The sequence below is a fragment of the Delphinus delphis genome, chromosome 3, assembly GCF_949987515.2.
Source record: "Delphinus delphis chromosome 3, mDelDel1.2, whole genome shotgun sequence".
Lineage (NCBI taxonomy): Eukaryota > Metazoa > Chordata > Mammalia > Artiodactyla > Delphinidae > Delphinus > Delphinus delphis.
The window spans coordinates 36,668,542-36,956,899 of NC_082685.1; the positions used below are offsets into that span (position 1 = coordinate 36,668,542).

Sequence of the window (288,358 nt, forward strand, 5' to 3'; positions counted from 1 at the left end):
CACAGGCTCTAGGTGTGCGGGCTTCAGTAGCTGTGGCACGCGGGCTCAATAGTTGTGGCTCACGGGCTCTAGAGCGCAGGCTTACTAGTTGTTGCACACAGGCTTACTTGCTCTGTGGCATGTGGGATCTTCCCGGACCAGGGCTTGAACCTGTGTGGGCCTGCATTGGCAGGCGGATTCTTAACCACTGTGCCACCAGGGAAGTCCTGGAAGGTAGTTATTATTAAGACATTTTATAAATGAAGTTAAGCAACTTGCCTAAGATTATGCCCAGATCATACGCTAGTCAGAGCCCAACTGAGGAGTCATATACAGGTTCATTCGTTCTACTTTCTGAGTTTTTAGCCACCAACCTGTAGTATGCACAGAGCTCAGAGATCAAAGTCGGCTTGTGAGAGTGAGGATGCACTTGGGTAGTCAGCTGGATTCCTTATCCCTGCCATTCATCTATCCACCCCTCCATCCACCCATCCATCCATCTATTCAACGATTTGTCCAATCAACCAGCTGTTCATCTGTTACAGTCTGAATGTTTGTGTCCCTCCAAAATTCATTTGCTGAACTCTTAACCATCCAGGTGCTTATTAGGAGGTGGGGCTTTTGGGAGGTGATTAGGTCATGAGGACAGGGCCTTTATGAAAGAGACGAATGCACTTACAAAAGAGGCCCAAGATGGGCTTCCCTGGTGGCGCAGTGGTTGAGAGTCCGCCTGCCGATGCAGGGGACACAGGTTTGTGCCCCAGTCCGGGCAGATCCCACATGCCGCGGACCGGCTGGGGCCGTGAGTCATGGCCGCTGAGCCTGTGCATCCGGAGCCTGTGCTCCGCAACGGGAGAGACCACAACAGTGAGAGGCCTGCGTACCGCAAAAAAAAAAAAAGAGGTCCAAGAGAGCGCCCTTGCCTCCTTCTGCCAATGAACATACAATAAGAATTCTGCAGCCTGGAAGAGGGCCCTCACCTGACTGTGCTGGCACCCTGATCTTGTATTTTCAGGCTCCAGAGCTGTAAGAAATAAATTTCTGTTGTTTATAAGACACTCAGTCTGTGGCATTTTGTTCTAGCAGTATGAATGGACTAAGACATCATCCAACCTTCCAATCATTCATGAAAACCTCTATCCATTCAGCACCAAATATCATGTGGCTATCCATTCCACAAATACCAAGGGCCTCTTCTATGCTGATCCTATGCCAGGAGGAGACAGAAGGCAGGGGAGACTAGGATACAACAGCACATGTAAAAGCTGGGGTCCCAGTATATATGGAACCCTCCAAGGGCAGAATCTCATTTTTGTATTTGCAGTGCATAAAATATGATTTGACTCCTGTCTTCCTTTCCAACCTTATCTCAGCTACTTATCTTCTTGCTTATGCCTCCTCAACCACATTGGTCTCTTCCTGTTTCTGGAGTAAGCCAAGCCCTCTTTTGCCACAGGACTTTAGCAACTGCTGCTCCTTTTAACCCAAGTGTTCATTCAACAATGTCAATAGCTGGCTCCTTTTTTTTTTTTTTTAATTATTTATTTATTTATTTATGGCTGTGTTGGGTCTTCGTTTCTGTGTGAGGTTTTCTCCAGTTGTGGCAAGCGGGGGCCACTCTTCATCGCGGTGCGCGGGCCTCTCACTATTGCAGCTTCTCCTGTTGCGGAGCACAAGCTCCAGACGCGCAGGCTCAGTAGTTGTGGCTTATGGGCCCAGTTGCTCCGCGGCATGTGGGATCCTCCCAGACCAGGGCCCGAACCCGTGTCCCCTGCATTGGCAGGCAGATTCTCAACCACTGTGCCACCAGGGAAGCCCAGCTGGCTCCTTCTTATCCTTTGCATTTTAGTTAAAATATCTTGTCTTCAGAGAGGTCTTTTCTGATCACCTTATCTGAACGAGACACTCTCTGCCCCTCCCCCAGCTATTCCCTATCACCTCACCCTGTTGATTTCTTTTATGGCATTGCTCATAATCTGTGAATCATGTTATTTATTCACTGCTTATTTTCTAGCTCCCTAACTAGAAAAATAACTCCAAGGAGGCTTTCATGTTCTTTCTGCATGGCTTCTAACTGCCTAGCCCAGTAACTGACATATAGTAGGCCTTGAATATTTATCTGTGGAATAAATCGATGAAAGATCTTCCCAGTATTAGAAAGCTTGAAGAATAGTAGAGAACAGACCTTGAAAGATAAAGTAGGAACAGAGAGGGCCTTGAATGACAAGCAGAAGAGGATACACTTGATGTGCACATAGGGAGCCAGTAGAAGATCTTGAGTTGCAGGCTGAAAATGGTGATTTAGAAGGGTGACTTGATATGCCACCATCTGCTATAAATCCTTAATTTAAATGATTTACTGCAGCGTCTTGCAATGAATTACTGCAAGAGGTAATCAGGTTGTAGGACCTGAACTGTATTTTTCTCCATGTGGGATACTATACAATGTGGGAACTCAGTATGGGTCTACACGTTTCATAGGACTATGTGTTATGTTTAATTAATTATGTTGAAATATAGAAAATTGATCATGGCAAAAACTCTGTAAGGGGGGATCCATGGCTGTTTTCTGCAGGCATCTAGCCTGCAGGGGATAAATTATTTGTTCAGTGAATGAGTGAAACAATCATGTACTTGGAAAGACCTGGGTTCTATAGGATCTGCTGCTAGCTATCTGTGTGACTGGCAAGAAGACCTTTAACCTGGCTAAGGATCAGTTTCCTCACTTGTAAAAGAGGGAGAAGACTTAACTCACAGGATTTTAAATGAGAGCTTATGGGAAGATCTCTGGTACAGAGTGGACACTCAGTAAATTTATTTCCTTCTGTTACTTTGCAGATGCTGATCCTGCCCTGACTGGGATTTCCTACGTGCCTTTCCCAAGAGCCCCAGGGCTTGAAATAGAGCATATGGTAATAGTTACTTTTTCCCATTTTCAGTCCTTTCAATGTAAAACTGGAATTTCTTTTCTTTTTGCTATTTTAGTTTTTTAATTGAAGTATAGTTGATTTATAATGTGTTAGTTATAGGTGTATAGCAAAGTGATTCAGATATATATATATATATATATATATGTTCTTTTTCAGATTCTTTTCCATTATAGGTTATTACAAGATATTGAGTATAGTTCCCTGTGCTATACAATAGGTCCTTGCTGTTTATCTATTTTATATATACTAGTGTGTATCTGTTAATCCCAATCTCCTAATTTATCTCCCCCCCAAAAAAAAACAAAAACAAAACTGGAATTCTGACTGTGCAATTTACTGAGTGACCTTCAGCACCCTTTATGGGCCTCAATTTCTTTATTTATAAGATGGGTATAATAGTACCTGCCTTATAGTAGTATTGTAAGGATTAAATGAGGTGTTATACTAAATGTTTGTACTAGTGCTTGGCACATAGGGGGTGCCCAATAAATGTTGGCTGTAATTAGTCTTTAGAATTTCATTTTTTACTCCCCCTCATGTTGGCGACTTTTCTCTCCTCGCTCCTGCACGCATTCTCAGTGCTTACAATCTCTTCTGGAGAAAAGGCTCACTCTGAGTCTTTTGAAAGAAACTGGTTCAGCAGATTCTTCCAGACAAAACAAATCAAGAAACTTAAAGTGGGAATAGAGAAGTAGAGGCATTAGGACGATGCAGAGGCTTTTTGCACCTGTGGCATACTAGCGGCAAGGAAAGATAAAGGCTGAAGCAAGTAACCAGGTGCGACCACTTTCCAGTGAATTTGGGTTGAAAATTGGTGTTCACTTGGAAGTTCAGCAGTGCCTCTGTACTGCTCTCTGGAACATTCATCAGCTTAATCCAGTGTGCATGGTATCCTTCCTGTTTTCATTAGCATTTTCCTACTTTGAAATAAGTAGGTACATTGTTCCTAGAAAGTGGAGAGAACTCAAGGAAACACCCCTTGTGTGGGAGCTGAAGTGGCTGCCATGAGGTTATGGAGAACGTCTTGCACATCATTCTATCCCCAGCACCTAGCACAGTGCCTAGCATAGGAGGAGCTCAAAAACTGTTTGTAGAATTATCTTCAAACTTTAGTTGTCCTTCCCAAAGAAGCCTGTCGTGCCTACACGCGGCTACAAGCAGGTACGCGCCCAGAAATAACATTTATTCTAAGGACCTCTGCGCAGAGATTCTTGGGAAGCGGTTCCCCTCCCTCATTACCTCGTTACTCCTCCCCTCCGTAGCCTTTGAAAGAACAGGCACGCCACGTGATTCCCTCCTTTATCCCACCTCTGAAACCCTGGCTGATAATGGGCAGGAGCATAGGCCAACCATAAGACTACATTTTCTCTTCCATCCAATAGAAAGAGGCAATAAGTATAAGGCTCCGCTTTTTGACTTCCCCCCGCCCCCTTTGAGCCCGCCCCACACTCCTCCTCTAAGATTCGACATTTGACAACTAGTCCGGCCAATGAGAAGTTCCTACTCTGTATGGGAGGGATGGACTGACTGGATGATAGACGTCCCCACCTGGCCAATGGAATATTGCAAGTGCGGGAGGGCTGTAGGACAGAACCAATGGCGCGGTGCCAATAACAAGCATCGGGGTAAGGGCGGGACAAAACTGTTCGCTGGAGGGAGGGGAAGGCCCAGGGAACCAAGCAGCGCTGCCGCCGCCGCCGCTGTAGACTGACTGAGTTGGAGGAGGGAGAAGCCAGGAAGAAAATGGCGGCCGTAGCTGCAGAGGCGGCAGCGACTGCAGCGTCCCCCGGGGAGGGGGGCGCCGGCGAGGCCGAGCCGGAGATGGAGCCCATTCCCGGCAGCGAGGCCGGCACTGACCCCCTCCCGGTCACGGCCACTGAAGCGTCTGTGCCGGACGGCGAGGCCGACGGGCAGCAGTCCTCTCCTCAGGCCGACGAGCCGCCGTTCCCGCCGCCGCCGCCGCCACCGCCGCCGGGGGAGCTAGCCCGCAGCCCGGAGGCGGCGGGGCCGGAGCTGCAGCCTGAGGAGAAGCTACCCGCCCGGGTGGTGGAGCCGGCGGCAGCCGCGCCACAGGAAGGGCCTGGCCTTTCACCTTCCCCTGCATCGCCGCCCGAGGAGCCCGCGGCTCCCGAGGAGCGCCAGGAACCGCCGCTGCCCCAGCCCTCAGCCCCGGCGCTCGTGCCGCCGGCGGGTGGGGACTCCGCGGTGTCGCAACTGATCCCCGGCTCGGAGGTGCGGGTCACGCTGGACCACATCATTGAGGACGCGCTCGTCGTGTCGTTCCGCCTCGGGGAGAAGCTTTTCTCCGGGGTCCTCATGGATCTGTCCAAAAGGTACCGCTCCCGCCCCCAGCACGCCCCGGTCCGCTCGGTCCCCGGGGAGGGAGCGAGCCCGGGCGGCCCCTTCACGCCGGGCTCTCGCCTCTCCGGCGCCCAGCTGCCTGCGCCGCCCTCGGGTCCCGCGTGGCGCGTGGCGCGCGTTCCGAGTGGGGCAGGCGCGCGGGGCTGTCAGAGGGCGGTCCCTGCCCCAGGTGGGCGCCTGCGAGGCAGGTGTGCCGCCGGGTGGGGGGGGGGCCGCGGGTGCTTGACGGGCTCGCGGGTCTCACCCCCACCCCCCGGCAACCCCGGCCTCCTTCCGTGACCTGGCCCTGGCTCACCCACACTGCGGCGGATGGGTCAGTGCAAAACGCAGAAGGATTTTCGCAGAGAACGCGGTGCTGGGTACGGGAGATTGCGCTGTTCTCAAATTAACCTTTAACTTTAATGAGGTCGGAGAAAGGGGTGTGAGCATTGGGGTTCCCAAAAGGTTAACTGCCGCTCCTTATAAAGGGAAGAACGTTTATTAAAAATCAGCTCTTCGACTGTTATTCTTATGGTTAGAACTAATTCCCCCTAGCACATTTGGCTAACTGGCTAATGATAACTTTAAGAAAAGTCTAAAGAAGAGATGGGATTTTTTATTAAACCTTTAATATCAAGATGGTGTGGTATAAAAGTGTCAAGATACTGATTTCTAAAACTGTAGATACAGTTTAAATGGTTGAGTTCACCCACAAACCTCTTGTTTTAGCACATTTTCATTTTTAAATTTAAATTGTTTATGGGCATTGCTTTAAACAGATGAAGATACTCTGTTCTAAGTCTAGAGTTAAGTTAACCTTTTTATTCTCTTCTTTTGCAGATATGAAGTGCAGAGACTCCCATTCACGGCTCTCCATTCTGTTTCCTGCAACAGCACACACTCTGATGGTCTCTCACCTGTTGAGAAATGGCTTATTTTAGTACGTTTTACTTGTAACTGCTTGCCCTCCCATCAAGACACAAGAATCTTCTCATTTGGGGAAGAAAGCCATTTAAAATACATAATTGAAGTATGGGAAAAGATGGGAGCCTTTACAGTTACTTCAAACATTGTTAAATCTCAAAAAAAATTTTTTTAATTAGTTTTTTTTCCTTTAAAGAATTTTGGGTTAGGACTTTTGCACTTTTTTTTTTCGGAATTATAAAGCAGAATAAGACCAGTACTGATGTATTTAATAATAGCAAGAGAGAGAATGTGTATGTTCAGTAGTGTGTATGCTATTGAATCAAACAGAAGCGAAGGCCAGTGATTGTGTGAGAATCTGGATTTCAAATCTGCAAAAGGGAGGTGCAAAAAGGTAAGTTGTTTCTGGAAATGGAATGGACAGTGCTGTCCTCTTTTGAGGTGCTCATTGTCTTGGTGTTTTGTTTTTTAAAATTTTCTTTCATAGGGAAAGCCATTCGTTTTTTGAGTTTTGGTCTGTTTTACCTACAGTGCTTATAAACAGCAGCTTCTTTTGTTGGGGGTGCTGTTCTTATTATGAACCTTTTGCAATTTAATGTTTTGAAGTGAAAGGATCCTGTCATTAAAGTATTTTTTAAAACGCCATTAAGGGAACCATATCAACTTTTCATTCAACAAATATTGATTGAGCACATCTGTATAAGGCACCCTCCTAGCTATTCTGAATATTATATGTATGAGACACAGTCTGTGCCTTCTAGAAGTTTATATGGGAGTCACACACATTGTGGAAGTGCTGAGGAAATAAAGCAGTGTTTTTAAAATTTAGCACTTAAAGGAATTATTATTGGACCAGTGATTGACTAGTTGAGTATCTTTTTTTTCATAATTTAATATAATTTGGAAAAATAGATCTGCCAATATATTTTGTAATCTGTGCTTACGTTGATTGCATACTTTCATGCACAGTTTTGGGGTTAACCGATGATCCAGGAGATAACTCTTTACAGACTTTACCAAGACCGTGACTGTAGTCATCAGTTGCTTTAAAAATAGTTTGTATCAGGAATTCCCTGGCGGTCCAGTGGTTAGCACTCTGTACTCTGCCCGGACCCAGGTTCCATCCCTGGTTGGGGAACTAAGACCCCTCAAGGCGGCACAGAGCCAAAAAATAAATAAATAAAAAATAAAATAAAAATAGTTTGTATCCTATTTGAATTGGCCATTGAATGAAACCATTAGGTAGAAATAACGAGAGCTTCCTCTTATATGGGAAAAGAATATGAAAAAGAATAGATATATGTATATGTATAACTAAATCGCTTTGCTGTACACCTGAAACTAACACAATATTGTATATCAACTATACTCCAATATAAAATAAAAATTAAAGCAAGAGCTTCCTACTGAGTGCCTGTTAAGTACCAGGCTTTGTACCGCATGCTTTAACCTCCATAATTCTGGTGGTATTTTTCATTTATATAGGAGGAAATTGAAGTTCCTTCAGTTTGGCTAGCTTGTAAATGGCAAAGTAAGGGCTCAGATGTAAGTTGGATCTGATTTTAAAGTCTATGCTTTTTCTAATTTCATATTAGGAAGGTAGTTGGGCTGGCAGATTTCCTGTTAAGCAGTAAGTAAAGAATTGCATATTTCTGAAATATAGTGCTTATCTTGATGTTAATAGCTATATGGGATAATACAGAGGTTGTGTATGGGTGTTGGAGCCAAAGAGATTCTTTAGTCAGCTCATAGCCATAGAAGCTGCTCTGGAGACTCCCCATTTCCTTAGCTGTCTATTGGGAATGTAGTAGGCTCTGAGGTCTTGGTTCTTGCCTCTTCAGTGAGATAATCAGGAAAGAATTAACATTTGGGAGGCTACTAGGTGCATCAATGTATGTGTGCTTTTCTCCGGTCTTCCAAGGGTCCAGTTACTGCTTTTATTAATTTTTTTATTCTGACATCATGCACGGTACAGAAATGTCTTAGGGTTGTCCAGCATGTAGAAAAAGTGTTTGATCTTAGAGTACAGGATTTCATATACATGTGGATTAATCAGGAGTTTGCTTTTGTAAGCATTTGTTGGACATTCTTCACCTTCCTGTTATTGTATTATTTTTTTGCCTTATTTTTAGAATTATTTGATGAACACATTTTGAAGAGACTCTTTTTGTGGAAAAAAGGAGCAGGACACATGTAATTTTAAGAAAACCAAAACCTAAAGAGAAGAAAATGGTACTAAATAGTAGATTGATCTGGACAGTGTCAGGGTACTGGGTGCTGACTTGTAGCACCTGCCTCTTCAATTAACACCATGACTTTGAGCAAATCTCTGTGCCTCGCTGGGCTTCAGTCTCTAGTGTGTATGAGGCTAATTCATTTTGAGTTTAGGCAGTTCACTTTAAGCACAAATAAGCAAACAAACTTAATGCCTCAGTTTATATAGATAAAGTGAATAGGGTGACCAGGTGGTCTGGTTTTCCTGTACCATCCTGGTTTGATTCTTACCTCCTTTCTTCATTCAAAGTAGCTTGCTTTGGCAAATAAATGACTTGGTCACCCTAAAAATGAGGATATTTGAATATCTGGTTAAAAATGGATTTTATGTAGTGGAGTATTTATTTGAATGCTTTTAAGTTGAGGTATGCATTGCATTCTCTAGTTTATTCTAGGCCTCTCCACTATTGTTTTATACGCAGCTCTCTTAGGTGGTTTAAATTACCTGCCTACTGAATTCATTAGCAATGTCTAATGAGAGTAGTCTAATACTAGTAGATAAAGTAGATAATCAACTAACTCACAAATTCAGTTTGGTCTTCCTATTCTCTTTTGTTCCTTAACCTTATGCTTTTGAAATTTTGACATAGGTACATTTGTTTCTTCATTTAGCATTATATAATAAGCATTCCTTCAGGTTGCTAAACTATCTTATTTTAGACAGAATAATCAGTGGTTGTACCACAATATTTGTTTAATTTTCTTATTATGGTAAATTAACATCCATGTATTATATATTATGGTAAATGAATGTCCCTTGCTTCGACATTTATCAGCTGTTAGCCAAATGTGTTTCATCGTATGCCCACCTCCAATGGATTATTTTGAAGCAAATCCTAAACATATAATTTTACCATAAGTATTTCAGTAGAGATCTGTAAAACGATAAGAACTTTAAAAATTCAATTGTACTACTGTTGTCACACTGAAATTAATAGGAACAATTCCTTTACATCATCATGTGCAGTGTCTCAAAATCAACATCTAAGTTTTGTTCAAATTAGAAATCAAGTAAAGTTTATACATTGCAGTTGTTTGAGAAGTTTCCTGAGTTTTTCATCTGTAGTTCTCCTGCCATTACTTTTATTTCCTTGCAGTTGATTTGTTAATCCATAGACTTTTTTTTTTTTTTTTTTTGCGGTATGCGGGCCTCTCACTGCTGTGGCCTCTCCCATTGCGGTGCTCCTGACGCACAGGCTCAGCAGCCATGGCTTACAGGCCCAGCCGCTCCACGGCATGTGGGATCCTCCCGGGCATGTGGGATCCTCCCGGACCGGGGCACGAACCCGTGTCCCCTGCATCGGCAGGTGGACTATCAACCACTGCACCACCAGGGAAGCCCTCCATAGACTTTTTTTGGTAGAATTTTCCACATTCTGGATTTTTTTCCGATTGCATCCCCTTGGATGCATTTCCATAACGTTTTTAAAATAGTCCTTTTCCCTCAAGAGCAAACAGAAGGGACAGCTGTAGTCCCCTAAGGGCCTTGTTTTGGGTCAGTAGAAATGGTACGATATCTCTTGCCTGCCTGCAAACTTCTAGGCCTATCCCTTAAACACACCTCCAACTTTAGTAATTCCAAACCTAGAAGAATTTAACCAGCCTTCAGCCCAGTCCTCTGGAATGGTAGTTTCTCAGTCTTCTCAATCTATTCTTGAAGGGACATATTTAATGGGACCTGTGGTTGCTTCCTACAAGAGGGATCATTTAAACTGTTTGTTACTGTTCTCCACATCTTTAAAGTTATAAAGCTGCTTTGAAATCCTGAGAAACCTTTCTGATTCCATTTTTTTGGTACGTGATACGAATTAAGGGATCATGAAGTAAATGCTTATGCTTAAAAACCCTTGTGCATTTTAATTTTGTGGTACATGCTTATTAAAGGTTGTAGCTGGTTGTATTTCAGAATTGATCTTTTACAAATACTGCCTTTTCTGTGTGTGTATGCGGGTTGCATTAAAAAGAATTGAGGTGATTTCTTTAGAAATCTTCAGATTTCACTAAGTTCTTAAGACAAGTTGTAGATTTACTTGTTTTTTTAAGGAAATATAAACCAAGACAATGATTTTTTTTCTTTACAGAGATCATGAAACGTATGGTGCAATAGCCCTACTTTTGGTGGGAAAAATATACAGCCATTCTGGTGAAGCAGTGAGTAGTGGTATGAGTAGCTTATACTAAGTGTCCAGGTTGAGAATTTAGGCCCTCAAGTAGTATGCTTGAATGATTGTGTTGAGTTGTACCTATTTAAAACACTTTTAATATTTTTTGATGATTATTCTGCTTATACCCCAAGGTGTTGATAAAGGGTTTCCACAGTGAAATAGCTTTGAGACAAGTGTTAATCACCTTCTGACCCAGGCAGCTTTAGGACACCTACTGCTGTACTAGTATATACAGTATTGAGAGTGAGCTGTTCATCACTTGTTGGACTGCAGTGATTTATTTTTTTTGGAAATGATTAGTTGTTGGACATTAAAAGTCTAGTTTGAATGTAAGGACTCTGTGTAACATCACAGTATTAAATAAATTTCATGAACTAGGTAACTAGATGTGTTACACACAAATTATTCCAGGCATGTTTTATTGGAGTTGGGTATCTAATAAGGTTAATTTTCAGCCTTTTATGTGTAAATAAGACCATACTTCACAGTGTACTGTTTTAAAGCAAAGCTCCTGATGAAACTAGGTTTAATCTTCATAAGATCAGTTTTTCTGTGGGGGGCCATTAAAGAATTTGTGTATTATGTGTTCATCTTCTCTGTTACGGCTGAGTTAATTTCACATTGATTAAAAATGAAAGATGTTCTTAGTTGTTATTTGTGCCTCTGAAGTGCATCCTTATTTCTTGATATTTATTCGTCCTGTTCTACCTTAATTCCCATATTAATTCAGGCACACCAGCAGAACAGAGCTTGCTATAGTGGCAGATCTTGCAGGAAAGTGGAGGTTAAGTTATACTCTGGGTGCATTTAATATAGAATGTTTTGGCTAAACATCTTTTGGGCAGTTGTTCTCAAAACAAATGTGCTTAAGATTTCTGAGCTCCACTCTACCAGTTTGTTTTTAACAAGGTGATTGCGATGCAGATGATTCTTAGAGCATATTTGGAGATAACTGACTTTTAGGGGATAGTTTTGCCAAAATAATGGGACCGTAAATTTGTTAAACCTGTTTTTTAAGTTGTTGGGTAATTTGATTGGAATGTAATTGTAAAGTAAGCAGTACATATGGGGATGGGCCACTTGGGTGGCAGATCCAGATACTTTTTGTAGAACTGGTAATTAGACTTGCAAATTGTTTCTTAAATCTGGCTGCCCGCTAGAAATTTAAGTAGTCCATAATTTTTGTCTCTCTCCCTTTGTACCAAGTGGCCTTAAAACAGAATAATGTTTTTTTAGCTTTTTAAAACACATACCTTCTATAGTATTTGACTTCACTTTTCTGCCTATTCCCACCATCTAGGAAGGTTGCCAAGTTTTACTTTGTAATTAATAATAGCTACTATGTATTTCCCACTCCTGTTTTAGGCACTGTGCACTTTGTGTACATTGTTTCATTTTACTCTAGAAAATCGAATGAAGTAAGTTCTATTAATACCCATTTCACAGATAAAGACAGGAAAGCTCAGAGAGATTAAATTGCCTAAAACTATAAGTGGTAGATATTAGTAGGTGTATCGAAGATGCCTTTTTGCTTATGGAATAAGATGAACAGCTGGGAGTCACAGCAGTTTGTGAGAGTTACGTTTTGTGATTTGAATAGGAAAGCACTGAGAAATTGAAGATGCTTTTCTGAATGATATACAATTCTCTAAGGTTTGATAACAACGCTGTTCTAATACATTTCTATATTTTGCCATTACCATGTAGCTTATGATTTTGGTGGGGAGTTACCCTGGTAGGTAGAAATGGCAGAGTGCTCTGTTCCTCACTCAACCAGGAATAGCTGCTTGGTTTTAAAATAAGAATTGCTCTTCAGTTCAATTTAGTGAATTCTTCAGGCATTTTTGAAAATGGGGTTTCTTCTTCATATATGGTCCTAGGTCTTAAATGTTTTGCCTTGGTTGGCCTGGCCCTGGCAACAGTGGAGTCCACTTCATCATGGGAGGAATCACAAAATGTCAGATTTGAATTTTGTTGAGCACGAGATCAGCATTAAGTGCTGGATGATTGAATTGGAAAAGAATTTAAAGACTAACATATAGTAAGTTGTTGGACAACCTGTTTTTGGTAAAATAGAAATAGTGAAATAAACTGAATAATTTGCCTTTTAGAAAAAGTCCATCTGTTGAGAAATAACTTAGACCTCTGTGTGGTAGACTCTATTGGACATAATACAAAAGAAATATCAAAAGTACATAGAAATCATAATGGAAACAGAGAGAACGTAAAACTGCTTATTGGTGTCTTAGGGCCAGGACCAAGGGAATTCTTTTCAAGTGTTTGAAAGCTGTGATGAGTATTTATGTTAATAATTAAAAAGATTCTTTTATATCAGTGTTCATTTTCTTGGGAAAATGTCAAGTATCTTTCTCTAAGTGATGTTGTACAAAAGTGAAGTCAACATCTGTCTGCTCTTAAAAGTATTTTGCCACTTTGTGGTCATTATCATTTTCTTGGATGGTTATTTTAAAAGAAGAATTTACTGTTAGGGAGTTAAATAGTATGAGTACCATACAGATGTTGTGACTATTTTTGCTTTTAAAAAGGCTGAAGCGTCAGTGTTTTCTCTATAGTTGTTTCCATCTTTATTTCCAAAATATCCAGGTAAGTTGTTTTTAGAGGATTGTTTGAAGGTACGTGAGTGGGAGCTTAAAATCTGAATTATTCGGGTTTAACTTCTTTTTTCCCTCCCTCCAAAAGCAAAGCTATATTTGTAAAAGGGGATTGCATAGACTTTTTAAAAGATTGAGTAAATTCTTATGGTTACAGAGATGTTCTTTTAAGACTTTTATGCAGCCCACCCTCAGTTAATTTTAAAAGATACTTCCTGGCATTCTTGTTCATAATTGGTGGATGTTTTGTTTGTATGTTGATAAAGTCATCCTCCCTCCCTCCTCACCCATTTGGGTACCCACAGTCCCTGCAGATTGCCCTTGTAATACTTGGGGCTTTTAATTAAAAACACCATCCATCTACTTAGTTAACAAAGTTGAGTATGTTTTAATTTTACTCTAATAATAATTACCATGTATCATGCCTACTTACTGTGTACTAGGCTGTATGGTAAGCAGTTATGTATATTAATTAATCTTGAAGTTAATCTTGACAATTCTGTCAAGTTACTTAACTGCAATTCCAATATCCAAAAAGCTCTGAAAACTGAACTTCCTGTTAATTTTTTGGTGGCAGACCCTAACCTGACTGAAATTATGTGAGCATATTGTATGTATTTATCCCATTTAGCGTGAATGTTCTTTCATTTCATTTTACTGCTGAAATAGTAATATGCTTGATGATAGGGTGCTTATTATCTTTTGAAAACTGGGAAAATTCTGAATTCTGAAGCCTGTTCACCTCCATGGGGTTCAGAAAAGAGTATGTGTACCTGTCAGCTCCTCCACTTCCTTAGTGGGGCATGGAGGTGGAGGGAGGGGCGTTAAGTAACTTGACGTGAGGGAAGCAGTAATAGTAGTAGTAGTGGTTAAGAACCTGACTGGGCCGACTGCCTGGGTTCATGTCCTGGCTCTACTGCTCACTAGCTGTGTGATCTTGGGAAGGCCACTACACTCTGTGCTTTAGTTTCATCAGCTATAAACTGTGATGATTAAATCAACTGATGCAAATAAGTACGTATTTAGAATAGTGCCTGGCACATAGTAAATGCTATATAGTTGTTGGCTAATAATACTTCTATGAAGTAGCTACTAAGTGGCAGCACTAAGATGACAGCAGCTATTATAGTCACTTAAATCGGTTTGCTTGAATAGCCACTCAACCTAAATGTATTGTGGCCTACAGTATAATCTGCATCTTCAAAATACCTTGAAAAAGTCTGTGGAAGCTTCAGGTAATACTGGTGAAGTATGACTTTCCCCTTTTAATAAGGAAGGATGACATATTTTACGAGAGAATGAGATAACTAGGAGTTTTGTGATGGATGGTAGGGGATGTGTCTCAATCTTTTCTTCCCAATACCCCTTGGGGCAGGTGGCTTATGAGGAAATTATGGGCTTTGTCATGAAGAGAAAGTTACAGTCTCATTAGGGAAATTTAGTCCTTACAGTCTCTCTGCTTCTTACATGCTTCTAAATCATAATTGAGGGACTTCCCTGGTGGTCCAGTGGTTAAGAATCCGACTTCCAATGGAGGGGACTAGGGTTCGATGCCTGGTCGGGGAACTAAGATCCCACATTGCCGCAGGGCAACTAAGCCCTCGCATGCGAACTAAGCCCCGCACGCTCTAGAGCCTGCCGGTCACCAACTACTGAGCCCGTGTGCTCTGGAGCCTGCACGCCACAATTAGAGAAGCCCTCGCGCCACAACGAAAGATCCCACGAGCCACCTAATACTCGATGCATCCAAATAAATAAAAATTAAAAAAACCATAATTGAGAAGGGCTCACATTTGAGAATGACATACTTCAAAGTTAGGGAAAGGAAGATGTTTTTGTGTTCTTTGTACTTATTAAATGGTGGAAACAGACTAGTACAGCTAAACTTTTTAACAAAGTGATGTACACTTTTGGTCCCATCACTATATTTAATCAGAAGCCTTCACTGGTCTTGTCTTTTTAAGAGACTAGTATTTTTTTTTAACATCTTTATTGGAGTATAATTGCTTTACAATGGTGTGTTAGTTTCTGCTTTATAACTAAGTGAATCAGCTATACATATATCCCCATATCCCCTCCCTCTTGCGTCTCCTTCTCTCCCGCCCTCCCTATCCCACCCCTCTAGGTGGTCACAAAGCACCGAGCTGATCTCCCTGTGCTATGCAACTGCTTCCCACTAGCTATCTATTTTACATTTGGTAGTGTATATATGTCCATGCCACTCTCTCACTTTGTCCCAGCTTACCCTTCCCCCTCCCTGTATCCTCAAGTCCATTCTCTAAGTCTGCCTCTTCACTCCTGTCCTGCCCCTAGGTTCCTCAGAACCATTATTAATTTATTTATTTTTGAGACTAGTATTCTTCATCCATCACACTCTTACCTAACCCTCCCTTAATACACTCACCAACATGCCCTCTTTTTCCACCAGGTGGTTATCTGTATTTTATTGCTTGTTTAAGTCTCTGAATCCTTACCTGTCTCCTATGGAGGGGGGCTGTTTGCTGACTGGTAATTCCTACGCTGCATCTTTTCACCTGTTGGCTTTTCTGCACCTCAGTGTTTCACTTTTTTAAACTAACTTAAGTTGGTTACCAACATTCAGAAATGGGCAACCACTCTCTGCCTCTACTGTTTTGCTTAATGTGCTTGGACCCTTCCAGGTGTAGTCAGTTTCCTGCAAAGCTCATTGCCTAATCACTAATCCTCAGTGCTTTCTTTCCCTCTAGTCTATAGCCTCTTTTGGCAGTGACTGTGGTCTCACCTACTGCAGTTAGGTCCTAGGGTTGGGACCTAGTTTTATACTATGTGACTAATTAGCATACTTGTATTTGAATAGATTTTGCGCTTAGTGGTACTTCAGGTGAGTTTGCTGGCATTTATGCTTAAGTAGAACAAATCTTTTTTATATATTTTCTTTGCTTGAAAGTTTTTTTTTTTTCTTGGCCATGCCACAGCATGTGGGATCTTAGTTCCCCAACCGGGGATCAAACCCGTGCTCCCTGCAATAGATGCCCGGAGTCTTAACCACTGGACCGCCAGAGAAGTCCCTCCTTGAAAGTTTTGATGGAACTGAGGTGTAAGCTAAATTTAAGGTTATACTTTTAAAAATAATTTTTAAACTTTATTTTGAAATAATTTCAAAGCAGAGAACTCAAACTCTTTATCTAGATGCACTGATTTTACTTGAGTATTTATTTCCCAGGATCAAAGATATTCTCGTACATAACCACAATATAGTTTTCAAATTCAGGAAACATTGATAAGAGAACTTTTATCTGTTTTGTAGCCCATATTTCATTACTCTGTCAATTTTCTCAGAAATGTCCTTTAAAACTTTTTTCGTCCAGTAAAAGATCATGTATTATTGCATTTAGTTGCAATATAATATAAAATATATGTAATGGGGACTATTTCTCAATTTAGGGTTGTCTGATACTTGCTTAGGAGAGGCTCAGGTTATACACACAATGTTGTGTGCTCAGGGCACCATATCTGTGGGCATGTGATCTTCATGTGCCCTCATTGGTGAATGTTCACTTGAGTCCTTCCTCAGGTCAGGGTGTTGTCCTGTTATTCTCCAGTGTAATTACTATTTCCCCTGGACTAATAATTCCTTTACTATCATGGAAATATACTGCTTCTCGTCAAACTTGCCCCTCTTCATTAGGTAGATAGACGATTAAAAACATTTTTAATTGTGGTAAAAAACATAAAATATACCATTTTTAATCTTTTTTTTTTTTTTTGCGCGGTACGCGGGCCTCTCACTGTTGTGGCCTCTCCCATCACAGAGCACAGGCTCCGGATGCACAGGCTCAGCGGCCATGGCTCACGGGCCTAGCCGCTCCGTGGCATGTGGGGTGGCATGTGGGATCCTCCCAGACCGGGGCACGAGCCCGTGTCCCCTGCATCAGCAGGCGGACTCTCAACCACTGCGCCACCAGGGAAGCCCATTTTAATCATTTTTAAGTGTATATAGTTCAGCAGTGTTAAGTACATTCGCATTGTTGTGAAGCAGATCTCCAGAACTTTTTATCTTGCAGAGCTAAAACTCTATACCCCTTAAACAACTCCTGATTTTTCTCTCCCCCAAGTCCCCGGCAACCATTCTACTTTTTCTTTCTATAAATTTGACTACTTCAGATATCTTATATAAGCGGAATCATACACTATCTTTTTGTGATGGACTTATTTCACTTAGCATAATGTTTTCAAGGTTCATACGTGTTGTAGCATGTGACAGGATTTCTTTTTGAAGGCTGAATAGTGTTGCATTGTATGTATGTACCACATTTTGTTTATCCATTTGTCTTTTAAGAGGCATTTGGGCTGTTTCTACGTTTTGGCTATGGTGAATGCTACTATGTACATGGGTGTGCAGATATCTCTTTGAGATCCTTTTTTCTCAATTATTTTGGCTATATACCCAGAAGTGGATGTGCTGGCTTGTATTTTTAATTTTTTGAGGTGTAGATATACATTTTATTTTGTAAAATTTTCTATTGTGAACTAATTTCATTTGTCCTGAGATTAAACTCTGCCATAATAACCAATCTTGCAGAGATGCAATGTGAAACAGGATAAGCTTGCTTCACAGTTTTCCCTCCTTTATGATTGAACCTGTTGCTAATTTAAGGAGGGAGGTAGTTTCTGAAAACATCTGCTTGAAATGAAATACATCTAGTTTTTTTTAAATGAGTTAGTTGCATGTAATTTTTTCCTACTGTAGCTTCTTTAAGAGAAAAGAATTAAGAGAGGGAAAGCTTTCTTTTTGTCTTTCCTTGATATATTTATTGGAGGGAGGTTTGGTCCAGAAAGAACACTGGGGCCTGTCTCAACTAACACGCCTGAACTTTTTTTCTGAGCATTTGTTTCCCATTTACATTAGCTGAAGATTCTTTTTTTTTTTTTTTTTTTTTTTTTTTTTTGCGGTACGTGGGCCTCTCACTGTTGTGGCCTCTCCTGTTGCGGAGCACAGGCTCCGGACGGGCAGGCTCAGCGGCCATGGCTCATGGGCCCAGCCGCTCCGCGGCATGTGGGATCTTCCCGGACCGGGGCACGAACCTGTGTCCCCTGCATCGGCAGGCGGACTCTCAACCACTGTGCCACCAGGGAAGCCCGCTGAAGATTCTTTTTCACAGTGATTTTCTCTTGCTTTGACACAAAAATAACTAGGAAGCCCCAGTATTCTCCCTCCTCAGAATTTTGACACTCACTACTCCTAAATTATTAAGATGATAGCTAGTTTTAAAACTTTTTATAGATTCACAGGAATTTGCAAAAATAGTGCAGAGAGGTCTCTTATATATTTTACCTAGTTTTCCCAAAAAGCTATTTTAAATTAAGCCATAATACCTGAGTAATTTTCCTTTAGAAATTTTGGGTACAAAAAGTTGTAAATGGGTAAGGGTTAGAATGAGTCACTAATACATTAATAAATACATTCATGCTGCACAAAGAAGGGGAGGGGAAGGAGCAGAGATAATTTGAGTCTTACTACTCAACTCATGGAGTATTTGTAAAAAGTTCTTTTAGGAAAAGCTCAAGCAAGGGACACTAGTCAGCTTTGCACATCTCCACTGATCATTAAATTCTTCCTCTGCTGAGGTCACTCTTTGGTGAGCATTCATATGGGACATAAATATCTTCACCTTAGAAAAAGCTAAAGCAGACATGCTTGCTAAAAATTTAGATCCTGGGTTCCACCCTAGGAGAGTCTTACCATTCAGTCTTGAGGCGCCCTACCCCATTTTCAAACATCACCGAGTGTTGTTGTGTTGCAGATTTCCCAGACTATATTTGAGAAATTAGATTTTAGGGGTTTTAGGAGACCATAATTTTGTTGCTACTTTATATTCTTATTAAGGTAATAGTGTCATAAGTCAGTGGCTTTCAAACTTTTGAGCATAGTTACAGATATATTTTATCTGTAGACTCCTATATATACATAGATACATGAAACAGATTCATTGCAGTTACATATACTTAACACTGTTTTTTAATTTAAATCATAGCTGTGACCCATGAAATTTGATTTTGCAACCAACCTCTCCACAGCCAGTTTGAAAACATGGCCATGGTATTAAATGTTGTCCATGGAAGGGAAACAGAATGATTACTAAGATGGAGTGGGACACTGATTTCCCTTTTCCTCTTACAATAATTTATCCTTCTGGTCTTTGAGGAAGTTTTATTATTAGTTAAAAATATTTTTCTACCTAGAGTCTGTCATACAGAGTGAAGTAAGTCAGAAAAACAAATACCGTATGCTAACACATATATATGGAATCTTAAAAAAAAAAAGGGTACTGATGAACCTAGTGGCAGGGCAGGAATAAAGACGTAGACACAGAGAATGGGCTTGAGGACATGGTGGGGAGGGGGAAGCTGGGGCGAAGTGATAGTAGCATCGACGTATATACACTACCAATTGTAAAATAGATAGCTAGTGGGAAACAGCCACATAGCACAGGGAGATCAGCTCGGTACTTTGTGACCACCTAGAGGGGTGCGATAGGGAGAGTGGGAGGGAGATGCAAGAGGGAGGGGATATGGGGATATATGTATATGTATAGCTGATTCACTTTGGTATACAGCAGAAACTAACACAACATTGTAAAGCAATTATATTCCAATAAAGATGTTAAAAATGAATTAAAAAAAATTTTTTTTCTGCTTTTGCCAATCCACTACCCACAATTACCAGTCTTTTTATTTTCCCTTTTTCTTTTGGTGCCTGCAGTTTCCATTCATCGTTACACAATTAAGTGCCTCCCTATGTTATTAAAAACATTTAATCCTTGTATTTTATATTCTTAAGAAGGAAAGGCAAGGAAGAAGAAAAACCCAGAAGTGAAATTAATGTTCTTATTAAACTCCATGAAGGTAGACGTATCAGATTTCACAGCTTATTTGATATAAACAGCTTTAAAGTAATTGGCTGGATCATCCTCACATTGAGATAATGAATTAGAGTTATAGAAAGGATCCCAAACTCTGGTAAATTATTAGTTGAAAGTAAGATCATATTACTTAAATGAAGTAAATTAAATAAAGTTTAGCCAAGAAAAATGGCTAACATTTGTTGACCTATTAATCCTCCCCTGAATTCTCTAAGGTAGGAAATAGTGTTACTCCCTTTTACATATGCAAAAACTGAATTTAGAGAGGTTTAGTACTGCTTCAGGATACAAAGTTGGTAAAAAAACTTTTAAGATGCTCGAGGTTTGGTTATTCCTAATAAAAGGAGGAAATTTATTATCTCAGTTATGGAAACAAGTGAAAGTGTAATGGGGCAAAATGATGGCTTCTTATACAAGTTAGAAAATTTTATTGTTAATACAAATAGTGGTCTCATCTCATAAGTTATATTGTTTTATGTAGCTCTAGATGAAAACACAAGAATAACCTTTGTCTTCCTGTCACCTTGAAAAAGTGGTTGTTGAGCACCTCCATATAAGCTAAGGCCAGATGCTCAAAGTGCCTTGCAGTTAAGTAGTCAGGAAGCAAACACTTGGGTACGAAATACTATGCTAGAATAGAAAGCTATTTATTTATTTATTTATTTATTTATTTTTAATTGAAGTATAGTTGAATTGAAAGCTACTTTTTGCAAAGTTTGGTATAGTGAGGAATGTGTCCTTCCTTTGTGGATTAGCCCAGACCCAAACTTGTCCCACTCCAGGTAAAAAGGCTTTCCTCTTCCTTTGTGGTTTGTATTTGCTAAAAGTTGTTGGTTTGTGGTAGCCAAGCTAACAAGACTTCAAGAAAAAAACCATTTAGGTGTTGGAACCAGATATCCTGGTGTTGGCTCTTCCTATATCCCTAACCAAGTTTAGGTGTATCTGCAGCCCTAAGAACTTAATCTCAAGATTTCTTTCCAACAAAGAATTCTGTACCTTTTTGGGGACGTAAAGACATTTTAGAGACTCTGAGAACCAAGACTCATTCTCCAGAAAAAGAGAACTTTACAAAACATTTGCATCTAATAATGTCAGGGGTTCTACCCGACTACTTGAAGCCAGTCCTTAGGTTCTAAGCACCTCTGCTTTAGAGGATTGATGTTAGAATTGTATTGTGTTCAGTACTGTTTGACTCAGTGAGTGCCTAAAATTAGCATGTTAGCATGTACATGATGAAATCATTTGGTAGTCTGATTTTATTTTTATATGCAGGAATCTGAGTATAGCAAGTTTAGATTTAAGGGTTCTTGATGTTTAGCCCAGGCAGATTAAACCACAGTTATTTCTAAGTCTACAGGAGAAACAAGGTTACTTGACCCCTGTTTTATTAGAAACTGATAATTGTAGAGATTTGTGTTCTATACCAGTGCTTTGCAAACTGGGTCTGGACCTGTAAGGGAGTTTTGAAATCCATTTAATGCATCTGACTAGCATCAAAACAAATGAAAATAGACCAGAGTAGGAAAAAAATATAATTATGTATCACATAATATAAGGTCAAGTATTTAATGAAACTTTTGCTTAAGTGTGTGTATTTATGTGCATGCATGTATATATACATGCATAAACATTTTATTGGATTGCAATGTGAAAATATTTCTTAATGTATGATGTGATTTTAAAAAGCTAGAAAGCTATAGCCTTATAACTGTGTGCTTTTGAGGTTATTTGAGTATCTGAATTTCTAGTATTTTTGTGGTTTTTTTCTTGGGGGGGTGGCTGGGTTGGATGAAGGCCTTAAGAGTTAGGGTAGAACAGTAGAGAAGCAAATGCCTTTGAATCTTTATAGTGTTTAAACAATAAAGTTGAGTTGGAATTTTACTGATTCAATATTTTGGGGTAGTTAGGGCTGTATTTGTTTTGTGAAGCTTTTGAAAGCCATTATAACCAGAGGAAGATACGTATGTTACAAATTTATAGTTGCATTTACTAGACATGTTGTCTATAGTTGAGTGAACATTATATCAAATGATATTAACTATTAAGCTATCTGATAGAACATCCTTACTGATTCAAGACTGGAAAGATCTATTTTAAATAACATCAGCTATTATGGCATTGCTTAGAGCAACTATTGAGTATTTCTTTTTGAGTGTAGACCTAAAATGTAAGCCCCCCAAAAATGGAGGGCTTTGGGACTCGGGGAGGTTGTCTTTAGGTTTTTGGTTTTGTTTTTTAAAGTGAAATACTTTTCAGGAAAGGTCGTATAAATAAACATTAGGTGGTGTTTCAAGAAACTGAATTATAGACACTAACTTAATGGCTTCTTTTCTCCTTTCATTTCTTTCAAAGGTTTGGGCCCCATGGGATCCCTGTGACAGTATTTCCCAAAAGGGAATATAAGGATAAACCTGAAGCCATGCAGCTCCAAAATAATACATTCCAAGGGACAGATGTCAAGCGTGACGTGAATGGTGCTGTTCCCGAAGACCCTTCTCCTGTCCCGCCTCCTGAGCTGAGCTTGGCTGAAAGCCTGTGGACTTGCAAACCACCACCTCTCTTCCATGAAGGAGCACCTTATCCTCCCCCTTTGTTTATCAGGGACACATATAACCAATCAATACCTCAGCCACCTCCTCGGAAAATTAAGCGACCCAAACGAAAAATGTACAGGGAAGAACCTACTTCAATAATGAATGCTATTAAACTACGACCCAGACAAGTCTTGTGTGACAAGTGTAAAAACAGTGTCGTTGCTGAAAAAAAAGAAATTAGAAAAGGTAGTAGTGCAAGTGACTCTTCTAAATATGAAGATAAAAAACGGAGAAATGAAAGTGTAACTACTGTGAACAAAAAACTGAAAACTGACCATAAGGTGGATGGGAAAAACCAAAATGAAAGCCAGAAAAGAAATGCTGTGGTTAAGGTTTCAACTATTGCTCACAGCAGAGGCAGAGTAGTCAAAGTTTCTGCTCAGGCAAATACATCAAAAGCTCAGTTAAGTACTAAAAAAGTGCTCCAGAATAAGAACATGGATCATGCAAAAGCTCGGGAAGTGCTGAAAATTGCCAAAGAAAAGGCACAGAAGAAGCAAAATGAAACCTCTACATCCAAAAATGCACATTCAAAAGTCCATTTCACACGTCGATACCAGAATCCTAGCTCAGGTTCCCTTCCACCCCGGGTTCGTTTAAAACCACAGAGGTACAGGAATGAAGAAAATGACTCTTCTCTGAAGACAGGACTGGAGAAAATGCGGAGCGGCAAGATGGCACCAAAGCCCCAGTCCCGCTGCACCTCTACCCGCTCAGCAGGTGAGGCCCCTTCAGAAAATCAGAGTCCCTCCAAAGGCCCTGAAGAGGCCAGCAGTGAGGTTCAGGACACAACTGAAGTGCTTGTGCCTGGTGAGCAGGATGAACCACAGACACTGGGCAAAAAGGGCAGCAAAAGCAATGTCTCTGTTTACATGACCCTAAATCAAAAGAAGTCTGACTCTTCCAGTGCTTCAGTGTGTAGCATTGATAGCACAGATGATTTGAAATCCTCCAACTCTGAGTGTAGTTCTTCTGAAAGCTTTGATTTTCCTCCAGGCTGTATGCATGCACCTTCCACATCCTCTACTTCCTCCTCTTCAAAGGAAGAGAAAAAGCTCAGTAATTCCTTGAAAATGAAAGTCTTTTCCAAAAACGTCTCTAAGTGCGTCACACCAGACGGCAGGACCATATGTGTAGGGGACATTGTTTGGGCCAAGATATATGGCTTCCCCTGGTGGCCAGCCCGTATTCTTACTATAACTGTGAGCCGGAAAGATAACGGCCTTTTAGTCCGACAGGAGGCCCGTATTTCATGGTTCGGGTCTCCAACAACATCTTTCCTGGCTCTTTCGCAACTCTCCCCCTTTTTAGAAAACTTCCAGTCACGCTTTAATAAGAAGAGAAAGGGCCTGTATCGCAAGGCTATCACAGAGGCAGCTAAGGCTGCCCAACAGCTGACCCCTGAAGTGCGGGCTCTGTTGACACAGTTTGAAACGTGAACATGGACAGTAAGGTAGGCAAGAACCTTTGGAAGGTGCCACAGATTTTCTAGTCTAGTTAGGGGTAACTTCTACGAGATAGCTTGGCCAAATTGGGGAGAGAACTTGCACTCAGTTGGCTGCTTTTTTATACTTAACCTTACAGCCATTTTTAGACTGAGAAGCTTAAACTGAACAAGCAATCAAATTTTGTCTTAAGGAAGTGAGATTTTAGTATTTTGCAGTTTTGAAGTCTAAAACCACCCCAAGGCATAGGAGCCATAGCCTCAACTGAAAATGAATTTTTGCAGGGACTGTTAATTGCCATTTGTACCTAGTACTGTGTGTATGTGTATACGTATATACACACATGTAAATATATGTGTGTGCGTACGCATAGATACATACATGTATCAAATAAAGCCTGTCACTGTGTGACACAGGTTGCATATCTGGGATCATAGTAAGGGCGGGTGAGCTAGGGGGAATAGTGAGGATATTTAATGACTACTTGTTTTTTAATTAATGAACACTTAGCCTTTCTGTGTGCATAATGGCATGGGAGTTTGATACGTAAGATGTTTGACAAACTGAGATGCTTGCTGTTGAATTGCACGCTGGGGAAATAGCCCAGTATTTGGGATTAAGACTGTCAAGGCTGGCTAGGTCTGAATCATCGCTCTCTCTCTTGTCCAGTGGGGACTTAACAAAAACTTTCAGACTTCTGGTTTGGGACGTTAGATAGGTTTGTCTTTGGATATGTAAATAGGTGATTGCTAAATTTGGTCAGATTTCTCCTGACTGGCTCTTCCTAAATTCTTAGGATACGTCCTGGTAAATTACACTTTGTGAATTAATTGTCATATATGTAATTGTTGCATTTTGGATGTACCTAGTTTGATAATTTTTAAAAAATATTTCCATTTAAGGTATCTGTTTGCAGGTCAGAAAATGAGAAAATGTAATTGTGTAATGCTCTGAAATGTAAAAAAAAACAAGCTGTAAATAAAATCGACTAAATCCAAATTATTTGTGTGTGTTTCTCAAAAAGCTTTGAAAAATTTCAAGATGGTAGAAAATTATTCTTTGTAATAGTGTATAGAGGAGATGAAAAAATCACTTATTTTCCTATTTGCCCTATCAGGGAATATATAATCTGAGCATGATAAAATTCAAATAAGTGACTAATCAATATATTCTTAAAAAATGAGGTTTTGTAGTATAGAGGTCTGATATACTTCTAGACTTGAGACCCTCCTGCAGCCAATTTCTTATAAGTGTATGGATTTTAATTATTTCATTTTTAGCTTTAATATTTCATCACATGCTTCTTTTTCTTTTTTTTTCTTTTTTTACATTTGTGTAATTAAAATCAATCTCTTTTCTGCTTTATCTTCTGCCTCAGGTATCATTGTTTTTGGGGCTTGTAACTTAGCTCACTATTTTTCTACATGGTCCATCTGTCCCTAAGATTTGATTTCTTATTTTCCATTTTTAGCTTTGTATTGTTAGTGAAAAATCTGATTGATTGCCTGTGGAGGCAAGTTTGTCCCAAGATTTTTTAAGTTGCTTTCATATTTTAGGCTCCAACTTACCTTTTAAATGTGATACAATGTCAGTTTGACACTTTTGGAAACTTGGAACTTTTAAAGAGAGCAACTTTTTATGGATTTCTAAGTAATGCAGTTTGAAATATCTTAGTTACTATGGAATTAATTATGAAAAGATTAATGGAGATTGAAAATCAGTAGTCTTCGGTCAGCTTCCTTAAGGTAATGTACCAATTTCTGCAAAAGCAAGTGGAATTTCTTCTGGGGAACTCAGTCAATGCTTTTTGATCATAATAAACACACAATTAAAAAAAAATGTTTCACTTGAATAGAACATATTCTTTCCTGCAAACAGAAATATAGTATTTTAAAAATTCTTTGATTATAACAGGTTGAAAGAAGTTCATAGTGTGGTTGAGGGGTTTTAAGGAAGTATCTTAAAAGATTTTCAGAGAACTTGTTTCAGATTAGTGAATTTGTTCATGCAGATATTTTCGAAAGTTTGAAATCTAAGGTTCAGGAAGATTTAAACCAGGCAAAGCAAAGAGTCACCTGAGTTATGTAATTCTAAGGCTTTGGGTAATGATCCAGGTGAGTTTTATCCTAACATAGAAATGGTTTTGACAGTGGATACTTCTGATGTAGTTAAGTGCTTGGGCAAATGTGCTCTTGTGGGATAAACTAAATTTGATTTGTTTCAGAAGCCATGGAGAAAAAGAAGAAAGAAAAAGATAAAATCATGATTGTTGAGTATAAAAGTAACAATTTGATATAGTCCATACCTTTGAAGAAAAGGTAGAAGCATAATCACAAATGTGCATGGTCTCTTATTATTATGCCAAATAATCCCTCTGTTTTAAACCAGCAGTCTGGCATATTTCATCTGAAGTTTCTATAGGGAAACAAGTTTGAAAGAATTTCTGTAATCTTAAAGATGTACTGTGTGTTCTAAACACTAAACCAATAGCTGCATACTAAAGAGTGTTTTCAAACAGAAATTTCTTAAGCAGCTAAGATATATTTGTCCAGTATCCACTGTAGATGGAGATAGAGTTGAATTGGGTAATTGTAGCCATTTTTCTCTTACATTTCTCTTTAACAACAACAAAAAAGGAGACACTGAACTCTTTATATGGAGACAACCAAATGGGTATTTGTTTTCCCCCTTGCAGAGAGAAAACTAGGCTTAGGCCAGATCTCTAGTGGTCTAAGAAAAGTGATTAGAATAGGATTAGCAAGGGGGAGAAACTAAGGGAAGTAAGAGCTGTGAAAGCTAAAGATGCCTTTATTTCTAGAAATCTTTGGAAATGTAAAGCATCAGAGTGTTTTTGTCTTTCAGTTTTCTAGAATTTATAGACCAGAAAAGGTCTCTTCTGTAAGTTTGGAAGGGACTCTTTATAGATGTGGAACCAGAGACCTGAGATATCAGTGAGACCAAGAAAGTAGAATTCACTAGTCTGAAGCCTATTTACAGGACTAGATGGTGTGTCCCTACTTGGTTTTCATGGGGAAAATCTATAAATAGTAATTTTAGATTGGTGCTAAGTAGCAAAGACAACAGACAGGAATATAGATATGAAGATGGACTGTGGGCAAAGGATATGGAACTTACTAAAATCAGCTAAATGAATATCTTCATTAGCGGGTCTGAATTTCTAATTTAAAAAATAGAGTTGCACCCCTATTTGAGCAGGTTGTACTTACTATTGGTTATGTTGAAGATACACATTTAAATTCTTTTATATAGATACATATTCTTTAATATAAAATAACTGAATTGAGAATTGGAAATACCTTAAGAAACCTATAATTTGGATCTAAAATTAGATTTTTCCTTTTAAGTTGTGAATTTTTTCTATAGCTTGTGCTGCACTGGTTCACATTTGGTAGTACTCGTAGCAGAGAAGAGATTGGCAGATGTCTAGAGAAGTTGATAATGTTTAAATTCAGGTCAGTGTTTTGATCTGTATCCGGTGATGGCCTCCAACAGGGAATTTGCCAGAGAGAATTCTGAAGACCCTGTTTCTAAGTTGGGACAAATTTAGTGTTTGCTTTGGAATTGTATTATAATATGGTTGCTATTAAAACAATTAAAATGCCTGATAGAGGGAATTCAGAAATAGAACAGGAGGCTGGTGCCTTGCCAATAGCCAGGAGAAATAAAACAGCTAAGCTGCCTTAATTACCTTTACCTGGTTCTGACTTAGTTACTAGGCTCTTAATATTCGGTATTTACAGTTTGTGTACATTTACTGTACTCCATTCAACAAAGAGTGAATAGAAGTAAAAAAAATGAAAGTTTCAGTAGTTTAAGTCATATAGGTGATCTATATATTTTTAGTTTTCCAGGATATCTTGGTGTTTTTACCATGGGTAGTTGATACTGAGATCAGAGGAGAAACAGCTCAACTCATTTGTTTATTCTTCACTCAAGAGATTTAACCTTTATAGACTCAAACAGGGTTTTTTTCCGGTTTACTTTCTTTGGGACTTTAGGTGGAAATCATCTTTTCCCTTCATATTAATAGAGATTTGTAATTTGCTGGGTTTTTTTTTTTTTGGTATTTAAAAAATTATTAAATATACCTAACATACAGTTTACCATTTTTACCGTAAGTACAGTTCTGTGGCACAAAGTACATCCATGTTGTTGTGTAGTCATCACTACCATCCATCTGTAATTTGTTTTTTGATAGAAATCTTTTAAGTTTGGATGGTATTGTTCTGGCAGCCTGGCTTCCAGCATTCCTTCCTAATCAACCTGCAGTCCTGCACAGGGCTAATGGTGCCCCCCATTTTTTTTTTTTTTTTCTTTTTTTTGCGGTATGCAGGCCTCTCACTGTTGTGGCTTCTCCCTTTGTGGAGCACAGGCTCTGGACATGCAGGCTCAGTGGCCATGGCTCACGGGCCTAGCTGCTCCGCGGCATGTGGGATCTTCCCGGATCGGGGCACGAACCCATGTCCCCTGCATCGGCAGGCGGACTCTCAACCACTGCGCCACCAGGGAAGCCCGGTGCCCCCCATTTTTAACAACTATCCCTACCTCTTGGTAAAATTTTTAGGTCTATTAGTATGACTGCATTTACCTATTAAATACTCTTTAACAGTAGGTTTTAGGTTAAAACCATCACCTCCTAATGACAAAAACAATTTTGTGAATATGGAAACCATTTAAATGATTTTAGTAATGGAGTTAATTAAATTAGTTTCCAAAACTTTATTTTACATACCATCACACTCTTTACCATATTTTCACATGTGTACCATTTTTCCACTTTTTATGTCAGTACTACCAATGGAAAACAAATATGCCTTGACATGTAGATAATTCTGTTAAAATTCTAAGATCATCTTGTATACTACACTTTGGTAGGAAATACTGAATTTTTATATCATGCCTTAAAATCCATCTTGGATAGAATCAAATTTTAATGTATCTAATCTCTGAAAAAACTAATTGCCAAACTTGAATTTTTTCTTATAGATTCCTATGTTAGCATAAATTAAAGATTGGTTGTGGGGATATGTAAAGGAAATGAAGAAAATAGACTCAAAAGTTACCAGGATTTATCATAATAGTGAATTTCTGAGTCAGATTCTCATTTTCAACTGAATAAATTACATGGCTGTAGTATATGGTCTAAGCTGTGGGCCTTCTTCCGTTAGACACTTTGGTTTGTAAAACAATTTCATAAAACTTTGATGTTGAAAACTGGCCAGTTCTAAAATTAACTTGTCTTAAAAGTTGGTTTAAAAGTGCATGAAATATTTCTTCTTTAAATTCCTGATATTTGTAAGATCTCGTTAAAAATAAGTTGAAAACACAGCCATTATTTAAATATGGAATTTTCCTTGTATCATAAGAATGTGACAGTTAACCTTTTGTTGCCTTAGAAGTCTTAGTGCCAGAAACCTCCTTATAATTTTTTCTATCCAGTGTGGTTATCTAGAAGGAATACCAGATCCCCCATAGCCAAAGTGTTAAGGCTGTGTTATAATCACACTTTTTCCTTTTCATGTAAACTAAAAAACTTGTAATTTTAACACATATCAAGTTTTAGCAAGAGCTTGTCTTTTAAATATTTAAGATAATTTTGTAACCCTCAGTATCCCTCACTCAGTTTTCTGCAGCACAAAGATTCTCTTAAAAGCTACTGAAAAGTCCTGGAAGGAATACATTTTTCCCCCCAGGTAAAGTATAATAGGGGTTTTTTGGGCTTGCCTGGGGAGACTTTTTTTTTTTTTTAATAGAACTGTGAGAGGATCATCCTGTTCAGTGTAAATGATAGAAATACTTATGAGAATGTAACTTGCCCCTGATGCAGGTGAGTTGGAGTGTCCGTTAACATTTTTGCACTAATAGTCCTCGGTATCAGTCTTTTTATTGAGCAAAGGATCACTTTTTGTTCACTTTTCAGGCACATGGTTGAAAGTACAGGCTCTTGAGCCAGATTTCCTAGGCAAAGCCTGACTTGGATCTGCCACTTACAAGCTGTGTGATCCTAGGCAGGTTACCTCAGTGTCATGATCTGTGAGATGGGGGAGAGAAGTAGTACCTCTTCAAAAGGTAATTGTGAGAATTTAAATGTTTAAAACAATACAGTGCCTGGCGCAAGACTTACGTATATACTTGCTGTCATTACCACAACTAGCGCTCTCTGTATGTGGCATAGAAATTTCATTCTGGTAGCTTTTGATAGTATCTTTCTTCAACATACACGCAGTATAAATTTAAAAAATGTTACAGCGACGTTATTCTTATCTGAAAATTCCAATAATCATAGTATGCTGATCATCCACAGATATCTAGAAGTAGGCATGGTCTGACTAGTCCCAACAGGCATTTGCGGAGGGCAGCTGGGTTGGAGGTCATGGGGAATATGGTGAGGGGAGAAGTCCACTGACATTTCAACTCTTGAATGAGGAAAAGGAATTATGATTCAGACACTTACGTACTAATGATCAGTAACCATCTGAGAAGCCCAGCACACCCCAGATCCTTTCAAAGGCATGAGAAGTATCTGAGCTGGCGGGGCTCAGTGGAGTAGAGGTCCCTCTTAGGAGGAATTTCCAAAGGTATTAGAACCACAGAGCTGTACTTGTCAGCTTTTAAGTAGTGTAAATAAGCTTTTTTGTACATATACTGTGTTTTCCTGGAACCCTGGTGTTTTATTATTTTAATATCTTGCCAAATGGTGAAAAAGTGGACATTAATTTGAACATCCCCTTTTATTGCCACTGGTATGATTAGATTGTTTCCCATTTGCAGGAGGGAAATACCTCACATTCCAAGGCCTTGATCTGTGTGCGTCGTGGCCATATTTTCCAGAGGGTAGTCATTTCTACCCATGGCTCCTGTTTGAGATGCTGTTGATTACAAACCTATGATTTCCCCTCACCGTTTAGTTTTTAGCAGGGAATCTGGCTGGGAGTGGCACATCTTGGTGTTTGTCCTGGTATGCTGGGAAGAACTATGTGCAGTTTGTCTAAAACCCTAACGAAATAACTGGTTAGAAAAATAGCATTAGGGTGGAAAACCAGAATGTCTATTGTAAAATGAGGCACTATCCTTTTCCTGGTTGTTCATGTTGCATCACGCTACATTGTATTAAGAGAAAATTTATATTGAGTGTTCAGGAAGATAGTAATCTTAATTCTTTAGTTTTTAATTCTGGGCTTTGCTCTAAGAGTGTGACCTCTACTTCCTTCTTTCATGCACTCTACAAAGGAGACTGAAGGTTCTTACCGTGTTCTGATTTGCCCCTTTATATCTCTGCTGCCTCCCAGGAGTAGTTGCCATTGTTGAATGTAAGCTTTCTCTTAAAGGACAAAACAAGTAATTTCCAGTGAAATCACTGCCTTTCATGAGGATCTCCTTCCATTTACTGCCTCACTGCTGGGGCTTCCTGGCACTTCCTCATGGATCCTGCAAGTGTGGTCAGTTTCTAAAGAAAAACCTTGAGACCCTAAAAAGCATTGAGGGGATACTCATCTTAAACATTAGCACAAAAGACTCATGGGCCAGGCTCTGTGGACTGGGGTCTCGCATGTTACCATTTTACACGGCATTTCTGGGCACTGGAGGGGTAAATGCACAGGAATAAGATCATTCTTTGATTTGACTCTCCTCTTGCCTAGAAGTGAAAAGGAGATTCTTTAGAATGATTGTTGAAACCTAAGTTTTACCCATGGAGGGGGAGGTTCAAAAGATGAATTCTTTGTGCGTTCATATTTCTGGTTTTCTTGTGTGACAGCTGTTGGATTGTAGCTAATAGTATATTTAAGTTTTCCCATGAACAAAAGGGTAAATAACCTCATTATTAAACCACATTTAAGAAAATTGTTCTCCTCTGAGTTAAAATTCAGAAGTAATCATGTTTCTTTATAGATCAGGTGTATAAAGTTTCTCCTTTTCAGTGTCAGAAAAGCCTTTTTTTTTTAAGGTTTTGATTAACTACTGCTTCTGATTCAGCATTAAAAAAATATTACAGGGACTGGACATTATCTAAATCAGTGATCCCACAGTTGCCTACACTGACATGATAGATGAGTTTTTTCTTATTTATACTGTACTTAAAGTAGGGAAAGTAAGGAAACAAGCAAATAGGTTAATAAAAAATAAGGCTTAAAATAGTAATCCTTCATTTGCTTAGTATTTGAAGTCTCTGTTCTGAAAGCCTAAGAGAAAGCTTACCTTGTCAAACTTATTTCAAGTAGGTGTTACCTCACTAAGTTCAGGTGCTGAATAGTATGCACAGGTGCCATTGGCATTAAGGAGAAAGGGGAGGGATTCAGGCAGTTTTGGTGATTCTTCAAAATGGTGTCTCTGAGCTCATTAATGATATGATATAGATAGGGATGACAACTTTGGCCCTTATTGAATACTGAGAAGGTCAGGACTACTCCATCACTAGGCTATTGTTAGGCCAGTAAAAATTTTTTGTCAGGAGCATTAAATTGTGAGTTAGCATTGGAGGGGAACATCTTCATGAGCCTTAAGGCATTTTGCAGCTCAACTGACTTGGGCTGGAGAGTGCCCTCTCCTGGACAAGACTGGTGTGTACACACCTCAAGTCTTCCTTTAGTACCAGAGCTTCACGTTGTGTGAAGCCAGCAAGTTATCTAGAATAAATTCATTATAAAAATTCACCTGAATTTTGGTCTTATTTTTAAATTTTTTTTTTGGTAAAATGGGTGAAAAAGAACTCAAATGCTCTATTTTTGTTAACTTGGTTTTTTCTACCATAGGTCTCAACAAATGGCAGCTATTACATCAGACAGTGACGAGTGCTGCTGCTCCCTTACAGTGTCTGACAGACCACTGTGGATTCAGACTGGGAGCATTGACGTTAACAGTGAAACGGGCAGGTCTGTCTGTGTTAAGCCCTGCCACAAAGTGAAGAGGGCTTCATGTCATCACTTACCATTCCCAAAGTAGATTAGGCTAGACGTAAAAGAATGCACTAGCTCTTTTTCCTTTGTTTTCACTGACCTTGGTAGCTGGGTGTACCTCATGTTGGTGATAATTTTCATTGAGTGAAAATAGCTTTCAGTCAATATTACCTGTTGTGTTTAAAAAAAAAAAAAAAAGGTAGAGCCGGCCTCCTGAGAGCTTCCATAAATCCAGAGGAATTTCTCGTAGGGTGGTAGAAGTTGGGTGTCAGATTGCAGAATTATGTCAAGTAGCAACTGAGTCTCCATGGAAAGTCAACTAGTGGATTTATCTTTTCACTCTCTCAGTCTTTCTTCGTCACTTTTATACTCATCACTTTAACTTCTCAGATAGTCATTACTTAATATAAAGAATATATATGTATATCGGTATATGAACATATATATATTCTTAATTAAATCAACCTCAAAACCATTGTCATTTACATAAGGCATGTCAAAACTTAGAGGGTGGCAAAAGATAATGCTGAGGTGTAGTTGTAATTAAGTACATTTGTTAAAACCTCCTTAGATAATGCTCAGAATCCTTATTTGGGGCTCTTACATGGCAGGAAGGGTTTAGGGATTTTTGTTGTGCTGCTTTTTGAACTTAGGATCTTTTCTTTGCTTTCTTGAAATAAGGCTATTTAACTCTGGTGTTTGAAGCTAGTGAAGAGCTGTAATTGGACTGTATCATTGTGTATGAGCTATAATTTGCAAACTGGGTCAGAATGGCACATTTTGGATCAGAGATTAAGGCTGGGGTATTTTGGACTCTTAGCTCTATAGGAGTTGTAGCTACCTGGTGACCCCTTGAGGGAACAGCATTTTCAATTTTCTGCACCTCCAACAGGAGTAGTAGTAAGATCTGCTTTGATCTTTGGCTTTTCTGCCAACTAGAATAGGCCTCACTAAGGTTGAAGCCAAATATTGAAAGTCATAAGCAGAAGGAAATGGAGTTGTACATGGAACTGGCTGTTTACCTTTTCTTCTCTTTCAGTTTATAAAATGGGGATGTTTACTTGCAAATTTCCATATGAGTCTAAATTTATTAGTATTAATGATCATATAATATCTTACTTTTAGAAAACAAAAACTTTTCTTAGCTCAGTGTCAAATTTTAAAACCATGTTAATGATTCTGTTGCTTTAGTAATAAGCAGGGACTGCTGTTGTTTTGATGTGTGCTAGAAGCAATTTTTCATTGCTTGAGAAGAAAAGTGATAGAATGCCCTGTGAAATTTATTTTATAGGCCTTGATCCAATAAGTGAATGAAATATGGCAGCACTGGAAAGTTAACATAAGATCAAGAGTTCTATCAAAGAATGAGAAATACATCTACTTTGAAGTGTTTCATAGTCAAATATTGGGAAGGATGGGGGTGGGTTTTTTTTCCTTTTTGCATTTTTGTTTTTTCTGTTATTATTCCACTGAAGATACCATATCTTTGGTTTAAAAATACATTTGACCAAAAGTAATCATTATTCTTTCCACGGATCACCTCTTATAGAATTCAAACTCTTATTGGTACTTAGGCTCCCAGGTTTGAGAGGCATAACCAGGGATTGTAGAGCGTTTTAGTGGGATTCTACTACTTCTTGATATCAAAGGGAGGTCGGTAATGTTGGGCATTCTGGTCATGCTACTTGGCAGTAACTTCGATAAGCCTTGCCCTTTATAAATGTTCTGCTCAGAGCCCGGCTTTTTGTTGAAGTTATGGTGCAGAGTGCCTCTGCTGATAACTTGGTTTGCTGTTGTAACAAGGGACACTGGTCAATGGAACCAGTGTACCTAAGTTCTCTTCCAGTAGCAAAATGGTGCTCTTGATGCCTTCTGATGTGCTGTGTGTGTCTACCTCTGGGGAGGCACCCTCCACCCCCCCCTCTGTTGTGCTCTTGCACATATGTAGACAGTGTCACCTGCAGCTGATTTTTCCATAGTCTGGTTTTGTATATAAATTTGCTTCTTAAGACTGTGCTAGAGGAAGGCTGCTGGCGTTTCATAGTCCACAGCGGCGAAGCTGACTTGCAAACTTTTACATTGTTACTTACTTGTGAAATGGCAGCATAAAGAACAAACCTAAAATTCCCTTTATTAGGCAAATATTCATAAAGTATTTAAAAAAATACACTCAAGTGCAGATTGATTACGTGAAGGTGAAAACCATTTTATTTGTGTTGGAATTTGGCCAGATATACTTCAGAAAGAACATGAATGCTTCTGCTGGTTTACAGTGGCAGTAAGTTGTTTTCTCAAAAAACCTACACGGGTCAGGTTTAACTGATTTAAAGTAAAAAATCAGGTGTGATCCCACAGTCTATATAGGGCTTAATTTAAACAAGGACATCATTTTTCTTATATAATTACTTGTGCTTAACTACATTTTCTTCCTTTTCTTTACTGTATTTCAGCACAAAGACATTAGCAGGCTGCTGGTTTCATGGACCTGTACCACAATGACAGAGAACACCAGAGCATCAGGACTGAATGAAATTGGAGACTCAGATTTTTAAAGCTGCACTAAGAAGTAAATATGCAGGCAGTGGTTAAAACCAACAGTCTATAAAGGGGCACTTGCAAATTGTGCTATATTAAACCGAAGAAAAGGTATTAGGGGAATATTTTATAAAAAAACTATTGCAATAAATTATGCATGAGATGAGGAGAAAAGTGATGTGAAATACGCAAAGAACTCTCTTGAATTTTATGTGTGAAGAATCACTGACAGTACCTTCTTTTGAACATGAAGTTCTTCTCAGTACAGTTTGGACACGCCTGAAAGGCATGAGATGATGACAGAAATGCTGAATTATTTTTCATATTAAAACTTTGTGCTTTCTCCAAGGTTTAATCAGCTCAGATATGAACAAAGGTATTTCTAAAATGGCTCTTCTAATGAAACAGCAATAGTCACAAATGCCGAGGCCAATGTTTCCTTCAGGATGCCAGTGGAAACAGAAAAGATTATCTAACAAACACATCCTACTAAAAGGATGGCAAAGTGTCCCCAACCCACTAAGAAAACTTGGATCTTTAGTAAAGCAGGGCTATATTATCTTAAATATACATTTGCTTGTTAGAACATATTAAGATGTATTTATTTGCCACCAGTATTTAATATTTTGTGCACACTTTCATAACTACATTCTTACCTTTCAAATTCTGACTCAAAGTGGATCAGGCTAGTGTTGATCTTGGAGTGAAAATGTACTCTAAGAGCCAGTTCTTAATTCTGCTGAGCTGGAAAGGCTTGTACTATTCTCCCTATCCTTACTGATTTCTGAACTAGTTCAGAAAAGGTGATAATATCTGAATTTTGATGTTGACCTCTCTCCACAGAGAGCCTCTCTTTCTAAGTGCAAGAAATCCTCACAGGTGTCAGATGGGACTTGACCCTGGGGAACAAGCAGCAGGAACAGACGCATAAAGATGGTGAACTTTTCATGCATAAAGTATGAATTCTTATTAATGGAGACGGTAATGTTCTTCTTGTCTATGAAAAATACATATTATGAAAAACCTTAATTTTTCTTTTTTAATGAATGGAGAAAACATTGATGAGAAAACCAGATGGACCTGTTAGTACTACATTTTTAAGGCATTTTATATTTGATGGTGCCATACTTTTAATAATAAACCTGAAGTTTTTTAGTGGCAATACTGATTTATTTTTTAAACCAGAAAGATAATCCATATTGATTACTTAATACAAAAAAAGGAGAAAAATAGAAAATGCATTTGAAGCAACATAACTTGAGCATTTGGCTCAAGTGTTCAAGCTTTGCATAATCTTACAGTATAGGTTTGGAATTACTTATTAACCCCACACTCAAGAGTAACAAAAAGTTCTGGGTGAGTTTTAGAATATTTACTATACCTGACTAGGATTTGTTTTACAACTCAAGAAAAGGTAGGCAGTCTTGCTTCTAGCCAGTTAATGCAAATCCTAATTACACTGTAAGTAACTAAAAGTCTAGACTGCATTCTGAAATTGTCTTTACGGAAAATCATTGATCATGAAGTCATTACACATTTGATCAAGTCTGAAAAAGCTCAGGAACTGTAGCAGCAGGGCGTTCTAAAGATGATGCACACTTCAGTGGCGCCCTGCTCTCTGGCCCCAGAGCTTAGGCTCGGGTCCCTCTTGTTCTTTCAGATATGTAACCCAGCAGTACCTTTCAGGCTCACTTCAAGAATCAGATAACTCCCAGGTCATAGCAGATTTTGTGTAATCAAAAATTCTAATTGCAGAGTGATGGAAATGACCAAGAAGTAATATAAAGGCAAAAGAACTGGGAGAGATCAGGTTTTAAGTATCTAAATATTTTTTAAGACAATTCTCAGTGGTGTTTGTTTGTTATAAACCAGATTTTCATTTTTTTTAAAAATGAAACTTGGTGGTATTTAAAATCTAGACATACCATGTTGCTATTTCACTTTCACTGCTTTAGTTGCTTAATATTTAAGCTTTGCTTCATGCTTCCTTTGTCTGTATTTCAAATCTTCACAAGCCTATTTCATTTTGTAGACCTGAATGACAAAAATTGTTTCTCACCTAAACTATGCTGAGACCTAAATGTTAAAGAATGTTGTGCAACATTTATCCAATAAAGTCTTGATTTTTTTTTAAATTTAGTTATTTAAAAACTATTCATTTACTTTTTAGGAGTTAGTTAGGTTTTAAAGGTTATTTTTTAAATTGTTAAAATTCAACCACTTGTCCTTGAGGGAGCTGTTTTAACTAGCACTGCTTCCTTAGGAGAACAACCTGTAGTTTTTAATCACTGGGAGATTCAATGGGATGTCTTTATGAGGATAGAGGATAGAGGAAAGGAGAATAGTTTAACTAGGAACCTGTGCACCAACATTACTGTTTTCTTTTCTGATGGAAACGAATAACCCATCATTCAGAGTTGGATGTAATTAAACAAACATCTACTGCTGGGCTTGTCCTAATTTTAATTAGCCTTGCCCTTATGGATAAATGGTTACTTCTTTAAAAGCCCAGTACATCCAACGTTAGGTCAAGTGTTTGACCAGAAACACTCAGTTGTCAGGAAAAATTAGCCTCTTGATACCTACCAGACAGTTGAGATTTTTTAGGGCTGACCCAGAAACTTCAGTCAGTGTACGTTTTTTTTTTTTCTTTCCCCATTTGAGTAAAGCTATCCTTTAGAAGGCTGCCTGTTATTCCAGAGTATCATGGAGTCTTTAATCGCAAACATTCTCCCATTTCAGTTTATCTAAATGAGCATAAGAAGGAGGCCACTGAAATCTGGCTCCGTTAATATCTTTTTTTTCCCCTCATGTTTCCCACAAATGAAAATGGAACGAGAGAACCAGGGAAGGTAAACAAGTCATGTGCATATTATCTGGGAAGGCCTTAGAAGAGACCCCCTGCAATACCATTCCTAACCATCTTGTATACATGTCAGTATATTTATAGATACAACTCCTACAAGATAGAGGGAATGAGTAACAAAAGCCACAGATGGCAACTTTGGGTGCTGTCTTCAGATAACAGCATAATTTAGATCCATGCCCTCAAATCACGTTAAGGCTGTATCAGTGTCTCCCTGCACACGCTGGGCGTGTCACTGCACGTAAAAGCTAGCCGTTTTCTTGCTTTTATACCTGACAGCTCGTCTCTACTCTTTCAAGTAATGAGTCTTCCCTCAGAGCTTTGAATAGAGCATACTATGTGTTTTTTAAGCATACTTTCTTCTAGTGATGAGCATCCTGCCAAATCTTGCCTTACTCACAAAAAAATTTCACGGCCTAACTCCTTTGATATCAAGAAGGCAATGACCCTGGGATGAAAGAGAATACCACTAAGGAAGGCATCCTGTGCCCGAGAAAGAAAGAGCTGGCCAAACCCAATGCTAGGTCACTGACCTGGAGAGTTAATACTTCTAGGGTTAGACCTTTCTTCATTCCCTCCTGAAGCCCATTTGTAGAAGCAACTTTCTAACATAAAGGAGGGAAAGAGAGTGGGTGATATTATGATGACGCTTTTATCTGAATAACTTGCTTTATTTAGTCTAAGGTAGAGACATGGACTCTAATCTTAGTTCTATCAGTTACCTTACCAACAGAAGAATCACTTAGTGGCCACACTGGCCAAAATGGGGTATGGAAAATAAGTGTCTCACTCAACTAGCTCTTTAGTTCCTACTCAGCCAAGGCCAAAAACATGGGCAACATCAGGGAACCTTCTTCCCCGAGTGAAATCTTCTATAATCTTATGTTTCTGAACTCTGTCTGTGCTCAGTGCCTGACTCCTTTGGACACTGAGCAGACCACTCAAACCTGTGATCTAAAGGAGGTGAGTGAATTCCGAAATGGGAAGGGCCCTGAGGTAAAGGGGAGCCTGATGTGTCACTGCCCTAGGAAGGCACAGCCAGGGGCTTCAGTGAGACACAAAGCAACTTTACAAGATGGTGATGGGGGTGATTCACATGTTTAAACGCACCTTGCTTTAACGCCTGTAGAAAGGGAGCGGCTGGAAATGCACAAGCTGAAGCTCTAACTCCTGGTCTGATGCCAACCAGCCAGTGGCAGAATCCAGTCAGTGTCACAGAGCTCTAGGAAATTACGAGACCTTTTCTCCCAGTTAACTTCCTGAGGCAAAGTTGCAGACGGCGTATTCTCCTTTGGGGCAGTCAGACCGTCCCTACAAAACAGTCTAGTGTACTTGACAACAAGGACCACAGCGTCCACCAAAGCCTATATCCTTTGAAATTTATCAATAAACACGCCCCACCTCACTCCATTCCCTTGCTTCCCCATCCCTGGCCTCGTTCTGTCTTCAGTTTGCTTGACGACTTTCATGTTTGTGGATTTCCGACTTGCTGAGTTTGGGAGCTGGAGGGCACCTGTGTGCTTGGCGGCACAGGGCAGCTGCCTGGTGTGAGTCGGTGGGGTGTCTGATACAGACATCAGCCTAGCAAAGCACCACACCAAGAACAATGAGGGTTCACTATCTGCAGATCTAGCTCCTCACACGTTTGGAACTAAGGGCTTCCTAAGGAGCCTCTGGGTTGACTCCCTTCACATCTGTCATGATGCCTGATGGCTGAGGGGTCCAGTGCCTGATAGGAGTTGCCATCTGGGTAGGCTGTATTTTTCAGCAAGCCGGAACTAGCAGCTGGGACTGAATCATGGCCAGATTATTAGCTGTGGGCTTCCTTGGCAGTGGGGTAGCAGGCTCTACCATGCTTTAGCTAAGGGGAAAATGTGAGCTTACAAAGTTTCCCCTTGAGTGAAAGGAAATGGTGTAGGGAGTCATATTTCTAGTCTGGCTGAATTAACTTCTGTGTGATGGAGCTTATTCCTAGCTTATAGCCCTCAGAGGGTTGAGAAATTAGAAGAAAATGGAATATTTTTATCATAGAATATTTCAAACATTTGTAAAGGTAGAGTACAATAAACCCCATATACCCATCCCTCCCTTCAACAGTTACCAGCTCTTAGCCAGGAAGATTGAAATTTTTGATACTTTGAAACATGAGGACATCCTCACTAGTTTTCATAAACTGATTTTATCATTAAAATAAAAGTTTCTTTGATTGCCCTTTGAAGGGTCTTAAGCAGTCACTCTGATGTTCTGCGGTTTATTTTAGCCCCACCTCTTGGGCTGGCTGGTAGCAAGTAGTCCATTTCTCATTTTCAGCAATATTAATGGACTTGGTCTAGTGTGGGCTCAAGGCCGCTCTCCAGACAACAGAAAGTGCCTGGAAACCTCCCTTCTCTGCGTAGCTGTGCAGCTCCCTGAAGGAACAGAATTTCCAGCCACTTCTGGAAGTATGTGGTGGAATGTCCACATACTTCCTTTTTTAAAGGAAATCTAGGTGATGGAAGGACTAAGCTTGTTACTACTGAAGTGCAGAGGGGGCAGGCTGAAAAGAGTCATAAACATCTCACTGAAATTGCTTCCAGGAGATTCTACTAAGGTGTGGGGTGTGTATCGAGTACACAGCATACACCCACAGGAGTAGAAGAGGAAGAGTACAGCATCTTAAGGAATACTGGAGGGACGAGGCAGGGAGGTGAAAAAGGCAGGGTCAAAAGCAGAAGTGAACAGAGAGCAACACCGACATAACAGTGGGCTGGTGGCGACCGCTGGGCTGCAGGCTCAGTCGCACCAAGGAGACTGAGCTCGGGCAGCCGCAGGCTTTCCCTTCGCACAGCGAAAACGCACAGAGAGCCGAGAGGGAAAGGGCAGGCGCTTAATTAAGCTGCTGATTTCTCCTGTCCTGTGCCATGTCTCAGATTTGCACTCTGGTCTGGAGGGTTATTGGGCCCTTCCCTTTAAAAATCTTTCTCAAGATTAAAGCAGCCATTAACTTGCACGGCTGTTCCCATCCTCCTTGGTCTCCTATCACAGCCTTCCCTTTTGACATTCCAAGTTTGCTAAACCAGTTATAAAAGACAGAATTTGCAGGTCTGCTTATTTAGCTCTTAGGAACAACCTTCCAAATACACCTTCCAATCAGGTTCACATTTAACAGCCGCTGCCGGCTCCCCATTCCACGGCAGTCCAATCAGACTGGAACATGCTTCCGTAAAGTCCCTGTGCCTGGTCTTCCTAAAGCAGTCTGGATTTTAGCTTGAGAGCTGTGTGAGATGTAACAGCGATAGGCTTGGAAACCACCACAGAGACCTGAGGAGCACCAGAAATAATCACCAGGCCCAGCAACATTTCCTAAAGCAGTTCCCTACCTTCAACTACACAAAGTGTTGTAGGACTCAACAAACATTCACGCCTTTGACTGTACCTGAGTAACTCTGGAGGTCCAGTGTGTGAAGTCTTGTCAGTTTACTGAAGCTCACACGCGGGCCCCGGGCTGCAATGTTCAGGTCATTAGCTAGCAGGCTTGGCCACTCCCAGCCTCCACATCGCGGCATGGTGTTAACATTCTCTAGGCCTATAAGCACAACAACGCAATAAGAGACGTTTGGGTGGGTGGGGGCGGGGGGGGGGACGAGGAGCTAAAGGGCAGGGGAACGAGAAACCAGCTGCAGTGCTTGTGATGGGAGGAAGATGCGTGTGGAAAGTCACAGTTCTTAGAAAAAGAGGTTGGATTTTAAGACTAGGATTCAACCATGATGTATGGAAAATGAACTAATCCACAGTACACTCTGCACAGAAAAACTACCATTTCAAGTGTGAATTTGTTGTAGTGACAGTGCCATATCCTGGGCAAGCCTTCTGCAGAGGCTCCCATGAATGGAAAAGCTGCTCATGTGAGAACTGGGAGATGGTGTGGAAACATATATGCAGAACACAAGATGACCTGGGAGAAGGAGGGGAGCCTGAAACTAGAGGAAAAGTTGGGGATTTCTGAAAGTCTCAACACAAATCCTTGTAAATATACAAGATGCAAAAATGAGAATTTAAAAACCAGGAGGCAGGGCTTCCCTGGTGGCGCAGTGGTTAAGAAGCCGCCTGCCAATGCAGGGGACACGGGTTCAAGCCCTGGCCCGGGAAGATCCCACATGCCGTGGAGCAACTAAGTCCGTGCACCACAACTACTGAGCCTGTGCTCCAGAGCCCGTGCTCCACAACAAGCCACCACAGTGAAGAGTAGCACCCGCTCCCCGCAACTAGAGAAAGCCCGTGCAGCAATGAAGACCCAACGCAGCCAAAAAAACAAAAACAAACAAGAAAACAGGAGGCATATGTTTACAGGCCAGGTTGAATGATCACCATCTGAGGACATTCTACGTGGCTGCACAAGATGCGCTCGACCAGCTTAAAGGGACTCTATGTCTTTTTAAGCGTCAAAAAAACAGGTACCAAATAAAGGCCACAGAATCTAGAGACGTTTGGATAGAATGGTGGTTCACTTTGAGACCACTTCTCGTGGAACATCCTTTAATACCAATTTACTAAATTTCTAGTAAAGCAGTAGCTACTGGTGCTATTAAGAATATAAATATGGCCCTTACCTTCCAGAAGCTCTTGGTCTATTCATGGAGGCAGATAGGGAATAGATCATAGTATTTTTAAACATGTGTTTGAGCCTTCAAGGAAATTCTAGAAGGAGATTCCAAAATTATTTTGATCCATTGCAATGTCACTGGCATAAGTATATATACGATGTCACAGTGTGATTACCTTAAAAGTAAATTCTGTTATACCTTTTTTTTGTGTGTGAGGGAAGGAAGGCATCACAGAATTTTAAATCATACATCTTAGCAACAGGCCACCTTCCTCCCTCGTACGTACACTCTTCCTACTTTTCAACCCTTTCAGGATTTTTCTGTAGGTTTGAACAAACATTTTCAAAAGGTTTGAATCTATCTTTTCTTCCAGATTTTGGAAGCAGAAAGTAACAGTGATACAAAAACCCCTTGGCTTAAGCAAACTCACACCTACTTAGGTTTCCTTTCTTACCTTTCCAGGTATATTACTTGGCCCAGTCACTAGAAGCACTTAATATTCGCCTTGTTTGGCCTCCTTTAAGATTTCAGCGAGGAAGTGCGGAGGAGGAGGAAGGATGCCTAAGAAGCAAAACCTCTACCCCCTGCAGCAATGGTATTGTCTTAAGAAAGGCTGTTTCCAGGCAAACAGGTTTATTTCCTATTCCTTGGAGACTCAGATAGCCTTCAGGAATCTCAGCCCTGACCATTGCTTAGTCTCAGCAACTGAGGTCAAAAGTCATAATCTGACAAAGTGGTTTTCAAGGTGGTCCAAGGCTTCCCAGGGGTTCCTGAGACCCTTTCATAAGAGGTTATTTGCCTCATTCTGTCACAAGTACACAGGTATGCAGAATTTTCCAGGCTACATGACATGTGATATCGTGACAAAACGAGTATGTAAGCAGATTTATCAAGCCACACGTTAAAAGAGATTTGCAAAAATGTAAAACGGTGTCTCTCTTCTTACTAAAATGTGATTTTTAGATTTTTTCTAAAATACTTGTATTAACATAAAATGTATTTTGTTGTTTTTAAAGGAATTAATATTTAAGAAATTTCTGTTTTAATTTCGAATACAGTAAGTATGAAGAGATGTAACCCACATAAACCAAATCGCTCTTTAAATTGTTTTGAGTGTGGAGGGGTCCTGAGATCAAGAGGTCTGAGAAGGGCTGCTCCTGCTGGAGCAGCAGTGCACAGCACCAGCTGCCCAGGATGCACTCATCACCGCCGGGTGGGCCACACGGCTTTCAGCTAAGCTTTCTGTACAACTTGTATGATTTCTCACACACACCTTTCGGGAAAAATCAGATGCCGGATTTATCATAAAGATAGCAAAGCAAAATTAAAAACCACATTCTCCTTCTCCCTTTCCCCTTATAAAGTGTGTGAGGAATTCCATTTCAATCTGGGATAAAGGCTTCGCAAATCACAAAGTGTGGATACAGCATATGACTCCACTGCCTACCAACACACGGTGAGGGGCTCTGAGGAACAGAGCAAAACAACAGCACGATTCTTAACACTGGGAGCATGCCTACTGCATGTCACTTACAGAATTATACGTGTACTTACTTCATCTCTAAGATGAAACCTGCACGTCACTGCACTTGACACTCAAACCATAACAATTAAAAGCTTTTCACCAGCACTGATGACTAGAAAAAAAAAAAAATCTACCTTTGAAACTTCTGGGTTCATGGAGTCTAAAAGAACATGGTTTTGTTCTGGGATTCACGTACCACCATTCCTGAATGAAGCTATTTTAAGTTGAAATTACTAAGATTGATACTTGGTCAAAAACACTGATTTCATAATTATCTGCACAAACCTGGAGAGGCCCGGGACAGCTTGTAAGGTGGAGTTTCTGAATCCTAATACATGGTAGGATGGTCAGCTCTTCAAGATCATCTTCAAGGTGGCAACTAAGACTCTGGGCAGATTTGTGGAATCCAGGAACACTGCTCAAAACCAACACTGCTTTAGCTGTTGTTATGGGGACAAAATTCACAACCCAGCTCAGACTGTCACAGAAAGCGTTTATTACCACAGAGGAAATTAGGAGATGTTGGAGCCCACGCAGGGCAGCCTGGGCAGTGCGTGTGATCGGGGTGAGGGAACAGCAGGTGGGGACCCCATCGATCGTGGTTGGGCAGTCTCCGACCAGCAGGTTTGCTCGGCCCAGGAGACTCCAGCTGGGCTTGTTTTTGTGGAGCTCGGGGAGGTGAGCCTTGGCAAGCAGGCTTTCTCCCGGACAAAACAAAGAACAGCCAGAACCAAGGCAACAGCTGCACAGACACCACCTTAAAATGGAAATCAAATTAGGCTCATTACATCAGGAACTGCGTTTCACCCTGATCATAAAACAAGGGGGAGAAGGGAGCACTGGCCTCTACTAGATAGCCTGTCTTTGAGATAAGATGCTGTTAAACGTTAAACACTGGCAGGGCCTTTCCCCTTGCTAACACAGGCAGCATACAATTTCCAAGCCAGCTTTAAAAGCCATTGTTATCTTTGTTATCTGTTATTATCTGGATTTTGAACAAAATTGATGGAGTAGGAGCCAGTAGAGGAATCCTGTTTGATCTGGAAATTCTCTGTGGAGAGTCCAAAAGGCCGAAGAACCAAGTTCCCAAGATCTTTTAGTTTACCTGCAATGTAAAAGCAAAAAGTCCAGTAAATACAGGGAGTCAGCAGAAGCAGGAAGACCCCAAGTGCCTCACTATCTGATTACAAGATAAAAAGAGATTCTCTGCAGTTAAAAAGAAACTCCTGCTTTTAAAATCATGAAACCCTCAGCCCCCAATGTACAGCAGAGCAATCACTTCAGCGCCGTCCACCCTGAGCCATGGCTTGCGTAGGGGAGCACACGGGAGCCCTGCCGCGACAGCAAAGCCTCCTGTCCAGACTGGCCAGAGGCGCCAGGGGACAGGCTCTGGGATGAGCGATGGGCTGCTCTTCCTGGGGCCTGAAGGCCAAGCCTGGTGGGGAGGGCCAAGCCCCCCCCAAGTCTGTTCTCCATGGAACAGCAGAGCGACTTGCTGAATCTAATTCCACTCTGCGGGTTTCTACTGAACCTGGGTTCAAACACAAGAGCCTCCTGCTTTTGCAAGTCTTAGCTTCCACACTGAACTCATCATTTCTCAGGAGATGGGAGATCTTGTTCTCTTGCACAGCACCATCACCTCAACAGCCCAGTCTCCCTCCCCAAGTTTCAGGCTTTCCTTGTTAATCACCAAGTGAGTTCATGTCATAAAGACCAAATGAAGACACACAGTATAACCATGGATTTTTATGCTGATTCTCCATACAAGAGGGCCACGGAGTTTATACAGAAGTTGGAGTTTCCAGGACATCTGAGAGATTTACAGGGATATGTGGGCAACAGGATGGAATATCTGAAGCTAGGAGTGTTTTGGAAAATCTTGGTGAGGATGGGTGAATACGTATTTCGACCATTTCTACACTGTTCTAATTTTTCTTGCAGGTCTGCTTCCAATGGAGATGAGGATGAGGGTAAAAGGGAAAGAAACCCCAGATCATCAGAGGTACAGGTTCCTTCCCACCTTGCCCTTGTTAGCAGCTTTGTCCCTTTGAGGTCTCCCACCTTGAAATAAACCCCAGGTAAAGAACTTAAAGATGCATGGCCTTTAAATGTCAAGACCTTTTCTAGTAACTCTTGGCAACTTTTGGACTCAGTCTAAGATTTAGCCCCCTGGCAGCTCACCATATTCACAGTAAGTTCCCAAAACCCAGACTGACCCCTCTCCAGGCAGGCTTCCCAAACTTAAACCTGGAACACATATGCTCAGTGCTGCTGATTAAGGAGAATCACCGGCACAGCCCTTGCCCCTGCGCACAGGTGGCAGCACAGAGAGGCCCAGAGCACTGCTGCAGGTAGATGGATGCGTGAATAGGGGATCGCAACAAGCCAAGAAAACAGAGGGGCCCCCCCACCAGGAGAGCGTGAGTCAGCCAGAACTTGGGCAGTCTGTCTGTCTTGGGGCTGGAGAGAGAGGAGAGAGGACAGCGAGGAAACAATCATTTAAAGAAGCCCAATAAAATGTCACTGCTGGCACAATTCTTGACTCTTCTGACACGGAGTGAGTAAAAAGTAAGAAGAAGCCTCAAGGGCCACTCACATCACAGTCCCCAGGAAGAGCCTGTCCCAGGGCCACTGTGGACTGTCGACCAAGCCAGGGGCCACCACCTGGGCTGGAGGGATCACTGCAAGTCCACCTCGACTGCCAGAACAACAATTTGAAGGCAAATGTACATATGACTTGATATCTACTATAGGAGGCACTGGGATCTAAAGAATACAAGTTATTCTTGGCTTCTGAGATGCTCACAGCCTAGTGGGCACCCAGACACAAGACTGAGGTGAGCGCAGAGGAGCTCGCAGGCCCGTTCAGGGGTGTGAGGAAGGCATTTCAGGAGAGACAAGGCTCTGAAGGACGGGGAGCAGTTACTGAAGGTGGTGAGGAGGCCGCTGCACCTGGAGACGGCGGCAAAGCAAGGGCACAAGTATTCAAACTGCAGATGGAGAGGGGGCAGGGGGCTTTGCGCAGGCCCAGACTTTGCCTAACTGGTTGGAGGACCTGCCCGCCACAAGGAGCCCTGGACCTTCGCTTGGCTGATTCTGTGGAGTGGCAGCCGTGAACACGTGCTTCTCCAGATGCAGGGAGCACAGTTCCCTCCATGCAGAGGTCGAGGGTCCCACGGCTGTCCACAGTCAGTGGCGGAGCAGGGCAGGGACAGAGCAGGGGCCCCTGTGACAGGTAACTGTGGCTCCCCAGTGGCTTTGCTGAAACGTCCCTGGCACCACCCTGCAGTGCAGGACTTCTCCGAACCAAGTCCTCCCTCTTCCCAGGGACCTGACGCGGCTCCCACTCACGTCCAGCTCCTGCCCCTCTGCCTCACTTTCCCTTGCAGGTGTTTCCTCCAATAAATCTCTTGTGTTTCTTTTTTTTTTTTTTTTTTTAATTTATTTTTGGTTGTGCTTGGTCTTCGTTGCTGCGCGTGGGCTTTCTTTAGTTGAGGCGAGTGGGGGCTACTCTTTGTTGCAGTGCACGTGCTTCTCATTGCGGTGGCTTGTCTCTGTTACGGAGCACGGGGTCTAGCTGCACGGGCTTCAGTAGTTGTGGCTCACTGGGCTCAGTAGTTGTGGCTCGCGGGCTCTAGAGCACAGGCTCGGTAGTTGTGGCGCACAGGCTTCGCTGCTCTGTGGCATGTGGGATCTTCCCGGAGCAGGTCTCAAACCTGTGTCCCCTGCACTGGTAGGCGGATCCTTAACCACTGCGCCACCAGGGAAGTCCTCTCTTGTGTTTCTAATCAAATCTTGCCTTCTGTTTCTCCAAGGACCCAACCTAACACATATGGCATCATTCTTTTTTCCTTTTATTCTCATATCTCTGCCTTTATAACATTCCACAATAGCTTGACTATTATCGCCAGAACAGTAGAACAGGAGATGGGAAGTCTGCTTGCTAAATAGACAACGTACATGAAGTCCCTGGAAGGCAGCAGACACGTAAAAAAGACACATGATTAAATAGTCTCCCCATTAGAGAAGACCTGAGGTTAACCTGACTTGAATTAATTCAACCAACATGTACTAAGTACATATGTGTGGCGGGGATGCAAAGATACAGGACACTGTCTTTACACCAAAATAAGCTTAGATATGATAGAAGATAAGACACACACTGAAGCCAGTTCACATGTAGCTGAGATATAAAATGCTATGAGAGTCAATAAGAAGAAGATGCCCTCCAGCTTGGGCAGGGAGGAGGGAGATCTGGCAGAGCTTTGTGTGTGAGAGTCTGCATTTCAATCACCACTAAAGGACAGGCAGGACTGCAACCATTTGAGATAGAGGGAGTGGGCAGTGCAGGCAAAAATGGTAGGATCAAATGTACGGAGACAGGCAGGCAAGGGTGGGCAGTGTGTCCAAAGGGCTGAAAGGGAGGTGGCAGGGCGCGGCAAAGACCATTGATGGTTTGAGAACAGCTTTCAGGGTTAATAATGCTACGGGGCAAAGTGAAGAATAAACCACAAGAGGAGAGCCTGGAGGTGGTTCTGACAGAAAGCTGGTGAGGCCTAACGGGAAAGAGGCCGTTTATTCACTGAACAAACATTTGATGTTTACACTGTCAGGTGAAGAAGCTCTGAAATTAGGGGTATGGAAATAACAGACACAAACTATATATATAAAATAGATAAGCAACAAGGATATACCAGGAATTATACCCATTATCGTGTAATAACCTCAAATGGTGTATAAACTGCAAAAGTACTGAATCGCTATGCTGTGTACCTGAAACTAACACAATATTGTAAATCAACTACGCTTCAATTCGAAAAAGCTCTGAAATTAGCGTAGGGCCAATGGGAATGTAAGGAAACAGAGCACAACATTAAGGTACAACCAACAAGTTTCGGTGTCTGCAAGATTCACCTTTTACTGTTGATGATGGTGGCAGAGAAGCACCTTCAGCAGAGGTCATGCTCCTTCCTAGCTCTGTACACACACACTCACCATCTTCCTGCTGCTGTTCACAGTCAGGGTGGGCGCTCAGAGACAAGGGCAGCTTCGCTGAACCCAAGACAGGACCATCTGCCAAACTAGCCTACCTGCCACACTTTCCACTGGCCGCCAAATCCCACCCCTCCCCCGACCTGGGCAGTATTAGGTTCCTTTATTTCCACTTGTAGCAAATCTGACACCATGACTCAGCCTGAATGTGCCCACATGCCCCTAACTGTTAGGATCTCATCTATAAGAGATCCCATGGCAAAGAGAAGAGTCCAACACTGCTTGTGCTCAGACAAGAACAGTTATGACACGAGATCAAGGCTTGGCACTGGATCCAGTTCTGATAAATATTAACTTCTGCGTCTCCAAGCAACACTGTATTATAAAAACCCAACTGACTCATTACACATAATTTCTCTTCAGAGATACTGACTGTGCAGTAGTCAGTTTAGCATCAGGAGAGCCTGGAAGGCCATTTGTTTTCACCTCCTTAAGATCACTGAGGTTGGAACCAGTGGAATAGATCCTTTAGGACTTTCTCCTATTAGGAGAACCAAATTGCATCCAAGTGAATCTTGACACTGCATTTCCTCTTATGAGGCAGAAAACTAAGCCATGAAGCTGTGACTCTTGCTTTCCTCTGAGCAAAAGGCAAATTAAGAGGGCACAGAATAGAGAAAATAAAATTCACACTCAATTCAAATGCTTATATATTAGTCAGCTCTTGGGTGAACGTAGAAGTGGAAGGAAGCCTTACCAAGAACTATCAAAGAGGAGAAGCTACAGGAGCAGCAACTAGGTAACAAAGCAAAAAGCAGGGCATCGAAAACCCAAAACTGACATTCCCTACTGAGGGGGTGACAGCAACACGGAACTGGCTGAGAGAGTCTCCAGTGGCCAGAGCACATGGCATGGCAAGTGCACAGTCTGTAACGAGTATCAGGCAGGGCAGCAGGAAGAGAAATGTGAAAAAAGAGCCTGGATTTCCATACCCACATGTATGGCTTCAGCAGTTTTAAGGGACAGTAACAATTTCGAGGCTCTCGTGATATTCGGCAAGGGAGCTGATTCTAGGCCCCTCTATCACTTGCAGAGAGGCACACAATGCACAGGAATAGCCAAAAAAGACCTGTTGCATCCTCACAATGACAATGAACAAGTTACTTCCGGCTCCAAATCTAGCTTTTGAACATGGAACATACAAGGTGGTATTCTTAATTCAGTTCACAACTACACACTCATTAGGATGCTAATGGCCAGGAGTGAACACCTGAGTAACTTCAGGAATCAGGAGACCAGCAACACATTCCAAGAAGGTGGAAGGAGGGCATGGTACAAGTGGAAAACCTGGGCTGGATGCGGAACAAGGCCCCTGTGTGTGCCGAGCAGCTGTGTGCCAGTGAAAGGAAGGTAGGGTTTCTGGGGCAGTGCCTCACCCATGTCTCTTGATCCTTTGGGGGAATCAAAGAGTTTCATGTCACAGCTCTAGGTTTTCCAGGTCAGGACAGCCTCTCGACTGAGGTAGGAAGAGCAGATCCCCCGGAATTGTTGGAACAGAAGCTAAATGCTCTGAGTCTCTTGGGGTGCTCTGTCCAGGACATCTTTCCCGCCTCATCACACCACTGACTATACCCTTAAGTCATTCCCTGGCTATAACAGCCACCAGGCTATCTTCCCAGAGGAAAGGACAAAAGGAAACACTCCAGTTACTGACTCCTTTCCTCAAATCTAAACTCAGCATGATTGTCCCTCTCTGGCAAGGACTGTGGCACTATGAGTGACTGCCACCCTGGGTCTCCACTCCTGCTCTAAGGATGACATTTATAAATGACAGACTAAGAAGAGAGGAGCAAGTATGTTCTACCCATTTATAATTCCAATTAGAATTTTTTTTCCCAAGAAGGGGGGTACGTAGCTCTTCTTTCTAACAACAAGGAAGTCAAGTTACAGAGAGAAAAGGAAAAGCAAGTCAAGATTATCGAACAAACTTAAAGACAATCTCATTTTGTTAAATTATCACATAACGTAGTAAATGCCAGTGACAAATGGTGCTAAGCAGTTTTAAAAATCTTTAACTGCCAATCTTCCAGCAGAAGCCATCATTCCCAGAGAAACTAGCACTAAAAATCATGCAGTCCACTGCAAAAAGCTTGCTCAGAACTTCTAAGCAAGTGACGTTACTCTGCGCTTCTAGAGGGACCAGCCTCCAAAAATCTCAAAGCACACGAATCAAAGGTGGTTCATCTGTAACAAGGAAGGAAGAACACCAGAAAGCTCTTGTGGGGCGGAGAGTGATTTCTCCCTTTAAGGCTCTCCTACGGGAGGTGACACCCAGAACCAATTTTTATTCATGATCCTTATATTCATTAAGAATATAAAGGAAGGGGCTTCCCTGGTGGCGCAGTGGTTAAGAATCTGCCTGACAATGCAGGGGACATGGGTTCAAGCCCTGGTCCAGGAAGATCCCACATACCGTGGAGCAACTAAGCCCGTGAGCCACAACTACTGAGCCCATGCGCCACAACTACTGGAGCCCGTGTGCCTAGAGCCCATGTTCCACAACAAGAGAAGCCACTGCAATGAGAAGCCCATGCACTGCAATGAAGAGCAGCCCCTGCTCACTGCAACTAGAGAAAACCTGCGTGCAGCAAGGAAGACCCAATGCAGACAAAAGTAATAATAAAAAAAAGAATATAAAAGAGTCCAGCCATTCAGACTACTGATGTGTAACAACAAACTGACATATTACTTACCAAGCAACTTAAGTTGTTTATGAAGGGAACAACATAAGTAAAAGCCAAAGCCACAAGACAGGAAACATCAGCTCATTAGAATTTAGAGTGACAAGGACAGATGGAAGTTTTGATTCCATCTGGAACTGACAATGGCAGTAAGATTCAATTTACACCTATCTCTTTATTTTTCCATATTGGTTCAAAACAAATGGACCCAGGGACCAGTGCCTAAGTGTCTTTTCCAAAACCACTATGCTCAATCACCAAGTCATCTCTTTCAGCATGAAATCCAGCTCAGCTAAATGCAAATTCTTTCCTTCCTTTTTTTTTTTTTTTTTTTTTTGCTAAAATAAAGCATCATTGTGAATAGGTAAGAAAATGCTCTCTTCCCTCTTCTTTGAAGAAAAAGTACCTCCAAAATAACTTTTCTGCTCAAACATGGTGTCAAATTTAATTAAATATGTAAATTAGGGAAAGAGCCAATTTTGGAAAAACTGAGGAAGGCTCCAGAAATCTCCCCAAGTCTGAAGCATCTCCCCTTGGAGTCTGAGTCTATCCAGCAGGGGCGAGGGCTTTGGATCGACTAGGTTAGTGGCTTCTTCTCAATCAACTTTGCTATCAGTGATCTTTGGGGAAATCTGTCTCATTCTCTGGATACTAATGCCTAAAGGCCATACATGGCCAGGCTCAATTTATTTTAAATGAGTTTCCTTTAGTCCCATGTGATTGCAATTCACAATATAGATCTAGAAAATATTCATAAGGAAAAATATATAGGAGATCCTGAACAGAGAACTATCAGACAGGTTATAAGCAGACTATGCTGGGCAGGTCTCTGTCCAGGAACCTTTACTCCCCTTCGTCAAGCAGACTGTTCATGAGAGGAATTCTGTAATTCCAACTATAAACATGCTTTCGCAAACACAAGAAGTAACTAAAACACGGGTCAAATGAAACCATTTCCCCGACCCCCCAACCCACAGTCTTTTCCCCCTTCCTATTTACTACTAATTCTTGCCCTCGCATGTGTTCTCAAACACTAAAGGGACTCTGAACGCCATTTTCAAAACAAAAGTCCCCTTGGTTTTGACATGGTATTGGCTTGTACTGATTGCATCCTAATGGAACGTAAAACCTGAAGCTGGGACCTCCCTGGTGGGGCAGTGGTTAAGAATCCGCCTATCAGTGCAGGGGACATGGGTTCTATCCCTGATCCAGGAAGATCCCACATGCCACGGAGCAACTAAGCCCATGCGCCACAACTACTGAGCCCATGCTCCACAACTACTGAAGCCCGGGCGCCTAGAGCCCGTGCTCCACAAGAGAGGCCACCGCAATGAGAAGCCCACGCACCGCAATGAAGAGTAGCCCCCATTTGCCACAACTAGGGAAAGCGCACACACAGCAATGAAGACCCAGTGCAGCCAAATATAAATAAATAGATAGATAAAAAACACAAAACCCAAAAAACCTGAAGTTGTTTACTCAAATGAAGAAATTCAACTGTTTTTAAGAAATTCATGATCTGAAATAGAGGTTGGTCGCAGCCCAGGTTGGGAGTTAATTATGTTTGCATTCTTGAAGGGAGGAAAATTTTCCAAAAACAAAAAAACAACCCCACAAAATGGAAGTTTAGTTTTTGAAAAGCTGCTATCCACTCTAAACCACACTGCTCCTTCTAGAGTTAAAAATGGCTAAGAACTCACGAGCCCCACGGTACTGGTGCCCACAACAAACAAAGGGCCCCAAAGCTATTTCTAACTGCTGTATTCTCCTCTAATGAATAAAAGTACTGATGGCCCCATCCCCGGCTTCCTAGCTATTTATGGTCAAGAGAAGGTAAGGGAAGCAGACTTACCTAACATATCTTCCTTTAGTCTTTCATTACGTTCCTCAATTTGCTTAGGTAACCTCTGAGGGAAAAAGCACCAAAACATGGGTTGTGAAAATCTTTTGGCTTTATTTTGAATTTGAGAAACATTAAAAACCTCATGTGAAAGCGAGACCAGGTTAAGTACCTATACATGAGCCTATTAAACATAGAGAAGAACAAATGTCTGTCTGTGGGGGAGCTACAGAGACTGGAGTTTGGTTTGGTTCAATGCTATATTCCCAGTTCTTAGCAGAGTGGCCCAAGGAGGACCTCAATAAAAACTTGGTGAAAAACACACACACACACACACACACACACACACACACACACACGCACACGCACACACACACAGAAAATGTCTGAAAGGATACAAACCAGATGTTTACAGGAGTATATTTAGGTGGTGGGATTATAGGTGATATTTATATTATTAATTTTTTTGCTCATTTGTATTTTTTAACTTGAAGTCCTTTCTTTATATAATCTAATTTGTTGAGAAAGCATCAGATCGTTTCAACCTTGGCACTACTGATATTTTGGACTGGGTAACTGCTGTAGGGCTGTCCTGTGCATCGTAGAATGTTTAGAGCATCCCTGGCCTCCACCCACCAGATGCCAACAGTACCCTCCCAGTCATGACAAAGTGCCTCCCCACACTGCCAAATGCCCCCTGGAACCAAATCACCTCCAGCTGACCTAGATTAGAGTCTTCTATGGTCCCTTTTAGCTCTGTAATTGCCCCCAAGTACTCTGGGAGTCCAGTATTAACTCAGTTGTAATAATTCAATATAAAATAAATTCTTTATGCATATAACAGCTAGCTTTAAAAAAAGGCTCCCTTTCATGGAACTCTTAAAACTAATTTGACAAGGATAAAGGCTACCAAGAATTTAGCCAAGATTTTAAGAACTCTATTCCCTTTCCCCATGTCAAATTTAAGTTAATCCTAACACCATTCAGAGATACGTTAAAAGTCAGATAAACTGCTTTCAAATTGCTTATGTATTTTAATTACCCAAACGAGCCCTTCTCCCATTATTCAAAAGATCTGTTGTTATTGAAGGAATTCACCTCAAGTGGGTATAAAAACAAAGCAAAACAAAACCCAAACCACCTAGAATATTAGTGCAGGGAGAGGAGTCAACATTTCTCAGGTCCGCTTGGTGGAATAACAGTCCCGTGAACTAGACAGGAACCTGTATAGCAGGGGCCAGAGGGGAAAGGTAGTAAGTAAGGCAAGAGTATGGGCATGCTCACTGTGGAATCGAGAGCGCCAGCTGAGCACCGGCATGTGGGAGCTCAAGGAGGAGCCAGCACGTCCGCATCTTCCAATTTCAAGAGAAGCCCGACTTAGATTTTCATCTAGTAAAATCTTTCCATTTGTAAATGTTGGCAAGTGCCCTCAATTCCAAAAACAAAACCGAGAAGTCTGCCTTAAATAAAAGACTCCTGTAGCTCCCCGGCTCCTGCCACCTCTGTGGCATACTGGGTTCAGAATGGACCTCTCCATCCTAATGGCCCTCTGAAAAGTCTGGCAGCAAAGAAACCTGTTTGGTTAAAGCCAGTGTTTGTCGAACTTACTTGAACACGCATTATTTTGGGGCAATAAGATATACACATCCAATACTGCAATATATCCTTCAGAGTGTATGTTGCTCTGTGCGTTAGAGATAATCAAAGAGTGGTGCTAAATCTGGAGTTATTTTTAAAGGGAGGAAAACCAGTAACATTTAGTTAACTTACAACTGATATAAAAAATATTATGCCATTTAGAAGCAAAAGGATTGTTAGTGCCAAGGACAAGAACTAGAGTCATTTTAAGAGAGATAAGAAAGTTAGTTTAGGATATATTCAATTGGAAATGTGCTGGCCATATAACAATGAATAGAAACTTGGTGACTGAGTAAGGAAAAGGATGATAAGAAAACCAGAAATGTGTTACCTATAATATTAAGACTCACTTTCAACTAAACCAGGCACCTACAAGTAGACAAGATTTCCCAGTCCAACAATGAAATAAAGTTCTTGTCAACCTTAGAGGTTAGAGGTTTACAAAGATAACACTTTTAGAATGAAGATTAAATAGTACATGGTACAGTGGGTGTGTGGTCACCACTTCAAAGTTCTATCTCCCATATATTCTGATAAGCTTCTCAAAAGCTTAGAAATGGCATATAGTTGTGTCTCTAAGGATCATTTAACATTCACCGAGTAGCAACACAAGGAATAGAAAATATTTTTGTAAAAAAATTATGTTTACCATACAAGCCTCTCTTGCTTGATGTACTGACGGATCTTTTTCTAGTATGGATTTATAGTCTTCCAGGGCTTCATCCAGCTTGTCAGTCTTCTCGTACAACTCCGCTCTCCTCAATATTGCCCTGATATAGCTGGGGTTTAATTGAATTGCTATAAAAAGAGAAGAAATAATTGTCACCATGAGGAAAAAGGGCCTGTACATCCTCAGCTATATCAAGTTTATTATTCTCCATGGGTCCATAAGGAAAAGTTTTTGGCAAAGGACATACCTACAGTTGGCAAACTTCTTCTGTAAAGGGCAGATAGTAAAGATTTTACACTTTGTGGGATAGACTGTCTGTTACAACTACTGATCTCTGCTATTGTAGCATGAAAGCAAGCATAGACGATGCATAAGCAAATAAGGTTAGCTGTATCACAATAAGCCTTTATTTATGAAGACTGAAGTCTGAAGTTCATAACTTTTATGTGTCTTGAAATATTACTTCTCTTTTACTTCCAACCATTTAATGTAAAAACCGTTCTTAGCTTGTAGGCTGTAAAAAAGCAGGTGGCATGCAGGCTGGATTTGGCTTGTTGACTGTAGTTTACCAAACCCTGGTCCACACCCAAGTCCTGCTTTCCACCTACTTGTCCTTCACCCACTTCAAAACAGACCAAAACACAGAGCTCAAGGCACAGTGAAAACGTAAGAGGGAATTTGAAGGCACATATTAAAAAATTGAGGGAGAACTTTGGTGGCAGACTCTGCTATCATTCTCTCTTTTCTAGGCCTCAGCTACTGTGGTCGTGCCTTGACTCCTGAGGTTACATTTTTAGCTAAATCCTCACTGTTCCTTCAAACTCCTGCTCTAACACCCTTAGATCACTGGCACATAATATCCTCTCCTTTTTCCAACAACAACCCTTCCAATAATCCAGTGCCCGCGTTTTGGTTCAAGTATACTACATTCTTGTATTCTTTTTTAAGTTGTTTCTTTCTCTGTTAGAAAGCAATATCATGGCTCTAGAACTTTTTTCTTTTCAAGTGATATACTCATTTTTAAATTCACTCATGCTTTCAGTAACTATTTATTTAGTACCTAATATATGCACCTAGTGCAGTGTATCTCTGGAGTATAGTAGTGGCAAACAGAACAGACTACGTCCACGTTCTCATGAAGCTTTAAGCTATTCTAGGAGGCAAGAGAAGATGGCATACAAATAATTTCAGATAGTTTTGTGCTGTAGAGAAAAATAAAACAAGGTGATGTAAATTCAGGTGAAGAGGGGAATAAGTAACTTTAGAGAGTGGTCAAATATGAAAAAGGATTATTTGAGGGAGGCCAGCCATTTGAAAAGCTGAGGAAGAGCATACAGGAAAAAGGACTAACAAGAGTAAAGGCTCTAAAGCAAGAATAACTTTGACGTGTTTGTTGGTGACTAGGTAAGGGCTGCGGAAGAGATGAGGCTGAAGATACGCAACAAGCAGGTCATGGAGGCCTTCCTGGCCAGGGAAAGGAGCTTGGACTTTTTTTTTTTCTTTTTTGTGGTACACGGGCCTCTCACTGTTGTGGCCTCTCCTGTTGCGGAGCACAGGCTCTGGACGCGCAGGCTCAGTGGCCATGGCTCACGGGCCCAGCCGCTCCGCAGCATGTGGGATCTTCCCGGACTGGGGCACGAACCCGCGTCCCCTGCATCGGCAGGCGGACTCTCAACCACTGCGCCACCAGGGAAGCCCTTGGACTTTTTCTTAAGTGTGATACGAAGCCACTGGAATGTCTTCAAGCAGATCAAGACATAATCTGATTTACAGTTTTAAAGGATCACTTTGGCTACAGTGTGGAGGGGATGAGGGGAAGCAGAGACAGCTGGGATGTCACTGCAATGGTCCAGATGAGAGAGGATGCTGACTAAGCTGCTAACAGTGGAGATGAAAAGGAGAGGCCAGATTAAGGAAATGTCTTTGAATCAGAGCCCAAAGGATTTGCTAATTAATTAAGCCATGTGGAATGAAAGAAAGAGTAATCAGGGATGACTCCAAACGTTTTAGTTTCAGCAAGTAAATAATGGATAATAATGCCATTCATTAGAATGAAAAAAACTAACCTCAAGTTGTATTCACGCATGCATGCGTGCGTGGGGACTGCGGAGGCACCAGAGTCTGCTCTGGGCACGTTAAATCTGCAATGCCTACTAGACATCCCAGAGGAGATGTCAACTTTGCAATGGGATACAGGGCTCCAGGCTACAGGGCAGAGCCAAAAATATAAACTATAGCATAGAGATGGGTTATTTAAAGTTGCAGAACTAGATGAGATCACATAGGGAGAAAATATAGAGGGAAAAAAAAAAGAGGGCCCTATAGATGAAGAACTAGGGACTTCCAAAATGATGAGGCTGACAGAGAAGCCAGCAAAAGAGACTAAAAAGGAATAGCCAATGAAACAGAAGAAAATGAGGAATGACACACTGCATTAAATGCTTTTGGGAAGTCAAGTAAGATGAGGATAGAGAAGCAACTACCGAACAAGAGGAGGGTGTTGGTGACCTTTACAAGATGGGTTTCAGGGGCATGAATGAAACAGAAGTCCAATGGATGTGTAAGGAGAGAATTGGAGAAGACAAAGGAGACACAGTAGGTATAGACAATCTTTCAATGAAGCAGACCAGAGAAATGGGACAGGGGTTGGAGGGGGATACTGGTTCAGGAGAAGGTTTTCTGAAAGAACCCAAACCTCAACATTTCAACTTTACATGCTGTCAATCTCCGCTTAGTCCAGCACATCATATTCTCTTAAAATATTCCCAACTACATAATACTCACAGGAAAAAAAAAAATACTCCAGTGACTTCTACTACATCTTTTAAAAAACAGAACCCCCTAATTTACATTTTAACTCAGATACTGCCCCCTTCTCAACTAGTGGATAGCTTCTAACAATGCAAATATGTATTGAAGAGAAAGAATTCTTCCCATGATTACTTTTTTTTTTTTTTTTGGCCACGCCTCAAAGCTTACAGGATCTCAGTTCCTTGACCAGAGATTGAACCCGGGCCCCGGCAGTGAAAGCACCGAGTCCTAACCACTGGACAGCCAGGGAATTCCCCATGATTACTTTATAAAAACCTCAAATGTCAACTTTTCACTGTAACTTGTGATTTTCTTTCTCAATCCATATAAACAGAATTAACTTAAACTTTATTTATGCCAAGGCTAAAAGACCAAAGGTGACTAGCATTAAATATTGTTCCATATAACTGGTAGTAATGAGCTCCAAATATGACCTCAGAAATAAGTCCTTTGCCAGGGTTTATGCACTGAGTGGGCATGTGTTTGGGGGGGTTAGTGGGAGGAGAAGGGTCCTTAATACAAATAACCATACTAGTGTCAACGTATTTGGCCTATGGGTTCAACAACCCATATGCAGTCCATAACAACTAAGTATAAGCACATGAATACTGATTTAACCAAATCCAAAAACAAATCTGGGAAACACTTTGGTTGGAAACACTTTCCTTCCCCTTCCTCCCATTTTCTTGGCTCCTACACTGAGGGTTACAGCTAGAAATGAATTCTCTTTCCTAGTGTATACCCTGCTAATCAGGCTTACAAGGCATTTTCTCACCGTTTGGTTACAGAGAAAAGAACTGAAAATCAGAATCTTGTTCCTAATTTAAACTCTTCAAACCCACACATCTCACACAGATTAAGGTTGAACACCTTCTTCCAAACAAAACAGTACATTCAGAATTAGTTGCAGTCCAAGATAAATAGATCAGAAGAAGTTTGTTAGATTCTAATGTAGTAACAGATACATTACAGATACATCCTTCAGATACTCTATAGAAATACCAAGGATGAAGAAAAGAAATCCAGTAGAGAGGGTGACTAATTCATGTTAAAAAAAAACTAAAAAACAAAACAGAAGAGGGAATTCATGCTTGGTCTGAGAGTGGGATTAGATAATATATAAGGTTCTTTCTAACTCTATGATTCTCTCAGAGAAAATATTATCCAAAGGAGGAAAATGGAAAAAAAAACCAACAACAACCCACAAATTACAAGAGTAGTAATTAGCTAGAAAGACTCATGAGAGTAGCAAGATGCAAGGAAAATGACTGCGTGTTCTCCACACCAAGACAAGACAACCGTCTGGCCTATCAGGAAATCTGTGGAAAAAACAATGGTGATCCTATGTCTGGGGCTGTCTCTATCAGTTGGTAGAACGAAAAGACCACGATGGAACTCAGATAGCAGAGGCTTGATTCACTGTGTGGAACCTGAAAGGATAATTAAAACGATGGCAAGGAGGTTTGGATTAAGTACTACATCTGAAGAGAGTACCAATTCCCTAAGAGCAACTGCCCTTCCAAACACACAGATTCAGGTGCCCCAACAGCAGCTAACTAAGACCTTCAACTTCAGTTTCAAAGGAGAGTAATTTGGACATACAGGGAATAAACTCTGTTTCTGTGGCCAAGGTAGCTTGGAATTATTCTCCATATATTTACCAATACAGGATAAACGGACTGAACTATCCATTCAAAAGCATGCTTACACTAAGACAACTACTGTGCAGTACCTCTAAGAAAGGCCGAGAGCTTCTTCTTTAACTGCCTCAGAAGAAGAGTACATGTGTACAAGTAAACACCTGACTGAGAGCCTCCTTATTTGCTTGTCTAGCTGAGGTAATGCTTTTTGTATGTTAACATGCAACAAGACCAAAAAGCTGTACCTTTGCTGCAGTCACTGATGGCCATCTCTTTCTTGTCCTAAAACGAAATAGATCATTAATATGTCACCCTAATTCTGTCTCAAAAGCCCAAAGGCTCAATGACATATGCTGATCATTAATAATTGCTTATGGAGATGCAGAATGCTTTTCAAGGAAATAACACCAAAACACGCGTGTTACTTCCAAGCTAAAATTCAAACTATGCTCACAGCTCTAACTTGAAAGCCTCCTGGTGACAAATTATTCAAGTAGCTTCTTCCTAAAGTATCTTTAAAGACTGTTGCAATTGACTTGTTATATTTGCAAGACACTTTACATTAGAATGTTACAGTGAGAAAACTTTGTGATCAATTAACAGGGCAAATGACTGATATATGAATAACTGAATTAATAACCCTCCTCTTTGGCTAGCTGTTATATATCGCACCCAAAGTGGTATCTTGAAAATGTATACAGATGGTCCATCTACAGACACTGTATGGTTTGTCGCGTAGTCTCAGTTATGAACCTTAATTTATCCACTGATGAAACAAAAATACCAAACAATTCACTAAATAAGATATCTAACTAACATAACTTGCTGAATTGCGAAGCATGGCACAGTGGAAAGAACACAGGATATCAAAAGAACTAGTTTCAGCTGTGACACTAATCTGCTATTTAACTTTTCTAAGCTCTAAATGTCTATTTTCCCCAAATTAGAAATTTTCTACAATGTTAGAGAAATGTGAGTTCAAATAAACATTCAATACTTCCATAATGGCTACTGTAGGAAATGCCAAATATTCTACAGAATATTTTAGAGCAATGTCTACCAAATTGAGTTTCAGGATTCAATCAGAAACAGTTCCAGGATGGGGAGGGAGTGACTGCTTAATGGGTTTCCTTTTAGGGTCATAAAAAAAACTTTGGAACCAGGCAGTGGTGACGGCTGCCTAACGCTGTGAATGTATCCAGTGCCACTGTGAATGGCACTGAATTGTATACTTTAAAATGGTTAAAATGGTCAATTTTGTAGCATGTGTATTTTACCCACAATAAGCAAAAAAGGTCCCAGAGTCATTTGGGAAACACTAACTATATTATCTCTTCCAATGTTCATCATAGCAATTTACATATTAAAAACTCTAACAAGAAAGAAGTCCTGTAGTAAAGAAATCTGTAAGTCAGTATTTCCCCAACTTATTAGATTTCTATAAATCTAAGATACAACTTCATATTTTAAACTGAAATAGGAGTAAATCCTTATAACTTTTAAAAATAATTAATTAATTAATTAATTTATTTATGGCTGCACTGGGTCTTCGTTGCTGTGCACGGGCTTTCTCTAGTTGCAGTGAGCGGGGGCTACTCTTTGTTGCGGTGCGCGGGCTTCTCATTGCGGTGGCTTCTCTTGTTGTGGAGCACAGGCTCTATGCACACGGACTTCAGTAGTTGTGGAATGCAGGCTCAGCAGTTGTGGCTCATGGGCTCTAGCGCGCAGGCTCAGTAGTTGTGGCGCACGGGCTTAGTTGCTCTGTGGCCTGTGGGATCTTCCCTGACCAGGGCTCGAACCCGTGTCCCCTGCATTGGCAGGCAGATTCTTAACCACTGTGCCACCGGGGAAGTCCCAAATCTTTATAACTTATGTTATAAGTTATACTTTGTGCCCCCAAGTAACTACTTTTAGAGCCTATTTTTTTAGGGCTTTGTCTGCTCTTGTGTAGTCAGGCCTAGAGCTGAAACTCTGTCCTAACTCCAGTTTGCCTTTTCCCTCTCCAGACATGAAACATAAAGCTTGCCCAGGCACACCCAGTCAGGGATGCTGAGCCTGCAAACTTGCCTTTCAGAAATTCTTAAAGCAGTTAACCCATCACTTCCTTAAACTCAGAACATGCTCCTTAAATCACTTCAGTACATTAATTCTGAAAGTCTCCAAGTCTATAATTTTAGGATCTTTTAAAAATATTAGGAATGCAAGTTAAAAGAACAAAACAAACAAAAACCCCACTAACAAACCTATCCTTTGTTCAGGAAAGAGTCACAGAGCAACTCTCTTTTGAGTTCTCCTCAGCTGTGACAGACAGAAGACTAGCAAGGCCATACATTTTCCTAATTCAAGAACCAGCTGATCATACCAGCCTAACACTAGCAATGCCAGTAACTTGGCAATTGTGGGAACAAAGAATCCCAAAACCCAGGAGCCAAATGGGTATGGTACAAAGTTTTCTCTGACACTGAAGGTATCCTTGATCTCACTTCACAATGACAATTTCCAGTCTAAGAATGTGGCTAGATGTCTCCAAGAGGCAAAAGTGAAAGATCAGAATTTTCCAGCTAAGTGTAAAAACTATTAGGTGTGAATTTTGATCAATGGTAAAATATATTAATGACTGTTGTTTTAAATAAACTTAAAACAGTTGTTTTATTTCCCCTAATACAAAATGTTTGTTTGTATACTCTAGAATGATTCCTTCTCTCATGCCACATGAATCACTCTAAAAAACTTCACCCTAGACACTGAATCCAATAATAAAACGTATGAGTCTGGGTTGAAATAAAACTTTTGCATGTCCGAATATTCAAGCACACCCCCACCCACCTTTAAAAACCCGGGCCATCCAAAGTGACTTTGGTAGAAGCACTAGAGAATTCCAGTCAACATCAAAAAAGAAAGTGATGTAGATACCTGATCTAAAAGAACAGAAAACCACTCCACCCAGTCTTGGGCCTGCTTCGTAGCTGCTTAGAGGTGTGTTAAAAAACCTATCCTTTGTGCTTGGAATACAAGTAGTCACAGTTAAACAAGTGGTATTGTTTTTTTCAAGCTCTCATCATTTCAATCTGGCAAGATTTACTATGTTGACTAAATAGGAATATCAGACAAATCACAAATCTAACTTTTGGTATCCAGCACGATACCAAACAAATATATTTACACTCTCATCTGTCCTAAATTCACCCTGTTACACCAGGTTCTCAATCCTTTGGAAATATAAAATACCTTTGAACTTTCCCTGACACCTACTTTGCATTTAAGCGTACCTCTCACCCCAACTCTTGGACGTTTCTCCCTATGTCCACACTTTCAACAGAAAATCAGAATCTCAGAGATAAGCATCTTGAAGTTCAGTTTTAAGCACTGTTTCCTGTCCCTTTGGGTCTTTATCTAGAGTTCCAGAGGCCTAAAATAAGCAGCTGTAGCTATTCTAGGAGATGCACTAGGCTCTTTGCTTCATTAACCTGCCCTAGTTTGGCGGAAACTTTGCCAGGCTTCCTTCCATGGAAGTGTTCACTCAGCCACTTTAATGAGGAATGTGAACAGTAATCTGACTGAAGTTTTTCAAAATATTTTTTCTATCTTCCCCATGCCCTTTAAATCAGGGAAATATATGGGTAGGAAAAGAGAGGCAGCAACTTTAGAACCCCTATGCTTGTTTCTGGAGAGAAGCTATCCTATGAAAACACTGTAAGTTCATGTGCTTCTTAAAAAGAAAAGGTCAAAGATACATACCTGTTTCATCCTTGCGGCAGCTCTATTTGAAAACAGGATAGACCTGTCTTTCTGGAAGGAGGATGGACACATCTGAAGGGCTCGACTGTAAGTACTTTCAGCTTCTATATAATCTGAGGATAAGGTAAAATATGAGAGGTCGTTATGATTTTATACCTGATATCACTGTATTCCAAAAGATCTCAGAATGCATCGCTTTCCATTCACGGGACAAAGGTCTCCAACAGAATGCTCTATATGTTCACCTTTAATTTGGCTTATCAATTTAGTAAAGAGTTTTGAAAGGGGATTAGGGAACTGGACAGATGAAAGAGACTGAAATCTGGGATTAATGGCCCGGAATGAAGAAAAAAATTCTATGTATATATTTTCATTAAAGACATTGTGCTTTCATGGAGTCAACCCGGCTAAAACTGCTTCCATGAAATGTTTGGAGAGACATTTTATAGAGCCAAAAGCACAATGTAAAAATCAGCAGTTGACTAAACACCTTAAAAGAGAAAATGGTGATAAATTTATATATTCATTGCCACGCAAAGAATTATGGTCAGGGTACTAAAAGAAAAATTGCCTACTCACTCCTTTCTCAGGTTTGAAATATTTAATACTAAAATACAAGGAGATACGCTTTCAGAGAAGCTTTAGTTTTCTTAGAAAAAAAGAAGTGATGATTGCTAAACCAGGATATAAGAAAAAAAATTTTTTTAACCTAAAAGTAACTAGGGGAAGATGTTACTACTCCTAGATTTCTAAAGCATGCACACTCTGAGATGTGATAGAATTTGATCATAAGATCAAATAGTTCCCCCAAATTATAAGAACGAACCCCACTTATTCCTAAGCAAATATAGGAAACGCAGAAGGAACATCTCTCTACTTAAGGCATCCACAGAAAAAGGCACATGAAAGAGCAACCAAAGTACAAGGAAAATCCTTCTCTCGGCCACACTGGATGCATTGGGCCAGTATTCACAGCACTGTCACAAGTAACGGGGACAATCTTTTTACAGCAATGTAGCAAAATAGCCTTTTAACATTCCAGTTTAGAGTTTCCCAAAGTAAAAACTCAAGAGTTTTTCCTTCTAATCTCTGGGTTTATAGACAGTAGATTACAGAAAAGAAAAACTATGCCTGTGCCTAGAGACACATGGTAACTGGTCACTGTCACTTGAGAATAATTTGGACCTGGTAAAAAAACAAAATTCCAAGGTGTTGGGAGGCAACAGGGTATTATTAGCAGTTTAGATCTGCTAATTGTTTCCAAATGTTCTTTGGTGTTTCTTCACAGAATCTACAAAAGAATGAGTCAAGACGCCCAGCATCAGTGCTGAAATAGGTATCTTACCTCCTTTCTTAAACTGCTCATTTCCCTCCTCCTTTAGTCTAGAGCTCTCTTCTCTCCTTCTCTGAAAGAGATCAGAGAATGACATAAATTCTCACAATATTATGATAAATGAACAAAAAGGTCAGCTTTCATTACACATTATGCTATTCAACAGGCAGCAGCTTGACTTTTGAGAACTGGGTCAGTTTTATCTAAATCTCAAACATACAGAAAAAAACACATGACATCTGGATTATCATCAAGTGAATTCTTGATGTTTTAAAGATAAAACCCAGGTTTTCTATGTTTCTAGCTTTTGCACGGAACAGTAATTTCTATTTACTAAAAATGAAACTAAGTATACCCACTGGTACGCTTACCATTATAAGTTCAAATTCTAGATCTGCTACTTATTAATTGTAGAAGATCCTGGACAAGTTCCAGATCGTTTTGAGCCTAGTTTCTTCATCTAAAAATTAAGGCTTTAATAGATTTATGGATTAATGTGATAATTTATGTAAAACTCCCAATACACCGACTGGCAAATAAGGGCTCAATAAATATGAGCCATTATTTTTCTGTAAAATAAATAATGTAATACTTACTTAGCTACAATTGCAGTTTGTGTCATAAAGGAGACATACAGTAGCCACCAGAGCGCATTATGGAGGACAAGTCTTATTTGCAGGGTCAGGCAGTATGCAGTTAGCAGGCTAACACAGGGAAATCTGAAGAAACCCAGAGAAACCTCTCTTTTCTTAGCTTCTTCTAACAACTCAGAAATTAACACAGATGGCCAAGCACTCTTTGAACTCAAAGGCAGAGTGAATGTTATTCTGTAGAGCAAAGATGACACGTGCCGAGTCCCTATGTGCTTTCAGCCCTGAACATCTTAGCAATATGGTCGGCAGAAGCAGAACTGGCAGCAGTGTCTGCCTGCCACCTTTTTTTTTTTTCGCGGTACGCGGGCTTCTCGCTGTTGTGGCCTCTCCCGTTGCGGAGCACAGGCTCCGGACGCACAGGCCCAGCGGCCATGGCTCACAGGCCCAGCCACTCCGCGGCATGTGGGATCTTCCCGGACTGGGGCACAAACCCGTGTCCCCTGCATCAGCAGGCAGACTCTCAACCACTGCGCCACCAGGGAAGCCCTGCCTGCCACCTTTTGACAGCATTTTTAAAAAGAGAGAATCTCCAAAAATCTCTTCCTTCATTCTTGAAGCTTCTGACTAAATAAAAACTTCAAAGGGAGGAAATAAAGTTAGCAGGGTTTTTCATCTACAGTACAAACTGGGAGCCTAAACAATTGGTACTCTTAAGATTAGGAACTAAACTAAAAATGTTATGTCTCTGGAGAAGATCTGTAAATGAGCTGTTGAGACCAGGGTGCTTTCCAAATACCTTATTACTATACTCTGGATGAAACAGAACACTTGATGAATCTCAATAAAGAAACTAAAAGGTAGGTATAAACTGAATTTAATTTTTATGACATCTATTAATGTTCAGCAGACACAATAATAATTCATTTTAAGATACAACATATCTGAAGAAGGACTACTCTGAGGGAATACAGGAAAAAATAAAATGGGTAGTGGTGATGGCAATCAAAACACAAAAATGTGGCCACATTTACCTAGTACTACCCAGGAAGGAGGTGCTTGAATTATAATATCCTCTATTGTACTGGTTAGGATTTTTGGATGCTAGCAAAAGGACTATCTTAGGCAAAAGAAAAAAAAAAAAAAAATTACTGGAAAGCTACTGTGGGGCTCACACAATCAAAGGGAGGCCTAAAATACACACTTAGAAAACAGGCAGGACTCAAGTCAGCTCTGTTAAGTCAAAAAGCAAGAAAACGTAAGTGTCTTTTAGTGGAAGAATCTGGCCAAGATAGGACTGTAATAGCAGCCAATAAATCCTAACCATTCCCCTTTCTTTGTCCTGATCCAGATTTAAAGTTTTGGTCAGAAGCATCCAATGAGCCAAGCGTAGGTCACATGCCTTGGCTGTCAGAAAACAGAGTGAGGGAATTGGGGGATTGACTGGCACTCAACATCATTACAGCACAGGGGAATTTCCTCTACATGAGAAAGGGGATTTGATACTGGAGGCCAAGAAAACCCCATAACAAATCCAGTTAAAAGTTATTTCAAAAAAAAAAAAAAAAGTTATTTCAACCCCAAATAGATAAAGCAATCTTGAGAAAGAAAAACAAAGCTGGAGGCATCATGCTCCCTGATTTCAACCTATATTACAAAACTATAGTAAGTAAAACAGTATGGTATTGGCATAAAAACAGACACATTGATCAATGAAACAGAACAGAGAGCCCAGAAATAAACCCACACACATGGTCAATTAATTTACGATAAAGGAGCCAAGAATATACAATGAGGAGAGGACAGTCTCTTCGATAAGTGGTGCTGGGAAAACTGGACAACCACATGCAAAAGAATGAAAATGAACCCTTATGTTATATTAGACACAAAAATTAATTCAAAATGAATTAAAGACTTGAACGTAAGACCTGAAACCATAATACTCTTAGAAGAAAACTAAGGCAGTAAGCTCCTTGACATAGGTCTTGGTAATGATTTTCTGAATCTGACATCAAAAGCAAAGGCAACAAAAGCAAAAATAAACAAGTGGGACTGCATCAAAATAAACAGTTTTGGACAGCAAAGGAAAACATCAACAAAATAAATGGAAGAAAATATTTACAAATCATATACCTGATAAGGCATTAATATCTAAAATACATAAAGAACTCATACAACTTAACAGCAAAAAACCTCAAACAATCTTATTAAAAAGTGGGTGAAGATCTGAATGGACATTTTCCCAAAGAAGACATACATGGCAAACAGGTACATGAAAAGACGTTCAACATCATTAATCAGCAAGGAAATGCAAATCAAAACTCAATGAGATATCACTTCACACCTGTTAGAATGGCTATTATCAAAAAGACAAGAAATAACAAGCATTGGCAAGACTGTGGAGAAAAGAAATCCCTTGTGCACTGTTGGTGGGAATGTAAATTGGTAGAGCCACTATGGAAAACAGTATGGATGTTCCTTAAAAACTTAAAAATAGAACTACCATATGATCCAGCAATTCCACTTCTGAGTATTTATTTGAAGAAAATGAAAATACTAACTCAAAAAGATATCTGCACCCCCATGTTCACTGCAGCATTGTTTATAATAACCAAGATATGGAAACAACCTAAATGGCCGTCAATGGATGAATGGATAAAGAAACTGTGGTGTTACACACACACACACACACACACACACACATACACACACACACACCAGAATATTATTTAGCCATAAAAGAGAATGAACTCTTCATATTTGTGACAACATGGATGAACCTACAGGGCATTATGCTAAATGAAATAAATCAGTCAAGAGAAAAACAAGCACCACATGATCTCTCTTATATGTGGAATCTAAACAAAACAACAAAACAAAAAACACCAGGCTCATAGGTTGGGGCCGGGGGGTGGGGGTGGGGGTGGGGTGGGGGTGGGAGAATGGGTGAAGGGGTTTAAGAAAAACTAAAAAAATTTTTGAATTCTAAAACAATTTCAATTAGGGTAAAATCAAAACCCTATAAATATTAGGGAATTCATTCGATCAATTTTAAATTCACTCAAAACCACACACACACCCATGTATCACTGGCTAATAAAGTTGTAACAATGAAAAGTTGTTTTCACATTAGAAAATATATTAATGCAAGGTAGCATGTTAATAAGTTAAAAGAAAAAATTATAGGATCACATGAATAAATGCATTACAGGTCTTAAAGGTCTGGAATATATTTAAAAAAAAAAGTTATATCAAAAAAATTCTTTAGAGAAGGGCAACTCATCAAGTTATTAGAGTTTAATGTCCATACATTAACAATTTCAATCTATTTTAACTCTAATTTCAAGCTACTTTCTGGTCTATAATCTGTTATCCAGTGCCAACTTATCAGGAATGTTCTATGAACACAGATGAGTCTTTCAGACGGCCAGATCAGGCTCTTGTGAAGCTCGCATGCATGTGCCTGTGTGCATGCATGGGTGCGTGTGTGCCTGTGTGTGTGTGTGTGTTTTAAGAGCTTAATCATTATTTGGTAAATTTAGAACATTAACATTTCAATGAGAAAAGCCTAGATCCAAGGTACACCCAGAAGGAATTATTGATAAGGGGCAGCCTGAGCAGGCAGCCTGAGAAAAGCTCACGGTGTCTTTATAACTAGGCCTAAAAGTTGAACTGGCCAAGAGGTGAGCTCCAGAACGTATTTCAGAGGCCAATTATTCTAAGGAAGGAATTTTATTTTTTCGTCTTGATAAATCACAACTCAGTGACCCATTAAGCAGTAAACCCTGGAAAAAGAGCTGCTGCTTCCACAGATTGTGTAAATTGAGGATTAATTCAAGTATCAATATCATGCTGAATATCTCCTTGGCAACAGCTAAAAATAGCACTTTGAAGAGAAAGCTGCACTATCTCCCAGCTGTGCCAGGAGACTAACTTGATCCCAGTACAAAGACTAGGATTTATTCTGCTGCCGGAACATACTCTTTTTTCCAAAGGATGGCACGCACACTGTAATGTTACGGAATCCAAGGACAGATTTCATCGTGTATAAGTCTTACTTAGCATGCTAAGTGCCAGCAGTATTCACACATAAGTGAACTGGTAGTGCTGGTATCCTGCTGCATTACTGGGTGCAAATCTTCCAGGTTCTCGTCTAACGTGGTTAGGAGCCCTCTCACATTCCTCCACAATGCCTTTTAACACATTGCAGAGACCTCACACAGTAACATCTGTTCTAGAATTGTATTTGCATAAGAATGGGGACCATTCTTACAGGGCTCTTAACTCAGTAGTCCTCCCCATCACTAAAAACTCAGGGAGAAATAGTGACATTACCTTGCACTGTAAATCATCACAGGAACTGCCAAGGAAAACCTCAAAAAGACAATGCCCTTGACGAATGGAGTTTATTTCAACAGTTATTACCAAAACTGCAAACTTTTCAGCCTGGCACTCAAAGTTCACTATAACTTATACCAGTATAGCATTTCATTTCTTAACACCTGCTGTCACATACATTAGCTCAGCTCATCTGCTTCCCAAGACAATTCTGAGAGATGGGCATGCAGGTATCTACATATTTTACAGGTTAAAAAAAAAAAGATTCAGAAATCTTTTATTCTTTGCAACAAACTTCTATTCCAACCTACTCAACCTAATCTCCCATTACTACACAAGTCATCTCTTCTAGACAGCTGGCTCTCTTATTCTTCACTCCATTCTTTTGCTTACCTACCCACCTTGGAATGCCATTGTTTTTCTTCTAGATTTCCCTTCCAGCTGCCCAAACCAAATTTGCCTGTTTTCAAAGTCTAGCAAAAACCATATCTCCTCCCCAGGACTACCTTTCACTTCCTTCCCCACATGATCTTCCTTTGAATGTAGACTGTACATAATGCCTCTAATTGGGCAACTCAATTCTACCTCACAGGCTATTTTTAAAAATTATAAGAGGACTTCCCTGGTGGCGGAGTGGTTAAGAATCTGCCTGCCAATGCAGGCGACACGGGTTCAAGCCTGCTCCGGAAAGATCCCACATGCCGCGGAGCAACTAAGCCCGTGCGCCACAACTACTGAGTCTGTGCTAGAGTCCACAAGCCACAACTATGGAAGCCTGTGCACCTAGAACCCGTGCTCCTCAACAAGAGAAGCCACTGCAATGAGAAGCCCGTGCACCACAACAAAGAGTAGCCCCCGCTCACCGCAACGAGAGAAAGGTGGCAAGCAGCAACGAGGACCCAACGCAGCCAAAAAAAAAAAAAAAAATTATAAGAGAATTAAAAAAAGCACTGCAAAAAGTCTGGAACGTTATAAAATGCTGAGATGGTTTCATGGGTTGAAGAACACTGTACATTCCTTAGGCGTGGGCAAGAGGGGCCCGTCAAGGTCCTCTTCTGACCACACCCTTCCTCCCGTGGGGCCCCTTTAGACCATGCTCCAGATTTTTTACCTAAGTTTTCTTAGCCCACTTCTAGGATCTGCGTAAACCTTTGCTTGGATCTATCCCCCAAGGGTGAACTTTGCTGCAGGTGTACATTATATTCCAGGTGCAATACTTTGTACTCTGCCTTCCTCATACCTGGAATCAGCCATTTCTCCAAGGAGTCCTGGATTCTTTTAGTGGGGAATGGCACTTAGAAACCAAGATCTAGGTGTTACTAGGGAGTCACTGCTTTTAGGCCCTCTCAGTGAAGATACCCATGAAAATACATCTTAAATAAAACAAAAATCCCAGGAGTCAGAGAATACATACAAGTGAAATCTTCTATGTATGTATTCAAGTAAGTGAATACCACACCAACTCCCACAGTGAAAAACTCTAGTTCCCAGTAACAGCAATATATTTACTCATTTGCTCTATCCTAAAATAAACAAAAATGTTCAAAATTACTATATGATTATCACTACCTATAACCTACTACGTAAAGTTCAAGACTTCATTGCAGTTCTTTCCGACTTTAGGATATATTCTACTAAGGGTATACAGTCAGAATATTATGTCCAAAGTTATTGGAATTATCTTCTCTATGTAATCAATTTGATATAGTTATGTTAACATGTAATCAATTTGATATAGTTACATTAATTTGTTCCTCTTTGTAATCCATTTTAGGCTTAATTTTCCTTATCCTTTGTGATTTAATTTTAACATTTGAATGTGTAAAATGTTTAAACAGTTCAAAACTCAATACTAGGTGGGACTTTTTTTTTTATAAAGACACGATTTTTTTTTTTTAATTAAAAAAATTTTTTGCTTGTGTTGGGTCTTCGTTGCTGTGTGCGGCTTTCTCTAGTTGCAGCGAGCGGGGGCTACTCTTGGTTGCGGTGCACGGGCTCTAGGCACGCGGGCTTCAGCAGTTGTGGAGCACGGGCTCAGGAGTTGTGGTGCATGGGCTTAGTTGCTCTGTGTCATGTGGGATCTTCCCGCATGCCTAGGGACCAGGGATTGAACCCGTGTTCCCTGCATTGGCAGGCAGATTCTTAATCACTGTGCCACCAGGGAAGTCCCTAGGTGGGACTTCTGATGTGTCTAAATGAGGAGGTTTACAAACCCTCTAACCCAAAAGCAACTACAAAACTGGACAGAAAGATAAAAAACAACCATTTCAGTGTCCTGGAAATTGATTACAGGATTAACAACAAAGTGAGTAACACTTATTTTAGGAAAAACTCATTTAGGAAATAACAATGAAAATCTGTGGCATACTTGCTACAGACTGCTCCCCTTTTTCCTCCCATCATTCAATGTGGTAATTCTAACACCGCAAGGTAGGTTGTGAATAACCAGCAGTTTCACTGACTTGATTCAAAGAAGGTGAAATAATCCATGCCCAGTGGTGTTGCAATCTGAGTGGCTAGCAAACAGGGAAGGCCAGGGGTTCTACTAATCTGTGGTAGCAGTCCTGGTTGGGCAAATAAGGGACCCATGGGTCAGACAAATGTAACAAGATACAAAGAGACAGTCATAGAGGCACTTGACAAGCTCTTCAAATATCCTGGCTGACTGGAGTTGGTGTGCACACTTGAGAAGGATGGAGAGGGCTGAAACTATTCATGCATCCTTGTTCTATTAGAAGCCTGTGCACATGTGCTGAGGAAATGCAAGAGGGTCCAATGGGGCAGACCTGAAAACTATCTGAACTTAGAACACACTTCTAAATCCACACATAGATCCAATGACAGCAGGTGGAAGCCGTATCGATTTGACATGTTTGAACATAATCTCTGACCAGTACTGCATGGCCACTAAACTGTGTGGAAACAGAAGCAACCTCAAGAAAGCCAGACTTAAAAATAAAAACAGGAACAAAACCAAAAACCAACTGAGCAGAGCCATCAGTGGCCACACATCCCAGAGGAAATGAATCACACAGCTAAGTCCAGGTAAATTACTAAACAAATAAGCAGACAGGCAAAATAGCAACAACAAAAATAATTGGGGGGTGGGGGAAGGTCAGACTTTAGAGTTGCTCCAATATTACTTAAAATGCCCAGATTCAACAAAAAAAAAAATTGTAAGACATGCAAAGAGGCAAGAAAGTTTGACCCACAATCGGGGGAACAAGCAGTCAACAGAAACATGAGTATATACACATCATCTGGGGAAGCCCCCTCACCAGTGGGGAGATCAGCTGGGACAGAAGGGGAGCTTTGGGGGCTTGGAGGTAGAGCCCAGCAACCGGTCTGTGGCAGGTAGGACAGAGTGAGATCTACACAGACGGTGCATGCCAAAGCCCTGAGCTCCCCAGGCTGAGACGTGTGTCTGCTGGTGCAGATGGGGGCTGAGTGCTAGAATGTGGGGTCTGGAGAGCAGACCCAGGTAGAGGACTGCTGTTGGCTGCGAAGAGACAGCCTGAAGGGATGGGACTGAGGAGCTCCGCAACGTGGAATGTTTGTGGAAGAAACCTGGGCCGCCACAGAGATGCAGCTCCATGGCTGAGTGGTGCATCAAGGGTGGGGCTGCCACTGCAGCCTTTCCCCATGCACCGGCCCCTGCCTCCACAGGCACTAGGAGGGGCTCCCACTTGGGTGGACTTGCTGCCCTGGTTGCCACCTTGGCCCCCTCCCGCCTGGGCAGGCTCATGTGCCCCGGGGCAGCCTCAAGAGCAGATGCAGGTGGGTGGGTAGCCCACACGCAGAGGTGGGGCTGAAACCACAGCTGAGCCCCAGAGGCCGTGCAACTAAGAAAGAAGAGCTGAAATCTCTCCTCACGGCTGTGTGAACCATGGATTTATATCTCCCGCTGCCAGCTTTGTAAATTCAGCGCCTGCAGAACATCCAAACAGACGAGGGCTCCTGCAGCTGAGCCACATCTAGCTCTAGCAGCCGTGGGCTTTGTGGGCACATACACACAAGGGGTTGGGCCAGGCCAGAGTCTGGGCTGCTTCCATAGCTCCCACAGAGGGTCCAGGTGCACGATTACTGCAGTCCTATGACCTGACTTCAGTGGATCTCTGCGGGTGTCCTGGTGAAAACAATGCCTCAGAGACACCAGAGCCAATTGCCAGCATACCCACAGTTAAGGCGAGGCCGAGAGCAGTGCCAACAACAGGGTAATTTGTGAGTGCGCACAACTGGTGAAGGGTGACGCAGCAGAGCACACTCACAGGTGAACAGCTCCAGAGGAGGAATACTCAGTGGCTTCTCTCCCAATGGGAGTGCTCCAATCCTGCCTATCTTGCACCACAGATCAGAAACACACCTCAGAAATGGATCTGGGGGCTTCTACTTCAACAAATGGATAGCAGACCCTGCCCCTGACAGGGCAGTGACAACCACAGAGCCAAGGGGAGGCCCTGCTCAATATCCAGTGCAGGCTCTGGCCACCACAACATCAGTCACACCTCCTATCAAGGGGATAATAGCCAGCATACACTGAGGAAAGAGGTGGCAGACAATCATACAAAAAAAAGCCCTTGCACCAAAAAATATTAAACCCACACAAGGATGCTCCCACATAAAAACAGCCCTCTAAGACAGTCTGAGGGTCTGGCACCAGGAGGAAGAACTCCATGGCATTTGGCATTGAACGCCAGTGGGGCTTGAGCGCAGGAGCTCCACAGGGCCAGGAGCTCTTGGAGGGTGCACACAAGGTCTCACAAGCGCTGGGACACAGCACAAAGCAGGGAATATTGATTGGTGGCCCCACCCAATAGCCTGCAGGTTCCAGTGCTGGGATGCCTCAGGCCAAACAACCAGCAGGATAGGAACACAGTCCCACCCATCATCAGACAGGCTGCTCCCAGCCACCTCAAAACACACCCCTTCACACGGCCCTGCCCAACAGAGGGACAAGATCCAGCTTCGCCCACCAGGGCGCAGTCACCAGAAGCAAGAGGAACTACTATCCTGCACCCTGTGGAAAGAAGACCACAAACACAGAAATTCAGACCAAATGACATGACAGACGAATATGTTTCAGGCAAAGGAACAATATAAAAACTGACAGGATCAACTAAATGAAGAGGAGACAGGCAATCTATCTGGAAAGGAAATCAGAGTAATGATAGTAAAGATGATCCGAAATCTCGGAAAAAAAACGGAGGCACAGACGGAGAATCTACAAGAAATGTTTAACAAGGAACTAGAAGAACTAAAGAGCAAACAAACAGAGATGAACAATACAATAACTGAAATAAAAACTACACTAGAAGGAATCAACAGCAGAATAACTGAGGCAGAAGAACAGATAAGTGACCTGGAAGACAGAAAGGTGGAATTCAATGCTGCAGAACAGAATAAAGAAAAATGAATGAAAAGAAATGAAGACAGCCTAAGAGACCTCTGGGACAACATTAAATGCAACAACATTCACATTACAGGGGTCCAGGAAGGAGAAGAGAGACAGAAAGGACCCGAGAAAATATTTGAAGAGATTATAGTCAAAAACTTCTCGAACATGAGAAAGGAAATAGCCACCCAAGTCCAGGAAGCACAAAGAGTCCCATACAGGATAAACCCAAAGAGAAACACACCAAAACACACAGTTATCAAATTGGCAAAAATTAAAGACAAAGAAAAATTATTGAAAGCAGCAAGGGAAAAATGACAAATAACATACAATGGAACTCCCATAAGGTTAACAGCTGATTTCTCAGCAGAAACTCCACAATCCAGAAGGGAGTGGCATAATATACTTAAAGTGATGAAAGGGAAGAACCTACAAACCAAGATTACTCTACCCGGCAAGGATCTCATTCAGATTCGATGGAGAAATCAGAAGCTTTACAGACAAGCAAAAGCTAAGAGAATTCAGCACCACCAAACCAGCTCTACAACAAATGCTAAAGGAACTTCTCTAAGTGGGAAACACAAGAGAAGAAAAGGACCTACAAAACAAACCCCTAAAATTAAGGAAATGGTAATAGGAACATACATATCAATAATTACCTTAATCGTGAATGGATTAAATGCTCCATCCAAAAGACACAGGCTTGCTGAATGGATACAAAAAACAAGACCCAATATCCATATACATGCTGTCTACAAGAGACCCACTTCAGACCTAGGGACACATACAGACTGAAAGTGATGGAATGGAAAAATATATTCCATGCAAATGGAAATCAAAAGAAAGCTGGAGTAGCAATACTCATATCAGATAAAATAGACTTTAAAATAAAGAATGTTACAAGAGACAAGGAAGGACACTATACAATGATCAAGGGATCAATCCAAAAAGAAGATAGAACAATTATAAATATATATGCACCCAACATAGGAGCACCTCAATACATAAGGCAACTGCTAACAGCTGTAAAAGAGGCAATCAACAATTTAACACCTCACTTACACCAATGGACAGATCATGAAAATGAAAATAAATAAGGAAACAGAAGCTTTAATTGACACAATAGACCAGATAGATTTAATTGATATTTATAGGACATTCCATCCAAAAACAGCAGATTACACTTCCTTCTCAAGTGCGCATGGAACATTCTCCAGGATAGATCACATCTTGGGTCACAAATCAAGCCTCAGTAAATTTAAATCATATCAAGCATCTTTTCTGAACACAACACTATGAGATTAGAAATGAATTACAGGGAAAAAAACGTAAAAAACACAAACACATGGAGACTAAACAATACGTTAGTAAATAACAAAGAGATCACTGAAGAAATCAAAGAGGAAATCAAAAAATACCTAGAGACAAATGGCAATGAAAACATGACGATCTAAACCTATGGGATGCAGCAAAAGCAGTTCCAAGAGGGAAGTTTATAGCTATACAAGCCTACCTCAAGAAACAAGAAAAATCTCAAATAAACAACCTAACCTTACACCTAAAGGAACTAGAGAAAGAAGAATAAACAAAACCCAAAGTTAGCAGAAGGAAAGAAATCATAAACATCAGAGCAGAAATAAGTGAAATAGATACAAAGAAAACAATAGCAAAGGTCAATAAAACTAAAAGCTGGTTCTTTGAGAAGATAAACAAAATTGATAAACCATTAGCCAGACTCATCAAGAAAAAGAGGGAGAGGACTCAAATCAATAAAATCAGGTGAAAAAGGAGAAGTTACAACAGACACCACAGAAATACAAAGCATCCTAAGAGACTACTACAAGCACTCTATGCCAATAAAATGGACAACCTGGAAGAAATGGACAAATTCGTAGAAAGGTATCACCTTCCAAGACTGAACCAGGAAGAAATAGAAAATATGAACAGAACAATCATAAGTAATGAAACGGAAATTGTGATTAAAAATCTTGCAACAAACAAAAATCCAGGACCAGATGGCTTCACAGGTGAATTCTATCAAACATTTAGAGAAGAGCTAACATCCATCCTTCTCAAACTCTTCCAAAAAACTGCAGAGGAAGGAACACTCCAAAACTCATTCTATGAGGCCACCATCACCCTGATACCAAAACCAGACAAAGGTACTACAAAAAAAGAAAATTACAGACTAATATCACTGATGAATATAGATGCAAAAATCCTCAACAAAATACTAGCAAACAGAATCCAACAACACATTAAAAGGATCATACACCATGATCATGTGGGATTTACCCCAGGGATCCAAGGATACTTCAATATACGCAAATCAATCAATGTGATACACCATATTAATCAATTGAAGAATAAAAACCATATGATCATCTCAATAGATGCAGAAAAGGCTTTTGACAAAATTCAACACCCATTTATGATAAAAACTCTCCAGAAAGTGGGCATAGAGGGAACCTACCTCAACATAATAAAGGCCATATACGACAAACCCACAGCAAACATCATTCGCAATGGTGAAAAACTGAAAGCATTTCCTCTAAGATCAGGAACAAGACAAGGAAGTCCACTCTCACCACTATTATTCAACATAGTTTTGGAAGTCCTAGCCACAGCAACCAGAGAAGAAAAAGAAATAAAAGAATACAAATTGGAAAAGAAGAAGTAAAACTGTCACTCTTTGCAGATGACATGATATTATACATAGAGAATCCTAAAGATGCCACCAGAAAACTACTAGAGCTAATCAGTGAATTTGGTAAAGTTGCAGAATACAAAATTAAGGCACAGAAATCTCTTGCTTCCTATACACTAATGATGAAAAATCTGAAAGAGAAATGAAGGAAACACTCCCATTTATCATTGCAACAAAAAGATTAAAATACTTAGGAGTAAACCTACCTAGGGAGACAAAAGACCTGTATGCAGAAAACACTGATGAAAGAAATTAAAGATGATACCAACAGATGGAGAGATATGCCATGTTCTTGGATTGGAAGAATCAATATTGTGAAAATGACTATACTACCCAAAGCAATCTACAGATTCAGTGCAATCCCTATCAAATTACCAATGGCATTTTTTATGTAACTAGAACAAAAAATCTTAAAATTTGTATGGAGACACAAAAGACCCTGAATAGCCAAAGCAGTCTTGAGGGAAAAAAACCGAGCTGGAGGAATCAGACTCCCTGACTTCAGACTATACTACAAAGCTACAGTAATCAAGACAGTACGGCACTGGCACAGAAAAAGAAACACAAATCAATGGAACAAGACAGAAAGCCCAGAGATAAACCCACGCACCTATGGTAAACTAATCTATGACAAAGGAGGCAAGGATATACAATGGAGAAAAGACAGTCTCTTCAATAAGTGGTGCTGGGAAAACTGGACAGCTACATGTAAAAGAATGAAATTAGAACACTCCCTAACACCATACACAGAAATAAACTCAAAATGGATTAAAGACCTAAATGTAAGGCCAGACACTATAAAACTCTTAGAGGAAAACACAGGCAGAACACTCTTTGACACAAATCTCAGCAAGATCTTTTTTGATCCACCTCCTAGAGGAATGAAAATAAAAACAAAAATACAACAAATGGGACCTAATGAAACTTAAAAGCTTTTGCATAGCAAAGGAAACCATAAACAAAATGAAAAGACAACCCACAGAATGGGAGAAAATATTTGCAATCAATGTGACCGACAAGGGATTTATCTCCAAAATATACAAACAACTTATGCAGCTCACTATCAAAAAAACCCCAAACAACCCAATCAAAAAATGGGTGGAATATATAAATAGACATTTCTCCAAAGAAGACATACAGATAGCCATACTAAGTGAAGTCAGAGAAAGACAAGTATCATATGATATCACTTATATGTGAAATCTAATAAAGAATGATACAAATGAACCTATTTACAAAACAGAAACAGATTCATAGACACAGAAATCAAACTTATGATTACCAAAGGGAAAAAGGGGGTAGGAAGGGATAAATTAGGAGTTTGGGGTTAACATATACACACTACTATATATAAAATAGGTAACTAATAAGGACTGACTGTATAGCACAGGGTACTCTACTCAATATTCTGTGGTGACCTATATGGGAAAAGAATCTGAAAAAGAATGGAGATATATATATATATATATATATATATATATATATATATATATATATAAATAAATAAATAAATAACTGATTCACTTTGCTGTACACCTGAAACTAACACAACATTGTAAATCAACTAAACTCCATAAAAATTTTAAAAAATTAAGATGCTGATGTTATAAAATAAAGCAGCTATAAACAATTTGTTGAAAAACTAAAAGGAATGTGTTTAAAGACTTAAATGAGCATGATGACAACGATTAAAAAAGAGAATCATGAAAAAGGGACAGAAATTATTTTTAAAAAACAGAACAAGAAAACAAAGACGAAAAGTTCAATAACTGAAATAAAAAATTCACAGATGGGCTCAACAGATTTGAATTGGCATGAGAAATCAGTAAACTTGAAGTTAGAGCAACAGACATCCAGTGTGAAGAACTAAAGGCAGAAAAAAAGATGGAAAAATATGAACAGACCCTTCATTAATATATGTGATAAGAGTCCCATAAAAAGAGATACAGAACAGATATTTGAAAAACAATGACTGAAAATCTCAAAACCGTGGTGAAAAATGTTATCTAAAGATCCAAGAAGCTCAGCAAACCCCAAGTATGTAGATCCGTATCTAGAGACACCAGAGTCAAATTATTCAAAGACAAAGAGAAAATCTGAACACAATGAAATTAGAAACAACTTATCAGGTATAGGGGAACAGCAAAACTATTAATACCTGATTTCTTACCAAAAACAATGAAGGCCAGAGGCAGCATAACGACACATTCAAAATGGTAAAAGCAAAAAGACTGTCAATCAACAATTAGATATTTAGCAAGACCATACCTCAAAACAAAAGCAAAATAAAGACATTCACAGATAAAGACAGAGAATTTGCTGCTACCATATCTGCCTTACAAGACATACTAAAGAAGTCCTTTGGACTGAAAGGAGATGGTAAATTTTCATGAAGAAATGAAGATAATTAGAAATGGTAAATACATCAAAGGTTCTATAAATACGTTATTTTCTTTCTTCTTTTAATTTCTTTAAAAGGCAGAAAGATTTATAAGATAGTAATTACAACACTATATGGTTGGGTTTACAAAATATATTGATATATGATGATGGTAGCACAAAGGAGGGGGGAGGAAATGGAGCTATACTGAGGCAAAGTTTCTATTTTTTACTGGAATTACATAGCATTAAAGTAGACTGTAATAAGATGCGTAATGTAAACCATAGAGCAACCACTAGGAAACTTTGGCTAAGAAACAGATGGTTAAAAAATCAGAAGTATTAAAATGATACACTAAAAAAATTAACACAAAAGAAGGCAGTGAAAGAAACAGGAATAAAAAAGACAAGAGAGGGGCTTCCCTAGTGGTGCAGTGGTTGAGAGTCCGCCTGCCGATGCAGGGGACGCGGGTTCGTGCCCCGGTCCGGGAGGATCCCACATGCCGCGGAGCGGCTGGGCCCGTGAGCCATGGCCACCGAGCCTGCGCGTCCGGAGCCTGTGCTCCACAACGGGAGAGGCCACAACAGTGAGAGGCCCGCGTACTGCAAAAAAAAAAAAAAAAAAAAAAAGACAAGAGACATGCAGAAGACAAAATGGCTGATATAAGTATAACCATGTCAACAGCACAATGTGAATGGACTAAACACTCTAACCAAACAGCAGAGACTGTCAGACTGGAATCAAGAAGATCCAACCATATGCTATCTATAAGACACACTTTAGATTCAAAGACACAAATAGGGTGAAAATAAAAGGATGTAAAAAATATATCATGCAAACAGTTAACCATAAAAGAAAGAGTAGCTGTCTTAGTCAGTTTGGGCTGCTATCAACAAAAATACCAAAGACTGGTGGCTTATAACCAACAAACATTCTGGAGGCTGGAAGTCTAAGATCAAGGGACTGGCAGATTCACTGTCTGGTGAAGGCCTGCTTCCTGGATCATAGGGGTATTCTCACCATAGCCTCACATGCCAGAATGGTCAAGGGAGCTCTCTTTGATCTCTTATATTAGGGCACTAATCCCATTTATGAGTGCTCTACCCTCATGACCTAATAATTTCCCAAAGGCTCCATCTCTTAATATCATCACATTGGGAGTTAGTTTTTAAGATGTAAATTTTGGGAGGATTAAAACATTTAGTCTATAGCAATGCCTATAGAAGTATGAGACAAAATAGTTTTTAAAAAAAGAGATATTGCTAGAGCAAAAAAGGAACATTTCATGACGATAAAGGAGTCAATAACTCAAGAAAATATAACAGCTATAAATGTATATGCACTTAACGGCAGTTACAAAATACACAAAGAGGACAAACTGCCAGAACCTCAGAAACTTCCCATGTGCCCCTTCCAAATCTGTAATACCCTCTCTCTCACCCCAAGCTCATATCCCCAGGCAAACACTCAATTTGTTCTTCATAAATTAACCTGAAGGATAATTTATGGATTATTGACTGAGGTTAGCATAATTCTAAAAATTTGTAATATTCATTATGCTTTTTTTTTTTTTTTTTTTTTTGCGGTACGTGGGCCTCTGACTGTTGTGGCCTCTCCCGTTGCGGAGCACAGGCTCCGGACGCGCAGGCTCAGCGGCCATGGCTCATGGGCCCAGCCGCTCCGCGGCATGTGGGATCCTCCCGGACCGGGGCACGAACCCGTGTCCCCTGCATCGGCAGGCGGACTCCCAACCACTGCGCCACCAGGGAAGCCCGACAGGTACTATTATTATCCCACTTTACATCAAGTTAAATGATGGAGCTAGGACAGATCTGTCTAACCTTTTATGCTTTTAACCACAAGACTATATTTTCTTCCACAGGTATGGAAATAAAGAATTGTTCACAGGAGGAAGTAACTGAGCAAGGCACAGGAACTGCTATAAAAAGGTAATAAGCACAGAGCTTATATGTTTCACTGTCCTGAAGAAAAAGTGACTTTAAATTCCCTTGCTACCAAGAATTAGGGCACTTGAAAAGAAGATGACACTGCTCTAGAACATGTCATCAAGTCCCAGAGATCTGATGTTTAGTCATTTTGAGGTAGAGGTTTATGTTAAAAATAAACCTCTACCTCACTGAATCAGGGACTTGCACCACAGGTCTTGGGTTATTCTTCTATAGTTAATCCAAGGCCATTTTTCACTGAGTTAGCAAAATGGATTCCTTGCAGAGGGATGAATTCAATCTGCAAGTGTTTAAAACTTATTCTTTGCCTTTACAAATACAGGGATGCCCGGGATCTTTTATTTTATTATGTTTTCCAGGAAATTATTTTCTTGTGTCATTGGGTAAAAGAAATTCACATGTTTTCCCAGGTGGCTGCTGAAGATGGTGGAGGGGCAGGTCCTGCTGCTCAATGGCCGAGGCCATCTCCTGGGCCGCCTGGCGACCATCGTGGCCGAGCAGGTGCTTCTGGGTCAAAAGGTGGTGGCTGTGCGCCGTGAGGGCATCAACACTTCTGGCAATTTCTACAGAAACAAGTGGAAGTACCTGGCCTTCCTCCGCAAGCGTATGAACAGCAACCCCTCCCGCGGCCCCTACCACTTCCGAGCCCCCAGCCGCATCTTCGGGCAGACAGTGCGAGGCATGCTGCCCCACAAGACCAAGCGAGACCAGGCCACTCTGGACCGCCTCAAGATGTTTGAAGGGTTCCCGCCAGCCTATGACAAGAAAAAGCGTCTGGCGGTTCCCGCTGCCCTCAAGGTTGTGCGCCTGACGCCCACGCGGAAGTCTGCCTACCTAGGGCGCCTGGCTCATGAGGTTGGCTGGAAGTACCAGGCAGTAACAGCTGCCCTGGGGGAGAAGAGAAAGGAGAAGGCCAAGATCCATTACCGGAAAAAGAAGCAGGTCACGAGGCTACGGAAGCAGGCCGAAAAGAACATAGAGAAGAAAACTGACAAATTCACAGAGGTCCTCAAGACCCATGGATTCCTAGTCTGAGCCCAATAAAACTGACTGTTTATTCTTCATGCTTGGCCTGGCCTGCCCTTCCTCCATCGCCACCCTAGGATGTGGGGGACCCCCAGGGACTGCCATCCAGGTGCCACAGGCAGCCTGGGGCTTAGAAGACTGGATATAGCGAAGGGGCCTTAGCCACTCCTGTTTAAGAAAGGCCTTTTTAAAAACTTTTAAAAAGTTATAAGGGCTGTGCAGGCGTAATTTGCCTGTGACCTGTTCATTCATGAGAGTTTTAGGACATGGGCAGCTGGAACAACCAGTGCTGTCCTAATACCGGCAAAAGTGAGCTGGAAGACCTAATTGGAAGGGACCCCCCGTATCGCTTACAGGGAGTCTGTTTAAGCTTCCCACGTGGTCGGATACTATACTCTGCAGCTGTTAAGATGTGAGAGAATGCTTTGGCAGCATGAGTCTGGGGTTCTAAAAGGTGTTTATGGAAGGGAAGTACAGCCCAAGGGGTCACAGGCATAGCCCTTGTGTTAGTCTTCCCTATATTTTGTGAGCCAAACTAATAACTAATAATTTATTTTTGAAGAAAAGAAATTCACATGACATGGGGAACAGTACTTTCTTAAAGATGAAAGTATTGAAATATATCACAGAAAACCATCTCAACTGCATGCTTACTTCTATACTAATCAATTCTCCAGTTATTTTGAAATTTTATTACCACACAAATCTCTGGTGTCCCAGTCTGAGTCTAAATGAGGTTCTCTGTTTTGACAAATAATGCCACTATAAACTAAGTTAGGTTTTAAATGATTATCTGACAAACAGGAAGAAGGTAAGCATTTCGGAAAGGATACAAACTTGGTCTTAGTTGATACTAAAATTTAACTAGATCACTGAGGCAAAGATGGACTTTTAAAAACAGCGCTGGGAGAAGTTGGTAGTCATTTGTAAAAAGATAAAATTAGATTGCTATGTCACACCATACACAAGAATAAACGCTAAGTGGATTGCAGACCTAAATGTAAAAAGTGAACCCATATAAGTACTAGAAAAAAACAGGTGAATTCCTTTTTAAGCTTAGTTGTTGGAATGGCTTTCTGTGACTCAAAATCCTAGAGAACTCCAACTGATATAACTTTAAATACTGGCGTAACCTGGCAAAAATGTCAGGTGTTCAACCATTCCCTTATCAATCATAAAACAACCACTCTCCACCAGAGACCCACTCAATGAAGTGGCTGGCTAGGGATATTCCCTATACTTTAGGTCAGTGAACACAACATAAACACACTTGACTTGGAACTTAAAAGTGTATATCCCTTCTATCATTATTTCATTATTAAATGATAAAAATTTGCACTTGCAAAAAATTTTTTACATTAAAAAAAATCTTCTCTTAACACGTTACTGACCGGGGGATTTTTGCAGAAAGTAACGCCTGTGGCCAGCAATTTGTTATGTAAGTGAACACTGAAACAGCCACATTTGAGTAAGTATCAACAAATTTTTGCACTTTATTTGAAACTTTGTACATGTCTTACTAAAGCATTCTAATATTTTGTTAGCGCGTGATAGGCAGTATAGCAGGCACCTCTGTGTAGGGGAACAGAACATCTATTACAAATATAGCGGGTTTCACTGCACTTTCCCCTGGAAGAGCAGACTCTACACTTTCTGGCAGCATTTTTCTTTTTTCAGTCCTGTGGGTATTATTTCCTCTAGAATATGTTCTTTTATTTTACCTGATAGTCGACAAGGTGGATATTTGCGGGGGGCTCTTTTAGAAATGCCACAAGAAGGACTAGGTGCGGGACCACCACTACATTCACCAGCATGGTCAGTTACCCATTCCCTAGCTACTGCTAACAAAAATTGCTTGTAAGTCATTTTATTCTGTGCATTAAAGCTACAATAAATCTTAAACGCATTGAATAAACCACAATTACTCAAAGAGAAACCCACTTTCTTATACCATTTTCAAGTTTTCTGGAAGATACTGAAGTTTGCCAGATATGGATCAGGCTGATCAACTCCTTTATTTATTATACTCTGATATACAAGTGGGCTTAGTTATCTGATAGCCAGTCCTCCTGTCTTCCTTTCCTGTAGATGCCATGGAGGCGTCATGAATAGTTGTCACCATGTAGACTAACCTCTTGTCTTTCCATAGAAGAATCACTTCTCCCTTCAGTAAGAATGTCATTTCTCCCCTCTAGGTTTTTAGATATCTCCTTTAATTGGTTTGGTAGACCACGATTCTCTCTTATAGCCTCAAAAACTCTGGTTTTATTTTTCAACAATATTTCAGATGTGGACACACTGTTGTAAATCCCAAGGTTGCATATATATCCAGTTTCACTTTCCCTAACCATGCTGATCAGAATTCCATTATTTTGTAAGTTTTCTGGGATTACAGGTTTTGAATCTGCATCATCCTCTCCACTTTCATCGCCTCATCAAGTGATAGCTCTTGTTTGGGTATATAGATTGACTGGAACTTTGGTAGAAAATAATCCAAGAGAGGTTTAACTTTTGAAATTCTGTCTGCAGGAAGTGGAGTTTCCGAGGTATCGTTAAAGTGAAGAAACGTCATTATTTGTTCGAACCTTCTTCTCATCATAATCTTTGGAAAGATAGGTATTTCATATTAAGGGATCAGTCGACCAATATTCTTTCCAGTGTGACTTTCTTATTTGTCCCATCAAAATTATTAATTCAAGAAACTTCTTCATGTCACTATTGGTCACATCAGTCCATTTTAAAGCCTCATCATACTTTTATATGATTTTTCATTCTGTTGGTGATTCAAGTTTGTTTGAGAAGCGACCAACTCGAAAAAGTCATCACCAAAAATTGTTATTTCACTAACACTTTGTGGGTGGTTATATTTAATAGTTACACCTGACACACCTGTAAAGTCTTCTAATTTTCGTGAAATGTTGTCTTCAATCCACTCTCCTGTAGAAGCAAAGGAGCATTCTCCAGCACCGTAAGTTTCATGTTCACTTTCCGTGTTAGAATCAATCACTAAGGTTTTTTCTCTTTTTATTGGTCTAATACTCACATCCTCTGAATCAGAACTATACTCTGAAGAACTATCATCTTCTGAGACACTAGTATATATGTCGCTCGGACAATCAGAGAAAGTATCTGCATAAAATTCACTGAAAAATTCTTCTTCATTCAAAACTTCACGATGCGTCATTTTAGAAAATATTATGGTAATAAACTTGCATTTATAATATACACAAGGTTGGAACAAAAACCTAACGGAGGAAAATGTGAATGATAACGGCAATCATAAGTTGTGTAATGAACCCTTGATCAATTTAAGCTCTAACAACTTAGCATGGTGATATTAATTAACTGTATCATTCTCTAAAAACATATTGATACGTCTCTGGTCAATAACATTCAGGTTACAAAAACGTATTAATATGTCTCTGGTCAATAATGTGTTAATTAAATAATTCTACAGTGACCATGTGTTTAATAGACAACGGAGAAAAACAAGAGGTTCACATCAGCAAGTTAACTTCCATACTGTAACTCTATCAGCAGCTATCTGCTTCCCCCTGCAGCTTTGTAAAGTAACTGCTACAAAATAAAACTTGGCACAAACTTAGTCAAGCACAGTAAGCAGAGATCAATCACACCTGGGTAAAAAGGATGATTAAAAAAAGCTACACACTTGCTAAAAGGCTGGAAAGTGGAAGCCTATGCAATAAAACTTTCTGCTTCAGTCCTATTTAGGTGGGATAAGGAAACCTCAAACTGAAAGGCCTAGGGACACCAGTCCTACAAATTATTCTGAAGGGAATTCTTTATCATTAAAAAGGGAACAAAAGCTTCAGTTTTGTTTTCTTTGAAATCTGACATCACTTGCCTTACAGATATAGACACACTTGCTCTTTCCACAAGTCATTTTTACTAGTCCACTAGGAGTTTGGAGGGAGAATCTCCAGATTTTGGTTATAGTTAGAACCTGACTCTCATTAAGTCTTACCCTTCTGAGGAAAGATGACTGATATTGAAAATACTTCCTTGTTTCTTAACTCAGAAAATCCCATCTCCCAAAACTCAATTTAACAGAAATAAATTTTCTTATTTTGGTACTGCTTAAATTCTGCCCAACAACTCTTTCTTTAAGTTTTTTAGACCTTGAGCACAGATCTGGGTAAAAGAAAATATCCTATTATTAAGCTCTTCTGATGCTGGATGGAGTCACTATACAGGTTAATCAATACTTCTTGTTTTGGAAGCTTAGTCATCTGTGTCCATCTAGCCCTCTGTCTCCCAAAGTGTGGCCACAGTTCTACCTGAACCAAAATGACCTGGGAGATAAGCAACAAGGATTTACCGTATAGCACAGGGAATTATATTCAATATCTTGTAATAACCTATAATGGAATATAATCAAGAAAAAATATAACTGAATCATTCTGCTGTATACCTGAAACTAACACAATATGTAAATCAACTATACTTCAATTAAAAAAAACAAAAAAACCTGAGGATGCTTATTAACAAAGTAGATGCCACCTCACAAGTCTGTGGTATCAAACGCTTCTGAGGGCTTTGCATGTTTAGTAAGTTTCCTGTGATTCTTAGACACAATTAAGTTTGAGAACCACTGATCTACACAGAGAGATCTTCCTTAATAAACACCGGAAACACTGAATGCCACTTTAACTTCTCCATCAGCAGATAACTTCCAAATGTTTTAGGGTAAAACAACCCTTACTTCCCCTGGTTTAAACTCAGAATCAGAAATCTAAGGTCCCTTCCTTAGAGACTGTCATACAGAGTGAAGTCAGAAAGAGAAAAACAAATATTGTATATTAACGCATATATGTGGAATCTAGAAAAATGGTACAGATGAACCTGTTTGCAAGGTAGAAATGAGACACAGATGTAGAGAACAAACATATGGACACCAAGGAGGGAAAGCTGGGGGTGGGTGGTGGTGGGGGTGGTGGTGGTGGTGGTGGTGGTGGGGGTGGTGGTGGGGGTGGTGGGGGTGGTGGGATGAATTGGGAGATTGGGATTGACATATATACACTAATATGTATAAAGTAGATAACTAATAAGAACCTGCTGTATAAAAAAATTAAATTAAAAAAAAATCTAAGGTCCCTTCCAGTTCTTAAATTCTAGGATTTTATTTAATCACTTGCCAATAGCATTCATTAAACTCAATGCTGGTAAACTCTAAGAAATTGGTAAATATGGCAACCTTAGTTCAAAAGGATGCCCATTAAGGGAAACAAATCAGAAAGGGTTTTCTCATAAGGTTAACAGAATATGCAGGCCACTATAGAAAAGTTACTGAAAACTTTCTGGAAGCAACCAAGAGAATTGTTCCCTGCAAACATGTCCATTGTTACAACACTGATAAGATTATGAAAATATTGCAATGAGGCAGGAGAAACATGGAAATCAAAAGGATTATGTGGGATTTAAGAAAAATGAGAGCGACGGGGGAAAGACTGATATAGAACTTTGGCACTAAACCAATACTTCAATAATGGCTCCTGTTTAAAGACTACACAGGCTTAAAGGAAAAAACAATCCTTTACAGTTTCAGAACCTAAGGAAAACGTTTTAAAATCCCAGAAACCATATGTTGTGAGCCCACGTTCACCAAGCAACAGACTTTTGTATCTATTACTTAACTGTATCTACGCATTTGTAAATGAACACTATGTGCCGACAACTGGCACCAGGGAGCAAATCCATTAAAAGGACGAAATCTGCATTTGGGCTTACAAATAAAAAAGCTTTTTCATTTGCAAGCAAGAATTAAATCACCAGAGCCCTGACGAACTCCAAGTCCCTCCATCATCTCCATATTTGTAAAGGGCATCACCAGCTACCCAGTAGCCAAAGCCAAGGAATCAAGCTTATTTCTCACTCCAGCCCTCCCAACTGAATCCAGTATGTCTCGTCAACTCCACTTCCAAAATGCAGCCTGAAATCATTCACTTACCTTCACTCGATCCACAGTTCAAGCTACCATCATCTTCGCCCAGCTCGCCATGTTAGGCCCTAGCTGGTCCCCGTGCTCCACTCTGCCCCCACCCCCTGCGTTCTCTGCACAACCACCAGAATACTCTTAATAAGATGGAAATAACTTTCATCTTTCCGCTGGCTTAACTACCCATCTGTTTCCTACTGCACTTGGAAAAAAATTCAAATCCCTTACCATGGCTCACAAAGTGTTCCATCATCAGACCCTCTCTTATTTCATCCCCCGATTCTCTTCCTTAATCACTATGCTCCCACTAATGGCCCTTCCACTCCTTGCATGCCAAGAATACAGCCACACCTGTAGGGTCTTTATACTAACTGCTCCCCTTCTATGGAATATTTTCCTCTCAGATACACATTTGACTCCTTTTCCCATCCAAGTCTTTCCCGAAATGGCACCTCCCCAGAGAGGCCTTTCCTGACCAACCAATTTTAAGTAGTCCTGCCCATGGTTCCAACTCCCATGCCTACTTCACTTCATCTTATCATTCCCCCCACCCCACCCATACCAACTAGAATATACATATGAGAGATGTGTGTCTTATTCACCACTGTATTCCTAAGTGCCTCAAACAATGCCTGGCATGTGGAAGAAATGCAAACATTTCTTGAATAAATGAATGATAAAATCTCTGTAATTTGTAAGACCAATTACTGGCCCTCATGGGAGAGAGAAAACATTATTCAGCTATTTAATGAAGGAAGACTATGTGCAAGGCCCCATGACAGTGGTCCTCAAACTTTAGTGCGTGCACAAGAATGAGAGAATTTATACGTGAGGCATAAGAACCCCATTTTGACAAGCAGCCCACAAAAGATGATTCTCTTACATCAATATCACCACAATGCAGTATATTCCATAGGTCCCCAAACTATAAGCATCTTTGTATCAGAATATTATTATAGCAATAATTCTCATCTGCTACCAGATATGTCTTCCTCAGCCAAGCCTTTAAGAATCACTTATTTGGGGCTTCCCTGGTGGCGCAGTGGTTGAGAATCTGCCTGCCAATGCAGGGGACGTGGGTTTGAGCCCTGGTTTGGGAAGATCCGACTATGCCACGGAGCAACTAGGCCCGTGAGCCACAACTACTGAGCCTGCGCGTCTGGAGCCTGTGCTCCTCAACAAGAGAGGCTGCGACAGTGAGAGGCCTGCGCACCGTGATGAAGAGTGGCCCCTGCTTGCCGCAACTAGAGAAAGCTCTCGCACAGAAACGAAGACCCAACACAGCCAAAAATAAATAAATAAATTTAAAAAAAAGAATCAATTATTTGCTTTGCAGATCTAGTACATCTCAAATGTAAGCTAAAATCCTATTCCTCTAGGTAGTCATAGCTACATTTAAGGTTTCACAAACAGTTAAGATTGCTGCTGAAACAAACACACACATAGTGCTTTCCTTAAGAGATTTTGCCAGTTTTAAATGAATCTTAACTGCCTTCCTCCTCTGTTACTCTTGATCTGCTGAGAACTGGCACCCTCTTGAGCCTGGATCATCTTCTCAGCCACAGGGCAAGTCAAGTCAGCTTGAATAACAGACTTTAGCTTTTTTTTTTTTCTCTTTCTTTTTTGCGGTACGCGGGCCTCTCACTGCTGTGGCCTCTCCCGTGGCGGAGCACAGGCTCCAGACGCACAGGCTCAGCGGCCATGGCTCATGGGCCCAGCAGCTCCGCGGCATGTGGGATCTTCCCGGACCAGGGTACGAACCCGTGTCCCCTGCATCGGCAGGTGGACTCTCAACCACTGCGCCACCAGGGAAGCCCCAGACTTTAGCTATTAATACTTGATACATTTAGTAATACGTATATCCTATGATAGCATATCTTTCCCAAATCCTCAAAGGTCAGCTTTATGTGCTTTTTTCTTTAGTAGAAAGTCCACCCTGGTTGTAAAGAATCAAGTTTTTATTTATATTCTCAAATTGGAATAACTTTTATTGTTGTTGATCATAAATGTAATACATGCTTACCATAAAAAAAGCAAACATTACAAAATTATATTAAATATAAATGAAAACTTCCCAATAATCACACCTTTTAGAGCTACTCACTTTTTATAATTTGGTGTATATCCTGCCAAACTTTCATGTATAAACATATTTTCACACAGGTTTTTAACGTAAAAGGAATCATCACTGACTGTTCCATAACCCTCTATAAAGAGAAAACACCTGGGTGTCTCCTCTACTCTCAACACTCACTCTGAACACTTCTGTGACCAAATGTGTAGGAGTTTCTCCCACACCAAGCAACTCCAGCTCTGCAGTGGACTCCAGCCAATGTCCTACACTTTAACTCAATTCTGACACTATCTGCCTAGAGATAGGGTCAGACTCCACAGGTTAAGCACTGAGTTCCACAAGACTGGCTCCATCCTCACTTCAGATACCAACTGCAAGTCCAGGCTGTCATTTCTACTTTTTTTGGTCTGTTTATATATTTTTTCTTTTTTTCCTGTAGTTGATGTACAATATTATATGTTACATAAAAGGTGTACAATATTATATGTTACATAAAAGGTGTACAACATAGTTATCCACAATTTTTTAAGATTATACCCCATTTATAATTATTATAAAATTTTGCCTATATTCCCTGTGTTGCACAACATATCCCCGTAGCTTATTTATTTTGAATATAGTAATTTGGACCTCTTAATCCACTACTCCTATCTTGCTCCTCCCTCCTTCCCCTCCCCAATGGTAACCACTAATTTGTTTTCTGTATCTGTGAGTCTGTTTCTTTTTTGTTATATTCACTAGTTTGTTTTACTTTTTAGATGCCACATATAAGTGATATCATACAGTATTTGTCTTTGTCTGACTTCTTTCACTTAGCATAATGCCCTCCAAGTCCATCCATGTTGTTGCAGTCACCTCTGCTTTTGACCCATGGGCTATAAGTTGGCGGCTTCCACGACCACCTCCTCAGGTTCAATTAATTTGCTAGAGGGGCTCACAGAACTCAGGAAAGCAGTTTACTTATTAGGTTACCACTTTACTATAAAGGACATAACTCAGGAACAGTCAGATGGAAGAGATGTATAAAGCAAGGTATGTGGGAAGGGGCACTGAGCCTCCATGCCCTATGGATATGCACCCTCCCACCACCTATATGTGTTCACCAACTACGAAGCTCTCTGAACCCAATCCTTTGGGTTTTTTATGGAGGCTTCATTAAGTTAGCATGATTGATTAATCACTGGTCATTAGTGATTACTGGTCATTAGTGATTAACTCAACCTTCAGCCCCTCTCCCTTCCCCAGAGATGGGGGTGAAGTGGGGTGAGGCTGAGAGCTCCAAACTCTGACAACTAGACCTCATCCTTAGGGGCTTTCCAAAAGTCATCACATTAACATTAACTCAGGTGTGGTTGAAAGAGGCTTGTTATGAGTAACAAAATGAACCTTTATCTCTTTCCACCTAGGAAATCCCAAAGGTTTTAGGAACTCTGTGCCAGGAACTGGACAAACACCAAATACATGTTTATTATAAATCATATTATCACACCTGCTTATTAATACATTTAACATTCAGGCATTACTCCATGCCAATACTAATATTTATCTCTTTAATGACTACATTGTACACTACCACATAAATATGCCAAAAATGTTTAAAGTAATACCCTCTGTTCAACATTAGTTCTAGTTTTCTAAAATTTCTAAAATTATGAATGATCCTGCAATGTATCTTTATATATACATCTATACATATTTTTAATAACTTCCTTAAAATAAGTGACTAGAAGAGAATCAGGTTTAAAGCTGTACTGTCTAATATGGTACTCACTAGGCACGTGTGACCACTTAAATTAACTGAAATAAAAAATTTAAAAATTCATTTTATCAGCTGTACTAGCCACATTTCAACTGCTCAACAGCCAGATGACTGTTAAAATGTGGCAGTCAATGGCCGGTGGCTACCATACTTGACAGTGTAGATACAGAACACTCCCATCATTGCAAAAGGTTCCACTGGTAGCCCTGATCTAGAGAAATGTTCATATAAAAATTTGATATCTGTACCCCATAGAAATGATGTAGCAATCCAAACTCCCAATATCAGTACATGAATTCCTACCTCCTCTTCTTGTCAACATCAGATCAATGTTCTGATCTGAGAGATGAGACATGTTTTAATTTGCATTTAAAAATTATTAGTGAGGCTGAAAGTCTGCACATTTTGTGGCCATTTGTGTTTATTTTTGTTGTTGAATTATCTGAACTTTGTCTACTTTAAAAGAATCAAGCTTAAACATATCCTTTTCCCAATGACCCATAAAACCAAACCTTATGTGCAGCAAAGAGACATTTCTTCATCTGTTTTGCTGGTTTCCTAATATTAATTTCACAGAGATATTTATTAAAGCAGCATAAAAATAGCTAATACTACAATTGGGGTGAGTTACCCAGGTGTACACAGTTGTCAAAACTCACTGAGCGGGACTTTCCTGGTGGCACAGCGGTTAAGAATCCGCCTGCCAATGCAGAGGACATGAGTTCGAGCCCTGGTCTGGGAAGATCCCACATGCCACGGAGCAACTAAGTCCATGTGCCACAACTACTGAGCCTGCGCGCCTAGAACCCGTGCTCCGCAACAAGAGAAGCCTGCGCACCGCAACGAAGAGTAGCTCCCACTCACTGCAACTAGAGAAAGGCTGCACGCAGTAACAAAAGACCCAACGCAGCGCCACCCCGCAAAAAAAAAAAAACAAACAAAAAACTCACTGAGCTGTACACATCAGAGCTTAAACAATTTCACAACATGTAAATTATACCTTAATTTTTATAATGGGGATGGAGAGCAGAGTATGTAACATTTTGAGGCAAACCACTCAATTGTCAAACCGATGGCAATCCTCTGTATCAGGGCAAAATATATTAAAGTATTAGAAAAGCATTGCTAACATTTTAACATAGACGTTTTGTCAATGTTTCTAAAAAGCCTGCACCAGTGATGTGAAAGCTGAACCAAACACTCACTTTCTGGAAAATCATTGCCCTGATGTTACTGTACGGTACTTGATTTAATTTTCCGAGCCATTTCTGGTGAGGTCGTTCATGAACTGGGCTCATTTCTGCCCTTTATCCTTCTCTTCTGGTAGCACACACTAACACAAAAGCTAACATATGCATGTTAAAACCAACAGATTTGATCATGAAAAGTGCCTAAGGAAGGACACAGACAAGGCCTAAGGAAGGTGAGGTTTTCCTCACCTTCCACTACCTCCCCACTCCCATTCTCACACTGCACATTTACCATCTCAGTCCAGCACCAATCCATCATAACCTGTTCACTGAGTGAGCTCTTCAGAGGCATAAGCCACAAATCTCATTCACGTTCTTTGCAAACTCAGATATTACAGTAACTCTTCATGCGACCTTGCTTACGGGATCAGAAGGAAGGATATATGGAGGACACTAAGCCTCTCCTTCCCAAAGTGAAGGCTTGCTCAGTTACTAAGCCCAGGGCAAAGTAGCAGGAAAGTGTGCATTTTATTAGGACATCTGCTTTGTAGGAAGACAGCTGTTTTTGTTATTAAGTTCTACATATTTTGGCTTTGGAATCAAGGAGATCTGGGTTTGAGAATCAGTTCTGCTATTTATTAGGTATGTGATTTCAGGCAAGTTACTGTACTACTCTAAGCTGTTCTCTTATAGGTTGTTAACAGTATATGTCATAGGCATGTTGTGAAGATTAAAACACAAGTAACATTTTAAGCTCAGTGGCTGGCACATTTCTGGTGTTTAACAAATGACAGCTACCATCACACACAATTCTGTTCCTCAAGAACGAACTGTAAATGACACAGGTCCCAGTCACTGCTCTCTGTAGCCAAATCATTACCACCAGGAAATCCAGGCAGTCTTTTTGCTAACAATGGATTAGCATAAACAAGCAGCATACCATAATTCTATAAAGTCTGACCAAAAAAATAGCCATTACAGGAATTTCAGCAGCCAACCATAGATCATTAAAAAAAGCTAAAAGGTATATATATATATATATATATATATATATATATATGTTAGAAACAATTACACAAGATGAACGTAAGAACTCAAAGTTCACAGGAAAAAAAGGAAATTTCTTTGCTATGCAGACACACTCAATGCTGCCCCACCATGCCACTGATTTATCTCAGATCCATCACTACTAAAACAACAAACATACAGATGGGCAAGTCACTCTTTACCACAAATGAAGCAGTCTATGATAGAGCATCAGCCACATTTATTCACTTTAAAAAGCAGTTTACATGACAGATCATGCACAATAAACAAAACACTTACCTTTTTCTCTTCATCTGGCATGTTTTTTTCCAGTTCCATTAGGTATTCTTCATCTAGTTCAGAAGAATTCACATCATTATCAGGTTTGTTCTCAACCTTGCCCACTCCTGGCTCTTCCTTCTCAAATGAGGCACTTGCATCATGAAAGCACTCCTCTTCTTCTTGGTCCTCCTGGGGATGGGCCTCAACATCGCTAAGCAGCTTGCTCTGGGAATGGTGATCTTTGGCATTAGACACTGGAGGGTCAACACGCTCTGCTTCCTGGAGCTCTGTTACTTTCAAACCATTGAACAGATCCTCTGGAACCCTACAGTTTTCTGACTTCTCCCCCATGCTGAATCAGTGAGGGAGGTGAAGCTGAAACTCTGGGAAAGAGAAAACATGTTAGGTAATGGTATCTATCTATCAAATCCTACCTATCACACCTAAACAAACTTCTGCATCAAAGCCCAAATCACACCCTAACTTCCTTTCACTGGAACTAATGCATTTATATATTCATATATAAAGGGCATCATACGCCCATAAATAATGCCAAATGTAATTTTAACTGATTCCCTTTTCAGAACTTCTTATAAGCAACGAGACACCGATTTTAATGTGGTTCTTCCACTTTCCACTGCTCTCAGTTTGTCGGGGTAGCAAGAAATAGGCAGAAGCGAAAACAATGGCAAGAAAAATGAAGCGTCTCTAATAATTTTTATTCAGAACGAATAGCCAGATCATAAATAAGGAACCACGGCCTGTCTTTCCAGCACCACCACACGAAGCTCAAAAATAAGTTTCTGTTGGAGCTAAAAATACAATCCGTGCCAAAAGAATCATCATCAACTTCCCCCACATGCGTGTGGTAGAGCCAACGCAGGTTATAGTGGGAGGCCCTGGCTCAGGTGGCCCTAATCAGCATTCCCGAGGGGGTCAGAATCAGCCACGAAAAGCGTGGCTCTCAACCCTGGCTGCACAACGTTAACACCTGGGACGCTTTAGCAAGTTCTGCTGCCCAGATCTTATATTCCAGATTCTGATTTGTTGCTCTGGCGTGGAGCCAGGGCACCTGTATCTTTAAAAAGGCATCCGAGGTGATTCTCACGTGCAGCCAATTGAGAACCAGTGCTGTAGAAGCTGAGTCAGATCGTCAGCACCGCCGCCCCTCCGGTCGCAGTAAAATCACGCCAACGACCCTTGTGTTGCGACAAGAACCCGAATTCGCTCCAGCTCGTCCCAAGAAAACTTAAAACAGCACGATTTTATTACGGAGACTTTGCCTCCACAGCAACGTTTTGTTTCTCCCCGCTCCCAGGTCTAGTGGAAAAACACAGGGGTTTGAGGCCTCAGAGTTGTGGGGGCCTCAGGCCCCCATAGGGCCACCCCACCCTTCCTTCTCAAAGGTTCGTCCCGTAGCTGTGTCCCTCACCGCTAAGAAAAGAGACCTGTGGGGCTACTCACAGCTTCACAGCTCCTCTCGTCCTCACCTTCTTCGCCTCTGAGATCCTCTACTTCCGCTCAGTCAGATGCTCTTCCGTCGGCGCTGACCAATACCGTCGCTGTTGGCAAAGCATCCTGGGAAATGTAGTAAAACCTCAGGGTGACAGGGCGTTGCTGTCGCTGTGTGACGTCATTGTCCGGGCTTAAATATGAGCGACGGTTACCGTCTTGGGTTACGGCAAGAGTCCGCGCTACTACGCACTGCAGGAAAAAAAGGAAAAGCGAAAGGCTGTTTCTATGATGTTCCTTTTACACCTCCGTTACGACCTCTTTCATGTCAGCTATGCTGTGTATAGTAGCATGAACCTGAAGCATGAACCTTGTCCAGAAATAAAGTTTTCCCTCTTATGTTTCTCAAAGTGTGTCTTTCAAGGGGTCTACCGCTAGATAAAAACAGTGTTGACAATAATACTAAGTTGTTATCTCCTTTTTCCATACTCCTTCTTTCATGAACGTACAATGGATTTTTCTAAAGGTTATGTGTCCTGTGATAGTGCAATGAACTGAACGCAGAAGGAGTGATGAGACTCCAGATGTCTTCTATTAAGGCAGAGGTTAGCAAAACTGTAAAACAATGCCACTCTTCTCACTATATATATTTTTTTGTTTTGGAAAACACAGTATCTATAAAAAGGTTATTTATGTTGCATATAATGGGTGTATTGTTATCTTAATGGACAAATTAACATAAGAATGTTTTCATTTCTACTAGTAAATATTGATAGGTATAACTCACATAAACAAAAGCTTTTTGTGGTCCTCAATAATATTCGAGAGTGTTAAGTGGTCCTGGAACCAGAAGTGAACTGTTGGCCTATACATTCATTCAAGAAATGTTTACTAAATGTTTATTAGACCCCAAGCATTGCCCACTAGGAATACAGAATAAGGGATATTGAGATATCCCTTAAGGTAGCCAGACATGTTACCAGCAAGAACAGCAGGGTATTAGTTAGTTTTCTATAATTCACAGAATCTATTGCAGAGATAGCTGGGAGGGACTTTTTCCAGAAGGATATCAAATTTATTTCTTCAATTTATGTCTAAATGAGGTTATGCATACAGTTATATTTTTGTGTAAATCAAAAGCTTTAATATACTGAAAGTAAACATTAAAAATATATCAGAATTTTGGAAACCTTTTAATATTTCTTAATTTTCTAAATACAGCAAGAACTATAAAAAGGTAAGTGGTTTGGTCTTATGATCTTCAAGAAATCCTGTTAATAAATTCTGGTGTGATAGAAAGGCTATAAATTTCAGAGCAAACTAAATAAGTATATAAGTTAAATAAATGCATTACAATGTCACCTTCTTTACTAGCTGTCCAACTTTGGACAATAATTCTAGTAGCTAACCTTGATTGATTATGTGCTTATTAGGTGCTACATGCTGTGAAAAATGCTTTAGATGGATTATTTGATTATTTGATTTCTAATTCTGGCTCTGCCACTTGACTAGCTGTGTGACACTGGGACAAATTACTTAATGCTTCTAAGCTTAATATATAAATTTACCTCATACGTAAAAATTGGGATGGGTAACAATGGTTCCTCCCTCTTTAGTTTTTTGGCAGAAAGAAATGATATAATCTAGAAGACAAGGACCCACAGGACTTGGCACATAATATTTAATTAATGTGAGAGACAATAATAATATGTGACAGGGCTTGTGACAATAGCTGTGTACCAGAAACCTAATAAGAAACAGTCCCTGCCCTCCCCCATCCCAAGGAATGCACAGGCTAGTGGGGGAGGGGAAGGGTGGGATAAAGGCACTACTGAGCGTAAAGGAAGAAGCAATCCATTCTTTTCTTTTAACATCAAGAAGAACAAACATCCAGTTGGACCAATTTGGTAGATCTTCACTAATAAGATATTTGAGTTAGTCTGTTGAAAGAGGAATAATTCATTAAGAGGACAAAAACTAAAGAGGCTGAAGGACATCTTGAAAATATTAGGAGCATTCTGGGGAATGATAAGCAGTCGGATGTTGCTGAGGTAGAGAGCACAAAGCACGAAACATTTTTAGAGATGCAAGCCCACCAGTCAATTCTGGGAACCATGGAGATTTTGTCTCTTTGTGCTTACAACCCCTCTGTAAAAGGAAAAGAAATGTTTTTCATCTAGAGGGCAGTTCTGTTATTTTCCCAGCGCAAAGACCATGTCTGTCTTGTTTACAGTTGTAAGGGGTCAGTGAACATCCTGTTATCACATGGGTGAATGAACCTCTTTCAGGAATTTATGGCCAAAACACTGAGTAACTCAGTGCTCTGATGGGTTGCGTAAGAAGATTTTGAGACTTCTGGAACTTCCTTATACCACTGTTGTAAGAATTAAACACAGAAAGTGAAGGGCTTAAGATAGAAAAAAATACTTTAATATTAATAGCACTTAGCGTGGCAAGTGCCCAATAAATATTTGCTGTTATTGTAATCATTATTATTAACGAAGGTATTATAGTATTACCACTATTATGACCAATTACTAATAGTAATTTAATTATTACTTGTGTTACTAATGATAACCAATAATATTATTAATAGTGATAATATGTGTGAAGTTTTCATTCACACCCCCCCAGACAAGGGACTGAGCACCTAAGTTTGTTGAAAGAATGGAAGCTGAACATGGATGAATAAATAATGAATGAATGAATGCTAGGCAGCATACTAGACCCTGTGGTAGGTACAGCAATAAATCTGGAGAGTAGCAAAATAATCATTTACTCTTTGCTTTTCTCCCTGGTGGGGAGCAGCTGGGTGGTTTCTTAGTGGCACATGCCCATCTCTCAATCATAAGGAGTTGCCCACTTGGTCTGGGCCAGCTAGCTCTGGGCTGGGAGCAGAGCAGGGACTAGGAAGGGGGTAAGCAAGTCTCAGCAATGGGTAGAAGTGATGGAAGATATTAGAGAAGGAGTCTTATACTCAAGGGTGCTCCTCTGGGTCACTGGCATGGCAACGGGATTGTTGCCCAGTATGGTGGTTAAGAGTGTAAGTTCTAGTGTCAGACTGCCTGGGTTTGAATCCCTGCTCTGCCTCTTAGCAGCTGTGTGATATAATTTTGGACAAGTCACTTAACCTTAACACCTACCTCGGAAAGTTTCATGAAGCTTAAATGGGATAACGAACCTAAAACACTTTGTACAGACCCCAGCTCAAACTTTAACTGTATTTTAAATTAAAGCAATTTATTTTAATTGCTTTGTGGAGAATCTGCAGGCAGAGATGGAAATCACTCCTGCCTCTCCCAGTGACTTATTATGTACACACTGTACTAAAACTTTAGGAGGCTCTGTGCATCTATGCTCCCTGGAGCTAGAGATTTAAGCCTATGCTACACTGATTCAGTCCTTTTTGTGCTCAATGTGAATATATTAATACCACAAGGCTACTGAGCCCAGCTTTGGGGACAAAGCTTTACACTCTGGTATCCTCTAAGTCCTGGGCTCCTTCTCCCAGAGTTGGGGTGCTTGAATTTGCTAAAGCAGGGTCCAATAGTCAGGGATGTATATAAAAATATATAATTAACAGGTAGATCCTGTATTCTTATAGTGTTTCCAAGGGATGCTATGGCTTTTTTTTTTCCAGTTCTAATTTTCAAATTGAGATTTCTTGATAGGAGACATAATCAAGAGTTAACATCCTGTGCATTTAAATTTCTAGATTTTTGTTTCCCTGTGATCAGCATGTCCAATAGTAATAGATGTGAGACATGTATGTGTAACAGAGAAGAACAAACCTGACCCCATGTTAGATCTATTCCTTTAGCTCTAACCCTTGTGCTCTGTCGCCTGTGCTTAGTCATGCTGGCTCTGTACCTTTGTAAAAGAATGTTGCCTATAGCCTGCAATAGACCAAACAGCTCGTTCTCAAGGCTCTGACCTTTAAAGGTATAACACTTTCCCATTAAAAAGTTGCAGAACAGAGAATAACATTTGGCTTGTTGGAGGTTTATAGGAACATTGTGACCACATCTATGTGGACAGCTGCAAGAATAAAGGATTTCTGGCATAAGAAGTTTGCAACAACTAGCCACACCCCTCCCCTTTTAGTATGAAAGAAGCCTGAATTCTAACTCAGGTAAGATGGTTCTTTGGGACACTAGGCCACCATCTTTTCGGTCTGCTGGCTTTCTGAATAAAGTCGCTATTCCTTGCCCCTCGTCTCTCAATTTATTGGTCTGTCGTGTGGTGAGCAGTACAAGCTTGGATTCGGTAATGTATGCAATTTTTAAAGTTCTAGCAGGGTGCTTCCTTGGTGGTGCAGTGGTTAAGAATCTGCCTGCTAATGCAGGGGACACGGGTTCAAGCCCTGGTCCGGGAAGATCCCACGTGCTGCATAGCAAGTAAGCCTGCGAGCCACAACTACTGAGCCCACGTGCCACAACTACTGAAGCCTGCATGCCTAGAGCCTGTGCTCCACAACTGGAGAAGCCACGGCAATGAGAAGCCCGCACACTGCAACAAAGAGTAGCCCCCGCCCACCGCAACTAGAGAAAAGCCCGCACACAGCAACGGAGAGCCAACGCAGCCAAAATAAATAAATAAATAAATTAAAAAAAAAATTTGAATCTGTACTCAGATTTCATAAAATTTACAGTTAAAAAAATAGATTCATATATCCAAAATTTTCAAAAATACTTGCCAAATGACTGAGTCAAATACTAGTTTTTTAATTTAAATTTAATTAATATGAAATAAAACCATTAATATGGTTGCACTAGTCACATTTCAAATGCTCAACAGCCACATGAAGCTAATGTCTACAGTACCAGATAAGAGAGGCTTAGATCTTCCAGAAAAACAGCTAACTAACATTCATAGAGAACTTAGGTGTGTCAGGGGGTGTGCGCATTATTTTACATTTGTAATTGTACGTAATCCTTACAACAACCCTGGCCTCCCTACTTTCACCCTTTCTTCCTATGATCCCATCACCATGCAGTAGTAACCAGACTGATCTTTTAAACACACGAGTCCTGTTCAAGTCTTAACCATTTTCACTGGCTTCTCAGTCTGATTAGAATAAAATCTAAAATTCCTTGTCATGACCCATAAGGCCCATGTAAGCTGATCTCTACCTACCTCTCTGACCTCATCTTGTACCACTGTCCCTCTTGGGTGCTGACTACTCTCTTCCTTCCTAAAACACAATATTTTCCCCACCTCAAGACCTTTCTGTTCCACTTTCCCTCTGCCTGATGCCATTAACAGCTCTTCCCATGGTTTGCTCATTCTCATTCTGCAGGTCTTGCCTAAATATCACTTAAGTAGCTCACTCTATTACATCACCCGGTCTCCTTCATACCATTTATCACATCTGTAACAATCTTGAGTATTTATTTACTTGATTATAATAACTCCTTCTACTAGACTGTAAGAGCCACAAGGATTGAGCTCGTCTGTCTTCTTTGCTGTGAAATCCACACAGCCCAGCACAATGCCTGCTGCACAATAGAAACTCAAATATTGTATAAATGGATGACATTGAAAGGTATTATTATTACAAATGATAAGACTGACGCTCAGACAGGTTAAAAGTTTTCCCCAAGGTCACACAGCTAGTCGAACAGAACAAGGACATAAAGCTGGGTCTAACCACAAAGTCTGTGCTTTTCTAAAGAACAAAAGGGGTGGGCAGATATAGTCTCCTTAACTGTTAAAGGAGAAGTGGCTTTGAAGGTGATTTATATCTATAAAAAATATGGATATATACTTGGCAGGAAAACTCAGCAGTTTTTCATTGTCAAGCTAATGGCTCAGAGCCTGGTTAAAGATGAGGCCTTTAATGCTGGTAGTGGATGGATGAAGGTACCATATAAAATGGAGTCTGACAGTCTTGGAGGGAGTCATGCAGAAGACTGCCAAGGCAAGCATCCTGCACTCACTTGCCCTACTGCCCAACCCCCCTCTGCCCTCAATCTCTGTCATCTGGATCAAGAAAGGGAATTCGTGCCCCAACCACAAATGGAATGACTGAGCTAGGACATTTTTTTCCCCTGGGACTCATCCGCTGGACCAAACAATTTATTCTGAGTTAGGACACATACTTCCAACCCTCACTTTACTATATTAAATGTCAATGCCCATTTTAAAGCATAAAGCATTGTGTTCAGGATGTATAAACCTTTGCACGTTCAGGCAGCAGGCCAATTTTGGTCCAGCAGGTGTCAAGGACGGGAGTCAGAGGGAAGAAGGGATTGTTTGCTGAGTGCCAACTGGTTGTCAGGCACTGTGCTGAACATTTTCATCTGTCATTCCCCTCACTGAATCCTCCCAGGCTCCCATTTAAAGGGGGAGGAAATCTTTTCACTCTAGAAAGGAGACTGGTTTCTTTGTCATCCTTTGTTCAGGTCAAAGCAGAGCCAGTCGATATTGGGGGAGCTAAATAACTTACAAATTCCACAGCAAGAAGCTCTGTCCCAGGTTTCAGATCTCAGCTTGGAGGTCCCCTCTCCGGGGGCTCACATTTTAAAGAGGATGCCTCTAACCACACCCCACCACTCCAGTGATTCTCTTTCACAGGGCTCCATTTCATGAATCATGGCACGTTAAAAAATTATTTTCAATTATTTTACTTCCTCCTTGTCTTTTCTGCTACAGATAAAGCATAGCAGTTTTAGAGCAAGAGTTGGCAAACTTTTCCTGGAAAGGGACAGGTAGTAAATATTTTAGGGCCTGTGGGCCATGTGGTCTCTGCTGCAACTACTAGACTGCTATTATCACCTGAAAGCTGCCAAAGACACCATGTAAATGAATGAGAACATGTGTGTTCCAATAAAACTTTATTTACAAAAGCAGACATTGGGCTGGACTTGATCAGTGACTGTAGTTTGCCAATTGCTGTTTTAGAGCATGGATTGTGGCATCAGACTGGCTGAGACTGAATCCCAGCTCAGCCCCCGACTAGTCCTGTAAACTTGGACAAGCTCCTTAACTTTAATAAACTCCCCATTCCTTATCTATAATGTAACATTATCTATAATATAACTCCCCATTCCTTATCTATAATGTAACATGGGGTAACAGTATTTTCCTTCTAGGGTGATTGGGAAGCATAAATGAATTAACATAAGTAAAATACTAGAACAGAGCCTGTCTCTTAAAATTTTTAATGTTAATGACATTAGTCTTAAGTGTCAGGAGGGCAAAGTCCACATCAGTTGTGCTTGGCACAGTGCCTTGCAAAATGTAAGCGGTCAAGGAACACTCGTAAACAAATGAATGAGTAAATGAATGAATGAATGAATGATCTCTCACTAGGATCATGAGAAAACCAGGGTTTATTCTGTTTTTATATATATATATATATATATATAAGTAGGCTTTTCTTTTTCGTTTTTAGTAGCATAAAAATTTCCCCTAATCCTAACTTTTAGCTGGGTTCTTCTCTATGAGGCTCAGACACCAGAATCAGACTGACATTTTCTCAAAGCCAGAAAAAAAGGGCAGCTTCCATTGTGCAAACCAGACATCCGCTGCGACAAAAACATCCCAAAGTATTTCCATGAATCCTTGGGGAAACCAATCAAAATACCAGCTTGTTTAGGAACCATCTTCCTTGGCCAAGCTGACTACCTCCCAGTATCCTGTGTCTTTGAGTTTAAGACTGTGAAAGCACTAAGTAACACCCCAAACATAATTTGAGGTCATTCCTAAAATATGATTTAGCAAGTTAAGATATTTGTAGATATTTACTTTGCTATTTAAAACATTAATTATGGGGGCTTCCCTGGTGGCGCAGTGGTTGAGAGTCCGCCTGCCGATGCAGCAGGGGACACGGGTTCGTGCCCCGGTCCGGGAAGATCCCACATGCCGTGGAGCCCGTGAGCCATGGTCGCTGAGCCTGCGCCTCCGGAGCCTGTGCTCCGCGGCGGGAGAGGCCACAACAGTGAGAGGCCCGCGTACCGCAAACAAAAAAACATTAATTATGGTCACCTCAGCAGATTTCTTGGATGAATAAATATTTGATAAATATTCACAGGTATTTTAAAGGCACAGATTATGAAACAAACCAACTTTCTCAATTTTCCTGTCATTTGTCCAATTATCCCTGTATTTAGAGATTACAGAGGAAATGACTGGCTGATCTATGATTTTTTCTTTTAACCATGGTACATTGGCTTAAGTTTTTCAGAGCCTAAGGTATGGAGTTATATGACCCATTGGAGAAATCTCATTTTATCTCCTTGTGTTCATAAGTAGTTCCATCCGAGTGCATTTAAGGTGCAATTTCCCCTTTATTATTGAATTTTATACTAGTTCAATCCCACTCTGGCACTAGGAAAATATATGGCTGTCTCAGGACACTTGTCTAGAAGTGATAGAAAAACACCAGCATCTCTGGGAAATAGGTCTAAGGTTGGATAATTTAATAACCCTTATCATTTACTTAGTACTTCAGAAGTTGACTGTGCATAATTGAAAAGGCATAAGCTCTGCATCTGTGTGTGCTCACGTGCAGATTTCTCTGGTTCTCCTAGCAGTTCTTAATTAGATAAGGCAAGTATTATTCTCATCTTACAGAAGAGAAAACTAAGGAAATGGAGAGCTGAAGGGTCTTCTTCAGGATGACCATGATAGCTAGTGGCATAGTTTCATTTACAGCCAGAGGGACAAAGAGATCTCATATTTCAGAAGCTTTGTCTCATTTGTTCCATGTACTCCTTGGTAGTCTGCTGAAGGCTATGGACCCCTTCTTAGAAAATGTTTTTAAAGGCATAAAGCAAAATACACAGGATTATGAAGAAAATAAATTATTTTGAAATATAGTTACTAAAATATGAGAAAAAATTTGTAAGGTAGATCTATATAAATGTATCTCTTTATTAACACATTAAATATGGCAGGTCTAATAACTACCATAATTTTGAGGTAGTGATAAACATAAATGATAACTTAACATGTCTGAAACAACTATAATATGCAACTATAATATGCTCTAAAATATCTGTGATTTCTTTTGGTGAAAAAGTCACAGATTCTCCTAATATTACTGTGGTCTGTTGCCTACAGTCATAATAGAAGGAAATGCTAAATTTCAAGTAGAGGTTAGGGAAAATAGGAATGAAATAGTTTTCTCCATCCAAATTCACAACCCTTCTCCCTGAATTTTATCCATGGTCCCGACAAGGTTCTGTAGACCTTAAGTTAAGAACTCCTTCTCTAGTCTAGTCCTTCATAAAGCAGATGAGAAAACTGGGGGCCAGAGAGAGAAAGTGATTATTTAGGATTGCTTAGCTATGTAATAGCAGGGATAAAACTAGAACCCAGGGCTTCCCTGGTGGCGCAGTGGTTGAGAGTCCACCTGCCGAAGCAGGGGACACGGGTTCGTACCCCGGTCCGGGAAGATCCCACATGCCGGGAGCGGCTGGGCCCCGTGAGCCATGGCTGCTGAGCCTGCGCGTCCGGAGCCTGTGCTCCACAACAGGAGAGGCCACAACAGTGAGAGGCCCGCGTACCACACACAAAAAAACAAAAAACCAGAACCCAGGGGTTGAAAAGGCCTTCCTTACAGGGCTATTATGAAGAGTAAATACAATAACATATGTAAATGCTGGCACAATATCAGGCACACAACAGCCATCTTGCAAAAAACATGGCCACCTGATGCAGTGGAAGCACACAGAGATGGGACTTTCTGGAAATCTCCTTAGATAAAAGGGGGACAGAGTCAGCTGTATGTGCCTTTTGCCCGTGTCCCTTTCCTTTTCCTGCCTGGAAGAGAGACATTGCGTCCACATTAGAAGGACAGTACAGGCAAATGCTAGAAGGGACACGGGGCTCTCCTCATGGTATGGAGCGGCCGCATTAACCCTGGGTCACCTACCCCCAGACTTCTCACACGACAGAAAAAAATCTGACTTGCTCAAGCCACTGCTACTTGTGTTCTGTTAGGTGCAGCCAACTCCCTCACTGACACACAGCTCTTGCTGGCCGGGTGGCTGACTGTCTCTGAACTTCTCACTCTGTAAGCGCAACACCAAGGTTTTCTGGTGAGGATCAGACGATACGTAGAACTTAACGCAGTGCCTGGCCCAATTTCAAGTGCAGAGTTAAAGGCAGCTGTTGCTACTATTTCTGTTTCAGTGTCTCGCAGTTCAGTGCTCTTTCTTCCGTATTGGCTCACAGCTTCAAAACCACACTCACCATTCCCATCTACCCCCCACCTACCCCCAGCACCCTTCTCCCCTCCCTCTGGTACACATGCCTCGAATTCAGCCTTGATTAAATGCTTATCATGTCTCACAGAAAGGAACAGTTTATGAAAATGCTGACAGAGGCAGAACACCTAATAATTAGTGGGTAACAACCACAGACATGGAAGCAGTTAGGAGGTTTATATAAATTCAGGGGATGAAAGCAACTTCTCATTTATTCCTCAGATTTCTTGCACAAGCCCTTGAGATGTTATTTCTGCCAGCAATGCTGACTTCACAGGAAGAATGTGGGATGAGAAGTGAGTGGTTGTAGGGGGCTGTGAATACCCCTTCCACCCCGCTCCAAACACCCCTTCAACCCCGCTCCTGTGGCCACTCTGCTGGACCTTTACCATCAGAGCTAGGGCCCTACGGGTGGTACTCTTGGCCTATGGTCTTGTCAACAGGACGGCGCTATTTCCCCACCTGGTCCTTTCCTTCCTTGGACATCCCTTTCCCCAGCACTGATGGACTGGGGACCACTTGGGATGCTAATGCCTTCCAAACTAGGCTTCCCGAGCCATGGGGCCTAGAAGCGAGGCACATGGCTCTCTACACTCAGGGCTGCCTGGGCCTCTGTAAGTGTACTGGGCAGGCTAAAATTTGGCACCCCTTCCAATTAATATCCTCTTATCATCATCTGTTAAAATAATATCACTAAAGAAATTCAGGTAGGAGGAAAAAAATGTCGGTAGAAGAAATAAGACTAAATTGGAATCCCAGCACCACTCCCCGGAAGTGATATTAGCAACAGTTTGCTGCGTAGCCTTCCAGAAAATTTTCATACACTGTAATGGACTGAATTGTGTTTCCCCCCTAATTCATATATTAAAACCCTAACTCCCAATGTGACTATATTTGGAGATAGAGCCTATAAGGAGGTAATAAAGGTTAAATGAGATCATAATGGTAGGGTCCTACTCCAATAAGACTGATGACCTTATAAGCAGAGGGAGAGACACCAGGGGTGCGTAGGCCAGAGAAAAGGCCATGTCAGGACACGGTGAGAAGGCAGTCATCTGTAAGCCACGGAGAGAGGCGTTGGAGAAACCTACATTGCCAACACCTTGAGCTTAGACTTCCAGCCTCTGGAACTGTGAGAAAATAAGTTTCTGTTATTTAAGGCACCCAGACTGTGGTATGTTGTTATGGCCGCCTGGGGTGACTAATACTCTGACTTCATTATGTAAGTATATGGGCAGGACAATTTATCAAAATATTTCATTGTGCTTAAACTCTCTATTTCTTCCTTCCCCTTCTTACTAAGGAGGCAGTCGGCATTTGCAATTCCTTAGCTCAGGGGCGGCTGAAGTGTCTTCCTCCTTAAGAGGTTTTCTTTACTTCCATTCCCAGGAGTACTATACATGTTTGCCAACATTCTCTCCAAAAGTATATTGTCAAACTTTGCCCTTCAGATTTTGTTTAGTGGGGATGAGGATGAACAGATTTTCTACAAATACAAATGCATAGGGAATTCCCTGGCAGTCCAATGGTTAGGACTGCACTGCCACTGCAGGGGGCATGAGTTCAATCCCTGGTCAGGGAACTAAGATCCCGCAAGCCACGCGGCACGGTCAAAAAAAAAATACCAAACCAAAACACATAGAAATAGATTAACCACCCAGTAGGGCCTATTAATGTTCTAAGAAAAAAATCCACGGGAGCATCTCTTATTGTTCCATGTACTTATTCTCTTGTTAACTCTCTTTTGTGATTTTTCTGAATCAGACAACTTTTGGGGAGGTAGGTTAAAGGGTACAAAATTAAGATTATTTAACAAATTATCCAGTCCTCATAAACAGGTCCATTATTTAGTTTCAAAGTTTCACCTCTGGTGAGGTGCCCACTGATTTTGTGAGGCTAACTTCAATTATTTTCAGCATACTTTAGTTCTACCCCACCTGCATGCTTCAAATGAATTAATCACTCTTTACCACCAGGCACTTAGGAAGAAAACAAATTATTTTCTGGTGTGGACAAAAAGGAACAGCAAGAAGCAACGTCAACTGTCTACCTTCCACTCCTCTTTCGCCTGACTTCAGGGCAGAAGACACCCACAGATTGAGACCTATTTTCTAGGTGGAGGTCTCTTACCGAAAGTTTAACACTCCTTCTGGATCAGAGCGTAGAACTTGGGTCTCCCCCTCCTGTGTCTGGGAGTCCCAGGACAGGGCTGCTTGTGAGGCCATGTGCCGATGGATACATACAAACAGTCCCGGGGTTCAACAAGCACCCCTCCCATGCCTGACCTTCCAGTCTTGTCCCTTAGCTTCCTACCACCCATCTCTTCCAAGTTTGTAAACAGGACTTTTCTACTCTAGGAGCTGAGTTCAGTTAAGGGGGCTCTTCTTTTGTCTGGGTTCTGCTGGGGAGTTGTACAAAGTTATATCTTGATTTGTGATACCTTTTGAGCCAAAACATAATCATCATTTGAATACCTATTTTTTTTTAAACTCTGTTTTTAAAGGGAGAAGAAACATTTGTATGAGAATGTTTCCAGGCACAGGCAGAACTAGAGCTTTAAGAAACATACTCTTTGCCATGATTACCAATGTTTTGTTGACTCTGACCAAACACGTGCACTGTACAGAGTTAGGTCTATGTTAGGAAAGAGTGGATTCTAAAAAAAATCTCCCCATCAAGAACTGCCTTTTAGAGCAGGAATGAGACCAATTAACTTGTCCACTAATTTATCCCAGTGATGTTTTAGCATTTCTTATAGATCCTCCCTCCCGTCAGGAAGCTACAGAGCTGGTTTGCTATTTAACCCAGCTGTCTATGCTAAAGTCCTGGGGCTCTCAAGGCATCAGTTTGAAGGACATTGGAAACTCCTCAAAATGTTTTATCTAGGAAGATTTTTCTAAGAACTAAAGCACAGAGAGCTGCTTTTATTATACCTTAAAATGAACAGCCCTTTAGATCTTAGATTTAGAAACAGTACTTATTTGGGGGCTTCTTAGTAAACCCTGCTCTGAGGGGCTCCTTGAATAGGATGAATGATGAGAAGAAGTCTGAGTGCTTGTGGAGGCTGCCTGGAGAGCTATTATGACCTCTTCTCACAGGAACGGACTCTGCCAGTAGCATCCTCTTGTGAGGGTAACTGGGACCAGCAGGGTGAGCACAACTCATGAAGACCTGTTTCTAACAGATCCTCTCACTTCGGGAGGATGAGGTGGGGTTTGAGAAGCAGTGAGTCTGATCAGGTTGATTGATTCTTTTCACCATTCATCCATCCCTTCCCCTGCTGAGGATTTCTGTGAGGGAGTCACAGCTGAGTCCCCAGTTACCCTCAAGGTCAGCTTCAAGGGCCTTGGATGAGAAGCCAGTTCCTGTCTCCTCAGCTTTAATTTCCAAGCCGCAGGCCTCCCTGGCTCACTCCCCTTGCTCCATCACAGTGACACAGTGACAGGGTGGGAGATGGGTGAGGGCTGGTACTAGCCGAGTCTTAGCCAGAACTTTGTCCACAGCCCATAATTTACACAGGTTTGATGGCCTCTAGATCCTGAGAAGTAGCAGCAGTAATTGAACACTGTACTGTTTCCCAGACTTCAGTCATTAGCATAGCCACACCATGATTTTTGCTATTTCTGTGGTCCTCTATTATTTTAAAATATATATTTAAAAATAATTTCCCCACTTAATAATTTTTTTTTTTTTTTTTTTTGTGGTACGCGGGCCTCTCACTGTTGTGGCCTCTCCCGTTGTGGAGCACAGGCTCCGGATGCGCAGGCCCAGCGGCCATGGCTCACGGGCCCAGCCGCTCCGCGGCATGTGGGATCTTCCCGGACCGGGGCACGAACCCATGTCCCCTGCATCGGCAGGCGGACTCTCAACCACTGCGCCACAAAGGAAGCCCTAAAATCTATTTTAAAAGAAAAATTTTATGTAATCTGCATAGTTGAAATACTAGTGCCACTTGCTCCAAAGAGAAGTTTTCAACAGAAGTAAATACAATGAAAACAAAACAATATGATTAAAATTGAGCTCTGAGGCTGCCTATCTAAAGGGCTGCGCCTGAGGTGTGCTTTCTCTGTACTTAAACAAGAGAGGGGGGGAGGAAGAGAGAGAGACAGAGGTTGAGTGAAAGTGTTAGAGGGGTGTTAGGGCTTTACTAGTATCAAAGTCAGACTTTCAATTTGACGTAATGGGAAGGACTAAAAGACACCGAAAAGAGTACTTTCTCATTTTATGGTCTAATATTATTGCCTATTCAGTGTTTTACTTAAGTCATCCTGTGGTGGTCAGAGAGCAACGTACACTAGCTGAGCAGTTATGGCATCTTAAAAAGTTAGGACCAGAAGCATGTAATGAAATCAACTTCCTTCTTGCATAGATGAGGGGATATGAGGACAAACTAAAATTTTTTATTATAGTAAAATACACATAACATGAAATTTACTATTAGTGACATTTAGTATATTCACAATTTTGTGCAACCATCACCACTATCTAGTTCCAGAACACTTTCATCACCCCAAAGGCCTCCCTGTACCCATTATCAGTCATTCCCCATTTCCTCCTCTCCTAGCCCTGGCAACCACTAATCTGATTTCTGTCTCTATGGATTTGCTGACTCTAGATATTTTATATAAATGGAATCATACATCTGGCCTTTTGTATCTGGCTTCTTTCACTTAGCATGATGTTTTTAAGGTTCATCCATGTTGCAGCATGTATTAGTACTTTTCATTCCTTTTTATGGCTGAATAATATTCCATTGTATGGATATACCACATTTTGTTTATCCATTCATCAGCTGATATACATTTGGGTTACTTCCACCTTTTGCCTATTGTGAATAGTGCTGCTATGAACATTCATGTACAAGTTTTTGTTTGAGTCCCTGTTTTCAATTCTTTTGGGTATATACCTAGGAGTGGAATTGTCAGGTCAAATGGTCATTCTATGTTTAAGTTACTGAGTAACTGCCAATCTGTTTTCCATAGGGGCTGTACCATTTTACATTCCCACCAGCAATGTACAATGGTTCCAGTTTCTCCATATCATTGTCATCACATGTTACTTTCTGGGTTTTTTGTTGTTGTTGTTGTTGTTTTAATTTTGGCCATTTTAGAGAGATGGACTGACTAACTAACTAACTTTGATGGAACACTAATTCTCCATTTCTTCTCTAATTAATTCTCCACTCAACAGCCAAATTAATCTTTCCAAAATGCACATCTGATCACATCACCCACTTTTTTGATCCCAATCTCTTAGGATGAAGACAAAAAAACCCACCTAAAGTCCTCCAGACCCTGCATGGTCTGGTCCCTGTCTGCCTTTCAATCAGCACCATGAACCCCGGCCTTTCAGAAAGCATCCTCTTGCCAGAGCATGGGCTGTTCCCTCTGCCTGGAATGCTCCCTTTCCTACCCTTTCAAAGCTTAGCTCAGGCTTCATTTCCTCAGGAAAGCCACCCCCCACCAGGCCAGGGGGCTGGTCCTCAGCTGCCAGAGCACTGTGCATCTTGCCTTTTTAACACCCCTGTCTGCAGTTACACATTTATTCATGTCATTATTTCATCCTGTCGGGGAGCTCCACCTTCACTCTGCTTGCAGAGCAGAGTCAGCCAATGAAGCTTTGGACATTGCTTGAACCTGGAGCAATTGTCTTTTCTCTTTTCCATTCAGTCCTCCCAATGAAGAAGGACAAATTTTTCCTTTCTCTGCATTCCTTTGCTCAAAGACCAACTTTTCCTCCCCAAAAGCCTCATCAACCATGCAGAGCTGTCTGCCGGGTTTGCTTGATTCTTAAATTCAAAATTTACTTATAGGACAATAAAAAGCATGAACGCTGTTAAGGAAATGAAAAGACAAGACAAACTGGGAGAAAATATTTGCAAAGCACGTATATATTAGAAGAATTGGGCCTAAGATATATAAAGAGCTCTTAAAAATGAATAAGAAGATTTAAAAAAACAATAAGAATGAGCAAAAGATTTGGACACATGACCAAAGAAGATGTACAGTGGGCAAATAACACAAAAAAGATGTTCAATATCATTAGTCATTAGGGAAATGCAAATTAAAGCCACAAGGGAAACTATATACCTACTAGAATGACTAAATTTGAAAGGACTAACAATACCAGATGTTGGTGAGGATGTGGAGCTTCTAGAAATCTCACACATTCTTAGCAGGAATGCAAATGGTACAGCAATTTCGGAAAACAGTTTGGCAGTTTTGATAAAGTTACCATACAACTCAGCAATCTCACTGCTAGGTATCTACCCAAAAGAAAGGAAAACAGACATACATTCACACACAAAGACTTGTAGGCAAATGTTTACAGTAGTTTTATTAATAATACCCCCAAACTGGAAACAACCCAATGTCCATAAACTGGGGAATTAATAAACAAATTGTGGTTTATCCATACAATGGAATGCCACTCATCAATAAAAAAGAAATGAATTACTGATGCATGCAAATCATGAATGAAAAGCATAATGCTAAGTGGACAAAGCCAGATACAGAAGGTTATATACATATGAAAAAGTTTTGTGTTTCAGATGCTAGAAAGACCTCCAAACAGCTCACAAGATCCCACTCTGAGAGACACAGGGTCTGGACACCAAGGAGGGGAAGCAGCGTAGGGTTGTGGCGGTGTGATGTATTGGGAGATTGGGACTGACATATATACACTAATATGTATAAAATAGATAACTAATAACAACCTGCTGTATAAAAAATTAAATAAAATTCAAAAAAAGAAGAGAGACACGGGGTGTGATGAGGCGACTAAGACTCAGGTTTCCCATATTTAGTTCCTCCAGGGAGGATTTCATCTGTATGACACTGGGGAAAACTGTAGGGAAGATCAGTGGTTTCTAGGACTGAAAGTGGGAAGAGATTGACTGCATAGGCGCATGAGAGAAATTTGGGGAGTGTTGAAAATCTTCTACATCTTGATTTTAATATTGGTTACACGAATGCATACGTTTGTCAAAATTTATCAGACCATACTCTTAAAAAAAGAGTTAAAAAATTTTTTAAACCATTTAAAAAAAATTGAAGTATAGTTAATTTACAATGTTGTGTTAGCTTCAGGTGTACAGCAAAGTGACTCATATATATATATATACACACACACATATATATATATATATATATATATTCCTTTCCAGACTCTGTTCCATTATAGGTTATTACAATGCATTGAACATAGTTCCCTGTGCTATACAGTAGGTCCTTGTTATCTATTTTATACATAGTAGTGTGTATATGTTAATCCCAAACTCCTAGTTTATCTCCCCCAAGAGTGAGTTTTATTTTATATAAATTATACCCCAATAAAACTGACTTAAAAACTTACTTGAGGGGCTTCCCTGGTGGTGCAGTGGTTAAGAATCCGCCTGCCAGTGCAGGGGACACGGGTTCGAGCCCTGGTCTGGGAAGATCCCACATGCCACGAAGCAACTAAGCCTGTGTGCCACAACTACCGAGCCTGTGCTCTAGAGCCTGTGAGACACAACTACTGAGCCCATGTGCTGCAACTACTGAAGCCCGCGCTCCTAGAGCCCATGCTCTGCAACAAGAGAAGCCACCGCATGAGAAGCCCGTGCACCGCAACGAAGAGTAGCCCTCGCTTACCGCAACTAGAGAGAAAGCCCGTGCACAGCAACAAAAACCCAACGCAGCCAAAAATAAGTAAATTAAAAAATAAATAAATTTATATTAAAAAAAACTTACTTGAAACTCAACAATAAAAAATAATTTAATTTAAAAATGGGCAAAGGACTTGAATAGATATTTCTCCAAAGAAGATATACAAATGGATAACAAGCATGTGAAAAGATCCTCAGCATCACTAACCATTAGGAAAATGCAAATCAAAACCACAATGAGATATCACCTCATACCCATTCAGATGGTTACTATTTAAAAAAGAAAGAAAAACCAGAAAATAACAACTGTTGGTGAAGATGTGGAGAAATTGGAACTCTTGGGCACTGTTAGTGGGAATGTAAAATGGTGCAGTTGCTATGGAAAACAGTATGGCAGTTCTTCAAGAAATTAGAATTACCAGATGATTCAGCAATTCCATTTATGGATATATATATGTAAAAGAATTGAAAGCTGGGTCTTGAAGAGGTATTTATACACCCATGTCCATAGCAGCATTATTCACCAAAGCCAAAAGATGGAAGCAACCCACATGTTCATCGATGAATGAATGGATAAACAAATTGTGGTATATACATACAAAGGAGTATTATTCAGCCTTAAAAAAAGGAAACTCTGACATATGCTACAAAATGAACATTATGGCAGGTGAAATGAGCCAATCACAAAAAGACAAATACTGTACATGAGGTATCTAGACTAGTCAAACTCATGGAAACAGAAAGTAGAATGGTGGTTGCCAGGGGCAGGGGCAGGGAGGTGGAGGGTGGATGAACTGTTGTTGACCAAGTTTCAGTTTTGCAAGATGAAAAAGTTCTGGAGATTGGTGCACAACAGTGTGAAATGTAAATATATTTAACACCACTGAACTGTACACTTAAAAATAGGTAAGACGGTAAATTTTATGTTATGTGTATTTGACCACAATTAAAAAAAAAACCTTAGAGTACTTTAGGAATATATATATATATATTTTCTATATACAAAAAAGCCAAGATAGGGAATATATGAAATAAAAAGAGAAGACCTTCTCTGTTCCTCTTTTTTTCCCTAGTACATACTCTCATTCCCATTTCCGGCTGAGAATCATACATTCAAACATACAGCTTTAAAATGTATGTAAATGGAATGAAACTATATATATGGTCATGTAATCTGCCTTTTCCATAGTGTCCACCTCATTTTAGAGGTTTTCTATGTCAGTATACAGCCAGGGACCTCATTCTTGCTAACCACCACATTGCATTTCACAGCAGGGATGTGCATAATCTATCTAAGCGTTTTTCTCTGGATGGACAGTTGCATCATTTCCATTTTTCCCTTCTACAGACAAAGCTGCAGTAAACATCCTTGTACATCCCTGGGGGCTTGTAAGAGTCTCCCTGTGGGTCAGAGGCCTACAAATGCTCTGCTGAAGGAATGTTTACTTGAAATATTTCAGATATTGCCAAGCTGTCCTCCAAAATGTCTGCACTAAGATCACCCCTTAGCACTGTATGAGGTTGCCTTTGTCTTCACACTCTCAACAGATTATCAATTTAAAGAATATTTCCTGCTGTGCTTTCAGAGGCCTCCAAAACACCACAGCCACGCCGCCCACTTTTTCCACTGACAGTGGGGACCAGCTAGGTTGTGTTTCTGTTGTCTCTCCCTCTAGGAATACCCTCCCTTCCTCTCCCCTCCCTTCCCCTCCACTTTGCCTTCCCAAATCCTTCCAGGTGGGCTGCAGCTCCCCCTCCTCAGCAGTCTTCCTGGATGCCCCTGCCTCACCTTCTCCCTGGAGGCCTCCATGTAGTCAAGGCTTACCTAACTGCACTTTCCACTGCTTCTTCAACAGCTCCTGTTTATCTAGAGCTTCTCAGCTTTTCCCACTAAAAAATCCCTAACAGCAGGAGAGAGTGAATGCAGAACCCAGAATGTCTGGGGAGGTCAATTGCAAGTGGCTATAGGGAGAGGAAAATTTCTTTCAAGTCCCTTGTTTATCTTAAAATTCTAGTTTTATATTAAAAGTGTTTTAATTCTTGTCTCACCCCATAAAACTGGCGCTCCAGGAGATGCCCCACATTTATCCCATAGTTTTGTGAAGTCCCTGGCACGCCTCTGTAAAGCCCAGGGAGAAAAATGCAGTCTGAATCTGACCTTCCTCACTAGTCCCAAAGCTCTCCAGAAAGGGACTCAGATGTACACCTACCTGTCGGGTACAGGGAAGAAGTTCAGTAAATCCACTCCCTTGGTGTTTGGTGCACTTCCGTCTCTTTGACTTGAATCCTGGGGAGGCCAGGGAATTGCAAAGCAACTTGGTGCGTTCACACTCCCGTCGCTTAGGCGCGTTGGACGGCAGGTGGCGCCCGGGTCCTCCTCAGCGCCGAGCTTGCCCCACTCCCAGCACCAGCTCAGGGGAAGGGGCAGCGGAGCGGTCTAAAGAACTGTTTCCCCGTCTCTGCACGTACAGAGGAAGGCAGGCCGGCTCTGGGTGGCAAGGAGAGGCCCCGGAAGGCTTCATTTCTGCTGCGCGCAGACGGAGACGCGGCGGCGGCGCCCGCTGCGGGCGCCCGCAGGAGAGCCCTCCGCACCTGGGCGTGCACTGCGCCCCCGCCCGGAATGGCGAAGGTAGCTTCCGGCAGTTGCAGAAAACACAGAAACCGAACGCCAAATGTTTATGAGCCTGCAAGAGGAGGAAATTGAAACTTCCTGGTGTGACTGGAAAGGCATGAAAACAGCTGCTGTTTGGTTTCTGGAAACCGTGTCTCCGAGCTTGTTACAGCATCGCCCTTTTACCCCCTGGCCTAGCTTCTTCCTCGCTGGAGGCAGGGGTGGGGAGGTCAACAATCTGGGGCAGAAGGGTCAGATGAGAGGTTCCCTTTCTCTGAAGCCACCTGGGCTTAAGGCAGGTGGCAGACAAAAGTCAGTGACTAGGGGAGAGAGGAATGGCTCTTCCAACTCAGTGTTTACCCAAGTGGGTCCCCGAAGACAGTGGACCCTCTAGGGGATCTGGAGGGGAGTAAACTCTGATCCTTTTCCTGACGGGGCGCAGGTTAAAGTACAGTGCTTCTTAACATGTTGTCTACAGACCACCTAGATCATTTGCTAAAAATGCAGTTTGCGGAGCTTTACTAAATCAGATGGAGGAGGCCAGAGGTGGTAGTGCTGAGTCTGTGTTTCTAATAAGCCCTTGAGTAGCTCTTCTACTCTCTGAGTCAGAGAACCACAGCCCCAGCTCTGTGTACTAAAAGCTGGCAGCTCAGATACAAGAACCAGCCTCTGAGTGCCCATGTCCTTCCAAACTGGGCTAGCTCTAGTCCCACCGGTCAGAGGGTGCAAATTTGGTCATACAAATAAGTATACAATATTTCTGCCTAGTAAACCCCCATCTATCAAGCCTCAGGCCCTCTGAGTCTCCCCCAATATTTCTGGAGCCCCTGTGAGTTCCTTTTCTCCCCCCACCTCAGTAATAACTGCTTTCCGCAAGTTGCATGAAAGAGTAGCCGCAAGTGTGACCAGTGCGGCTCCTTCACCTGGTGCTTCCAGAGCTCACCCTCTCCTGTGGGGTTAAGTCCCCACCCGCCCAAAGCTGCAAACCCTCAAGGCCAGATGGAGGTGTCTTCCCTTTAGGTCTCACAGCACCCAAACCAAGCTTTGCTCCAAACAGAATACTTTCGTTTCTAACTCAGGATCAGATTTTGTCATCAGGGCCCAGAGGTAGTGCTGCTTGGGCTCCCAGTGTCCCAAAGATCTTTGAGCAAAGAGCTTCTTCAGAGATTAAAAGTGGTGTACTGGTAAACTGCTTTCCAAAAAAGAAAAATCAAAGCCCTGATTTGTCACGTTTACCGATTCCTGTGGTATAAATATTCCCATCACTGCAGATTTTAAGCAAAGTTGGAAAGAGGCGCTCATCATCAGTGTCACAGCTGGGAAAAGGCGTCACTGGCACAACACTCCCTGAGGGCTGGCCAGGGACCAGATACCAAAACATCATTCATTCATTCAACAACTATTTACTGAGTGCCTGCTATATGCCAGTTGCTATTCTCTGATCTGGGGATCCGGAAGTAAATACAAGGGATCAAGCTCTTGCCCAGGTAGAGTTCAGCTTCTAGTGGAGGAGACAGCCCATAAATAAATAAGTAAACAAACAGGCCAGCTCTTGATAAGTGCTATAAAATAAGGAAAGCCAGGTAAGGAGCTACAGCGATGGGTGATCTATTTTACAACCAGTGATCAGCAAAGGCCTCGTTGAGGTGGTGACATCTGAATTGAGTCCCAAAGGGGTGAAAACTGTAAATGTCTGGAGTAGCACAGGCAGAGGGAACAGCAACGGCAGAGACCCTAAGAAAGGCGTATCCCTGGTGTGTTCATCAAGGGGGCCATTGTGTTTCTGGAGCAGAGGGAGGGGAGAGTATAGCAGAGGAGGTGGGAAAAGAAATGGGGGAGCAGAGCATTGCATGCAATGTGGATTTCTTGTAGTGGGAACTCATTGGAGTGTTTGAGCAGGGGCATGGTCTCATTTACTTTTCCAACGGGCCATTCTTGCCGCTGGGGAGGGTGGTACAGATGGACAGTTTTCTAAGGGGGAAGCAGGGAGTTGAGTTGGGAGGCAACTGCTGGAGAAGGTGATGGTGGCGGTGGTGAGAAGCGGATGGATTCCAGATACATTTTGCAAAAGAGGCCATCAAGCCTATTGATGGTTGATGTGGGGTTTGAGATCCACAGGGAAGTCAAAGAGACTCTGGGATATTTGGTTTGTGTAATCAGGTGAATGGTGATACAGTTACTGGGATTCGGGAGGAACCAAGAGGCCAGCTGGGAGCATGGGAAGCTTGAGCTGCCTATGAAAGGCCTGGGCTGGTGACATGATTTGGGAGTCATCACGGTGTGGATAGACTTTAACGCCACGGGAGTGGATAAAGTCACCAGGGAGGGAAGAGGAAGATCCAAGGATGGAGCAGTGGGGACCTTCAACACCGAGAAGATGGGAAGATGAGAAGGCTCTCTGCTGAGAAGGAGTAGTCAGCGAGCTTGGAAACTGTGCAAAAGAAGTGCTTAAAGGTACAGAGGAGCCTGATCAGTTGTGCTAAATGCTGCTGAGAGGTGCGGGAAGATGAGGACTGAGAAAAGGCTTGGCTTTGGCAGCATCGAGGCCCTTCGTGACAGGCATGGTTCCCAGGAAGTGGTGGGGATGAAAGCCTGTTTACAAAGGATGGGAGAGGAAACGGGGGAGAGCAAGTGAAGACATGGAGTGTAAACACGAAGGGGGGTTCTGTCAAGGGAAATAAAGTAGGTCGGCAGAGGGAGAGCGGTAGAGACCAGTGATGCTGGGAAAAAGAGAGCATTGTCTCTCTGTTCCCTGATGCCCACCTACAAAACTGCCCTTGTAGACTCCTTTGATTTCCTGCATGTCAATTCATGCCCAGCAGATGCTGGGGAGGGCCCCTGGGCCACCGGCGCAGGAGGCACAGTTGGACTGTGAATTCCAGTTTCCATTCGGCTGGCACTCCTGCCACATCCCCCTCGCCGAGGCAGAGAGGCTGGCTGGCTCTGTCTACTCACCTCTGTATCCTAAGCATGCCTGGCTTGGAGGAGGCCTCAGCAATATGTGGCAAATGGTTGAAAGAACACCGGTCCCTCAGAGACCTTAGGGACAATGCTCAAGGACAGCTGTGCTGGAATAGCTGGGGCTTGAACCTTGCAGTGGGGAAGATCCAGTGCCTTCTGACATCTCTGTGTAGGTGATTTCAAGTGGGGGGCAGGTGAGGGGGAGAATCCTGCTCAGGTGTTTCCTTGGGTGCATCACAGCCAGGGGCTGGCCAGCCTCTCGGGCTCTCTGGGGCAGCAGAGTGTTCCGGTTGGGAAGGGGAAGCCCTGCTGACTCTGCTGTGTCAGGACAGCCACCAGTCTCTGCCCTGGGAGCCCCTTCCTGTGAAACCTGCTGGCTTGTCCTGGGGTCAGCTAGGGAGGGATGGAAGGAGGCTGCTTCAACCCTGATGCTGCAGCAGGTGCTTCCTCATCAATCCCTGCTTTGCGGACGCTCATAAGGGATGGTCTTGAGCTAGATTAGCTGTGTGGACTGGATTCCTCAGCCAGGTGTGGAGTCAGCGAGCTTCATCCTGACGTGTATCACACATGCAGAGCATCTAAGTGGCTGGATTCACCCTTTGGATGGGGATTGATTGGACATTTGGGTCGTGAGTGACTGCGTGATATTTGTGATTTTCACTCATGTTTCTGCCCCACGCCTTTCTGCCCTTTCCCTTCATTCAAGCAGACAGTAGGTTTGTGCTTCATTCCTTCCAGTGAGGCATGGATGGCGGAAGCAGGAGAAGCTTGCAAGGTTTCCCGGCTTTTGTTTTCTAAAAGCTCAAGACCAGAGACGGGCAGACAGAGTCAGAGGGAAGGAGTAGGGAGCTTGGAGAAGCAGGAAGGTGAGAGGTGCTTCCTTCAACATACAAAGAAGGTTGTTCCAGGTAAGGGGCGTGTAGAGCAAAGTCAGAGGGGCTGCTCAATTCAAATTCTGGCTTTGCTACCTGGAAACCACCTAATCTTGGACTAGTTACTTAAACTACTCTAAGCCTAAAAATGAGACAGTAATAATGTCTACCTCACTGATGTGTTCTAACATTTTGGCTTTAGTCCCAGGGCTCTTGGGATACCTGTTAAGAACTGAATTGTGTACTCCCCGCTGCTGCCCGCCCCCTTCGCCAAGTTCATATATTGAAGTCCTAACCCCCACTACTTCAGAATGTGACTGTATATGGAGATAGGGTCATTAAAGAGGTCAGCAATATAAAATGAGGTCATTAGAGTGGACCCTAATCCAATATGACTGGTGTCCTCAGAAGAAGAGGACATTTGGACACAGACAGGAACAGAGGAAAGACTGTGTGAGGACACAGGGAGAAGACAGCCATCTACAAGCCGAGGGGAGAGGCCGCAGAAGAAATCAACCCTGCTGACATCTTGATCTGACTTCTGGCTTCCAGAACAATGAGAAAACAATTTATACACACACCCAGGACTATTATTCAGCCTTGAAAGAGAAGGAAATCCGTTTGCAACCGTATGGATGAACCTGGAGGACATTATGCTAAGTGACATAAGCCAGACACAGAAGACAAATACTGTATGATCTCACTTACATATGGAATCTAAAAACATTGAACTTACAAAACCAAAGAGTAGAATGGTAGTTGCCAGGGGCTGGGAGGTGTGGGAAATGGGGAGATGTTGGTCAAAGGATACAAAGTTTCAGTTATGCGGGATGAATAAGTTCTGGAGATCTGATGTACACCATGGTGACTATAGTTAATAATACTGTATTGTATACTTGAAATTTGCTAAGAGAGTGTTCTTGCCACACACACAAAAAGGTAACATGTGAGGCGATAGATATGTTATTAGCTTGATTGTGGTAAGCATGTCACAGTGTATGCTTATATCAAAACATCATGTTGTACACCTTAAATATATACAATTTTAACTTGTCAATTATACATCTATAAAGCTGAGGGGAAAAAAATCAAACCACAAAGTACAAACCCTTCCTGGCCCTAGGGGTAATAGTTATAAGTGTGGGTTCCAGGGTCATACTGTCTAAGTAGAAATCTTAGGTCTTCCCTTATTTACAAGTTATCTGTTGCCGTAAAGCAAAATTGGTGGTGCAAAACAGCAATAGTCCTTCATTATTATCTATCATGATGCTGGGTGTTAATTGAGCTCAGCTGGGTGGTTCTCACTCAAGGGTCACTTACATGTCTGGTGGTTGAGGCTGGCTCTTGGCTGGACCTCAGCTGGCAGGTACATCTACTGTGGCCTCTTCATGTGGCCTGGGCTTCCTCATAAAATGACAGGTGGGTTCCAAGGGCAAGCATCCCAAGAGAGAAAGACATGAGGATTGAATTATGTTACATGACTTTGGAAGTCCCACGGGGTCACTTCTGCCGCATTCTATTCAAGGAGTGAATAATTAGACTTCACCTCTTGATAAGAAGAACCTGCAGAAATATTTTAAAACCACCACATCTTCCAAAGTCTGCATCCTTAGCTTCTCCAGGCTTCAGTTTCCTCATCTATCAAGTAATGGTAAACATAGTCCCTTGTTCATAGAAATGCTATGAGAATTAAATGAGAAAATGTGTGTGTAAACCCCCTAGCACAGTGCCCGGCACATAGCAATTGCTCAGAGATAGTGCTTATTCTAGGGATTATCTCATTACTGTCCACCCAAGCCTTTGAGGTAGGCATTTGATCTCCATTTTACAGAGGGTGGGACAGAGATCCTAAGATGATATGTAACTTTCCCAACCCAAACATCTTCCCAATTCTCAATACGGGTTCCCCTCCGGGAAGGACAGGTGACATTGGAAAACAGTTACAACTGAGTTTCTGAAGGCCAGGGATAAGCAGAAAGCCTCGCCTGGAACAGTGTTCCTCAAACTACGGTTCTTGCACTGTGAAATTAAGTTAGTGAGCCACAATTGGCACTTTTAAACAAGTGACATCTAATAATACAAAACGAGAAATATCAGAGTACATTTTGTAAGGATAAATTTTATGAAACTTTTGTTCCTTATATCTGTGTGCATTAGTGGTTTTCAACTGTGGGCAATTTTGTCTCCCAGGAGACATTTGGAGATGTCTGGAGACAATTTTAATTGTCACAACTGAAGGGGGCAGGAAATGCTACTGACATCAAGTGGGTAGAGGCCAGGGATGCTGCTAAATATCCTACAATTCTCAAGACAGCCCCCTCCCCACTCCCTAGCGATGAATTATCCAACTCAAAATTTCAACAGTGAGGAGACTGAGAAACCTTGATATCTGTGTATCTATAACTACATGTACTGAGTTGCAATGTGCAGTGTTCCATCCTGTGGGTTGCAAAGACTGTGAGAGCCCCTAGACTAGAAGACTCCTTGTGAGTCCAGCTCCTGAATCTAGTTCTGCCACTGAGATTTGCTCACCAGGCCCTGGTAGCATCTGCCCCTACTCGGATGATCTGAACGCACTATTCATTTTCTCCGGGTTTTCTTTTATTCTCAGCTCTCCCCAGATAGGACTTCTCTCAGAAGAGTTGGAGTGTGGACATAATGTAGCTTTAGAAGAGAACCCTCTAACACCTGTTAACCCTGGTTCAGACAAAAGCTTTTAACTTTCCTGTTGGCCAATGCTGAGACCCTAGGTTTTTCCCTGTGTCCTCACAGCAAGGATACTGACGTAACCGCTATTACTAGTTGAGCATTTCCTATATGCCCAACACTTCTCAGTTCCAAGCATTGGCTCATTTATTCCTCATAGCAACTGTGTGAAGAAGATTCTATCATGGCAGTCTTTCTAGCGTAGGAACTGAGGCTCAAGGAGGTTAAATCACTTCACTGGGACCACACAGCTGATGAAGAGCAGAGCCAGGGTTTGAACTCAGCCCTAAGGACCAGGGTGTACTGCCACTTTCCAAGCTATGTTTTGATTGGAATCTAGGCTTGACACACATCTATCTCACAGACAGATCCAGTAGGAGAGAACAAATTCTAGGTTGGGGCCAGGCAGTGTGGAGTCTTGTTCTGACTCTCCCCTTCATCAGCCATGTGACCTGGGAAAGGAACTTCTAGCGGTTCGGCTTCCTGGTCTGTCAGGTGGGGATTCCCATACCTGCTCAGCCTGTCGTAGGAAAACTGTGCTCTGGCATCACTTTGGACATGCAACTGCTTGGGCCAGACCTTTACACACTCACCGTGTCACCTCTCACATCTCTCACCTCTTTTAGACCCCTCCTCGCCCAGGTTCTCATCTCTGACCTCTTAGAGCGTCCCGTATTCGTCAGCTTGGGCTGCCAAACAAACTCCACAGACTGGGTGGCAGACATTTCTTTCACACAGTTCTGGGGGCTAGAAGTCCAAGATCAAGGTGCCAGCAGACCCTGTCCTTGGTGAGGACCCTGTTCCTGACTTGCAAGTGGCTGCCTTCTCACCGTGTCCTCCCATGGTGGAGAGAGGAAGCGCTGGTGTCTCTCCGTCTTCTTTTATTTTTTTTGGTATGCAGGCCTCTCACCGCTGTGGCCTCTCCCGTTGCGGAGCACAGCCTCCAGACGCGCAGGCTCAGCGGCCATGGCTTACAGGCCCAGCCCCTCTGTGGCACGTGGGATCCTCCTGGACCGGGGCATGAACCCATGTCCCCTGCATCGGCAGGCGGACTCTCAACCACTGTGCCACCAGGGAAGCCCTCTCTCTCTTCTTATAAGGGTACTGATCCCATCATGGAGGCCCTACCCTCATGACCTCAGCTAAACTAATTACCTCCCAAAGGCCCCACCTCCTAACACCATCACATGGAAGGTTAGGGCTTCAGCCTGCATCCTTTCTCCCTTGAATTCCCAAAGCCCTTTACTTACATGCCTCCAATGGCACTGACGATGTCTGTGTCCCTTCAGAATTCTTGTTTGGAGGGAATGTCCAATCTCCTCTTCCAGACTGAAATGTTCATGAGTGCAAAGGCTGCGTTTTATTTGCCTTTGTTTCTTTGGCTCCCAGATCAACAATCATTTGTAGACTAAATGAAAGAACAAACGGGGGCGTGACATACAGGTGTAAGTGGTTGCCGGATTTCAGGTGGGGTTTGGCGGAGACACAAACATGCTTTCAGCAGAAGCAGGTGGCACTATATGTGAGGGCAGTCACCAGGTTTTAGCACTTTCCTCTGCTTCCGAGCAGTTCTGGAAGCTTCTTATATAGATGCTGCTTTTCTGAATGAGGCCATCAGCAAGGGCCAATGCTGTTTATCTTACTAATCACTATGACGTTGTCTCCAAAAAGTAGCTTGTCTATGGGGATTGTGCATTAAGGAGAGAACAAAAGCGGCATCATAGATCGGCAGAGCTTAGGGGTGTCTTTGGCTCAATGCTTCTGACTGTCAGACAGTAGACAGAAGCCTAAAGAGGGTGGAGACTTAGGAGCTGGGCTATGACCAGATACCTGGCCTTTAGACTCCCATCTCCACCCAGGTGGTGTATGAAAGCACTAACAACGGAACCACAGTGGGTGTTGGGTAGGCAGGGCCCAGCTGACATTCTTCAGATGCCACCTCCTACAGGAAGCCTTCCCTGACCAGAACTGCCCCCTGCCCCAGCTCGCATCATCAAGTTAGAGGTAGGAGCCCCTGCCATGAGCTCCCCTAGCACTCTGTTCTCCTACTATGATAGCACTCCCACACTCATGGTGAGGTAACATACACTTGTTCATTCAAAAATATTCGAACACTTAACCAGGTGGCAAGCACTACTTTAGATGCTGAGGATACAATGCTGAACAAAACAGAAAAAAAATCCCCACCCTCATGGAACTTGTATTTCTAGTGTGCATGGGGAGGCAGACAAAAAAACATAAAAACAGATAAAATATAAAGCATGCTAGGCAGCAATAAGTGCTATGGAGAAAATAAAAGTGGGAAAGGGCTATAGGAGGGGCTAGATGATGTGGGCAGTGAGGAGGTCAGTTTTAAATAGGACAGTCAGAGGAATCAGATGAGCCCTGAGAGGTGACCCTTGAACAAAGATGCAAAGGAGGTGAGGGAGGAAGCCGTGTGGAGAGAAGGAGAGCTAGGTAGAGGGGCCAGCAAGTGCAAAGGCCCTGAGTGGGGAGCCAGGCTCCCCAGTTTGAGGAACAGCAGAGGCCAGCGTGGCTGGAGCAGAGTGGGGAAGGAGAGGGCTGAGAGGTTAGAGCAGGAATGGGACCAGATTGAACATCTGTCCCCTCCCCACCTCCCAACACCCACACTTCAGCGAACTAACTCATACACTGAGGCTCTGACTGTAGCCAAGCCAGCCAGTCCCATTGACTAAGGGAAAGCCAGCTTAGTTCCGTTGATTAAGGGGGAGGTTTTCCAGGGGAAGCCAAAGAAAAACATGGCCAATGCTTGGTTCTTAAGTTTCAGAAGGCAGGTCCAGGTGTAATGTGGGAAGGCTGTGGAAGGACGCAATTTCTTCTAAGTTGATCCAGCCATGCCTTTGTATCCTGACTCTCACCCTTAGCCGGACTAAATAAAGATTCCATGGACTTGGGGGGTAAGGTGAAGACCGTACTGAAGGAATCTGCTGAGAGGAGGTGGTATAGCTAGAGGCTGCCATGTCTGTTTCCAGGGCTGGGTGGAAGTCAACCCCTAATTTGAGCTGAGGAGTGGTTGCTGTTCTACTTTTTGGCATCTGGTGAGGACCTCTTGGTGACAGCAGGCAGGAGGAGGCCTGTTCTTCATCTGGAGGAGTGATGCTCAGTACTTTGCCTAGGTCCCATGCAGCCCACTCCCAAGATCCCAGGGCACTTATCCGTCACCTCCATGCCCCAAATGGAAGATGGAGCCTGACACTTGGGGTCTTACCAAGTGAGGGTGGTGGTAGACGCCCAACTCCTGTCACACACTCAAATTCCCTGGTGACCTGCCCACCTCGCATCCAGGCTGGGCTCCCTGAGGGCTAGCATGTCTCGTGTGTATATTTCTCTCTGGATTTGGCTACTTCTATATATCAAGGGAGTAAAATCTGTTGAAAAGTTTATGGGTTCCATATGTCTGTTGGGAGATTTGGGGGGCATGAATTGTAGGTGACATTTGGGCTGTTATGCTTACTTTTCTTTGGTTTTCACCAGATTCTTAAAGGAGCTTCTGGTTTAAGAAAGTTGAGAACTGCGGGAAAGGAGGATATGTAAGGTAGCCCACAGGTAATAAAAACAATGCCCAGTCTGGGCCAAGCTCTTTCATATGTTGTCTCATCCCAACCTTGTGAGGTCAGTGCTAACCACATCCCCTATTTCCACACAGGGCAATCAGCCTCAGGCCTCAATAGCTGGTTCAGACAGTGGAGCTGGGCCTTGAACCCAGGTACATTCTCAGAGCAGCCCTGTGTCCCCTCCTCCCACTACTTCGTCACGGGATGCACTATCCCTAAGACATCCAGACTTCTCTCACACACCTATTCTGGCTTTGTCACTCTAGGATGTTCTATAACATTATCTGATTAAATTTCACTTTTCCTTTTAGTTTGGGCTGATCATCACCTTGAGTAATATGTTTTTTCATGCTGTAAGACATAAAATTCTTTTACTCTGTCATAAACGTGTGTCTTTCTTCTTCAGGGTGGACCCTGAGTCCTAAAACCCTGATATCTGATGAATAGTACCAAATTTGTTTTGTCTTTTTACTCAGATTTTTTAAACTTCATATATCAAAGTAATGAATTAAATAACTAATACCTCTGCAAATAGCTACCACTTATTGGATGTTCTCCACGTGACTGGCATGGTGTCATTTTTACCCTCATGATCTCATTTGATCCTCCTAATGCCCCTATGACATAAGTACTATTATTATCCCTATTTTACAGTTAAGGAAACTGAGGTTTAGAACCCATGGCAGGAGTGGGATTTGAGCGCAGAGCTGCAGGATTAACTACTACCCTTGCCAAGCCACTTCCTTCTTTACTTCGGTTGGTGTAAAGATGTATCCCTGTGCATGCCTCAGGGGTGACAAACGACCCAGCAGTATTTGGGTAGTTAGAGATGATAAAGTAGGCTGCTTTGTGGCCAGTTGTGAGGTCAGAGCAGAGAGGACATGTTCACTCCAAGGGCTCCTGAGGAACTCGACGCCTTCCTTGGGGTAGATAGACCACAGTGAGGCAGCCTGGAGAGGTCAGCATAATGCAGGCCCTGGCTGGGGGCACAAATGGAACCTAGCCCTCTACAGGGATGTGAGCCACTGCTTGGCCAACCTTCCTTCTGGAAAGAGGTAGGAGGCTGCCACTGCTTCTTTGTGCTGCCTGGGTGGCCTCCAAGGATCAGTAATGTGTGAGGTCATTGTAACTGAGCACCTCAGGAAATACCTTTGGTGACTGTGGCTTCAGATATCTGAAGTCCAAATTACAACTTGCATTTGCCCAGTGATTCACAGTTCAGTATTTATGCCACAGTGATCTCATCGAATCCTTTGTGCTTCCTGCTAGGCTGTGAAGGTCATGTCCATTTGATAGATGGAGAAACAGATGAGAAGAGGCAGGTAAATTGCCCAAGGTCACCCAGAGCCAAGACTTGAAGCCAGGTCCTACTGACTCCAAGTCCCATTCACCAGGGATTTTCAAACTTCACGCCGTGGAGCCCTCAGGTGCTTGGGGCAGGTGAGGGGAAGGGTCTGAAGACATGGAGGAGGAGGCCAAGGGGGCGAGGCTCTGTCCTCTTTTCCTCACTTCACTGCAGACTGCACTTGTATCAGGATTCTGTGTCAGACTTGTTTGAAAGACTTGTGTTGTTAAGCAAATGTTTCCAGAGGACTATCCCAAACTGTTCCTTCTTCTCTGGGAATTGGGTGCAGGCTCTTCCTTCCCTAGGACTCCCTTTTCTCTACAGCAGCAAGAAGAAACCTACTTTCTGTTGGAGGATATACTCAACCCCAAGACGGCAGCACAAGGGAGGAGAAAATGTACTTCACAGGGATGTAGCAGATCCAGGTCTTAGTCCTAGGTTAGTGTGACTTGGCAAGTTATTTACCTCAGTCTCTCCATCTGTAAAGATGAGGGGATTGGCCTAGATAATTCTGAACATTGTTTTTTCAAATAACTAGTGAATCTGGGGTATCATGCTTAGTTCATAGGATCTTAAACAGACGTGAGTCACTTGAAATTGTATGAAAATGTAATTTTTTTGTATGTGCATTTTTTTATCTGGAATGTATATCTATAGCTTTCATTAGAATCTCAAAGGGGTCTGTGATACAGAACATCTAGCTTCTCTGGATTTTTTCTTTATTTTTCTTTTTTTGGCAGATATGCTGGGAAATCTTACTTCTCCTTGGGGAGGGGGCTCAAGTTGTAAGAATGGTGTGAGAAAGCTATTTGCAGAAAGGAAACAAGTGTAACATATAAAGATAAGCAGAGCAAAAGATGGGAGCTAGATGAATGATAAGAGCCAGTGAGCAAGCTAACAATACTGTTTAAGCCCCTGGATCCAGCCATGCCTGATACCCCTACACTTTTCAGCTAAATGAATGACTGCCCCTCCCCCATTAAGGGATTTTCTATTTCAATCGCCTATAGAATAAATGACTGATGTGCTAATATTACTGGGAGAAGCTCTCACCATTTGAAAAATTAATGAATCTCAACTTAGAAAAAGCAAAGCAGGAAGAGAAAGGGACTGGGGTGGGGGTTTTCCTCTTAGGTTCTTTTTTTTAATTTCAGGGAAGAAAAATGCTCCCTCTTTTGTTCCCTATCCATTATTCTTTTAGCAAACTGGTGGCTTTTAGAGGCAGAAAAGACCTTAGAATCAATCTTTTTTTCTTTTGCGGTACGCGGGCCTCTCACTGCTGTGGCCTCTCCCGTTGCGGAGCACAGGCTCTGGACGCGCAGGCTCAGCGGCCACGGCTCACGGGCCCAGCCGCTGCGCGGCACGTGGGATCTTCCCGGACCGGGGCACGAACCCGTGTCTCCTGCATCGGCAGGCAGACCCCCAACCACTGCGCCACCAGGGAAGCCCCTTAGAATCAATCTTGTCATTACATAGATGGGAAACCAAGATCCAGAAGAGATGTGACCTTCTCAAGGTCACAGAGTAAATTGGTAGCAGCGCTGAGACTAGAACGGAAGTTACCTTCTTCAAGGTATGCTCCTCTTCTCTGCGTGACTTTCCTCAGTGCTTCTTTCCCAGGCAGGCTGGCCAGTAAGCCGAGCTTAGGAGGGTTCCTGTGCCCATAGGTGTTGCATTGACATATGGATCCTTATCTTGTCCAGAAAATTCTGCAGTCTGGCTCTCTTTTTCAGGTTCCATGGGCACAGGCAAATAATGCAGTGTTTGGTCAGAAGATGCTGGAGGAGGTAAGGGACCAGTCCCCTCACAGGTGACAGGCCCACCTAGGGTGCTGGCCTGGTAGCTCCAACTAGGATCGGGGTCCTGGGGATCAGGGCCAGGCCAGACATTGCCCTATGTTGCCCACAGCAGGAAGATTTGGATATGGGAACGGTCAAAAGCAGGCAGGAAGGATTTATGGGACAAGTCCAGGGCGTCACTTTCGGCCACAGGGTCAGATTTGTTTAGCCCTGAAGGGCAGGAATGGCAAAGGCAGAAACGGGGTCAAGGGGGGGCTGGCACAATCACTGCCCACAGGGCCGGCGGGAGAGACAGGGGCACACCTTAATGTGAACGAAAAGGCAACTCAAGATCTGCCTGCCACCCCGTTCACAAACTACTCAAAGCCGCACAGAAGAAATGACCTTTAATGTCCGACTTTGCTTCCAACCCCGCCAGAGTGCCACCGTTCAGTGAAGTACAGGAGGGGCTTGCGAGGTACGAAGTCACGAGACAAACAATGCCCAGGGTGCCTCCTGGGCACCCACTCGCTCTGCCCCCGCGCGGGCGGCCACACACACGCACACACGCAGACCACACGTACACCGCACAGACACACGTGCACCCACGGTTAAATACATGTACAGAAGAACTCGTTTAGATATATACACAGAGTGAGAGACGGAAATCCCGGCTGGCGTCGGGTCTCCCAGGCTCTCAGCATGCTCGGCCCAGCTCTCCGCGCTGTACCTGGCACCCATGCCCCTGCCAGAAAAGCAGCTGCCCCTCTCCCCGCCCCCCTCCCCCCGCTTCCCCGTGGGGCCCGTGTCTACCGGGCGCCGACGCTCCCTTCCCCCCCTCCGCCCGCCCGCCCCCCACGATGATTGGCTCCCCAGGGAAAGGAAGCGGTGCGCGGGGCCCTAAAACTGCCCGGGCGCCAGGGGCATGTTGCTTTTGAAGCCGGGCTGCCCGTTGGCCACGTCGGCTGCGGCCTCGTGGCCCCCGTGGCTGGCGTCTCCGTCGGTCCCGGGGCTCTCGTGCTCCGCCAGCAGCTTGAAGGTGAAGAGCGGGCTCGAGTCGTGGCGGCCGCGGCGGCCCGGGGGCTCGGGCGCGGGCAGGCTCAGGAGGGCGCCAGGCGCCTTCCACTCCGGGAAGGCGCACAGCTCGACGGGCGGCGGCGCGCCGCGGCCCAGGTAGCCGGGGCTCGGCGAGGCCGAGGGTAGGGTCCGCTGGCTGCCGCTCAGGCAGCTGCCGCTGTCATCCAGCGAGTCCTTGCGCGACTGCGACCGCTCCAGCGAGCCGCCGCGCGTCCACGGCCGGTAGGTGTAGGCGCAGCCGCCCAAGAGGCGGCGACGGCGGCGGCGGCGGCCGCCGCGGCACTGGCACCCGAGGATGCGCACGAAGGCGCGCTTGAACTCCTTGCTGGAGCACGGGTAGATGATGGGGTTGAGGCAGCTGTTGAAGTAGCCCAGCCAGAACACCACCTTGAACACGGCGTCGGGGGGCTTCAGGGTGGAGAACAGGGAGCCTGCAGGGGGAAGGGGTGGGGTGGGTATGGGCAGAAAGACAGACAGCAGTTGGTGAGTAGTCAGACCCCTCTCTTCGATGTGATCGGCCCAAACATTGTCAACCTGTGGCATTCCTGCCTCCAGGCCTTTGCCCAGGCCAGTTCCTCTACCTGGAATACTGCCCTTTACATCTCAAAATAAATGACTCCTACATTCTTTTTTCAGGCCAATCTCCATCACTTAACCTTTGCCCATAAAATCTTTTCTGATCTAGCTAAAACAGCATTCAAACTCCCGTTATCTCTAGATTTCCTAGGGCAGTGCTTACCACTTTCTACTCAAATGATAATAATAATCACCCACAATGGTACAGCTCTTGGGTCTGAGGCACTGTACTGGCGCTTTACCTGTATTATTTTATCCTTCACAAAATGCCATGAAGTATTTCCATGGCAAATATGAGATGTATTAAAGACCTAAAGGTGAAAGGTAAACCTTTATAAGGTAAAAGAAGACAAGGTAAAGGATGATCTTATTGATGGAGAGGTGAAGAAAAACAGCTTAACACTTCAAAAAGATAAACTATGGGGCAAGAATGGGAGAAGATTATTTACAATGTCTAAGACAGTCAAGGGATTGATATTTAGAATATATAAGGACTCCTGAAAGTCAACAAGAAAAAGACAGCATTCCTAGTAGATAGTGGGCAAAGAAAAGGAACAGGCAATTTACAAAATAGGAAACCCGAGGTCTAATGAGCATATGCCAAGATGCTCAAACTATTAGGCAGTCAAATAAAGTGAAAACCACAGAGTGATAGAACATCTGTTAGGTTGGCAAAAATTAGAAAACTCGATAGTGCCAAGTACAGACAAGGGTGTGGAGACATGGGAAGTCTCCTGCTGGTGGAGGCAGAGGCTGTGAAGACCTTCTGATCCCATTAGGAATATAGATACCTCCTGACCCAGCAATTCTGCTCCAGGGTAGAGCTCTCAAAGAATTTTCACACAGGTCCATCGGGGGCCATGTACAACTATGCTCAGGGTGGTGTTTATGGTGACAGAGAGTTGGAAAACACCTGGGTGCCCCTCACTGGGAATTATGGAAAGGTAGAGTGGAGTACATGCATAGCACAGCAATTATGCAGTACTTAGAAGTCCTGGATGACATGTCCAAAAAGCAATATGGAAAGATCTTAAATACATTGTTCTTTGTGAAAAAAGTAGGAAACAATGAGATTTATAGCATAATATCTTTTGTTATAAGATACAACCAACCACACACATTTTCAAAAACATTTTCAAGTTAAAAAATATTATACATATCAAATACAAAATGGGTGCCTAAGGGTGAGGCAGAGGGAAAGGGGAATAAGGGATGGGAATAAAAGGAAATAAATCAATAAAGTAAGAGAGAGGCCTGGCTTAGATCGATGACAATGAGGTGCTATGAATTGGGAAACATGATTAACTCATCCCTGTGAATTTGAGGTCCCAAAGCATTTAATGGCAATATTAAGTCAAAAACAATTCCATTTTAAATGCAAGGCAGTTGAGACTTGGAGAGGTTAGATGACTTGCCCCAGGCCACGTAGCATGTTTGTAATATAGCTGGGATTTAAACTCAATTCTGTTTGACTATGAAACGTGATTTTTTGTTTTTGTTTTTAATGCTATTAATCATACCCTCTGTGGAAAAATGAGAAACTATTAAAAAGCAAAAAGGAAAGAAAAAATATTTTAAAAGCACACATACCCATAATGCAGAGACATCACATTTTGGTACATAAACTTTCAGATTTTTTTCCTGTTGTATATATGTATGTAAATGCTTTAAAAAATGCAAATATACTTTACAGAACATTTCGTAACTTCAAACCATGTCCCTAAGCCAGCCACTCCACCTGCAGTACAGTGACTTTTGTATTCCTGTCTTATCTCCTCTGTTACACTGTGGGATCACCTTTGAATCCATCTGTTGAAGGAAGAACATCTGAATGGGAGAAATCTTAGCAAATCATGAAGTCCAACCTCCTCGCTTGGCAGATGGAGACACCGAGACCCAGAAAGTGGCTGCAGACCCCACAGTTGTGGCATAGATGCCATAAGAATCCCTATTTTGTATTGCCCTTGAGTTTCCCCCCTGTAGCACTTGCCCTTCTTGATTATTTGAGCTTCGGCTTGTCGTTACAGGGAGCCTCCAACTTCTCTGCTTGGCAATGCAGGGGTGGTGGCTGGGGGGAGATGGCCAGAGTTCCTGGTGTGGGGTTAAACCAAAGAGGGGTTAACTTGGAAAGAAGGTTATCCATAATCCGGGTAAGTGCTAACTATACATAAAGTATGCTGACTCTTCTCAACTGTGGGTTAGCTCTAGGTGGGAGCCAATGAGGGCGCCACCTCGTGGTCTGATTTGTGACAAGGCTTGCACCATTAGGTTTTTGTCCCACTGTCCCAGATTCTCCTTTGGAATAAGACACTGGACAGAAGGCCCCAGTGGAAATGCAAATATGACGTGTGAACACCTAGTACCCATGATGGAGTGAGTTGTTTCTGCCCAGGGGGATGGTCTTGTTTCTGTCACTGAGTCTAAAGGGCATAGTTAAACTGGTCTTGACAAAAATGGGAAACTGGAGAATAAATTTGGGGAAGTGGAGAGAGGGAGGTAACACTTGGAAACCTTGTGAATCGCCCTGGACGGTAAATGCTGGTGAGCATGTGCACAGGTAGGCACACCACCCATGAGGACATGTTAAGGCCTGGGATAGAGGCTGGGGAGGCACAGACAGCTGTGGCAAAGGTGGGCAGGATCCAGAGCAGGAAAGCATACTTGCTGAAGACAAACTTGTAACTCTGCTTGCCAATCCTGTTGAAGATGTTAGTAAAATGGTCAATAAATGGCTTAACAGGTGTGTATCCTGAGGGACCAGCTTTTAAAGGATACACAAATAACAATAGTGCTAATAGCTAATACCAGAACCGTCAATCACATTGTGTGTGCTCTTGTACACATCTTACACTAAATCCTTTACACCATTTGCCCATTTAATGATCACAGTAATCCCTAGATGAAGGGACTATAGTTGGTCCTATTTTTTTTTAAAATATTGACATATGTCGTGAATTTTTAAATTTATTTATTTATTTATTTATGGCTGTGCTGGGTCTTCGTTTCTGTGCGAGGGCTTTCTCTAGTTGAGGCAAGTGGGGGCCACTCTTCGTCGCGGTGCGCAGGCGTCTCACTATTGTGGCCTCTCTTGTTGCGGAGCACAGGCTCCAGACGCGCAGGCTCAGTAATTGTGGCTCACGGGCCCAGTTGCTCCGTGGCATGTGGGATCTTCCCAGACCAGGGCTTGATCCCGTGTCCCCTGCATCGGCAGGCAGATTCTCAACCACTGTGTCACCAGGGAAGCCCCCAGTTGGTCCTATTTTATGGATCAGGACACCAGCATATAAGAGTCGTAGCTTTTTACATTTTTATACATTCATTCATTCATTTGTTCATTCATTCATTCCACAAATACGGAGCTCTGCTAAGTGCCAGGCATGAGGCCAACCTGTGGGGATACAGACAAACAGGGGGGTGGGCTCTGCCCTGTGGCAGTCCACAGGCTTGTGGGAAGGCTGATGCATTCACAGTTCATTGCCACAGAACACACATGGCTTTATGATAGGGGCATAAATATCATTCTGTACCCCTGTGCCATTTCTTTCTAGGTTCTTCTTCACCTCCATCACAACGGAAGCACCTTGTCAGGGATAAAGACAGTCTGGATCTTTGTCTTTATTTTCTTACAAAGCACTCTCCAAAGACCATGGGGCTGAGATGTGCTCAGCCAAAGGGAAGGGGGTGATGCTGACTTTTCTCATGGCATTTACTTACAGCCACAATTTGAGTTTGGGCTCCCCGAGTTACTTGTTCCTCTGAGAAGAAGGTCATTCTTTGCCTTCAGCCGCTTTAGGCAATGTGGCCTGGTGACTTGAGCTCAGAGTTTGGGATTACAGAAGCCTGGTTTTGCATCCTTTTGGTGTATTGGCTGTTTGACTTTTGAAAAGTTAATTGGCTCTCTCAGGCTAAATTTTCTTATCCATAAATTGGGGATAACATCTGCTTCATAGGGTTATTCTGAATACATGAAAATATCCATGTAAACATACGTGACACAGGGTCTGGCACCTTGAAAATTCATAAATGGTGGCCATTTTCCAAATATACTGTATATCCTGGCCCATTCATTGCCCTCTTCCAGGAACTCTGCTCTGATTAACCCTACCCGACTCAGACTGAATTCTTCATTCTGTACCCCACAGAACATATACAATCAGACCTTATTCTGTTATTTTATTGTTTGTCTGTTAATTAAGCCATCTCCGGGCTGGCTGAGTCCTTGTTTACCACCCAGACTGTAAACTCCTTCTGGGCAGAAACCATATCTTTATTTCTTTTCCTTTCCAGATTTGTATGTTTTTATTACAAAAGTGACACAATGGAGAATGAATAGGGGGAGCACAGAGAATTTTTAGGGGAGTGAAACTACTCGGTATGATGCTATATTGGTGGATATATGTCATTATACCTTTGTCAAAACCCATAAAATGTACAATACCAAGAGTGATCCCTAATGTAAACTGTGGACTTTCGGTGATTATATGTCAGTATGGGTTCATCACAGTACCTTCCTGTCAATTTGAATGTGAACCTAAAACTGCTCTAAAAAATAAAGTCTATTGGGCTTCCCTGGTGGCACAGTGGTTGAGAGTCCGCCTGCCGATGCAGGGGACACGGGTTTGTGCCCCGGTCCGGGAAGATCTCACATGCCGTGGAGCGGCTAGGCCCGTGAGCCATGGCTGCTGGGCCTGCACGTCCGGAGCCTGTGCTCTGCAACGGGAGAGGCCATAACAGTGAGAGGCTCGCGTACCGCAAAAAACTAAAAAAATAAAAATCAATAAAGTCTATTAAAAAAAAACCTCACTGACCCTTAAAAAACTAAAAATAGAGTTACCTTATGATCCAGCAATCCCACTCCTGGGCATATATCCAGAAAAGATGAAAACTATAATTCAAAAAGATACATGCACTCCAATGTTCATAGCGGCACTATTTATAATAGCCAAGACACGGAAGCAACTAAGTGTCCATCAACAGATGAATGGATAAAGAAAATGTGGTGTGTGTGTGTACACACACACACACACACACACTGGAATATTACTCAGCCATAAAACAAAATGAATGCCATTTGCAGCAACATGGATTGACCTAGAGATTATCACACTAAGTAAGTCAGAAAGAGAAAGACAAATACCATGTGGTATCACTTATATGTGGAATCTAAAATGTGGCACAAATGAACTTATTTACAAAACAAAAACAGACTCACAGACATAGAAAACAAACTTATGGTTACCAAAGGGGAAGTGGGGGAGGGATAAATTGGGCGTAGGGGATTAACAGATGCATACCACCATATATAAAATAGATAAACAATAAGGATTTACTATATAGCACAGGAAAGTATATTCAATATCTTGTAATAAACTATAATGGAATAGAATTGAAAAAAAGAATATATATATATCCGAATCACTTCGTTGTACACCTGAAACGCAATATTGTAAATCAACTATACTTCAACTAAAAAACCCCTCACTTACACCTGCTAAATTAAAAAATTACACATTACAAAAAATCTATATAATACAGAGTGAAAATCCTTTCTTCATTTAAGTGGACAGGACCAGAGTTAACAGTTTTGTTTTTATTCTTTCAGACGGATCTTTTTTAATGGGGTCATACACATACCTTTCCCCAAATTTCTTTCGTCACTTAGAATGCATAAAAGATATTTCCCCATGTCACAGCATTACATTCTGTCCTCTGGATATATAGTAGTTCACTAAACTCTTTCCTGATGATAGTCAAGTAGGTGATTTCCAATTTTTGGCTATCACAAACTGCAGTAATGACAAGCCTCATGCATTTTGCTTTTCGCACGTTTGAGTGTTTCTGCAGGCTAACCTCCTTCACGAGCAATCACTGGGTCAATTCCACATTTAAGTCCCGACAGCTAGCCAAATTGCCTCCTGAACTGGTCGTACCAATTTACCCTCCTCCCATCGACTGTGTATGAATGTGATATTTTCCCTACACCTCCACAACTCTGGGTGTGGTCAGTTCTTAATCCTCATGTGTTTGGAAGCTGAATAATGACCTCACCTACCCTCTTGTTCCATTTGCATTCTACTTTGCTTCGTCCTCCTACAGACCCCGGCATGACTCTCGCACCCTGAGCAAGCCCTCAGTGACTTCTGACAACGACTGCCCTTTTCTCGTTAGATTCCGATTCCTGGGACAGAATCCTGGTTCTCTCACCAGACACATGACCCTGGGCAAGTTTCATACTATACCTAAGCTTCAGTTTCCTCATCAGTAAAATGGAGCTAATAAGAATACCACCTTCCCTGGGTTGTTGTGAGGATTAAACATGGTAAAAACATGTAAAGTTCTTACTAGCTTGTTGGGTACCAGGTTCCTGCCACCTCAATCAACTCTGCATTAATGCTTATTAACCAAATAATAATTATTCCTGTAAACCACTCATTGGGCTGGAAATCTAATTACAGGAAACCTGTTTGATAACTTGATGTATCATTTTGGGTAAGTTGCTTTCCCTTTCCGGGCCTCAGTTTCCCTCCTTTAAAAAAATGTATTTTTTTATTTTACTGAACTAGAGTTGACGGACAATATTATGTTAGTTTCAGGTGCACTACATAATAATTTGACATGGTTTCCCTCCTTTAGTTGAGTGGTTTGATCTGAGTCCCGTCCAGCCTTAACATTCAGAGTCTCCACGAGGCCAGAGCTAGAAGCCCTGCCCATCTCCAGACCCACCACAGAGGGGCAGTGCGGGTCAGGGACTGGACTGCCAGCTGCCTTGGATTCCACACATATGTTGGACCCTTCCCTCCTCCCTCACCTGCCAGCAGCACAGCAGCCACGTGGATTAGTGGCCCTGTTTGCTACGCCAGCCTGCCCTGGGGGGGGGAGCCAAGAAGCCCTCGTTAATTAGGGAAGGTGCTGAGGCCCTTGGGGCGTGAAAGCGGATTGGTGACAGGGATCTTTTTCTCTGGGCACCCAAACAGACCTTTGGGGGCCAATGAAGCTGCCAGGAGAGGAAGCAAATACCAATGGGAAATGTGGGTTCCTGGAAGCCTGCTCTCTCTGCTGGAAGCCAGGGCTATGCCTGCTCTTTGCCAGGGCCACTGACTTGCAGTGCATGTCCCTGAGCCTGTCTCCACTTCTCTTGCTCATGAAATGGTCCCACGCTCTTTGCCCTGTGTCTTAGCATCATGGCTTGGCAGGACTCCGAAACCTTCTTCCTTAACAGAAGGTCAGTCAGGGTGAGTAACTTGCTCAAGGTCACTCAGCTGGTGAATGGCAGAACGATGGCCAGAACCTGTTCAAATGTCCTTCAATTGATCCAACAGAGATTTATCGAGACAATGGAGTCCAGTGGTTAAGGACCTGTTCAGACATCACAGGCAGGTACAGCTGGGTTCAAGTGCTGACCCTGACTTCCCAGATGAGTGAACTTGGGGAAACTACTGGAGCTCTGTTTCCCAGAAAGTGGGGATGGTGATAATTCTTTTCTGCATGGATGAGTTGAGCTTAGGCTTGGTAAGTGCCTGGCATGTTGAAAGCACGCAAAGCTGTACTCAAAGTACAGTTTGACTGCTTCAAACACAACTACTGTTACTATTGCCAACACTGCTATCACTGCCAGTACTACTGCCAAGAAGATGAGGCAGGTGGCAAACAGGATCTCCCGTGCAGACCAGGCCTCGGAACTCTCACCCTGCTGCTCTTTCCAATACAGGCCCAGGAATGGGACTCCAGGTAGTTCTGGAACTTGATGAAATTGTACGTGATGTTCATGCATTTTTCTGGGGGAGAATCCATAGCTGTCATCATGGGCTTGGGTCAGCAAACCTGAAAGGGTTAAGCCTCAAGTCTAGGCTAGACCCATCTCAAGTCTAGGGCTTCCTAAGCATCAGTCATTCTACCACCCGGACCACCCGTTACTTAATGCTTTTCTCTAAATCAACTCACTTTTGGTATCTAAGCTAAATTTTTTTTAAAAAAGGAAGATTTCTATCATCATTTAAAAACGTGCATCATTTGCTATAAACAGAATGCAATGGTAGAGAAAAATAAGATGAAAACTAAACAATATTAGTACCTCTGGATGCCTCCATACAGTAGTGGGTCTGAGCCTGCTCCCTTTTTCAGAAAGGGAGATTAGCTGGGGTTGAGGGGTGTTGAAGACTTGCTGGCCCTAAACTGAGAGGAATTCATTCCTCTTTGAGGACCCGAAGGATTGAAAGAGAAGTGAACAGGGAATATTTTCTCACTGGAGAACCCAGCCCCTGGCACACAGTAGTGCTAAATAAATATCTGTTCACCGACCGACCGATTGAATACGTGACTCAGAGTTTTTTGTGCCATCTCTAGCTGTCACTTCAAGCTATCTTGCACACCACTCAGATCTGTAGTCATTTTGAGTAGCATTATGGGTGCAGCCCTGGGAAACCACTTGCGGGAGGCCACATGGCTCCACTCGGTTGCCTCTTGCTAGCCTCTTACTGAGGTTTTTTAAACAGGTCAAATGAGACAACACCTCTGAAAGGGCTTGGAGGGGTTGAAAGCTGCACACCTGGATGGGGTGAGCAGGAGGCAGAACTTGAGAGCGGAGGGATGAGGCAGCAAGCAGATGGTGCAGTGAGCCCACTCACATCACTTGGGCTTTGCATGCCTGAGGGCGACTTAGAGGCATGGTGAAGTGCAAGGATCAAAAGCTAAAGTGGGGACTTCCCTGGTGGCACAGTGGTGAAGAATCTGCCTGTCAATGCAGGGGACACAGGATTGCGCCCTGGTCCCGGAAGATCCCACGTGCCGCGGAGCAACGGAGCCCGTGCGCCACCACTACTGAGCCTGAGCCCTAGAGCCCACGAGCCACAACTACTGAAGCCCGTGCTCTGCAACGAGAAGCCACCGCAATGAGAAGCCCGCGCACCACAAGGAAGAGTAGCCCCCGCTCATCGCAACTAGAGAGAGCCCGCACACAGCAATGAAGACCCAACGCAGCCAAAAACAAATAAATAAAATAAATATATTTTTGAAAAAAAGCTAAAGCGGAGCAGGACCAGCACAAGGAGAGGGACTTCTTGGCTGGACCATGGTCCCAATGGGTCACCTTAAGGTGCTATTTAACAGATCTGAACAGTGAACCTCCCTCCACTCTTCAAAACCCCAAGGTTTGTTTGTGGAGTAGTAGCTACTATTTAACAAGCTCTTATCCTGTGTCAGCCACTGGCCAAATGCCTAAACATCTTTACGCCCATTACTCCTTCAACCTGTCTGTGCCCAAGGCAGCCCAGCATGACTGCGCCTGGCACGGCTCTAGGGGGCGCCATTTCGCACTGCAGTCTATAGCGTTCCTGGTGACTGGGTCCAACCTGCCGCGCCCGCTGGAGGCCACAACTATTACACTTGGGGGAATGGAAGGCAAGTTGCTCCAGGTCACAGACCTAGTGGGGGATAGAGTTTGAACATGAGTCCAGGAAGCCCTAACAGAAGCTGTCAATCACTTCCAATACAGTTCATGGGGAAACAAAATACACATGTTGGTGTGTATAAAAGGACAGGAAAAATATACATGAAAGGAGACATCAACCATGTATATCTTTGGGTGGTGAAATTATGCATGAATTTTCCCTCTCTGGGCTTTTTGGTGTTTTCCAACATTTTCTCCATAAACACGAATTAGTTTTGTAATTGGGAAAAATCCAATGAATATTATTTAAAAAAATGAAAAATGAATCAAAAGATACTGTGTTTATGGGGTCCTAGTTATATGTCAGCCAACTATCTTATGTTCTATTTCATTTAATCCCCCTGAAAGTTCTATGAGCAAAGTGGGATTATCCCTACTTTACAGATGAAGAAATGGACCTGCAGCTAGAAGGCAACACTTGCAGCAAGGTCCTCCACAGGTAAGAGAGAGAGAGGTTGGAAATGAGATTTTTTGTTGTTAAGCCCAGCAGCCTCCTCTGTTAGTTCCTGATGTGCCTGTCGGTTCCCTGATGTGCCTTATCCTCTTACTATAGGGCTCTTTAATATTCCTTCATTAAATACTGGTTGAAGGAATGACCAGTGGGTGGGCTTGGAGACTGCAGCAAGGCATAGAGGGATGTAAAGCATCATTTATCTGGTCCCCCCAGGGCTGGGTGGTTTGTAACATCCCTCTGAGCTCTGACATTCTGGGTCTGTAGGATTATAAATTTGATTTGACTTATTTCACAGTCAGCATCACACAAGCAGACATCTCAAGGGAGCCAGTGGGTGGTGAAACCATTTCGATCAGCTTGTAAATAGAGTGGAGCTCCCTTTCAATGTGGCTGTTATTAGGAGCACTTGGCTACACCTTTAGCCAAGCCAAGTCTCCCCAGTAGAAACAGTCTGGTCCAAAAAAAATTCAAAAATTGAAAACACTAGTTGCTAATTCTTTCAGCACTGGCTTTGTGAAGGAAGTTTCCTTGGATTTGGAAATTCCCTTCGAGGTTTTTCCATTTTCATTTGCTGCTTAACCCTGGAATGAGATCACAAAATTGTCTAACAAATACAATATCCTTGGGGCCAAAGAGACACATGTTAAGATTTACAGCAAATACTGAAAACAATAATAATCACCAGAGCTACCATTTATAATGAACTAGGAACCAATTATTAGGTACTATGTTTATAAACATTCTCTCATACAATCCTTCCAGAACGTTGCTATTAACATATCTCATTTTACGGATGAGAAAACTGAGGTTTAAGATATTAATGAAGTCACATGTCTAGTAAGTGGTAGAGTTAGGATTAAAGTCTAACTCTGAAGTCTACTCACTGGTTCTTACTCACTGTTTAATAATAAGAAAAAGAAGCCACTATTCACTTCCTTAAGCACCAGGCAATTTCTCCCTCAACTGGGAACAATCTTTCTCTTCACCAAATTGTCATAGTATTTTATCTGAGGCTAAAATATGGCATTTATTACTTTCTATATTGAATTACAGTTGCTTAGGGCTATGCCACATCTCCTCAGATTAGACTGTGAGCTTCTAGAAAAAAGAGTTCATGTCTGATTCTTCTCTTTCTGCTCAGGGCCTAGCACAGTGCCTGACACAGGACAGGCACTCAGCCAACATGTGTTACAAGAATAATATTAGTAATAAAAATGACAAAACCAAAAATACGTTAGCCTCTGGCTACTCAAAGTGAGGTTCATGGGTAAACAGCATCAAAATCACCGGAGTGCTTGTTAGAAATGCAGAATCTCAGTGATCCAGTGAATCAGAAGCTGCTTTTTAACAAGATCCTGAGGTGAGAAGCATTGCCTTAGTCCACATTATAATTTTACTGTAAAAATTGTTTTCCTGGGTGTCTTGGGCTTCATGATGGGCAACAGCTGAGTTCAGAACCACCTCACCATGGGATTGACTTGCTTGTCCCAAACCCTCCAGTGGCTCCTGTAGGTTATAGGATAAAGTTCAAACTGCTTCGGCTGGAATTGAAGACCTGCTCAACTTGGCTGCAACGGACTGATTCTTCACAACACGAGTTGACCTTTCCGGCTCCTTTCCCTGTATCTACTCTGTCCACTGGTTTGAGATGCCCATTCCTTTCCCCTCCTCCTCTCCATCCCTTCCAGGCCTGGCTCAGATTCCTCCTTGTCATAACCACAGCCCATGATGCAGAGCTTCCTGTGAAGTGTGAAAGCAGAAGGAAGGAGTGAGCAGGCTGTGAAGACCTGCTCAGATCCAGGTAACCCGACACACCTTAGCTAATTTCACTCCCACAATAAGGCATGAGGGAGAACTGGGTTCTGTAATTCTCAATTTTCAATTTACAGATGAGGAAATAAAGCCTTCAAGTGTATGGAACTCACCCAATGTTACACAGCTATTAAATGGTAGAGCTGGTATTCAAACCCAAATCTGCCTGGTCTCAAAGCTGGGCAGTTTTCACAACAGATGATACTGCCTCTCAACTCTTAGAATAGTTCTGGTTGGGGGAAGGCTAGAATTATTTACTTCTTATTTATAATGGTCTTTCTATATATTTTATATGGTCATTAAAACACAGAAGCCAAGAATTTTGTGGCACTCTACCTCGATGGTTCTTAACCTGAAAATGCTGGTTATGCAAATAATTTAGCATCATATAATTTCAGGGGCTCACAGACTCACTGAATCCCATCCATGGGTACCCAGGAGGTGCACAGTCACCAGATTAAGAGTCTTCTGCTATTCTCTCCACAGAATTCTATCACAACAGCTGTTGAACTTATTTATTTAAGAGTCTGTCTCCCTTGTTTACAAGCTCCTCAAGGCCAGGGTCAACCTTACTTTTCCTGTTTCTCTAGCACCAAACATAGAGCTTGGGTTATAGTGAATGTGTAAAACTATTTGTTGAGCACATAACCTCCTCTTCATGTGCCTGGCTCAGTATCTGGTTCATAGTAGGTGCTAGGTAAATGGTTGTGGAGTGATTCTCTTGCTTATAATGTGCTTCCTTCCTCTTCTTTATTTAAATGGTAACCACAGGCCAATGCCCAGTCAGTTTTCATCTTCTTCCTGAAATCCTTCCTGACTGCTCCAGGCTTCTTCTCCTATATTTCCCATCAAAACAAAGGCCATACCACATGGATTCATATGGAATGTCATTCTTAAGAGATGTGCCACTTGTCTCTTTAGGCAGCATCAAAGCTCTTTGAAGACGGAGTCTGTGTTCTGTACTTCTAGCACAGGACTGGGCATGGGGTCCGTGCCATCAGTTGCCTGCTGGTTACTTGATGGACCCATTCCAACTTCAAAGAGGGAAGCGACCTCTTGGCTTAGGCCCAGAGTTGGGAGCAGATGGGATGGAGGAGTTTCTGCAGCACTTAAGGGTCTATCTTTGATGCCAAATTGAGTGTGTTCCATGCTTTGACCTCAATGGCAATTTCCCCATAGAACCCTTTTAAAACTGAGTGTTGGGGGGAACATATGTGAAGGAAGCGATACAACTTTATGGAGGGGGATAAAAAGAAGACATGTATAAATGGAGAGACATAGCTTGCTTTAGTATAGAAAATCTCCAAGAAAACTTCAGTTCTCCCCAAATTCATCTGGAAATTCAAGATAATCTCATTAAAATACCACCAGGTTTTTTTCGGGGGGGGTGGTGGTAGACAGGGGAACCTAAATGATCCCAAACTAAATATATGGAAGAATATAGATTATAGAAGAATAACCATGAAAAAATAGCCAGGTCAATTAAAATAAATAAAGAGGAATGGTGGGAGTGGTGTGGGAAGATGGGGAAACTTACCCATACGGAGAGTAAAACCTATCATAAAATCATATCATACCATAAAAGTAATTAAAAAATACCAGGGCAGGAGGTGCAAGAAAATGCAGATAGATCAATGAAATTATACAGTTTATAAACAGAACCAAATATCCATGAGAATTTTATATGCCATTTCAATGCCTGTGGGGAAAAAACAGATTATTCTCTAAGTGGTGTTAGGACAAGAGTCTCTAGCTATTTAGAAACAAATAAAGCCGGACCTCTACTTTCTTAAAATAAACCCAGATGGATCTAAGATTTTAAATATTAAAAGATTATTAAGATATAAGAAGATGGAAGTGAATATTTTTTATGATTTTGAAATAGGAAGGATCTTTTTAAGTATGACAGAAGTTCAGGATCCATAAAGAAAAGTATTGCTGCGTTTGCCTAGACAATTCTATAAGGTCATAAACTTTGAAAACAAACTTATCAGAATTGAGAGAAACATCTGTAAATTAAAGGACAGTAAAAGGAATATTTCTAATACACAAAACTCTCTTTCAAATCAAGAAGACAAAGCAACTCAATAGAAAACAAAGCAAATCATATGGATGAGGAAATAACAAGAATAAGTACAATGGACAGCCAGTGAATTAATGAAAACCTCATGAAATTATTTACAAAGCAAATAATGTGAATTAAAAAGCAGCAAAATATTTCAGGTCTATTAGTTTGGCAAAAGTATGAGAAAACAGACATTTGCATGCATTCTGTGTGGGGCTACAGATTTTGGGTGGAAAACTGGTGTTATCTGATACAATTGAAATGAGCACAACTTTAGCTTTTGATGTAAGTACTCAACATCCAGGAATTTATCCTACATAAGTACTCTTAAAAGGGAGCAAAGATAAAAGTACAGGAAACTGCAGTGATGTTCCCCCCAAATGGGAAATAACCTAAATTCCAGCCATAGGGGATTATGAAATAAACCACGTAGCATCCACGCATTGAAAAACCATACATCTATTAAAATGGTAAGCTAGGTCTACATGGAATGAGGCCCATGCCAGAGTTAAGTAGAAAAAATCAAATTTCAGGAGAGAATGTCTAATATCTGATTTTTATAAAAAACATTTTTTGTGTGTGTGCGCGTGTGTGTGTGTTCATAGAAAAAAATCTGGGTGAATGTGAAAAAAACTGTTCATAATGGTTATCTCTGGAGGATGGCTGTATGGGAAGATTTTCACTTTTTATTTAAAATTCTTTTTGCAATGAACAATCATTGCTTTTGTAATTAGAGGGAAACAGGGAGAGTGGCAGGCAGGAAAATGAGAGAGAGAGAGAGAGAGAGACAGAGAGAGTGGTTGAGAATATAGGGGGAAAGACCCAGCCTAGGGCTAGAAGCTGGCCGACCTTTATTCAGGGTCAGCACAGTTCTGGGCCTCGTTTCCTCATGTATGAAACGAGGGGGTTGCATTAGCTACCGGGGCTCCCTGCTTCTTGGATTGTCAGCTGTGTTCACTCCATTGCAGAGGTGGAACAGATATGAGGGGAAAAGTTACAGACATACCTGTGGCCAGAGTGTCTTTGAGCCTATAACAAAAAGGCTGTGCAATACTGGATGCTGCCCTCAGAGGGAGGAGATGAGCCTGCTGCTTGGCTGAGAAGCTCGGTACCTTGGGATGAAAGGCTCCAGAGAGAACAGGGACAGTTACTGGCTTTGGGGAATCAGGTGGTAAAACGCTGAGATTGGACCACTTAAGCCATTAGGCACCATGCAACGCCTTTCATCCCTTCTCTCAGCAGCTGTCCACTGACTCCCCTGCCTTCCTCTTTCTGACTCATCCCTCTGATCTGTCCTTTGGCTGGTGGTAATCCAAACTTTTTCCTATAACCACTGGCTTGCCAGGTTCAGGTTGGGACCCCTGCACAGCTCTGCATCTCCTCTCCACTTGTCAGGCCTGGTCTGCGATGCACTCCTCCTCTGGGGGCCACACCTGGGCGTCATGCCTGCCTTGTCACCTGCAGCCCTTAGAGTGAATGATGCCAGCCTGCTGTCTCTAGGGCGTCTTGTCTTCTCACCAGAGCCCTTGCCTGCCTTTCTTTATCCCGAGGGCCAGGCACATCGCTGGTGTCATGAATATTGTATGATGAAAATGATTAGTCTTTGCCACTGCATACGTGCCGCTGTCCAGATTTTAGCAAAGCAGGGCCTTCTCCTGCTTCTCAGTCCAGGTCCACAGACGTGCCATAAAATGACGCTGAAATTGCTGCCCTTTCTCATAGCTCAAAGGCTCCTCATTGCTAGGAAATTTGCAGATGCAAGTGCCCGAGGGACAATTTACTGCTCAACTCAGAGATGGCCTATAGGACAGAGAGCTGGCTGGGCTTGCTGCAGCCATGGGAGAATGTTTTCTGAGAGTTTCCCTGAAGGGACAAGATGTAATTCAGTATTTACTGCCTATGCTGTTTATATATGTGTAGCCCAGACATCAGCTGGGGGCCTTTCCACCCCTTGAAAGCTAGGCGAGATGACTGTGAATGTCCCTTTTCCATAACCCTGGGATGTCCAAAGCCCTCCCTCAAAGTCTCTGGATTCCTGGAGTGGGGCAGGGGGAATGACTTCATTCCCACCACTCTGCTTCTTGGGCTCTATTTCCCTTGATGCCTGCTCTGCTTATACCACCTGGAAGCAGTGATTCCACAAGAGGAAAATTACCCGCACCAAATGTTTAAGGTACTACTACTCAGTGCTGGGCTCCCTGGCCCCCTCCTTGTCCTCTCTCACCTCAGCTCCTCTCCTCGCAGATTGCTCCAAGAGTTCCAAATTCTTATTGCTTTTTTAGGCAATAATTTCTGTTCTCTCTTCTGGTAGCTTTGGCATCAGCCTTGTTGAGGGCAGCGAGGAAGAGGGGCATGGAGGTTGTGACAGGGGGAAATGGGTTTCACTTTCTACCTTTAGCTCTATTTAAGATTTTTCCTAAAGACAGTTCCTTTCCTCAAATTACTAGATTTTCAGAAAATACAATTTCTTCACCTCTTTCATGTAAATATACATGAAATATATTCTCAGTTTGATGCAGGTTTTTAGATTATTGCTTGCAGTGGGAGGTCCCCAAGCTTTGTCCCACTTTACAGAGAGTCTTTATCAAACATCCCTTAGGTACCTGGAACTGGCTGAGAATTTAATCCAGGAGATTAACATTGACTGGGGAAGCAAGGAGATTTCAACAATTATTTTATTCAGTACCTATAAGCCAGTGAGGTGAATACAATTATTATGCCCATTTTATGGATGAAAAAAACTGTGGCTTAGTGCAATTAAAGAAATTGCTCAAGATTACACAGTGGTGGAGATAGGATTCAGTTCCAGGTCTGACCCTGGAGCAACTGATCTTTCTGCACCTCAGTGCTGATTCCCACAGACTGGGGACTTGTTATATCCCTGGAACGTTCTGTGTGAAGGCACCTAGAAGAAAACCAGGAGGTGCTGGTTACATGTTGGGATGGAGAGATAAGTGTGGATGATAGTTTGGGAAGGAGGAGTTACTTGACTTTGCTACTTTCAGAGAACTTTCCTGCAAAAACGATTCATCTTTGCACATTTTGAGGAGACAGGAGCTGGAAAGGCAGGGAATTGCATCCCCTTTGTGCATGAGGGTGCAACAGCAGTGGGGCAATGTGTCTCAGAGAGCTGGTGACCTCAGGATATTTAGAGCCTGACAGAGGAGGCCTGACTTCCTGTGCAGTGTTCTGATCACAAGGAAGGTGGAGAAGTCGTGCTGACTCTCGTGATAGTTAGAAATGGACTCAACGTTTATGATGGTGCCCAAGAAAATACAGAAGATGGTGGTGATCTGAATTTAATAACGACAACAATAAGAATAGCAGTTACCGTCTACTGGGAGCTTACAGGAGGCAAGCACTGTATCAAACTCCTAACATACATTATCTAACTCTGTACTCCAAACATTTCAATGTGGGAGGTAGAGTTACTGTCCCCATTTTACAGATGTTGAAATTGAGGCTTAGAAGTAATTTTCTCAGAGTCACGGAGATATTAAGTAGTAGAGTTTCTGCTCTCCCATCTTCTGCTATTTGGACCTGGTGAGGAAGGCCATCAAAACACCAAAGACTAAAAGGACATGTAAAAACACTGAGCAGATTCCACAAGGGAGTACAGGGTGCAGGGGGAAACAGAAGAGCCATGTTTGGGTGTGAATATACTAGTTTTCAGATGACTCATGTTCCCAGCCAAATCCAGGAGGAACTGTAATTATTTAGAATTGAAAAGTCATCGTCTGCCATCTCCTGGCCTTGTGGATGTAAGTCCCAGGGACCCAAGAAGGTGGGAGGAGAATGGATGCTTAACTCACAAATCCTTCCATCATCTGTAGATGGGCAATGCCAAGAACATAAGCAAGAGGACAGGGCATAGGATGGAGAAAAATTAATAAACAGAGATCAAAAGATAGAGTTAAGCCAGACAATGAAAGGGCAGAACAGCCCTCTTTCCCATCACCACCCCTCCTCACATTTCTGACAAGGATATGGTGGTCTTGTGCAAAATGAGACCCCAAGGTGGCCATGGACGGGCAGCAAGGACAGGGCAGCTCAGCTTCCAGCCTGAGGAGCTGCCTGCGTCCTCTGTGTGTGTCTCGCGGTCTGGTAGCCCTAGCCTGTCTATCCAGATGGAGCTGAATTCTCCACTGGGTCACCCAAAAGGTGACCCAGTGAATTAGCAATTCACTCCAGAGTGCTAATTCCTCTGTCCGCCTCCTTCCTCTCAGGCTGGGACCAGAAGTTCCACCCCCAATTCTGAAAATGCCACTGAGCCTCAATGGATCATTATTAAACACGGCCCCCAAAGCACATGCTCAGGCCAAGGAAAGTTCCCAGAAAAATCTTCCTGGCAAAGCAGCATCACAGCAGATGGATGGGCAAGGTCCTGGCCCTCATGCTCCCCTCCCCTCTTGTCTTCATCCGATGCTTCTGATAGGAGAGGGGTGGGTAGGGTTGGCGGAGGCTTGACTGATCTGGGATGAGGCTTTCCAGACCATAACGGAGCAAGATGCAAGGGGAGATCGTGAAAGACACTAGTGTGTGAAGAAGAGCATTTGGCAGAGGGAGCCTTGTTCTTTGGAGGCTGCTGAAGCGCACCAATGGGGTCAGGTCCAGTGATGGCCTGTCCATCTGCTCGGAGGTCTTACTGGTTTGGTGGAGGACAGCATGACCTCAGGAGAGAGTTTTGACCGGGGTACCTCCACTCCACAGGGCAAATGAACCATTTTAGTGCCTAGGCATTTTATTCCAGCCTCTTCTGATCTGGTTCCTTACACTGCAGGATTGTTAAAAAGAACAGTCTGGTGAAACCAGCATTTGACTGGGTTCATTAGCCCTGTTTTTAGTTTTAGTTTCAGTATTGGTGATATATCGATCCTCTAGCAAGCATAGGAGTTCTTAATGGTGTCTGTGAATTCCTGAAAAATATGGGGTTATTTGATGTGCACATGTGCATTTTCTGTGTAGCTGCTTCATAGCTTCCATCAGATTCTCAAAGGGGCCCATGTACCAAAAAAAGGATAAGAACAATTGGTTTAAAGAAAATCAATGATTCAGTTGGGAACTGGGTTGCACGCATGCTCTAAAGAGCATGAATAAGCTATCAGAAGTCTGAGCTTCATTTCTCTAATGACAATAAAAATTAATAGTGTCCTGTGCTGGCGATGATGCAAGTGAGTGGGCATTCATATCCTGACGGTGGGAATATTGATTGGGACATGCTTTCTGGAGGGCAATTGGACGATATGACTCAGAGACCTTACAATTTTATGTATTTAGTTATCTTGAAATTACAAGTCTAAGAATTTATCTTAGTGATTAAGGGTGCTGCCTCTGGAGTCATTACCTATGTCACTGTGGGCAAATTACTCAACCTCTCTACTCCTCAGTTTCCTCACTTGTAAAATAGAGGTAATATTACTTATTCATAGGACTCCTGGGAGGGTTAAATTAGATAATACGAATGAGGTACCACCTCATACCGGTCAGAATGGTCATCATTAAAAAGTCTACAAATAATCTAGAAACAATAAATGCTGGAGAGGGTGTGGAGAAAAGGGAACACTCTTGCACTGCTGGTGGGAATGTGAATTGGTACAGCCACTATGGAGAACAGTACGGAGGTTCCTTAAAAAACTACAAATAGAACTACCATATGACCCAGCAATCCCACTACTGGGCATATACCCTGAGAAAACCATAATTCAAAAAGAGTCATGTACCAAAATGTTCATCGCAGCTCTATTTACAATAGCCCAGAGATGGAAACAACCTAAGTGTCCATCATCGGATGAATGGATAAAGAAGATGTGGCACATATATATATAATGGAATATTACTCAGCCATAAAAAGAAACGAAATTGAGCTATTTGTAATGAGGTGGATAGACCTAGAGTTTGTCATACAGACTGAAGTAAGTCAGAAAGAGAAAGACAAATACCGTATGCTAACACATGTATATGGAATTTAAGAAAAAAAATGTCATGAAGAACCTAGGGGTAAGACAGGAATAAAGACACAGACCTACTAGAGAACGGACTTGAGGATATGGGCAGTGGGAAGGGTAAGCTGTGACAAAGTGAGAAAGAGGCATGGACATATATACACTACCAAACGTAAGGTAGATAGCTAGTGGGAAGCAGCCGCATAGCACAGGGAGATCAGCTCGGTGTTTGTGACCGGCTGGAGGGGTGGGATAGGGAGGGTGGGAGGGAGGGAGACGCAAGAGGGAAGAGATATGGGAACATACGTATATGTATAACTGATTCACTTTGTTATGAAGCAGAAACTAACACACCATTGTAAAGCAACTATACTCCAATAAAGATGTTAAAAAAAAAAAGTCTACAAATAACAAATGCTGGAGAGGGTGTGAAGAAAAGGGAACCCTCCTACACTGTTGGTGGGAATGTAAGTTGGTCCAGCCACTATGAAAAACAGTATGGAGGTTCCTCAGAAAACCAAAAGTAAAATTTCCATAGGCATATACCCACCCCTGGGTATATACCTGGACAAAACTCTAATTCAAAAAGATACATGCACCCCTATGTTCATAACAGCACTATTCACAATAGCCCAAACATGGAAACAACCAAAATGTCCAACAACCTATAAATGGATAAAGAAGATGTGGCATATATATACACAATGGAATACTACTCAGTCATATAAAAGAATGAAATAGTGCCATTTGCAGCAACATGGATGCAACTAGAGATTATCACACTAAGTGAAGTAAGTCAGAAAGAGAAAGACGAATATCATATGCTATCACTTACATATGGAATCTAAAACAGGGCATAAATGAGCCTATCTACAAAACAGAAACAGACTCACAGACATAGAGATCAGACTTGTGGTTGCCAAGGGGGAGGGGAAGGGGGAGAGGGATGGACTGGGAGTTTGGGGTTGGTAGATGCAAACTATTATGTATAGAATGGATAAACAACAAGATCCTACTGTATAGCACAGGGAACTATATCCTGTCTCCTGGGATAAACCATAATGGAAAAGATTATTAAAAAAAGAATGCATATATATATATATATATATATATACACACATATATATACATACATATATATATATATATATATATATATATATATATATATATATAACTGAGTCGCTTTGCTGTACAGCAGAGACTGGTGCAACACTGTAAATCCACTATACTTCAATTAAAAAATAAATAAAAAAGATAATACATGTAAAACAGTATAGTGCTTGAGTAATAAATACGCAATAAATGTTAGTTATTATGATTTAGATACAAGGATTTTATTGCCACATTATTTATCGTAACTAAAGTTTTGAAACAATCCCAAATATCCAACATAACTGATTGGTTTAATGATCCATATATCTCAACCATTAAAGATTAAATTAGTGAATATGATTTGAAAAGTGTTCATAATATATCAAAAGACAAAGAGTAGGTTACAAAATAGTATGTACAATATCATCCCATAGAAAAATGGCTGAATAAATATGCATCAAACATTTCAGTAGTTATGTGTGAAGGATGGCTTTTTTACTACCTTCTTTTTGTTTTTCTGTATCTTCTAAACTTTTCTATAACGAGCATATATAACTTCTTGCAATAAGACAAAACAAACCCAGTAAAAGTTACTTGAATAAAAAAAAGGATGACTGGAGATTGGTTCAAGATGGCGGAGTAGAAGGACGTACTCTCACTCCCTCTTGCGAGAACACTGGAATCAAACTAACTGCTGCACAATCATTGACAGGAAGACACTGGAACTCACCAAAAAAGATATCCCACATCCAAAGATAAAGGAGAAGCCACAATGAGATGGTAGGAGGGGCTCAATCACAATAAAATCAAATCCAGTAACTGCTGGGTGGGTGACTCACAAACTGGAGAACACTTATACCACAGAAGTCCACCCACTGGAGTGAAAGTTCTGAGCCCCACGTCAGGCTTCCAAACCTGGGGGTCTGGCAACGGGAGGAGGAATTCCTAGAGAATCAGACTTTGAAGGTTAGCGGGATTTGATTGCAGGACTTCGACAGGACTGGGGGAAACAGAGACTCCACTCTTGGAGGGCACACACAAAGTAGTGTGCGCATCGGGACCCAGGGGAAGGAGCAGTGAAACCAGGGGAGACTAAACCACACCTACCTGCTAGTGTTGGGGGGTATCCTGAGAGGTGGGGGGTGGCTCTGTCTCACCGTGAGGACAAGGACACTGGCAGCAGAAGTTCTGGGAAGTACTCCTTGGCGTGAGCCCTCCCAGAGTCCGCGTTAGCCCCACCAAAGAGCCCACCGAAGAGCCCGGGTAGGCTCCAGTGTTGGGTCGCCTCAGGCCAAACAACCAACAGGGATGGGACCCAGCCCCACCCATCAGCAGGCAAGCGGATTAAAGTTTTACTGAGCTCTGCCCACCAGAGCAACAGCCAGCTCTACCCACCACCAGTCCCTCCCATCGGGAAACTTCCACAAGCCTCTTAGATAGCCTCATCCACCAGAGGGCAGACAGCAGAAGCAAGAAGAACTACAATCCTGCAGCCTGTGGAACAAAAACCACATTCATAGAAAGATATACAAGATGCAAAGGCAGAAGGCTATGTACCAGATGAAGGAACAAGATAAAACCCTAGAATAACAACTAAATGATGTGGAGACAGGCAACCTTCCAGAAAAAGAATTCAGAATAATGATAGAGAAGATGATCCAGGACCTCGGAAAAAGAATGGAGGCAAAGATCGAGAAGATGCAAGATATGTTTAACAAAGACCTAAAAGAATTAAAGAACAAACAAACAGAGATGAACAATACAATAATTGAAATGAAAAATACACTAGAAGGAATCAATAGCAGAATACCTGAGGCAGAAAAACGGGTAAGTGACCTGGAAGACAAAATGGTGGAATTCACTGCTGGGGAACAGAATAAAGAAAAAAGAATGAAAAGAAATGAAGACAGCCTAAGAGACCAATGGGACAACATTAAACCCAGCAACATTTGCATTATAGGGGTCCCAGAAGGAGAACAGAGAGAGAAAGGACCAGAGAAAATATTTGAAGAGATTATAGTCGAAAACTTCCCTAACATGGGAAAGGAAATAGCCACCAAGGTCCAGGAAGTGCAGAGACTCCCATACAGGATAAACCCAAAGAGAAACACGCCGAGACACATAGTAATGATAGTGGCAAAAATTAAAGACAAAGAAAAATTATTGAAAGCAGCAAGGGAAAAACGACAAATAACGACAAATACAAGGGAACTCCCATAAGGTTAACAGCTAATTTCTCAGCAGAAACTCTACAAGTCAAAAGGGAGTGGCATGATATACTTAAAGTGATGAAAGGGCAGAACATACAACCAAGATTATTCTACCTGGTAAAGATCTCATTCAGATTTGATGGAGAAATCAAAAGCTTTACAGACAAGCAAAAGTTAAGAGAATTCAGCACCACCAAACCAGCTCTACAACAAATGCTAAAGGAACTTCTCTAAGTGGGAAACACAGGGAAGAAAAGGACCTACAAAAACAAACCCATAACGATTAAGAAAATGGTAATAGGAACATACATATCAATATCACCTTAAAAGTGAATGGATTAAATGCTCCAACCGAAAGACACAGGCTTGCTGAATGGATACAAAAACAAGACCCTTATATATGCTGTCTACAAGAGATCCACTACAGACCTAAGGGACACATACAGACTGAAAGTGAGGGGATGGAAAAAGATATTCCATGCAAATGGAAATCAAAAGAACGCTGGAGTAGCAATACTCATATCAGATAAAATAGACTTTAAAATAAAGAATGTTACAAGAGACAAGGAACGACATTACATAATGATCAAGTGATCAATCCAAGAAGAAGATATAACAATTATAAATATATATGCACCCAACATAGGAGCACCTCAATACATAAGACAACTGCTAACAGCTATAAAAGAGGAAATCGACAGTGACACAATAATAGTAGGGGACTTTAACATCTCACTTACACCAATGGATAGATCATCCAAAAAGAAAATTAATAAGGAAGCACAAGTTTTAAATGACACAAGAGAACAGATAGATTTACTTGATATTTATAGGACATTCCATCCAAAAACAGCAGATTACACTTTCTTCTCAACTGTGCACGGAACACTCTCCAGGATACATCACACCTTGGATCACAAATCAAGCCTCAGTAAATTTAAGAAAACTGAAATTATATCAAGCACCTTTTCTGACCACAACGCTATGAGATTAGAAATCAATTACAGGGAAAAAAACGTAAAAAACACAAACACATGGAGGCTAAACAATATGTTACTAAATAACCAAGAGATCACTGAAGAAATCAAAGAGGAAATCAAAAAATACCCAGAGTCAAATGACAATGAAAACACGACGATCCAAAACCTATTGGATGCAGCAAAAGCAGTTCTAAGAGGGAAGTTTATAGCTATACAAGCTTACCTCAAGAAACAAGAAAAATCTCAAGTAAACAATCTAACCTTACACCTAAAGGAACTAGAGAAAGAACAAACAAAACCCAAAGTTAGCAGAAGGAAAGAAATCGTAAAGGTCAGAGCAAAAATAAATGAAATAGAAACAAAGAAAACAATAGCAAAGATCAATAAAACTAAAAGCTGGTTCTCTGAAAAGATAAACAAAATTGATAAACCATTAGCCAGACTCATCAAGGAAAAAAGGGAGAGGACTCAAATCAATAAAATTAGAAATGCAAAAGGAAAAGTTACAACAGACACAGCAGAAATACAAAGCATCCTAAGAGACTACTACAAGCAACTCTATGCCAATAAAATGGACAACCTGGAAGAAATAGACAAATTCTCAGAAAGGTATAACTTCCCAAGACTGAACCAGGAAGAAATAGAATATATGAACAGACCAATCACAAGTAATGAAATGGAAACTGTGATTAAAAATCTTCCAACAAACAAAAGTCCAGGACCAGATGGCTTCACAGGTGACTTCTATCAAACATTTAGAGAAAAGCTAACACCCATCCTTCTCAAACTCTTCCAAAAAATTGCAGAGGAAGGAACACTCCAAAACTCATTCTATGAGGCCACCATCACCCTGATACCAAAACCAGACAAAGATATGTCAAAAAAAGAAAATTACAGACCAATGTCACTGATGAATATAGATGCAAAAATCCTCAACAAAATACTAGCAAACAGAATCCAACAACACATTAAAAGGATCATACACCATGATCAACTGGGATTTATCGCAGGGATACAAGGATTCTTCAGTATACGCAAATCAATCAATGTGATACACCATGTTAACAAATTGAAGAATAAAACCCATATGATCATCTCAATAGATGCAGAAAAATCTTTTGACAAAATTCAACACCCATTTATGATAAAAACTCTCCAGAAGGTGGGCATAGAGGGAACCTACCTCAACATAATAAAGGCCATATACGACAAACCCACAGGAAACATCATTCTCAATGGTGAAAAACTGAAAGCATTTCCTCTAAGATCAGGCACAAGACAAGGATGTCCACTCTCACCACTATTATTCAACATAGTTTTGGAAGTCCTAGCCACTGCAATCAGAGAAGAAAAAGAAATACAAATTGTAAAAGAAGAAGTAAAACTGTCACTGTTTGCAGATGACATGATACTATACATAGAGAATCCTAAAGATGCCACCAGAAAAGTACTAGAGTTAATCAATGAATGTGGTAAGGTTGCAGGATACAAAATTAATGCACAGAAATCTCTTGCATTCCTATACACTAATGATGAAAAATCTGAAAGAGAACTGAAGGGAACACTCCCATTTACCATTGCAACCAAAATAATAAAATACCTAGGAGTAAACCTACCTAGGGAGACAAAAGACCTGTATGCAGAAAACTATAAGACACTGATGTAAGAAATTAAAGATGATACCAACAGATGGAGAGACATACCATGTTCTTGGATTGGAAGAATCAATATTGTGAAAATGACTATACTACCCAAAGCAATCTACAGATTCAATGCAATCCCTATCAAATTAGCAATGGCATTTTTTACAGAACTAGAACAAAAAAATCTTAAAATTTGCATGGAGATACAAAAGACCGCGAATAGCCAAAGCAGTCTTGAGGGAAAAAAATGGAGTTGGAGGAATCAGAGGCCCTGACTTCAGACTCTACTACAAAGCTACACTAATCAAGACAATATGGTACCGGCACAAAAACAGAAACATAGATCAATGGAACAAGATAGAAAGCCCAGAGATAAACCCATGCACCTATGGTCAACTAATCTATGACAAAGGAGGCAAGGATATACAATGGAGAAAAGACAGTCTCTTCAATAAGTGGTGCTGGGAACACTGGACAGCTACATGTAAAAGAATGAAATTAGAACACTCCCTAACACCATACACAAAAATAAACTCAAAAGAACTATTAAATTAAAGAACTAAATGTAACACCGGGCACTATAAAACTCTTAGAGGAAAACATAGGAAGAGCACTCTTTGACATAAATCACAGCAAGGTCTTTTTTGATCCACCTCCCAGAGTAATGGAAATAAAAACAAAGATAAACAATTGGGACCTAATGAAACTTAAAAGCTTTTGCACAGCAAAGAAAACCATAAACAAGACGAAAAGACAACCCTCAAAATGGGAGAAAATATTTGCAAGTGCATCAACGGACAAAGGATTAATCTCCAAAATATATGAACATGCAGCTCAATGTTAAAGAAACAAACAACCCCATCCAAAAATGGGAAGAAGACCTAAATAGACATTTCTCCAAAGAAGACATACAGATGGCCAAGAAGCACATGAAAAGCTGCTCAACATCACTAATTATTAGAGAAATGCAAATCAAAACTACCATGAGGTATCACCTCACACCAGTTAGAATGGGCATCATCAGAAAATCTACAAGCAACAAATGCTGGAGAGGGTGTGGAGAAAAGGGAACCCTCTTGCACTGTTGGTGGGAATGTAAATTGATACAGCCACTATGGAGAACAGTATGGAGGTTCCTTAAAAAACTAAAAATAGAACTACCATATGACCCAGCAATCCCACTACTGGGCATATACCCAGAGAAAACCGTAATTCAAAAAGACACATGCACCCCAATGTTCATTGCCGCACTATTTACAATAGCCAGGTCATGGAAGCAACCTAAATGCCCATCGACAGACGAATGGATAAAGAAGATGTGGTACATATATATACAATGGAATATTACTCAGCCATAAAAAGGAACGAAATTGGGTCATTTGTAGAGACGTGGATGGACCTACAGACTGTCATACAGAGTGAAGTAAGTCAGAAAGAGAAAACCAAATATCGTATATTAACGCATATATGTGGAACCTAGAAAAATGGTACAGATGAACCGATTTGCAGGACAGAATTGAGACACATATGCAGAGAAGAAATGTATGGACACTAAGGGAGGAAAGTGGCGGGGGGTGGGAGTGGTGTGTGATGAATTGGGAGATTGGGATTGACATGTATACACTGATGTGTATAAAATGGATGACTAATAACGTGCTGTATAAAAAAATTAATTAAATTGAAAAAAATAAAAAAGGATGACTAATCTTAGTTGAGAAATGCTTTGTGGCCTTGGGTAATCATTTCTGCAAAGGTTCCTTTCTTCGTGTCTAAAATGAGAGCTGTACCTCTTTCTTCTTGAGAAACCGGGAAACCCAGATGAAAGGGTGAGGGTGGATGTGCTCTGTGTAGGGTGAGACCTGGCATGTGCAGAAAGGCAGGGGTTCTTAACCTGAGAAGCTTTCACAAAATAATCTGTGTTGAAATGCAGGAGGGCCCCAGAGACCCAGCTGTCTGAACTTTGAAAACCTGCCCCTGGCTCTGGACTGAAGTCCTGCTATGATCAACTCTGGGGAACTTGGTATGGATAGAGGATGCAAGCCACAGCGACTTTCAGCTATGAAAATTGGTCTGCAGTCAGGATCCCAAGTTTCATCTCTGTGAAACTGATTGGCAAGTGTGGCCACGCTTACTAATTAGGCAGCAGCAATGTAATTAATCAAATCAATTCCCCTCATGATGCAAAGCCAAAGAACTCAGGGACAGCTTGAGCTTGGAAGAGCTTCCAGAAAGCCGGAGAACATGACTTACTCTGCCAGAGATGTTAACGTGGTTAATCTAGATTGCTTTGTTAATTGCTGGCTCCCTTCTCAATAATGGATAATATGGTGACACAGTGTGGCTTCCGTGTCCCTCACGTGGCCAGGCTCTGGGTTGGGTGATTTAAATGGTGCCTGTTTATTTTTTCCCTGGATTTACAGCAAGCATTAAACTTCATCAGGCTTAAAGAGCCTTTGCTTTCTGGAAGGAAGCAAAGTTATAGCCAGGTTCCCCATTTCATTTATGAATAGCTTTACCATGAATTTGAAAGTGCATGCATTAAAAAAAAATGTAAATGGGAAACCACTAGCAGAAATGCGGCTTATTGCAGGAACCAAATGTTGAGACCAACATTTTCAATTTCTTAAGTACTGATCAGAGGAAGAAAAACATGAGAGAGGTTGCTTTGGTTGAGTGAAATGAGCTTGGGATAAGAAGACAGACAGAGCTGTTTCCAAGTCTGGTCACTATGAGTCCTGAGAACTTGGGCCAAATATCTCACCTTTCCTAGCCTTGGTTTTCTTAGTTATACAATGAAGAGAATGGTATCCTCAAAGGGTTGTGAAGGTTAAATAAGATCACATACTGAAACACCTTAGCTCAGTGCCAGGGACATGATAAGTGCTCAGTAAATATTAGCTCTCTGCCAGTGTCTTGTCCCCTGAACAAAGCCCGGAAATCATGGCTTTGTACTATTACAGACTCGTGTATCCCAGTCCTACTGTCTGTGCTGTTAGATTTCCAGACTGTTCTTCTAGACAACAGCAACTTGCAGTCTTTCCAGAATTTGCACACGTGATTTTTAAGAGGGGGGCCTAATAGAATCTGGGAGTGGGAATTTATATCAAGTTTGAAAAAAGCACATTCAACATTACATTAGATTTTGTAAATATGAATACACTTGTTGTTCTCATACTACCCATCACAGAATACAAAGCTCAAATCTCTTGGCTGGTTGTATAAGAGAATCTCTGATTGCAGAGGGCATGCAACTTTCAGTTTGGAAAAAGGGGTCATGGGTTAAGCAAGATGGAGAAAAGTGATTTACAGAATGTCATTCTGGAAAAACATACTTGGAATGCCAGAGACTGATAGGAAGGGGGTATGAGGGGAGCTTCAGGGTGTGGATAATCTTTTCTTTCTTGTTTTGGGTGCTGCTTACAGGGATGTGTTCACTTTGTGAAAACTGACAGGGCTCTACCGTTATGATTGGTGCACTTTTCTGTATGTATGTCAGACTTAAATAAAAAGTTTAAAGAAAAACAAGTGGCACATAATTCGCACGCATTCAGCATGAGATGGGACAAGGCCTGAAGATATCTCACGTCAGCTTAGTAAGGAAGGTTGGGTTCTCTGTAAAGCCTAGATCATGTTTTTTCCTGGATGGTTTCGCTTTTTATATGTAAGGACAGAGCACAATCCCAAACCTCCATCACCTCTCTCCTGGACCACTTCTATAGCCTCCCAAGCGCCCTCCCTGCCCCCACTCTTGAGCCTCTACAATCCATTCTCCACTTACCCACAGAGGTCTTTAAAAAACATAAATCAGATTCTATTACTTCCTGCAAAACCTTCCAATGACTTCCTACTGCACTCAGAGAAAACCGTAAACTATCATGACCCAGCAGGCCGTACAGAATGTCCATGCTATCTTTCTGCCTGACATCCTTTGTCATCTCTCTCCTCTTTCTCTTCACTCCAGCACTCTGGCTGCCACTTTCTTGTCCCCTCTAGTACACCATCTCTTTAGTACATACAATTATATATCATTTTCACTTATATATCGACTATTTGTCCATACCCACCCCCCAAGAATGGCAGCTTCATGAAAGTGGAGGCTTTGCCTGTCTCATTCACTCTTGGAGCCGTAGTGCCTAGAAGAGACCATGACATGTAGGAGGTATTTAACATGTGATCTATGGGATCTTTGTCAGCCTCTCAACCTCTGAACTTCAATGCCTATGTCTGTAAAATAAGGCTAATAATAAGTCTCTCCTCTCATCTCTAGGGCTGTTGTGGAGATTGCAGGAGATAATGTATGTGAGGCACTTAGCACAGCACCCAGAACACTGTACAAATGGTGGCTGTCCTCACTGGGTGCTAATTGCAGGGCTTTGTTAATCTTACACCTACTAGAGGCCTCTGATTCATTTATCATGAGCAAGCAATCATCTTTTGTTAGGGACACTTGGACAAAATTGTAACGTGGCGTGTCGAGAGACCAGATTTCCCAACATCATTCGGATGTTTCTATGGCTGTTAGCCATTCCCTCCATGTCAATCAATAACTGACTGATTAACAGAGATCTTGTGCTACCGATCATTCTTCAAAAGACAGGGCAGATGAAATTTGTATCTAGAAGAATGAGCAGCCTGTGGGACACTGCGCCAGGGACAGACATATAAGAAATGGAAACACAGGAGCAGGACACTCAGGCCAGGAAATGTTGGCTGGTGAGAAAGCAGATTGCCAAGGCTCTCCACTGTAAAAAATGGGATCATTTGTTCCTGGGGCATCCCGAGTACATTGGTATCTTTAGAAGTGCTTTGTTTAAAAAAAAAAAAAAAAAAAAAGCCTGCTTGAATGGTTCACAGGGAATAGGACCTGTCTGTTTTAAGAAGTTCCCAAAGGTAAAAGTGGTCTCTATAAGATGGTGATGTAAATAAATGGGCAAATCTTGGGTAAAGACCCTCATTGAATGATATACAGCTACTCATCTGAAAGGAACAGAAGACCCAGAAAAATAAAACTGGGGAGTGAGAGTCAGAGAAAGAGAGAGAGAATGAATGAGAATGAGAGCCAATCATGGGTGTAAGTCAGTCACCCAGTAAGAATATACTGATTGGAAGAAAACCATCACAGAATTTTAGCTACAAAATGAGAAAGTATTCCTTTGTGCTCTTTTTCATTTTATCTTTTTTCTTGTGATCTGGTGAAGAGAAGATCGAAAAACTTTGGGAAAAATCAAGTGAAAAGCAAATCTCTTCTTCTCTCCAAACCCTGAAAAAAAAAATCTGCTAAATAGGTCACATGCAATGTCTTAACCATCTCAGCAGAGGCATAGGCTACAGGAAGCATAAAAGAATTTCAAGGTTTTACCTAGCTAGAGCTGGTTAGTGAGAGGTGATGACAGGTGACACAGAGAGGAAATCATCCAACTAACAAATTTAATCAGGTTGGAGCTCAGGCCCTTCAGGTCTGGAGCTCTCTCAGCAGGGAAACCAGAGGAAGTAGCCCCACGGGAGTATTTTCAGCTCTAGAGGGTTCAGGGATAGGCAAAGTTTAAGAGTAAGTTTGTATTCCTGGGAGAATATATGAGGTCAATTAACAAAGTATCTGATTATACTTAGGTAGCTTATTCCTTCGAAGCATGCTCTTTGTTATATCTTTCTTTATTCCTACAGGGATGATCTAATTTATGCTTTTATTTTTAATAAAGAGAGCTTTAACAATTGTTAATTACACACATAAATGAACAATTTTTCTTTGTAAAAATTCAGAACCTATCTTTTGAACACTGCCCCTAATTCCAGGCCCTTCCTTCACAGGTAGCTACTGTTTATCTTTTTGGTGAATAACCTTAGTTTTTTTTTTTTCTTCGTACAGGCATTCGGAGATATTGCAGGTTTGGTTCTAGACCACCGTGATAAAGCGAGTATCACATGCAGTAAAGTGAATCACCCGAATTTTTTGGTTTCCCCGTGCATATAAAAGTTATGTTTACATTATGTACTCTATTAAGTGTGCAATAGCATTATGTCTAAAAAACAATGTACATACAGTACCTTAATTAAAAATACTTTATTGCTAAAAAATGCTAACCATCATCTGAGCCTTCAGTGAGTCATAATCTTTTTCCTGGTGGAGGGTCTTGCCTCTATGTCCGTGGCTGCTGACTGATCTGGGTGGTGGTTGCTAAGGCTGGGGTAGCTGAGGCCATTTCTTAAAATAAGACAACAATGAAGTGTGCCACATCGATGGACTCTTCCTTTTATGAAGGATTTCTCTGTAGTTCTCTGTAGCATGCAATGCTGTTTGATAGCATTTTACCCACAGTAGAACTTCTTTCAAAACTGAAGTCAATCCTCTCAAACCCTGCTGCTGCTTTATGAACTAAGTTTACATAATATTCTAAATCCTTTGGTGTCATTTCAACCACCTTCACAGCATCTTCACCAGGAGCAGATCCCATCTCAAGAAATCACTCTCTTTGCTCATCCATAAGAAGCAACTCCTCATCCATTAAAGTTTTATCATGAGATTGCAGGAATTCAGTTACATCTTCAGGCTCCACTTCTAATTCTCTTGCCATTTCCACCACATCTGCAGTGACTCCCTCCATTGAAGTCTTGAACCCCTCAAAGTCATCCATGAGGGCTGGAATCAACTTCTTCCAAACTTCTGGGTTTAAAAATTTTTTTTTAAATTGAAGTATAGTTGATTTACAATGTTGTGTTAGTTTTTGATGTACAGCAATGTGATTTGGTTATACATATACATATTTTCATATTCTTTTCCATTATGATTTATAACAGGATATTGAATACAGTTCCCTGTGTGATACAGTAGGGCCTTGTTTATTTTATATATAGTAGTTTGTATCTGCTAATCCCAAACTCCTAATTTATCCCTCCCTCACCCCCTTTCCCCTTTGGTAATCGTCTATGTCTGTGAGTCTGTTTCTCTTTCATAGGTAAGTTCATTTGTGTCATATTTTATTTATTTATTTACATCTTTATTGGAGTATAATTGCTTTACAATGGTGTGTTAGTTTCTGCTTTATAACAAAGTGAATCAGCTATACATATACATATATCCCCATATCTCCTCCCTTTTGCGTCTCCCTCCCACCCTCCCTATCCCACCCCTCTTGGTGGTCACAAAGCACCGAGCTGATCTCCCTGTGCTATGCGGCTGCTTCCCACTAGCTATCTATTTTACATTTGGTAGTGTAGATATGTCCATGCCATTCTCTCACTTCATCCCAGCTTACCCTTCACCATCTCTGTGTCCTCAAGTCCATCCTTTACGTCTGTGTTTTTATTTATGTACTGTCCCAAGGTTCTACATAACCATTTTTTAAAAATTCCATATATACGTGTTAGCACACAGTATTTGTTTTCCTCTTTCTGACTTACTTCACTCTGTATGACAGACTCTGGGCCCATCCACGTCTCTACAGATAACTCTGTGTCATATTTTAGATTCCACATATAAGTGATACCATATGGTATTTGTGTTTCTCTTTCTGACTTATTTCACTTAGTATGATCATCTCTAGGTCCATGCATGTTGCTGCAAATGGCATTATTTCATTCTCTTTTTAATGGCTGAATAGTATTCCATTATGTATATTACCACATCTTCTTTATCCATTCATCTGTCGATGGACATTTAGGTTGCTTCCATGTCTTGGGTATTATAAATAGTGCTGCTGTGAACATTGGGGTACATGTATCTTTTCGAATTATAGTTTTGTCTGGATATATGCCCAGGAGTGGCATTGCTGGATCATATATCAACTCCATTTTTAGTTTTTAAAGGAATCTCCGTACTGTTTTCCATAGTGGTTGCACCAATTTACATTCTCACCAACAGTGCAAGAGGGTGAGAATGTAAACTTAAAGTCACCTTTTCTCCACACCCTCTCCAGCATTTATTGTTTCTAGATTTTTCGATGATGGCCATTCTGACTGGTGTGAGGTGATGCCACATTGTAGTTTTGATTTGCATTTCTCTAATAATTAGCAATGTTGAGCATCTTTTCATGTGCCTATTGACAATCTATATGTCTTTGGAGAAACGTCTATTTAGGTCTTCTGCCCATTTTTGGATTGGGTTGTTTTTTTTGTTGTTGTTGAGTTGTACGAGCTGTTTGTATATTTTGGAAATTAAGCCCTGTTGGTCACATCATTTGCAAATATTTTCTCCCAGTCTGTAGGTTGTCCTTTCTTTCATTTGCTTATGGTTTCCTTTGCTGTGCAAAAGTTTGTAAGTTTGATTAGATCCCATTTGTTTATTTTCAGTTTTATTTCTATTGCCTTGGGAGAGTGACCTAAGAAAACATTGGTGTGATTTATATCAGAGAATGTTTTGCCTATGTTCTCTTCTAGGAGTTTTATGGTGTCATGCCTTATATTTAAGTCTTTAAGTAATTTTGAGTTTATTTTTGTGTATGGTGAGAGGGTGCGTTCTAATTTCATTGATTTACATGTGGCTGTCCAGCTTTCCCAACACCACGTGCTGAAAAGACTGTCTTTTCTCCATTGTATAATCTTGCCTCCTTTGTCAAAGATTAATTGGCTATAGGTGTGTGGGTTTGTTTCTGAGCTCTCTATTCTGTTCCACTGATTCATATGTCTGTTTTTGTGCCAATACCACGCTGTACCAAACTTCTGTTAATGTTGATATTTTGACCTACTCCCATGAATCATTAATGTTGTCAATGGCATCTAGAATGGTGAATCCTTTCCATAAAGTTTTCAATTGACTGTGTCCAGATCCATCAGAGGAATTACTATCTATGCTGGTTACAGCCTTATGAAATGTATTTCTTAAATAGTAAGAGTTGAAATAGAAATTCCTCCTTGATCCATGGGCTGCAGAACAGATGTCGTGTTACCAGGCATGAAAACAACATTAATCGCATTGTACATCTCCATCAGAGCTCTTGGGTGACCAGATGCATTGTTGATGAGCAGTAATATTTTGAAAGGAATCTTTTTTCCTGAGCAGTAGGTCTCAACAGTGGGCTTAAAATATTCAGTAAAGCATGTTGTAAACAGATGTGCTGTTATCCAGGCTTGCTGTTACATTTGTAGAGCACACGCAGAGTAGATTTTAGCATAATTCTTAAGGGCCCTAGGATTTGTGGAATGAGAAATGAACACTGATTTCAACTTAAAGTCACCAGCTGCGTTAGCCCCTATCAAGAGAGTCAGTCTGTCCTTCGAAATTTTGAAGCCAGGCATTGACTCTCTAGCTATGAAAGTCCTAGGTGAAATCTTCTTTCAACGTAAGATTGTTTTCTCTACATTGAAAATTTGTTGTTTAGTATGGCCACCTTCGTTAATAATCTTAGCTAGATCTTCTGCATAACTTGCTGCAGCCTCTACATCAGTACTTGCTGCTTCACCTTGTACTTTTATGTGATGGAGACGTCTTCTTTCCTCAAACCTCATGAACCAACCTCTGCTAGCTTCAAACTTTTCTTCTTCAGCTTCCTCACCTCTCTCAGCCTTCATGGAATTGAAGAGAGTTAGGGCCTTGCTCTGGATTAGGCTTTGGCTTAAGGCAGTGTTGTGGCTGGTCTGATCTTCTACCAGAACACTAAAACTTTCTCCACATCAGCAGTAAGACTGTTTCACTTTATCATTCTTGTGTTAACTGGAGTAGCACTTTTAATGTTCTTCAAGAACTTTTCCTTTACAGTCACAACTTGGCTAACTGTTTGGTACAAGAGGCCTAGCTTTTGGCCTATCTTGGGTTTCCACATGCCTTCTTCACTAAGCTTAATCTTTTCTAGATTTTGATTTAAAGTGAGAGATGTGTGACTCTTCCTTCCTCTTGAACACTTAAGAGGCTACTGTAGGGCTATTAATTGGCCTAATTTCAATATTGTTGTGTCTCAGGGAATAGGGAGGCCTGAGGAGAGGGAAAGAGATGGGGGAGTGGCCAGTGGGTGGAGCAGGCAGAACACATACAATATTTATTGATTAAGTCTTAATTACACAGGCACAGTTTGTGCCCTCCCCCCGCCAATGAATTACTATAGTAACATCAAATATCACTGATCACAGATCATCATCACAGATATAATAATAATGAAAAAGTCTGAAATATTGTGAGAATTACCAAAATGTGACATGAAGACATGAAGCGATCAAGTGCTGTTGGAAAAATGGTGCCCACAGACTTGCCACAGGGTGGCCACAAACCTTCAGTTTGTAGAAAACACAGTATCTGTGAAGTGCAATAAAGAGAAATGCAACGAGATGCCTGTATTTTCATACATACACTCATAGGAAATAGAATATTTGGGATTTTTTTTAATGTTACATTTTATACTGTATGCAGCTCTCTGAAACTTGTTTCCCCCTGCAACAATTTGTCTTGAAGATCTTTCTTACCTACATCGAATTCATTTTTTCTAACTGCTGCACTGAAGTTCACTGTATGGATATGTCAGGGATTTTTCCTCACTTGCCTATAGATGCACATTTATTTAGGTTGTTTCCCAATTAGAGGAGTATTTTTTTTTAATTACAGCTTCACTGAGACTTATCACACACTATAAAATTCATCCTTTTAAAGTGTACAATTAGTGGTTTCCAGTGTATGCATAGAGTTGTACAACTATCACCACCAGCTAATTCCAGAACATTTTCATCACCCTCAAAAAATACCTAGTACCCATTGGCAGTCACTCCCATCTCCCCCTCTCCTCAGCCTCTGGCAAACACTAATTTACTTTCTCTCTCCGTGGGTTTGCCTACTCTGGACATTTCGTATAATGGAATCACAAAATATGTGACCTGTTTGGTTTCTTTCCCTTAGCATATGTTTTCAAGGTTCATCCATGTAGCATATATCACTACTTCTTTCTTTTTTTGGTCTAAATAATACTCTATTGTATATATATATCAAATTTGTTTATCCATTTTTCAGCTGATGGACATTTGAGTTATTTCCAATTTTTGTCTATTATGAATAATGCTGCCGTGAACGTTCACATACAGATTTTTGTATAAGCATGTTTTCAATTCTTTTGGGTAGATATCAGAAGTGGGATTTCTGGGTCCTAAGGCTACTCTATGTTTAACTTTTTGAGGACCTGCCAAACTGTTTTCCAAAGTCACTGCATCATTTTACACTGCCACGAATATCTATATCTATGTATATTTAAGCAAGAAATAACATATTCATAGGGCAAATTGATGTGTTTATTCTCTTGAGACATCACCAACCATGTTTGGAGCAAGCTGAGAAACACACTAATTTAGTGCTGTCTGGTAGAACCTTCTGCAATGATGTGCTGTCCAGTACGGTAGCCACCAGCCACATATGGCTACTGAACACTTGAAATGTGACTCCTGTGACTTAGGAACTGTATCTTTAATTTTATTTAATTGTAATGAATAATAAGTTGGATTCGTCTTCTGTGGCCCATGGCTACTATATTGGACAGCAGAGTACTTACTCTCTCCTGTCTGTAAAAACTCATTGTTCCCCAAAAGGTCACCTTAAAGATACTGAGAAAGCGACTTGCCTTCTGGTCTGCACCTCACAGCTCCAAACTAGCTCCTGTCACAGACATCACAGAGAAGAAATTCAGAGACCACAAAGCCTTAAATCAGAACCGCACCACATTGAAATTTAGGAAATTCCCAACTTTTTCAGAGATGTGTTTGGAAAATCAGCCTTTTGTGTACCTCCTTTATGCTTTCAGCTCACTCGATTTGAAGAAGTGTTTAGTTTCTTATTACAAGAGCAATACATATTCAGCACAGAGAAGCATGAGAAGAAAACAAAAACAATTACAGGTAGTTACTGCTAATATCTTTTTTTTTTTTTTTGGTACGCGGGCCTCTCACCGCTGTGGCCTCTCCCGTTGCGGAGCACAGGCTCCAGACGCGCAGGCTCAGCGGCCATGACTCACCGGCCCAGCCGCTCTGCGGCATGTGGGATCTTCCCGGACTGGGGCACGCACCCGTGTCCCTTGCATCGGCAGGTGGACTCTCAACCACTGCGCCACGAGGGAAGCCCGACTGCTAATATCTTGAGGGGGGTGTGTGTGTGTGTGTGTGTGTTTGTGCACATACATGGAATTTATTTATATTTCAGCTTTGAGGACAGGAGCAAAACTGACAGTGGAACCAATCTTGTTCCTTGTTCACAGTCCCTTCTCATAGTACCTGTGATAAGATTTTATTCACTTACTGTGTTCTCACTGTGTGCCAGGCCTGTGCTGGGTGAGACACAGACTCCTGGGGGAGAAGGACATCAAAAACCCATTCATCCCAGTGTGACAAGGTTCTGATAGGGGTGAAGCGAGGCCAGGGAAAGCACAGGACAGGAGTAGCTACTGCCTGGGGGGCTGTGGAAGACTGCAAACGTGAAATGACATTTGAGCTGGACCTCTGAATTGGAAGAATTCATGACGCAGAGAAGAGGGTGAGGGGTGTTGCAGGCAGAGGGAAGAGCGTGTGCAAAGGTTTCAGACATGAGGGAGCCAGGTGTGCTCAGGGAAGGGAGAGTGCTCCTGTGTGGCTGGAGAGGTAACAGCACAGGTCACAGTGGCTTACCTGCTTTATTGTCATTTAATTCTCCTATTCCCCTGATAAGTAAAATGTCATCCCCATTTTATAGGCAGAAAGTGGAAGCTGAGAGAGATGAAATAATTTGCTCAAGGCTGCCCAGCTAGTGAGGGCAGAGCTGGGGTTCCCGTTTGTTGAGCACAAAGCTCAGTCTTGAGTGATGAGGGAGGATGGCACCCAGTTGTGAGGAGACTTTTCTGCCACACTCAGGAACTCAGAAGTTACCCGCTGGGTAGTTCAGCAGGAGGCTGGCATGACCGGATCTATGTTTTAGGAAGACACTGTGGCACCAATGCAAAGACAGTGTTGGAGAGAGCTCAACCCACACTGTAAGTAGGTCTTCAGTTTACCTGGGACTGAACCACTCTCAACACGCACACACACATACACACACACATACACACACACACACACACACACACACACACGGCTTCAAAGATAGGAGCCCCTGAGAATCCAGTGCTTTTTGTTTCTCTCTCCCTTCCCAAATGAAAATCCATGCTAGCAGCCCAAGTTCTGTGTCTTTTCCAGACCATGGTGGGAGGAGGTTGGGGGAAAGGCACATTGCTCCTTGCTGGAAGACCCTGAATAAATCACTTCTCAGGCCTTCTTCTGTAAAATGAAATTCTTAGAATTTCCGTCTTTAAATATCTTTTCCATCTTTTAAACTGTCTGGCTCCTAAGAGCAGTGGGACCTATTAAGGGATTTCACTCTGGCCACACATCATGGTTTTTGGAGAGCTAAGATAGTCTCAGACCAGCTGCCCCCAGGTTTAGAGCCTCTTAGCAATCCCTGCATGAGTCTAGAGATCTGGCTTTCTAGGCATCCCTGAAGACATAAGAGAATCTTCTTTTGTTCCCAGGCTAGGCCAATGGCAGCAAATAACCTAATTAGGACTTCACAAGCAGCTTGCCCAGTGAAAGGTAATTTAATTAGAGTCTTATTAGTTGTTATAACTACTTTTTAATGAAGCTTTATTACATTCAACTATGCAGATACCAAGCAATTGTGTTAGATGTTGGCAAACGGCTCATTAGTCTTTTTTTTTTTAAATAAATTTATTTATTTTATTTATTTATTTTTGGCTGCGTTGGGTCTTCGTTGCTTGCGGGCTTTCTCTGGTTGCGGTGAGTGGAGGCTACCCTTCGTTGCGGTGCGCGGGCTTCTCATTGCGGTGGCTTCTCTTGTTGCAGAGCATGGGCTCTAGGTGCACAGGCTTCAGTAGTTGTGGCTCGTGGGCTCAACAGTTGTGGCTCGCGGGCTCTAGAGCGCAGGCTCAGTAGGTGTGGCGCACGGGCTTAGATGCTCCGCGGCATGTGGGATCTTCCTGGACCAGGGATCGAACCTGTGTCTCCTGCATTGGCAGGCGGATTCTTAACCACTGTGCCACCAGGGAAGCCCCGGCTCATTAGTCTTTGATTTCACTTCTTTTTTTGCATTGTTGCCACCTATCCTGATATTCAGATGCCAGGAGCTCATTTTTCTCTTCAAAGCCAGGTGCAACCTTGAAGGCATACTTCCCTTTCTTATCCCATTTTTCCCATTTCTCTGGGATTCCCTGTCTATTAGAGTTGAATTGGAACAATATGAAGGATTGGGAAAGGCTTTTCACTGGCCTTCCATATTCTTTAATATTTCCATCATTAATCCCTCCCAAGCTGTACAATTTCAAGGACTTAGGTCCCCTGGTTGAAGTGCAAATGGTATGTTGGAGGCAAACACAGAAAACCATTATTATGAATTAATACCTTAGTGAAGATTAGCTCCTCATATTAGCTAATGGCCAATAAATGAGACTGCAGTAGAATCAACCCTGGACTGAGTAGTTTTGATATTTGTTAGTGTGTAAAGCATGGGGGAAAAAACAAACAAAAGAAGAGTTAGTTTTTACTATGCACGAAGCACTGGGCTAGATATTTTCATATTTATTATCCCATTTAATCCTTTTAACAACCTTGATATGAATGTATTATTATAACTGATTTACAGATGAGAAACAGGAGCACAGAGAGTTTGAGTCAGCTTCAAAGTCACACAGCTAGTAAGAGGAAGAGAGGGGATTTGAAGTCCTAGGACATCAGACAAAGGCTAGAAGAGCACTGAAGTGTGGGCAGCCTTGGCTTCTAGGGGGCAGTATCAGGTCACTGGGGGTTAAGCATTCCAGGGGATCACCTATGGGCAGGTGAACCCCAGGACAGAGGATTGAGGGGCACTAAACACTAACTTGGCAAGGCTTACAATTTGGCCCCAGCAGGGCTGATCTGTTCATGTTCTGTCTCTCTTCATCAAAAAATGGGCAGTGTGATGTCATCATTAAGAGGATAGGATTTGGTGGCAGGCTGACCTAGATTCAGATCCTGATTCCAGCCCTTTTCTGTAGGTATGACCCTGGGCAAGCTGTTTAAGGTTTCTCAGCTGGGATTTTCTCATCTGGAAAAAGGAATAATGGTATCTTCCTTATATTTTTGTGGAGGTTAAAGAATATGTGTGAAGCTTCCAGCCCAGGGGAAATGCCAGTAAGGAGTGGCTCCTCCACTTCGGAATAGGTATTGGTGAGCTGTGTGGTTACAGCAGGCAGGGCCATGGGCAACAGGAAATGGACCCACAGGGAAAGTGAGATCTGGGCTTATTAGGTTATTGCTTCTTAATCTTGAGTGTGCATCTGAATCACCTGGAGAACTTGAGAACCCAGATTGCCTGACTGCACCCCCAGTTTCTGACTCAGTAGGTCTGGGGTGTCATCTCTACCAAGTTCCTGGGTGATGTGGATACTGCTGGGCTGGGGACCACACCTAGAGACTCAGTGCAAAGGCCTTTCATAATGGGTACTCTCTGTGCATTAACAGTGGCTCTAATCCCTGGACAGAACATTTGGAGTCCATCCGAGCCTGCGGTGAATCAGAGAAGCAGAGCTCTGGCCTCTCTCCTCTTCCCCCATATTCTACCCCACTTCTGTAGTTTCTTGAGGTTTTGGGATCCAGTCCTTGTGAACAGGGTTCAAAAAGGCTTAATTATGATGACTTAATTTTTTGCCATGCCAGTCCTTGGGCCTGCTTAGGTTGAAGGGATATTTGTGGTTTAAATAAATCCATTTTATGGCTGAAAGTGCTGATACAATTTGTTCTTCACAGAGACAAGGAGGGGTTAGGCTCTGAGTAACAACTTCCAATTAATCTATTTGCCTGAAATTTTATATTTTCAGTAAGTTTACCACTTTAACAAGCAGGACAGATAGTCTCAGACAAGCAGAAGCAACTGTGTTTGCCTTCTATCATTCTTTTTACCAAGAAGGGGCAACTCACAGAATACTAGTGAGATAATGCACGTGGAAGGGTCTAACATAATATCTTAACAAATAAAAAAATCATCATTTTTTATTGTTTATTGAATAAGTATTTTTAAGCCCTTGTGACAGTGTGCTTTATACTAGGCTTTCTCTACTTTGGCACTATTGAGATCTTGGGACTGATTATTCTTTGCTGTGGGGGGCTTTCCTGTGCATTGTAGGATGTTCGGCTGTATCCTTGGCCTCTCCCACTAGATGCCAGGGGCACACTCCAGTTGTGACGATCAAAAATGTCTCCTGACATCGTCAAATGTCCCCTGCGGGGAAAAATCATCCTTGACTGTGAACCACTGCTTTACATGAATAATCTTATTTCATTCTCACAAAACCCAGTAAAGTAGGTGTTATTTGTCCCATTTTAGAGAAGAATGAGGGAGAGGAGGAACAGAGAGGTTGAGCAATTTGCCAAAGACCACCCAGCTAGTAAAGGAGCAGGAGCGGAATTTGAACTCAGGACTGACATAATCCAAGGCCTCATTTTGGACCACCACTCCCCTCAGCCTTTCTAAGAGGACACATCTAGGAAGATGTAGAGAAGAGCATCTGCTTAATCATATGCATCCTGGTGATTGCCTCTGAGAAGGAGAGAGATGAATGGGATGAAGAGTGGGGCCTTTTAGGTGTATTTGCAACATTTTATTTAAGAGGAGAAAGAAGATAGGTAGCAAACTCAGCAACATGTTAACATTGGTTAAATCTGGGTGGACAAGTCATGGGTGTCTCAAATTATTATTATTATTATTATATTTTTGTGGTACGCGGGCCTCTCACTGTTGTGGCCCCTCCAGTTGCGGAGCACAGGCTCTGGAGGCGCAGGCACAGCGGCCATGGCTCACGGGCCCAGCCGCTCCGCAGCATGTGGGATCTTCCCAGACCAGAGCACGAACCCGTGTCCCCTACATCGGCAGGCGGACTCTCAACCACTGCACCACAAGGGAAGCCCTCAAATTATTTTTAATCCCCTAACCTTTTAATGAGAAGGAACTGGTCCCATTTTTATTTCCCCCAAAGACATAGCCCATTTATAGAATTACTCAAAATCCCAATTTATCAACAGATCCTTATTAAATGTATCCTCCAAAGGTGATATTATATTAGAGGCTTCACATACATTAATAGCTGATGTTTTTGAATTATTTACTCATGTCTGGCACCCAGCTGAGTCATTTTCATCCATTTTCCTATTTATTTCTCACTCCAATCCTATGAGCAGATGATTTCAGTCTCGTTTTACAGATGTATTAACTGAGGCTTAGAGAGATGAGCTGCAGAGCCAGGACTTCAGACCTGGATTTGCCTGATTTCAATGTCCCTGTTCTTTCTAGTACTACAAGCTGCCAGCCAAACAGAACCTGTGAAGGGCAAGGAAGGAAGGAAGGAAGGGAGGGAGGGAGGGAGGGAGGGAGGGAGGAAGGAAGGAAGGAGGGAGGGAGGGAGGAGGGAGGGAGGAGGGAGGGAGGGAGGGAGGAAGGAAGGAAGGAAGGAAGGAAGGAAGGAAGGAAGGAAGGAAGGAAAAAAAGGAAAGGGAAAGGAAAGGAAAAGGGAAGGTACCAGCCCTCTTTACTGGATGAGGTGGGGTGGGATGGCAGTGACAGAGACAGGTGGCAGGAAAGGATTTCCTGAGGTTCTGAGACTCCCTGGCTGATCTCAGCTCCTGGCTTAGGATCTTGATCTCTCAACTTGGTGGCAGTGGGTCAGAGTTCATCTCTCCCTGCCCTGTCCTGGATGCTGGTTCCAACACCTCTAGGTTAAGTACAGTCTGAAAATAACTCTGCCTCTCCATCCTGACTAGCAGTTCAAGGTCGGGATTAAATTACCACCCTGACTAACCAGGGCTCATTGCCTGCCTCTCAAAAAAGCCTCCTTCCCTAGAAGAATCTGCTCAACATGCCATCTCCTTGCTTCTTAAGCAGTGCTCGATTAAATTTTCCATTCGTGAGGCTGGCATCTTCCGAGCCAATTTGAATTTTGCAACTAAAATGTGGTGCATTTGCCATGCCCTTGTCTAAATATAGACTGTCCACTGAGTTCCCTGGATCAGCACAGGCCCCCATGGTCGGGTGCGGCAAGCTTGGATGCCCAGAGGAATCCTTCCTTATTAACTCATCCTTGAGTGCCTCAAAGTTGATTGTTTTCCTGGGGTGGGCGGGGGGAGCATCTTATTTTGTTACGGTTTTTAATCAGTACATCAGCCCCAGAGCCTCAAACCACTGATGTGGATCGTGGTGGCCCTGGCAGCCATGTGAAAGATCAAATCCATTTACACACTGTGGGTGACTGCTTTTTGTTCTCAGATCCTGGGTAACATACACACATTCCAAGGCTGCTGCTTGCTCTGGCTCCCCTGATGGATGGGGTGTTGCATTCCAAGAGGGCAGCTTGCTAGCCCTGAAGTCTGGAAGGCTGACACCAAATTAGTTGGAAGGATTTGAAGCTTTCAAGCCATCTTATCACCTCTGAGGGGAAGCTGACTTGTCACGCAGATGTCTGAAACTTCCCCAGGCAGTGAGGAACTGTCAGCATAAAAAGTGGTTTCTTCAGCTGTGCTGAAACACGCTTAGTGGGAGTGTAAATTGCTATATCCTTCCCAGAGGGTAATTTGATAATACGTGTCTGAGGCCTTTCACATGAGTCTACCTTTTGATCCTAACCATTCAAAGTGGATTTTATCCTAAGGCAATCCTAAAGGGCAAGTGTACAAAAGATATTAAAGAAAAAAGTGCATGTATAAGAAAATCTGTCACAGCTAAAAACTCAAAACAATTGTACATCAAGAGGGGATGGATTATCAAACATACAAAAAGATGCTTAACCTCATTCACAGATATTTCACGTATCAAGCTGGCAGAGATCAAAAAGTTTGATAACAAACTGTTAGGGAATGAGTGGGCACTCTCAAATGTCAGTTAAGGAAATGAAAATTGGTACAATCTCTATGCAGGATGATTTGGCAGTATTTATAAAAATTAAAAAAAAATTTACTCAGAATAGTCCACTTTCAGGATTTTAATTGTATAACGTGGGAAATAGTGAAGTATGTACAGGAATATTCACTACAGTGTTGTTTGTAATAATAAAAGATTTGAAACAACCTAAATGTCCTTCTATAGAAGTCTTTTTGGAAGAAAAAGGAATACTATGCAGTATCAAAAAGAATGAGGTTGCTCTATTTATACTGAAGTGGAAAATTTTCAAGATGCACTGTTCAGTGAAAAAAGCAAAGTGCAGAATAGCATGTTATTTCTATTAAAAAGAACGTATAAATATATTTTTATATGCATAGAATATCTCTGAAAGGATGTACAAGAAACTGGTATTAATAGTTGCCTCCAGGTAGGGGAATTCGATATGTGGGACCAAGGAACTGAGAGGGACATTCTTTTCATTCTACACTTGGGCCTTGTGAATGTGATACCTTGTGTGTGTCTTATCTATTTACATAAACATGACCACTATTGTCATAAGTGGATTGGTTATATATAATACATTATGGTACCTTTTATTATGGATTGCAATACATCAGTTAAAATATGTGAAGTACAGGGCTTCCCTGGTGGCGCAGTGGTTGAGAGTCCGCCTGCCTATGCAGGGGACATGGGTTCGTGCCCCAGTCCGGGAAGATCCCACATGCCATGGAGCGGCTGGGCCCGTGAGCCACAGCTGCTGAGCCTGCGCGTCCGGAACCTGTGCTCTGCAACAGGAGAGGCCACAACAGTGAGAGGCCTGCGTATCGCAAAAAAAAAAAAAACAAAAAACAAAACTGAAATGATTCAGTTTTATTGAAACAGCAAGAAGTCCACACTTGATACTTAGTGATAAAAGCACTAGGTGATGTAATTTGTGTATACATACACACACACACACACACACACACGTGAAATATTGTGAAATATGAAATACAGAGGTGTATAAAAAAGTTAATAACCTACTCCTCCTCACTTCTCTCTACCCCTGGAGGTGACTAATAGCTTTTAAAAATAGGATTATATAAAACCCTATGACTTGTCTTTTTCACATAAATATCATGACAACCCTCCTACACGATAGATCTAACCTATTTATTTTAACAACTTTACATTTTAATATATTTAAAATTCCTTATTTAGTAAAATTGAACATAATCAGGTTAAACCTAAAATATCAAATATTTCTTGCTCCAGTGATTCTGTTTCTAGGAATTTATCCTGAATATGTGGGCACAGACACATAGACAAGAGTACTCACTGCAGCATTGTTTTTAGTATGGAAAAACCAAAAATAACCTAATGTCAATGAGCTGGGAAATTGTTAAATAAAATAGGATATTCCATAGATGGATTACTATACAGCCATGAAAAGGAAAGCAGTAACTATACATTCTGACAGAACTATGCCCAAGATATGCCGTTGAGTGTAAAACGTAACCTCCACTATAGTGTTTATAAAATGATACCATTTGTAAAAATAAACAGGATGTAAACATACATTCCACACACATACACACTCAAATATTTACACATACATACAATGTATATGGATGCTTACAGATAAATAGAATATTTCTGGAACTATACACAATCTGGTAACAGTGTTTGCTCCTGGGAAAAAAGACTGAGAGTGCTGGATAGAGGTGGACCTGGGGTCTGGCGTGGGTAGAATGATTTTTCTTTTTTTTTTATTCTTCTTGATTTAAATAAAAGTCAATGCACTATTTTTAAATAAAGAAAGTAGATTTAAAAATTGCTACAAGTAATCACGCAAGACAGTTACAAAGCACAATGGCATAGTCCAAGTTCCCTGTGGTCCTAAGACTATATAATTTGAAAGAAGAAAGTATAGAAAACCTCATGCCCTGAAGTACATCTTTATAATGTCATAGGACAGGGTTCTTATTCTGGGGTTAGGGAGTCCCTGAACTTGGATGGGAAAAATTATTTTTATTTTTTTTAAAGAATTAACCTTTGGCTGAAAGTTAGCATTTTCTTCCACAGGAATGCAGGCAACAAGCCACAGTAGAATTAGCAGGATTTGTCGCCCACAGAAATCAGATTTACGATATTATATTACGTTTGCTGCAGATATCTTGAAATATTTCCACTTGCCACTACTTCAAGTTATAGTAGTTATTTATCTGGCTTGCTGCTAGATCTTGTTTAATATGTTAATAATGAAGAACATTGGTTTACTCTACAGTAAATTTGTTTTTTTAACATTATAATAGCTATTTCAACATAATTGATTTTCTTTGATATCCTGTGTATCTTATTTTATGTATCTATTGTAAGAAGGGGCTTCACCAGATTGCCAAAGGGGCCCGTGCAACAAAAAAGCCCAAGAACTTTTGCTTAAGATAAAGTCTGCAGAGCTGGGGATAAGGAGTCACAAATGACACTATGAGGGTATACCTGGAAGCAGGTACCACTTTCTCTTGATGCCAGGGGCTGATTGATGGCCTGAATATATAAATCAGAGATGTAATTTTTTTTGTTTGTTCCAGTTGGTAGCACCCCCCTCCTCCCCCACCAGCTGCCTCTCTGGATCTCTGCCCGGCCCTGTGCTGGTGGCGTGAGCCCTGGGGCCCATGCCTGTGAATGACAGTGAGCCCGGCTTGCCCTTGGTCCTATTTTAACCTCCTTCTGGGCCATGGTCAGGGTGCTGAGCTCAGCCTCAAAGCGATGCATGTTAGCTTGGCAGGAAACTCTATCTTAAAGAAGAATTTTAAAAAGCGTGCGAAGCTAAGCCCCAGATGCATCCCAGCTTCAGGGGAACAAGACACTGTGCGCAGATACCCCTGGAAAAAGTTAAATGGGTCTCTGAAAGGAATGGTCCACTTGCATGTGCTAGGACTTTCTATTTCTGAACATTTCGGCATGAACTGTTCATTGGTGCGACTTTTACAGCGGACTTTATGTGCTCACACCAGAGAGGGGCACTTGAGTGCTCAAAGGGGACTCACGTGTGCTGCCCCTGGGTGTGGTCACGAGTGTGCTGTTGACACAATCTAAGAACACAAGCCTGCCAGTGAGGATGGTACAATGGGCTGACCTATGCTCTGTCATGTCAGGAGGGGGGTGATGAATGGGTGAGGATGCCCCTCCCCCACCATCATTCCAGCCTGACAAGTACCTAGGACATAGCTGGCTTTTCTCCTCCTCCCCCCAATATCAGTTTGGCCCACCTTTCTTTCTGTCTCCTCTTCATTCTGGAGACACTCATCATTCAGATCACACCATCTGCCTTGTGCTGAAATGGATCCACTCCTTCACTGACTCACTCATCTAAGTATTTAGGGTCAGCCAGCCATGGATTCAGATCCCAGCTCAGTGACTCACTTGTGCAAGTAGGGTAAATGAACTGAATGAAGACTTAAAAATTTCCGACCAACCTTTACATTAATTCCTTTTTCCCACAAAAAACACACCCGTGAAGTTGTGTCTTTCCTCCTTCCCTTCATTCACTCATTATTAATCTTTCTCGGTACTGCTGAGGCCATGGATGCCAGACTCTCTCCTCCCCCATCTCAGGCTTCTCAGTGAAACCAAGGCACCATTGGATGTTCCATTGTAAACACTCTTACTCCGGGAGTTAAAATATCGAGGTACTTTTATCATTCAAATTGAGACATTTTGAGAATATGAGAGGGTTACAATAATCATCATAGTGCCCTTGGTAACAGACATAAGTGGAGACTGGCTCAGGCAAGGTGGGATGTCTGGTCACCCCATTATAGAGCAATGCTATATCACCTACAAACAGACCCAGTGTATCTTTGGTGCATTTAGCAAAGCTGGACACCTTCACTTTTTTGGGGAAATGCTTTGATATTAAAGAAATCAAAGTAGACTTCATGGGATAAATTAGAATGTTGGCCTTCCTTCCATTAATTTTAGGGCCGTGTGTGTATGTCGTGTGTGTGTATGTGTGTGTGTGTGTGTGTGTGTGAGAGAGAGAGAAAGAGAGAGAGAGAGAGAGAGAGAGAATTTAGAATTACATTTGGAGGTGGGGGCAGCATTCACTTCTCAATACCTTGGGCCTTTCTGAAGGTCTTAATCAGGCCCTGCTATAAAGTCACCAGAATTGTGTCCTCCTCTCCTACTTCTGTGGGGACCAACTCTGACCATATTCCTCCCAGAGGCGAGAGGCAGGTGACAAGGGCTGAGAAGGTGAGGGAAAATGGGGACTGACTGGCAAAAGACAAGTCTCCCCCAGAGGCGGTGGAATGGCAACCTTTTATGAAGAATGAAGATGTTGTCCAATTTTCAAGCTCATAACTTGGGTCCACTCCGGTCTTCATCTATCTAATCTTTCTTCATTGGGTCCATAACCAGACCCATATTGGCCATTTGGTTTCACAAGAGCAGTCAAGACAGTTTCAACGTGCTTGTGGTATTTTCAAGGAATGTAGAACAAGTCACCTAACCTCTAAGCCCGTTTCCTCATTTATAAAGTGAGCAGAACATTAATACCTATCTGATGGGCTATTGGGAGGTTCAAATGGTAGATGAAGTCTGGCACATACTGTGTGAATCATAGCTGCAATTGCTATTTTTATTGGGAGTCTAGTAGGTACATGTCTCTGGGCATGGAGGACAGGAAGATGAGTGAAACCTGGACCATTTCCTCCGGAGGTTTGCAGCCCAGTAACACTGCTGAAGATGTGCCAATCAGTGCTGATTCCCGTGAACAAATGTGACAAGCACCATACACAAGGTATAAAGACAGCCATCACCATCAGGGAAAGGGGTGGGGACCAGAAAAAACTTCCTAAGAGAGGTGTCCACAAAACTGGGGGTCTACAGGTGGACAGGATTTGGATGTTCAGAGGGTACGGGAAGAGCATTCCTGCCAGAGGGAAGAGTACGAAAAACACATAGGGTAAGGAAAATGTAAGGTGTATTTGGGGAAACAGCAAGCAATTTGAGTTAACGTGCGCTCCTAGCACCCGTGTTAGGCAAAGAGGAAAGATGCGGTCACTGCTTACAAGAAGTTCACACATAAGTCCATCAGTCACGAGGCTGCTAGAGAGAGCCACCCCTGTAGTGTTTGGGGTGGACCATGGGCACTTCCTTAACCTCAGGGCTCCTCTCTTCATGGGATCCTCCAAAGCCCTGGGTGGGATCCCAGCGTGTCTCCTCTAGGTAGTATTATTTTGCAAAGTTTTCATGAGTAAGGTCTATTACATGCAACTGGTTAGGATCACTATCTAATTCCACTCCGACTTCCCTCTGTCATAATTTCCCTTCATGTGGGTGTTAGTATAGGGGTTGTGGGCATTTTTGGGAACTAGCTAAGAGTTAAAGATACATTTCATTTGGGTTCTCTTGAATATACATATATGGTGTGCATATATGTATATCCTTATATACATATATGTGCATTTTCTTTCTGTATAGCTAGGTTATCACTAGTCAGGGTTACTGCAAAGTGGAAAAACAGCTTCTAGAAATACTCTCTTGTCCACGATGGAACCCTTTGTGACAAGAAGAGGTAGGACCAGAGGCTGATCCAAGGTAGGAGAGAGTCCTATGGTGCTGAGATCACACGTATGTGGTGAAGAGGTGAATCAAGTTCTGAAATGTATTCAGCCAGAAGTTAGGCTGTGAAAGAGTGTTGTAAATTTTATGTGTTTAACCCCAAAGCCCAAATTTGATAAAAGCCTTAAAGGTATATGGCACTACCCGTAATATGTTGTGAAGCTGAAAAAAATCTAAAGCACCCATAATAAAAGAAAGAGAAATTTTGACTTAGCTTGCTAGGGGAAAGACCCAATTATTTTTATATTCCTTATGTTCTCACCAGGATATGGTGCCTTTTGGTTGCTGAATAACAGGCAGCCACTTGCCCTTCCTTTCCATCTTCTCAGAATAGACTCTGCTTTCCCTAGGGCCTCTCTGGGCTTCCATAAATCAGGGCTCAGAGCCCCACACCTAGTATACCCCCAGTAATGAGCCCTTTAGCTTATTCCGATTGCCTAGATGTGAATCCAGGTTCTGTCACTAATCAGCTGGGTGGCCTGAGGCAAATCACCCAATCTCTCTGAACTTCAGTTTCCTCATCTGTAAAATGGAGACAACCATAGTGTCCATCTGGTAAGCCTCTGGAGAGGAGTGAATGAGAGCCTGCATAGAAAGCACCCTTAGCCTGGTTAAGCCAGGCACATGGCAAGACCTAATAAATGGAGCTATTAGTATTACTGTTATCAGATGTGGTTAGGGAGCACAGTGACATCCTGCAGATGTGGGAGAAAGCAATTTCCCATTGTGGCCTGGTGGCCATCAGTTATTTTTATGAGCCACACATACTCAGGTAAAGGCATCTCCTGCATTAGAGATCTTAATAGGCCCATCTGTGATGGCACTGCAGCTACACACATGCCCACTGGCATTTCTGTGGTCTGTTTCACCCCAGAAGGACTGGGTGCTTCCACAAATGGCCCCCATCCTATCATACCTGACAAGCATGACTCCACACACATCATCCTTCCCCCTCACCGCCCCCCTGCCCCCCGCCCTAAGCCTTTGACTCTTATGGCAAAGCTGAGGCTAATTTGTTTATCCATCACTGAGAAGATAAATCACCCTCCCCCTTTCTTCCTGCTTTCTCCCACAAATATTTATCGTGCCTAACTATCATGGTGTCTCCCATGATTCTAAGACTTTAGGAGACTCACAGTAAAATTTCAAAAAAAATTTTTGGTGGGGACAGACATAGGGTTACCAACTTTTTCTTTTGCCAAGTAGAATACCACACACACACACACACACACACACACACACACACACACACACACACAATGACTATCACTATCACTTATTACCATCATCCCATTAAAGAAATGTTATTTCAGTTTCCCAAAATAGACAGGACATAGTCTTTAGAACAAAAGAACAGTCATTTATATTGAGTACATTTGGAAAAACACAGGATTTTCCTAACTCTTCTTTCATTTTGTCATGAGCCAGTAAAAATGTTATCACCCATGGGCACCAGACCTCAGACAAATGTGTGGAAGCACTGTAGTAACAACAAGAATAATATAACATACGTTTATTGAGTGCCAAATATGGAGTCTAATAGATTCTATCATTTACTAGCTGTGTGACCTTGGGCAATTTACCGAACCTCTCTGAACTCTAGACACAGGGTGATGATCCTTGCTCTGCAGAGGGGCTGTGAGAATTACAAGCTATATAGAACACTTAGTGTTGAGCAGTGTTGCCTGCTACATTGAAGACCTGCTTCCACAGGGCTCATTCTCCTCCCCTTCTCCAGGGAGGCTCTAGTTTGAAGAGTTCACCTTCCCTCCTAACAATCCTCTGCCTTCCTCTGTATGGACTGGCCCGAGAGACTGGGCAGGACTGGGGATGTTTCTGGCTGCACTGGGGGAAGTTTAACCAAACTCTGGTTCTCCAAGGGGTGTTCATTCCAGGTTCCCAGGCATGGGGAGGACTAGTGCTATGCTGGTGGCATAATTGCCTGTGAGAACTGGTTAAAAATTGAGATTCATGGCCCCATCATGAAAGATTCTGATACAAAGGTCTGTGGTGGAGGTCAAGAATCTGTGCTTTTGAAAGCAGTCCCCTGCCAGATGTTTCTAATGAGCAACTGGGTTTGCTGATGGTCATGGCTCCTGGTTTTTGGGTTGGGACATTTTGTCCACTCACCTCATAAGAGTGTCTGGCGTATCATTCCTAGCATGGTATCTTGTGAGCCCTGATGAATGGGGTCTGAGGAGATCCTGGGAGGAATCCTCTTGGTTGTGTTTCACCCAGTAAACTCAGGGCTATTCCAGATACATCTCTTATTCTCCTGTATCATAACCAACCCATCCCCAAGTCCTTGAATCTGTCTACTTCTCTCCACCTCCACTGCTACCAGTGTGGTCTAAATTACCACCAGCGCTCACTGGGATTACAGCCTCCTAACTGCCCCATCTCTGCTCTGTGCTCCATGTAGCTGCCTGGGTCATCTTTTAAACACATAATCAGATTGTCTCTCTTGTCGGCTTCAAACCCTTCGGTACTGGCCATGGCAATTTATCATAAAATCTAAAATCATTAATGTGGCACAAAAGCCCCTGCATGGCCCAACCTGTGCCTGCACCTCCAGCCTCGACTTGCACCTGCCTCCCCTCTGTTCTCCGGGCTCTGGTAGTTCCCTACCAGCTCCTCCCTCAGGACTTTCAGGTGTGCCCTTCCTTCTGCCTGGAGCTCTCTTCTTCTACCTGCCCCTTTCACTGAATTAACTCCTCCAAACTGTTCAGGGTTCTGCCTAAATGCCAGTCAGGGATCCCTGTAATACACCGATCCCTGTCGTATACTTCTAACAGCAGCATACCCCTTTTCTTCAAATCTTTTTTCACGATTTGCATTTATGTTTATTTGCATGTGTGTATTTTTCAAATTATCTGTGTTCCTCACTAGAACTAAATTCTATGAGAACGTGAAACACAGCTGCTTTGCTCCAGCACAACGCCTGGACCTCCAGCACAACGCCTGGACCTAGTAGGCTTCCAATAAATACACAACGCCTGGACCTAGTAGGCTTCCAATAAATACATACTTATTCAGTGAATGAATGAATGAATGAATGATTAAAGATGTGGAAACAAGTCCCTATATGAAGGCCAAGATCTCACTTTTTATTCCTGGTTGGGGTGACTAAATGCCCAATGTTGAGAGACCCATGTCATACACAGTGCAGGAGGTAGAGAGAAAGCCGAGCCCTGAGCTAGAATGTGGATGACCTTCCCTGATAGTTTATGAGTGAATTTTTTTCAGGGGTGAGTAGGGAATGGAAGAAAGACAGGGTTTTGTAACAGAAGTAGAATAATCAGCTTTTGACAAGGTGGCTCTGGGGTTCCTGGAGAACATTTGCTATGAGAGCAGGTTGGGACCAGAAAGCAAAAAGGTCAGACATCTTTGTGCACTGGACCAGGTAAGTGCCTGTTCTGACAGACACGGATTCAATTCTTGTCTCTACCATTTACTTGCTGTGTGACCTGGGGCAAGAAGTCTAACCTCTCTGAGCTTCAGTATATTTAACTGTCGAGAGGGAGCTATTACTTTCCCCTGTCAGGGTAGCTGTGAGGATTAGTGAGATAATGTCTGTAGAGGGCCTAGCAGAATGTCTGGTACATAGTATGTGCTCCATGATAATAGGATCTCACTAGGCTGTGAGCCTCCTGCACGCAGGGGCCATGTTTGCTTTGGTTCAACAACCCAGTGATTAGTACAAAGCCTAGCACATAGTAGGTGCTTTAGGAAGTCTTCATTAATGATTTTATAAATGACTGAATGTATTTTCCTGCAGTAAGATCTCCCTCTTCTAGGAAGGATTCCCTGTGTGTAAAATTTTCCCTCACTCAAACCAATTGATTTCCCTGTGAGCAACTCAAATCCCTGTGTTTTGAAACCTCAGAACTGGAGGATTAGTGTGTGTGTCTGTGGGGGTGGCTCTGTCCTGAGTCATCTCTGAGACCCCCACCCTCCCTTATGCTCTTGTGGGAGCTGGAAATTCATCAGCCCTAATCTGAATGAGAGGACTGGAGAAACAAATCAATGGAGAGAGGGATTCCGATTTGGTTCAAGTACTATAGAGATTACAACTGTTTCTTTGAAGCTGACCATTTATTTGGAGGGGAAAGCAGTTAGTTCAATAATGGCTTCCTGATGCCTTTCAGCATTTTAAAAGACGGAAGAAGGATTTGGAGCGAGGCAAGGTTCCAGTGTTTTCGAAACAACACACCAAGCCCAGCTACCAGTTGGCTGCCCAGCGCTTCCTGCTACCCACCCGCACCCCCATCTACTACACACCCCCCTGCACCCCAGTGCAATGCATATCCCTCAATAGCCCAGCCGCTTCTTGAACCCTGACCAGGCGGGTGGGAGTTGGCCTTCATTGTAATGCCAGGCAGCTGAAGATTCCTTGGACACCATGCACATCGCCCATCAAGTAGAAATGCTACTATATTATATTCCAATTATTTCCTGTCCCTCCATGGCCTGATTCCAGGGGCTGAATAAAGAGGTCCTTGTTTGGTGGCTCCATCCCTGCTCCTGAGTAAGTGAGAGCTGGTCCCTGGCCCAACTTGGTGTGAGGCCACAGGGAAAAAGGGTGGGAGGAGATAGGGAGGGTGTTACAGGTGGGGAGGGCTCCACAGGAGATGGGAGGCCTGTCTCTGCAGGCAGTCCAACCCCGCTTGCAAAAATAAAAACAAGGGAGGAAGGAAAACAAATGGGGCCCCTGACCAGGACCCTGTAGGGGGCAAGGCTATTTTCCTTCCTTCCCAGGAGGAATCCCAACCCTCCTCTTCCACGGAGAAGACAAACACAGCGATAGAAACTTCCAGGCACCTGGAAGTCTATCGCCAACTAGAAGTTTACTCCTACCTGGGCTTCTCTGTTTGCCAACCACTGGCTTCCCCCAGATCTGCTTTCTCCCCTTCTGAGTGAAAAGCCTTTCATGGAAAATTTAGAATTTGGAACCTGCATCAGATTCCAAAGGAGTTATTGTTCTACATCATGTTATTTATTTTTTTTATTTTTTTATTTTTTTTTTGCTGTACTTGGGCCTCTCACTGTTGTGGCCTCTCCCGTTGCGGAGCACAGGCTCTGGACGCGTAGGCTCAGCGGCCATGGCTTACAGGCCTAGCTGCTCCGCGGCATGTGGGATCTTCCCGGACCAGGGCACGAACCCGTGTCCCCTGCACCGGCAGGTGGACTCTCAACCACTGTGCCACCAGGGAAGCCCCATGCTACTTTTATTTGGGTGTTATTTGAACTCAGACGAAGTAGAAGCCCACATCTCATTTTGCTCAGATGCTCTTTCTATTGATAAATTACTAAGAACATGTTAATTAAGCACCTTCTCTGTTTGAAACTCTTGAGTAACTTTCGAAGTCCATCCCAAATTCAAGGCCTGGAGTCCACACTCCTTACCCGCCAAGGGTTGGATTTCCAGGGGAGAAGCATGTGGATAGACTCAGCTCAGGGACAGCACACTGGGAGAACTCCGGCAGATAACAGTTGGTCAGGAAGTCTTCAAGTCAAGGAGAAGAGAAACAAGCTCTGATAGCATCAGGGTGGCAAGAACATCTCACTTTCTGTGGCATGGAAGCCAAGGACCTGATATGTTAGGAACATAAGGTCTCAGAAAGGCATGGACAGAAAGAGGGGGGAAACTGAAATAGTATAAGTGAGAAGAAACTGAGGGTGGGTGTGAAGAACAGGACCCAGAGAGAAGCCACATCGTCCTGCACCACCGCGTGGGTGGTGAAGTGCTAACCTTTGCAGCGTTTAAAAACCTGGGTGTCCAGGAGGTTGGAGCCTGAAAGGAGCAGAGAGATCCCCTAGCCGGTGCTTCTCAAAGCCTGGTCTGGGGATCACCTCTTCAGAATCACCTGGTGGGCTGGTTAAACGTGATTCCTGGGACTTCTCTGATGTACTGGCTCGGATTCTCTATGCGTTAGGTCTTAGAAGCTGAATTTTTATCTAGTTCCACAAATGATTCTGATCCTTATTGAAGTCTGAGAGCCCTTGATCGAGTCCAGCCCTCTTGGTCCCTGGAAGTGAGACCTGAAGCCCAGCTGGTAAAGCAACACACCTAAGTTCACAGAGCTAATCTATGGCAAAGCTCACATACATAACTCTATTGCTCCTGACCCTCAGAGCAGTACTCTTTCCATTTCAACATGCTGGCAGCCTCTTCAGTTGTTTCCCCTGCCACCTAAAGTGAAAGCCTGCACCTTTGATCCACTCCTGCATCCTGCTGGGGCTTTGTCTTTCCTGAGGATGCTCTGGTCACAGCCTCTGCCAGCTGAGGATCGGGGGTGGCGGGGGGGGGGGCGGGGGGGGGAAGAAGGAAGAAAGGAAAAGGATCTAGTTCCCTTCTGAGCCTTTAATAACAGGTATTGGCAACTGAATGGAGAAGAAAACACAGTTTTAGCTGCAGGGGGTATTGGGGTTTGGTTTGTACTACTAAGAGCTAACTTTCATTGAGTATTTGCTGTGTACCAGACACCGTATTAAGTCTTTTCCATGTACTAGTGCAAACCCCATGGAGCAAATAGTAATTAGCCCTATTTTGCAGATGAAGAAACTGAGGCTCACAGAGAAGTCATCATTTGCCCAAGGTCACATGGCTAATTATTGGCCAAATCACTCCATGTGCAACCACGATCTTTGTATGGTCCAATGGAGTGTGAACTGTCATCCACTTTAACTGGACAAGCCTGCGAAAGGACCCTGAGACCTTGGGAAAGAAAAGAAAGCTGGGCAGCGGGATGTGATCACTACTTGGGGTAGAGCTTCAAACCCTCTCCACTTAACACGCTGAAAATATTTCTGAAAGGCATTAGCTCGAAAGCTAGCCTTAGAAATGACAATATGGAGAGTAGGTTAAACAGTTTTTCTTTATCATTTTTAAACGGAAACTCCCGACATCAGTTTACCCTCTTTCTATTTGGCTCCTTCTCTTGGAAGCAGTGTGTCTTTAGGATTTTTGTTACTTTGGGGATTTGTTTATGTTCAGTTCCAACTGAGCCCCTGGTGTGACTGTAGGTGTTAGTGGTCCATGGCAAGTAACAGCTGTTGTCTCTTCTGAGATCACAGCACATGACTCTGTCATAATTACCTCCCTCCATTCATTTTCTGGAGTGTCCCCCAGGGATAGAAAAAGAAATCAAAGCAGATCACTGCCTCAGAGAAGGGACAAGTGTTTCCTGAGCCGTGTGGACAGCATGTCACAGTACCCTCCTCTAGGTTTACCTCCTACCCAGACCTTGGCTTCATCCTTAGAGGAAGTCAGGTAGCCTTTTGAACAACTCACTTAGTAGGACTCCCAAACAAAAGAAGATGGGCACATTTTCACAGGAGAGAAAGGGCTCAGTTTCATACTAGCAGGACTTGGTGTCTGGTAGCTGAAGGTGAGGGGCAACTATAATTTAATCCTGGACATTCCATAAACCACCAGAGTTAGGGATATTTTGGGGTGAAAACTGAGAATGTGTGACCCTCTGGCCGTCTTCCTTCTCTTTCAAATCTCAAGCTTTAGATAAAGGCTGGTTGGGGCTGTGAGGCTGTAAAATGCTCTTATTAACTCGTAATGGAGGGAGTGCATGGAGGTGATAGCAAGTGGTGAAAGGAGGAGAGGGAGAAGGCAGCCTCTGCAAAGCTCTTGAGGAGCGTGGATCTCTGCAGGAGCCCTGGAAATGCTGAATGAAAACTGCCTTTCTGTGTACGAGCTGCCTCCCTGCTTCCCAAATGCCGTGTCTGCGGTAACTACAAACTATTTTGTATGCAGCATTAGTGACACCACCTTAGTGGGCACATGATTACTACTGTAATAACGCTGGTGTGATGTTCAAGTCCAGTGTCCTTTTAAATTATTAAACCAAGGCTGTTGAATGAGTCATTGCACATACCAGATTTGCCTCCTGAGGTTCTATTTCAAGTGACTCGTACCTTAGCGCGTTTCACTAACACCTGAGTTGGTTCTTAGCCACCTACCCAATCTGCAAAGCCTTTGCAGAACAAACAACATTCCCCAACCTCCAAACACACAGACTGCATAAAAAACTAAAACCCACAAAAAACTTTATAGTAAGCTCATCAGTAAACCCAAGATCTGAAAATGCCCCGTTCCCCTCCGCCAGTTCCCAACTTACCAAGTGGTAGAGCGATGAAGAAGGGTAGCCAACACAAGATGAACATACCGACTACAATGCCCAAGGTCTTGGCCGCTTTCTTTTCCCGGGAGAACTTAAAAAGTTTGACAGCTATGGAACTCCTGGGGTTGTGGCCCTTGGCCTTGGTACTGCTGAGGGTGTCCTCATGAAAGTTCTTGGAGTGGATCCTCAAGGTCAGCTCCTTGGAGTTGGACATCTCCTTCATGACTCCAGCCTCCAGGTTCTTGGTGGTCCTCTTGGCAACGATGTAGACCCGGCAGTACATGACCAGAATGACCGCCAGAGGGATGTAGAAGGAGCCCAGGGAGGAGAAGAGAGCATAGAAGGGTTCTTCAGTGACCCCACATTCCTTGTCATCATTGGGCGCCGGCTCCTTCCACCCAAGAAGAGGCCCAATGGAGATGACCGTGGACAAGACCCAGACACCGAGGAGTGCCAAGATGGCCTTCCTCCTGGTGACCAGCGATGGGTACTGCAGAGAGTAGCGCACCCCGATGTAGCGGTCGATGGAGATGGCGCACAGGCTCAAAATGGAGGCTGTGCAGCACAGGACATCCACGGCAGCCCAGATGTCACAGAAGATACGGCCCAGCACCCAATAGCCGAGCACCTCCAGGGCCGCAGAGAAGGGCAGCACAGTGAAGCTTAGCAGCAGGTCGGCAATGGCCAGGTTGACAATGAAGTAGTTGGTGGGCGTCCTCAGGTGACGGTTGCAGGCCACAGACAAGATGACTAGGATGTTGCCCACGATGGCAAAGAGGATGAAGGCGCCCAGCACCAGGCCCACGGAGATGGCCCTGGTGATGTCCAGCTGGGGCAGTGTGGAGTTGCCCGAGGTCTGGTTGGGGCCAGTGAAGTTGGCATTTTTCAACTCTCCCCAGTGGGCAGGTGCTGCTGTGTTGTGGCCGGTGTCCAGATCGGGATTCATTTTAGAGTCCGCCCTCCATAGCCAGAGGGGTGACAGGGCTGGGAAGGGCTGGTGAAGGCTCCTCAGCTGCCCTGAAACTTTGCTTCCCCCGTGGTCTTCTTCCCAAAGGCGTCCTCCTGGCGAGAAGTCATCTCCCCCGGGCAGCCCAGCCCGGCAGCACGTCTCCTGCCTGCACCGAGCCGCTCGCTCGCCTGTCAGAGCGAAGAGGAGGAGAGAGGGGACGAGGCGGCAGCTCCAAGTTTAATGGTCCACGTCAGGAGCGCCGGGCCGGGCTCGCGGGGAGCGGCGGGGAGGAGCGGGCGGCGGGGCAGGGGGCGCCCGGCTCTGCCCGGCCCGCGGCGGGTCTGCGGACAGCGGCGCCTCCGCCCAGCTAGCGCCGAGGAGGGTCTGCTTTCAATGAGCCGCCTCTGGGATGACTGCACGGCGGTGACATCAGGCGGGGGAGCCCGGCGCCCTGACTCCGCGCGGCACTAGGGGGCAATGCGGGTCCGGCGAAGGCGCCCGCAGCCCCGACGCCGCCACCCTGCTCAGCCCGGAGGCGGGCCGCGCCCCCCGTCTCCCCGAGGGCAGGCTAGTAGGGGGAGGGTAAGAGGTGGGGGGACCGGGGGCGGGGGTGGGGGCAGAGTGACTTGAGCGTGGGGATCCCCCTGTCCCCCACCCCCAGGTGGCTCACTGGGATTCTTTTTTCCTCCTATTCACTCCGCAGTTTCAAAAGTGGGCTGGGGGTGCTTGCCTTTAGTGAGGGGCGTCTGGAGTCAGCACTCAGATATAGGGGGCTCTGCAACTTGCGTGGCACCTAAAAGAGGAAGAATTCCAAAGTTAGTCAAATGAGAGGGACTTGAGTCAGATCTGAGACCAACCCCCATCCTTCCCTCCCTGTGAAACCTCTCTGGTCTCATAAGTAAACTCGGAAGCTTCTTGTCAATCATTCATTCAATCACTCATTCATTTAACAGATTGTTAACTGGGAACCCCCTGTCTGCCCTGGGTTCTGTTCTAGGCGCTGTGGGTAGAGTAATTGAACCAAGTAGACAAAGACCCCTGTCCTTGGGGAGCTTCCATTCTAGTGGGAGGAGACCAACAAATAAGTAGGCAAATTCTGAGGTGCGCCCTATGCTGTCAGGCGTAGCAGAGAAAATAAAGCAAGATTGGGGAAATGGAATGCTGTGGGGCGCATTTGGAATTTATATGGGTGCTCAGGATTTTCCTGAAGTGATGTTTGAGCCAAGACCTGAAAGAAATGAACAAACTGTGGGCTCTCTGGGGGTAGGAATGGGGTAAGACCTCCAGGCAAATGGGGAAGGGACTTGGGGAATCCAGATTATTTGTTGAATTCTTTTCCCCTTTCTGCCTGATTTCCATGTTGGACATTCAGCTATAGGGACACACTTCCCAAGGTGGGTGAATGGTACTTAGGAAAGAGGTATGGCCAAGGATGCCGAGGGAGAGCCTTATGTTAGTTAACATTTATCCACTTGTCGCATCTTCTCACGACCCTAGGAAAGAAGGACTATTCTCATAATCATTTTCATTTAGTGGATGGGACACCAAGGTGCAGTGAAATTTAACTATGTGTAAATCCACATGGCCATCAAGGAGTGAATTTGGGAGTTGAACCCAACTGCGTGTCTATCCAAAGTTGAGCACTTAGCTGTTACGTCACACTTTTCCCCCAGAAGCAAGGAAGGGGGTGAATTCTCACCCCCAGCTTTATTGAGATATAATTGACATATAACATTATGTAAGTTGATTTGAGACACTTATATATCGCAAAGTGATTACCATCATAGTGTTAGCTAATACTGCCAACATGTCACGTAATTACCATTTCTTTTTTTGTGGTGAGAACATTTAAGATCTACTCTCTTAGCAACTTTCAAGTATATGATATAGTATTATTAACTACGATCACCATGCTGCACATTAGATCCCCAGAACTTATTCATCTTATAACTGGAAGTTTTCACCATTTGACCAACATTTCCCCACTCCAGCCCCTCCCCACCCAACCGCTGGTAACCACCACTTAACCAACTCTGTTTCTATGAGGATTTTTTTTTCTTTTAGATTCACATATAAGTGATATCATGTAGTATTTGTCTTTCTCTGTCTGACTTATTTCACTTAGCATAATGCCCTCAAGTCTTATCTACGTTGCTGCAAATGGTGGGATTTCTTTCTTTGTCTTGGCTGAATAATACTCCATTGTGTGTATATGTGTGTGTGTGTGTGTGTATGCCACATCTTCTTTATCCATCCATCAGCTGATGGACATTTGTTTCCATGTCTTAGCTCTTGTGAATAATGCTGCAGAGAACATGGGAGTGCAAAGGAAATCCTTTTTTCATTTGCTTTGGATATATACCCAGACGTGGGATAGCTATTTTTAATTTTTTGAGGAACCTCCTTACTGTTTTCCATAGTGACTGTGCCAATTTACATTTGAGGTAGGGGTGGATTGATTGTTATAGATGGAGCTGTCTTCCAAGTAGTCAGTTTTGGGACCTGAGCTACTAGTGCTGGGAGGGAACTCACATTTATTGAGTTTCCACTGATAGCCAAGCATTTACTCATTTTCTTTTATTCTTCACAACAACTTTTAACAGAAGTATACCATTCTCCATTGACAGTTGAGAAAACCATGGTTCAGAGAGAGTTAGAATATTCCTGAGGTTGTATGGCTAGTAGACATGTGGCAGAGCAATGGGTAGTGAGAGCTGGAGACTGAAAGGTAAAGCCTGGGGACTTCCCTGGCAATCCAGTGATTAAGACTCCATGCTTCCAATGCAGGGGCGTGGGTTCAATCCCTAGTCCAGGAACTAAGATCCCACATGCTACACAGCAAAAAAAAAAAAAAAAAAGTAAAGCCTGATGCCTTCTTTACTCTCATCCAGAATCCTGCATCTAGGGCTTCCTACTTCCTGCCCTTGATAATCACTGTAGCCTGGTATTCAGAGGTGGGGAACCAGGAAGCCATTCAGGGTGATTTACATTTAAGCTCTCCATCCTAAAGGTGGGTCCCTAACCTCATATATATATATATATATATATATATATATATATATATATATATATATATATATATATATATATATATATATGTATATTTGGAGGTGGTAGGATATCATACACCTATCTAGGGATTTAATCTCTCCCACCAAAATTTACAGACCCTCAAATGCACAAAATACACAATTTCAAGGAGTTCCCTGAGATTAAGGAATCTGTGATAGAGATAGCCCTAAAAACAGACTTTTTCTATTTCAATTAAACTGGCTTAAGTTGTATATGAAGATTTTAAAATAAGAGATTCACTGGTTTATAGTGATTTAGCTCTTCAAGAGCTAGCAGAACTCTTGCTTGCCCATCTTCCCATTTTGGAGGTGGTTGAGGAGGCAGAGAAAATTGGTAAACTCCCACAGCTAGTCAGGTGCAGAGCGGGTTCTCAAACTCCATTTCCCTGCCCCACAGAGCGGTGCACCTTCCTCTGCCCCAGACAGAAGCCACACACGGCAGCTACTCATGACTTATACAGCAGACTGTGAGACAGGGACGACTTGGGCAGGCCTCTACCAGGGGTCCTTATGAAGAGGAGAGATTGTCCTTGGTCCTGGGGGGCTCATGTACTGATCTGTCTGGAGATAGGGTCTGGGCCAGATGATCTTTTGAGGTCTTCTAGTTCCAGGTGGTCAGCTTCCTTTGCTGGATAAAGAGGCCTCTGAAGGCAACCATGCTGCCCCTTCTCCAATGCACTGTCCACAGCGGTGGTGGGAGTGGGGTCTCATACACTCAGCTCCCACCATCCTCCTATATCTTTAAGTCTAGGATGATGGTGCTTCTCTTGAACTGCTTTACTCCCAAGGGGAAGTGGGAGGAGGAAGAGAACGCCAGCAGGTTGGCAGAAAGCTGGTGATTATCACAAAGACAGGGATGTAGGAGGGAAAGAGTGGGGCAGAATGAAGAGCAAGTTTCCAGTCCACATTTTGATTGTGGTGGCCCATTTCCCACTTCCCTGGGCATTAATTTCACCACCTCTTGAACAGCCAGCAACACACCATTGAATTTGTAGAGGCTGTGTCTACATAATCACAGTAACCAGCTGCAATGTGAAAACTTAGCCTATCTGACATTTTCCTATAGTGGCAAAAGGCCAGGAAGAAAAAGAGCAAGTCTGAGATACAGATGTGGTTTATAGTTGTTACAAAAGAGGACAGTTTGTTACCTAAATGAGAACTTATGTCTTGATTCAGGTGTCAGGATGTGGAAGGGATTATTGAGCCAGAATGAGGGGTTCAAAACGCTTGTGGATTTCAGACACGTTGTCATTTAGCAGCATCTTTCACGAAAGCAAAACGAACATCCCATCATAAGGCAAACAGGTATTAACCTTAACAGGAGCCATGTACCCCACTAAGCACCTTGCTCATGGTCCTTTCCCTGCTGCTCCTTTCCTCCCTTCACTGGAGATGCCTTTTAACCCCTCTGGCTGATATCTGACCCAGAGAAATGACCATTTGTTTAGGTGTCATGAGGATACAGACGATATTTCATTTTCTTGGTACTCCCTGGGGCAAAGCCAAGCACAGAGCTCTGACTCACTCGAGGCTCAGGGAAGAAGAACCTTTTCATTAACCATCTGATTACATTAGAAATCTCTGATGTTGCAAACTCCCATTTCTGTGAGCCCTCTAGGAGAAGCTGCCACTGAGTTTGACCTGTGGGGAGACCAAGGCTGTGGGAGATTCAGAGATCTGTTTAGAGGACCTGTGGGAGATCTGTCATCTGTGATCATGCAGCTTTGCATGGTATTCCCTCTCTCGCTCTCTCCAGTTTTCAATTCAACCAGCCGTATACAGGAGCATCTACTCTGTGTAAGGGACCATGCTAGGTGCTGCGGGCAAATCAAAGGTGAATTAAATCAAGCAAACAATAACCTAGCACTGAGCTAGGTGCCATGGGAGATGATGATGTTGGTAAAGTGCCCTTCAGAGAGTACCTACTATGTGGCAGGCACTGTTTTAGGTACTCTATGTGCACTTACTTAAATCTTTACAACAATGCAAGGTAGGAATTATCCCCATTTTACATATGAGGAAACTGAGGTTCAGAGAGGTTCTGTGACATGGCCAAGCCCATTCAATGAGTAAGCAGCGTTGGTATTCAAAGTATTATTGTCTGGCTCCAAAGCTTGCATCCTTCTCTCTGCACCAGACTGAGATTAAGGGGAAAAAAAAAAAAAAAAAAGGCAGCAGAAGTTTCAGTGTTAGCCCTGAAATTACAGTAGAAGGAAATTACAGTAGAAGACAGAATGTGATCAGGTTCCCGAGAGAGGCAGAGGTCAGGGAAGGGATGGCACGGCAGAGCTGTCTGGGTGAGAAGGTTCTGCAGACGAGCTCCCTGGGTCAGGCTTTCTTGCCTCCCAGGCCAGCACTCGGTCTGCTGAAGATTTGAGAGCCAACTTGGAGTCTAATCCTGCTTCCCTTATTTAATAGCTGCTAATGTGACCTTGGGCAGGATAGTAAAGTGACTAAGAGTCTGAACACTGGCATCAAACAGACCTGGGTTTATGTCCCACGTCCACTAATTTATTACCTGTACGTCCTTGGGCAAGTCACTTAACCACTCTGAGCTGTGGTTTCCTCATCTGTGAAATGAAGATCATAACAGTGCCTACCTCAGAGCGCTGAGGTGAGGATTACATGTGATAATGTGTGTAAAGTGCCTAGCACAGAGTAATAGTGAAAATATCAGCACTTAATAATGTGAGTTATTAAGTGCTTACCACAATGTAAGCATTGTGCTCCAAATGCCTTATGTACATTTTCTGACTTAATACTGTTAATAATATTATGAGGTGGATGCTATTACTACTGACATTGTATAGATGAGCAAACTGAGTCTCAGAGTGGTTGCCCAAGGCCACAGGCCTGGCAGGTGGCACAGCTGGAATACAAAGTACCCAGTAAATGAGACTAAAAATGGAAAAAGAATTGGAGGTATGAGGCCTCTGCTTCATGAGGTATACTAGGGTCTCTGGGGACCTGAAGGAGGATTTTTGCCCCTGCTGCAGCCCAGATGGGAAAGAGGAGAAGTACCCTTTCTTCTGAGCAGAGGACACTGGCTGCACTAGAGGCATTTCCTCTAAAGGCAGCAGGTCAGAAGCTCCCAGGAGGGAGGGATTTCAGCTCCCTCTGGGCAAATTTGCTTTTCTCTCTGGTAATTACAATTTGTCAATCTTTGGTGAGAAAGGATTCCCCCAGCCCAGAAATTCTAGATGCACTGCATGTCTCGGTTAAGTGAGAGAGAGCTTGGAGCAACCATGTGCAGTAAACTTGTGAAGATTAGTTGCCAAGTCATCCAGGGGCTGACATCACATCACATGTTCTGGGAGAGCCTGGGAGCCCTGAATTGGGGGCTGGGGTGTGAGGGCACCAAAGCGTGGAGTGTGAAAAGCCTACTGAGTCTGGAACCAAGAATGGGTCCCCGCTTCCTTATGCCCTAGCAGCTTCTCCTGTGGGACAAGGTAAACAGGTCACCAACACCAACGTGCAGTGCTGCAGAGTTGAGGACAAAGGGGAGCGTACGCCGTTTTCTTGAAAGACTCTGGCTGTCCCTTTACTATCCATGGGCTTTGCCCATCACTTTGTCCAGGAATCTGTCGTGGGCCCCAAATTTCTCAAGAAATGGCCTTTGGGTTGCAATATGGTTTGAAGGTGGGCACGCAGCTGTGTTTGTACCAGGCTCTTCACAAGACAGAGGTAGTTGTCCATGTTACCAATGGAGATTTTTCTGGGGCTAAAGCTCTTTCAAGCTGCCTTTGTAGTGCCACTGTCAGGATTTACTTTCTAAACACACTTGTTGAAACTGTCAAAGGTTAAAGCAAAACATAACAAAACAAAAGTTATGGCAACAGGCTCCGTACAGCTGACTTTTTAAGGCACTGGCCCCTCTGGGCTCCACTGCTACAATCAGAACCCGAACTTCTGAAATGTCAGACCATGAAGGACCCTACAGATCATCTGGTCCAGGGTCAGCAAGCTATAATCCCATGGAACAAATCCAGCCTTATGCCTGTTTTTGTAAATAAAGTTTTATTGGAACACAGCCACGCCCATTCGCTTGGGTATTGTCTACGGGTACTTTCACGGTACCCCGGCAGAGCTGTGGAGCTGCAACAGAGACAGTCTTGTAAAGCCTAAAATATTTGTTCTCTGAACCTTTACAGAATATGTTTGTTGCATGTTCTATAAACATTGTTGCATCAAATGTTTGTTTATCTAGTCTAACGCTCTTATTTTACATGTAGGCACACACAAAGGCCCAGAAAGGGGAAGGGATTTACCTAAGGCAGAACCAGAGTCCATAGCCTGGAGATTTGACTCTGCCCCCATGGCTCTTTTTTTTTTTGCCACTGCTGTTATCAATTTCTGCAGCCTGGCATGGAGTCTGAGTTTGAATCCGAGCTTTGGCTGACCAGATGTGTGACCTTGGGCAAGCTACGTAACTCTTTCAGCCTCCATTTTTTCATCTGAGACCTGGAGATAATCCTTTCTATTTCTTGAGATAATCTACAACAACATAGGTGGTCGCAAGAATTAAAGGAACTGTAGTCTATAATGCTTAGGCTGGGACCTGGCTCATAAACAACACTCAGTCAAAAGTAGCACTATTATTATACTGATGTTCTCTGTAATTTTATATGTATTAATCTTATTCCCCTCCCCTCCAAATTTCATAAGAAAAAGTGATATCCCTTCCCAGTGGTTCTTTAACTTTTTGGGTCCTAGACCTTATTAAGAATCTACTGAAAGCTGTGGAAATTTTGCTTTACTCCACACTTTTTCTGAATTCCTTATAAGGGCTTCTTCAGTGCCAAGTTCTTGGCAGGACCCCTTGATCAATTGATCTCCACCCTGTTATTCTTATTTTTGTTTGCTGAGCCTCTCTCCTGCTAACTCTATCTTGGTGTAACCTCTTCCACTCTTGAGCAACAGAACTAATCCAGTGTTTTACCATTCATCATGGAGCAGAACTTGCACTGAATAAAGTAAATGGACGCTGGCCTTTCTTGCCCTCCCGGAGTTCACAGTCTAAGATGAATAACGGGAATGTGTGTCTGAGGACGTAGAGAGGATTGTGCCTGACAGTGAACAGTGATGTGAGTTAAATAAGGAAACACATAAATACATGACATAGGTCTCATGTTTCTCCGATCTTCCTCTTCCTCTTTTGGTTTCTTTGAACCAATTACTTGTGGTGGCCACCAAGTTCAGAAAGGTCTAAAGGAAGTGGTGGGAAACTTTTTCCTTGAGGGCATCTAAAAATTGTATCTGGACAAAGTGTTAGAGCCAGCTTTGGAGAGGACAGACTGGGCCCCTGGGGACCAAGGCAGGGAATGATGTCATAGAGTGATTTCTGCCTTCTCTGGCAGGGGTGACAGGGTAGGACCCTGGGATGCAGGTGGGCATGCTTGGGAAATGTGTGTGACATCACTTCAGGCCCCGGGGCATGGCAAAGGAAGGAGGAATGTGAGAAAGAGACCGTTTTCTTTGCCCACCTCTATTGTGTCCTGAGGGATGCTGGGACAGGAAATGCCCAGCGTGTCTCTACTGTTTACTAGACGCCAGACAGACGAATTTGGAAGGTTGCCTTGGGAGTCGTGAAAAGATGAAGGGAGAAGGAGGAGCCTTGGTTTTCTGCCTCTTGTGGGACTGCCCTGGTAAGTGCTGGGGGTTAAGGTATGTGGAAGAGTTTGTGGAAACTTCTAGATAGGAGCACCTGGGATAATCGCAGTTAGATGCATGGTGTGAATTACAAGTTCTTGGAAGGGCTTCCAAATATCTCCCCAATCCTTTGGAGTGTTATCCATTTAGATGTAAGCATTGCCCTCTTCCAAATCACCTATGTTAATTAACTATGAGTGCAGTTATGCACCAAGCATGTGTCAAGCTAATTCACAGGCATCATCTCATTTAACCCTCCAAACAGCACTTTTGTGGAAGACACTATTGGCTCCAATCTACAGGTGAGGAAACAGGATAAGAGTGATTAATTAACTTGCTCAAGATTATTCAGAGATGGGATTGGAACAGAGGTGGTTTGATTCTAAGTTGATACTTTTCACCTCTCAGATAACCCAAGTTTGGCTGCAGGCTGACCTCACTGATAAAATGACAGAAATTTCTGGGCACCTCAGCAGGCCAGAGACATGGGTCAGAAAGGCAGAAGTTGATGTGGTCTGTGTACTAATCGCACAATGCAAACACGGGCCCTTCTCTGGGTTGCATCTGAGGATTGCATCTCTCCTCCTAACCCTCCCTGGGAACCTCAAATGAGATCAAGGGCTTGTATCAGGCTTGAGCCTTAATTCTTCCAAGAAGAAGGGGAAGAGACCTGATCTAATAATTGCTTTAAGGACTGCAAAGGTTATTGACCCCATGATGGCAATCAACTGTTGTCTATCTCGGGGTGGGGGGGAGAGAGAGGGAGAGAGGGAGAGAGGGAGAGAGGCAGAGAGAGAGAGAGAGAGAGAGAGAGAGAGAGAGCGTGAGCAGATATAGCCTCCAAATACAGCATGAGAGATATCAGTTAGACCTAAGGAAATAGCTTATTAAGCATCAGATCAAATTCTAGTTGCTGCTACTTCCTAGCTTTGTGACTTTGTGACTTTACTTCATTTATTTAAGCTTCTGTTTATCTGTAAAATGGGGATTTAGTATTTACTCCATCAAGTTATTATGAGGATTAAGTGAAACTTTGCCTAGCACCTAGAAAGCTCTCAGTAATTATTAGTTATTGTTGATGTTTTGTATAGTCTTAACATACAACATATTTCTCAGTATCTGGAGTATTTAGGTACAGATTTTCCTAGTTGATCTCTCAATGGTACTTTCAACCCTTTACTTGCCAGTTGATATAACTGATTTCTTTTTTATTTCCTTATAAATACCCCTGAACAAACAGTGGCTAGAAAAATAACAAAAATATAAAGAACACTAACTAACATTTGTTGAGAGCTACTGTGTGCTAGGCTGGTGTTATGTGCTTTACATGCACTATCTCATTTTAATACAAGAATTCTATCAGGTAGGCAGAAATAATATACCTGGCCTTTGAGAAGCAACCTGTGAGATTGGCTCTACCACACCTAGAGACCCCAGGACTTGTTGGAAATATTTCTTCACACAGAGAACTCCAAGTGAGGTTGGAGGCCAAGCCAGTATGGCTATTGGTGGCCTTGGGCAGTAGGCTCTGTGAGCTTGCTGTGCAGAGGGAAAGGGAAATGGCTTGGTCCAGCAGGCGAGGCAGCCGGATCTCAGCCTGTAATTCTTGGTCCCTGGTACAATTAGTGTCAACAGGAATTTTCCCTGTGTAGCAAGCCAAAGGCTCACAGACTATAAACCATCATATCAGAGGCCGACCATTTGTGCCCTAGAAAGGTACGGAAGGAAGGGGGACCCATGGGAACCTCCACTGGCCCCCGATACTGCAGAGAACCAGATCCACAAGAAGGGAAGAAGAAAGGAGGGAAAAGGGCAGGGAACAGAATTCATTGAATATATATTTTCAAGTAAATCAAGTAAATCCCAGGGGTGGAGTGGAAAGTGAAGAGCAAAAAAAAAAAATTCAGCCTGGAGCTATTTTCTCTCAAGTCAAGCTGTCCCTAAAACAGTTGGCCCGGCTCCAGGTATAAAAGCTCAGACCTTTGTTGTCACCTGAAAACTTCAGAATGTTTCCTTGCTCAGTCTGGAGGACTGCCCACCTCACCTCTTCTTGGTGCTGCTCCATTGAGAACCTAGAAATTTAGAAAGAAATAGGGAGCCATTTAGCAGGCAAAAGTTTGCCTACACAGCCTGTGATGCTCAAACTTTACTGAGCATAAGAGTCACCTAGAGTGAGCCTTAAAAATGTAGATTCTTGGGTCCTAGCCACAGATATTTTGATCCAGTAGGTCTGAAGTGAGGTCCAGGAATTAATATTTTTCACAAGCAACCCAATTGATTCTACTACAGAAGATCGGCACATCATGTTTTGAGAAACATCACTTTAGTCTATCATCCCCATTTTACAGATCATCAAATGGAGGCCCAGAAAGTACAAATGACTTAGCTAAACGTCTCACAGAGAGGGTTCTTGGAGGGTCTACATCTTAAACTTAGATTTTCTGATTACCAGTATTGCTAGTCTTACCTAAGCTGGACCCATTGAAAGTGACTTTGGCCTCCATTTGCCGTGGCTTATTCCTTGCCAGGGGCCTATGGTTCTTCACACCTCAAGTCAAGGGTCAATTCTTCAGGGAGACTATTTTGCCCCTCCCCACCCCAGTCTAGGTGAGGTTCCTTTCTTCTCTGCTCTCAGAAAACCACACCGCTCTCCTTCATGGCATTCCCCCTGGTTTCTGTTTACTCACTCCTCCACGTGATTATTGGATCAATATCTGCCTCTCTTCCTAGACTTCATACTCAATGAGAGCAGGCACAGTGTTTCTTTTTGCTCATCCAAGGAGCTTGCACACTGTCTGATGGATTGTATGTGCTCAATAAATATTTATTAGATGAGCAATAGAATGAATGAGTGAATGAAAAGGACAGGTTGATTTCAGCCTTAACTGAAAGTCAAAATAAAGAAAAATTTGTGAAACTTTTGTCCTTCAATGGGCTTTCTCTGTTTAGACATTTTTTTTTTTTTTTGGTTCTTCTTTTTGACCCACCTTTTTGATCCCAACATCTAATCCCATCCCTCAAACCAGAGCTTCTTGCGGGCAAAATTGTGTAGAAGGAGGTTTGCTTTCTTTGATCATCTATTTCTTTAATCTTTCTATCTTTCCAGTGAATTCTGTGTTGGAAATCCATTCTTCTCTATGCAACCCTCCCTCACTTTCAATTCTAACCCTTGCCTAAGATCCCAATGCTCTCTGATAGGTGTGAGGTGATATCTTACTGTGGTTCTGATTTTCATTTCCCTGATGATTAGTGATGCTGAGCATCTTTTCATGTGTCTGTTGGCCATTTGTATATCTGCTTTGGAAAAATATGTATTCAGGTCCTCTGCCCATTTTTATTTTCTTTTATTTATTTTCTTTTATTTTTTTAACATCTTTTTTTCGAGTATAATTGCTTTATAATGGTGTGTTAGTTTCTGCTGTATAACAAAGTGAATCAGCTATACATATATCCCCATATCTCCTCCCTCTTGCATCTCCCTCCCACCCTCCCTATCCCACACCTCTAGGTGGACACAAAGCACTGAGCTGATCTCCCTGTGCTATGCAGCTGCTTCCCACTAGCTATTTTACATTTGGTAGTGTATATATGTCCATGCCACTCTCTCACTTTGTCCCAGCTTACCCTTCCCCCTCCCCTTGTCCTCAAGTCCATTCTTTATATCTGCATCTTTATTCCTGTTCTGCCCCAAGGCTCTTCAGAACCTTTTTTTTTCTTTTTTTACATTCCATATATATGTGTTAGTATACAGTATTTGTTTTTCTCTTTCTGACTTAATTCACCCTGTATGACAGACTCTAGGTCGACCCACATCACTACAAATAACTCAATTTCATTTCTTCTTATGGCTGAGTAATATTCCATTGTATATATGTGCCATATCTTCTTTATCCATTCATCTGTCAATGGACACTTAGGTTGCTTCCATGTCCTGACTATTGTAAATAGAGCTGCAATGAACACTGTGGTACATGACTCCTTTTGAATTATGGTTTTCTCAGGGTATATGCCCAGTAGTAGAATTGCTGGGTCGTACGGTAGTTCTATTTTTAGTTATTTCAGGAACCTCCATACTGTTCTCCATAGTGGCTGTATCAATTTACATTCCCAACAACAGTGCAAGAGGGTTCCCTTTTCTCCACACCCTCTCCAGCATTTATTGTTTGTAGATTTTTTGATGATGGCCATTCTGATTGGTGTGAGGTGATACCTCATTGTAGTTTTGATTTGCATTTCTCTAATGATTAGTGATATTGAGCATCCTTCCATGTGTTTGTTGGCAATCTGTACATATTTGAAGAAATGTCTATTTAAGTCTTCTGCCCATTTTTGGATTGGATTGTTTGTTTTTTTGGTATTGAGCTGCATGAGCTGCTTATAAATTTTGGAGATTAATCCTTTGTCAGTAGCTTCGTTTGCAAATATTTTCTCCCATTCTGAGGGTTGTCTTTTCATCTTGTTTATGGTATCCTTCACTGTGCAAAAGCTTTTAAGTTTCATTAGGTCCCATTTTCTTATTTTTGTTTTTATTTCCATTTCTCTAGGAGGTGGGTCAAAAGGGATTTTGCTGTGATTTATGTCATAGAGTGTTCTGCCTTTGTTTTCCTCTAAGAGTTTTATAGTGTCTGGCCTTACATTTAGGTCTTTAATCCATTTTGAGTTTATTTTTGTATATGGTCTTAGGGAGTGTTCTAATTTCATTCTTTTACATGTAGCTGTCCAGTTTTCCCATCACCACTTACTGAAGAGGCTTTTCTCCATTGTATATTTTTGCCTCCTTTATCAAAAATAAGGTGACCATATGTGTGTGCGTTTATCTCTGGGCTGTCTATCCTGTTCCATTGATCTACATTTCTGTTTTTTGTGCCAGTACCATACTTTCTTGATTACTGTAGCTTTGCAGTATAGTCAGAAGTCAGGGAGCCTGATTCCTCCAGCTCCGTTTTTCTTTCTGAAGATTGCTTTGACTATTCGGGGTCTTTTGTGTTTCCATACAAATTGTGAAATTTTTTGTTTTAGTTCTGTGAAAAATGCCATTGGTAGTTTGATAGGGATTGCATTGAATCTGTATATTGCTTTGGGTGGTACAGTCATTTTCACAATGTTGATTCTTCCAATCTAAGAACATGGTATATCTCTCTAACGCTTTGTGTCATTTTTGATTTCTTTCAACAGTGTCTTACAGATTTCTGAGTACAGGTCTTTTGTCTCCTTAGGTAGGTTTATTTCTAGGTATTTTTTCCTTTTTGTTGAGATGGTAAATGGGAGTTTTTCCTTAATTTCCCTTTCAGATTTTTCATCATTAGTGTATAGGAATGCAAGAGATTTCTGTGCATTAATTTTGTATCCTGCTACTTTACCAAATTCACTGATTAGCTCTAGTAGTTTTCTAGTGGCATCGTTAGGATTCTGTATGTATTCTCATGTCATCTGCAAACAGTGATGGTTTATTTCTTCTTTTCTCATTTAGATTCCTTTTATTTCTTTTTCTTCTCCAACTGCTGTAGATTAAACTTCTAAAACTATGTTGAATAATAGTGGTGAGAGTGGGCAACCTTGTCTTGTTCCTGATCTTAGTTGAAATAGTTTCTGTTTTTCACCATTGAGAACGATGTTGGCTGTGGGTTTGTCATATACGGCCTTTATTATATTGAGGTAAGTTCCCTCTATGCCTACTTTCTGGAGGGTTTTTATCATAAATGGGTGTTGAATTTGTCAAAAGCTTTTTCTGCATCGACTGAGATGATCATATGGTTTTTATCCTTCAATTTGTTAACATGGTTTATCACACTGATTGATTTGTGTATATTGAAGAATCCTTACATTCCTGGGATAAACCCCACTTGATCATGGTGTATGATCCTTTTAATGTGCTCTTGGATTCTGTTTGCTAGTATTTTGTTGAGGAGTTTTATATCTATGTTCATCAGTGATATTGGCCTGTAGTTTCCTGTTTTTTTGTGACATCTTTGTCTGGTTTTGGTAGCAGGGTGATGGTCGCCTCAGAGAATGAGTTTGGGAGTGTTCCTCCCTCTGCTATATTTTGGAAGAGTTTGAGAAGGATAGGTGTTAGCTCTTCTCTAAATGTTTGATAGAATTTGCCTGTAAAGTCATCTGGTCCTGGGCTTTTGTTTGTTGGAAGATTTTTAATCACAGTCTCAATTTCAGTGTTTGTGATTGGTCTGTTTATTTTCTATTTCTTCCTGGTTCAGTCTTGGAAGGTTCTGATTTTGTCAGAATTTGTCCATTTCTTCCAGGTTGTCCATTTTATTGGAATATAGTTGCTTGTTGTAATCTCTCATGATCCTTTGTATTTCTGCAGTGTCAGTTGTTACTTCTCCTTTTTCATTTCTATTGATTTGAGTCCTCGCCCTCTTTTTCTTGATGAGTCTGGCTAAAGGTTTATCAATTGTCTTTACTTCTCAAAGAACCAGCTTTTAGTTTTAGTGATTTTTGCTATTGTTTCCTTCATTTCTTTTTTCATTTATTTCTGATCTGATCTTTATGATTTCTTTCCTTCTGCTAACTTTGAGGGTTTTTTGTTCTTCTTTCTCTAATTGCTTTAGGTGTAAGGTTAGGTTGTTTGTTTGAGATGTTTCTTGTTTCTTGAGGTAGGATGTATTGTTATAAACTTCCCTCTTAGAACTGCTTTTGCTGCATCCCATAAGTTTTGGGTCATCGTGTTTTCATTTTCATTTGTTTCTAAGTATTTTTTGATTTCCTCAGTGATCTGTTGGTTATTTGTAGTGTACTGTTTAGCCTCCGTGTGTTTGTATTTTTTACGGATTTTTTCCTGTAATTGATATTTAGTCTCATAGCGTTATGGTAGGAAAAGTTATCTGATACGATTTCAATTTTCTTAAATTTACCAAGGCTTGATTTGTGACCCAAGATATGATGTCTCCTGGAGAATGTTCCATGAGTACTTGAGAAGAAAGTGTATTCTTTTGTTTTTGGACGGAATGTCCTATAAATATCAATTAAGGTCATCTTATTTAATGTGTCATTTAAAGCCTGTGTTTCCTTATTTATTTGCAGTTTGGTTGATGTGTCTATTGGTGAAAATGTGGTGTTAAGGTCCCCTACTATTACTGTGTTACTCTCACAATAATTTCCCCTTTTATTGCTGTTAGCATGTGTCTTATGTATTGAGGTGCTCCCATGTTGGGTGCATAAATATTTACAATTGTTATATCTTCTTCTTGGATTGATCCCTTGATCATTATGTAGTGTCCTTCTTTGTCTCTTGTAACAGTCTTTATTTTAAAGTCTATTTTGTCTGATATGAGAATTGCTACTCCAGCTTTCTTTTGATTTCCATTTGCACAGAATATCTTTTTCCATCCCCTCACTTTCAGTCTCTATATGTCCCTAGGTCTGAAGTGGGTTTCTTGTAGACAGCCTATATATGGGTCTTGTTTTTTTTATCCGTTCCGCCAGTCTATGTCTTTTGGTTGGAGCATTTAATCCATATACATTTAAGGTAGTTATCGATATGTATGTTCCTATTACCATTTTCTTAATTGTTTGGGTTTGTTACTGTAGGTCTTTTCTTTCTCTTGTGCTTCCTGCCTAGAAAAGTTCCTTTAGCATTTGTTGTAATGCTGGTTTGGTGGTGCTGAATTCTCTTAGCTTTTGCTTGTCTGTAAAGCTTTTAATTTCTCTGTCAAATCTGAATGAGATCCTTGTTGTGTAGAGTAATCTTGGTTGTACGGTTTTCCCTTTCATCACTTTAAATATGTTCTGCCACTCTCTTCTGGCTTGCAGAGTTTCTGCTGAAAGATCAACTGGTAACCTTATGGAGATCCCCTTGTATGTTATTTGTTGTTTTCCCTTGCTGCTTTTAATATTTTTTCTTTGTATTTAATTTTTGATAGTTTGCTTAATATGTGTCTTGCCATGTTTCTCCTTGGATTCATCCTGTATGAGACTCTTTGTGCTTCCTGGACTTGATTATTTCCTTTCCCATATTAGGGAAGTTTTCAACTATAGTCTCTTCAAATATTTTCTCAGTCCCTTTCTTTTTGTCTTCTTCTTCTGGGACCTCTATAATTTGAATGTTGGTGCGTTCAATGTTGTCCCAGATGTTTCTGAGACTGTCCTCAAATCTTTTCATTCTATTTTCTGTATTCTGCTCTGTGGTAGTTATTTCTGCTATATTATCTTCCAGGTCACTTCTGCCTCAGTTATTCTGCTATACTGATTCCTTCCAGAGAATTTTAAATTTCATTTATTGCGTTGTTCATGATTGTTTGTTTGCTCTTTAGTTCTTCTAGGTCCTTGTTAAATGTTTCTTGTATTTCTCCATTCTATTTCCAAGATTGTGGATCATCTTTACTATCATTACTCTGAATTCTTTTTCAGGTAGACTGCCTATTTCCTCTTCGTTTCTTTGGTCTGGTGGGTTTTTGCCTTCCTCCTTCATCTGCTGTGTGTTTCTCTGTCTTATTTTGCTTAACTTACTGTGTGTGGGGTGTCCTTTACGCAGGCTGCAGGTTTGTAATTCGCACTGTTTTTGGTGTCTGCCCCCAGTGGCTAAGGTTGGTTCAGTGAGTTTCCTGGTGGAGGGGAATGGTGCCTATGTTCTGGTGGATGAGGCTGGATCTTGTTGTTCTGGTGGGCAGGATTGCATCCAGTGGTGTGTTTTGGGGTGTCTGTGACCTCATTATGATTTTAGGCAGCCTCTCTGCTAATTGGTGGGGTTGTGTTCCTGTCCTGCTAGCTGTTTGGCATAGAGTGTCCAGCATTGTAGCTAGCTGGTTGTTGAGTGGAGCTGGGTCTCAGTGTTGAGATGGAGATTTCTGGGAGAGCTTCTGCCGTTTGATATTGTGTGGAGCTGGGAGGTCTCTGGTGGACCAATGTCCTGAACTCGGCTCTCCCACCTCAGAGGCAAAGGCCTAACACCCGCCTGGAGCACCAAGACCCTGTCAGCCACACAGCTCAGATGAAAAGCGAGGAGTAAGAAAGAAAGAAGGAGAAAGAGAGAAAGAAAGGAAGAAAGAAAGGAAGGAAGGAAGGAAGGAAAGAAGGAAGGAAGAAAGAAAGAAAGGGAGAAAGAGAGAAAGAGAAAGAGAGAGAGAGAGAAGGAGGGAAGGAGGGAGGGAGGAAGAAAGAATAAAATTATTAAAATAAAAAATAAAATAAATTATTAAAAATAAGATAAAAAAATTTAAAAGTAATAAAAAAAAGAAAGAAGGAAAGAAAGAAGAGAGCAACCAAACCAAAAAAAAAATCCACCAATGATAACAAGCTCTAAAAACTATACTAAAAACAAACAAACAAAAAACGGACAGACAGAACCCTAGGACAAATGGTAAAAGCAAAGCTATACAGACAAAATCACACAAAGAAGCATACACATAAACACTCACAAAAAGAGAAAAAGGAAAAAAAAATATTTTGGGAAGTCTGAGGTCTTCTGCCAGCATTCAGTAGGTGTTCTGTAGGAGTTGTTCCACATGTAGATGTATTTGTGATGTATTTGTGGGGAGGATAGTGATCTCCACGACTTACTCCTCTGCCATGTTGAAGGTCTCTCCCTCTGCCCATTTTTAAATTGGGTTGTTTGTCTTTTTGATATTGAGCTGTATTAGTTCTTTGTATATTTTGGATATTAACCTCTTACTGGATAGATTGTTTGCAAATGTCTTTTCCCATTCAGTAGGCTGCCTTTTTGTTTCACTGACAGTTTTCTTTGATGTGCAAAAGCTTTTTAGTTTGATGTAGTCCCATGGGTTTATTTTTGCTTTTGTTTCCCATCAAACAGACAACAAAGAGCAAGTGTTGGCAAGGACGTGGAGAAAAGGGAACCCTCTTGCACTGTTGGTGGAAATGTAAATTGGTGCAGAGATCATAGAAAACAGTATGGAACTTCCTCAAAAATTAAAAATAGAACTGCCATGTAATCCAGCAATTGCACTTCTGGGTGTTTTCCTGATGGAAACAAAAATACTAATTAGAAAAGATACATGTGCTCCAATGTTCACTGCAGCATTATTTACAATAGCCAAGATATGGAAGCAACTAAGTGCCCATAGGTAGATGAAAGGATAAAGATGTGACGTAGGTATACACAAACACACCACACCACACACACACCACACCACCCACCCACCCCCACACACACAGGAATATTGCTCAGCTATAAAAAAATGAAATCTTGTCATTTGTGACAACATGGATGGATCTAGAGAGTATTATGCTAGGTGAGATGTCAGATAGAGAAATATACTGCGTGATCTCATTTATATGTGGAATCTAAAAAACAAACAAACAAACAAAGCAAAAGGAAAACAGACTCATAGGTACAGAGAACAGAGTGGGGAGGGGTGATGGGGTGGACAAAATAGGCAAAGGAGATTAAGAGGTACGAATCTCCAGTTATAAAATAAACAAGTCACAGGGATGTAATATACAGCATAAGGAATATGGTCAATAATACTGTAATAAATGTAAGCAGACAGATGGTTACTAGCCTTATTGTGGTGATCATTTCATAATGTATGCAAATGTCAAATCATTATGTAGCATACTTGAAACTAATGTAATATTGTACAGCAACTGTATTTCAATAAAAATAAAATTCCCAGTGCTCTCACATTGCTTCCAGTCACCCCTAATCCTGACCTTTCTAACCTTCTGTTCCTGGTCAAAGTCCATCTGTCTAACGTCCTATTTCCTGAAGGCCCTGTGCATATCAGGACAACTGTGTAAAGTGACGGCTTCCTGCCAACAGTGGATAATGACCTAATCTGTTGCTCCTTTTCCTCCCTTTTAATTTGATCATCATTCTCTTAACCAAGGAGGTGGTCAAAACTTTGATATTAGGAATCATCCTCTATGGAGCCCAAGAAGCAGTGATGATAGGAGGAGGTTTCTAATGATCAGCAAATATTTATTGAGCCCTGTGTTAGGGTCTGAGGGACATACAAAGATGAATAAAGAGCATTTCTTCTTCTCAAGCATCTTTATGGGAAGACAAGCATTCAATAACAGTGTAGGAGTCCAGTATCTAGTTGCTTGTCAAACAAACAATGGTAAACACATTATGAGTTTAAATTAGACTGTGTGTATAATACACTTTGTATTAAGCCTGACACATAGTAGGCCCAGTCAGTAATGTTAATTCTTCTTCCCTCTTAGGGAGGGAGAGATTTTTCAGGGCTGGAGTAGGTTAGCTGGCCTCCACTTAGGAGGGGTGCTCTCTTAGCAGCTCTGGGAACATATTCAACTTGTGAAGAAAGTTTTTCAACTCCATAAATGTACCCATTTTTATTCAGAACTGATTTCTATTAAGAAACAATTACAGGGGCTTCCCTGGTGGTGCAGTGGTTAAGAATCTGCCTGCCAATGCAGGTGACACAGGTTTGAGCCCTGGCCTGGGAAGATCCCACATGCCGTGGAGCAACTAAGCCTGTGCGCCACAACTACTGAGCCTGCGCTCTAGAGCCCGCGAGCCACAACTACTGAGCCCACATGCCACAACTACTGAAGTCTGCCCTCCTAGATCCCGTGCTCTGCAACAAGAGAAGCCACCACAATGAGAAGCCCGCGCACCGCAACAAAGTGTAGCCCCCGCTCGCACAGCAACTAGAGAAAACCCGTGCGCAGCAATGAAGACCCAATGCAGCCAAAAATTTAAAAAAAAAAAAAAAAAGAGTGGTGACCTCCCAAAACAACACTGCAAGGGCTGAGTCACTTTAAAAAAAAAAGAGCAACAATTACAGAAAAAGAGTATATATATATATATATGTATAACTGAATCACTTTGCTGTACACCTGAAACTAACACAACACTGTAAATCAACTATACTTCAGTTACAAAAAAAGCAATTACATTAACCCTTAAACAATGGGAGTGGGGAGAGGGGGCAAAGGAGGGGTTTAGGGTCGAGAGAGGAGAGTTTACAGTCAGGCCTGGCCCTCTGTATCCGTGGTTCCAACTGGGAATTGTGTAGTTCTGTACATAGTACGTATTTATCGAAAAAAATCTGCATGTGAGTGGACCCGCACAGTTCAAAGCCATGTTTTTCAGGGTCAACTGTGTTCTCTTCACATTCAAGCAGGTCTCCTAGGACCCAGCTGATCCACACCTTTTTACTTGATGTGTGTACACAGAAGAGAGAGAATCAGAGCTGGAAGGGACTACAGAGGTTGTACGGCTCTTCCCTCATCTCACGGATGCTGGAACTGAGGCCAGACAAGTGACATGATCGTGGTCACTCAGAGCCAGAACGAGGACTGAGCCCTCAAATATCCAGCCCCAAACTCTTAAAAATAAATATACTTAACATAACTGTATACTATGTGTATTATTCAACCACTAAGCAAATGAAAATAGCTTTTAAAAATTATCAAAGTATGTGCTTATGGTAAAGCTATGGAAAGGTATAGAAAACAAAAGGGAAACATTATAAATCAATTATACTCAATAAAACTTTTTAAAAAAGTATTCTCTATATGTAAAAAAAAAAAAAGGGAAATCAACTTTTTATTCCACTATCCAGAGATAGCATCTCTATAAACATTTTTGGCAAATGTTTTTCAGACTTCACACACACACACACACACACACACACACCCCCCATGCTGCTTGGGCCCCTAGCCTCTATTCTATATCCCACTGCACCCACAGCTGTCTGCTGAGCTCCCCACCTCTCAGACCCAGGCTGACCCTACCCTGTGGCTCTAGGGTGGACAATCCAACCCAATCAGAGCCAGTGAGGGCCCAGGGACTCTTTTTTCATGGGATTTGAGGATGAGACGACGTAAAGTTTGGAGCAAGGTCTGCAAGTATTCCAGGGAGGGCCTACCTGTCTGGGTCTGGAGCTGAATGGAGCTGAGTGATATTGTCTGTCCTTCCCACACTCTCCCATAGTACTTACTAGAATAATCCCCGTGCATTAGAGTAGCTAGCTGGCTGTTACCAGTGTATTCGATTCTTAAAGGACTTTGAGCAAGTCACTTTACCTCTCTGACCCAGTTTCCTCATCTCTAAAGTGGGATACTACTTGGGAGATTATTGTGAGAATAATTACTACTACTGCTATCAGTACCGATCATAATAACTAAATTTACAACTGCCTCGTTAATTGTTTGGTGGGATCAGGACTTAAGCCAAGCAGTTTAATATATTGTTTCATTTACTTTTCACATTCACAGAGAGTGGAAGGGGAATCTGCTTATGATTGCTTGTGTAAATGGTGAAGGAATGAAGTGCAGGACCAGATTCCAGCTGTTCTGGTTCCTGTCACAGTCATTTTGCTAACTGACCCCTTCTGTCTCTCTGAATGTCTGGTAGGCGGATCATGGTGTATTTCAGAGCCTCTTGGCTGGGGGCCACGCTTGCCTTCTACAGAGGCCAGGACACTGGTTCCAAACTAGAGAGTGAGAAGTGCTTGCCGGGCTGTTGCCTGGAGGCTGGGGCACTGGCCAGAGCCCTCTCAGTCTGCAGTGCCCCCTCCCTGGCTGGGCCCCAGTGTTCCCTAGGTAACCACAGGGATGCAGCACAGATTTATGGTCCCACTGCTGAGCAAGTACCTTACATGTTCTGTCTGAGAGCGATGGTGTCTGGCTCCCAGATGACTCATCAGGAGGAGAACAGACACAAGTGGGTGGCACAGAAGGAACGAAACCCCACTTCTTACATCCCCAAAGCAAGAACACCAAGAGAATTGCTCCATCACACAGACTGTTAAAAAGGCAAACGTAAGGTAGATAGCTAGTGGGAAGCAGCCGCATAGCACAGGGAGATCAGCTGGGTGCTTTGTGACCGCCTGGAGGGGTGGGATAGGGAGGGTGGGAGGGAGGGAGACACAAGAGGGAAGAGATATGGGAACATATGTATATGTATAACTGATTCACTTTGTTATAAAGCAGAAACTAACACACAATTGTAAAGCAATTATACTCCAATAAAGATGTAAAAAAAAAATAAAACTACCATGAAGAAAGTAAAAGAACATAATAAAATACAATAGAGAAGCTTTGTGCTAAATAGGTTATTAGGTGAGAAGTCCAACAATAATGAAAAAGAGCTTATAAAAATATTAGGAAAATATATGATAGAAGAAATTCCCTAAGTATGTTCTTCAACAAATCTACTTTTGTCAATGAATTGGCTAAATAAACTGGCCAGCATGAATAATAAAAAAAAAAAAGGCAGATGTCAAGGCTCCCATTTTATATAGATGGGGATACTGAGGCCCTATTCCATCTGCTCCTTCACAGATGACACGAACATTTGCTGAGCTTTGTGCCAGGTTGGGTTAGATCATGTGGAGAACACAAACATGGAGAAAACACAGACTCTGCCATCAACAGTGCTATTGACTAAGCAAGGGGCTAAGACGTGGAATAGGGAACCATTACCAGGGAGGGACGTTAAAGTGTGGGAGGGCTCTGAGAGTTAGCTGTCAATCATTTGTACTTAAGTAGGTTCAACTTCACTTCACTTCACTTCATTCTTTTAGCATCTACTTACTAGGTGCTGAGGACAGCGGAGATGAACAAGAAACCTCTCAAGAAACTTTTAGAAAAGTGTTGGGATTTTCCTCAAGGTAACATCTGGTTGATTTTAAGAAAGATAAATGATACAGAACTGAAATTACCTTTTACAGCAGGTTCATTAGTTCATACTGGTATTTAGCAAGTTTTATTTATTTGTAAAGTATTGTTCTTACTGGGATTCTATTTGGCCTATTTGGCTGCTTCTTGAGGCAGGAGGGGATGCACCTGCTGATAAGTCCCCTCACTTTTCCCTCTGAGGATGGCAAGCATGCTGTTCTGAGACGGAGGGAGAAAAATAAGATCTTTCTGGGTCCTTGCAGAGAGTGAACTATTTTTGTTCTCCACTCCTTGGGAGCTTGTTGAAGTAACACATGTATTTTACATAGTGAATATTTCTACATTAATGTGCATATTTAAAAATAATACCAATACTTCCAAATGTAGGTGTTCCCCTTCAAAGTGGTCACTTCAGGAGGCGATAAGCTTGTTTCAATAATCCAATTAAAATTAATTTTTCTCCTCTTTCAATATTGTTTTCAAACCAATGCACATCTTGTGATCATCATGGTGGAGTTAAACATTCATTATTTGAGAGCAGATTTTTAGAAGCAACCGATAGATAGTCTTATGAAGGCATCTAGCACTGGTCCGTGGCCTCTGTGTCCTACATTCCTTCCATGACTTCTCCTGTGCTGTTCTGTATGGCTGGGGGCTAAGCCCCCACTCCAGGCTGTAGTTCCCAGACTCCCTTGTCATCTGGCTTCTAGCTGGGTTTGGTCAGTGGTGGGCATGGTGGGAAGGAGAGAAACAGGAGAAGTCAGGACATTTCTCTCTCTTCTTCTTCCTGAGAGTTGTTCCATGACTCCTCCTGCACCAGACAGGTTCAATAAAATCTATCTCAGTCTCTACCTCTACCTCCATCTCTATCTCCATCTCTATCTATACCTATATATATCTCAATGGCTTGCTATATACCAGCATGAACTTTCTATAAAATAATACAAAAGAGATTTCACTCACTCACAATAGCAAACAAATATGTAATACCCAGGAATAACTTTAGCAAGAAATGTATAAGACCCAAATGGAGAAAATGACAAAACTTTAGTGAGGAGCATGAAAGAGGACGTGGACAAATGGAAAGATGTACTGTGCTTCTGGAAGTATTGTAAAGATGTCAATGCCCCACAGTTTAATCTAGTTATTTAAGTAATTTCATCTGAAATATCAGTGGGATTTGGAAGGAACTTAACAAAATGACTCCAAAATACTTCTGGAAGCAAAGTCTCACACACACACACACACACACACACACACACACACACACACACGCTTGTAACCTGACTGGAAGCAGCCTAAATGTTTGCCACAAGGGAACTGCTTAAGACATTACTGTACATCCACACAGAGATTGCCACGCAGCCATTTAATGACGATGTAAAATCATGATGTTGTATATATTTAAAGACATTCTTCTCATAAAATATTGAAAGTGAAAAAAACCAGGATGCCAAACTATATAAATAGCTCAAATCTACTTTTATAATATATAAATGCTTTAAAAAGAGGTAATAAGCGTATAGACAAATACATTAGCTGAGATTATATCTGAGTAGGTGGAGAGATTATAGATGATTTCATAATTTTCCATATATTCTGGAGGTATTCTTTTCTTTTCTTTTTTTTTTCGGTACGCGGGCCTCTCACTGTTGTGGCCTCTCCCGTTGTGGAGCACAGGCTCCGGATGCACAGGCTCAGCGGCCATGGCTCACGGGCCCAGCCGCTCCGCGGCATGTGGGATCTTCCCGGACCAGGGCACGAACCTGTGTCCCATGCATCGGCAGGCGGACTCTCAACCACTGCGCTACCAGGGAAGCCCATATTCTTTTCTTTTTTAAATAATAGACATGTAATCAACTGCCTCCCTCTCCCCCAAAAAATTATTTTGAAAGGGCAAAGTCAATTGGAGCCAAATATGTTAAGTAATGTAGGAATCAAGATGGAAGGCTTTTTTCCTTAGAGATCCACTAAAGCTGTACTTACCCATTTTCCCACAAACATTTTGGCCCATTTTGTTCCTTCTGCTAGAAATAGTCTTTCCAAGCTGCCTTCCTCCAGTCCTTTCCACCTATGAGATTCCTACCAGCCTCTGAGGGTTATAGCTAAGTCCCTGTGGACCTCCCCCGGCCCTACTGCAGCTGGATCTGCTTGCTCCTTCCTCAGCGCTTCCACAGCACTGTGGACATGGCGCCGGCACAGTCCACACCTGCCCCCAAGTGTCACGGTTTCTGGGGATTGTCCTATTCCCCTCCCTTCACAGGAGAATCAAGATGCAGTTTTGCAGGCTGGGATGAGGGTGGGGAAGCCCCAACAGAGAACAAAAGACATCAAGTTGAAAGGGAGCTCAATGCTCACAACCATGAAGGTCCAAATTCAGGAATGAGGGCGTGACCAAATCTGGCTGGGTGGACTTAAATTGGAACCAGAGATGTAAGACCTATCAGATGACCATGCGCTTGGAAGGACACTTGGTTCGAGAAAACTAGCTCCAAGTAACTTAAGCAAATACAAGACTTTATTGTGTTAGTGGGGTATAATAAGCAATTCAAAACCTGGCATGTATCTGGGCTTCAGTAGCAACTGGACCCAAGTGTTCAAGACCCTTTGGATAACTCCTCACATACCATATTTCACCTTTGTTTCTTTCCACAGGATGAAACCCTCTTTCTGTGATCCACAAGATGAGAAACAAGACCACAAAAAGCTCTAATTTTTACATCTCAGCATGTGGGCAGTCAGAAAAAGCCTGGCTCCTTTATATCAGTCTTGTTCCAAAACTCCCACAGAAGGGCTCAGGTAAATCTGAGGATCAGGGGCTTACAGCTGGACCAATCGGCTGTGGCTAGGCTTTGGTAGGTGACTAGCCCTGGACCATCAACACTGGCCAGGGAAAGGGGGTCACATTCTTCTGGGAAGGTATCCATGATGACCATATAGATGAGAGAGGGACAGTTCTTAGCAAGAAGGTGCCTCATGGGTATTCACTGCAGAGCACATAAAGATCCAGAATGGGATGGAGGAAAGAAGAGCCTGAGGGTTTGCCTAGAAAACCACTTAACATTTGAAAATTATTATTATTATTATTTTATTTTATTTTTTATGGTACGGGGCCTCTCACTATTGCGGCCTCTCCTGTTGCGGAGCACAGGCTCCGGACACACAGGCTCAGCGGCCATGGCTCACGGGCCCAGCCACTCCGCAGCCTGTGGGATCTTCCTGGACTGGGGCACGAACCCTTGTCCCCTGCATCGGCAGGCAGACTCTCAACCACTGCACCACCAGGGAAGCCCTGAAAATTATTTTTATGAGCCAGTCAGAGTGTAATGTTTGGATAGATTGGACATCTGCCTTATTTTTTCCTTCTAAATTATAAATGCTTTGAGGTTCTGGACTTTGCTGTTGTTGTTGTTGCCATCTTTCAGTGTTTGTTATAGCCCCTTCCACCTAATGAGTGGGCAGTAAAGGATTGTTTTAATTTTGATCTAGGGGTTCTCATTGGGGGTTCTGCAAACTGGATCTGTAGACCTTTGGAAAAGAGGACTGGATGTATTTGTGATATAAAAAAAATCCATAGCCTGACTCCCTAGGTGACTGCTTGGCTGACAGCACTCATTTGGAAGTGGACATCTTAGTAAGCATAGTAATACACTTGTTGCATTTCCCCAGGCCCACTGTGTATGTATGATGTGTGTGGGAGAACCACTAGAATGGAATCTGGAATGCTCATCGTGATGAGCATCTCAGAGCATCATGAAGACCTCCCATTTCTGTTGGGCTCTTGTCAGTGATACCAAGACCAGTATTGGCCAGAGTTAGAGGGTGTAAAATTCACTCTTTAGATTCATGAATTCATACATTTTCAGTTAGGATACTTTTAAAGTTCCATGACTGCTTAAGCAAAAGGAATTTGTTGGTTCATGTCAGAGAATGTCTGGCTTCAGGAGAAGCTTGGTAAAGGGCTTGGTAAAGGGCTCATACATATTCCAACCAGAATACAATTTCTCTGTTTTGATTTTGTGGTTTTGGTAAGAGCTCTGTTTTAAGACAGCGTTTCCCTTCATGCTCAACCAACTTAACTGCCAACACTTCCTGAGGCTACATCCTTCTTTTCGTATCTAGTAGGAAAGATAAAGCCCACTTCAAATCCCTGGACTTGAGTCTCACTGGCTCTGTTTAGATCGAACTCTGAACCAGTCACTGTGGCTGGGGGTTAGAAGGTGGATGAGATGCCTTGCTTGGTTTAGCTTAGTTATATGCTCATGACTAGCATAAAGCTTAAAAGCTGAGAGTGGGGAAGGCAGCTCCCCTTACCCCCAAATTGGGCTATGACATCACAGAGGGGGAGGAGACCAACAAAGGTGAATAACAAAGTTTACCACATACACAGTTCGTAGAGATTTTGGGGATCCTGTGGTCTAACAGCTCATTTCATAAGTTATAAAACTGATGCCCAGAAAAGTCAAAGAGATTGCCCCAGGACACTCAACAAATTAAGAGCAGGGCCAAGGGCTCTTTACTTCCCATTTGGAGCTCTTCGCACTAAAGCACCTACTCTTTAAGGACCCATCGCTACAGCTCAGGTCATCATCTTCTACCTCAGTTTTCATTTCCATGAGGGATCATAGCAGCAGGGCTGCTGAGTACATTAGTGCAGGTTATGGACTGCACAATTCCAGGGGGTTCCATTTATATCAAAATCTATATGAATGACACTCATTAGAGTTGTGAAGAGCATGTGTATGGGCATAGTAGGAGTCCTTCAGTAGGGATGGCAAATACTTATCACATGTAGTGACACTTCTTCTAGTACTCATGACAGGCATTACCTGTCAATCATGTTACTCTTTCTCACTAAACTCAGATTTAATCTCAGAATCTTTCTCAACCCAACCCTCTTCGTTACCACCAGTGTTCAACTGTAGCTGGCACTTGGGCTAAAATCTATTTGCCTTCCTATACTAAAGTAAGTAGCTCACATCTGTCCTCTGAATGATTCCCCTCCCAAATCTCTACCTTAGCTTCTATTCATTGGTACTAGCATCAGATAGTGAGAAAACTCCCAAGCAAAACAAGCAGTCAATACTGTCAGGATAACTTCACAGAATGTTTTAAGGATTAAATGAGATAATACAAGTAAAGTCCTTAGACAGTGACTGGCATCTTGCAAAGGTCAACAATTAGTAATTCAAAATTATAATAAAATATTTAAAAATCACCTTGTTGGAATCTATAAACATATGTTTAATGTGCTAACAGCCCCTAATGTCTGTATTCTTGATTTAGCCACTAGGTTACAAACATAAGTCAGAGGTATAATTTGCTGAGTATGATTGAGAATTAGATGCTTATCAGAGTTTCAGTTGTCACACACTCACTCTCTCTCTCTCTCTCTCTCACACACACACACACACACACACACACACACACACACACACACACACACACACACAGTCCTTCTGGGGATCAGGTTCTGTGATCCAGTGGCTTCTAAAATCTAGAAATCTAGGGGGCATAATTCTTTCTGTTCTTATGCCTTATGACTATCTCAGGAGTCAGTCTCCTCTCTTTTTTCCCTTGCTTTCTGTGTTCACAGGAAACCAGTGAACTTGAGGGTTTGTGGTGGTGACAGGGGTCAAGAGGGGCCATCCTTCAGTGGTTCTTATGGGTGATACAAAAGCAGCCAAACACACTTGGTAGGACCACAGACATCAGCATAACTTGTTTCTTTCTTTTTTCTTTTCTTCTTTCTTTCTTTCTTTCTTTCCTTCTTTCCTTTCTTTCTTTTTCTTCCTTCCTTCCTTCCCTCCCTCCCTCCCTCCTTCCTTCCTTTCTTTTTACATCTTCATTGGAGTATAATTGCTTTACAATGTTGTGTTAGTTTCTGCTGTATAACAAAGTAATTAGCTATATGTATGCGTATATCCTCATATCCCCTCCCTCTTGCGTTTCCCTCCCACCCTCCTTATCCCACCCCTCTAGGTGGTCACAAAGCACCAAGCTGATCTCCTTGTGCTATGCAGCTGCTTCCCACTAGCTATCTGTTTTACATTTGGTAGTGTATATATGTAAATGCTACTCTCTCACTTGTTGCAGCTTACCCTTCCCCCTCCCCGTGTCCTCAAGTCCATTCTCTACATCTGCATCTTTATTCCTGTCCTGCCCCTAGGTTCATTAGAACCTTTTTTTTTTTTTAGATTCCATATATATGTGTTAGCACACAGTATTTGTTTTTCTCTTTCTGACTTACTTTACTCTGTATGACAGACTCTAGGTCCATCCACCTCACTACAAACAACTCAATTTCATTTCTTTTTATGACTGAGTAATATTCCATTGTATATATGTGCCACATATTCTTTATCCATTCATCTGTTGCTGGACACTTAGGTTGCTTCCATGTCCTGGCTATTGTAAATAGTGCTGCAATGAACATTGTGATACATGACTCTTTTTGAATTATAGGTTTCTTTCTTTAAAAAAAATTTTAAAAAATTATAGTTGATTTACAATATTTCAGGTATACAACATAGTGATTCAGTATTTTAATAGATTATACTCCATTTAAAGTTATTATGAAATTATGACTATTTCCCCATGCTGTATAATATATCCTTGTTGCTTATTTAGTTTATACATAGTAGTTTATGTCTCTTAATCCTCTACCCCTATCTTGCCCCTTCCCGTCCCTCTCCCCACTGGAACCACTAGTTTGTTCTCTATATCTGTGAGTCAGTTTCTGTTTTGTTATATTCATTCATTTTATTTTTCAGATTTCACATATAAGTGATAACATACATCAAACATATTATTTGTCATTGTCTTATTTCACTAAGCATAATACCCTCTAGATCCAACCAAATTGTTGCAAATGACAGAATTTCATTCTTTTTTATGTCTGAGTAATATTTCATTGTATATGTGTATGTCTATCTATCTAATCTATATCTATATATATCTCATCTTCTTTATCTATTCATCCTGTTGATAGACACTTAGGTTGCTTCCGTAACTTGGTTACTGTAAATAACGCTGCTATGAACATTGAGATGCATGTATCTTTTCAAATTAGTGTTTTCATTTTCTTTGGATATATACCCAGGAATGGAATTGCTGGTTCATATTGTAGCTCTATTTTTAGTGTTTTTGGGAAATGCCATACCATTTTCCATAGTGGCTGCACTAATTTATACTTTACATTCTCACCAACAGTGTACAAGAGTTCCCCTTTTATCCACATCCTTGCCAACATTTGTTATCTGTAGATTTTTTGATGATAGTAATTTTGACAGGTGTGAGGTGCTATATCATTGTGGTTTTGATTTGCATTTCTCTGATGATTAACGATGCTGAGCATTTTTTCATGTGCCTGTGGGCCATCTGGATGTCTTCTTTGGAAAAATGTCTATTCAGGTCTTCTGCCCATTTAAAAAAATTGGGTTGTTTGATATTGAGTTGTGTGAGCTATATATATATATATATATATAGGGGGGGTATTAACCCTTCACTGGTCATATAATTTGCAAGCATTTTCTCCCATTCAACAGGTTTTCTTTTTGTTTTGTCAATGGTTTCCTTCACTGTAAAAAAGCTTTTAAATTTAATTAGATCCCATTTGTTTATTTTTGCTTTTCTTTCTTTTGCCTTAGGAGACTAATCCAAAAAAATATTGTTATGATTTATGTCAGAGTGTTCTGCCTATGTTCTCGTCTAGGAGTTTTATGATTTCAGGACTTACATTTAGATCTTTTACCCATACGAAGAGGTTTTTTGTTTTGCTTTATTTTTGCTTTTTTTTTGTATATGGTGTGAGAAAATGTTCTAATTTCATTCTTTTACATGTAGCTGTCCAGTTTTCCCAGCACCACTTATTGAAGAGACTGTATTTTCTCCATTGTATACTCTTGCCTCCTTTGTTGTAGATTAAATGACCATAACTGCATGGGTTTACTTCTGGGCTCTCTATTTTGTTCTATTGATCTATGTGTCTGTTTTTGTATCAGTTCCATGATGTTTTGATTGCTGTAGCTTTGTAGTATAGTCTGAAGTCAGGGAGTGTGATACCTCCAATTTTGTTCTTTTTTCTCAAGATTTCTTTGGCAATTCAAGGTCTTTTGTGGTTCTATATAAATGTTAGGGTTATTAGTTCTAGTTCTGTAAAAAATGTCATGGGTATTTTGATAGGGATTGCATTAAATCTGTAGATTGCTTTAGGTAATATGGACATTTTAACAATACTAATCCTTCCAATCCAAGAGCGTGGGGTATCTTTTCATTTCTTTACATCATTTGCAATTTCCTTCATCAATGTTTTATAGTTTTCAGAGTATGGGTCTTTCTAGGTATTTTATTCTTTTTGATGCGATTGTAAAGGGGTTACTTTTTAATTTCTCTTTCAGACAGTTTCTTATTAGTTTAAATAAATTTTTGGTGGAGATTTTAGGGCGTTCTATACATAGTATCATGTCATCTGCAAATAGTGACAGTTTTACTTCTCCGCTTCCAATTTGGAACCAGCACAACTGGTTACTTTAAATGGAATCATAGGCAGAACAAGCGGAGATACCACAGAACAGCCTTGCCCAGGACTTCTCTCACTGTGGTTTGTCATCCTGACCAGGCAGAGGGAGGAGAGAGGGAGGGTGAGAGAGGGAGCAGGGAGGGGTGGCGAGTGTTATTAGCTTAATGCCATTACGACTGGAGCTGTGCCAGCCCCTGGGCTCTCAGCCATACTTATTTTTTCAGGCGTCAGTGCTCCTTGCCCTTATCTTGCTACTGGGCCTTTTATAAGTGCACAAGGAAGAGGTGGCCAAACTCCTTGCCTATCCACATAGATCAGAGTGACAGAGAAGGTCCCAGCAGGAGGGGACTTTGAAGATCATGTGACCCAGAGGCTTTGTTTTATAGATGAAGGAACAGGGAGTCCAGAAGGAAAATCTAGATTCAAATGTTCATCAACAGGGAAAGGCCTAGGTTCTTTTGAAGACCTAGATGGGACAACTTTGTGGACCGTAACCTGTTGGCACTTGACCTTGAAGAGAAGTGGACAAGGATTTCAGAAGCCTTGGAAGATCATTAGAGGAGATATTTTCGGAGGCAGAAAAATTTTAAAAAGTCACTCTGCTTAAAAGATTGGTTTAAGATAGCAGAGTAGAAGGATGTGCGCTCACTTCCTCTTGCTAGAGCACTGGAACCACAACTAACTGCTGAACAATTATCGACAGGAAGACACTAGAACTCACCAAAAAGGATACCCCACATCCAAAGACAAAGGAGAAGCTGCAGTGAGACAGTAGGAGGGGCGCAATCACAAGAAAATCACATCCCCAAGCTGCTATGTGGGTGACTCACAAACTGGAGAACATTTATACCACAGAACTCCACCCACAGGAGTGAAGGTTCTGAGCCCGTCAGGCTTCACAACCAGGGGGTCCGGCACAGGAGGAGGAATTCCTAGAGAATCACACTTTGAAGGCTAGCAGGATTTGACTGCAAGACTTTGACAGGACTGGGGGAAAAAGAGACTCCACTCTTGGAGGGCACACACAAAGTAGTGTGTGCATAAGAACCCAGGGGGAAGAGCAGTGACCCCACAGGAGACTGAACCAGACCTACCTGCTAGGGTTGGAGGGGCTCCTGCAGAGGCAGGGGATGGCTGTGGCTCACCTCAAGGACAAGTACTCTGGCAGCAGAAGTTCTGGGAAGTACTCCTTGGCGTGAGCTCTCCCAGAGTCTGCCATTAGCCCCACCAAAGAACCAGGTAGGCTCCAGTACTGGGTCGCCTCAGGCCAAACAACCAACACCAGCCCCAACCATCAGCAGACAAGCAGATTAAACTTTTACTGAGCTCTGCCCAACAGAGCAACACCTAGCTCTACCCACCACCAGTCCCTTCCATCAGGAACCTTGCACAAGCCTCTTAGACAGCCTCATCACCAGAGGGCAGAGAGTAGAAGCATAAACAACTACACTTCTGCAGCCTGTGGAAGAAAAACCACATTCACAGAAAGATAGACAAAATGAAAAGGCAGAGGACTTTGTACCAGATGAAGGAACAAGATAAAACCCCCCAAAAACAACTAAATGAAGTGGAGATAGGCAACCTTCCAGAAAAAGAATTCAGAATAATGATAGCGAAGATGATCCAGGACCTCGGAAAAAGAATGGAGGCAAAGATCAAGAAGATGCAAGAAATGTTTAACAGAGACCTAGAAGAATTAAAGAAGAAACACTTAGAAGAGTCAAAGAACAAACAAACAGAGATGAACAATAACAATACCTGAAATGAAAAATACACTAGAAGGAATCAATAGCAGAATAACTGAGGCAGAAGAACGGATAAGTGACCTAGAAGACAGAAGGGTGCAATTCACTGCCACGGAACAGAATAAAGAAAAAAGAATGAAAAGAAATGAAGACAGCTTAAGAGACCTCTGGGACAACATTAAATGCAACAACATTCACATTATAGGGGTCCCAGAAGGAGAAGAGAGAGAGAAAGGACCCGAGAAAATATTTGAAGAGATTATGGTTGAAAATTTCCCTAACATGGGAAAGGAAATGGCCACCCAACTCCAGGAAGCATACACAGTCCTAGGCAGGATAAACCCAAGGAGAAACAGGCTGAGACACATAGCAATCAAACTGACAAAAATTAAAGACAAAGAAAAATTATTGAAAGCAACAAGGAAAAAATGACAAATAACAAACAAGGGAACTCCCATAAGGTTAACAGCTGATTTCTCAGCAGAAACTCTACAAGCTAGAAGGGAGTTTCACAATATATTTAAAGAGATGAAAGGGAAGAACCTACAACCAAGATTACTCTACCTGGCAATGATCTCATTCAGATTCAATGGAGAAATCAAAAGCTTTACAAATAAGCAAAAGCTAAGAGAATTCAGCACCATCCAAGCAGCTCTACAACAAATGCTAAAGGAACTTCTTTAAGTGGAAAACAAAGGGAAGAAAAGGACCTACAAAAACAAACCCATAACGATTAAGAAAATGGTAACAGGAACATATATATTGATAATTACCTTAAATGTGAATGGATTAAATGCTCCAGCCAAAAGACACAGGCTCACTGAATGGAAACAAAAAGAAGACCCATCTATATGCTGTCTACAAGAGACCCACTTCAGACCTAGGGACACATACAGACTGAAAGTGAGGGGATGGAAAAAAGATATTCCATGCAAATGGAAATCAAAAGAAAGCTGGAGTAGCAATACTCATATCACATACAATAGACTTTAAAATAAAGAATGTTATAAGAGACAAGGAAGGACACTACATGATCAAGGGATCAATCCAAGAAGGAGATATAACGATTATAGATATATAAATGCACCCAACATAGGAGCACCTCAATACATAATGCAACTGCTAACAGCTATTAAAGAGGAAATCAACAGTAACACAGTAATAGGGGATTTTAACACCTTGCTTACACCAATGGACAGATCATCCAGACAGAAAATTAATAAGGAAACACAAGCTTTAAATGATACAATAGACCAGATAGATTTAACTGATATTTATAGGACATTCCATCCAAAACCAGCAGATTACACTTTCTTCTCAAGTGCACATGGAACATTCTCCAGGATAGATCATATCTTGGGTCACAAATCAAGCCGTGGTAAATTTAAGAAAACTGAAATCATATCAAGCATCTTTTCCAACCACAAAACTATGAGATTAGAAATCAGGTACAGGGGAAAAAAAGTAAAAACACAAACACATGGAGGCTAAACAATATGCTACTAAATAACCAAGAGATCACTGAAGAAATCAGAGGAAATCAAAAATTACCTACAGACAAATGTCAACGAAACACAATGATCCAAAACCTATGGCATGCAGCAAAAGCAGTTCTAAGAGGGAAGTTTATAGCAATACAATCCTACCTCAAGAAACAAGAAAAACCTCAAATAAACAATCTAACCCTACACTTAAAGGAACAGGAGAAAGAAGAACAAACAAAACCCTAAGTTAGCAGAGGGAAAGAAACCATAAAGATCAGAGCAGAAATAAATGAAAGAGAAACAATAGCAAAGATCACTAAAACTAAAAGCTGGTTCTTTGAGAAGATAAACAAAATTGATAAACCATTAGCCAGACTCACCATGAAAAAGAGGGAGATGACTCAAATCAATAAAATTAGAAATGAAAACGAAGTTACCATGGACACTGTAGAAATACAAAGCATCCTAAGAGACAACTACAAGCAACACTATGCCAATAAAATGGAAAACCTGGAAGAAATGGACAAATTATTAGAAAGGTATAATCTTCCAAGACTGAACCAGGAAGAAATAGAAAATATGAACAGCCCAATCACTAGTAATGAAATTGAAACTATGATTAAAAATCTTCCAGCAAACAAAAGTCCAGGACCAGACGGCTTCACAGATGAGTTCTATCAAACATTTAGAGAAGAGCTAATACCCATCCTTCTCAAACTCTGCCAAAAAATTGCAGAGGAGGAAACACTCCAAAACTCTTTCTACTAGGCCACGATAAACTTGATAACAAAACCAGACAGAGATATTGCAAAAAAAAAGAAAATTACAGGCCAATATCACTGATGAACATGGATGCAAAAATCCTTAACAAAATGCTAGCGAACAGAATCCAGCACCACAATAAAAGGATAATACACCATGACCGAGGGGGGTTTATCCCAGGAATGCAAGGATTCTTCAGTATACACATATCAATCAATACACCATGTTAAAAAATTGAAGGATAAAAACCATATCATCTCAATAGATGCAGAAAAAGATTTCAACACCCATTTATGATAAAAACTCTCCAGAAAGTGGGCATAGAGGGAACCTACCTCAAGATAATAAAGGCCATATATGACAAACCCACAGCCAACATCGTTCTCAATGGTGAAAAACTGAAAGCATTTCCTCTAACATCAGGAACGAGACAAGGATGTCCACTCTTGCCACTATTATTCAACATAATTTTGGAAGTGCTAGCCACAGCAATTAGAAAAGAAAAAGAAATAAAAGGAATCCAAATTGGAAAAGAAGAAGTAAAACTCACTGTTTGCAGATGACATGATACTATACATAGAGAGTCCTAAAGATGCCACCAGAAAACTACTAGAGCTAATCAATGAATTTGGTAAAGTTGCAGGATACAAAATTAATGCACAGAAATCTCTTGCATTCCTATACACTAACAAAGGAAGATCAGAAAAAGAAATTAAGGAAACAATCCCATTCACCACTGCAACAAAAATAATAAAATACCTAGGAATAAACCTACCTAAGGAGGTAAAAGGCCTGTACTCAGAAAACTTTAAGGCACTGATGAAAGAAATCAAAGATGACACAAACAGATGGAGAGATATACCATGTCCTTGGACTGGAAGAATCAATATTGTGAAAATGACTATACTCCCCAAAGCAATCTACAGATTCAATGCAATCCCTATCAAATTACCAGTGGCATTTTTCACAGGACTAGAAGAAAAAATCTTAAAATTTGTATGGAGACACAAAAGACCCTGAATAGCCAAAGCAGTCTTGAGGAAAAAAAATGGAGCTGGAGGAATCAGGCTCCTGGACTTCAGACTATACTACAAAGCTCCGGTAATCAAGACTATGGTACTGGCACAAAAACAGAAATATAGATCAATGGAACAGGATAGACAGCCCAGAGATAAACCCAGACACTTAAGCCCAACTGTTCTATGAAGAAGGAGGCAAGGATATACAATGGAGAAAAGACAGTCTCTTCAATAATTGTTGCTGGGAAAACTCGACAGCTACATGTTAAAGAATGAAATCAGAATACTCCCTAAGACCATACACAAAAATAAACTCAAAATGGATTAAAGACCTAAATGTACGACCAGACACTATAATATTCTTGGAGGAAAACACAGGAAGAACACGCTATGACATAAATCACAGCAAGATATTTTTGATCCACCTCCTACAGTAATGGAAATAAAAACAAAAATAAACAAATGGGACCTAATGAAACTTAAAAGCTTTTGCACAGCAAAGGAAACTATAAACAAGAAGAAAAGACAACCCTCAGAATGGGAGAAAATATTTGCCAATGAATCAACGGACAAAGGATTAATCTCCAAATATAAACAGCTCATGCAGCTCAGTATTAAAAAAACAAACAACCCAATAAAAAAATGGATAGAAGACCTAAAAAGTGAGTTCTCCAAAGAAGACAGACAGATGGCCAGAAAGCACATGAAAAGCTGCTCAGCATCACTAATTATTAAAGAAATGCAAATCGAAACTACCATGAGGTATCACCTCACACCAGTTAGAATGGGCATCATCAGAAAATCAACAAACAACAAATGCTGGAGAGGGTGTGGAGAAAAGGGAACCCTCTTGCACTGTTGGTGGGAATGTAAATTGATACAGCCACTATGGAGAACAGTAGGGAGGTTCCTTAAAAAACTACAAATAGAACTACCATATGACCCAGCAATCCCACTACTGGGCATATACCCAGAGAAAACCATAATTCCAAAAGACACATGCATCCCAATGTTCACTGCAGCACTATTTACAACAGCCAGGTCATGGAAGCAACCTAAATGCACAATGATAGATGAATGGATAAAGAAGATGTGGTACATATATAGAATGGAATACTACTCAGCCATAAAAAGGAATGAAATTGGGTCATTTGTAGAGATGTGGATGGACCTGGAGACTGTCATACAGAGTGAAGTAGGTCAGAAATGTTGCGTCAGTCGCGTAGTTCCTATTCATCTGTCGATGGACACTTAGGTTGCTTCTATGTCCCGCCTATTATAAATAGAGCTGCAGTGAACATTGTGGTACATGACTGTTTTTGAATTATGGTTTTCTCAGGGTATATGCCCAGTAGTGTGATTGCTGGGTCATATGGTAGTGCTATTTTTAGTTTTTTCAGGAACCTCCATACTGTTCTCCATAGTGGCTGCATCAATTTACATTCCCACCAACAGTGCAAGAGGGTTCCCTTTTCTCCACACCCTCTCCAGCATTTGTTGTTTGTAGATTTTCTGATGATGCCCACTCTAACTGGTGTGAGGTGATACCTCATGGTAGGTCTGATTTGCATTTCTGTAATAATTAGTGATGTTGAACAGCTTTTCACGTGCTTCTTAGCCATCTGTATGTCTTTTTTGGAGAAATGTATATTTAAGTCTTTTGCCCATTCTTTGATTGGGTTGTTTGCTTTGTTGATATTGAGCTGCATGAGTTGCTTGTATATTTTGGAGATTAATTATTTGTCAGTAGCTTCGTTTGCAAATATTTTCTCCCTTTCTGAGGATTCTCTTTTTATCTTGTTTATAGTTTCCTTTACTGTGCAAAAGCTTTGAAGTTTCATTAGGTCCCATTTGTTTATTTTTGGTTTTATTTCCGTTACTCTAGGCGGTGGATCAAAAAAGATCTTGCTGTGATTTATGTGATAGAATGTTCTGCCTATCTTTTCCTCTAAGAATTTTATAGCGTCCAGTCTTACATTTAGGTCTTTAATCCATTTTGAGTTTATTTTTGTGTATGGTGTTAGGGAGTGTTCTAATTTCATTCATTTTTTTTTTTTTTTTTTGCGGTATGTGGGCCTCTCACTGTTGTGGCCTCTCCCGTTGCGGAGCACAGGCTCTGGACGCGCAGACTCAGCGGCCATGGCTCACGGGCCCAGCTGCTCCACGGCATGTGGGATCCTCCCGGACCGGGGCACGAACCCGCGTCCCCTGCATTGGCAGGCGGACTCTCAACCACTGCGCCACCAGGGAAGCCCTAATTTCATTCTTTTACATGTAGCTGTCCAGTTTTCCCAGCACCACTTATTGAAGTGGCTGTCTTTTCTCCATTGTATAGTCTTGCCTCCTTTACCAAAGATAAGGTGACCATATGTGCATGGGTTTATCTCTGGGCTTTCTATCCTGTTCCATTGATCTATATTTCTGTTTTTGTGCCAGTACCATACTTTCTTGATTATTGTGGTTTTGCAGTATAGTCAGAAGTCAGGGAGCCTGATTCCTCCAGCTCCGTTTTTCTTTCTCAAGATTGCTTTGCCTATTTGGGTTTTTTTTGGTTTCCATACAAATTGTGGAATTTTTTCTTCTAGTTCTGTGAAAAATGCCAGTGGTAGTTTGATAGGGATTGCATTGAATCTGTAGATTGCTTTGGGTAGTAGAGTCATTTTCACAATGTTGATTCTTTCAATCCAAGAACATGGTATATCTCTCCATCTGTTTGTACCATCTCTAATTTCTTTCATCAATGTCTTATAGTTTTCTGCATACATGTCTTTTGTCTCCTTAGGTAGGTTTGTTCCTAGGTATTTTATTCTTTTTGTTGCAATGGTAAATGGGAGTGTTTCCTCAATTTCTGTTTCAGATTTTTCATCAGTAGTGTATAGGAATGAAAGAGATTTATGTGCATTAATTTTATATCCTGCTACTTTACCAAATTCATAGATTAGCTCTAGTAGTTTTCTGGTAGCATCTTTAGGATTTTTTATGTATACTATCTTGTCATCTGCAAACAGTGACAGTTTTACGTCTTCTTTTCCAATTTGGATTCCATTTCTTTCTTTTATTTCGCTGATTGCTTTGGCTAAAACTTCCAAAACTATGTTGAGTAATAGTGGTGAGATAGGACAGCCTTGTCTTTTTCCTGATCTTAGTGGAAATGATTTCAGGTTTTCACCATTGAGAAGGATGTTGGCTGTGGGTTTGACATATATGGCCTTTATTACGTTGAAGTAAGTTCCCTCTATGCCTACTTTCTGGAGAGTTTTTATCATAAATGGATATTGAATTTTGCTGAAAACTTTTTCTGCATCTACTGAGGTGATCATACGTTTTTTATCCTTCAATTTTTTAATAAGGTGTATCACATTGATTGATATGTGTATACTGAAGAATCCTTGCATTCCTGGGATAAACCCCCCTTGATCATGGTGTATGATCCTTTTAATGTGCTTCTGGGTTGTGTTTGCTAGTATTTTGTTGAGGATTTTCACATCCATGTTCATCAGTGATATTGTCCTGTAGTTTTCTTTTTTTGTGACATCTTTGTCTGGTTTTGGTATCGGGGTGATGGTGGCCTCGTAGAATGAGTTTGGGAGTGTTCCTCCCTCTGCTATATTTTGGAAGAGTTTGAGAAGGATAGGTGTTAGCTCTTCTCTAAATGTTTGATAGAATTCGCCTGTGAAGCCATCTGGTCCTGGGCTTTTGTTTTTTGGAAGATTTTTAATCACAGTTTCAATTTCAGTGTTTGTGATTGGTCTGTTTATATTTTCTATTTCTTCCTGGTTCAGTCTCGGAAGGTTGTGCTTTTCTAAGAATTTGTCTATTTCTTCCAGGTTGTCCATTTTATTGGCATATAGTTGCTTGCAGTAATCTCTCATGATCCTATGTATTTCTGCAGTGTCAGTTGTAACTTCTTTTTCTTTTCTAATTCTGCTGATTTGAGTCTTCTCCCTTTTTTTCTTGATGAGTCTGGCTAATGGTTTATCAATTTTGTTTATCTTCTCAAAGACCAGTTTTTAGTTTTATTGATCCTTGCTATCGTTTCCTTCATTTCTTTTTCATTTATTTCTGATCTGATCTATATGATTTGGTTCCTTCTGATAACTTTAGGGTTTTTTTGTTCTTCTTTCTCTAATTGCTTTAGGTTGTTTATTTGAGATGTTTGTTGTTTCCTGAGGTAGGATTGTATAAAGTTCCCTCTTAAAACTACTTTTCCTGCATTCCATAGGTTTTGGGCCATTGAGTTTTCACTGTAATTTGTTTCTAGCTATTTTTTAATTTCCTCTTTGTTTTTTCAGTGATCTCTTGGCTATTTAGTAGCGTATTGCTTAGCCTCCATGTGTTTGTATTTTTTCCAGTTTTTTCCCTCTAATTGATATCTAGTGTCATAGCACTGTAGTTGGAAAAGATACATGATTCGACTTCAATTTTCTTAAATTTACCAAGGATCGATTTGTGATCCAAGATATGATCTATCCTGGAGAATATTTTATGAGCACTTGAGAAGAAAGTGTATTATGTTGCTTTTGGATGGAATGTCCTATAAATATCAATTAAGGCCATCTTGTTTAATGTGTCATTTAAAGTTTGTGTTTCCTTATTTATTTTCATTTTGGTTGATGTGTTCATTGGTGAAAATGGGGTGTTAAAGTCCCCTATTATTATTGTGTTACTGTCGATTTTCCCTTTTATGGCTGTTAGCATTTGCCTTATGTATTGAGGTGATCCTATGTTGGGTGCATAAATATTTACAATTGTTATATCTTCTTCTTGGATTGATCCCTTGATCATTATGTAGTGTTCTTCTTTGTCTCTTCTAATAGTCTTTATTTTAAAGTCTATTTTGTCTGATATGAGAATTGCTTCTCCAGCTTTCTTTTGATTTCCATTTGCATGGAAATCTTTTCCATCCCCTCACTCTCAGTCTGTACGTGTCCCTAGGTCTGAAGTGGGTCTCTCGTAGATAGCATATATACAGGTCTTGTTTTTGTATCCATTCAGCCTATGTCTTTTGGTTGGAGCATTTAATCCATTTACATTTAAGCTAATTACTGATACGTATGTTCCTATTACGATTTTCTTAATTGTTTTGGGTTTGTTATTGTAGGTCTTTTCCTTCTCTTGTGTTTCCTGCCTAGAGAAGTTCCTTCAGCATTTGTTGTGAAGCTGGTTTGGTGGTGCTGAATTGTCTTAGCTTTTGCTTGTCTGAAAAGGTTTTAATTTCTCTGTCGAAGCTGAATGAGATCATTGCTGGGTAGAGTAATTTTGGTTGTAGGTTTTTCCCTTTCATCACTTGAAATATGTCCTGTCACTCCCTCTGGCTTGCAGAGTTTCTGCTGAAAGTTCAGCTCTTAACCTTATGGGGATTCCCATGTATGTTATTGGTTGCTTTTCCCTTGCTGCTTTTCATATCTTTTCTTTGTATTTAATTTTTGATAGTTTGATTAATATGTGTCTTGGCATGTTTCTCCTTGGATTTATCCTGTATGGGAATCTGTGCACTTCCTGCACTTGATTCAGTATTTCCTTTCCCATATTAGGGAAGTTTTCAACTACAATCTCTTCAAATATTTTCTCAGTCCTTTTCTTTTTCTCGTCTTCTGGAACCCCTATAATTCGAATGTTGGTGTGTTTAATGTTGTCCCAGAAGTCTCTGAGACTGTCGTCAATTCTTTTCATTCTTTTTTCTTTATTCCGCTCTGTGGTAGTTATTTCCACTATATTATCTTCTGGGTCACCTATCCGTTCTTCTGCCTCAGTTATTCTGCTATTGATTCCTTCTAGAGAATTTTAAATTTCATTTATTTTGTTGTTCATCATTGTTTGTTTGCTTTTTAGTTCTTCTAGGTCCTTGTTAAATGTTTCTTTTATTTTCTTCATTCTTTTCCAAGATTTTGGATCATCTTTACTATCATTACTCTGAATTCTTTTTCAGATAGACTGCCTATTTCCTCTACATTTGTTTGTTCTGGTGGGTTTTTACCTTGCTTCTTCATCTGCTGTGTATTTCTCTGTCTTCTCATTTTGCTTAACTTGCTGTGTTTGGGGTCTACTTTTCTCAGGCTGCAGATTCGTAGTTCCCATTGTTTTTGGTTTGTGCCCTGAGTGGGTAAGGTTGGTTCAGTGGGTTGTGTAGGCTTCCTGGTGGAGGGGACTGGTGCCTGTGTTCTGGTGGATGAGGCTGGATCTTGTCTTTCTGGTGGGCAGGACCACGTTTGGTGTGTTTTGGGGTGTCTGTGAACTTATTATGATTTTAGGCAGCCTCTCTGCTGATGGGTGGGTTTGCGTTCCTGTCCTGCTAGTTGTTTGGCATTGGGTATCCAGCACTGGAGCTTGCTGGTCATTGAGTGGAGCTGGGTCTAAGCATTGAGACAGAGATCTCTGGGAGATCTCTCGCCAGTTGATGTTACATGGGGCCGGGAGGTCTCTGCTGGTCCAGTGTCCTGAACTCAGCTCTCCCACCTCCAAGGCTCAGGCCTGACACCTGCCCGGAGCACCAAGACCATGTCAGACACATGGCTCAGAAGAAAAGGAAGTAAAAAAACAGGAAGAAAGGGCTTCCCTGGTGGCCTAGTGGTTGAGAATCTGCCTGCTAATGCAGGGGACACAGGTTCGAGCCCTAGTCTGGGAGGATCCCAGATGCCACGGAGCAACTAGGCCCGTGAGCCACAACTACTGAGCCTACGCGTCTGGAGCCTGTGCTCTGCAACAAGAGAGGCCGCGATAGTGAGAGGCCTGTGTACCGCGATGAAGAGTGGCCCCCACTTGCCACAACTAGAGAAAGCCCTCACACACAAAGACCCAACACAGCAAAAATAAATAAATTAATAAACTCCTACCCCAACATCTTCTTTAAAAAAAAAAAAGGAAGAAAAATAAAATAAGTTACTAAAATAAAAAATTTTAAAAGTATATTATTAAATTTAAAAAGTTAAAAAAAAAAGAAGAGAGCAACCAAACCAATAAACAAACCCACCAATGATAACAAGTGCTAAAAACTAAACTAAGATAAGCATATAAATCAGAAGCTAGTCAGTCGCATACAGCAAATGCCAAGTCTACAGTTGCTCCCAAAGTTCACCGTCTCAATTTTGTGATGATTCGTTGTCTATTTAGGTATTCCACAGATGCAGGATACATCAAGTTGATTGTGGAGATTTAATCCGCTGCTCCTGAGGCTGCACGGAGAAATTTCCCTTTCTCTTCTTTGTTTGCACAGCTCCTGGGGTTCAGCTTTGGATTTGGTCCCGCCTCTGCATGTAGGTTGCCCTCTGGCGTCTGTTTTTCGCCCAGACAGGGGGGAGTTAAAGGAGTGTCTGATTAGGGGGCTCCGGCTCACTCAGGCCGGGGAGAGGGAGGGGTACGGAATGTGGGGCGAGCCTGTGGTGGCAGAGGCCGGCGTGACATTGCAACAGCCTGAGGCACGCTGTGTGTTCTCCCGGGGAAGTTGTCCCTGGAACCTGGCAGTGGTGGGCTGCACAGGCTCTTGGGAGGGGTGGTGTGGATAGTGACCTGTGCTTGCACACAGGCTTCCTGGTGGCTGCAGCAGCAGCCTTATCGTTTCATGTCTGTCTCTGGGGTCCACGCTGATAACCGTGGCTCGCGTCCATCTCTGGAGCTCGTTTAGGCGATATTCTGAATCCCCTCTCCTTGCACACCCCGAAAAAATGGTCTCTTGCCTCTTACACAGGTCGACTTTTTCCCGGAATCCCTCCTGGCTAGCTGTGGTGCACTAGCCCCCTCAGGCTGTGTTTACGTAGCCAACCCCAGTCCTCTCCCTGGGATCTGACCTCGGAAGCCCAAGCCCCAGCTCCCAGCCCCCACCTGCCCTGGCAGGTGAGCAGACAAGCCTCTCGGGCTGGTGAGTGCTGGTCGGCAGTGATCCTCTGTGTGGGAATCTCTGCCCTCTGCATCCCTGTTGCTGCGCTCTCCCCCATGGCTCCAAAGCTTATCCCCCTGCCACCCCGCCTCCCCGCCAGTGAAGGGGCTTCCTAGTGTGTGGAAACTTTTCCTCCTTCACAGCTCCCTCCCAGAGGTGCAGGTCCCATCCCTATTCTTTTGTCTCTGTTTTTTCTTTTTTCTTTTGCCCTACCCAGGTACTTGGGGAGTTTCTTGCCTTTTGGGAAGTCTGAGGTCTTCTACCAGTATTCAGTAGGTATTCTGTAGGACTTGTTCCACATGTAGACGTATTTCTGATGTATTTGTGGGGAGGAAGGTGATCTCCACATCTTATTCCTCCGCCATCTTGAAGGTCCTCTTGCTAGTTCATTTCTTTACAAAACATAGCAGCGGAACTAAAGACAAGTGTCAAAACACACAGAGGTCTTCCTATTGCAAACTATACAGTCTTAGGTAAAGTAGCATCTTTAAGTGTGAGTTGCCTCATCTATAAAATGGTGATAAAAATGTGAAGATTACTTGAAACAATTCGTGTAAAGAATCTAACATTCAATTAGATGGGTACCGGGGAGATATGTATTCCCAACTCCTGAGGCTCCATTAGCTAGAGTTAGTGCTCACCCTGGCTTCTCTCCCCTAACCTCAGGAGCCCTTCTCTAGAGGAAGAAGAATGACTTATGCATTGACTGATTGGCAATTTTAAGAAGGAAGCAACTTTCAAGGCCTGTCTGTGATAGGCGTTCATTTAAGAGCTGCTTACCTGAGCAGACGCTAACATTCTGATCTGCTCAGTACCTCTGTGCCGTAAGGGACCCACCCCTGAAAATGTCTACCTCGACCATGCCTGCTAGAAAAGCCCACCTGACTCAAGAGTAAAGAATGCTGTTGAAAGCTTTCTCTGCATCTATTGAGATGATCATATGGTTTTTCTCCTTCAATTTGTTAATATGGTGTATCACGTTGATTGATTTGCGTATATTGAAGAATCCTTGCATTCCTGGAATAAACCCCACTTGATCATGGTGTATGATCCTTTTAATGTGCTGTTGGATTCTGTTTGCTAGTATTTTGTTGAGGATTTTTGCATCTATGTTCATCAGTGATATTGGCCAGTAGTTTTCTTTCTTTGTGACATCCTTGTCTGGTTTTGGTATCAAGGTGATGGTGGCCCCGTAGAAGGAGTTTGGGAGTGTTCCTCCCTCTGCTATATTTTGGAAGAATTTGAGAAGGATAGGTGTTAGCTCTTCTCTAAATGTTTGATAGAATTAGCCTGTGAAGCCATCTGGTCCTGGGCTTTTGTTTGCTGGAAGATTTTTAATCACAGTTTCAATTTCAGTGCTTGTGATGGGTCTGTTCATGTTTTCTATTTCTTCCTCATTCAGTCTTGGCAGGTTGTGCATTTCTAAGAATTTGTCCATTTCTTCTTGGTTGTCCATTTTATTGGCATAGAGTTGCTTGTAGTAATCTCTCATGATCTTTTGTATTTCTGCAGTGTCAGTTGTTACTTCTCCTTTTTCATTTCTAATTCTATTGATTTGAGTCTTCTCCCTTTTTTTCTTGATGAGTCTGGCTAATGGTTTATCAATTCTGTTTATCTTCTCAAAGAACCAGCTTTCAGTTTTATTGATCTTTGCTATCATTTCCTTCAATTCTTTTTCATTTATTTCTGATCTGATTTTTATGATTTCTTTCCTTCTGCTAACTTTGGGGATTTTTTGTTCTTCTTTCTCTAATTGCTTTAGGTACAAGGTTAGGGTGTTTATTCCAGATGTTTCCTGTTTCTTAAGGTAGGATTGTATTGCTATAAACTTCCCTCTTAGAACTGCTTCTGCTGCATCCCATAGGTTTTGGGTCGTTGTGTCTCCACTGTCATTTGTTTCTAGGTATTTTTTTAATTCCTCTTTGATTTCTTCAGTGATCACTTTGTTATTAAGTAGTGTATTGTTTAGTCTCCATGTGTTTGTATTTTTTACAGATCTTTTCCTGTAACTGATATCTAGTCTCATAGCGCTGTGGTTGGAAAAGGTACTTGATACAATTTCAATTTTCTTAAATTTACTAAGGCTTGATTTGTGACCGAAGATATGATCTATCCTGGAGAATGTTCCATGAGCACTTGAGAAAAATGTGTTTTCTGCTGTTTTTGGATGGAATGTCCTATAAATATCAATTAAGTCCATCTTGTTTAATGTATCATTTAAAGCTTGTGTTTCCTTATTTATTTTCATTTTGGATGATCTGTCCATTGGTGAAAGTGGGGTGTTAAAGTCCCCTACTATGAATGTGTTACTGTCTATTTCCCCTTTTATGGCTGTTAGTATTTACCTTATGTATTGAGGTGCTCCTATGTTGGGTGCATAAATATTTACAATTGTTATATCTTCTTCTTGGATCGATCCCTTGATCATTATGTAGTGTCCTTCTTTGTCACTTGTAATAGTCTTTATTTTACAGTTTATTTTGTCTGATATGAGAATTGCTACTCCAGCTTTCTTTTGATTTCCCCACCCATTTATGATAAAAACCCTGCAGAAAGCAGGCATAGAGGGAACTTTCCTCAACATAATAAAGGCCATATGTGACAAACCCACAGCCAACATCGTCCTCAATGGTGAAAAACTGAAGCCATATCCACTAAGATCAGGAACAAGACAAGGTTGCCCACTCTCACCACTCTTAGTCAACATTGTTTTGGAACTTTTAGCTACAGCATTCAGAGAAGAAAAGGAAATAAAAGGAATCCAAATTGGAAAAGAAGAAGTAAAGCTGTCACTGTTTGCAGATGACATGATACCATACATAGAGAATCCTAAAGATGCTATCAGAAAATTACTAGAGCTAATCAATGAATTTGGTAAAGTAGCATGATACAAAATTAATGCACAGAAATTTCTGGCATTCCTATACACTAATGATGAAAAATCTGAAAGTGAAATTAAGAAAACACTCCCATTTACCACCGCAACAAAAAGAATAAAATATCTAGGAAAAAACCTACCTAAGGAGACAAAACACCTGTATGCAGAAAATTATAAGACACTGATGAAAGAAATTAAAGATGATACAAATAGATGAAGAGATATACCATGTTCTTCGATTGGAAGAATCAACATTGTGAAAATGACTCTACTACCCAAAGCAATCTATAGATTCAATGCAATCCCTATCAAACTACCACTGGCATTTTTCACAGAACTAGAACAAAAAATTTCACAATTTGCATGGAAACACAAAAGACCCCCAATAGCCAAAGCAATCTTGAGAATGAAAAACGGAGCTGGAGGAATCAGGCTCCCTGACTTCAGACTATACTACAAAGCTACAGTAATCAAGACAGTATCGTACTGGCACAAAAACAGAAATATAGATCAATGGAACAGGATAGAAAGCCCAGAGATAAACCCACACACATATGGTCACCTTATCTTTGATAAAGGAGGCAGGAATGTACAGTGAAGAAAGGACAGCCTCTTCAATAAGTGGTGCTGGGAAAACAGGACAGCTGCATGTAAAAGAATAAAATTAGAACACTCCCTAACACCATATACAAAAATAAGCTCAAAATGGATTAAAGACCTAAATGTAAGGCGAGAAACTATCAAACTCTTAGAGGAAAACATAGGCAGAACACTCTATGACATAAATCACAGCAAGATCCTTTTTGACCCACCTCCTAGAGAAATGGAAATAAAAACAAAAATAAATGGGACCTAATGAAACTTCAAAGCTTTTGCACAGCAAAGGGAATCATAAACAAGACCAAAAGACAACCCTCAGAATGGGAGAAAATATTTGCAAATGAAGCAACTGACAAAGGATTAATGTCCAAATTTTACAAGCAGTTCATGCAGCTCAATAACAAAAAAACAAACAACCCAATCCAAAAATGGGCAGAAGACCTAAATAGACATTTCTCCAAAGAAGATATACAGATTGCCAACAAACACATGAAAGAATGCTCAACATCATTAAACATTAGAGAAATGCAAATCAAAACTACAGTGAGATATCATCTCACACTGGTCAGAATGGCCATCATCAAAAAATCTAGAAACAGGGCTTCCCTGGTGGCACAGTGGTTGAGAGTCTGCCTGCCGATGCAGGGGACGCGGGTTCGTGCCCCGATCCGGGAAGATCCCACATGCCACGGAGCAGCTGGGCCCGTGAGCCATGGCCGCTGAGCCTGCGCGTCCGGAGCCTGTGCTCCACAACAGGAGAGGCCACAACAGTGAGAGGCCCGCGTACCACAAGAAAAAAAAAATCTAGAAACAAGAAATGCTGGAGAAGGTGTGGAGAAAAGGGAACACTCTTGCACTGCTGGTGCAAATGTGAATTGGTACAGCCACTACGGAGAACAGTATGGAGGTTCCTTAAATAACTACAAATAGAACTACCATATGACCCAGCAATCCCACTACTGGGCATATACCCTGAGAAAGCCAAAATTCAAAAAGAGTCATGTACCAAAATGTTCATTGCAGCTCTATTTACAATAGCCAGGAGATGGAAGCAACCTAAGTGTCCATCATCCGATGAATGGGTAAAGAAGATGTGGCATATATATACAATGGAATATTACTCAGCCATAATAAGAAACGAAATTGAGTTATTTGTAGTGAGGTGGATGGACCTAGAGTTTGTCATACAGAGTGAAGTAAGTCAGAAAGAGAAAGACAAATACCATTTGCTAACACATATATATCGAATCTAAGAAAAAAAAAAAGGTCATGAAGAACCTAGGGGTAAGACGAGAACAAAGACACAGACCTACTAGAGAATGGACTTGAGGATATGGGGTGGGGGAAGAGTAAGCTGTGACAAAGTGAGAGAGTGGCATGGAGATATATACTCTACCAAATGTAAAATAGATAGCTAGTGGGAAGCAGCCGCATAGCACAGGGAGATCAGCTCGGTGCCTTGTGACCACCTGGAGGGGTGGGATAGGGAGGGCGGGAGGGAGGGAGACGCAAGAGGGAGGAGATATGGGAACATATGTATATGTATAACTGATACACTTTGTTATAAAGCTGAAACTGACAAACCATTGTAAAGCAATTATACTCCAATAACGATGTTAAAAAAAAAAAGTAAAGAATGGGCAAGTCCACTTTGCCATAGACTCAAAGCCACATTCTCTAATCCTGTGGTTATCCGCAATAATGTTGAAATTTCAATTCTCTAAAAAAAAAAAAAAAAAAATCACTCATCTCAAATGACTATCTGCTTCATCCATGGGTGGGGCTGGTCAAGACATAGCCAAATCAGCAACTGGGAGAGGCAGAGGAGTCCAGGAAAATAGCCCCTGGAGTCCAAAACACTGCACTTCCATCCCAGCTCGGCCACATCCTTGCTGTGTGACTTTGGGTCAGTTGCCTGATTGTCTTAGCCTTGATTGCCTCCTCAACTGCATGGAGATTAAATACAGCCATTGTCAACGGGCCTCAAAGGGCTGTCTGGGGAAAAAAATGAAAGGAAAGAAATTCAGGCAATTTCCAAATTGCCCTTATTATGTAAATAATTATTTGGGACCTGGACAGAATTTGGTTACATGGAGCTTTTTTATTACTACAAAAGGGAATTCTTGGATTCTTACGTGCTAGGCACTGAGTTAGACACTTCCCCTGCTATCACTGAATACGTACAACAATCCTGCATCTTCTGTCTTATTGACTTGGAGGAGTAAGATGCTTGATCTGCCCTGTGCTAGGCAAATCTCTGTCTCTGAGAATTTATTCCAGGGGCTTGCTAAATACATCTGAAATTCCAGTGGAGTGTGCCTGATGAGTGTGTTTCCTGAGATGATCACGTCGTAAAACAAGAATGGATTTGACAGAGAACCCAATGTGCCCTTCTACATGCAGTTGGTTTCACATTATATTAAATTTCCAAGCCCTGTGAAATAAGGGACTCGTGGGCCCCTATCCTTCCTCTCCACCCTTCCACACCCACATTCACTGAACAGTAGAGATCGTCAGATATTCCCTCCGTTCCCCGAGCACACACCTTCCATCTGAGTCAGGAGGAACACTTGAGAATTCCAGGAACACATTTAATCACTTAAATTTGGTCGGTGCCATCAATCTCTGGGGAATTGATACAAACGCTGGGAATTACAGCAAGTGTTCTTGTGGAAGCACATTGCCAAAAAGATGTCTCTTTTCGGGCTTAGGTTTGGTTTCAAATCCAAGGCTTTTAACATTTTAAGTTTATCTGAATATTGATCTTGAGTAACTGAATTAAAAAGTGTTCTCTCTTCTTTCTTTGCCTATTGGTAGCTTGTTTGTTTATTTAAACAGAAGAACATCCCATTTAAAATTCATTTTCTTTTGAATTCTAGGTAACAGAATTAGAAACTCTTAGTTCTACTTAATCTGTAAGTAACAGGAGTGTTATTTAATGATTCCACAAGTCTTTACTGAGCTCTTTCTATATGCCAAGCACTGTTCTAGGTATTGGGATACCAGGTTCGTGGGTGGATACCCAGCCATTCTTTCGTCTATCCATTCATTCATTCAACAAGTAGTTTTGAGCACCTCCTGGAGGTGTCAGGCACTGCACTATGTGAAGGGGACACAGAGCTGAATGAGACAGAAATGATCCCTGCTTTCATAGATCTTACAGTCTTCAGGGAGCACTAAGACATGGGCTGTGCCTTCTAGGAGCTCTTGGCTTGGTAGGTGAGGAAGAACTTTAGTAGAGCTGTGTAGCAGAGCGCTCTGGGAACCCTAAGGGAGAATGCGAGCAGTATTGGGCAAGGCTGAGGCTGGAAATACTGAGTGAAAGCTTTGGAGGTCTGAGAGCCGAGTTTGAGGTCCAGCTCTGCCTCTGGTTGCTCTCTGACCTTGGCCTCCCCCGCTTGTCTTAGTGTCCTCTTTTGTGAAATGAGAGTAGTAGTGTCATCCACCCCAGGATTGTGAAGCTTCAACAAGGCGCTGGCACAGTGCCTGGAGGCTCCTCCTCTTCTTTGATCCTCAGAGTCCATTCTGGACACATTCCTAGGAAGGTGAAGACTCCACTGGGTCTAAGATGTGGAGTGAGCTGGGGAAATGGGTCCAGTTGGTCTTTGCTACCACCCTGGTCTAGAATGGCAGTGCCTGGCAAGAGGAAGACTGTTGGGCTCAGGCTGAGTTCCGCTTGTTGGCCTATAGGTCAGCATTTCTCAAAGTGTGGTCTACATAGATAACGTTTAGGTAGCGTTGAGGCAAACATTTGTATGTGTATTACGAAGAAACTATCTTTCCACTTATGGTAGTTCTATAATGCTTCCTTTAAAAATAAATTTATGTAAGTTAAAAAAACTGATTTGAGTTAAAGGAGAACCTTAAGGACTAGCAGTGTGGTATGTGCATGTGGTAAAACCACGAGTGGTATTTGTTTGCGGAGATTTGGGAAATGCTGGCGTAGAACGAGGTTCTGAATGGTACCAGTCCTCCGGCTCCTTACTGTAAAATGGAAGAGACAGCATTACCTCCCAGGGAGTAGAGGGATGACATGAGACAATGTGTATGAAGGTCCTGCATGGTGCTTCAGATAAGAGCCCATCTTACGTGAAGTTGCTCTCTCCCTGCCTCACTCAGGATTATATGATCCTCTTTGATTATCTTCATTGCCTGTATCACTATCTAAAATTATCTTGTTTACAGTCCTCCTCTGTAATTCTGAAATTCCAAATGCCCTCAAGGTAGAACATTATAAAAAATAGTTTGGACATGCAACAGTTTGTTTTTGATATAAATCTGCAGTTTTTGTAGCAAAATATGACCTGAACTGATGTGAAACTATCTTTTTTCTTAATTTATCCCTCTTAGTGTAAACATGGATATGTGCAGCTACAGAACTGTTAATGTGTTTGACTATGAAGAGCTGGCTCAGACTCCATGGGGTATAACGTATTACATGGAATTTGAACAGCATGACCTCTCTAAAATGTGAAAAATTCTCTTTCCCCCCAAAATATCTGTGGTGAATGTTTCAGATAAGGGATTGTGGCTCTCTAGCTGTTTGTTTCCCCAACCTGAACATACACCCCAAGGGGGCAGGGACCTCATTTTTTTAATTCAATACTGTATCCCCAGGCCTAGACCAGAGACTGGCACATAGTAAGCTCTTGGTACATGTGAGTGGAGCTGCTGAGTGGATGTCTCCCTGTGGGCCTGGCTCTGGTGAGGGGGTTTCTGGCAGTTCAAAAGGACCGTTTTTGGCTGGCTGGCCCCTTGCAGTGGTAGGTAGCTGCCTGTTTTGGACATGTGAGGGGCAAGCCTGAGACCCCTGAAACCACATCTGTCTCAGAGCTTGGCTCTAAGAGTGATTAGGTTTACTTGGGATGGTCCAGACTGGACAGGACCATCCAGGGAGGCCTTTCCAATCTAGTCCCTGATGGCATCTTAAACTGCTAGAATTCAATGTCTGTGAGGCTACTTGAACCATGGCAGAAGGCTGCGAGTCCCTACTCTGTTTCCTGATGCACCAGCATAGCCCCACATCTCTGGACTGGTATTTCCAAAAGCCTTTTGATGATATTTGTGCTCCTGACTGCCTCTCTGCCCAGCTTTCTCAGACAGCACCAGTTCCTATATTCCTTTTGGCACTACAGAGCTTCTTGCATGTAGCAGGGGCCTGGGAAATGTTTACTGAATGACTGAGTGGATGAACGAATTAAAGAAATAGTGAATTGCATCTTTCTGATATTTGACCTTCTGCCTTTTTCCTAGCTTGGTGCAATCCCCCAGTCTTTAGCTCTGAGGTGCTGGCATGCAGATTTTGTTCACCACTTTGTTTCGCAGTATATTCAACTCTCATTCTTGGCTTCTAGGCTCTGACTGCCACCTGGAGACCCTCCTGCTAGGCTGCATCCTCATCCTTATCTTCATCTTCACTGAGCATTGAATGAATGATCACTTCTTGTGGGCCAGGGACTATATTGAGCTCATTATCTTGTTTAATTATTTTATCCCCTCTTTACAGAGAGGTGAAGTAACTCACCCAAGGTCACATAGCTAACAAGTGGCAGAGCTGGAATTCCAACCTAGGCCTGGCCAGTCATTCTGACATCCTCTCTACCTACGCTGGGCCTGTGAGAACCTCTCCATTTTCCTCCTTTGAGTTGTCTCCACAAATCACCAAGGGATTCCAAACTCTTAGTTCAGCCTGCTAAGCCCTGCAGCCCAAGATGAACCCTTGGATGCCTGGCCCTAACCCCTCAGGTCATGGAAGATACACCCATTACCAGCATGCAGTTCTATGGCTTTGTGGTTAATGTGTCAGGCTGTGGAATCCCAGAGAAGCAGTTTTAGTCCCAGCTCTAACAGACATACCTCAAAGAATATAAACTCTAGGAGACCATGATAGGTACTCAATAACGTGTTTGATTAAGTTGATTAATCAATCAAATTCAATAACACCTGTGAAGAGCATGGCTCAGTGATTGGCACAAACTAAGCAACTTCAAAGGATGGCTATTCTTTTTATTTACTATGAGAGGCCCATTTCAAATTCGAGCATTGATAAACTAAAGCTTTTTGACAAGTGCAAGTGACTCCTATTCTACAGTCATGGTAGAAACCTAAAGTGATTCTCCTCCATCAAAATCAGGGACTAGAATCTCTACGTTGTTGAGCAGTCTAGAGTTTTTACCCAGTTCCGTCTTCCCTGACATGACTTTGCCCTCGTCTCACACAGAGTCAGGCCTGGCCTACAGCAAAGGACTGAGGGAGCAAGGCTGCAGGAGGGTGTTGTGAAAATTCTCAGCAATGAATCCCTGATGCTTTGCCTAAGGACTAAAAGCACAGTCAATTTATTTGTTGCCTTTCCATCTCCAAATCATCCAGCTCCTGCAGGATCCTTACTTGGGAACATTAACTCAAGTTTAGGGCCTCCTCTTCCTGTTGTGTAAGCCACCTTCCTACCCTACCTTGTTGGGTTTCCTCTCCCACCTCAACAAGCTTGCTGATGTGGAATGCATTTTATGCTGAGGTGTCAGCCCTTGAGGGGCTGGGTCTTCACGAATGTAATTCAAGGTGGCAGAAGCTGAGCGGGGAAAGTGTAGTGTGAGCAATTTTCGAGCCAAGTTTGTACTTAATTCTGTGTAGTTTTATTTATTTTTTTCATCAGAAAAATCACTTTGGAGTTATTGATTCAATGAGCTGTGCGAGCAGAAGAGCAGTGTGAACCATAATGTGGTGTACAGCTCCGAGGAGTCAGTGAAATCAGTATCTTTGGGTTCGTGTGTGTAGCAGAGAGCTCTATTGAGATGACATTTGCATTTATTTGCTTTTCTTCAGAAGAAGGATCCGGAAGAGCCCCTGGGACACACTGAGTGCAGTCCCCTTCCTAGAAGGTAGGTGGACTCACTGAGAACGGCTATACTTAGAAAGTCAGGTACAGAGTAAGTTGCTACATGATCGAAGAAGAATGAGTCCAAAGAGGCCTTTTAAACCTGAGAATTACTGAAGGCGACTGGGGCAGAAAATATTTTCAAGAAAACTTCATCAATATATCTCCCATTCCATGGGCTTGTCTTACAATATGACATTGATATTCCTCCACTGAGACGTGGAGGTCTTTGTGTCCTTCCCTTGAAATGGGGTGGATCTTTGTAACTGGCTTGACCAACAGAATGTGGTGGAAGTGATGCCACATGACTTCTGAGGCTAGAAGGCAATATTGCTTCCACCTGTTTCTTGGAACGCAGCTGCCATGTTGTAAGGAAGCCCAAGCCATGGAGAAGCCATGTGCGGGAGGTGTTTCAGTTGGTCACCCCAGCTAGGTCTGCAGCCAGCATCAACTGTCAGATATCTGAATGAATGAGCCCTCAGATGAGTATAACCTCCAGCATTTGAATTTTCTAGCTGAGACCCTCAAACATTGTGGAGCAGTGATAAACCATTCCTATTGTGCCCTGACTGAATGCCTGACCTCCAGAAATCATGGGAAGTAATAAATACTATTATCGTTTTAAGCCACTAAGTTTTGAGGTGATTTATTACACAGCAATAGATGACTAATTTAATAGATGATGATTTAGAGTAAGAGAGGTCCTTGGAAATTGCTGACTGATATCGCAAGGAGGCTGGAGGTTCTGAAATTGCAAGGGGGTAGAGGCTAATAACTTCTGACAGAACTTGGCTTGGGAGAGGGAAGGAGATGCAACAAAGTCAAGAGCTTCCTGGGTGCGGTGAACCTTTGTGGGAAAGGTATGAAGATGATCCAGTCTCTGCCACTGGGTTTTGAACTTAACCCTCAAGGCAAGTGACTCTTCTCCATGGTCATGGCTGGGGATAGCTTGATTCCATACCTATGGATGCTGGAGGCTGGTAGCACATCCCAGCCTCTCAGGACTTCTAGAGGGTTCTAGGCCAAAGTCTACTTGTTTGCCAGTGCCTGTTTCTCTTGGATATTGTAGGAGATGAAACTCCCTAAAACTCATGGGCAATCATAAGGGCTAGACTGAAGATATAAGATCTCTGGTCACAAAACAAGGAAGGAGTTTATGCTAGTAGAGGTTCTTTGTTGTGAGCAACAGACAATTATTCTAGATGATTTAAGCAGAAAGTGAAATTATTAGAAAGGTTTGGATAGTTTCCAAAATCCCTGGGAGGCTAGAGATTAAGGGCCAGGTCACATGTCAGACCAGTTTGGTAAGGACACAATTGCCACAGCACTTGGAACCTGGATGTGGCTACTTCTCCATCAGGATGGAACCTCCCTGTTGTAACTTCTTTGGGTCACTAGTTCCTGATTCCAAGTCTAGGAACAGATGTATCTGATTGGTGGAGCCTTGGTCATGTGCCACCTCCTAGCTGCAAGTAAGCAGGGAAATCCAGGATCTAGAGCTTCATCTTTGTACAATGGGGGATTCCTCCCAGATAGGAAGAGACTTCACGTACTGGACAGATAAAGAATTGCAAATATCCACTACTGGGTTGCTACTGTGGATATATCACTGTGTCAGTGTGTGTTTGTAGAGGAGAGGGAGCAAGACCCTGGGGACATTTCTGGGAAGAATATTACATTTAGAAAATATGGTGTGCTGGTTATTTCCTGCTTATTCTCAGCACCATTCTTGCCTTTACACACGCTGCTCTGCATTACAGGGCCTGGACCCCTGCAAACCACAGATCTCAGACCCGCTTTGTAGGTTCAGCCAAGGGGAAGCACTGGTAGGAAGTTGGATGGTGGGAGGAAGTGAGACGGTGTGCTCTTCGTGTGATCTTTGGGAGTGACTGCATCTCTGCCAATTCCAACCTCAGTCACAATGGCTCAGTACCGGCCTGGAAGAGTCCTCCCTGTTGGTCCTCCTTCATGGCTCCATCACCCTTTCTGGCACCCCCAGTGGCGCAGTCATAAGTGCATTCCTGCACTTAGATAATAACATGTTCTCGTCTTTGTCCCAACATAGAGCTGCTTTCTGCTTTTTCCTAGTCTCCGGCTTACCTCAACTTTTCCTTTTTGTTCTTTTAGCATTTCCAACACTTTGTAAGTACTTTGCTGGATTAAATCCTCTGATTTGAAATATTAATCTGCTTGCTGTTTTCTGACTGGACTCTGACTGCTACACTTGGTAATTTGGTGAGAACTATAGGACTTATATTTATAACACTGTTCTCAATTTCAAAGAGGTTTAATGCTTGGAATACTCCCGTTTCTTCCTTTTTCCACCTGCTAAACTCATATGTAGCATTCAAAACTTTGTCCAGGCATTCATTCTCCAGAAGCCTTCCTGATATTACCCCTGCACTCTGCCCCTCTAAGCCCTAAAGTGCCAAATATAGTATCACACGCTCACAGGGAGGTATATGACAGTAGTGTTTGTTGATGTTCACAGTGACAGTCATGAAGATTAAAAGTGTATGTTTGCAAGAGAATGCTTCAGTAGCTTTTCTTAGGCAACTGTGCTGATCTCTGAGTCTGGAATTCTAATCCAGATTCCATTAGTAGCTAGCTGTGCAACCTTGGAAGTCAGATGACTTTTCTGGGCTGTAGTTTCCTCTCCTGAAAAATGAGTGGGTTCAATCAGGAGGGTGATGTCCAGACTTTAAAAAATTTTTTTGAGTAACATCACATGGAAACCCAGCAGGGAAACCAGAAATAGAAGATCTGGTTGAAGTCATGGGTGGGCATTCTAGAGCTTCATAAACTCCAGTCTTCCCCTAGCCTCAAACCCTTGGCAGTACCTTCATCATTCCACCAGGGATCCATGGAGCACAGTTACAACTCTGCACTAGATCATTTCTTCTATGTATTTCAGTTTTACACATACAGGCACAAAAGGAGGGGATCCAATTAAATATGATGCCAAAAAAATTGCTCAAATGATAGTCTGCACATACCTTACTTCAACCAATAGACTTAGAAACCTGGGTGCAAATCTTCCTTGCTACCTTGTCAGATAAGACATGTATATTTTGGCCAACTGGATAACTACACCATATCCAATGGCAGATAAAATGAAATCCTGTGGAGATATCTGAATAAGGCATAGTCCAAGTCCTCACACCATGAACCTGATAAGATCATTATAATAGCTTTGAATACTGAGGCTTAGTTACCCTGTAACCAACATTTTCTCTTGAAAGTAACCATATCTGTGTTGGTTCACCTTTTCCAATTCTGTATGTAGCCTGACTAATTGGCTCTACTGAGTTGAGGTGGGTGTTCACCATTAACACAGCTTGATACAATAGGAAATCATCTTTGTAGTCAGTCACAGAAGATCCAGTTTTTTGGGTAAAGTTCAAGTGCACCAAATTGTGCTTTCCTTAAGGAGGGAAGAAACATGGGAGCATGGGGCAAAACAGAAGCAGAGAGTCTCAAGTATGGGACCTGTCTGGAGTTGTTATTAAGAAGAAATTTTGCCCATGAGAATTAACACATGTTCTCTATCCACTCAATTTTTCATCATTATTGTCATCATTATTGCAGCCAGTGTCATTACCTTCAAAGGCGCTAAGCATTTACTATGTTCCAGAGTAATGCTCATCATGTCTAATCCCCACAATCATCCTACCCTTATTTTTTACAGAAGAGGAAACTGAGGTTCAGGGATGTTCCATTACTCACTTTTTTGCATTCACTAGTCAACAAGTAACTGAACTGGGAGTCAAATCCATATGGGCTTAATTATGAGACCATGCTCAAAACCACGACATCCTACTGCTTTCCCACTTCTAGAACCCCACAGTGCAAGGGTGGGCTCCTCATTTCTCTTTGTCCTATTAGCATGATGATATCTGTCTTTCATGCCATTGTCAGTACATCTTTTCACTCATGGACAATCAAAGGCCTGTGAGGTCCCTATGGGGGGCTCCTGGTGACCCATCCTCGGCTTAAAGCAGCTTCAGGTGTCTGTCTTCTTTCCATGTCTGGGACTTCTGGCCACTACTGAGCTGTCACCTGGCTTGGGAGACCCACTGAATCAAGACTGAAACCAATTAGCATGGGAAACCTGTCAACTCATCCTCCAAGTTCCCAGCAGACAGCCTAATTTCCCTGGTGGTGAGAACTTCCCACTGGCAATGATGTAACCCCTGTCATGGCAAGGGTTTCCAGGATAATCATGTCTCTCTTCAATGGCTGCAAAAAGTCAATTAATGAGCTGAAAAGGCAGAAATGAAAAAGGAGGTGGAAGGGCATAGAGAACCAGGTAATATGGCTAATGATTAAAGAGAAAGGCTAGTCATTCAAGCCAGAGTATGGGTCTTGTGAGAAGCGATGCCTTGGTTAAAGGAGAGACCACACTGGCTCCTGATCTCTGAAATCATCACCATCCTTAGGGGCGTTGAAAGAGCACTGGACCTTGGTTTCAACCCTTGGATGATACTGACTTACGGTGTTTTTGGAACAAACCTTTTCCTTTTCTGTTACAGCGCATGGAGGCTAAAATTGTAGGTCCTGGACTCAAAGTGCTTAAATATTGAATCTAGTCTCCACCACTTACCAGCTGATTCTGACAAATTATTTATTATCCGTAAGACTTAATTTCCTCAACTGTAGAATCAGATAACAATGATATTCATCTCACAGGGTTGTCACAAGGCAAATAAGGGGAAATTATTTCCCTTTAGCTTATAGGGTACCAAGCACAGTGGCTGGCACATGGTAAGCATTCTCTAACTTGGGATGTTTTTGGCTGCAAGTAATTGAAACTCCATCTCAGAGTGGCTTAGAAAAGGAAGTGTAATGGCTCATGTGACTGAAAGTTTAGGGAGAGGATGTCTTCAGGATTAAATTAGTTCCTCAGTGACTTCCTCAAGAACCTGGCTCTTTCCATATTTCTATTTGTGATCCTGAGTGTTAGCTCCACTCCTAGGCTGGTATCAGGATGGGTGCCTTACTTCCAGGCACCACATCTACATATGTCAATGTCCTGGGGAAGAAAAAGGATGTCTCTCCTATGACTCTCTATTTGAAGCAAAGTAACTTTATTATTATTTTTTTAAATCCTACCAGCAAACTTCTGCGCATATCTTATTGTCCAGAATTGGGTCACATGCCTGTTCTGACCAATTACTTGTAAGACACATTTAACCAATGGAACTTACCCTGGCTCTGAGGGGTACAGTCAGCTTCACCTGAGGCTACACGGAGGGAGCTTGGATGTCCAAAGAAAACTGAAGTTCTGTTGGGAAAGAAGAAGGGAGATATGGATGCTGGCTAGGCATCTGAATAAAATCTCTACAATCCATAAGTCTTACTATTATTATTCTTACTATTACTCTTTTTATCATCAGTTTTTGCTTTGGACTGCTTGCTCTCCCAGTCTCTCTTCCTGTTCTGAGAGTCATGAGTCTGATCTTAGCATTCTCAGTGTCTGCTGGGCTAAGTTTGGTCCCTGCCTCTTCTAATGAGAGGTCAACTGAAATGTACCATTTCTATTTCCAACTTTTATTCCCTTCTCAGAAATACCTCAAGCCAAACACTCCAGGTGTGCAGAGTTACTCAAAACAAGCCAAAGGATTGATTTCAAGATCCCAGCAACTGTCACAACAGTGAGTTGTGTAACTGAGCTGATGATACAGTTGACTAACTGCCAAAGGGTCTGCCTTTTTCTACTTCAGGAACATACCTGGGAATCCCTCCTCTACCCAAGATGGCAAGCCCACCTCAAATAGTGTTTTGGATTGAAGGGTGGTACATCTGAACATTTCTAGCTCCTCTGTGTGTTGCGGTCACATATTGTATGGCTAACACTTTTTTTTTTTTTTTTTTGGAAGGATCAGTGCAAATGGTTGATAACAACCATTCCCATTTTGAAGGAACAACTCAAAACATAATAGCATGCCATTTGGGGGTTGGGAAAATATTCTTCAGTTACATGGGACAACCAATTCTTTTTTAGTTTCCTCACCGTGAAACATAGCTTAGTCACATGCATAATTGAATTGATTTTTTCATTTGAATTTATCCTTGGCTTTTGGCCACAATGAAGGTTGCTTGCTGAGCAGATGGCACAGACCATGTTTTCTGTCTGTTGCAAATGGTCTGTTCAATCAACCATCAGCAACCCCTCAGCCGCTGGTCAGTTGGCCTGAGTCAACCAGAGAGTGATGTGTTTGGTTCCGAGGGTAGACTGGGTCTGTCGCCTCATAGCTTAGATAACATTTTTCCTCCAAGGGTCAAGTCAGACTCTGCTGTCTGACGTCATAAACTCCCAGGCAAATGGCAGCAATTCAGCATTATGGTAGTATTCTCAATGATCAGCCAGGAAGTCTCCAGAATCCAGCAGATGAATTATGGTTCCTTGAGTAAGATGTTTATCACCCTCTTCTCAGAAATAAATTCCCTTTGTTTTCATCAGAGAATCATGAACACTTAGAGCTAGAAGTGACTTTGGAGGTTATGTGTTTAAATGTTTTTGCAGCAAAGTCCATGGGTGGACCTAATTTGTGTTTGCTGCCGGGACTCTGATGTAGGGATTCAGTCTGTATGAAGTCCCCATAGATCTTCTAGGAGAGCCAGTGAGGAAATATGTTGGAGTTGACTATTTGCTCTAGGCTGAAATTCATAAACCAAGATGGGGAACAAAGGTTGCCCCTTAACTCTTGAACCAACTCTAAGTTTGAGTCCAGTTCTTAGATGGTCTGTCAAAGAAGGGGAATAATTCGGCATGCTACACTTTTTTGCATCTTGCCCTCTATCCTGGTCCCAAAGAAACCATTCCCAGATTCCCAAAAGAGAGGGCACAGTAAGAAACTGTATTTGTGAGTCAAAGGAATCATTAACACCAGGCTGCAAGATACTCAGAGAGCATGGAAACTCTACTTAGGGGTATGACAAGAGTTTGGTGTTATGATTCTTGGAGTGGTAGAAGCATGACAAAAGCCAGGTCAGACTGGGAGAGGGGAGAAGGAGCAAGGGCCACTTGTGGGCTAGGTAGCCTGTGACTGCTTGAGCCATGCCACCCAAGACTTGGCTCAAGAGAAGCAGTAAATATGGTGACCTGGAGAGCCTGGAACCAGCAGTTGTACAAAGGAACCTCAGTGGACACTAAGGAGGTGGTCATGTGAACTGAGTTCACCCACCTGTTTCCCTCCCCCATGACCTTGCAATCTCAGGAAAATTGGTTGACCTTCATTCATTCCAGCCATGATGCCTTGACACTGTCAGTTTGGAGGATTCCTCAGTATTTTCTCTCGATCTCTCTTTCAGGTTAGTTAGAGTAGGGCTCCGTTGATTGCAATTAAATTACCCTAACTGTTACAGGGTCCCTTTATGAATTAGCTAATTGCAAAATAGATAGACACTTAAGGAGTGAGTTTGGCCCTTCAGGGGGCTTGAGCCCTAAAGCTACCACTTCATCACTGTCCTGCCACTTGAACACTGCCAAGCACAGCTGCATACCTGGGCTATCGGGCAATGGAAACGTGTCAGTAGTGAATGCCTCACACTTTGCTGCAGGAGGAAAACACAGATGGTTAGCTATCATGATACTCCTCCATGTCAAAAATCATTGCTTTCTTTCTTGTCTCAGTATGACCTGTGCCAACAGAGAGAGGGCTCTGGGAATCAGCACAGCTGGAGCCAGCTCAGCTCAGCTCAGCTAGCTGTGGGACCCTGAGCAAGTCATTCCCCTCTCTGCAGTTTACTCACCTATAAAAGAGTGAGATAACACACAGCAACCCAGCATAGACTATTAAGAAGAGCAGAATTTCTCTGGTTGCTGGAAAAATGCTGGTGGGCCAGGTGGTGGTGGTGGGTGGAAATCTGCCTGCCAGTTGTTCCTGTCTTACCTCCTTCTTTGGTTCTTGAGGAACCCTAGAGGTCCAAGAGACACAGTTGATGATCACAGGGCTAGATGATCGCTAAGGGACTTTCCAGTCTATGAGTCAGTCAATTTTAATTTCTTTTACAAAACAGCCATATGTCCCTTTTCTCTAGCCCTTACCTAATCATAACCCTCACTACTCCATGTACACATACTTTCTCTATGAATACAGGGAAGAAGAAAATGGGCTGTTTATGTGGTTAGCACTTGCTGATTGGATCTTCTGTATTACCAGAGATGGCCAAGATCATTGACAGGATCTAAGGCGCCACTAATAACTCCACTAGAACATGCTCCTGCAGATGGGAAGCTTGAGCCCTCTCCAGAGCACCTATGGCCACTGGTCAGGCTTTTCAGGGCCTCATGGCACTGAAGTAGAATTACAGAAGCATAAGAAGTTCTGAAAGGCCCTAGTCCCTAGAGCTCATGTTTGGACATCCTAAGGATAAAGTGCTTCTCTGAGAGCATCATGAGCCATTCAGACAAATTTATAATACTGATACTTAAAGGTATACAAGAGATGCCAGCATTTCTATTCACCCATACTCCTTTACCAAAGAATCTTCCCTTCCTGCTAAACAAACCCTTTGAACCCTTGCTAAAGAGGTGCTGAAGGATGCATGTTTGTACTAGATGATCCCTCCTTCCTGCCTACTAACAATTGATGATTGGTCTAGGAGTAGCCACCTGACTCAAGTGTGACCAATTGGTTCCTTTCTACCGGGACACAGAGCCCCTGTTACTTAATGCTGATGGACATGGAGCTGTATGGGACTATGGCTATGGGACAGCCACACGCTGGGCCATGAGCAATAGTGGAAACCAGCATGTCAAGAAGTGTACATAGTAGACACATGAAGTAAAGGTAGAGATCAGAGAACACAAGGAAGTGGGGGTAGTGGTGGTGGTGGGGCTTTCTGATATTGTTCTCATTCTACAAGTCCCTTTAATTCTTCCACATTTAGCTTACTTTAGAATCCCTTGGATGCTTCCTTTAAACCTGAATTTTCACTTGAACTAGCTACAATAGGCTCTTTTCCTGGCAACCAGGAAATCCTTAATTAAGACAAAAGACTTAATGAAACAAGTCATGGCACCATCTACCGTGAAAGGGCTTGTTTACCTCTCTCTCTTTTTTAAGAATGAATTTATTGGATTCTTCAATATCTGCAAAGCAATCGATGTGATACACCATATCAATAAATTGAAGAATAAAAGCCATATGATCATCTCAATAGATGCAGAAAAAGCTTCTGACAAAATTCAACACCCATTTATGATAAAAACTCTCCAGAAAGTGGGCATAGAGAGAACCTACCTCAACATAATGAAGGCCATATATGACAAACCCACAGCAAACATCATTCTCAATGGTGAAAAACTGAAAGCATTTCCTCTAAGATCAGGAACAAGACAAGGATGTCCACTCTCACCACTATTATTCAACATAGATTTGGAAGTCCTAGCCATGACAGTCAGAGAAGAAAAAGAAATAAAAGGAATCCAAATTGAAAAAGAAGAAGTAAAACTGTCACTGTCTGCAGATGACATACTATACATAGAGAATCCTAAAGATGCCACCAGAAAACTACTAGAGTTAATCAATGAATTTGGTAAAGTTGCAGGATACAAAATTAACGCACAGAAATCTGTTGCATTCCTATACACCAATGATGAAAAATCTGACAGAGAAATTAAGGAAACACTCCCATTTACCATTGCAACAAAAAGAATAAAATACCTAGGAATAAACCTACCTAGGGAGAGAAAAGACCTGTATGCAGAAAACTATAAGACACTGATAAAGAAATTAAAGATGACACAAATAGGGCTTCCCTGGTGGCGCAGTGGTTGACAGTCCGCCTGCCGATGCAGGTGACACAGGTTCATGCTCCAGTCTGGGAAGATCCCACATGCCGCGGAGCGGCTGGGCCTGTGAGCCATGACCGCTGAACCTGCATGTCCGGAGCCTGTGCTCCGCAATGGGAGAGGTCACAGCAGTGAGAGGCCCGCATACCACAAAAAAAAAAAAAAAAAGATGACACAAACAGATGGAGAGATATACCATGTTCTCAGATTGGAAGAATCAATATTGTGAAAGTGACTATACTACCCAAAGAAATCTACAGATTCAATGCAATCCCTATCAAAATACCAACAGCAGTTTTTATAGAACTAGAACAAAAAATCTTAAAATTTGTATGGGGACACAAAAGACCCCAAATAGCCAAAGCGGTCTTGAGGGAAAAAAACGGAGCTGGAGGAATCAGACTCTCTGACTTCAGACCACACTACAAAGCTACAGTAATCAAGACAACATGGTACTGGCACAAAAACAGAAATATGGATCAATGGAACAGGACAGAAAGCCCAGAGATAAACCCAGGCACCTAAGCTCAACTATTCTACTAAGAAGGAGGCAAGGATATACAATGGAGAAAAGACAGTCTCTTCAATAAGTGGTGCTGGGAAAACTGGACAGCTACATGTAAAAGAATGAAATTAGAACACTCCCTAACACCATACACAAAAATAAACTCAAACTGGATTAGAGATCTAAATATAAGACCAGACACTATAAAACTCTTAGAGGAAAACATAGGCAGAACACTCTATGACATAAATCACAGCAAGATCTTTTTTGATCCACCTCCTAGAGTAATGGAAATAAAAACAAAAATAAACAAATGGGACCTAATGAAACTTCAAAGCTTTTGCACAGCAAAGGAAACTACACACAAGACGAAAAGACAACCCTCAAAATGGGAGAAAATATTTGCAAATGAATCAACGGACAAAGGATTAATCTCCAAAATATATAAACAGCTCATGCAGCTCAATATTAAAGAAACAAACAACCCAATCCAAAAATGGGCAGAAGACCTAAATAGACATTTCTCCAAAGAAGACATACAGATGGCAAAGAAGCACATGAAAAGCTGCTCAACATTACTAATTATTAGAGAAATGCAAATCAAAACTACAATGAGGTATCGCCTCACACCAGTTAGAATGGGCATCATCAGAAAATCAACAAATGCTGGAGAGGGTGTGGAGAAAAGGGAACCCTCTTGCACTGTTGGTGGGAATGTAAATTGATACAGCCACTATGGAGAACATTATGGAGGTTCCTTAAAAAACTAAAAATAGAACTACCATGTGACCCAGCAATCCCACTACTGGGCATATACCCAGAGAAAACCATAATTCCAAAAGACACATGCATCCCAATGTTCACTGCAGCACTATTTACAATAGCCAGGACATGGATGCAACCTAAATGCCCATCGACAGACAAATGAATCAAGAAGATGTGGTACATATATACAGTGGAATATTACTCAGCCATAAAAAGGAACGAAATTGGGTCATTTGTAGAGACATGGATGGATCTAGAGGCTGTCATACAGAGTGAAGTAAGTCAGAAAAAGAAAAACAAATATCGTATATTAATGCATATATGTAGGACCTAGAAAAATGGTACAGATGCACCGGTTTGCAGGGCAGAAATTGAGATACAGATGTACAGAACAAACGTATGGACACTAAGGGGGAAAAGCAGCGGGGGGATGGTGGTGGTGGTGGGATGAAGTGGGAGTTTAGGATTGACATGTATACACTAATATGTATAAAATGGATAATAAGAACCTGCTATATAAAAAAATAAATAAAAGAAAATTCAAAAAAAAAAAGAAAGAATAAAGCTGCTATAATCATCAAAAAAAAAAAAAAAGAATTTATTTTTTTATTTTGGCCGCAGCATGTGGGATCCTAGTTCCCCAACCAGGGATTTAACCTGCACCCCCTGTATTGGAAGTGTGGAGTCTTAACCACTGGACCGCCAGGGAAGTCCCTTGTTTATCTCTTTATTCACTCAACTGATATTTACCTAACCAAAATGTGCCAGCACCGTAGATACCAGCATGAAGGATACAGTGATGAACAATATTTAGGGATTCGAAATTATTTCAAGTGTGGAATGGTTGAAGCGTTTAGTTTGGTGAGGAAACAGCATGACAGCTGTCATCCTTTATTTGAAGGGAAGTGACAGGAAGAGGAATTAGACTTTGTTAGCCCCAGAGGGCATAAGAGTTGACGAGCAGAAATGAGAAGAGGGTAGATTGGGACCCAACATAGGAGAGAACTTTCCAGCAGTTTGGCACTGTCTATAGATAGAACAGTTTGTCTTGAAAGTTGAGTTTCTCCTACCAAGGGGCCAAATGACCAGTTTTCACGGATTTTTGTAGGGTTGATGCAAACATTATATGAAGGTTTAGATGAGATGACCTCTAAGATTCTGCCCCAAAGCTCTAGGTTCTAATTTTACCTTGGACCTTTATGGTCTTCGTGATTTCAAGTAAGTTATTTAACTTCTCTGAGGCTGTTTTCTCATCTGTGAGATGTTGTGAGAAATAAATGATGCAGCACTTAGTAATGACCTGGTACAGAGAAGGAACTCAGTAATTGAGTGTTTTCTTGATTCTTCTCTGCTGCAGGTGAGGCTTTTCTTTTCTTGAAATGCTGCTTTCTCAACTTCCACTGCCAATTCAGGGATTTGATTTGCTTTAAGCAGCTGTAGTCCTTGAAGATGATATAGCTTGTGTCTTATTCTCCTTGCTTAGCATAGGGCTGTGCACAAAGAAGGGCCTTAATAAATACGAGTAGATGCGATCTAATATGGAGTCTTAGCTAACAGTCTTTACGGCAAAATTTATGTGAGAATGCATGTCTCCTCTGTCCTTTAAAATTGAATATTGAGTCACAAATAGATGCAGTATACACACAGAATTCCATGCACAGATATGCATGCATGCACCCAGACTGCACCTAAGTAAATGCACGTGGCATGCAGACAAGCATGGCCATGCACACCCATTCGCGCAGACAGGCACAGACTTTCACTTCCCCCTCCCTGTAATCAAGAAGATGCAAGAAGAATCTGCCTGTGGGATGAGTCACAGAGGCAATCGGGATAAAGGGCAGGATTCAGCATCCCTGGGGAATCTTTATTTATAGCCCTGGCTGCTGGAGAGGGGGCTGAAATCATTCCTAAGGAGCTTCAGTGATGGAGAGTGATAAGATAACCAAGAGATGTCATTCCCACCATTGTGCTCTCTTAGAAGCAGGCGCCTGTTGCTGCTGGAGCCCAGAGAAGTGCTGTGTCACTCCAGGGTTGCAGTCCACAGGGAGGAGTTGAGCTGACTGTGTTCTAGCTGGTCCATCGGCAGCCACTGGGCCCCTTTCCCTGGTGCACAGACAATCTCTATGCTAATCTGAGCAAATCCTCCCAGCTCCAAACAAACAGAAGCCTCTCTGGGCCTGCAGAGGCCACTGATCACAGAGGATGCAGTTTAGATTCAAATGATACTGTTTAATCCGCTGACCCAGTGGTCCTGCCTCTGTCAACAGTGTGGTTTCTGTAATGAGCAGAGCAAGCTCATGGGGCAAATGCAACAGCAGGCTCAACCTGCCCTCCCAAGGGCCAGGGCAGGACAGGGAGAGGCAGCTGGCTCTTTGTCAGGCTTTGAGGGACACTGGCAAAGTCCAGTGGGAGGGGTGGGCAGTGAGTTCTTTGAGTGCAGACTCTGTCTCATCTCCTGTTGCACTTGAGGCACCCAGCACACTGCCTGACACACAGGCAGTACCTAGAAGATCTTAGTTGACAGCTGGATACATGCATGATCTCTTTAATTTCCTGGTATATGAGGATGACAGTTAGGGTTCTTGGGTAAGATGCATGCTAGAGAGGAAAGAACATTTTCTAGGGAGTCAGGAAGACCAGGGCTCCAATCCTGCCTCTTCTGCTAGAAGACCTTGGGCAGGTCACCTAATCGCTTCAAGCCTCAGTTTGCTCACTTGTAAAATGGTAACTCACTGATACCTACTATGTTTTGGGGGCTATGCTAAGGATAAGAGATGGTACGAGTAAGTTACTTAATTATATACTACCTGAGAGGGATGGATATGAAGGTACTATCAGCCAATAATACTTCAGTTGAATTAATTGGTCAGATTAATTAATTGGTCCTGGAAGGGAACAGGGACCCCAAGGCTGTCTGGGACTGTCTGTTCTATTGGCCCCTTAGTTCTAAGCCCTTCTGCATGGCCTGGAGCCCTGCTCTGAGTGTGGGTTCTCCTTTTAGCTCTCATGCTTCTCAGTTGGCTTAAGTATGAGCCTGGACCTTTGTTCCTAGCTGAGGCGGGAGACCCCTTGGACTGGATACCTGTTGTCCAGTGTAGACCCTGTGTTCTTTCCTCACATGCTCTTCCTCTTGGCCCCTGACTGTCACATTGGCTTCTGGCCCTGAATGTGGCACAGGTAAGAGCTGTTGCTCATCTTTGACATCTTGATTCAAGTGGCTCCTTTTGGGCTTGCTGGTCCTGACCTCCCTGACATGTCAGGGTTGGCTGAGACTGGCCTGGTGTTTGGTCTTGCCAGTTTCCACCTCTGATTCTCAGGCCTAGTTCAGCCCTGGAGTCCTGATGGGACCAAGCTGAAGAGCACTGAACCTGTTCTTCTAGGATACAGAGAACCAAACCCAGCATGAGCCTTGAAGTTTTTCCCGGGGGAAAGTCAGAGGGCGAGGGAGAGCAGGAAGTGAGTCTGGGGAGAGAAGGAAGAATCCGGAAGTGGAGGGCAGTCACAGTAACGGTAGACTGCCCATCCTTATCCTTGAGATGAAGAGTAGTCAAACCAGCCACCATTAAAACACCACTGAAAGAATAACACAGTGGTTACGAAAAGTCCATGCTTTTGAACCAGAGAGACCTGAGCTTGAAACCTGGCTCTGTCGCTTGCTAGCTTGGGCAAGTTGCACCATCTTTCTGAGTTTTGGGTTTCTCACTTGTAAAACGGGGTCAGTAATGTACTTGTCTCCCAGGGCCGTTGAGAGCATTAAATGAGGCGATGGATGTAAAGTGCTCAGCACAGTGCCTGGCACGCAGCAGGCAGTCAATAAAATGGTAGCTATGGTGACAGACTTGTTCTTTGACTCCTGCACTGGTAGCCGTTCAGGGTCATTGGGAGGCTCTGATGAGACAGTGGATTTGAACATGTTTAGGAGGCTGCAGAGCATGATGTCAATATAGAGTACTGATATAATTATTTTAGGTCTCAGCTTTTGAAATTTGCAAATTGATGTGCTGTTGGACATGGATTGGGCACCTGGCAAACAGAGGGCATGAAGGACTCCCTCGACGAGGCTCCTATATGACATTGTAATCTGGTGCAGTGGGATGGAAAGTGCTTTGACAGGGTCCTCCTATTCTTACAGCACCTTCTGGGACCATCAATGTTGCTCATTCCTTCCAGCTTAGCACAGCGGTTTGTAAGTGGGGAGAGCACATAAGACAAGGAGCTAAAGCTTTATTTGCTAACCATATCCCAGAGCCTGTGACTCTGAGGCTGCCTGGGACTGAGTAAGCCAAGGAAGAAGTGACAAGGGACCAGGCAACAAACGCTGATTTACGACCTGAGGCTCCAATTCCAGAAGCCATATAATCAGTTCCTTTGGGAAAGAGTTTTAACCAGATGAAATGCCCTTCCAGCTGCAGGACTGAGTCCCAGGCCTGCTCCCAAGGGCAATGCCTTTTTATGTACCCTCAGGGGGAAAAAAACCTGGAGAGCAAATTCTGGGATGGGGTCAGGATGGGAATCGACCCTTCTACTGGCCAGATGAATACCTGAAACAAAAGTGCCAGGCCCCTAATTGTGGAAAGGGGTGGTAGAGTTCATAGCAAGATGATCTTACCGTCAGGTGGGCAAAATGGAGCTCATAAGAAGGGGCAAATAGTCCTTTACTTTGTATTCCAGCCTTATCTTACCACCCTTATAGACACCACAGGGGCTGATTCTGCTCAGCCATATTTTAGGTCTTCCCCAGCAACCCAGGTGACATGGAGCCATTTTAGTAGAATCTTGGGATGTCCTGTGTGGCCACACCTTTCACAGGTGGTAGGTTTTACAAACAACTACATTCTCCCCTTCTTCCTTTTTAGTAGAACTGGGTGGGCAGCAATGTGCACAGTGGACCCCTGTGTTAGATGCAGGGATGAATCATGTTTGGTCTCACTCAAACATGATGATTCAGTTCTCATTTGCTAACAATTGGCTTAGGGGTGGTCATGTGGTCCAGCTCCAGGCAATGGGGCCTGCGGCAAAGTCTTCTGGAATCTTCTGGAAAGATTTTTCTCTTTGATAAGAGAGAGACATGAGAGGAGAAACTCTGGTCTCTCTTTTCTTTCTTTTCTATGTCATTGGGTGAGGATGTGGTCCTTGGAGCTGTGGTAGCCATCTTGTCACCATGAGGCAAAAGCAAAGAACACTTCAGAGAAGCTGACCTAGAGCCCTGAAATTGTTGAGTCACTGATCTAAGCCTGATCTAACTGCCAATTTGCCAATTTCTGTTAAAGCATTAAAAGTCCTTACTGTTTAAGCAACTTTTAGTCAGATATTTTGTTACATATATCCCAAAGCACTTTAACTAATACATCATGGATACATATTGTATAAACAGTACCTCTTCTCATTTGACCTCTTCTCTTTCCTCTCTCTTCCCTGCCTTAACCCAAGAGACTCAGACTTGGATGCCTGTAGGGGCCAGGGCAGGGATATAGAAAGGTGAAACAGGCCCTGTGTAAGAGAAGCAAATTGGAGAGTGAGGGCTTCTTGTAAAGGGGCTGGTGTTGGTTAACCAGCTCTGGCTGGTAGTGGCCAATGCTAGCATGGCAATGCTAGCATGATGTGGTCAGATGGTTTTATTTTTCAAGAGAAATTGGAAAACCATATTTTTATGTAGAATCTCTCAATTTTATATGTGCATTTAAATTTTAAAGAAAGATACTGCATGGACTAAATGGACACATCTGAGAACTATGTATAGTCTAGAGGTCACACATTTGTGAGCTGGCTTTAGCCCCAGAGTTCTGTCTCTTCCTTGGCTTGACCTCAAGTGTGGGCTGTCAGTTACCTCCTTCAAATTTTGCTGTTGGGTAGGGCTATGTTTGTGGGCTTGGGTGATCTAGAGATGGGAGATAGAGGGATGGGGGAAGGAAGGGCAAAGGCCATAACTGTTGCCTGCCGTCAAGGCAGGACATCTGCAAGACCACAAACCTCTACCCCGCAGGATAAACTTTCTCTTTTTGTACTGCATGTGATTTTACTAAAAGGGTCACTGTCACTTTCTCCACTAAGTTGTCACTTTCTCCACTAAGTTGTCACTTTCTCCACTAAGTCCCATTAACAGAGGGCCCCTTCTCTTATCCATGCATCGCTATGGTTCAGGCTCTAAGAATGGGAGTAAGGAGAATCTATCCTACCAAACAGCCATGAGGCTAGGAAGTTGGAGGCAACCTCCTAGGAAGTCACCATCCTATATGACTTCATTAGTGCTGTGGACACAAATTTTATCTGGGAGCAAGCCTCCTCAGTCCCATTTAGCCCAATAAGTGCCAGTGCTTTTCAGCAAAAGAAAAAAAAAATCCCATGGAGAATCCAAAGACATTGTAGAAAGAGGCTTGCATTGAAGTATCATTCCTCTTCCATGCTAAGAACATTTTGGGGGGTGGGGGGTAAGTTCAAACACATCCCCCTAGAGAAGGCTATGGACATTTTAGACCCTTGCTAAACTAGCCTGGGGACTCTGCTCCCCCAGGGCAAGTCCAGAGTCCTTGGGTCTCTGCATGCCCCAGGAAGGTGGCTTAATTTAAGTCTACAGGTTATAAAATTGGAAATCTTCATGTTTTCCTCTAGGTCATCAAATTAAAAAGTTTCCAGGGCACCTCTGTTGAAAGGCATCAGAGAAGAGCTAACATGGACTTCATACAGTGCACTGTACACAGCCCAGTGATGCCCGTCGATGACAGGAGACGATGAGTCACCACCAGCTTCGGGGATTGAGAAGAAATGTCAATGAAGCCATGAATAATAGGTGCTGTACTGACACCTAAGAAGGTTAAGGGCAGGAATTAGTTGGCAGGGAAGAAAACAGTATGTGGGGGATGCCAGCTACAGTCCTACAGAGCTTCTGTAGCTCATTGCCCTCTGATTGGGTAGTCAAGAAAAAAGAGAATTTCTTTCATTTTATGGATTAAAGACCTAAATGTAAGGCCAGACACTATAAAACTCTTAGAGGAAAACATAGGCAGAACACTCTATGACATAAATCACAGCAAGATCCTTTTTGACCCACCTCCTAGAGAAATGGAAATAAAAACAAAAATAAACAAATGGGACCTAATGAAACTTAAAAGCTTTTGCACAGCAAAGGAAACCATAAACAAGACGAAAAGACAACCCTCAGAATGGGAGAAAATATTTGAAAATGAAGCAACTGACAAAGCATTAATCTCCAAAATTTACATGCTTGTAGCTTTTGAGCTTTTGAGCATGAGCTTTTGATATTGAGCTCATGCAGCTCAATATCAAAAAAACAAACACCCCGATCCAAAAATGGGCAGAAGACCTAAACAGACATTTCTCCAAAGAAGATATACAGATTGCCAACAAACACATGAAAGGATGCTCAACATCACTGATCATTAGAGAAATGCAAATCAAAATTACAATGAGGTATCACCTCACACCAGTCAAAATGGCCATCATCAAAAAATCTACCAACAATAAATGCAGGAGAGGATGTGGAGAAAAGGGAACCCTCTTTCACTGTTGGTGGGAATGTAGATTGATACAGCCACTATGGAGAAAAGTATGGAGGTTCCTTAAAAAACTAAAAATAGAACGACCATATGACCCAGCAATCTCACTACTGGGCATATACCCTGAGAAAACCATAATTCAAAAAGAGTCATGTACCACAATGTTCACTGCAGCTCTATTTACAATAGCCAGGGCATGGAAGCAACCTAAGTGCCCATCGACAGATGAATGGATAAAGAAGATGTGGCACATATATACAATGGAATATTGCTCAGCCATAAGAAGAAACGAAATTGAGTTATTTGTAGTGAGTTGGATGGACCTAGAGCCTGTCCTACAGAGTGAAGTAAGTCAGAAAGAGAAAAACAAATACCATATGCTAACACATATATATGGAATCAATCCACTTTTATTACTCCCTTTCTTGAACCTTGTAGTGGGTTGAGTGGTGGCCCCCAAAGGTATGTCCAAGTTTTAGCCCCAGGTACCTATGCATGTAATCTTATCTGGAAATGAAGTCTTTGAAGATGCTAATTAAGTTAAGGATCTCAAGGTGAGATTATTCTAGATTTAGAGTGAGCCCTAAATCCAATGCCTATTTTTTTAAATAAATAAATTTATTTATTTATTTAATTTTTGGGGGCTGCATTGGGTCTTTGTTGCTGCACGCAGGCTTTCTCTAGTTGCGGCAAGTGGGGGTTACTCTTCATTGTGGTGCGTGGGCTTCTCATTGCGGTGGCTTCTCTTGTTGAGGAGCACGGGCTCTAGGCATGCGGGCTTCAGGAGTTGTGGCACACGAGCTTAGCTGCTCCGTGGCATGTGGGATCTTCCCGGACCAGGGCTCGAAAACGTGTCCCCTACATTGGCAGGTGGATTCTTAACCACTGCGCCACGAGGGAAGTCCCTCCAATGCCTTTTTAAGAAAAGGGAGAGAGAAGACTGAGACACAGAGACACAGGGAAGGTGGCCACATGAAGACAGAGGCAGATGATGGGAGCTATGCTGCCACAAGCCAAGGAATGCCAGAGCTACCAGAGGCTGGAAGAGGCAAAGAAGGAAATCTCCCCTAGAGTTTCCAGAAGAAGTATGGTCCTGTTGACAACTTGATTTCAGACTTCTGCCTTCCAGAACTGTGAGAGAATAACTTCCTGTTGTTTCAAGCCACTCAGTTTGTGGCAGTTTGTTATGGCAGCCCTAGGAAGCTAATACAGACCCCAACTTTCAGCTATATTGTGTAAGTAAGCTATTTCCCGAAAGCACAACTCTTTGCTGACCTCAGGTCTTTGATTATGTTACACTGGACACACATCATTTCTATATAACGTATGCAAATCTAAGTATTTGGTAAAAAATAAGAGATAGGCTAATTGATAGGTCGATAGAGAGAGGCAGAAAGTAAGGGTGAACTAATAGTTAAGCTACTGGGGCAGCTCTGCCCCTTTCCACACGGTAAGTGGTGAGTGCCACCCTGGAGGATGCAGGAGATGTGGCAATGACTGCTTCTCTGCTCCCCCATGGACCCCACACTATGTGTGACCTCGGCATTTAAGAATTCATATTTTTCACCCAACATGTGTGTATGTATGTACGTATGGATGGATGGATAGACTGATGAGTTTATAGACCCAGAGAAAAATCATATGGGAACTAATAGGCAAAGCAAAGAGAGCTTGCTTACACTGACTAATGTGAGGCTTGATATACAAATTGGGACTCAGACGGATAAGTAACTTTATACCCTAGCATATAGCTGGTTTGCTTTCTTTGCTGACTTAAAATAAGGCCAGGCATTGGGGCACCCCTTTAAACTACTGGTGCTGGGATATGTCTCTATTATAACAGCTTCTCAAAGAACTCTTCCCTGCACCTCCCAGTCTAGACGAGTTCCCATCTCTTCTGTCATATGCTATCACAGCATCTTCCTTTTCCCCTTCATAGCAACTGTCATAGTTTGAAACTATATATTTTTTGACATTTTGTCTAATATCTTTTATACCCTACTGGATGACTTTACACTCAAGGAAGGTAGGATTCATGTCTGTTTTCTTAACTGTGGTGATTTAATGTCTAGCTCAATGCCTGACATATACTACTATTGTTACCAATGTTTGCTATTAATTGACTGTGTATTATGTGTCAGACACTGTTCAAAAGTGCTTTAAACGAATTATCTCTTCTCATCTTTACAGCAACTCTATGAGCAGGAACTATTATTATTCCCATCTTATAGATGAGGAAACTGAGATATAGAGAAGCTAACTTGCCCAAAGTCTCATAGGTAGGAAGTGGCAGAGTTGAGATTTAAACCCAGCCACGATGGTCCTAAAGTCAGGACCAGTCACTAAATATTTGTTGGACAAATGAATGAACCATGATAAATATGACTGTGTATGGTGCAACTTTGAGACTCAGAACTGGGAGGACATGTATACATCTTCTGGGCTAACCTCTGAGACCCTGTGGAAATGTCTCCTACAGCTACACTGAGAATTAGTTCTCCAGATCCTTCTGAAACACATCTGGTAATGGGGACTCGCTAACTTTTCTAATTGGGCAACTCTATTGGGATGCTCTTCCTTACACGAAGCTGAAATTCACTTCCATGGAACTTCTACCTGTGGATACTTGTTCTGCCCTCAGTAGTTTAAAAGAATTTTAGTCCCTCCCACATAGCTCTAATAGGAATTTCTAATTAGGTGACAGCATCTGACCCAGCAATAGCTCCAGCTTCTGGCCAAACCATAGCGTATTGGTATCTCTATTAAACTGCAGTGTCCATGTCTGGATACAAGGCTTCCCAGGCATGCTAAGCGCAGGGTGGGATTATTCATCTTTGTATTCCTGGAGATTAAATGAGCTGCTTGTTGAATTGAAATTGAGTGATTTATAATGGTAATAAAAATCCCTTTATTTTATAGTTGAAAAGTTACACAACACTTCTGCATGCTCGATTTCAGTTGATTTTCTATACAATATGACATTTGATCTCCATTACCTTTTTGATCAGAGGTTTAAGGATATTAGCATTACAAGCAGTGTGAGAGGTACTCTGAGGTCCAGAGAGAATGAGTGGCTTGCTTAGGGTCAAACTAGTAATAAAATTAAGATTCCTTCTAAAATTGTATCTTCTGGAAGCTATGTCCTCCAGCCTTATGATCTCCCATAAATCTGGTGGATTTCCCCAGCTCTGGTTCTTTTCAATACATCAACTGTTCTCAAAATTGTATTGGCAATTAGCCTCTTGTCATTGGAGGTGTACAAACTGATAATCAGATGACTTTGGGGCAGGGATATTGTACCTACAGCAACAGTTGAGACATTTAATGAATATTGGTCTAAATGACCTTTCAGGTGATGTAATGTCCAGTCTTATACTTCTATGCCACCCACAGATGACATAGGAGTCAGAATTTTAGCCATAAAACTTTGAAGAGTTCTACCAACCAAATCATTTCTGAATATAGCAGCATTGCTTCTTACTCCCAGCTGGAGCCAAGATCATCATCCTTCAAGACTGAAACACTGCCATAAACATACAGCTTTTAAACACTTATTACCAATTCCTTGTGAGAACTTCCCAAGACCATTTGTCCAAATCCTACTCATTTTTCATGCCTTCTTCAACTTCTATCTACTCTGACTAGTCTTTCTCAATCCTTTGAACTAGAATGAAACTTTCCCTCCCACATACCACCTTAGCACTTTGTATAACTCCTATAAAACTTATTCAAAGTCTGCCTTATATTATGTATGTTTTCCTGTTTCATTCAGGAATCAGTATTTATATTTTTGCCCTCCATTTATTATTATTATTAATTAATTAATTTATTTAACATCTTTATTGGAGTATAATTGCTTTACAATGGTGTGTTAGTTTCTGCTTTATAACAAAGTGAATCAGTTATACATATACATATGTTCCCATATCTCTTCCCTCTTGCGTCTCCCTCCCTCCCACCCTCCCTATCCCACCCCTCTAGGTGGTCACAAACCACCAAGCTGGTCTCCCTGTGCTATGCAGCTGCTTCCCACTAGCTATCTATTTTACGTTTGGTAGTGTATATATGGCCATGCCACTCTCTCTCTTTGTCACAGCTTACCCTTCCCCCTCCCCATATCCTCAAGTCCCTTCTCCAGTAGGTCTATGTCTTTATTCCCGTCTTACCCCTAGGTTCTTCATGACCTTTTTTTTTTTTTCTCTTAGATTCCATATATATGTGTTAGCATACGGTATTTGTTTTTCTCTTTCTGACTTACTTCACTCTGTATGACAGACTCCAGGTCCATCCACCTCACTACAAATAACTCAATTTCGTTTCTTTTTATGGCTGAGTAATATTCCATTGTATATATGTGCCACATCTTCTTTATTCATTCATCTGTCGATGGAAACTTAGGTTGCTTCCATGTCCTGGCTGTTGTAAATAGAGCTGCAGTGAACATTTTGGCACATGACTCTTTTTGAATTATGGTTTTCTCAGGGTATATGCCCGTGCCCAGTAGTGGGATTGCTGGGTCATATGGTAATTCTATTTTTAGCTTTTTAAGGAATCTCCATACTGTTCTCCATAGTGGCTGTATCAACTTACATTCCCACCAACAGTGCAAGAGTATTCCCTTTTCTCCACACCCTCTCCAGCATGTATTGTTTCTACATTTTTTGATGATGGCCATTCTGACTGGCGTGAGATGATATCTCATTGTAGTTTTGATTCGCATTTCTCTAATGATTAATGATGTTGAGCATTCTTTCATGTGTTTGTTGGCAATCTGTATATCTTCTTTGGAGAAATGTCTATTTAGGTCTTCTGCCCATTTTTGGATTGGGTTGTTTGTTTTTTTCTTATTGAGCTGCATGAGCTGCTTGTAAATTTTGGAGATTAATCTATTTATTATTATTGTTAGCCATATGCCAAGCTGAGCACTTTACATGTTTTGCCTTTTCTTTCTTTATTTCATTTACTCTTTGCAATGACCCTATGAGGTAAATGTTTATGACACCATCATTTTACAGATGAGGAAACTGATGTTTGGACACTGTCATTTTCCTAAGATTACATAGTAAGTTTATGCCAGAGATTAGCTTATGAGTTCTTGGAGGACAGAGCCGTGATTCTTTATTCTCCCCAGTCCCCAGCATAGTGTTTTGTACACAGTAGGTGTTTAATGATTTTTCTTTCTGTTGCTTATTGCACAGACCCAGAAAACATCACACCACACTCAGGGTACAGAAAGCATGTGGTACAAGAGAATTAAAGCCAGGTGGATAGGCAGGGCATTGGATTGAGGTGAAAGCAAACCTTAGGTTTGCATTGAGAAACTATATTACAATAGGAACTCTCTGTCATGTGGCCACAGGAAATACTGAAAAAAAGGGCAGTGGTCTATAGTTTTGATTTTAGTCTTGGGTGGAATGAAAGGCAGGAAATTCTTATTATCTTAGCAGTTGGTCTGAGAATTCTTTCTAAGGAGAGATTCACCTTGCTAACCCTTGATAAATCCTCCTACAGTAGAAACTGGGACTCTGGATATATATATACTGTGCCTGAGCAAAGAGGAAGGACATATTTGTTGTTCTGGAAAGGGAGTGGGAAATATGAGAGAGGGAGAGAGGAGGGGTGGTAGAATCAGCAAGATGGTTAATCAGCTGTGCTGGGCTGTGCATGACGTAACTACCCTCCATAACTGTCTGATGTTCAGTCAGTTCTTAGAAGCTTAGCAAATGGTTTGTATAGATTTCTCTTGGAAAATGGGGAAAAGACTGTGCCTTGGGACATGGGAGTACAATGGCGACAGTGAATCCAGTTATAAGATTCTCAGCATTAGGAAAAAGCCAAGATCTTGAGGATGGTTTAAGGCTTTCCCATGCTGTGGAACTGGGGGTTTAAGGCAATATCACTGAGATCTCAAAAGTTTTTTGGGGCAAGTGTCTGTCATTTGGTAACATAGCCACAAGTGGTCACATGGCTAATTTGAATTCAACTGGACAAACAGTAAATAGACGGTTTTTGAGGACTAACCCAAAGCCAGGCACTGTGACAGACTGGACATCTTCTCTGGACTAACTGGGAGAAACTGTAAACTTGACCTCTGGGAATGCTTCCCTCTGTTGTTCTGCTGAGAATTCTTTCTCAGTTCTGCTGGTCACGCATTGGTTCCTAAGGTAATTAACCCAGATTATTCTTCTCAGAGGCAGGACCTCAGTCTGAGAGCTTTCTTTCCCTCACTTTTTCCCAACAAAATGTGTCAATTTACAAAAAGCTACGGGACTTCTTTAAGAGTGTTCTGAACTTAGACTTGGGAGACCTAGGAGGAAATCTCTGCTCCAGAACTTTCCAGCTGCTTGACTTAGGGCAAAGCATTTCACTTTTGGGAGTTGTATTCATTTTAACTTGTCTCCCTATAATGATTTTTACCTGTCTGTCACACAGTATTCTGTGAGTGGCTCAAAGGCAAGCAGTGTTATCTTGTCTGTATTCTTAGCACCCTAGAACAGTGCTTGACAGTAATGTTTGTTGTAGAAATGAATTAATGGGGGGGACTTCCCTGGTGGTCCAGTGGTTAAGACTCCATGCTCCCAATGCAAGGGGCCCAGGTTCGATCCCTGGTGAGGGAACTAGATCCTGCATGCCGCAACTAAGACGCGGTACAGCCAAATAAATAAATGAATAAAAAAAATATGAAATGAATTAATGAATGAGCACATACCTGTCCTTGCTACTTCTGTGAAGCTTGAATGAGTTAATGAATATGAAAGAGGTTAAAGAAACCCCATAATTTGCTTGTTTATTAGAAATCTCATCACAGCTAGCTGCCACATTCGAAATTATAAAACTAAGCCAGTTTATTTAAGGCATTAATATTTGAGAGTCAGCTTTATGGGTTACCTCTGCTGGGGGCTACTTGTGTCTTTGTATGTGGGTTTTGGGAAAGAGTATATTTTCCAAAGGGAATTTAATTAACTCCTAGTAATTTTGGAAAGCCATAATGGGCATACTGAAAAAGGTTTTTTGGACAAAGAGGGGGCTTTCTTGGTTTCTTCAAGCAGGAAATAAAATCTGCCAGCTTCAATTGTCCCCACAAATGCTGCTACTACAGCATCTTTTCTAAGACTCCTGGAAAAATGCAGTACAGTTGTGACAGGCTATATCTTTAACTCAGTCTCTATTTAAAATGAAGCACAAGAAGCCCGAAACAAATGACCAAGCCACATAGCGACTGCGAGAATTAGTGATCATTGTGAGTTAAACGAACCATAGAAATTACGTTTTTCTTTGGGTTTCATGCAAAAATTTCTCCCATTTCATTTTAAGTTGCATCTGCTTTGCACAAGTGATTTTTTTTTTCCAGAGCACCATGAATGATTTATGACGTTCGGACGCTGCATCCCACAAGATTACATAAGGAACAGAGAAAAACAAGAGATTGAGCCAAACTTAAAAAAAAACAAAAACAAACATTTAAAAAAAGTAGATTTCATCTTGGCTTCAGTCAGGTAACAGTTTTCTACTCACTAAAAGTGACCGCTCATTCCAAAGTGCACCCCATTTATGCGAGGATCCCCTCAATTTCCTCTCACTGTGGCCAGCACACTACTGTCAACTTTATGTTTGGCCCCCAGCGATGTCCTGGAATGTCCAACTGCCCCGATTCCTCCCCTTCTTCCCCAAAGTGAACCTGGCAGTTGGATTGTATAAACGGCCTCATTAGTTTGGTTGATGATTCGACAAAAACACTGATGGGAGTAATATCTACCAGGCTTGTCATTTCCTTCATCATGAGCTAATAGAATTTCAGAGTTGGCAGGGGCCTGGGACCATCTGTTTCTACCTGTTGTGTAACAGATAAAGAAACTGATGACAAGAGAGCTGAAGTGACTTGCCTGAAGCTACACAGCGAGATTAGCTCAAGCAGAGTGATGGATGCAACTCAACTTCAGGGTAGTGTAGTCTGTGCATATTCACCCAACAACTTTTGTCTCCTTATTTAAGTTGTAACATTGGATATTATTTTCAAACTACAGGGAATTTAGAATTCCTGTTGCTGACGTGTTTATGAAGCCAGAGCCCGTCTAGGGAAGGTGGCAAGTGCTACTAGCAAAGCAAGGTCCTGTGTTGAGGGTTCCAGTACTGGGTAGCAGGCTGGGTGGGGTGAGGTAGCTCACCAGAGTGGTCAGAAGTGTCCAGATCATCGGGATGAGAGCTTGTTTGAAACCTGAGGTCTGGTCAGTGGGCCTCTATGCAGTATCTGCTTTGAGGGGTAGGTATAAGATGACAACCTGAAGGTGAGACCATTGTGAGGAGTTGAGGTGTGACAGTTGAGATGAGTGATCAGGGCGTGGGCTGTGATTGAGTAGTGGGGCCACCAATGGTGGGACAGGGGCCAACCACTGGCTTAAGGGAGCAGGACTGAATCATGTCATTTCAAATTTAAAGGCAAGGACTGAAAACTCACTACCTTTACCTATGAGAAAAACAAGTAAGTTACAGAACAGTGGGTAGACTATGACTCCACATATACATAAATCTGTCTAGACCAGTGGAATGGAGGGTACGATGTATTTTCCTGGTTAAGAGCACCACGGATTTAGGAGTCAAAAGTCTTGAATCTGCTTTTTGGCTCTGCCTGTTACCAGCTGTGTGATTCTCGGCAAGTCACTTAACCCCTTTATGCCTTAGACTTCCCAACAATAGAATAAAACCTACCTTATCTATTTGCTGTCCTAAGATAACGTATATAAGACACTTAGCACAGTGTCTGGCACATGGTAAAGGTATAAAATATGGTCACTATGTATTTTTTTAGACTTGTTCTTTGGAGTAAGGCAAACCTGGATTTGAAACCTAGCTCTGTCATTTGTTAGCTGTGTGCCCTTGGGCAGGTCATAAACTCTCTGAGCCTCAGTTTCCAAACTGTAAAACAGGGATGGTAAATGCCACATTGTGGGGATGTTGTAAGAATTAGGTGAGGTAACATAGGGGGTTCAGCCCAATGGAGTCAAAGAAAGGTAGTACTAGGGGACTGGAAGCAGCAGGATGAAGTTAAAATGTTGGGTGACAGAGTCAGAGAAGTGAAAGGAAGAATGCTCACAAAAATGTTGATGGTGATTTTTATTTTCTTCTTTGTTAGTGTGTGTGCTGTTTGGAAAAAAACTGTTTAGACTGTTTTATTGAAAAGAAAAGAATGGCTAGTAAATAGAAAACTTTAAATCAACAAAAATAAAAGCTACTGCTTGATTTACAATGCTCTAGTGCTAATGATAAGTAGATAAAGCCAAAGAAAGACAAGCTTAGTCTGCAAAAGAGATAGACTGATGTCTAGAGATTTCTCTCTTAGGTGGAAATCACTGTAGCCGTTTTGGATCAAAATAACCTCTTTTTTTCCAAATCATCTTATCAAGTTAAGTATTTTGGGGGTGTAGACATGATCACAGACAGTACCAGAGGTATCCTGATTTTTAGTCAATTGGTGTACTGAATTATGGAATTTTAGAACTGGAAATAATTTCAGCCTTGCCATGAGGCAAGTTCTTGATGACTTTCTCCCTGCCTTAGGCCCCCATGGGGAGGGGTCTAAGAACCCTCCAAGGAGGTGCTGCTGCAGTGGTATTCTCAATTGCTGCCAAATGCCACATATTCTCCATCACTCCTTTTAATTTTGAACTCTGAACTGCATCACCCGCCATCCTGTAACTTCACCTTCCATCAAGGATGCAGTCTGTTTAGAATTAATAAATGAATTCAATTTTGCAGGATGGAAAATTAATGTACAGAAATTATTAGAGAATAGTGTATTGCATTTCTATACACTAATAATGAAGTATCTGGAAGAGCAATTTTTAAAAACCCCATTTACAATTGCATCGAAAAGAACAAAACACCTAGGAATAAATCTAACCAAAGAGGTAAAAGATTTATACTCTGAAAACTATAAGACATTTATGAAAGAAATAGAAGATGATACAAACGAAAGGAAAGATACACCATGCTCATGGATTAGAAGAATTAATATTGTTAAAATGACCACACTACCCAAGGAAATCTACAGATTCAATGCAATCCTTATCAAAATACCAAAGGCATTTTTCACAGTACTACAACAAATAATTAAAAAATCTGTATGGAAACACAAAAGACCCTGGATGCCAAAGCAATCTTGAGAAAGAAGAACAGAGTTGGAGGTATCATGCACCCTGATTTCAAACTATGCAACAAAGCTACAGTAATCAAAACAGTATGGTACTGGCATAAAAAACAGATGCACTGATCAATGGAACAAAATAGACAGCCCAGAAATAAACCCATGCTTATATGGGCAATTAATCTATGACAAAGGTGGCAAAAATATACAATGGGGAAAAGACAGCCTCTTCAATAAGTGGTGATGGGAAAACTGGACAGCTACATGTGAAAGAATCAAACTGGACTACTTTCTCACACCGTATACAAAAATAAACTCAAAATGAATTAAAGACTTAAATATAAGACCTGAAACCATAAAATTCCTAAAAGAAAACATAGGCAGGATGCTCTTTGACATCAGTCTTAGCAATATTTTTTTGGATCTGTCTCCTTAGTCAAGGGAAATGAAAGCAAAATAAGCAAATGGAACTACATCAAACTAAAAAGCTTTTGCCAGTGAAGGAAATGATCAACAAAATGAAAAGGCAGCTTACTGAATGGGAGAAGATATTTGCAAAAGATATATCTGATAAGGGGTTAATATCCAAAATACATAAACAGCTTATACAACTCAACATCAAAAAAACAAACAACTTGATTAAAAATGGGCAGAGGAACTGAATAGACATTTTTCCAAAGAAGACATACAGATGACCAACAGACTCATGAAAAGATGCTTAACATCACTCATAATCAGGGAAATGCAAATCAAAACCATAATGAGATACAACTTCACACCTGTCAGAATGGCTATCATCAAAAAGGCCACAAATAACAAGTGTGGGTGAGGATGTAGAGAAAAGAGAACCCCTGTGGTGGGATTATAAATTGGTGCAGTCACTATGGAAAACAGTATGAAGGTTCCTCAAAAAATTAAAAACAGAACTACCATATGATCCAGCAATTTCACTTCTGGGTATTTACCTGAAGAAAACAAAAACACTAATTCAAAAAAGATACATGCATGCCAATATTCATAGCAGAATTATTTACAATAGCCAAGATATGAAAGCAACCTAAGTGTCCATCAATAGATGAATGGATACACACACACACACACACACACACACACACACACACACACACACACTGGAATATTACTTGGCCATAAAAAAGAAACCTTGCTATTTGTGACAACATGGATGAATCTAGAAGGTATTATGCTAAGTGAAATAAGTCAGACAGAGAAAGACAAATACCATATGATCTCACTTGTATGTGGAATATAAGAAACAAAACTAACAAACAAACAATACAAAATGAAAACAGATTCACAGATACAGAGAACAAATGGGTGGTGTTGCAGAGGGGAGGGGTGTGGGAGGGGAGAAATAGGTGAAGGGGGCTAAGAGGTACAAACCTCTAGCTATAAAATTAATCCACGGGGATGTAACATACATAAGGAATAAAGAATACGGTAAAGGAAGATGGCGGAAGAGTAAGACGTGGAGATCACCTTCCTCCCCACAGATACACCAGAAATACATCTACACGTGGAACAACTCCTACAGAACACCTACTGAAGGCTGGCAGAAGACCTCAGACCTCCCAAAAGGCAAGAAACTGCCCACGTACCTGGGTAGGGCAAAAGAAAAAAGAAAAAACAGAGACAAAAGAATAGGGACGGCACCTGCACCAGTGGGAGGGAGCTGTGAAGTAGGAAAAGTTTCCACACACTAGGAAGCCCCTTCGTGGGCGGAGACTGCGGGAGGCGGAGCGGGGAGCTTCGAAGCCGCGGAGGAGTGCACAGCAATAGGGGTGTGGAGGGCAAAGCGGGGAGATTCCCGCACAGAGGATCGGTGCCGACCCGCACTCACCAGCCCGAGACGCTTGTCTGCTCACCCGCCGGGGCGGGCGGGGCTGCGAGCTGAGGCTCTGAGGCTCGGGTTTCGGTTTCGGACGGAGCGCAGGGAGAGGACTGGGGTTGGCGGCTTGAACATAGCCTGAAGGGGTTAGTGCACCACGGCTAGCCGGGAGGGAGTCCGGGGAAAAGTCTGCACCTGCCGAAGAGGCAAGAGACTTTTTCTTCTCTCTTTGTTTCCTGGTGCACGAGGAGAGGGGTTTAAGAGCGCTGCTTAAAGGAACTCCAGAGACAGGCGCGAGGCGCGGCTAAAACCGCGAACCCCAGAGACGGGCGCAAGCCGCGGCTAAAAGCACGGACCCCAGGGACGGGCGGGAGACGCTAAGGCTGCTGCTGCCACCACCAAGGGGCCTGTGTGCGAGCACAGGTCACTATCCACACCCCTCTTCCGCGGAGCCTGTGCAGCCCTCCACTGCCAGGTTCCTGGGATCCAGGGACAACTTCCCCGGGAGAACGCACGGCACGCCTCAGGCTGGTGAAACGTCACGCCGGCCTCTGCCGCTGCAGGCCCGCCCCGCACTCCGTGCCCCTCCCTCCCCCCAGCCTGAGTGAGCCAGAGCCCCCGAATCAGCGGCTCCTTTAACCCCGTCCTGTCTGAGCAAAAAACAGACGCCCGCCAGCGACCTACACGCCGAGGCAGGGCCAAATCCAAAGCTGAGCCCCTGTGAGCTGTGAGAACAAAGAAGAGAAAGGGAAATCTCTCCCAGCAGCCTCAGAAGCAGCGGATTAAAGCTCCACAATCAACTTGATGTACCCTGAATCTGTGGAATACATGAATAGACAACGAGTCATCCCAAATTGAGAAGGTGGGCTTCGAGAGCAAGATCTATGATTTTTTCCCCTTTTCCTCTTTTTGTGAATGTGTATGCTTCTGTGTGAGATCTTGTCTGTATAGTTTTGCTTCCACCATTTGTCCTAGGGTTTTATCCGTCCACAGTTTTTAAAAAAATTTTTTTTCTTAATAATTAATTTTAATAACTTTATTATACTTTTCTTTCCTTCCTTCCTTCCTTCCTTCCTTCCTTCCTTCCTTCCTTCCTTCCCTCCCTCCCTCCCTCCCTCCTTTAGACAACGAATCATCCCAAATTAAAGAGGTGGTCTCTGAGAGCAAGATTTATGATTTTTTCCCCTTTACCTCTTTTTGTGAGGGTGTATGTGTATGCTTCTGTGTAAGATTTTGTCTGTATAGCTTTGCTTCCAACATTTGTCCTAAGGTTCTATCCGTCCCTTTTTTTTCCTAAATAATTATTTTTTAATTCAATAACTTTATTATACTTTATTTTATTTTACTGTATCTTCTTTCTTTCTTTTTTCCTTCCTTCCTTCCTCCCTCCCTCCCTTCTTTCCTTCTTTGCTCCTTCCTTCCTTCCTTTTCTTCCTTCCTTCCTTCCTTCCTTCCTTCCTTCCTTCCTTCCTTCCTTCATACTTCTACTAATTCTCTCTACTTTTTCTCCCTTTTATTCTGAGCCGTGTGGATGAAGGGTTCTTGGTGCTCCAGCCAGGAGTCAGGGCTCTGCCTCTGAGGTAGGAGAGCCAACTTCAGGACACTGGTCGACAAGAGACCTCCCAGCTCCACATAATATCAAACGGTGAAAATCTCCCAGAGACCTCCATCTTAACACCAGCACCCAGCTTCACTCAACGACCAGCAAGCTACAGTGCTGGACAACCTATGCCAAACAACTAGCAAGACAGGAACACAACCCCACCAATTAGCAGAGATGCTGCCTAAAATCATAAAAAGGCCACAGACACCCCAAAACACACCACCAGACGTGAACCTGCCCACTAGAGAGACCAGATACAGCCTCATCCACCACAACACAGGCACTAGTCCCCTCCACCAGGAAGCCTACACAACCCACTGAACCAACCTTAGCCACTGGAGACAGACATCAAAAACAGCAGGAACTACGAACCTGCAGCCTGCAAAAAGGAGACCCCCAAACACAGTAGGATAAGCAAAATGAGAAGACAGAAAAACACACAGCAGATAAAGGAGCAAGATAAAAATGCACCAGACCTAACAAATGAAGAGGAAATAGGCAGTCTACCTGAAAAAGAATTCAGAATAATGATAGTAAGGATGATCCAAAATCTTGGAAATAGAATAGACAAAATGCAAGAAACAGTTAACAAGGACCAAGAAGAAATAAAGATGAAACAAGCAACGATGAACAACACAATAAATGAAATTAAAAGTACTCTAGAGGGGATCAATAGCAGAATAACTGAGGCAGAAGAACGGATAAGTGACCTGGAAGATAAAATAGTGGAAATAACTACTGCAGAGCAGAATAAAGAAAAAAGAATGAAAAGAACTGAGGACAGTCTCAGAGACCTCTGGGACAACATTAAATGCACCAACATTTGAATTATAGGGGTTCCAGAAGAAGAAGAGAAAAAGAAAGGGACTGAGAAAATATTTGAAGCGATTATAGTTGAAAACTTCCCTAATATGGGAAAGGAAATAGTTAATCAAGTCCAGGAAGCACAGAGAGTCACATACAAAATAAATCCAAGGAGAAATATGCCAAGACACATATTAATCAAACTGTCAAAAATTAAATACAAAGAAAGCATATTAAAAGCAGCAAGAAAAAACAACAAATAACACACAAGGGAATCCCCATAAGGTTAACAGCTGATCTCTCAGCAGAAACCCTACAAGCCAGAAGGGAGTGCCAGGACATACTGAAAGTGATGAAGGAGAAAAACCTGCAACCAAGACTACTCTACCCAGCAAGGATCTCATTCAGATTTGATGGAGAAATTAAAAGCTTTACAGACAAGCAAAAGCTGAGAGAGTTCAGCACCACCAAACCAGCTTTACAACAAATGCTAAAGGAACTTCTCTAGGCAAGAAACACAAGAGAAGGAAAAGACCTATAATAACGAACCCAAAACAATTTAGAAAATGGGAATAGGAACATACATATCGATAATTACCTTAAATGTAAATGGACTAAATGCTCCCACCAAAAGAAACAGATTGGCTGAATGGATACAAAAACAAGACCCTTATATATGCTGTCTACAAGAGACCCACTTCAGACCTAGAGACACATACAGATTGAAAGTAAGGGGATGGAAAAAGATATTCCATGCAAATGGAATTCAAAAGAAAGCTGGAGTAGCAATTCTCATATCAGACAAAATAGACTTTAAAATAAGGACTATTAAAAGAGACAAAGAAGAACACTACATAATGATCAAGGGATCAATACAAGAAGAAGATATAACAATTGTAAATATTTATGCACCCAACATAGGAGCACCTCAATACATAAGGCAAATACTAACAGCCATAAAAGGGGAAATCGACAGTAACACATTCATAGTAGGGGACTTTAACACCCCACTTTCACCCATGGACAGATCATCCAAAATGAAAATAAATAAGGAAACACAAGCTTTAAATGATACATTAAACAAGATGGACTTAATTGATATTTATAGGACATTCCATCCAAAAACAGCAGAATACACATTTTTCTAAAGTGCTCATGGAACATTCTCCAGGATAGATCTTATTTTGGGTCACAAATCAAGCCTTGGTAAATTTAAGAAAACTGAAATTGTATCAAGCATCTTTTCCAACCACAACGCCATGAGACTAGATATCAATTACAGGAAAAGATCTGTAAAAAATACAAACACATGGAGACTAAACAATACACTACTTAATAACGAAGTGATCACTGAAGAAATCAAAGAGGAGATTAAAAAAATACCTAGAAACAAATGACAATGGAGACACAACGACCCAAAACCTATGGGATGCAGCAAAAGCAGTTCTAAGGGGGAAGTTTATAGCAATACAAGCCCACCTTAAGAAGCAGGAAACAACTTGAATAAACAACCTAACCTTGCACCTCAAGCAATTAGAGAAAGAAGAACAAAAAACCCCCAAAGCTAGCAGAAGGAAAGAAATCATAAAAATCAGATCAGAAATAAATGAAAAAGAAATGAAAGAAACAATAGCAAAGATCAATAAAACTAAAAGCTGGTTCTTTGAGAAGATAAACAAAATAGATAAACCACTAGCCAGACTCATCAAGAAAAAAAGGGAGAAGACTCAAATCAATAGAATTAGAAATGAAAAAGGAGAAGTAACAACGGACACTGCAGAAATAAAAAAGATCATGAGAGATTGCTACAAGCAACTCTATGCCAAAAAAATGGACAATCTGGGAGAAATGGACAAATTCTTAGAAATGCACAACCTGCCATGACTGAATCAGGAAGAAATAGAAAATATGAACAGACCAATCACAAGCACTGAAATTGAAACTGTGATTAAAAATCTTCCAGCAAACAAAAGCCCAGGACCAGATGGCTTCACAGGCTAATTCTATCAAACATTTAGAGAAGAGCTAACACCTATCCTTCTCAAACTCTTCCAAAATATAGCAGAGGGAGGAACACTCCCAAATTCCTTCTACAAGGCCACCATCACCTTGATACCAAAACCAGACAAGGATGTCACAAAGAAAGAAAACTACTGGCCAATATCACTGATGAACATAGATGCAAAAATCCTCAACAAAATACTAGCAAACAGAATCCAACAGCACATTAAAAGGATCATAAACCATGATCAAGTGGGGTTTATTCCAGGAATGCAAGGATTCTTCAATATACACAAATCTATCAATGTGATAAACCATATTAACAAACTGAAGGAGAAAAACCATATGATCATCTAAATAGATGCAGAGAAAGCTTTTGACAAAATTCAACACCCATTTATGATAAAAACCCTGCAGAAAGTAGGCATACAGGGAACTTTCCTCAACATAATAAAGGCCATATATGACAAACCCACAGCCAACATCATCCTTAATGGTGAAAAACTGAAAGCATTTCCACTAAGATCAGGAACAAGACAAGGTTGCCCACTCTCACCACTCTTATTCAACATAGTTTTGGCAGTTTTAGCCACAGCAATCAGAGAAGAAAAGGAAATAAAAGGAATCCAAATCGGAAAAGAAGAAGTAAAGCTGTCACTGTTTGCAGATGACATGATACTATACATAGAGAATCCTAAAGATGCTACCAGAAAACTACTAGAGCTAATCAATGAATGTGGTAAAGTAGCAGGATACAAAATTAATGCACAGAAATCTCTGGCATTCCTATATACTAATGATGAAAAATCTGAAAGTGAAATCAAGAAAACACTCCCATATACCATTGCAACAAAAAGAATAAAATATCTAGGAATAAACCTACCTAAGGAGACAAAAGACCTGTATGGAGAAAATTATAAGACACTGATTAAAGAAATTAAAGATGATACAAATAGATGGAGAGATATACCATGTTCTTGGATTGGAAGAATCAACATTGTGAAAATGACTCTACTACCCAAAGCAATCTATAGATTCAATGCAATCCCTATCAAACTACCACTGGCATTTTTCACAGGACTAGAACAAAAAATTTCGCAATTTATATGGAAACACAAAAGACCCCGAATAGCCAAAGCAATCTTGAGAATGAAAAACGGAGCTGGAGGAATCAGGCTCCATGACTTCAGACTATACTACAAAGCTACAGTAATCAAGACAGTATGGTACTGGCACAAAAACAGAAAGATAGATCAATGGAACAGGATAGAAAGCCCAGAGATAAACCCACGCACATATGGACACCTTATCTTCGATAAAGGGGGCAGGAATGTACAGTGGAGAAAGGACAGCCTCTTCAATAAGTGGTGCTGGGAAAACTGGACAGATACATGTAAAAGTATGAGACTAGATCACTCCCTAACACCATACACAAAAATAAGCTCAAAATGGATTAAAGACCTAAATGTAAGGCCAGAAACTATCAAACTCTTAAGAGGAAAACATAGGCAGAACACTCTATGACATAAATCACAGCAAGATCCTTTCTGACCCACCTCCTAGAGTAATGGAAATAAAAACAAACAAATGGGACCTAATGAAACTTTAAAGCTTTTGCACAGCAAAGGAAACCATAAACAAGACCAAAAGACAACCCTCACAATGGGAGAAAATATTTGCAAATGAAGCAACTGACAAAGGATTAATCTCCAAAATTTACAAGCAGCTCATGCAGCTCAATAACAAAAAAACAAACAACCCAATCCAAAAATGGGCAGAAGACCTAAATAGACATTTCTCCAAAGAAGATATACAGACTGCCAACAAACACATGAAAGAATGCTCAACATCATTAATCATTAGAGAAATGCAAATCAAAACTACAATGAGATATCATCTCACACCAATCAGAATGGCCATCATCAAAATATCTAGAAACAATAAATGCTGGAGAGGGTGTGGAGAAAAGGGAACACTCTTGCACTGTTGGTGTGAATGTGAATTGGTTCAGCCACTATGGAGAACAGTATGGAGGTTCCTTAAAAAACTACAAACAGAACTACCATATGACCCAGCAATCCCACTACTGGGCATATTCCCTGAGAAAACCAAAATTCAAAAGGAGTCATATACCAAAATGTTCATTGCAGCTCTATTTACAATAGCCCGGAGATGGAAACAACCTAAGTGCCCATCATCGGATGAATGGATAAAGAAGATGTGGCACATATATACAATGGAATATTACTCAGCCATAAAAAGAAATGAAATTGAGCTATTTGTAATGAGGTGGATAGACCTAGAGTCTGTCATACAGAGTGAAGTAAGTCAGAAGGAAAAAGACAAATACCGTATGCTAACACATATATATGGAATTTAAGAAAAAAAAATGTCATGAAGAACCTAGGGGCAAGACAGGAATAAAGACACAGACCTACTGGAGAACGGACTTGAGGATATGGGGAGGGGGAAGGGTGATCTGTGACAGGGCGAGAGAGAGTCATGGACATATACACACTAACAAACGTAAGATAGATAGCTAGTGGGAAGCAGCCGCATGGCACAGGGATATCGGCTCAGTCCTTTGTGACCGCCTGGAGGGGTGGGATAGGGAGGGTGGGAGGGAGGGAGACCCAAGAGGGAAGAGATATGGGAACATATGTATATGTATAACTGATTCACTTTGTTATAAAGCAGAAACTAACACACCATTGTAAAGCAATTATACCCCAATAAAGATGTTAAAAAAAATGAATACGGTAAAAAATATGGCAATAACTTTGTATGGGGACATGTCATTAGACTTATTGTGGTGATCATTTCATAATGAATGCAAATGTCCAATTACTATGTAGTTCACCTGAAACTAACATAAAATCATATGTCAACAATATTTCAATTAAAAAAAGAATGCTGTTTGTCCAACATGCTTATGTTTGTACCATGTGGAAGATCTCTGAAGGTAAAAAAATCATCTTTTAAAAAAAGTTCCGAGGACTTCCTTGGTGGTCCAGCGGTTAATAATCACCTTCCAATGCAGGGGACGTGGGTTCGATCTCTGGTCGGGGAACTAAGATCCCACATGCCATGGGGCAACTAAACCTACGTTGCAACTAAACCCACATCGCAACTACTGAGCTACCCACTCTAGAGCCCCTGCACCACAACTAGAGAAGCCCACACACTGCAACTAGAGAGAAGCCCACAACGAAGACCCAGTGCAGCTAAATAAATAAATAAATATACTTAAAAAAACCCAGAAAGTCCCAAGATTTCCCTTAGAGAGGAGATTCATTCATATATTCATATAATCCTTCATTCTACAAATGTTTGATGAAAGTTTATGTGCCAGGGACAGAACTAAACAAATGAACAAAAAAACAAACAAATAAATAGAGACAAAGAAAGAAAGAAAAAAAAGCACAGCTAAAGGAAAAAAGATTTTGTCTATAATTAGTATAGAAAAAGGCGCTAGACAAGGAAAAACTGGTATTTTAGTCACAGATGTTCTATAAATAATGTGAGATCTTAGGCAAGTCACTTCTCCTTCTTTGGGCCTTAAATTTTATCTGCGAAAATGAGGAGTTTGGCAAGTTGCCCCAGTTGGAATGATCCATTAAGATTTCCTCTTAGGAGAATAGAGTGAGATTAAGAGCTGATTTCCACTGGGGTTCACACTAAACGATTCCTTATTATTTTTTTTCTCTTTCTTGTCAGCAGAGGGAAGGCCTAGGTGCTCCAGAGAGACTAAGGAGGAGGGATTTCCCTCTCGCACTGATAGAACTGGTAGGTGGCCTTGGCTGCCTCACCTGGTTTTCAGACTGATCTCAAGATTGGAAGGAAGGCAGCTGAGCTGGGAGTTTTCAGTGTTGGCAGCAAGAGATCTAGCCTCAGAGGGTGGGTGCCATGCACAGATCTAAACGTTGCCACAGGAAATCCAAAAGCTCCTGGAAGACAATGCTGAAATCTTTCCTTCCACATCTCAATCTCTTTCTCTCTGTCCAAACTGTGAGTTCATTCTGGTTTAGTGGCCTTAATCTTGGCTCTGTAGCAGAAACTTGTGTTTTCAAGTTCTTCAGGATTCTTGCTCCTGGCCACCCCCTCAAGATTTGCTTGGCACACCTTCCCAGGGAAGAGAGGACCCAACTCCACATGGGAGTGTAGAGTCTGCATGTCCAAGATGACAGTCCTTCTGGCACATGTGGAAAGCAGACTTGGGTGATGGCAACAACCGAAGGTGCCAACATCCCCCTTGCCTGCTAACATTTGGTTCTGGAGTGATGCGACATGAATGAGGACAGACTTAATCACCTGTGTTCTTGGAGACTGATGAGGTGTCATGACTCTGCAACAGATGATTCTCTCTTCCCCTGCCAGTCTTAGGGGAGGAGCATCCCAGTTCTCAGTAAGAGTTTCCCAGGTGCTTCCAGGGGAAGGTCCTGCTGACACGGAGCCAATGCTCAGGGTCATGCCCACTCCCACTGACCAACTCCCTGAGCTGCCTTTGATTGGGGTAAGCCCCAATCAGCCCTTTACCCAACCTTCTGATTGAGCTGCCAACTATTTACTGAGTGTCAACTATGAGCTGGTTCTGTACTGGGCTCTGGGACAGGAAGCCAAGCACTGGATGGCGAAATGTACCTTTAAGATCTCCCCTTTAAGATCCACTGTAATTCTCTTGATTTAGAAAAACAAGAGAGCTCTATTTACAATAGCCAGGACATGGAAGAAGCGACCTAGGTGTCCATCAACAGATGAATGGATATGGAAGATGTGGCACATGTATGCAGTGGAATATTGCTCAGCCATAAAAAGAAATGAAATTATTTTTAGTGAGGTGGATGGACCTAGAGACTGTCATACAGTGAAGTAGGCCAGAAAGGGCAAAACAAATACCGTATGCTAACACATATATATGGAATCCAAAAAAAAAAAAAAAAGGTCATGAAGAACCTAGGGGCAAGACGGGAATAAAGACGCAGACCTACTAGAGAATGGACTTGAGGACACAGGGAGGGGGAAGGGTAAGCTGGGACGAAGTGAGAGAGTGGCATGGACATATATACACTACCAAATGTAAAATAGATAGCTAGTGGGAAGCAGTCACATAGCCCAGGGAGATCAGCTCGGTGCTCTGTGACCACCTAGAGGGGTGGGATAGGGAGGGTGGGAGGGAGATGCAAGAGGGAGGAGATATGGGGACATATGTATATGTATAGCTGATTCACTTTGTTGTACAGCAGAGACTGACACACCATTGTAAAGCAATTATACTCCAATAAACATGTTAAAAAAAAGAATGATACAACAGGATTATTATATTTGAAAAAAAAAGAAAGGAAAACAAGAGATATTCATAGTCTGGTAAGAAAAGGAAAGACTTACTCATGAACAAGTTTTAGAATAAATGAGTGGCAACAGGAGATGAAGTCTCTTGGGCTGTATTACAGCTCACAGGTACAAGATAGATGTAACATTGATGTTAATATTAATTATGTATATATATATGTGTGTGTGTGTATACACACACATACACTACCTCCTAAAACTGGAGAATAAGTGCACCAGTAGCAAATGAGTACCTGTCTTAGCCTTTGGAGGCAGAGAGGGGCTTGGTTCCTTAAGCAGGCTGGTCTGTCTGCAGAGCATATCTGATTAGGGACAGAGCGACCCTCTCCA

General features: G+C 42.0%; 3 protein-coding genes and 1 pseudogene across 8 annotated transcripts; 2 read left to right on the plus strand and 2 right to left on the minus strand.

The window, feature by feature from the left end:
• The first annotated feature begins 4,612 nt into the window (after positions 1–4,612).
• PWWP2A (PWWP domain containing 2A) lies at positions 4,613–38,653 on the plus strand. 5 transcript variants are annotated; one of them, XM_060008434.1, is made up of 4 exons: positions 4,613–5,242; positions 22,479–23,440; positions 32,937–33,056; positions 35,531–38,653. In XM_060008434.1, exons 1-4 carry the CDS (start codon positions 4,653–4,655, stop codon positions 35,542–35,544), a joined length of 1,686 nt encoding a protein of 561 aa, XP_059864417.1. In that variant the 5' UTR covers positions 4,613–4,652; the 3' UTR covers positions 35,545–38,653. The 5 variants fall into 5 exon arrangements, with proteins under 5 accessions (XP_059864417.1, XP_059864416.1, XP_059864418.1 ...); XM_060008433.1 differs by lacking the exon at positions 32,937–33,056 and having other exon boundaries at positions 22,479–24,173; XM_060008435.1 differs by lacking the exon at positions 32,937–33,056.
• Positions 38,654–45,068: 6,415 nt separating this feature from the next.
• Positions 45,069–118,569, minus strand: TTC1 (tetratricopeptide repeat domain 1). 2 transcript variants are annotated; one of them, XM_060008437.1, is made up of 9 exons: positions 118,201–118,569; positions 98,170–98,383; positions 96,698–97,062; positions 66,005–66,065; positions 64,660–64,772; positions 61,167–61,203; positions 56,450–56,598; positions 54,175–54,229; positions 45,069–45,694 (listed from the first exon to the last, which is right to left on the minus strand). In XM_060008437.1, exons 3-9 carry the CDS (start codon positions 97,028–97,030, stop codon positions 45,561–45,563), a joined length of 882 nt encoding a protein of 293 aa, XP_059864420.1. In that variant the 5' UTR covers positions 97,031–97,062; positions 98,170–98,383; positions 118,201–118,569; the 3' UTR covers positions 45,069–45,560. The 2 variants fall into 2 exon arrangements, with proteins under 2 accessions (XP_059864420.1, XP_059864419.1); XM_060008436.1 differs by having other exon boundaries at positions 98,144–98,383; positions 118,201–118,567.
• LOC132421980 (large ribosomal subunit protein uL13 pseudogene) lies at positions 83,484–84,449 on the plus strand (annotated as a pseudogene).
• A 14,130-nt stretch (positions 118,570–132,699) lies between the features above and the next one.
• On the minus strand, positions 132,700–193,039 carry ADRA1B (adrenoceptor alpha 1B). Its single transcript, XM_060008439.1, has 2 exons — positions 191,706–193,039; positions 132,700–133,346 (listed from the first exon to the last, which is right to left on the minus strand). The coding sequence occupies exons 1-2, from the start codon at positions 192,652–192,654 to the stop codon at positions 132,739–132,741; spliced, it is 1,557 nt and encodes a 518-aa protein (XP_059864422.1). The 5' UTR covers positions 192,655–193,039; the 3' UTR covers positions 132,700–132,738.
• Positions 193,040–288,358: the final 95,319 nt, after the last annotated feature.

Bases quoted from the DNA above. Each gene is read 5' to 3' on its own strand.
- PWWP2A (XM_060008433.1), top strand. From the start codon at position 4,653: ATGGCGGCCGTAGCTGCAGAGGCGGCAGCGACTGCAGCGTCCCCCGGG. The intron at 5,243-22,478 runs GTACCGCTCCCG...TTTCTTTCAAAG, and splicing joins CTCATGGATCTGTCCAAAAG to GTTTGGGCCCCATGGGATCC.
- TTC1 (XM_060008437.1), bottom strand. From the start codon at position 97,030: ATGGGGGAGAAGTCAGAAAACTGTAGGGTTCCAGAGGATCTGTTCAAT. The intron at 61,204-64,659 runs GTATGTATCTTT...ATTTCGTTTTAG, and splicing joins CTGCCGCAAGGATGAAACAG to GACAAGAAAGAGATGGCCAT. The intron at 45,695-54,174 runs GTAAGTCTGCTT...TTTACATTGCAG, and splicing joins ACTAAAGGAAGATATGTTAG to GTAAACTAAAAGATCTTGGG.
- ADRA1B (XM_060008439.1), bottom strand. From the start codon at position 192,654: ATGAATCCCGATCTGGACACCGGCCACAACACAGCAGCACCTGCCCAC. The intron at 133,347-191,705 runs GTAAGTTGGGAA...TTCCCCCTGCAG, and splicing joins CTTCATCGCTCTACCACTTG to GCTCCCTGTTCTCCACCCTG.